This window comes from Lissotriton helveticus, chromosome 3_1 (assembly GCF_964261635.1).
Source record: "Lissotriton helveticus chromosome 3_1, aLisHel1.1, whole genome shotgun sequence".
NCBI lineage: Eukaryota > Metazoa > Chordata > Amphibia > Caudata > Salamandridae > Lissotriton > Lissotriton helveticus.
The window spans coordinates 2069301342-2069589699 of record NC_136061.1 but is presented as its reverse complement, the minus strand read 5'-3'; the positions used below and the strand labels follow the sequence as shown (position 1 = coordinate 2069589699).

Here is a 288358-nt window from a genome sequence, read left to right as displayed (position 1 = left end):
ACTTTGTGGTGAGCCAAAACTGCCACCCGACAAAACTCTGATCTCTCTCGAGCAGGAGATTTTAATCACAGGATTTATCTTGACATTTTTACTGCTGCCTGAAAGATGGGCACACAAGGAACTCTTGAGCAGGTGTTTTTATAAATTTTAAGTTATTGCTAAACACAGCACCCCCCCACCCCCGAGTTTAGTGCCCCCCTTCCCCCTCCAAGTCAGCGCCTAGTATGGCCGCACCAGTCGCGCTGCCCTAAAGCCGGCCCAGGCAGTAACACTATCAAATATGCATGCAACCCCATGCCTTATTCGATCCATTTGCTCTTCTGCTCCTTGTTATGTATAACAAAGACAGGACAGGATGTGGAATAAGGGCCTGAGCTGCTGTCTTTGGACCTGGTGGTTATTAGGTTCGAGTCTCAGTGTCCGTGGCAAAATCCTGTGGTTCTGGGTAAATCCCCTAATTTAGGGCCTTGAGACCCTCATGCAGCAGCGGGTCCTCCGCTAAGGCGGAGGAGCGTTGCTCCACTACTTTTCAGCACTGAAAAAAGGAAAAATAAAATGATAATAACATGTTCTTATAATCATTTTATTCTTCCGTGTTGAATACAGTTTTGGGGTGGGATGGGGTTTGGCTGTCGTCACAACCAGTGGGGTGAGGAGGAAATATGTACACTTAAGTGCGCATGAAGGTTTGGCCGGTCCTCTTGGGTTGGCCAAACAGTCATGCATATTTAGCATGTTCTCCACAGGGCTGTAATGCACAGCCTGGGTGGAGATCGTGCACAGGCTTGCAGTCCCTGTCTGAGCGCCGAACCAAGGCGCTCAGACCAATCATGATGCTGCTGTCATGCTGGTGACAGCAGCGTCATGATTGGCTTAATGGAGCCTGTGTGCGTCCTGCTTCCAGGAGGAGAGATGACAGAGAAGATACGACGGTGTGCAGAGGTAAGTGTTTTTTTTTCTTTTTCAACCCCCAACCCTCCCACCCCTTCAGCCACATCCAGTACCAGCCACCAGTACCCACATGGGTGATTTGCCACACTTAACAAATCCTGTATTTATGTATTAATGGTAGTAAAATGGCCTGCAGCTTGTTGCTTCACCACCAGTCTCTTCAGATGTACATACATATCATACTGCTGACTTATTTTATTTGAGTAAATGTTAACTCTTATGTCTGATTTCCTATTTAAATTTTATTTTAGATTCCTATTGTTACAACAACAAAAATAACTTTGACATTGAGAAAATGCATCATCATTTCCACATTGCAGGAATATAACAAGCATTTGCAAAGCCAATAGGTTTCGCCTTTTTTGATCTATTGTCTTTGTCAATGGTTTTTAGCGATACTGCACAGCATCCCCAATGCTGTGCAGCATGGCTAGAGGAGAGAAGAAAAAAAACCTTACGATGTGGTGGGCCACATCATTTTGTAGGTTTGCACCTACAAAATAAGCACAACATTTTTGTTTTTTAATTTTTGTAACCAATCCAAGCTCAGCTCTAAGTCCACTGTAAGCTGACAAGAGATCTTTTCGCAAACAGACAGCTTGCACTGTGACCTAAAAATGTGTTTTAACAGCAAAGATGTGTGAGTGAGGTAGCTTACTTGTTTTGTGTAGCATGTGTAATGTGTAATCAGTGGAGTGAGAAACGTTTGTTGGGCTTATTACAATAAGGAAAATGGGCTTCCTTCTCTACGTTTGAGTAGTGTAAGTCAGCCATAACTGAGATGTATTGCACCCGTTATACTCCTATGTCCTGGTGCCATTGCACCTGCTGTACCTAATATATGTGAGCCCCCGGTGCCAGCACTTCTACCATGAGGCATGCTGACACTTGGGCATGGAGGGATCATTCATTAGTGTGTGTCTTACTCATCATCCTAGTAAGGAAAAGTGGAAGATTCTGCTGTCAGCCCTGAAACCCTAGAGTCAGAATTGGACAATGTGACTTAACCTTTCCCTGTGGCCCCAGGTCGTTTACATTACTTGTCTGCTTCATTCCACAGTACTTTAATTCCTCACAAATAAGGGGTATGGCTGCAACCTTGTTGCCTACTCTCTGCCAAGGACCAAAGGTCTGCTTTCTTCCCTCTGTTGTTTAGCATTTATATTTTGTCTCTGACCAGTTGGAACAGATGCACTGGATTTGCATTTCTTTTTCTTTTTAGCTATACAGATGAAATGACGCTTTTTTAACATCTCTTTCATTTCATAGTTCCATTAGAACAATTTGCAGGTGGCTTGTTAAAATCATAAACTTATAAATGAATTTAACACAAACTCAAGTTCAACTCATTCAATACATTCTGGTTATTGCCCCTATTTCTAACCCCCCTCCCATGGGGCTCGTAAATAAGCAAGCCCATTCAGCTAGATTCATTTGGGCTTTGCCCCAGTCCTGCGCTCTATGTGACACATTTTGATGTTATTGATAAGGAACTTTCCTCATGCTTTCAATTATGGTTGTCACCAAGAAAATGGTGTAGTTGACTAGCAGAGTCTCAAAAGACCGGTGCTCAATTTCTCTTGAATTGTCACACTTGGGTTTTTCAAATGGCTCAGAGCTGGGCACCGAGACTTTCGGTTGTGACACTGGCTGTGACATTAATAAGTCTGGTGTTAGCCAACACTTTTTAATGTTACTAAAATTAAATGTATGAAATACTCACTTAAAGGAACTTTCAGTTAGCACTCTTCATCCATTGGTCTGTTGCTGTGTTCTTCACATTTTACTCCCGCCCACCACAGCATACAGAATGAATGGGGCAATAGTTCAGACTACTTAAAACACTGGTTAACTTCACTTTGAGTGGCTGCATTTTGTTCTTTCACAATTTGTACATCTGCACACTAGATAGTTCCCTTCAATTCTAGTGTTTTTGTTTTTACTTTATAATTACTTTAGTGTTGCGTTTGTGTTTAGAGCCTGATGTTATCCCGGGATACTCATGATGTAAAAAAGGCACATTCCAGCCTTATCAGTTCCTGTCTCTTACCATTAGTGTGGTAAATTGCTTTTGGACTGCCCTTTGTTTATTTGACTACTGCTATTTCACTTCATAACAGATTGTGTCCATTTGAAACGATTCTGTGTTAAGTTATGCTCCCTTCCCTTCCCTCTCCTCCCCTCCTCTCCTCTCCCCTTCCCTTTCCTTTCCTTCCCTTCCGTTTACTTTCCCTTCCCCCTTCTTTTCCCTTTCCCTATTTCTTCTCTGCCCTTCCTTCTTTTTCTTGCTTTTTTCTTTGTTCTTTCTTTTGTGCCTTTTTCTCTTTCTTTCTTACCTTCATTCTTTATTTCCTTTTTCTTTCTTTCTTTACTTTTTTCTTTTTCGTGCATTTTTTCTTTCTTTCTGTCCTGCTTTCCTGTTTTCTGTCGTCGTTTCTTTTTTCTTTGCTTGTTACTTTCTTTTCTTCTATCTTTTTTCGGATTAGCAGTGTGAGACATTTAATATATCCACATTCTACAAGTGTCACTAACACAACATTGTAACGGCTTCTATCTTGTTTTCCTTTAGGCAATTAAATGTTTTATTGGTTCTGGTAATGGAATTTGTTGTCTTTGGTGTATCTGCTATGTATGCATGTTGTTTCATGTGACCTGAAATTCTTCTAATACAGCCATTCTCGTTGCCGGACATGATCCCTTTGTAGTAAGTGAACGGCATGTGAGTTTTCTCTTTTAGAATCCCATCCAGTGCTTCATAAATGGTCCAATTCATCTTTCATTCCCAATCTATTTTTTTTCCACAACTAGGAAATGTGTCTAACTTTTTTGTTTGAGTTTCATATTGCCAGCGTTATTTTGTTACAAATGAACACACATCCTCCCCAGGCGATCTGTGCCATATGGGCTGATTTATGAGTAGTGCGTGCTATGCAGCATCAGGCCTCACATTTGATTTAAACAAAATAGTGTCATGTCTAGTCCTACAGCCATTTTAAAGTAGTTTGCAAGAGTTGCTGACTTGAAAGATGTTTAAAGACCAAAATGTTGAATATAATACAGGTAGGTAGTTTATTGAGTACCTAACAAACACATACAACACAGACACGAGAAGCAGGGTCAGACAACGAAGAGCTTTAGCGGTCTGTTTTTATTGGGGGGGGTTCTGGGGGGAAGGGGGAGTTGTATTGATTCAGACATGTAGAATAAGCACTTTAACAGAATAACAGAAGTACTTTCAGTGCTGTGTAGAAAGACTGTACGTTTCAAAACATCAACAACCAGAGGCTGATTTTTTAAAATGAAATTGACAGCACTAGACTTACATTTGGAAACAGTATTTCTCAAATAGCTTTTTCAATTACCTATGAGAATGTATCTTTGAACAGGCTCTCTTGGTAAAACCTGCTCTTCTTGAGAAACCTCCATAAGAAGTCAGAAGATTCCAGCTCCACCAACCCTTCAGAGACCCTCAAATGCAGCCCTTTTCAGAATGTCCTTTTGATGTGGGTGAAAATGCCGGATAAAGCGTGTTCTAGTGCTGATGACTCGGTTGCCTGGAAAATGGAATGCTCCCCTGTGGCAACACTCTGTTGAAAAACTCCTCAATCTTAAAGCAAAAGAAAAAGTTGCAGCGCTCCAGTGTTTAAAGTCTTTGATTATTAAATACCAGAGGGGGCTTTTACAATTCTGCTGCAAAGCTGGCACTTTTGTGTTAAACCCCTTATAACATAAGTCGGACACAGACTCAGATCTGCGAGACCTTCGAGGAAATTTTGGGTACACGACATTCCGAGAGGTGGTGCAGATCCCATGGCACTCCTTAACTCGGTTTATCTTTCGAGAATTCCTTATCAGCAGACTAACTGGAACCGGAATGCTGGGGCTTGCGAAGTGCCTTCTTGTGCAGCTGTGCCAAGTTGGACCCAGCCACTGCCCTGCTGCACAACCAAGCACTGGCGGTGGGCACAGGGAAGCAGTGTTCGTGCAGAACACACCCGCGTATTCACGGTACAGCACGCGCCGGGCAGCGGGACTCAGTGGAACGCTAGCTGGCTCAGCGGGAATGCATTTTGTTATTTTTGCTCTATTTAACGACGTCTCACACGTGTGCACGTTTCCCTGGTGTCCCATAACAGGCTCCAAACGATTTTTCTTAAGAAAATGAACGGAGTAAATCACTCTTTTATTTCTGCGTCTTGCCAAGTTGCCATTCACCAATACATTGCATTGAAAGTGGGTCTAGGAAGAACCTACACGCCTGAGCTACAGACGAGTCCGCTGAGAAACTTCCAAATCTACAGAACCTTAATTTAGACAGGCTGAGATACTGTGAGTATCCCAGGATCACGGACAAGTATATAGTCAATGCAAGTGCGCAGTCACTGCAAAAGAAATTCTAATTAATGTCATTTATTCAATAATGGCTTTTCACTAGGGGTGGGCGGAATTTGCATAGTCGTGCTACGCAAAGCTCCGCAAAACATTAAAAAATCTCCGCGAGCACGCAAAAGTTCCGTGAACACGCGGAATTGCTTGTTCCGCCCATTCGCGATGCTTTTTTCCTGTTTGCGAACGCTGTTTGTGTGCTTGGAGAGAAATATCTTGCAAACACGTATTTTAAAAGCACAAGCAAGACAAAAACTGTGAAGCCACGGAATTTTGGGCAATTCTGCGTTCTTCGCGGAACGCAAAATTACCCAAATTCGGCAAATTCTGCGAATGAAATTTACAGCCCAGGCCTACTTTTCTATACATAAAGATTAGTACATAGTAAATGCTCAATGAAGCATAATGGAGAATACATTAATATTATTATACTTTCTCAATCATGTGCTGGGATGTACCTAAGTGTAAAGTGGTAGGGCCCAAAGCCCCCCATTCAATATGAATCACAACATGGTTACTGGAATATAGTTTGTGGAACTGGCCCAGGGCATGTGTGCCTGGCCCCTGGATGGGTGTCACATATGGTCCTGCTTGCTCACATCTGCAGGCGCCAGGTTTTCTTGGTGTAACCAAAGACTTCTGGACAGCCATCCTCTCATGGTGCCACAGATGTTACATGGGTACTGTGCTTTGCTCCTGATGTTCTTGCACTCAGTGGTCTTCTGTGCCTTGTGGTGTGCCAGATGTCTAATCACACACTTCGCTCATCATTCATTTCCCTTCTTCTTTTACTTCTCTTCTTTCTTCGAACTTCTTCTGCAGTGGCCTAATGCCACAAGACTTCCTTTTCCTTGTTCTTTCACTTCGCGATGCAGATCTTGCCTTACTCTCCTTCTTTGACCAGGCATCCTTATGTGACATGCGCATTACACGGGTCTCCCTGGCCATGTCCTACCCCTAGGACAATGCTTTCACCTTGTCCAGTGACCGGACCTCTTGCTGTGACCTTCTTCCTTTCACCACTTCTCCTCGATCTTCATCCTTAAACTTTAGGTCAATCTTATCAGATCCCTCACAGGCCATCTTCGCTGACCTCTCGCAGGTCATCTTCTTTGACCACTCGCTGGTCATCTTCTCTGACCCCTCGCTGGTCATCTTTTTTTACCTCTTGTAGGTCATCTTCTCTGACCTCTCGTAGGTCATCTTCTCTGACAACACCTATGTCTCCTCTTCGACCTGTCACAGATCTTTTCTCTTGAGGATGCGTTCCTGTTACCTCAATACCACGCCGATGTGGCTCTCCCTGTAGCCTCCACTCGGACATCTTCACACGATCGGTCACCCCTTGTGACAACCTGGGCCCTCTTCCTCGCAAGGCTCTCACTCCAGCCCTTGCAGTCAGTGTCTGAGGTAAGATCTTCGGTGCACTCCTATTCTTGCGCTCTCTGTCCTTTATCTGAGAGTACTCCTTCTTCTGGCGCCTTGCTTGCTCAAGATCTCCACTTGCGGTGGTGTGCTTTCGCCACTAGGTGCACGTGCTGCACACTTTCTTCAGTCCTTCGGGGAATTGCTGCCTGGGGCTGTTGCCCTGTACCACACCTGCCATCCAGGTGCAGTACCCACAGGTGTCCTTACTGCTGGCCACTAGTTGTAACTGCATTCCTCCTCACAAACCTCAGCTGCCTTTTCCCTGAAGGTTCCTTTCTTGCCAGTGTCCAACTCAATTCCGCTAGGGTGGTCACAGCAGCTTTTCCTGTGCTGCAGTCCACGTCTCCATGCTCTGTTTTCCATTGCCATTGTCCCTCAGCAACCTTCCCTCTTAATGTTTCCTTCAGGGCTCCCTTGCTGACTGAGATTTAAGCAGCATTTGTATCAAATACCGTCATTGCGATTCTCAAATTGCAATTTTTAGAGAATCACTATTTGAGAATTCCAAACAGGATGTTAAATAATTCACAATTATTTTGCGATTCCTTGGCATTCCTTAATTGCGATTTGCGAATTGCGAATCGCAATTAAGGAATACCTTCCCATTCATTCCTATGGGCTAGGAGGCCCATAGGAATGAATGGGAAGACATTCTCAATTTGCGATTCTCAATTAGAGAATCGCAATTTGAGAACGCAATTTCAAGGGTGCCAGGGTGTCAAAAGGACACCCTATTGCACCCCTGAAATATGTATGTGTACACATGTATGTGGTACGTGGCACTTTGAAAAAAGCAAAAAGTGCTTTTTTCAAAGAATTCGCAAATTACCACCAACTCTTAGTTGGTGGTAATTTGCGATTTCTTATGCCGAATTCGCACAACTTAGGTGCTTTCTACATCGCATTTAAGGAATCGCAATTTACGATTCCTTAATTAGAATCGCAAAAGAGACAATTGCTAATTTTACGATTCTCTAATTTGCGATGCCCTTTTGGCATGATACATTCCAAACGGCCTTTTCCCGTTCGCAAACGGGACGATTCTTAGAATCGGCCTGTTTGCGAACGGGAAAAGGGCTTGATACATATGCCCCTAAGTCCTTCCTGCTTCCTTGGCATAACCGGGTCTTGGGGGGTGGGGAGGGGATGGTTGCCACTTCAGTCTCTGCTTATTCACTTCCCCCATGTTCATTTCCCTTCACACTGTCCCTTCCAAGGACCTTTATTCATTTGTTCTCTTCATTTGCTGTTATTGAATACAGCCACTGCTGCATGGTAAATATGTTCTTTTTTTTCTTTGGCCGCTATTACTTACTGTCCCTGCAGGCCCTCTAACAGTGCTGGGGGTGGCCTCTGTCACCACTCTTCCTGCAGTTGGCGCAATGCCTCTCCACATTCTCTCACCCACCGGGAGCCTGCTTCCTCAGCTATTCATCTCCTTAGGGGCTGCTGGGGCAGGCATATCTGGTGCAGTGTCTGGAGCGGCTGCTGCTGCTGGCCGCTCTACTACCAGGCACCGTGATAGTCATTATTTTCCTCTGGTCCTGCCGGACGCACGCCCACTGCAGCCACAGGCAAGGCCCCATCGCCAACGGCCACAACCTAACAACATGCAGCAGGATGACTACTACAAGACAGCGAAAGACATACAGATTATGGACGGAATGCAGAGCAAATCAAACATTCACCCCAGTCAAGAGATCTGGGTTAAATCCATTCTTCTTTTGCTCACCATGGAACCTCAGTTAAGACCCAGTCATATGCAAATCAGTCTTGATCCTCTGCCTCATGGGAACAGGCCAGCCCGAACTGCCAAGCCAGGTCCTCCCTGGACTGGAAACAAGCATCCTGGGACCGATTTTGGGACATCACCCCATATCAGCAAGGCTAGCTTGAATCCAGTGGCACACTGAGCCGGGACCCAGGTCTGGGCATACCCAACGCACTTAGGATGAGAAAGCAAAAGACACACAGGTGATGGACGGAATGCAAAGCAAATCAAACATTCACCCCAGCCAAGAGAGCTGGGTTAAATTAATAGGGGCAGATTTACAAGCCCCTTGCGCCACTTTTGCGCAATTTTTAACATGGGAAAAGTGACACAAGTGTGGCCCGTGGGTCTTGTAAATAAGCCCCATTGTTCTTTTGCTCACCATGCCACCCCAGGTTAGACCCATCCCTCTGCAAATCAGTTCTAACCCTGTGCCTCATGGGAACAGTCCGATACAAAAGGCGATGATGGACGGAGCGTTTGAGCAAATCAAACACTCACCCCCAGTCAAATGATCTGGGTTTAATCCATCACCATTCTTTAGTTCACTCAGCCACCCCAGTTCAGACATGACCATATGCAAATCAGTCTGACCCTGTGCCTCATGGGAATAGTCCAGCCTGAACTGCCAAGCCATGTCTTCCCTGGACCGGAAACAAGCATCCTTGGACCGGTTTTGGATTCATAATCCTCATCAACCAGGCTATCTTGAATCCAGTGGCCAAGTGAACAAGGGACTCACGTCTGAGCATACCCTGCCAACTTAGGGCGAACAAAGCGATACAAAAGGGGATGATGGACGGAGCGTTTGAGCAAATCAAACACTCACCCCCAGTCAAATGATCTGGGTTTAATCCATCACCATTCTTTAGTTCACTCAGCCACCCCAGTTCAGACATGACCATATGCAAATCAGTCTGACCCTGTGCCTCATGGGAACAGTCCAGCCCGAACTGCCAAGCCATGTCTTCCCTAGACCGGAAACAAGCATCCTGGGACCGGTTTCGGATTCATAATCCTCATCAGCCAGGCTATCTTGAATCCAGTGGCCAAGTGAACAAGGGACTCACGTCTGAGCATACCCTGCCAACTTAGGGCGAACAAAGCGATACAAAAGGGGATGATGGACGGAGCGTTTGAGCAAATCAAACACTCACCCCCAGTCAAATGATCTGGGTTTAATCCATCACCATTCTTTAGTTCACTCAGCCACCCCAGTTCAGACATGACCATATGCAAATCAGTCTGACCCTGTGCCTCATGGGAACAGTCCAGCCCGAACTGCCAAGCCATGTCTTCCCTGGACCGGAAACAAGCATCCTGGGACCGGCTTCGGATTCATAATACTCATCAGCCAGGCTATCTTGAATCCAGTGGCCAAGTGAACAAGGGACTCACGTCTGAGCATACCCTGCCAACTTAGGGCGAACAAAGCGATACAAAAGGGGATGATGGACGGAGCGTTTGAGCAAATCAAACACTCACCCCCAGTTAAATGATCTGGGTTTAATCATCAGTCCAGCCTGAACTGCCAAGCCAGGTCCTCCCTGGCCCGGAAACAGGCATCCTAGGACTAGTTTTAGGGCAAGACAGCAGCATTTCCTCCCCAGCATGGTAACTTTATTTTCACTAGGGCTATGCGGGAGGGCACAACATGCATCTGCAGTGCCTCGGGCGGGTAGTACTTCCCCCTCTTGCCACTTTTTTTTGTATTTCTGAGTGGCCGCGGGCCACACACTGTCTCTTAATTGCTCCTCCCTCTGCAGCAGCCTCTCTCACCTCATGGGTTGCTCAAGGGCTGGAGCTGTCAACAGGGACTCTGATGCCTTGCCTCAGGTCAGGCAGCAGTCTAAGGCCCAGATCAACACCACCTCCTCTCGCTGATGGTCCCCTCACTGAGACCTGGTGCATGACTCCGGGGCAGTGTTCCTCTTCAAGGGGGTGGGGGAAGTGGGTAGCTGCTCTGCTCTGCTCCCTGCTATCGCCAGGCTCTCTCTTCGCTGCCCCACTCACCACTGCCCTCAATTGGGCTCACCATCTGCATGATGGCTGATCGCCCCTTTTTTCTCACACCACCAGATGCGGCAGTGGGCCAGCACCTCAGCAGTGTGGTGCCACGTGCACTCCGATGGGGCCTTTGCAGGCCTTCGCTAAGGTCTCCTTCACTTGCCACTCAGGTCTCTCCAGTGTTGGGTGCCGCCATGCACTTGTGGGCACATCAGATGCCTGATGGGCTCCCTATAACCTCCTTCACCCCACAGGCTCCTCACATGCCCCTCAGGCAATCAGGCGCTTCCTACGCCTGCTGTCAGGGGCTGCTCTCAACATGGGCTGCACTCTACCCCTTTACCACCATTGAGGCAGCCACACACGATGGCCCACCCACTCATCACCAATGTAAAGTGGTGGGGCCCTTGGCCCCCATGCAGTATGAATCACAATATGGACACTGGAATATAGTTTATGGTACTGGCACAGGGCATGTGTGCCCGGCCACTTTTATTACCATGGTCACATGTCCTGTGAGGCCTGTGTTGGATAGGTGTGGGGTGGAGTGTAAGCCAGCCCTTTGGGAGTGGCTGGCACAGCAAAGTCTAGAACAGTGATCAGTAGATCACTACATCAGGGATATTAACAATGTTGGGGTTCCATGCGTGCAAGGACTAGAGTAGTATAAAGTGAGGCACAAATCATATTGTGCAGTTCTGAGGGAAGCCCGTATTTTGTAAATGCTGTTACCTACTGAGGGACCTTCAGAGAGTTTGCAGTTTCCATGCTTGTTCAAAGACAGATGTGTAAGTTGGCACACCATGCTCCAATGATGTGATCATGTTCATTAGGTGCTAGAATAGTGCCCGCTCTTTGTGTTACAGATTGGGGTTTTGTAATTCAGTGTGAAATGTACTTCATCAGTTCAAACTGTATTTTAACTTTTCTGTTGTCTACATTTTTCTGATTGTCTTCTATTCTACTTTTCTTGAGACCTTGCGTAAGGCTAGGTAATTCCCCTGGACTTTGTCTATAAGGATCCCCTTCAAGCACTGTTTGAAACTTGCCTCTTGCTATTTTGAACCTTCTTCAAGTATATGTTGTGCATAAGATGCAAAAGACCTCATTTATGAGGCCCCTTGCACCGCCAGAACGTCACTTTTTGTTACTTTCTGAGGTGCAGGGGCCTGATCCATATTTGCCAGGCAGCGCTAAGCCACTTTGCGTGGAATAATACTGCCTTTAACGCAGTTTTCTGCATTAAAGGGGTGTGTAATGGGTGTTGCTGGGGCGTTCCCCCACGCCGACGCCCCCCTGTCCACCCGAGCGGCCCAGCCTCAGCAGAGCCGCCCGCTCGCCAGTTTCCCGCCACAGCTCGCCACAGGCCCCGCCCACCACCGGCCCATTGGCCGAGCCGCTCCCGCCGCCCAGCTGACCCGCCCTCTCGTCCCCCTTCCTAAGGGGACAGCAAGGAGTGCTCGGGAGTGACCACTGCGCCTCTCACCAGGCCTGGTCACCCCCTCGCTCCTCCTGCCGCCTCCTGCTCCTGCCTGCTCCTGGCTGCCAGCCTTGCCAGCCTTGCCGCCTTTTTTCGCCGCAGACGCCCCCCTGTCCCCCCGAGCGGCCCAGCCTCAGCAGAGCCGCCCGCTCGCCAGTTTCCCGCCGCAGCTCGCCACAGGCCCCGCCCACCACCGGCCCATTGGCCGAGCTGCTCCCGCCGCCCAGCTGACCCGCCCTCTCGTCCCCCTTCTTATGACGCCCCCAGAGCGACCGCGCAGCGGACGCGTGCAGCGGGAGCACGATTGAGCGCCGAAGGTGCGCCAAAGGTAAGCCCGTCTGCCCCCGTCCGCGCCCGTCCGCGCCTGGACCGCGCCCAGCGCCAGGACCCCTGGCCCCCGCAGACCCCAGCCCACCCGCCGGACGTACGACGCCGCCACCCTCAACGCACTCAACGCCGGACGAATCCCAGGATGCTACCGAGCCACCCCGAGATGCACCCACGGACCCTTCTGCTGCAACGTCTGCAAGTTCACCTGCATCCGGACCAGCAATACTCGTGCACCAAGCAAGACCAAGACGAGCAACAGCAGCAGCCACCTGAAATGCATCCTGCTCAACACCCGCTCCATCCACAGACACGCCATCGAGCTCTGGAACCTGCTCGACACAACCTCACCAGACGTCGCCTTCCTCACGGAAACCTGGATGAGCGCCTCTTCAGCACCCGACATCGCCATCGCCATCCCAGACGGCTACAAGATCATCCGAAGGGACCGCATCAACCAGACCGGAGGAGGCATCGCCATCATCCACAGGAACACCATCCGCGTCACGACCAACACCGACGACACCCTCGCACCTGCCGAGCACCTGCACTTCCAGGTCCATATCAACCCCAAGGCCACCCTCAGAGGCACCCTCATCTACAGACCCCCGGGACCACGCACACAATTCAGCGAAGACATCGCCGACGTCATCAGCCCGCACGCCCTCCTCTCCGCCGACTACATCCTCCTCGGGGACCTCAACTTTCACCTGGAGAACAACAACGACCGCAACACCACCACCCTGCTGGACAATCTCGCCAACCTCGGACTCAAGCAACTGGTTTCCACCCCCACCCACTACGCCGGACACACACTCGACCCCGTCTTCTCATCCTGCAAGGACATCGCCTTCAGCCACGCCACCGGACTCAACTGGACGGACCACAGCTGCGTCCACTTCAGCTTCAGAAGGACCACGATCCACCACCACCAGCAACAGGCTGCACGCAGAAGCTGGAACAAGATCACAGCCGACCAGCTTGCGACTTCCCTGAGCAAGAACCCACCCACCAGCGCAACGAACCCAAGCCAGGCGGCCACCAACCTCGCGAAGTGGATCAGCAACTGCGCAGACGACCTCGCCCCTCTGAAGACCCCGTCTAGCAGACCCGGTAGCAAGAAAGCCCCATGGTTCACCGACGAACTCAAAAGCTTCAAGAAGAACTGCCGAGCCCTCGAGAGAACATGGCGCAGAGACCCAACACCGGACAACATGACTGCCCTCAAGCTCGCCACCCGAAAACACCACCAACTCATCCACGCCACCAAGAAAACCGCATTCAAGGAACGACTGGACAACAACGCACACAACAGCAAGGAACTCTTCAACATCGTTAAAGAGCTCTCCAACCCCAATGCCGGAAACAACGACATCACCCCTTCGCAAGACCTCTGCAACTCCCTCGCCTCCTACTTCCACAACAAGATCGCGGACATACACAACAGCTTCAGCACTCAACCGACGCACGCCACGACTGAACCACCGCCCCCCACCACCACCCTCCGCGCCTGGGCCCCGATCAGCACCGAAGACACCGTCCGCACGATGAACTCCATCACCTCCGGATCTCCTACCGACCCCTGCCCTCACCACATCTTCAACAAGGCCGACGCTGTCATCGCACCCCACCTGCGGGACATCATCAACACCTCCTTCGACACCGCCACCTTCCCGGAGAGCTGGAAGCACGCGGAACTCAGCGCTCTATTAAAGAAACCATCAGCTGACCCCACCGACCTCAAGAACTACCGCCCCATCTCGCTGCTCCCGTTCCCTGCTAAAGTCGTCGAGAAGACCGTCAACAAGCAGCTGGCCGCCTTCCTCGAGACGAACGGATCCCTCGACCTCTCGCAGTCCGGCTTCCGGGCCAACCATAGCACCGGACCGCCCTGATCGCAGCCACCGATGACATCCGAGCACTGCTCGACAACGGAGAAACAACAGCCCTCATCCTCCTAGACCTCTCCGCTGCCTTCGACACTGTCTGCCACCGTACACTAGTGCAGCGACTCAGCAACGTCGGAATCCAGGAGAAGGCACTGGAGTGGATCATCTCCTTCCTCGCCGGAAGGACACAGAGAGTCTGCCTCCCCCGTTCAGATCTGAAGCCACCAAAGTCATCTGCGGCGTTCCTCAAGGCACCTCGCTCAGTCCAACCCTCTTCAACGTCTACATGAGCCCCCTCGCAGACATCGCACGCCAGCACAACCTCAACATCATCTCCTACGCCGACGACACCCAGCTGATTCTCTCCCTCACCAACGACCCCGCCACCGCCAGAGCCAACCTTCACGAAGGGATGAAAGAGGTATCCGAATGGATAAAGAACAGCCGCCTGAAACTGAACTCGGACAAGACGGAAGTCCTCATCCTGGGATCCTCACCCTTCGCCTGGGACGACTCCTGGTGGCCCCCCGCCCTAGGCAGCGCACCCAAACTAACTGACCACGCACGCAACCTAGGCTTCATCCTGGACTCCTCCCTCTCCATGACCAGACAAGTCAACGCCGTCTCCTCGTCGTGCTTCAACATCCTGCGCATGCTACGTAAGCTCTTTCGGTGGATCCCCACCGAGACCAGGAAGACGGTCACCCAGGCCCTCGTCACCAGCCGTCTGGACTACGGCAACTCCCTCTACGCCGGAACCACCGCCAAGCTCCAGAAGAAACTCCAGCGGATCCAGAACGCCTCAGCACGTCTCATCCTGGACATCCCCCATCGCAGCCACATCTCCGGACACCTGAGAGACCTGCACTGGCTCCCGGTCAACAAGAGAATCACCTTCCGACTCCTCAGCCACGCACACAAAGCCCTACACAACCAAGGCCCAGGATACCTCAACAGCCGCCTGAACTTCTACGCTCCCAAACGCCAGCTTCGATCGACCGGCCACGCCCTCGCCGCCGTCCCCCGCATCCGAAGAGCCATCACAGGGGGACAGTCCTTCTCCTACCTCGCCGCCAAGACATGGAACTCCCTCCCGATCCACCTCCGCCTGACCCAGGACCACCTCGCCTTCAGGAAGCAACTCAAGACCTGGCTATTCGAGCAGTAGCGGACCCCCCTCCCGCAGCGCCTTGAGACCCTCTGGGTGAGTAGTGCGCTATATAAATGCTTTGATTGATTGATTGATTGATTGACTTTTTGACACTGCCCCAGATTTTCGAGAAATCATAACTCAGAGGCAGCGCCAAAAACTTAAACCTCCCCAGGGGAGGCGTAAGGGAGGCACAGCGAGGAGAAATGTCTTAATTTCTCCTCATTTTTCCTTTATCCGTGTGAGCTGCATTCTGCAGCACACATAGAAAGAGGAAAAGGCCTCTTGTGATTGTTTTTGTGCAGCAAGGTTTCCCTTCCTGCACAAAAAAATGCTCCCTGCAACACAGACACCTTTGCATAAGGCTGCAAAGATGTGTGCGTTAGTGCATAGCAGCCCATAATGCACAGGCACAAGGGAAAAGGACAGGAATGTGCTGTATCTGATAGACAGACAAGTCAACGCCGTCTCCTCGTCGTGCTTCAAGGTGCATTCCTGCCCTTTTCCTTTGCTGTAGGGCAATACATAAGGAAGGCCTGAGGAGCTGCCCTATGGCAAACCCTCATAAATGAGGCCCAACGTGTTTAAAACCTGATCCTATACTGAACTGTCATCCATTGGAGGGGTTTCATGGTCAATTACAGGTGATGTTCACTGAGTTGTAGGCAAAGTCTTGTAACTCAGTTCTACACTTGAATAAAATTATTGATCGCTTTCATTTCGAGGTCTGCCTATAGTCTATTACAGTAGACTTGAGATGCCTTGCTTAAGGAAATGTATAGATTTAGTTGTATCTGGGGGTGGGGAGTTTCACCTTACAGTGCATGTTTAGTGTGCATTGTGCTGCCTTGGATTGAGTTAATATTAATATAAAGGTGAGTTGCGTAATAAGGTAACAGACACATTTCTCTCTTTCTCCATTAACGTCATTGTAAGTCTTGAGGATTTAGGCTAGGCAGAGGGATGGTTTACGCTTGAGGACCCTACTAGTGGCACCTCCGATTTTGCCTCTTTAGACAGAGAAAACGATCTTTCCTACAGAACTAGATATGGCCGAAAAAAACTCTGGACCCGAATTTCAATGGTAAGTATGCACATGCATATTTATTCATGTGCATTTGCTACGATACATAGGCGTAGCACCTTTTTGCTATTCCCCTTTTTCAAGTGGAGATTCCATTTTTGAGTGGAGATTCACACTTTGCTATTCACAGTTGTTTCGGAATACAGTTTATCCCTACTTACATGGCTCTACCCTTTCTAATGAGAGGGTGTAGCCTCCTAAGACAATATTTACAACAGTAAAGCTTATGCAAGTAACTTTATAACCGTATTTTAGATTCCACCTCATTGGCAGACATGTCTGACACCGGTTAGAGGCCTCTGCCACTGAGATGAAGATCTCTGCCACTAAGGAGGAAACTTCTGAAGGGAAGGGGCTAAGCAAATACTATACACAAGATCCAAATTATCCACATGAGATACCCAGACACCCATTCACTTAAATACATAAAAATATGAATAATGCCCACACTCTAAGCTCTGCCTTTTTCCCCTTGGACTACATGGCCCTTCAAACACACGGAACAACATTCAGCTTCCAGGATGCAGACAACCCTTAAAAGGAATTTCGCTGATGAGCAGACAGCCCTTTAATTACATTTATTGTCATGCATGACAAACAACTTCATGGTCTGCGTCAGTTTACACCTCAGTGGAGCATAGAAGGCATTCTTGTGGCAGGAAGGCACATATACTTAATGGATTAGGGAGGGAAATCTGGGAGTGGATTGTGACAAGATGCAAACATTTTAAGGTGTTAAGTTGTGTGAATACATAATTGTACTTTATAGATTGATGATTTTTATGGGGGGAAAGCAAGATGGCGGACTAGAGCCGTCACGATTCACAGGTACCGCAAGCGGCTCCCTTCCACTCTACTCGCCACTGCCCCCTCGGCCTTAAAATGGAGAAGGAGAAAACCAGTTTCTGCAGCTGGTTTTAAAACTAAACTGCAACAGGCAAATAACAAACTTTATATACTAACGAGGATTCGGTGAGCACTCAGCAGCCGCCGACACAGATGTTCGGCTCTACAACAAAGAGCGTCTGGAGGCTCTGGCTGTCATCACGGCTGGCATACTGGTTGGTCGGTCCCCGTCTTTGTGGGCTCCACTGGATGGGTCTTGCTGGTCTTGCTGTAGTTTCGGCTAGGCCTGGGCACAGTTCACGGAGTTTTGCTAGGCGTAACTCCACGGAGTTACAAAAAAACTCTGCAAAGTTCCACAAGTGGCGGTGTGCAGTGCAAACTGCAGTTTGTGCTAGTATTCCTGCCGCTCGGGTAGAAATTCTACCTGAGCGACAGCTCGCGCTCGCGAACTTACTGTTCGCAATCATTGCACATCGCAAAGCGGAGTTTTCTGCACTCCCCGAGCTCCGTGGAGTGTGGAGTGGAGAACACTCTGCGAACTCCGCAAACAGACCAAAGTTCACCTCTGCCTGTTAGCGAGATGGCCTCACCAAAAGTCACCGCAAAGGCAGCCCGTGCAGCCAAGACTTCTGGCATGCAAGGAGGGTTGCCTCTGGTGGGAGAGGACACGGCAGTAGCTGCATCAAGAAATGCGGTAAGAGGAGGCTCATCATGGGTTGGCAAACCAGTATTACGACTGCTACAATCCAGAAGAGCAGCTGAGTTGCTTTCATCGGGGGGGGGGGATGACTGTGCAAATGGCTGATGCGATTGCAATTAACACTATCCTGTGTGTGCTACCAGCACACAATTTGGGCAAGAATGTAAGCAAAGAGGGATCTCCTAGCAACAACATCACTTTGGACATTAGCTTGGTTGGGAAGGGAGCTTAAGTTAGTGATACATTTGCTTCGAGCCAATATGCCTGCAGAAAATAGCAACCTTGTGAATGAGGCAACTGTGGACAGTAATAACATGCAAAGTGCAGGGGAGGAACAGACAGTGGAAGTAGAGACTCTACCAGGGGAAGACAGACCCTTCTTGGAATCTGGTGGGCTAGGAGGTGCTGCGCCTGGTGGGGACGGAGATCAGGATGAAGGCAATAGGAGGAGCCCTATGCCTAGTTGCCTAGAACCTACTGCTCGCAGTATAGATCAGGATCTGGATCTATACTGCGAGCAGAAGGTTGCCTACCTTCCAGGAGCCATATCTCAGCCCCTGGGGGTCCGATCTGCCCCATTTTCACGTCTTCTTGCTCCTGGTGGCATCCCCCAGTCACTGGGAGCACTCTCCTTTGCCCTCGAGGTCTACAAGAGGGTGCACTCTGCAGGGAGCGGTCTTCACTGGCTCCCTGGCCTCTCTTCTCCCTGCGCAGAGGCCCTTCTGCGCACCGGTCCTGGGCGCTTCTTCTGGAGCTGTTAGGGGCCTGGGTGACAGTCAGGGGGGTCTCTCCTTCCAACTGCCCATTGCCAGGCTCCAGCACCTTCCTCCTCAGCAGACTACACCCCTGAGAGAGCATCTCTTCCTGTGTAAGTACTTTTAAAAAGTTGAGTAGGGGGCTGGCAGGAAGTCTCTGTGTGTCCTATCAAACAGCGACACATCACTTCCCTGGCCCCGCCCCCTCCTTCTTGTCCAGCCTCTGGGTTGTTCCCCCAATGCTGCCTTCTACTTGGTTCAACTTGGTGCCTGGCACCCAGCGACAGCAGTTGATGGATTGGCTTGTAGCTCCACCTATCTCCCTTCCTTGGAGGGAAGATCTTCATTCAGGGAAGAAAGGGCATTAATCTAACCTTCCAGGGCCATACCTCAAGCTAGGGACTCAGAGAAATACGACATTTCTGGACGACCCAAAGGCAGTACAAATATGATTTTGGACTCTGCAGAATACTGATTTTCACCTACACTACAATGGGCTTTAGTGCAAGTCTGGAATCTGTAGGCCTTTGTGGAAAAGTCAGCCCATAACGCACCTGATGCCCAGGCTGCTGGCGCAGGACGCCTCTTAGTTCCCATCTTGAACAATTACCAAATAAAGAGACGGGCGCTGGAAGCAGGAAAACAAGAACAGAGTTTTATTTCTCATGAGGAGAGCCTGTCATTTCGGACACTCGCATAGTGTCTTCAGGAGGTGCTCTAACAAGTTTCTCTGAGGCTTTGTCTTTTATACACATGTTTATGATGCACAAACATTCCTTATTGCAATAAAGACGCTTTGAAGTAGGAAAAAGCATGCTTGGAATCCCAGCTTCAGGCCTATTCCCATACCAGTCGCTCAGATGTCATCCTCCCCTCCTGAATGTAACAAGAGATTGTGATCTCTCAGCCGGACATTCCTACAGGACACGAGGGCAGGAGGGGATGATCAGATCAAAGGTTGGACAGGCGATAAGATCGGGCACTTCGGTTGGTGTATCACGGTTTTGTTATGCTGGTCAGGAAAAAGGGGGGGGTGTACACCCACGAGGCTTGGTCTTAGGACTTGGGACCGGGTCGAAAGGCCAAGTGCAGCTGGGGGGGCTCGTCAGCTGAGGGGAAGGGTGTTCTTGGGAGGAAATGGGGGGGGGTGTGGGTCAAGCAGGAGTGTTACTTCTACAGCAGGGTCACGCAGAGGGAGAGGGTTTTATGGCCGATGCATGAGCAGTGCGCGCGGGGAGGGGTGCCGGGGGTTTAACAAACGGGCAGAGAGGCCATGGTGCCTAAAATGGCTGTCGTGTACGTGTGTGCACGGGTCTATGCTGGCGGGATAACACAGTCAGTGTTTCGCGATATCCGTTCTGCTTACAACAAGGGGTACAGTGAACACAAATGAACGCCGCTTATGTGCATATACATTGCCATTTTCAACACCTTGTGGAAGTCATTCTAGCCATGGGTTCCCCCTCCCCATAAGGGAATAATGAAGTGAAAAACACAGTAAAACACACTGACTTTCCCTGGCATGTTTCCTTCCAGTGTATAAAGCCTATTCCATGTCACCACCCAATTCTGCATAAGTCCTGCCACACCATTCATTTGTACCTCCTGGACTGCGCATGCTAGGATGCTCCCCTGTGCAGCCCCTACCCGTGTGCACACGCATGTACACATTTGTCTGCATGTAACCAGCTTCGTGCCCCATATTCCAGCTGCTGCGCAGCGGCCTAGTCAAGCCAGGGGGACACCAGTAAAATTTCCATGCAGTCTCCTTCATTATGAGTTCACTGTGGGTGAGTCCCAGATTATGAGGCTCCCCCACAGTAAAAGCTCAACAATTAGGTACTCAAAAAGCGAAAAATCCGGGTGGCCCCTAGTGTCAGAACCCCCTTCTAACAGTTCTTATATAGAATCAATGACCCCAACTACTTTAAACGTGTACGTTTCAAGGCCATCAGGGATTGAGTACATATCTGGCAGGGCATTATGGCTAGGTGTTCTATCTCTCTTATACATAATAAATTTCCTCTTTGGGGCAACCTAATGTTGCCTGAGGTATTTCAGGACTCTGAAGGTCAGAAATGGGCAAGTATGGAGTTCATTATTTGGGTTAGTTATATGATACTAAAGGCTTTCAATCATTTGAAAACTTGCAACTAACATTTGCTATCAATCAGCGGATGTTCTTTAAATACCTCCAGCTTAGGGATTATTTTACAAGACACCTCAAACTGCGAAATGTACCAAGTTCAGTGATGTGGAAGTGTTTGCATGCACAGAATCAGAGGGCAGCAATCAGCATGATGTATTGATCCCTGTGTCAGTTCAGAGTGGATGGCTATGAAAAGTTAGCAGCAAGATGGAGTGAGACTTTGGGGTCAACTGTCACTCCTGAAGGGGTCAATATGGCATTTGACGTTATTGAACGATCAGTGCACTTGGTCCGTCTTATACTGCACCAGTTCCGGATGATCTGCGCACTTTACTATTCTCCAGAGAGGAACGCTAGAAGGGCCCGAGGAGGGGGCATTCAAGGGGGGACACTCGGAGGGGCGGATTGTAAGTGCCCCAAATGTGGGATGTATGCAGCTGACCAGCCGCGGCCCGTGGAGGGAGCTACGGTGGGGCAGGGAGGCGGGAAGGGGTGGGGCAGGGTGGAGGGTGCTAAAAACCAGCATATGGATAATTGCATGTAAGTACACAATGTAATTAATTAAACGAAATTCGTACTGGCTCAACTAGGATTAATATATTTTCTTCTTCTTGTTGTATAGCAATTCTATGCTTGTTTGTAAAGTACTGGGTTTGTTCGCTTGGTATGAACCTGAATATTGTAAATCATGGTGTTATTTTCACTTCCCGCTACCATTCTCAGTTATTGTGGATTAGAATATCTCGATATACCTTCTTTTTGATAATAAAAATAAAAACATTAAATTAAAAAAGATTGATGATTTTACTTCTGTGTTCAAAGCTAAAATTGATCAAAGTAGAATGAAAAGTGAAGTATAAGTGTATTAAATAAAGCATATCATGTTTGAATGTGAAATTAAAATATCGAAACAATATCGTATCAGGATGGAGTATCCGAATGGTGAAATAGTTCACCATTAATCATTGACATGATACTGCCCAACCACAAAAATGCAGTAACCAAATGAGTAGATCAAGTGAAAATGAGTCAATTATCAAATCCCAAAATGTTGTAACCTAACTCCTATTTTGTGTTCCATTCTGGTAGCCTGGATGTGTCCATACATTAGGAGTAATGTCTGTGTGTAAGACCCTTCAATGGCGATGTTGTGCAACATTGAACAGGCTATTGCTATCTTGCACAGAACTTCGGGGAAGTACAGCAGCAGCCCCCTGAATCGCAAAGAAACCTCAAATTCGACTGAAGTATACCTAAGGTGCTTTTATTTATGAAACATGTTTGTTTGTGTGCCCTGTTTTTCATCTGTTTAGGAAGTGTTTTTAGGTGTTGGAATGGTGTGAGTAGGTGAAGAGATGAGGAGGGAGTGCATACCCAGCATTACCTGCAACAGAGACACAGGATTCTTCCTAAAATGTGCTTCTATTTTAAATGTACTGCATCAATTATCCATGCATTGAGTGAATGGAAGGCTAATGTGTATCTATTGTGTTGTAGTAAGTAATGAGTGAGTATGTGTGAAATTCCATCCCCAGATGCACATACAGCCCCAGTGTTAGATTTTAAAACTCACGTATGAGATGCATGTCACCAAAATCCTCAGCAAGCAACCAACCTGGTAAGGGTGACTGCTAGAAAAAGTAGAAGTCACTTGTGTTTTCAGGAAAGAAATTGTACACTTTGCTGAATCAGCTCTGGTCCCTGGCATTGCAGACAGCTTGTACGTTGATGGAATACCAGCAGTGACTGTTGACTGTTGTGAGGTGGCTAAAGAGCCACATGGGCGAAATAAATGGCACTTAAGACAGGAGTGAAGTGGGTAAAGGCATTGAATTCCCTTGCCTCCCATTGACATCATCCAGTGACTGTGGCAGGGCAATAATCTGGTTCATTCTTTTGTCGATGCATCTCAGTTCCTGGTGCAATCTTCTGTCATGAATATTATGTCTTTTTTATTCTGGACATTTCCCTGCTTAATCAAATTTCTGAACATGCATGATTTATATGATGCACGTTTGGGTTATATGTTAATGTTCTGCAGTATGATAATCAAGCCTACATGAATATATTTACAGTGCTTTATCTGAATGTTGACTGCTTTAGCTTTATATTAGCTTGTTGTCAGAACCCTTTTGAGAGGGCCACGGGGCAAGCAGGAACTACTAGGCACAACCATGGGTGTTGAGTCCTTTTACTTCTGATGCCCTCATAGTGGCAGATAAATACAGCGGGGTGAACACAGGCTCACAACTCAAAATATGTTCAATAACAGCAATAAATGTTTGGCCCATCAGATACTTTCTTTTAGGACAAAAGAAGTAGTTATATAGGAACACAAAGTGAAATATCACATATATAGACAATGCAAGCAGCCCCCTGAGGTCAGGGGTCAAATGTTCAATAGACAGATCCCTAAATCCCACTTCCCTCTCACTAGCAGTAGCCGTTATACTCCATTCACTATAGGTGACATTCAGGTGAGGCCTCACTAGTAGTCTAACTCTGATTAAAAGTCAAAAATGTTCCAACGCCCAAAGCGCTATGTAGCAGAACAAATTCCCGTGGGGCCTTTTTGCCCTGAAATCAGGGCAAGGATGGTGTGACCAGAGTCTCAACAGGGAGCAGCAGCATTTGCGGATCTGCAGGGACAGCGGCTTGGCACCCATGGAGCTTTCTCTTGATCCTTCCCGCAGGTGTGTGGTAGGTTGCTCCAGTTCCGATCTTCAGTTGGGGCAGAGGCCTGCATGAGTCAATACTGTGGCCTCTCACCATGATGAAAGCTTGAAGAAGGCAACAAACTTTGTCCTTTTAGGTGATCTCACCTGGCATACAGGGTTACCAACCTTACTCTGCACATTGATGACAGCCCAAATGGCACAGCAATAATCTTCACAGCAGCCCCACCTGACATATAGGGTCTCCGCCTTTCCTCCGCACATGTGCTACGGCCGGATCAGCTTGGCAGGTGTCATCACTGTGGCCACACCTGGCATATGGGGTCTCTGGCTTCACTCCGCACATGGGCTACGGCCCCATCTGCACAACAGTAACGCTGACTATGACTAACTTCCCGGTGGCCCTATCTGGCTTAGACAAGCACCAGCTTGAGCCTGCACTTGGGTGAAGACCCGATCGGTGTGGCAGCTGTCTCCTCATACCTAGGTACAGGGATCCACTCCCCAGGATCTCTAACTGGAACTCACTCCCTCCAGCTCTCTCCTCTTCCTCACAGGGTACACTGGTCTTGGGAAGCTGTCAGACACTGGTGCTTCAGACTCTAGAGAGCAGGTGGTCTTGGGTGTCCTTTGGTGATGTCCCCTCATCCAACTGGGAGACTGGCAAACCTTGGACCCCAGCCCTGGTCCCAGGCAGATGTCATGCAGAACATCTCCTCCTCCAGCCTGCCTGGCTGCTTGGCAGTTGACAATTTTGGGGGCCTCAATTTCTCCTTCTTATAGTACATTTCCAGACACCAAATGTGATTTAGGGTCTGGGTCTTGGAACCTTGTTTCCAGGGTCTGCTTTCTTTTGAAGTGCTCACTCATCTGCCAGGTCCTTTCACTAGAAAGCAGTCAGCATAGCTGATAGCCCCACAACTCAGGCCATAGGACTGACTACATGTTCACACCTTGATGTCAGCCATAGTGATATGTGCATCAAAACGTTACCCCAGCCCTACCCTTTAAAATTCTCTCATCAGCCTTGTCTCCTTCCTGAGATGTGCCCAGGCATCTTTACAGTGACCTATCTCTGAATCAAAGAGCACTCTTCAAAGTGTAGTGAAGAGCCTGGCTCTTCTTCCTCTCATGTGTGCCTCCACAGCTCACAGGAATCTAGCAATCCAGAAATATCTCTGGAGGATTCCTCTTCCTCCTCATGCTCCTCCAGTCAGCCCTGGGTCTCCCAAAATGGAACCCAGAGTCCTTCATAGGTTGTACCATTCACATGCACACATACATCCAGCACATACATGGAACACACATGCGCTGCATATTGCCACATACAAACTTGATGTAGGTTAAGGGAGAGTTAAGCACCCAGCAGCATTACTTTACATGAGGAGTGAGCCTGTATGTCTCACTCCAGTGATACAGTTAAAAAGTCCTGTTCACTTCTACTGATCACTACAATGTATGCTGCTACTACTACACTTGTGCTACTTAACTCTAGGCAAAGGCAGGAGCTTTTCACCACAATGAGGGTAGTGTTTCGGGTGCCCCTCCAGGTTCAACAAGACCGCAATCTGTGAGACAGGCCTACATAATGGCGTCCACGCTGATCCATGTTTGCCCATGACAACATTAATCAGCACCAGATATCCAGGCATTGGTTCAGTTGGTGCAGTCAGGGCAGGGGTACACATCTGTAGCATGTGAGGAACTTTTCCATTCCAACACTTGTTATTCGTTTCTATCACTTTCTAGAACAGTTGATAACTAAGGGCCTGGTTTAGATCTTGGTGGAAGGGTTTCTCCATCACCACGGTGACAGTCATCCCGTCTGCCGAAATATAAATCCCATATGATGTAATGGGATTTACATTTCGTGGACAGGATATCCATCACGGGTGTGACAAAGTAACCCTTCCGCCAAGACCTTACTCAAGCCCAGAGTGTCTTGATTTTGTTGATATTCACAGTCTCGTATAATGATAGTAAATGAAAGGTCATGAGGCCACTTTCTGTCAACTGTTTCAACTAAGAGTCCTAAACAACAATGAGATTATGTTACAACAGTTGAGCAGAGAGGAGTCTTCATGCCAGGCGACACTGGGACAGGTCGTGCAGCACCACTACAGTTCCTATAGAAGGCTACCATGTTGAGAAACACTTCATGCACTATTTTATCAGTGCAACAGGTCTTGTGATACAATATTAGCAGACTTTGCTATTTCCATGGATACAGAACTTCATTGTTCAAATAGGTTTGCAGGTGTGGCTATCTATGAAACTCAAAATAGGTTTTATTTTCATCTTTGCTAGATTATAGAATTAGACTAGCACTTAGAAGTAATAGAAAGATGGTAAGATTGCCATGTAGTAACATCAATCATTCTGAAGTGGTATCTATTATTCACGCACTTTGTAACTATTGCTGCAGCCATATCTGTCTTCATTGTGGTTATAATTCATATTGTGTGAACTTGGCTTGAATTTTAGTTTGATAATAATCTTTAAAAAATGTATCCTTTGTGTTCTAGTGTAATGGAGTGCATTGATCCATAATGAAATAGGGTTTGGGGGTGCACTGATTGGCACTGTAGCATCTCATGAGATTGAGTGTTATCTAGAACATATCTTGTTCAGTGGATTCTGCAATGGTTGCAATACAATTGTTTTTCTAATTCGGGTTGGTACATTGACTAAGTACTTAGTGGCAGGAGTTCTAGAAAACCAATCTCTACCTTTCTAGAAAAATCTCATTGAGATTGACTTGCCTCTGAGATGCTTATATTATCTGAACTGACTGTCTCAAAAGACCCAGGGGCCATAAACAGAGTCCAGACAGTATTTTGACATGGATAGCTTCTTGGTGAAACAAGCTTCAGCCTTCAATCTGCAACCATGTCAAGGTTCACGTCAGGTGTAAAGTGGTATCTGGCAGTGGCTGCTTCCCTGAACATGACAAAGATGTTGATCGCTTGCCTGTAAACTCCATCTACTCTCCTTAAATAATTGTTACTCAAAATAAGGCACAAAGCTACAAAGACATTCACAACATAGTGAAGGCAAAAAATAATGTTTAGTGTGTGAGTTAATTTTTTTGTAGTCAGCATGTATGTCAATGGTGGCTTGTAATTTTAGCAGGGAGGAATGTGGGGGTCACACACGCAAACATACAAACTTTCTCACACACACATGCATTCACACACTCACACACCCATTCACATCACTCAAATACACATACATATATGCATTCATAGATACATGCAGGTAATCATAAAACATCAAAACCAAAACTTACTTTCACTGCTGCTCTCCGGGAGGGACGTCTTGAAGGTCCTTAGGAGGGTTCGGACAGACGCCTTCTTTCAATTGCTGAAATAAGATCAGCCAATGAGAGTAGGCAGCAGGCCCTCACTCGTCACAGAGTGGGATGGGGTCAGTGAGAGTTGCTGACTCCACCCCACTCTGTGATGAGGTGTCACTGATTGACACTCTGCCCAGGTACTTCAGGGCTTAAAACTGAAGCGCCCAGTTCCAATGCAAATCAGGGTAAACAGCCTTTACTTCGCATGCAATAACAACGCAGTTGTTACAACGACCGTGTTGTTATTTTGCATACCGTTACAATGCAAGTCGGAAAAACTAATTGCGTTAGTGGGCAGAAGGTGTTGGATTTAAAGTCCAATACCTTCCCTAGTGTCCATACAGACTGCAGTTGGAATAGTAAATTATACTATTCCAACATCCAGCACCCCCTCAAAGCAAGTCGTTGTTCCGACTTGCGTTGTAACGGTATGCGAAATAACATCGCTGTTGTTGTACTGAAAGCGTTGTTATGGCATGCGTTTTCATGGCATGCGAGAAAAAGGCCTATATTCCAAAATAAGTGATGCTGCCCCTCGAGGCTTTTTTTTCAGGCTGAGGAGGTCATGTCCATAGGGCTGTGAAATCCTCAGCCTAGCAAACTTCAGCTCAGGTAATCAGGCACCTGTACATTTACTTTATGACTAGCTCCTGGCAGCCTGACCTGAACAATAAGAGTGTCTGTCAGGCTGACCTTTGTTCATCCTGACAGACACTCTACCTGTTGGGGATAAAAGTGGAGGTTGTGGCCCCTCAACCCATATGGTTGGGCTGCGGCTGCTGCAGGTGATCACTGATTGGATGGAGTTGAATGGAGTCCTGAGACATTACTATCTCCCTGCTTGCAATAAACAGCATGTTACATTTGTTGTAAGCCTTGTTATAATATATTTGCTAAATTAAATAAAAATAAAAAACGAAAATTGAAAAATTGGTAAAGTCATTCAGAAGACATTTCTATTATCCTTTTTTCCCTATTGTTCTTTCGTGTCTCCAATGATTCCTTTGGGAATCTGTTACCATACCTATGTGTCGGTCTATGTAGTGCTTGACTTACTCCAAAGTTGACTGGAGTACATTTAAGCATGAATTATTCCTACTAGAACTGTCATAGAATTAGAAGCAAAAAGAAGTGTATTTTGTGAATAACAATTGTCTTAGTCTTGTGTAGGTGTGTTTGAGTTAGCAAACACCTCCTTATATTTCCCTAGACCCTCCAATTCAGTAATAAGTATTCTTTATTTTCTAACCATAGTCAACCCACCACCTTGTCTCCCACATTTACTAAAAAAGTTTATCTACAGGTTTGGAAATCTATGCACACGTGGCAGACACCACCGCACACAAAACCTAGGCTTTGCAGTGGTCTCTGGCCATAGGTTTGTAAGTTGCATTTTGTAGTATATCAGTAGCACTACTGGTGTTCTACATTATGTACTAAAAATTGCAATTTGAGAATTGGGTATTCTGATTTTCAGTTGCTCTTTAAGTGTTTTCACAGGGCTTGTATGAATTTGTATCTCAACATAGTATATTTGATAAAGATGTTTGTGATGACCTGCAAAAGGTATATATGTCCAAGAAGGATTTGCACACTACAGATACATAGATTGTTTACCAAATTCCCATGCACTCGTTTCCTATGAAACTTACAACTCTGGTGTCTGTGCTACTTTCTGATCGTTCAGACGTTTAGTCTATCAAGTATGAGGAAAGAAGATACCCTCTTGACACAAATTGAGCTGGAAGAATGTCAAATGAAACACATAAACAATGATATGCTATAGAAAAATTTCTGAACTACGATGTTTATGAATTTTTTTTATTATTATTTTATTTTATTAAACTTTTAAGTAATACAGTCACACAGCAGTACCTCATTTTTAGCCCTCCCGGGCACAGGTTCACATCGCACCTCATTGGCGAGACATCAGTGGCCCATCATACCTCGTCTTTGAACAGTAATTAGGTCTTCTCCTCCATCCATCCGTCTCCCCGTCACTGCCCCTTTATGAATTCTTATTGTTCGCTTCTATAAACTGTTGTTATCACTTAGCAATGAAAAATCATCAACAAGGTTAAAGTAGTGGTAAAATAATTATTTATAAAAAGAATTCTATAAATAACAAATTCTTTAAAGTCGTAAATAAAGCAAAACTGGGAGGTTTAGTGGCTTAGTGGGATCGCAAAAACTTGCTCTGATTGAAATAATTCTAACCAGATCTGTTGTCTTCAATCTCAATGAAGTGACAACAGGGACCCATCAAACTGTGACCAACACACCTCAACTAATCTATAAAACAAAAATACACTACATCATTACTCCATGAAATTTCCATAGTTTATCAACTGTTTTACATTGTGGACAACCTCTGATCCCATTGGATTTCAATATAGATACATGTGTTAATAGTTCATGCTAGAGAAGCGTGCTTTTCTGGTGATTCTTGTAAAATAGACATCCACAGTATGATCATTGTAGATAGTAGTTTATTAAGAATAAAGATCCCATCCACAGGTGAACATCCAGCCAGCATCAAAGTCAGGTTGTAACTGCCTACTGAACAAAGCATAACATTCCATGAGATGTGTAGGTGATTCTAGTGTCTCATGACATCAGCGCAGCTATGTCATGAAGCACAGACACAGAGAACCAGGATGCCACACATCTCCCTTCTAACAAGAAGAACAAAATTACAAAGAGGAATAAGTTAAAATGAAAACATAAATCACACAGTTACATAGTCTTTTAAATACTCAGGAGAATGAGAAACCCTTGCAGACTTTCGAGGAAGTGAGGAAGGTTGCTCACTAGTTTGGGGATATCGATTACAAGAAGCCTCCACCATATCATTTCTAACCACCACCACCCTGTTCAAGTTCCAAACTCGATGGTCTGCAGTTTTAATGGCGTTTTTAAAAACCTTGATGACACGGATAGGCTTTTTAAAGGTAGTAGAAAGGGCTTTGTTGTTCTTGCAGGGATTTTTAATAAGTACCCAATCACCCATTTTGACAGGAGTGACCTTTACAGAATTCCTCGCATCAAAAATTATTTTCCTATTCTCAATCTTAGAAGATTCACGCACCATCCAATCATCCCTGACATCATGAGGACATAGCTGTAAATCATTGACCCATGCAGGTACTACAAGTGTATTAGGAGTACGTGCCCTAAAAAGTTCAAAGGGGGTCTTCCCAGTAATTGCATGGGGAGATATCCTATAAACCTTAACTTTTTTAAAAACATCTGCTCTCCAATCTGTGCCAGTAGACTTAGCCATCCTAATGGTTTCTTTAAGAACCCGGTTGAATCTCTCAACAGTACCGTTGGTTTCTGGGTGGTATAAGGATGATTTTTTGTGTTTGATACCATGTTCTAGTAGGAATTGTTCCATGTCTTTAGACACTAACTGGGGACCATTATCAGTGAGAATGCTGTTAGGAATGCCTTCTCTTGCGAACAACTTGGCCAAGAAGGCCACCACATTTTTAGTCTCAATTCCACGAGTAATGGCAATTTCTGGCCATCTGGAAAAGAAATCAACAAGGACAAAGACATACCACTCACAACCACCTGAGACTATGGGCCCCAAAATATCCAAACCAACCTCTTCCCATGGTGCATTCGGTCTGTCTCTAATTACCATGGGTTGGACCTTAGGTTTCGCTACCCTCTCACTAAGAGCACAGTCAATGCAATCCCTAACCTTACGTTCCACTTCCAAATCCATATTTGGCCACCAATATGATTTCCTCAAAATCTCTTTGGTTTTTGAGACTCCTAGATGTCCGATATGTGCTAAAGACATAAGCTCATTCTGAAGAGCTACAGGTGGAACTAACCTAGTGCCCCTAAAAAGTAACCCATCTTGTTCTGAGAGCTGATCTTTGACATGCCAAAATTTCTCAATCCCTTCATTGGGCTTTGGTTTGACCTTCCACCCAGTCATTAATAAATTAAGCACTTCCACAAGAATAACATCTTCTTGAACCATCCTCAACCACCTCTCTTTATCAATGATAGCTTCCTCAACAACACAAACCATTTCATCATCATCATCATCAACATCTTCTTTACCATCAGTCTCACAAACAGGAACAAGGCGAGACAAAGCATCTGCCACCTTATTTTCCACTCCAGGTAAGTATTTTACATCAAAATCATAATCTTGTAATCCAACAACCCATTTCGTGATCCTACCTGACACTGCATCAATACCCTTTTTCTTTAAAATTTCACAAAGCGGCTTGTGATCTGTCCTAACCTCAAAGGTGGTTCCCCATAATAAGTTTTTAAGCTTCTTGACCGACCAGTAAACAGCGAGGGCTTCACGCTCAATTACTGAGTATCGAGTTTCAGCTCCCTTTAAACTCCTTGACAAAAAGAGGATGACCCTCTCAGTCCCTTCAAACTTTTGTACAAGTACCGCTCCCAAACCTTTCAAGCTTGCATCAGTAATCAATATGGATTTTTCAGAAGGATCAAAACTGCTTAATTTTGGTGCAGAGGCTAGTCTCTCCTTGATGACCTCAAATTCTTGCTGACACTTTCCTTCCCAAATAAACTCCACTCCTTCCTTCAACAAATACCTCATGTTGGCACACAAAGAGGCAAAATCCTTCACAAACTTACTATAATATTCAGCAAGTCCCAAAAAACTCATCAACTCTTCTTTATTCTGTGGGGGAGACAACTTAGAGATGGTGGAGATCAAATTCTCTTTGGGTAAAATTCCTCCTTCAGTGATTGTGTGACCTAGATAGTCAATGGAAGTTTTCCTGAACTTGCATTTCTCTATCTTGACAGTTAAACCTGCATTACAGAGTCTTTCTAAGACAGCAAAAAGCCTATAATCATGTTGTGAGTTATCTATGCCAAACACAAGAATATCATCTTGATAGACCCTGACACCTTGTAAACCCTTTAAGACTTTTTCTAATGCCCTCTAAAAGACTGATGCGGCTGACACTAAACCAAATGGTAGTCTGACGAATCTGAAAGTGCCATAAGGAGTCACAAAAGAGGTCAAATCTTTCGAATCTTCTTCCAACCTAATCTGATGGTAGGCGGACCTCAGATCAATGGTGCTGAAAATTTTAGCACCTTTAAGTAACATAAGCATGTCTGCAATCTTGGGTAGAGGATAATGATCTGTAACAATACACTTGTTAAGCTCTCTCAAATCAACACAGAGACTGAGAGAGTTGTCTGATTTCTTGGCTGCGACAATCGGGGCAACCCACTCCGTTCCCTCTACTGTTTCTATAATGCCTCCCTTGACAAGCTTTTCAAGTTCATCTTTAACTTGTTCTCTGACTGCTACAGGTACATTTCGTACCTTGCAGCAAACAGGTATAGCATCCTTTTTCAAAATGATACGATGATAATAATTATTAAGGCACCCCAAGTTTTCCGAAAAAACTTTAGGAAATTTCATTTTCAGTTCACTAGTGAAATCATGAGAAACTAATGAAACACTTTGAGAGGTGCAGGGAAAAGGTTCTTTTAGAACAATAGGAGGCGTCGAGTTTGGATCAAGCATTATGCCTAAATTCTTGAGAGCGAACCAGCTTATTATGCTATCCCCTTTTTGAGAAACATAAATCTTTGCTTTGGTCAACCTGTTCTTATAGTTAATTACTCCTTCAAAAACCCCAAGTAGTTTAATGGGTTGTCCAGCATAACCAAATGGTCTTATATCTGGGCGAGACAGCTCAAGTTTTTGTCCCAACTTACTCACAAAATTTTTTTTGCTACAATAGTGATTTTTGCTCCAGAATCAAACAAAACTTTAGTGGGAAAACCTTCCACCATAATCTCATCACAAGGAGAATTTTTTGCTTCGTCAGCACTAACAGTCTGTATGTAGATTTGACCACAATCTAGATTTTCATCCAAATTACTCTCATTTTCAAAATCATAAAATATTTCATTTACTTTACCTTTGTAGTTCCCCCCTTTACAACATGAGGTAAAGTGTCCTTTCTTTTTGCACTTACCACAATAGGCCTTCCAGCCTGGACATTGTCTATCTGTAGCAAAATGTCCCATTTTACCACATCTGTAACATCTTACTTGGGAGAAGTCCAAACCGTTCTCCTTCTTTTTATATATAGTTTTGCTTAAAACATTTTCATTTCTAGACTCTTTCTGGTGATTTTCGCCTACTCTAGGAGTAGATTTTACAACATTTACTGTTTCTTTGGAAGTTTTGTTCTCACCATTTTTTTTTATGACTTCCACACATTTGATAGAATGTTCTATCCTCTTTGCAATAGTAAGAACTTCTTCTAAAGAAGGTTCGTCCTTTTGCCATAATTCTTCCCTCACCTTTTCAATATAACATCCAAGCATGAACTGATCCCTTATATGTTCATCAAGACTTGCACCAAACTTACACGAGGAAGCGAGTTTCCTTAGAGCTGTAATATAATTTTCAATTGTCTCTTCTTCTATTTGTGTTCTCCGACCAAAATGATACCTTTCTAGAATAGTACTGACTCTAGGAAGATAATGCTCATCCAGTTTTGCAATACATATTTCATATTCATTTAAATTACTATCATCAATGTCAGGCAAATGATCGAATACCTCTTGCCCTTCTGCCCCCATACAGTGTAGAAGTAAGGCTGTCTTCCTTTCAGCACTCAAGCTAGATCCACATACCCTTGCATACCTCTCAAATACTTTACGCCATTTTTTCCATCTGATAGGAGGATCTCCAGGTGAGGACAAAAAGAAGGGGGGAGCAGTTACATTTTGCATATTATAGCTAAAATAGAAGAACCAAAAAGTCCAATAAGTGTGTGTGTCACAGTAAGTGCATTCAAAAGAACAGCCTTAAGTAATAGTGCGAGAAAAGTATATTGTGTGTGTGTCACAGTAGCAGGACACACAAAAGTAGTTTGAAGTGAGTGTGTCACAGAAGGTGAATAATAGTAGAACAGTACCTTTATATGTGTGTGTGTCACAGTAGCAGGACACACAAAAGTAGTTTGAAGTGAGTGTGTCACAGAAGGTGAATAACAGTAGAACAGTACCTTTATATTGCTCAATCCATAAATAACTTCAACGTAATTTGGATATTGGTGGAGATATTAGCGGTGGTCCGAGTCATGAAACGCGTTAAAAGCGCAATATGCACTGCGAAGACTAAGTGACCAATTCAAAATGGCGTCCACGTTAACGTGATACCCAGAGTACCTTGCGGGACGTTTGCGTCTATCCCAGGAAGCTTTGCGAGTAGACGTGAATAGGAAGGAAGCTCGTTCGATTATCTTCCAAGGCTCCGACGTTCCGAAGGCGCTTCTGCTAGGCAATGGCGCTCACGAGAAGGCAGCTCGTGAAGACGTTGGGCAGGTAGGCGTCTTTTAAAAGATGTAGATTGTTGAGTGCGTTTCGTTGGATAAACGTAAAAGTGTCAGATTTATCAATCGCAAAAACGCAGGAACAAAAACACACCGCTATAAACATGTATAGAAGGAAATGAAAACAAAGAGTTCGTTTTTCACATATGTAAGTTTTGTTCCTTCTTACCACCAAAAGGCGAAGCTGAAGTCCCTTTGAAGTTAAATAACACAGACCTTTTGAAGTAAATGTCACTGAATAATCTGTAATCCTGTGAAGTTGGATGTCACCGGTATCTCCAAGAAGTTGTTTTAAATAAAGTCAAGGATATTATCCAAGTGGAAATATATCTTCTTCATTAAAAATAATAAAAAATTTGAGATAGGTGTTGAGATCTTTTCTTCTTCTTGTAAATCCCATCCTCGTCGCCAAATGTAAAATAGACATCCACAGTATGATGATTGTAGATAATAGTTTATTAAGAATAAAGATCCCATCCACAGGTGAACATCCAGCCAGCATCAAAGTCAGGTTGTAACTGCCTACTGAACAAAGCATAACATTCCATGAGATGTGTAGGTGATTCTAGTGTCTCATGACATCAGCGCAGCTATGTCATGAAGCACAGACACAGAGAACCAGGATGCCACAATTCTCCATTCTATTGTTATCAACATTGGGTCCCCATCAGCAGTGTCTAACAGAGGGATAATATCTCCAAAAATGAATAATTTAAGATTTATTGTGTGGCTAAATATCAGTGCGTCAATTATTATGCTTACGACAAAACACTTTAGCAGCCGGTCATGAACAGAGCAAAGGTGCCAACCTTCCAACTTCAGCATTCTGAGGCGAGAGGGAAACCCATTCTGGAGAGAATAGGCAAGGCATTATAAATACTTTGCAGGATTGCGCAATGAATATACCCACTACTGATACAAAACAAAAAACATCTAGCATGATAGGAATCCTGTTATCTCAATGTCGAGCCCAAAGCCTGCAGCTCATGTCTTAGTTTAGGTATGTGCCTCCAGAAATATGCTGCAATAGAGGGCAAAAACATGCGACAGGGTTGGCATGATTATGTATCACAAAAAGATAAATTATGTGGTGTTATACAGCAAAATTTATGACTGTATTAATTTGTTATTTTGTCACTTGAACATCTATTGTTACTGTTGTGTAGTTTCTACAAATATATGGGATCAGTGCGTTTAGACAACGTAAACTAAGGGATTGGTGTCCAGACTGATTCCAGACACCCCCAAAGGATATGTCAGACTTTATACCAGCTAGATCACAGTACCACCATAAGCCTCCTAACCTTACCAAGGGGCGAATAGTTTCTGGCAACTATAGAACATGACAACCTTTGATCCTTCAGGGATTGTGGAAACAGTGTAGTACGTTTCGCTCAGGCAGTTGTGCTCACTTACTCTCAGAGAGATACACAGAATAAACGATGGGGATATTTTCAATAAGTATTTATTGAACCAGCGTCATTCTAGTATAAAATATGTTTGCTGTGACAATCAGTAGACAGAAACTGATGTAACAACAGAGTAAAGAAAAGGTAGGATTCTACCATGGTGCTAAAACAGTGAATATATGCAGGCATATGCATATGCAGACAGTAATCAAGCATACTCCTAAGATGCAAACCATACCTAAGTGTACCTAGCATATATGTGGGTGTAAAGCCAAGAATCCCCAGAGATCCTCCTGATTGGAGAGAACGAAGGACTCCGTCTTGGTCTCAAGTTGGACACCCGCAATGGATGTCAAACCGGTGCGTGTAGTAGCTGCTGCAGGCCAGGACTTCAGCATCTAGTATCACCGTGAAGCTTCTCCTCTGCCTAGCTAGACTTGGTATAGTTCTTTAATACCATAAAGAGAGCCTTGGGGTTCCTTTCATAATCAATTTGTTGGGAATATGATTATGCAAATGAGCCTAGAACAATACCTGTGATTATACAAAGTAATTCTTTCACCCTAGGATGAAGATGATCATGACTTTTACGCAGAGTTTGTTCATGCCGTTATGTACGTCATCTGCAGAATCCTCATGCATAATAAATTAGGCTAGTTTCCAAGAAACTGATCGACATTTATTCAGCACATAACTGGGTAAAAGGTCAGAGCTAGAACCGTTGTGCACAGCAAGGTAAGACAAATGTAGGCAAAAGGCTACCTAGGCATATAATGGGTTTTATGCATGTACATGATGGGTTCACAGTCCACGAAAGCGGCACAGACTGATATGTCCCCCCCCGGGAAGGCAACACGCCTTCGCTCAAGAACTATATTGACTAAGACCAATTGATCTCGTGCGTACGGCACAACCACCCCCTTAGACTTGAATTTTGTTGCTCTCCTAGAGAGTATGGACGGGAGCACGTTCTGCATCCGACCTTTTGGTATTTTGAAGGTTCATATTGTTCATTGGCTTACTGTTCTATTAGCCATGTTTTTTTTCCCTCCTATGGTCACAGTACAGTGGTGCGCCACATTGGGCGATTCTTGGAGGGCAGGGGCCATTTACATAACGACGGGTGGAACTGCGTGGGGGGATAGAGGAGGAGCCGGATGGGGGGATTTGTTGCATCATTATAATGTCACCCATTAAGATATGCACATGGAACGTGAGGGGCATACACACGCCATCCAGACGGTACCAAATTTATTCATACCTCAAACGCCACCACGTACAAATTGCCCTCCTACAAGAAACACACCTTAATAACGCGGAAATTACCACATTACGCCGCAGATGGCGCGGACAACTCTATGCCACAGGGTTCTCATCGTACGCTCGAGGGACACTGATATGGGTAAAACCGGGCACTCCATGGACCACACAGGATGTACACATAGACCCCGAGGGCAGATACGTAGCAATTCACGGCAGGTTAGATGGCAACCCACTGGTAATAGCATCAATATATGCGCCTAACACGGGGTTGGCAGACTTCCTCGCCCGCCTGTCGCACACATTGGCCCCCTGGCATGGAATCCAATGGGTGCTTGGCGGGGACTACATTAGCTCACTGGACTTATCACTAGACCGCTCTCATCCTACACCACCTAACTCTCAGGCTCAGACCACTACAAAAGCACTACAGGCGTGGTCCACACAATGGGGCCTACAAGATGCATGGCGCACCCGCAACCCACACTCCAAGGTCTACTCGTATTACTCGGGAGCACACGACCTACCTGTACGCCTTGATAGATACATGGTCTCCAACGAGCTCCTCCCTAATGTCACAGACACCAGTTATATGGGGCGCAAACACTCTGATCACAACCCACACCTCCTGGACCTGATGTGGGGCCAACCTTGGCCACCGATACCCACATGGAGGTTACAACCCGACCTCTTACTGGACGGCATCTTTAGGGGCTCTATAAGCACACAGACGGCACAATACTTCGAGGACAACACAGGCTCGGCATCGACACCACAGATTGAATGGGATGCGTTCAAAGTGGTCCTCAGGGGACAATGTCTGGGCACCCAAGCCCACTCCCGGCGGCAATTAGAGACAGATCTCCGACGCCTAGAATCTGACCTGCTACGGCTGGAGCAGACAACGGCCACAGACCCTAACACTGACTTACTGCAGGCACGGGCTCAACATGATACACTGCTTGACAGGTTGAAAAACATTAATTACATGGCCCACTCCGCCCGCTCCCATCACGCCGGCGATAAACCTGGCAAATTGCTAGTGTGGCTGATACAACGCGAGAGCCGCACGACGCCAGTAACAGCGGTGCACTCGCTGGCTGGCCCGTTGGTGTACACACAGGCGCAGATACACGAGGCCTTTGTGGCTCACTATAGCCAACTATACAAATCCCGTCTGTTGACCTCATCACCCGTCATAACTGCGTACCTAGAGGACATCACGCTACCTACCCTGACAGATGATCAACGAGATGACCTTGGGTCACCGTTGCTAACTGAGGAACTCCGTGAGGCCATCTTTGCCCTCTCAAATGGCAAAGCGCCGGGCCCTGATGGCCTACCGGCGGAATACTATAAAGCGTGCTATGACATCCTGATTCCTGAGCTCTTGAGAGTATATGCGGCGGCGCTAGAAGACTCGGTCCTACCCCAGTCAATGAATGAAGCGACATTAGTGTCCCTTTTAAAGCCAGGTAGAGAAGATACACTCCTCGGCTCATACCGACCCCTAGCACTGCTAAACACTGATTATAAGATATTAGCTTCGACACTCGCCCGACGACTGGCAGGACTGGTACCCGACTTGATACACACTGACCAGAACGGCTTTGTGCCCTCCAGGTGCACCTCCCATAACATACGTAGGCTGTTCCGGGTACAAACATACGCAACACAAGACTGGCCTAGGTCGGGCTGCTTAGTCCTTGACCTAGAGAAGGCATTCGACTCCCTCGAGTGGCCTTATTTACTAGCAGTGTTGTGCAGATTTGACCTTGGGGAAGACTATATTGAACTTGTGGGACTGTTATACAGAAGCCCAGTGGTGAGAGTCCGCACAGGCGGGCTATTATCTGACGCCATCAGGGTGCAACGCGGCACCAGACAGGGCTGCCCGCTATCCCCATTACTCTTTTCACTAGCGATTGAGCCCCTCGCTGAACAATTGCGCACCAAGGGCATACACTGGGGAATCCCCCTTGCAGATGGCACGCACGTAGTCTCGCTATATGCAGACGACCTCCTCTTGTATGTTAAAGATCTCACCCGAATACCGCTGGTCCTCTCGGAGATCTTCAAGTCCTTCGAAACCATGTCAGGCCTCAAAGTAAACTGGGCCAAGTCAGGGGCGTACTCGTTCAACCCGGACGTCCCAGACCCCGGAATCATGATTAATGGAGAACGACTGCCATGGCACCAGACCACGTTTAAATACCTAGGTGTATACATATACAGGGCGCCACAAGACATACTAGACGGCAACCTAACACGCGCCATCACGTCCATAAGGTCCCAGATTGCCTTTTGGAAATCCCTACCACTTAATGTCCCGAGTAGAGTGACGTTGACAAAAATGATCGTACTCCCCAGGCTCTTATATTACTTTGCCAACATACCAGTATACGTGCAGGCACACACCTTCAGAGAACTGGCCTCCATGATCAGGGACCTGATATGGAACACTGGACGACCCAGAGTGGCCCTCAGAAAATTATATGCGCCAGTTGACGAGGGGGGCCTCGCGGTACCGAACCTCGAACTTTACTACCTGGCGGCACAGCTACAATGGGTCACTGCCTGGCTTGCAGGAAACCACCTAGAAGACACAGCCACAACCTCGGATACGCTATCCATCACGCAAATACATACTCTATTCCACCCCCTAATGCACCCGAGGAAATCAGCTCAACTACATGTCCAGGTGGCGGTGCGCTGTTATGTCAGGAGCCTACGACTCACGAGACTGACTAAACCATATGCTCTGGCACTCCCACTCTTAGGCACCCCTAAGTCCGCCTCTATAGTCACGGAAACAGCACTAGAACACTGGACGCGCACTGGAGTAGACACCATGGCAGACCTGTACACCGATGGTGTCCTGATACCGTTTGTGACACTATCTGCTGACACAGGTCTCCCACCTGGACAGTTTTTGCAACACGCCTCCTTACTTTTGGCATACACGCAGAGATGGGGTAGCATTACTGAGGAACCACCGACGCATCAATTGATACAAAGCCTGCACATCATGGGAAACGGCACACACGTGGTGCACTGGCTACATCAGGCGCTACTGTCACACACACAACACTCGATGCAACCATTACGAGACCGATGGGCAACTGACAGGGGGAGGCCATGGACAGATAAGGAGTGGACAATGATCCTACTAGGCCCCAGACACGTTCCCCGAAATACACGCTTCAAACTGATACAGTTCTACATATTACATAGAGCGTACCTCTCACCCAGTAAAATTAACCGCTACTTCCCGGGTGCAGCAGCCAGCTGCTCGAGATGTGCAATGGAAGATGCGGACCTGCTACACATGATATGGCAATGCCCACAGATCCAGATATACTGGGGGGCGGTACTGATGATACTTGACAAATGCACGGACATGGTGATACCTCACACATGGGAGGCATGCATATTAGGCCTGTACCACCGGACTGCACTGAATAAAGTCCCCTCTCGCTTCTGGGACCTCGGCCTCCTCACGGCAAAACGATTACTCACGAAACACTGGAAACGGACCACCCCACCATTACCGGAACACTGGCACACATCCCTAGACACCTGGGCGAGGGCGGAAAGCACCACCCTCCATAACGAGGAAACAGCAGGTCTGCGACGGTTCCCGATTGCGGCATTATGGGACACTATGCTCCACTCCTTTTGCAAGGAATGCCATCTGACACGAGACCCAACTGATGTCACCCACCCAGACAATGCCAACAATACGCCCCCCCTGATACTACAGGCGGACAAACCTGATAACGCTTCCCCCGTCACTTCCCTCACGCCGAGTATTCACCACGACTAAGATACTGTCCCCCCCCAAGCCGTACCCACTCTGTTAGTCACTATTAATTGTCATCCACGCTCCCCCCACATCGATACACCCACAACTAGACGCACACGACTCACTCTTGCACCAGCTGGCCATAGCCACCCCTTCCCGTTTTCCCCCTTATGTCCCCTGTTTTCTCTCCTTCCCTGAATGTTTAACTGAGGAATTTATATCCTTTGTTGCGCTACAATGGTTTGAAATATCTGTGATGAAAAATAGCCATGATGTATGAAGCGGAGAACTAATGCATTGGGTGCCTTGCCCCGTAAACATGACAGACATCTTTGAGATGTGAAGATATATGTATTGTAACATTCATGTTTCATTTCTCCTGAAGCTATAATAAAGGATATTTAAACAAACAAAAAAAAAATTACTGTCTGGGAAACATTGAATCTCATTAATACCAGTTTCGACAACTGAAATTTCATTGTGTCATCGCGTTACATTTTTAAAGGATTTGTAATTGCGATAAACCACATCTGGTGCCTTCTCTATTAACTTGTGATATGTTTGAGCTAGAAACAAAGCGGCTTGTTTATAAGCCCCTTGTGCAACCTGCTGCTGCATTTCTACAAGTACACTTTAACCACCCTGCATGGCTTTTCGTTTAATTGTAAATATGGCCCCTTTACATGCAACACTTTGCTTGAAAGGGGTGTGCCATGGGTGTTGCTGTGGGTATTCCCTCACAACACCGATGACTTCTGCCGCATTTCCAGATTTACGAGAACTCGTAAACCTGGAAATGCATCAGAATACTACGCCTCCTCAGGGAGGCATAGGTAGGCACAACTAGGAGAAATGTTTTCATTTTTCCTCTGTTTTTTTCCTCTTTCTATGCATGCTGTATTCTGCAGCACTCTTTGGAAGAGGAAATAACTTGCACCATGATGCAATTGTGCCTGCGTCAGCGCAAGGCAGCTAATTGTGCGGAGGGGAGAGCAAAGCGATCTGTCATATCGTTGTAGATATGACACATCCCTTTGCTTTGGAGTTAGTACAGCTGCGTAAATTCCTTGTAAATAAAGCCCAAATTGTTTTGGATGACATTAACAAATTGTGCAACAGAAGGATTATGTGGCAAATGCATCAAATCTGTAATCACAAGGAAACTGAGAAGGCTGCAGAATGGCATAATTCTAATAGCTCTGACTAAATTGTACCATCTGTGTTACATCTATGCCATAATCTTTCCATGGCTGGGACTCCTCTTGGCATTTCTGTGGTAACAGTCATCGGAGGCAAAGTGGGGTTCTGTAATACATGCGAGTGTCATATAGGAAGGGTGGTGACGAGACTTCACTGGGACAGAATTTCAAAGTTGGGCTTCTTCTTGTTTTAAGCCAATACCATGAGTACCAGGAGGAAAGGGGTGTGGTCGACTATCAAGAGCTGCCATTTTCAAGATTGTGGTATGTTCAATTATCTCTGCCTGACGTTTCCAATCTAAGAGGAATTTGAATCTTTTCTTGTGATGTCAATTCCTGTTCGGATCATATATAAGGAGCCATTTATGAATCATGGATGGGCCGCAACACATTCATTCCCTTATTTTATATTAGTGTAGGACTGGCCTTTTGTGCCGTCTAGCACTGCTGTATAAAACAGCTTGAAATGGGCAGTGAATTTGCCAATTTGGGGGCGGATTCTGCGGGGCATGAAAGAAATAATAAAAAACCAGCCTGTAAACTGCCCCTTTCAAGCTGGCCTACCGGGCGATGCCAGAATGCTAGACTGCCCGGAAAGCCAATCCAACACTTTTTCATGACATACTTCAGCATCTTGGTACTAATTTGTCCCTGATTTTCACTCCGTATAGTTGGAATTTCCTTTGAATCTCCTCCTTCCACTTTTCTCTTCACTAATGTCAGGGCAACTGATGCGTTGCTACATCCTTCTGAACTACTCTTCATCTTCAGTCACAAACTACTAGATTGCCAAGGAGCTCCTTGCACTTTGTGGCTTTTCCTTTTAACTGGTAACCTCTGAAGGCAACACTTACTCGCACAATTCATGTGAATTAATCTGTTCAGGGTGGCACCTTGTCTACATAAAGAAGTCACCCACTTCTTTAGGAATCAAGAAAGAAACGGAACTGACCTTCTCGGGATCCAGTTCTTGACAAATTACGATGACAAAACATTTATAAGAATAATTATGCTATAGTGCCATCTCAGGGCCTAGCACATGAATTATAAAAATCAACTTTGAGAATTTGGCAACAAAACAGACCTTGGGGTCACAGTTTGCAAATATTCTAGCAGTTTCTTCAAGTGTGCTCAGCATTTTCTCGGGGATCTAGTGAAGTTATAAGAATGGTTGGATCCTCTTATGGTATACTTTTCTTTTCACCCTGCACAGTTTGCTGAAGATTGAGTAAATGTGGATTACTTGATTGGTTGCCTTATCGGGTCAACTTTTGCATGAGCAACTACTTTTACAACAACTTTCAATGCCTGTTTTGGGAAATGTGATACTTGTCTACTTGCTTCAAGAATATATTTGAACGTCCGGACTTGAAGTATTCCACCGAGGAAGCACTCTGTGTAATATTGAGCCGGTATGGACAAGTCTTTTCACATATGTTACTTAGGTTTGCAAATTAGCAGCTGAGACGAATTGGGTCAAAATAACTCAGTGGTCTCATATTTTAAATGTTTTAATGGTAGCAATTAAGGACGAGCTGATTAGTTCACAGCTCCCTTCTTTATTTTCTAAATTAATTGATTTACCACTTTTAATTGAGCATCAATTACAAGACAGATGAAAATAAATGAAAATAAATAAGACCAGATGAAGCTATTTAAATATACCTAGAGTTCCTTCATCTGGTCAATCACAGTTCCTGGTGGACCTGTTCGCTTAAGAAGAACCTATGTAAGTTGGGGCAATTAGGGACTTCTTTGACAGTAGAGGAAAGGAAACGCTGGCGAAGAGTTGGTTTGCATTTATGTTGTGACGCTAGAGAAATGGTTCAGGTTTATACTAATTGGCCTCAGTGGGATGTAGTAAATGCAGTCATTGCCCTAGAAAGGAAAGAATTCAGAAGTGCATTGGCTTCCTTCTATTCTATCATCTATTAATAATATTAATATTCATTTTTTCTTTTTACCAGGTGGTATAAATACAGGAAAAAGGGAAGTTGTTAATGATTCTGAACTGTTGGATCATGGTGCCTGTGAAATGTTCATTGACCAGGATTCGGTCACCAGCAATAATATTTCCAAGAGAGTTAAGAAAAAGCCTCAAGTTAAACTGTTTACTGCTCGGCATTGGCTTCAGGCCCAATACAGGAGCCCTCTTTGCCATTGCGAACCTCATTTAGAGATCATACTGACGTTTGACATTATTGTGTACCCAACCGTTAGATAATCTGCACCGTAGACTATCATTTCTGGTGTCAGGAGGATGATGGTAGCTGGTGTGAGTGGCTGACTGGTCTTCCTTTTCACACCTTTCCATGCTGGCATCCCGTGAAGAATTACTCAATATTTATTATAAATTAATAGGGCTGCTTGGCGGATAGTTCTTTATACCTTTCGTTTGCTGCTACATGGACGTTATGGGGGTCTATCTCAATAATTTGGAAAACTTAAATCTGTTTTGGCATAATATTGTATTTTATAGCTACCTACCAGACAGTGTGGCTTTATCTTGTAACATCCACTTTCATCTATCATTTCAAGATAGCCGATCCTTCTTAACCAAAGCAAGGGTTGGGCATCCAGGTGCACGTTTTAGGTTTGTGCCACTGGTAAGTTAACACTACCCTTTGAATTGAAGGATCATTATTTGTCATCTTTAATGGAATGAATTCCAATTTTCATAGACTGACCTTATAGTCTGACACCAGCCAACAGTCTTTCACTTCTAGAAGTGGAACATTGAGTCATTTTCGTTTGCTACATATATTAGATCATTATCCCTATGCAAGAAAGTAGAATATTATTATCCCTATGCAGGAAAGTAGAATATTATTTGGATTGCACTGAACCACCATGATCTATTTTAATAACTATATTTTACATCCAAATGGGTTAGTAACCAGGTCATAAAGGTGAACAGAACAGAAGGTATATCTATGTAGCTCCAGATTTAAGAGGAAGTAATGTGCTCATCAGTTCTTGCACTGTTTTGCTTCATTCATTTATACTTTTGTTCAACAACTTCATTTCTTTAGGGTGGATGCCAGTTGGTCACATTGTAAGTATGCTCCTGTGGTCTTCATATGGGTCTTCTTTCTATACAATGATCTACATGATAGGGCCAGAGAGGGTGAGCTGACTTGCTTACCCTATTGCCAGCAGAGTCTTTGGACTCATCTAATATTCTTAAAATCACTGGGGCAATGCATTATACTCACTGTTGTTTGCTCTAGTGCAGGAGAAAGTAACCATTTATTGATGAGTATACTGGTATATATAGGTATAGCTATATTGATTGCCTCTGCATCTTCCTGGAATCTTAATGGAACTTTAGGACTCCTGCTTCTACAGTAGATGTAATTCAGGATGATCTGTGAGCTAGGCTTACTTTTCTTACAAATTTTCAAAATATCCTCTTCAAACCCAGCACCAAAGTCGTCCGCCTTGTCTGATATTGACTTTGCAGCCCGAGCTTCCGGCTGGTATTATTGCTTACGAACAAGAATATTTTTGTTTAGTTGTTAGTCATAGGGGCCCAGGGGGGCCCATAATCACACCACAACCGGATGCTTCCAAGGTAATTCATTCTTGTGGTGCTGCACTCAGTATGGGTGCTACACTGACATCGGCAAACACGGATGATATATTCCACAGAGGAAGCCGCTGCATTACAGCCTGATCATTCATACTTGAGTACGCCGTCCAAGCCTGCTTCTCCTCTGTGTTGGTGTCTCTTGATACGCTACCAGTCGGCACAGGAGGTTACTAGACAGTGCAGGTCTTAAATCTATATATATAAAAAACGAATGTATGTCTGTCTGTCTGTCTGTTTGTCCTTTATGCATTACTACACCATTCATCGGATCGCCATGAAACTTTGGGAAGTTGTTGAGTACACTCCTGCGAAGGTTTCTGGCATATGCATTACTACACCATTCATCCGATCGCCATGAAACTTGAGGAAGTTGTTGAGTACACTCCCGCAAAGATTTCTGGCATAAACATTTTTTAAATATCGGCCCCCCAGGGCCCTCATAATCTTTCGAATACTGATGTACGCAGCAGACGGAAAAATAACAAATCGTGTATCCTCAAGCACTCGAATAAACAAATAGAATTAAAACACCATTCATCCGATCGCCATGAAACTTTGGGAAGTTGTTGAGTACACTCCCGCGAAGGTTTCTGCCATAAATTTATTTTAAATATCGACCCCCCCCAGGGCCCTCATAATCTTTCGAATACTGATGTACGCACCAGACTGAAAAACAAAAAATCGTATATCCACAAGCACTCCAATAAATAAATAGAATTAAAACACCATTCATCCGATCGCCAGGAAACTTTGGGAAGTTGTTGAGTACACTCCCGTGAAGGTTTCTGGCATCAAATTGTTTTAAATATCGGCCCACCAGGGCCCTCATAATCTTTCGAATACTGATGTACGCACCAGACGGAAAAACAAAAAATCGTGTATCCACAAGCACTCGAATAAATAAATAGAATTAAAACGACACTTTGAAATGTTTTCCATATTAAAATGAATAAGTTTCAATAAAAATGACACAATGTAATTTGAATGTTATCATGACGGGTTTCCTTGAATTACCTTTCTTCGGAGATTGCAGCAACGCATGACGGGTAAGCTAGTATTAAATAACGGTATTTCCCTTGTTTTCATGCCACTTTGGTTTTCCTATACTTTGTATCCACTCATAGTGTTAAACGTGGAATGTTCTAAATTTGGCGGGTTTTGAGCGTTTTCCTGATAACAACCTCAATATGAGTAGTACTTATAAACAACTACTCTTATTTTATAGTTTTACTATCTCATTCTTTCTGACATCGATTTCGGCAATGAGGACAGCGATATCTACTATCCGACAGCTATCTCCTGAGGCTTGACTGTAGCCCTTATCTGCATATTAAGATTGCCGTCTTCTTTTGTGCCTTCTGTCACCACTGTTTTGTGCACTGCCTTTTACAGCGTTTCTTGTGGGCAGATACACCTTCACACAGCACCTTACTTCGGCTGTACTATTGATGCATTCCATGAGTCATGAAGGGATGCCCACTCCCTCCTCAGCCTCATGGAGGCGCGCCCACTCCCTCCCCTTCAATATGATATTTTTGCACCCCTCAGGGAACTTGTACCCCACCTCATCTTCTCTTCTCAACGCCATTTCAAGCCATCTTTTTGACTATTCAGACCCAATTTAGTTTCCCTTTATATACAAGGCAATTCATGCGTTCAATGGACGGAAGCGCAAATTTCACAGATACTTTATCTGTTAAGCGCACTATAATTATACTTCATTTTTACCAAGAAACCAGATGATTAATCTTCAGAGTGGAGACCATTGTGGTGGCTGTTCTCTTATATCACTTTAAAAAAAATTACTTTTCTCTTTTTCCTTAACAATTATTTCATTCTTACTTTCTCTCACCTCATCATTTTCCATTGGATATCTACCTCTTCTTCCTTCATATCCCTTTAAAGACTTTATATAAGGATGCAGTTAATATAATGCAAAACACAGAGAGAAGAATTCAACACGTATCTAATATCTATAGAAGGAGACAAGATGCAAGTTGAAAGAAGAAAATGCATACTTTCTTGACTCAATGGGCTCAAATGGACAAGAATTTTCAGATCAATTCCGAAAATAAAATTTCCAGAAGCACAAGTAAGTGAGTTAAAATGGAAGCGGCAACCAAAAACAACGCCTGGGAACCAAAATGTTTTGCTATAGATGTGGTGACTACTCACATGAAGCCGCTTCAAAAAACAAGATTGAAAGGACCAAAAGCATCTAAGAATTTTCTGTGAATCCTTGCACACAGATCCTGTTCTGGTAGTCAAGGATTTGAACATGAAAGAACGACTGATAGAATTGTTTCTAGAGATTTTCAGTGACAAGTTGGGACAACTTCTAAGCTTTTAGCACAAAATTAAATTGAAAGCCAATGCTGGACCAAGTAGACAGAAATTGAGAGATGTTCACTTCTGTGTCTACAAATTATTTTAGACTTTCTACAGAGGATGTTATCTTCTCACTCAATTTCTCTTGTGGTTTTGGCTAAAGAGAGCAATTATGAAAGTAGATTATGTGTGGACCACAGATTTCCTAATAGCAAAATTACAGTAGATAAACTTGCCCAAGATAAATTATCAATTATTTCTACTCGAGGGAGCAACCACTTTTTCTTCCCTGAATGTACATAGTGTGTACCACCAAAAAGATCCTTCAGAATGTTTGAGACCACTAATAGCCTTTAGTACAACTTTTGGCATGTTTCGATACAGCCAAATGTCATTTAGTTTAGCCTTGGCGGCTTCCATTTTTCAAAGAATAATGTATCACTCCTTCAGAGGCATGAAGTTAGGTGTTTTCAAGATGATATCCTGAACTGTATTCAGGGTAAGAGTGAACATTTCATGGTCCTAACTCAAGTATGCAGAAGATTGTCAGAAAAAGGTCTAATCCTTTGTACTGGTAAATGCAAGCTGTTTTAATCACACATGAATTGGGCGACCCAATTTTAGCTAATTGTATTGTTCCAAAAGATACTCTTGTAGAAGCCAAAAAGAATGCCCTTGATCCAAGTGAAAAAAGAGAAACTTGTCTAGTTTACAGGGCACAATGGGAATGTTGTAAAAAACTTTGCATCAGAAGTGGAAGCATTGTGGGGGCGTGGCTTGCCAATGAGCAAAGATGGCTGCTGCCTGAAGCGGCTCTGCAACTCGACCCTCTAAAACCCCCTTAATCCGGCATACATCCGAATGAAAGCCACTGCAGTAGGTGGCAAGGGGTAGAGAAAGAGAGAGACCAGCCGCGGAGAGAGCCATCTGGCAGTTTGCAGACCGCCCGGTTGAGCTACGGGAGTGAGGCCTGTCTTCCCCAACTGGAGCACCGGCCTCAATTTTCAGAGGAACGGCGAGCTTTGAAAACAGTGTGGGGCGAGCAGAGGTGTGAGACGGCGAAAACAGCGAGGAGGACAGCTGGATCCAGAAACCCCTGAGGGGGCATCGTGATCCACTCCTCCTCTGGCAATCTGATTGAGGAGCTGGTGCTAGGGGGACCACTAGATGCTGTGTAGGACCCAACGGCAAGAGGCCGACTGCAGGAGAAGACGCCTTCCTGGTGGAAGGCAGGCCGGGGAGAGAATAAAACTATCGGAAGGTGATTGAAGGCAAGCCTGAACTGAAGTGCACTGGGGTCTTCGAAGGGCGACCCCGGGATCCAGTGAGCCGAACCGCTGAGGCCGGGGCAGGGACTACGGTGCTGCCATAACAGGAGAGGGGAGCCACCTGCATGGACCTCCACCATGGTACTGCATACAAAACCCCAGAATAAGTGGTGGACTACAGACAGATGCCACAAAGATTGCAGTGCAGGGCTGAAACACAACCCCTGGCAATACAGCGCGGTCTCAAGGTTATTCCCCAACCACACCAAAGCAATATACCTTCAGGAGGCGTGGGCTGCTTCACGAAAGTGAATACAACGCTCTGTGGGAGACCCGGCCTGAATTGAGGCACTGAGGGACAACCTGACAGGCCGCAGGGATTACCTTGGTGGCTCCTGGCTGGTGGCAGCGGATTACCCTGTGTCCGATAAGACTCGTATCATAAACTCAACGGAGGGCATGCTCCAAGATGACAGGAGGGAAAAATAGAAAGGCCAGTCACCAGACGAAACTATACAAATTCACCCTCCCGAAAAGACGTGGAGGCCCAAGAAAATCCTCAAGAGCATCCGCTCTTTGACTCCACATCCGCCTCCAACGAGGATGCTCTCTCCCTACACGACATCATGGCCGCTATGCGAGAGGTGCAGACAGCTTTGGAAAACCTATTAGACTCAGTCACGATGGAAGTATCGCTGATTCAAGCAGACTTGCTCAAAATTGGTGCAGGAGTGCAAGAAGTAGAAAACTCCACCTAAACTCTACTCAGTGCTTAAGGCTCAAATGAAGAAAATGCAAGTACTCAACTCCAACCTGGAGGAAAGACTGGAAGATCAAGAAGGTTGGTCATGATGCAACAATGTCCGAATTCTTGGGGATACCAGAATGAGCAGAGGGACAGGCACCTCATCTATTTGTTGAAGATGTCATGCAAAAAACATTTCCAACCAAGGGGGCTCTCAAATTATTTTTCTGTGGAGAGGGCCCATCGGTGGCCCAGACCATGGGCACCACCCAAGCCCATCATATCACATCTCTTTAATTATAGAGACCGTGATGTGATACTTCAAAATGCCCGCACCGCCCCACCAGTCCTATTTGAAAACGCATAGGTCAACTTCTTCCCAGACTTTACTCTAAAAACAGAGAGGCTGAGACGCACTTTCATAGCAGTAAAGAAAGCTCTCAGAGACAAAGGAGAACAGTATCCTATGCTCTTCCCGGAACGTCTATGGGTGGAATCTGAAGGGAGGACTTGGTTCTTTACAACACAGGAGGCAGCGTGAGAATGGCTTGATGGCTGGAGGACAGTGGACGGCTGCAGGGTGGAGGCCCGACATGGGAGACTAAGGAGAACAGCGTAGGTGCCTGGAGACCAACCAACCTTGGAGAGGAAGCATAAAACTGTTCGCAACCAACAGTTGGGTAACCGTTAGGAGGGTGGGGCGGGAAGTTTCACACCCATTGAAGGACTGGAATACTCACATATAATTTAACTCCAACCCACAGGATCTTCCTTGCGCCTAAAATAATGGCAGAGATTTAGGAGGATTTGAAGACCAATGGGCCTGGAAATGGTAAAAAGTACCAATCTCTGACTGCATAAAACCCATCCTCTTTGCAGGAGGAAAAAGCTCAGAAACAAAGTGGGGGGGGGGGTTAGTGGAGAGTTGGATAACATGCCTACGTTCCCTATATTTGTTAAGTTGGGAAGGGTTGACAGGCACTCTGCTAAGTTGGGGGGGCAGGCAGTTGGGGCTCCGTCAGGCAGAGATGCAGGTTGGGGTAGATCAGGGTAGGAGAGGGAGGGGGGTTTCCAGAATTTTGTAGCGAGTTTGCTATGGTTCTTTCAGGTTTAATGGGACGAGCAGGTAACATATATGAACAGGACCCAAATATAGACGTTCACACTGACATTTCAGCAGGACCCGCGGGGCAAAGATCCAGAAGAGATATATAACAGGGCTAAAACAGCGAGGATATTAGCTGCCACATGAAAGGGCAAATGTTCCGCTGAAATAAAATTAATGACCTGGAATGTAAATGGGTTAGGAAATAAAATCAAATGGGGCATAGTACTTCCGTATATCAAAAGGCCTTCCCCTGATGTTGTATTGCCGCAAGCAACCCACCTCAGGGAAATCTGTTGTAACGCTCTCAACCAATGTGGGTACATAATGAAAACATGCAGGGTACACGTCAGGATCAAGGGGCACAGGGATTCGTCTAAAGAAAAACTTCACCCCTCATAATTGAAAAGACTTGGTCAGATAACCTGAGGAGGTATGTGGTACTCTCGGGGCCTGGGCAGGAGAGGTGATAAATATCCTTTTAATATATGTCACTCCGACTATGAAAGACTCGACTTTGACAGACTTGGGGGCCCTGATGCTATAACTCCTAACGGGACGTCTCTTTATGGGAGGCGATTTTAACATGACGGGATGCGAGTTTATGGACTGACTGGCTGGGTTTCTCTCTGCACAGGGCCTAACAGATATCTGGAGGGTGCTAAATCCCAACACACAAGAATATACTTTCCACTCAGGTGCACATGGGAGGCGCTCCCAAATAGATTTTTTATTTCACTTGCTTCACATCTCCTCTATTTTACAGACAGGAAGCATCTAACGAGAGGGATTTCAGATCACTCACTTCTATGGGTGAGATATAAGGTGGGAAATCCATGTAGATCGGGCCCAGCTGCGATTAATCCCTCGTATATGAAAGTGCCGGTAAAAAGGAACAGACTTATTCAAGCCACTGAACACTACTTCCAAGAAAATACTCATTCAATTGCATCAGCACAGGTACTCTAGGAGGCATAAAAGGCAGTTGTCAGGGGCCAGGCCCTTTCCCTAATTTCAGGGAACAAGCGGGAAAAGAGAGCAAAAGTAACTGAGCTCGAGCAAGACATTCTCGACCTTGAATTTCAGTCAATAGGGAGGGAGGGTGACAGCTTACAACATACACTAAAAATCAAACAAGACTATAGAGATTGGGTCACGGAGAGGGCCAGAAATACAATTAAGGCAACATAGCATTGAGTGTATGACATTGGCGACAAAGCAGGAAAACTGCTGTCATGGCTCGATCAGCGTTAGAGAGTGGGTGGCATTCATCACTCTGGATACCGGGACAATCCTCATTACTCTGATATCTACTCCAGAGGAATGATAGCTTTGGAGCAAGACTCCCTAGAGTTCCTGGTGGATATTCCCCCCCCAGTCTTGACTCTGGACAAAAGGCAGCTCCTAGATGCCGATCTTCCTGAGGAAGAAATAATGCAGGTGGTTATAGCTCTAAGTTCGGGCCAGGCGATAGGCCCAAATGGTATCCCAATAGAGTTATACAAGCTCACAGCAACCACAATGGGACCACACCTCCTGACAATGTTTGACGAAAGCAGGGCACGAGGCAAGTTCCCAACCGATCAAAGGCTATGTAGTATATTAGTGATTCACAAAGAAAGTAAGCCTAGGGACTAATGTGCCTCATACCGACCTATCTCACTACTGAACGCGGAAGCCAAAATTTTTGCAAAACTGTTAGCTTTAAGGCTTCTTCCAGTGCTTACCGCCTTAGTTCATCCGGATCAATCTAGCTTTATACCAGGACGTAGCACTGCCCTAAACCTCAGACACCTACACGGTGCCCATAGGGTCTGGGAGGATGCCGCGATTCTCTCCCTTGACATGCGAACCCTTCCCAGTTCCTGAGACATACTTTAACTCCATAGATAGTGCTGTCCAAAGACTCCTTTGGGATGGGAGATCCCCACGGATTGCACTCAACAAGCTGACCCACAGCTGGTATGAGGGGGGAATAGCCTTGCACCACATCCACACCTATTACAGGGCGGCTCAATTAGCAACTAAATCAATGGGTTCACCAACTGCCCGCGGAACCAGCCTATCGGATGGATCGGCTAAATCTTCAGCCGAGGGGGTATATACAGGCGCTCTATACTGATCCAAGAAAACATCAAAGGGCCTTGACTCGGACCCAGTAAGGCTGAGTCAATATAGCAAAGAACAACACAAATGCCAATACTCAACTAAACTCGCCAACTTTTATCAACGACCTTTATGAATAAAACATACCGGGCCGTTTTTGAATTACGTCACTCAATGGTTTATTCACTTTTTTTCGCAATCATATCAGATATGGCCTACATTTCTTGTAATACACTGGTAAAAATGGGTAGAAAAGCTGACGTCACAGAGGTTGTGGTGAGGAAGGGTCTTCTACCATATTCTGTGAGCATGCCAAAGAATCCACAACTACTGGGATGCTATAGTATCCTGTATTTTCGGGATAGTGGGAGAGGCGTTAACACTCTCTCCAAATGGTGTATTTTGAATGTTTGGGAGGACTCTGATCTGGGACGAGCGGATCAAAGCTGGGTTACCTTTGGTGTAATTGTAGCGAAACATAACAAAGCCCGCTGGTGGGGGGCAGAAGCCCTGCCGGCCCTCTGGCACTTGAAAAGGGATATGGACTGGTGTATGGTGGCAGAAAAATCAGTTTATGTGAGCAGAGGATGTCCAAGAAAATCAGGGAAAATATGGGACAAATCGAATGCAATAGAGGCAATCTATCCCCTGACTAACCCAAACATTACTTAATGTGGCAAGGGGAAATATGAAGGATAATTTAGTCCTGCGATAACTACTGGTCTGAGGAGATGAACCTGCCGGATTCTGTAATGAACGATTGTCGTGTGTTATCATAACTGTAATGCTATACGTGACTTTTTGCTCAACCTTAATAAAAAGATAAATAAAAAAAAGTCTTTAAAGGTGGCCAAGATTAACAAAAGGTATTTGACTACATTAAAACACAAATATTCAAGCACCAGCTCTGCAACCCTTTTTCTATAGAAAATCGGAGTGTGGTGTCTCTGGACTAACTGTTTTAAAACACATCTTTTAGTGAAGTTGGTTCTTAAATTGCAGGTCTGAAAATGCCACTTTTAGAAAGTTTCTTACTTTAACCATTCTGTGCCCCTGCTTGTCCTATAATACACGCCGGGGATGGATGACAGTGGGCTTTGTGAATTCACTGTAGATAGTAACACACACAGGAAGATGAGGTGTGCCCTGCATATCCTAATGGCCCAGCACCAGGCTGATGAGCCTTCCTGAGCTAGAGGTGTGGGATGAGCTGACACTTGCACCTGAATAGTGCTGTGCCTGTCCACACACAAAGAGCAGCATACCCCCCTGTAATGTGTCTGAAGCCAAGGCCAGAAAAGGATGGGATTTTTTAACTGCAAAGGCCTTTCTTTGCCCTCTCCCTATTTCAAAGGCCAAAATGGGTTTAAGTACTGGACCTCTGATACCCTATACTCAGAACACTTCTGGACTGAGGATATTCTGCCAGGAAGAAGAGTTGTTTTACTGCCAGGAGGGACTGCCACTTTCTGCTTGCTCTGCTGTGTTGGCCTGCTACCTGTTGCTTTTGTCCTGGGAGTGAGAAGACTGGTATTTGCTCTCTGCACCTAGCTCTCTAAAGTGTTTTCAAGGGCTTGACTTGGGCTTGCCTCCTGTTGGATGTCTCAGGGCCATCAAAGACTTCACCTGCAGCACCTGGGCTCCTATGCTGAGAGCCCTACTCTGCCAAGTGGTGTCAAATTCAGTTTCTGGGCCCTTGGAAGTGAGTTTCTGTGCTGAAAAGAAGAAAATCAGCACATTGACTTCGAGCGTCACTTCAGGACTGGCAACACTGTGTCTCAATTGTTCTCCACTCAACACAATGACTGTGTCTTACAATGTGAGCACCGACACCGCTGCAGTGCCTCCGAAGTACCGCCACAGTTTGAGTCTTGAGTACCGCATCCTTCAAATGTGCGTGGTGCCTGACTTCGATATAGCACCTGTGGGCCTGTGGTGTAACATCGACACTGTGAAATCGAGGCGTCAGGGCTTCACCCTCGATGCTTCATTGACACTGCACCACCATCATAACAGATGCCTTGCTGCACCTGATCCATCACCTCCTTTGCGCCTTGCGCCATTCGCAGACATCAGCGGCTCAACAACGCTGCGCCGCGTCCAGGAACCAGTGCCTCACTTGCTTCAGTTATGCCTCACCTTCGTTGTGCAATGCACCATCCCAAGCGCCAACTCACCAACGACCTGCATAGCAGTAATAAACTGACACCTCAACTTCCTCAGTGATGCCTCACCTCCAGGGTGCCTTGCATTGTCTTTGATTCTCAACGTCTCCAAGGTACTGTACTTGGATCTGTGCGACTCTGTAGCCGGCCTGCGCTCCATCGCGGTCTGCTTGAACTTGTGGATTCATCCCCATCAAGCACGTTGAGACTGTCAAGCACGATGAGATAGCCCCGACCAGGGCTATTGTGTTTTAAAGTGCTATAACTACATTTAATCTTAAAAAAATATTATGGTGACATGTGTATGTTGGATTTTTGTCAATTTGGTCTTGTTTTACACACATAAATATTGGCTATTTTTCTAAAATGGTGTTGAGTACTTTTGTAATGCTTTCATTATGTTACTGTGTGTGTGTGTGCACACAAATACTTTACACATTGCGGGGCATATTTACAAGTTCTGGCGCATCTCTGCAAATACAGCAGGGATGTGCCAGAACTGATGCGTCACGCAATTCCCTCCATGCGCCACCACAGATGCGCCGCATTTACAATGCGGCGCACCATGGTGCAGGGAAGGGCAGATGCGTGACGCATCTTGTGGCGTACAGGCGGCGCATTGCTGGAGTCGCGTCGCAAGTGCGACGCAACTCCTGCAATGCACAGAGGCCACCCATACATAACGTGGTGCGTCACTCCTTATGCCTGCTTCAAGCAGGCGTAAGGATTTGACACAGCAGCGTCGTAAAACTGACGCAGTGAAATCTTGTAGATTTCACTGCGTCAGTTTTACGAGGCTTTCCTACGAGGGAACGCCCACCCTGCGACAGAACGCCCACATGAAACCTGACGCAGGTTTAATGTGGCATAGGGCTTTACAATGTGACGCATCTGCCTAGATGCTTCACGTTGTAAATAAGTCGCAACATGGCGCATTGTTTACGCCGCTCGTGCATCACAAAAGTGACGCAACAGCGGCGTAAAAGTGCCGCAAGGGGCTCATAAATCTGCCCCTGCCTCTTTAGTTAGACTAACTGCTCTCAGCCAAGCTACCAGAGGGGGGAGCACAGGTAAATTTAGGGGGAGATTTTCAAAAACGTTCCACAACGACACTGCACTGTGTTGCACAACAGGGAGGGAGCAGGAAAGCGCCATATTTTCGGAGATATGGCTAGAGTGTGGTTCTCTAATTGGACAGGGTGCAAACCACCGCCAACTAGAGACCCCATTTCTAACAACACCCCAATGCAAATTGTTCAGTGGCCTGATGTCACTTGGCAAAAGTTATGGCTTGATATTGATGTCCCCTTTAAGACTTTCCCACCAACATGCAATATGCCATGGTCCTTATAGATTACCGTTTAAAATGCCTAGAATGGATGTTTTTTTTAAAGATTAACAACATCTGCTTCCCTTGATTTCCATGTGGATGTTTTCAGCAGTGAAGGGTTCCCCGAATCCTTGGCCACTTACACTGATGTCCAATTTAATTATGCTGAGATGTCAACATTTGTCCTCATACATAATATCAAAGATGTTAGGACTGTGCTGTACAACCCTCAATGTAATGGCCAGGTAGAATGCTTTAACGAATATTTGAAGGGCCATTTTGACCTGGCAATGACTGGTAAAATTACATTTGTCTTAGCAATCAGAGAAATACTGTGGGCTTATAGAATTACTCCCAACTTAGTTACAGGAGTTTCTCCATTTCTATTAATGAAGGTATTTTCCTCGATTTTGTTCTGTATACTTTGTTTTTGGTGTGAACACTGAGGTTTGAATGTTCTAATGTTGGCAGTTTCTGCAGTTTTCGCATGCCGACCTTAGAAATCGATGTACTAATAAACAGCTCCTCTTACTTGATACTGTCTCCTGTTTTCCAAAAGCAGCCTTGCACAGTTCACATGGGATGCGTCCAGTGCTTTAAATGGAAACACAGAAGTGCTAGTATTCACTATTTCGAGTACATGTTTGACCCCAAGAAGTGCCAGTACTCTCCCATTAAATGTATTGCAGCACTGCTGAGAAGTGCAGGTACTCTCCTTTCAAATGAAAGATATGCAGGGACTCAGTACCTGACAGCACATGCACATTTAAAGCACTGTATGTGCCCCAACCTCACCCATATTAGACTTCAAGAGTGAAGAGAGTGGTGGTGCGGCCTCCTGTCAATGGATCTGGAGTCTCAGCATTGATTGTTGCTCATACATGTTGCTAGCACAATTGGCAACAGCAGGACTGGTGCTGGGTGTCTTCAAATATTTAGGGGCTTATTTACAAGCCTGTACGTCACTTTTCCCATGTTAAAAATGGCGCAAAAGTGGCGCAAGAGGCATGTAAATAAGCCCCTCAGTGTCTGTCAATCATCAACAGTTATGTGGGTGAATCCGGAGTACATTGTAAGTGGATGACGCCACATATTTGCTCGAAAGCAACAATGTATAATTTGGGGCAGTTCTGGCAGAAGACCTATTGGCAAATCCGTTCTCAGCCAACATGGTGCACTTGAAATACATCACTTTGTTCATTGATGTTGCATTATGTGCTGGTGTTATTTATTTTCAAACACCTGCCGTGTTGGCGTCCTGTCAAAAACTTACTGCACTGGTTTTATATTTTTTGTGATCGGTGTGACAAAAATATGCTCAGCCCACTAGCTGTTGCTGTGTGTACCACACAACAGCGTCAAGATGAGCATGTGCTAATTGCATTTTCGGGCCTCACTGATACGCTTTTCTCACACTTTTGACTAAGAAAGAGCAGCTCATTACGCAATAATAATTGCTCTTACAACTCTCAATTCCTCTATTCTATTCAGCCCTTGCATCCCTCCCACTCACATTTTTAATGGGCTCTCCACTCCGGCCAGGGTTGGGCTGACCTAATTAAACAGCTTCATTGAATAACGCCTTGTGATGGATAATCCCAACCCGGTGACTCTCACACTCCTTCTCCCGGCGCCGCCTGCTCCGGACTCACAGCAGAGTCGCCCCTGTCCCTCTCAGGACTCTCTCCCAGCACCTCTGCTTCACCGCCAGGCTTGAGTAGGCGCCAACTCTACTCGGGCTCTGTAGGACGTCTCCGGCCCTCACCTGCTCTCGGTTCCCTCGGTCACGGTGAGTCCTGCGCTCTTTCTACATCTTACACAATTATCAAGGACGTGCGAAGCATTTTACTGTGATTGTCTGGAAAATACATGATTTTCTTGCCGCTGTCAAAGAAGCATAGATGGGCATAGTGTCTACGAATGAGTAAGGAAGCCCCCAAAGTTGTTTTAGTTCTGGGGTTTGGGCGCAGTACACCCCTATTTTGAACAACAAAAAGCCATAACTTAATTATTGTTATTATTTTCATACCCCATACGGCGCCATTTTCAGCAAGGTTGTTCATTTACCTGACATATTCTTTTCATATTAGAGTCCTGTGATTAAGTGTGACAGATCCGTTTGGTTTTGTAAAGGAGATCTTTCTTTCAAATGAAATCCGTGGCTCTCCAGCAGCGCCCCAAAGTCTTACATTCATCTTTCTCTTTACCACCGATGTAGGGACAGCACCTGAAAGGCAGGGGACCAACAGCATGTAGCAATTAGAGACTTCTCTCTAGCAATAACATTCTGTATGTAAGGATCGACTTGAACTCTTGGTTGGTGTCATAAGAATCATGTGAAACTTGACTTAACCTGCAGATAAGACATTCCAGTGAGACTCGAACGACTGGGCAATATTCTGCAAGACTGTTCTGGCCAACTACACAATTTTACAGATACCTACATGAAAAATTAAGAAAAACAGTTCCTTGTTCAGACTTCAGAACTTGTGAATAAAACCACTAAATGTGAACTTAAAATCATCCACATAAATATTTGCCAAGATTAAAGGTTTTTTGGAACATAGTATGAAGAAAATCTATTTATTTTTGCACTTGAACTCAGAGTTTCTTGATTTTTTATACTTCACTTACAAAAATATTCGAAAGATGTTTAATCACTAGCTCAGAACTTTGTCCTGCCAATTATAAAAACTTTCATTGTTCAAAGGTAGGATCAATTTTATTTAATCACTGCAATGATAATATTTACTCAGATCGCTTTTCCCGTATGTACTGAAATGCTGTTTCCATCTTTCTCCCTAAATAGAGGGTGACATATCTTTCTTTTCTCTACAAGTATTAAATATCGGCGATATTCTGTATTTTCCGTTTTGTAAAGCAAGACTACAGCAGAAAAAACGTGCTTAAATGTCACCTTGTAAAAATGTGTGTCTCCCATACCCTTTCTGTTCCTCCAGAGCAAGGTGTGTCCATCTCCTGGGTCCACATTAGGTATGTGCTCTAGCCTGTAGAATAAAATGGACTCAGTGAAAATTGGGCGGTGATGGACTCAGTCAAAAGAAAGGCATCATGTAACCTGTGCCCTGCAGGAAGGAAGTTGAGCCCATCCCTTTAGCGTGCATTGGCACACCCTGGAGCCTGACACATAAAGTCTAGTAGCAGTCTAAAGGCATAGCTATTATTAATGCAGCAAGGACAGTGCCAGTATGGCTGTCTGCAGAAGGGGCAGGGGGATTTCCTTGCTTGTCACTGTGCCACTGTGGTAGTCTAGTTCGAACATCTGTGTATGTGCTTTCAAACTATCACTTCAGACTTCACAAGATGGTGCCCATGGAAAGTGGGCTGGTAACTTGTGCCCATGTATAATGCTCAAAGGGGGGACCCGTGATACCGGACACAAAGATTAAGAAGGAGAATTGTAATGTGAACAGGTGCCCACTGACCAGAAGCAGAGGTAAAGCAACTGACTGCAGACACCTTACAACCATTCTTCAGTCTGAGGAAAAGCAAAGCAGGGACCATTAAATCTCAGGCCTTTGTACTTTTCAAAAACAGGCAGTACTTCTAAGAACTATAAAAAAATTGTTTTTTAAGCTTCAAGCTACCTCATTTTCCTCATAAATGAGACCGGTGACAGCCGTTTTGATGTTACACAGAATCGTATACCCCCATCAAGTAAGTAGGACACCTCTGCAATTTAGCCTTTGTAGGATCCTTAGAAATAACATATTGGTAATGATCATTAAATTCTATTGGACTACTCATAAAAATGCCACCTACAATACAGAAAATATCTTAATCGCAGAAAACTAGCAGGGTAGGCTGGTCTTCAAGCTGAGCCTGCATATTTTGGAAATAATTTAGACCTGCGTATGCTGCTGCATAGTTTGCGACTGGAGATGGTATTGCTGGTAAAAACCCAACCTTCTCCAGTGGGACAGTATTCTGGGAGATTAGAGCATGAATTCCAGCCCATGGAGGAACTAGCTTTTCTTCATCCTTCAGTCTGTACTGAATAAGCAATATGATAAATTCAGTCAAATCAGCTTTGCAGGCCGCAGCATCAGGTAGAAGAAGATCCATGTCCTCAGGTACTTTGAAACTTTCTGGTAGACTGGGACTTGTTAATGGCTTGTAGTGATTTTGCACACTGGCAAGGTAGTTGGGTTATAAGTTTGCAGCTTCATTTGTCTCTACCTAAAGTGGACACAGCTTGATTTCCAGCAGCTACTTCATTGGTACAGTCTTGAAAAAGCACCATGGCAGTATCATGTGTGCTAGATGTTCCAGACAAAGAACAGCTGTCTTCAAAATCAAAATTATCAAGAGCAGCACTTGTAACTCCTTTCCTGGTTAAGTGCGTTGGAAGTGGTGTGCTGTTGGACACACAAAATTTTACAGCATGTGTTGCTAACACGTTCTGCTCCGGACTATGTCATTATAACAATGCTATTCATTGAAGAGATTAGCTCTCTACTTTTGCACTTGTCATATATTGCATGGGCAAGCATCATGTGAAGCAGAGTTTTCTTTTTGCCGTCATGTAATTCATGAAACATGATTTGAAAAAGACCATTTGCACAGCATAAGCCTGTTGGTTCATGGGATTGTTTCCACATATTCATTTATTTCTTCAAACCCATCATCAATGTTATCAGCGTCTGTTCCGAACTTTAGTTTGTAACAGTTTTGCTTTTAAACAATGTTGTAAAAATTGTAAAGGCAACATCAGGCATTCTTGTTGACTTCCCTTATTTGCAGAGCTCTGGGGCATCACAAAATGGTGCATTAAGTCCAAAATCTAAATCTTTCAGGATTTTTCTTAAAATGGTTCCTGATGATTTTACTGCAACCAGTGATCTGATTTTTGCAGCAAGAACTTCAGGAATCAAATCAGCTGAGAACACCGTAAGTGGCTCATTTTGTTTGTTAGACTGACAAAAACGAATTCTGTCAGTGTATAGTCTCACCAGAAAAATCTTAATTTCATTATTATGGATCAATACAGATTCAACAATGTTGACCATTATTTCTCTGATCATAATGAGTGTGAAGCCATAGCCAGCACTCAAGGATGGCTTTAGAACTTCAAAGAGTGCAAACGTAACTGAAGGATGGTGGGTACTTTGCTGCTGGGAGTACATTGTACATTCATTTTTTCGACTGTATGCAAACATGCAGTTCGAGCGGGCATACAAATCTGCTACACATACATTCACCTTGCTGTTTAGATCAGCTACTCAGCTGAAAACTTCATCTTGGAAGAAACTAGCTGCAGATAAAAATATGTTTGCCCTTTGAGACTTACATTCCCTATACTTAGTTATTTTGTCAATCCCTTTGGCCTTTTTTTCTGGCTAAACCATAGTCAACATAATGAAGATCCTCTGCTTTCTGATCAGTTGGTGGAAGTGGATGAGGGGTAGCCATCAATCTTCTAATTGGATGGGCATTGGGTTTGGTTGTCATTACTTTCTCAGAAGACTTGGATTCTTGTAGTGATTCACTTGTTTCTGCTATTTTTTGTCAATTTTTTTCCAGGCTTTTTCCATTGTATAAGACTTATAGCACTTATTGTTACAATGATACAATATTTGATCCTCTTTATCCATCAGTTTCATTCTTTTGTAAACTTTGTCTTACATTTTTTCTGCAGCATTTTAAACCCTCTACTGTCCAGCCGCAATTGATGTTAGCTTTTCTTTCGGACTAGTTTTGCATATCACACATTTTTCTTTGCGAAAGTGTCCTCAGATTTTGTAGTTAGCAACACTCTGTCAGGAGGTAAAGATCCTCTGCTACCACCTGCTTTGCTTATGTTTACTTATTTGAATCCTGAAACAAAAACAGTATTAAAATAAATAACCAATATGATGGCTAAACACATCATTATAAAGCCGCCATATTGGAAACTGGCGGAAGGGTTGCTTTGAGGAGTTATTTCCTGTCTCTATAAGAGGTCTTGACCCCCAAAACCTATGTTTTGACACCAAAATTATGTATATAGGTTTCATGGTTCCTGAAATATTACATCATCACTGCAATAAATCCGTCATTTTTAAAAATATAATCCAGAGAAATTTGGCCCGGATTAGCAAGGTCTACTCAAACTAAATTACTTATCTTACTGATACAACACAAATCAAAAATTAAAATCTCTGAACTACAATTTTTTTGTACGAAGGTATATCAAGGGGCCAGGACTACTTGTGCTCTGGCTTTACTATGTCAATTCAGATGGTGTGTTTGTTTTTTCTATTAAAACATTTGTTTAAAACATTGAAAGAAATTGCATCTTATGGGAATGGCGTTGCCTTCATGCTTGCCTCATTTTGGATTGAATCGACATTTTACTAACTTTTTTTTTATTTAAGTATTTTTATTTGCAGTTTCATATAGCACAAAACAGACCTTAAAAGGCGAGAGGACACTTTACATAGGCTGATGCTTAGGACTACATAGCTTCATGTTACATGATACAGAAAAAATAGGCGTATTAACATGGACTGGCTAAAACACAACACAATGTACATTAATTGGGAGCACTTAACTGTTTTCTGTAAGAATGCTGATATCAACCACATGGACAGTTTGTGAACAGCCTGGAGAATGAAAACTGATAAACATTTTCACCATATTAATAGTGGGGTACATAGCCCTTTAGGAAATTTCATCAGGAGTTGTCAGTTGTGTACAGCCACAAAGAAGTGGCATTGGAACAGCCTATTTGGATGATAACGTTCTGATTGCTGGTGCGATGGAGTTTAACACACTGGGAAATGTCCAGAGAAGGCTTCTTTTAGTGTTATTGTTTCAAAAAGCGTTTCTCAATAGGATTGTGTGTCTGCGCTTCATATAGAGTGCTGGCCACCTGAAATACCCAGTTGGCATCAGAGATAGTTTAAGATGTTCAGAATGGCGAGCTGCAGGTAAGTTTGAAATGGCTTCTTATTGGGAACCATTTGAATGTGACCAAAACAGGCGTGATATGACTGCATTCCCAGTCTTCCGAGGCCATTCCGGCAGAGCTAGAAGAGCTGCGTGTAGAGGCTCTGGAATGATCTTGTGGATTCTCAAGAGAAGGGAGTCACCATAGTCAACTGGCACTGAGTCACTTGTCTTATGTCTTCTTCTTAGATAAGGGGTTTTATGATTCAAAGTCGTCTCAGAATGCATTGTGCCATTTATCTAGGTCATTAATATGAAACTGGAGATTATAGTTTTTATCTCGAATGAAACAGGGTGATTTTTATGCTTTTCACTGTCTCTAGGTTGGTAGTTTGCACTGAAGAGTGTTGAGTCATTGCTGGACAGTGAGGAAACATTCAACAGAAACTCAATTTTGGATAGTAATTTAGTAAGACACAGTGGTCAGTCCTCTATGCTTGGATGTGTTTGCGAGTCTGAGTGAGGAATGGGATTTTCATGTAAAACTGTTGATTGACAGTGTAATATAAAAAATATTAGATAAAATATATGACAAATGAGATGAAAGGACTAATTTTGACAATAATAATTAGGATTTAATTATGTGTAACTTGTCAGAAGGTTCATCAAATTGTGTTTGTAGTTAGTACTTGTTTATAGAGAGAAAGATCTTTAGGTTGTTTGAGAAGTGACCTCTTTTTTTCTCAGCTTTACAACTAGAAGGGAAACATCCTTTACAACGAAACTTTTACAACGCACTACCATTATGACGCAACTTTTACAACGCAAACCATTACAACGCATAGCGCTGGGGGGCGCTCTAGGATAGGGAATGTATTTAATATACTATCCAACACCTTCCCTACTATCCACGGGGACTGGAGTTGGAATAGTAAATTAAATAAATCACTATCCAGCGCCTAAAAGCACTATGCGTAGTAATGGTATGCGATGTAAAAACCGCGTTGTAAAGGTAGGCGTTGTAAAAGTATGCGTTGTAACGTCATACATCCCAACTAGAAGTGTAGTGAAAGGACAGTATGGTTTTCCCTGCTTGTAAGGAGGGTAGACATAGAATAACTCCTACGTAAAGAGCTTAATTGGACTACTACTTTCTGAAAAAGACATTGGATGATGTATATGGTACAATGTATGATTATTGCTGTGCCATGTGCCATACTTGGCATGGGCAACTAGACATACAAAGAATGCCACAAAACTGCCCTTGACTCTCATTATAACTACACCAAAATGAAGTCAATCAGATAAATATACATGGAGTTATGGATTTTAGAAGCAAAATTAAATCACTGCAGATCAATACTGCTAAACTTTAACATTGCGGTCAGTGGTAAAAAGTATTAGTGACGATCGGTCACTTGCAAGTCGAGTTGAGTGGAACCCAAGGAGGATTAAGGGCAGTCAGTACTATTTTTACATGATTCGATAAGCATGGGTACAGAGCTGTCCTGGCTGTCCTTGGTGCTGAAGTGGGAGTAGGGGGGCAGCTGGTTTTAACACTTACACAGTGCTGGTGATGTAATGGGTGCAAACGTTGACCACAAAGCCACTGTTAATGTCGGATTAAGGCTTTGCAGAGTTCCCTTGAGGTGCAGCATCGAATAAAGGTGGTGGTTGCCATACTGGCAACCAACAAACATTGGCAACAGTAAGTTCAACAGAAAGTTGTTTCGACGTCCGGGGGAAAACAGTATCTGTCAAAAACCTGCTGGAGGTCAGTACTATGTATCCCCCAATGCACTGGACCAACTACTTTTGGCAATCTGCCGGAGGGCCAGCGATTCTTTGGTTCTGGTACGTCATTTTTACCTGCTGTGTGCAGAGGACTAGTGCCACTAGTCCAAGGGATTCTGGAGTTGCCTTTGGCCTTCAAAGGAGTCCCTCTGTCTGGGGAACCATTCTTTGGTCTGAATCAAGTTGCAGTCGTGCAGTTCCAGTGAGGTTGCCACAGGTGCAGAGTACCACACCTTTGCTTTGTACAGGTTCTGTTATTGCAGACACTGGTCTCTTCTTTGTCATTTTTGGCCAGTCAGATCAGAACTGAGGTTCTCGTATCAGGGGTGCCCCTTAAATCCTATATTTAGGGGCAATAGGGTGTGGGTGCAGATGGCCAGATAGCCCGATGGCCAGATAGCCCCATTGACTAATCCGTCCCTGAGATGACCACATCTGGGTTGTGCCTCTTTTTCTACCCGCTCTATTCTGCCACTTTAAATGGCAGAAACCTTCCTTAACTCTGCAGACCAGGTAGCCCGCTCTAGAGATGTGGCTAGACTTCTAGGGTTGTACACTTCTTAACTACATAATTTCCCCGCTTGCCAGGGTGCAAATGGGTCTGGGGGCAAGGGGATGGCTGTTCCTTACCTTTGAGAGGCAACCGGGGTGCATATCTGAGGCGGTGAAAGCTTTGAAGCTACCTGCTTTGATGTGCCAATTCACTAGCCATCCTCTCAGGGAGGGAGGTATCACCTTCTTCCTGTCCAGGCCATTGTGACCGTCCTGACTCCGTCAGAAACGGTCGCTCCCCACGCCCCCTGGTCTCTCCTAGGTATCGTTGTTGTTGTTTGCTCGCATTTCTTTGCTGCCTTTAATATAACTGTTGCCTGCTTCCTCATTTGTGCTTGGCTCGCATTACCTCTTGCCATTGTTTACATTGCTCGCATTGCCTTAAAGAGTGTCTGGGCCGGTTTATGTAGTAGCGCTCGCATTGCATATTTGATTTTAAATAATAGTGCCAGACTGTGCTAGTGCCACTGCCCACAGCGTAATTCAGATTTGTGCCCCAACCTGTTCCGGTTTCGCTTTAGCTGCCATTTTGTTGTTGTTGTGCCTTCGGAGCACGTCCTCTCCAGCCCGCTCCCGCCTACCAGCTGCTCCTCCCTCCCACGGACTGCTAAGGCTCACCTCGTCTTTGGAAGCGCTGTGACCGTCCTGACTCCGTCAGAAACGGTCGCTCCCCACGCCCCCTGGTCTCTCCTGGGTATCGTTGTTGTTGTTTGCTCGCATTTCTTTGCTGCCTTTAATATAACTGTTGCCTGCTTCCTCATTTGTGCTTGGCTCGAATTACCTCTTGCCATTGTTTACATTGCTCGCATTGCCTTAAAGAGTGTCTGGGCCGGTTTATGTAGTAGCGCTCGCATTGCATATTTGATTTTAAATAATAGTGCCTGACTGTGCTAGTGCCACTGCCCACAGCGTAATTCAGATTTGTGCCTCAACCTGATCCGGTTTCGCTTTAGCTGCCATTTTGTTGTTGTTGTGCCTCGGAGCCCGTCCTCTCCACCCCGCTCCCGCCTCCCAGCTGCTCCTCCCTCGCTCCGCCCCCCTCCACTCTCCACTTATGTCAGATGCTTCTGCGCACAGCGTTCACGCGCAGCAGTCGCACCCCATGCGCGCCGACGGGCGCCCATCTACGCCTGGACCGCGCCAAGCACCAGACCCCCTGGCCCCCGCAAGATCCACTCCTCCCGCATAACGTACGATGCCGCATCCCTTTTAGCACTCAACCCCGGCCAACTTCCTGATTGCCACCAGGCCGCCCCCGGACACACCCATGGACCCTTCACCTGCCACTCCTGCAAGTTCGACTGCATCAAGACCCACACCAAATCCACAAACTCCAAACAGAGCTCCGACAATAACCACCTGAAGTGCATCCTGCTCAACACCCGCTCGGTCCACAGACACGCTATTAAACTTTGGAACCTGCTCGACACCACATCGCCGGACGTCGCCTTCCTCACGGAAACCTGGCTGAACGCCTCCTCCGCGCCCGACATCGCCATAGCCATCCCAGACGGCTACAAGATCATCCGAAAGGACCGCATCAACCAAACAGGAGGAGGCATCGCCATCGTCCACAAGAACACCATCCGCATCACGACCTGTTCCGACGATAACCTCGCAGCCGCCGAACACCTTCACTTCCAGATCCACACCGACCCCAAGACCACGCTCAGAGGCACCCTCATCTACAGGCCACCAGGATGCCGCACACAATTTAGCGAAGACATCACTGACTTCATTAGTCCACACGCCCTCCCCTCCGAGGACTACATTCTACTGGGAGACCTCAACTTCCACCTGGAAAAGAACAACGACAGCAACACCACCACCCTTCTGGACAACCTCGCCAATCTCGGACTCAAACAACTTGTTAACACCCCCACCCACTATGCCGGACACACGCTCGACCCAATCTTCACCTCCAGCAAGCACATCTCCTTCAATCACACCACAGCTTTCCATTGGACAGACCACAGTTGCGTTCACTTCAACTACAATAAGACTACGGCCCACAACCACCCACAACCAATCCCCCGCAGAAACTGGAACAAAATTACCACCGACCAATTATTCACATCGCTTCACCAAAATCCTCCTGCAAAACCATCTGACCCAAACCTTGCAGCCACCAACCTCCCACAATGGATCACCCACAGCGCTGATGAACTAGCACCCTTTAAAAAACATCAAATCAAGCAAGGTTGCAAAAAAGCCCCCTGGTTCAACGATGACCTCAAGAAATCCAAGAAGATCTGTCGCACCCTCGAGAAAGCCTGGAGAAAAAACCCAACCACTGACAATCTGGCCACCTTCAAGAACGCCACCCGCAATCACCACCAGCTGATCCGATCCACCAAGAAATCAGCATTCAAGAATCGACTCGACAACAACGCCCACAACAGCAAGGAACTATTCAACATCGTCAAAGAATTTACCAACCCCACCGCCGGCACCAACGACATCACTCCTTCCCAAGACCTCTGCGACTCCCTAGCCTTATTCTTCCACAACAAAATCGCTGACATACATAACAGCTTTGAAAACCAGTCCGGAGACCAGTCCACCCCACCCACCTCCGAACTAAAACCTCCCTCCAACAACCTCTGCGCCTGGAACCCAATCACCACCGAAGACACCATCCGCCTGATGAACTCCATCCACTCATGATCACCAACCGACCCATGTCCCCACCATATTTTCAACAAAGCAGACTCCATTATCGCACCCCATCTCCGAGACGTCCTCAACTGCTCCCTCAACTCCGCTACCTTCCCGGAAAGCTGGAAACATGCCGAACTCAACGCCCTTCTGAAGAAACCCACAGCAGACCCCACTGAACTTAAGAACTATCGCCCCATCTCGCTCCTCCCATTCCCTGCCAAAGTCACTGAGAAAGCCGTCGACAGTCAGCTCGCCGCCTTCCTCGAATCCAACAATTCCCTCGACCCTTCACAGTCCGGCTTCAGAACCAAACACAGCACCGAGACCACCCTCATCGCAGCAACAGACGACATTCGAACACTACTGAACAACGGAGAAACAGCTGCCCTTATCCTGCTCGACCTCTCCGCAGCCTTCGATACAGTCTGTCATAGCACCCTTATACAACGCCTCAGCAACATCGGAATACAAGGAAAAGCATTGGACTGGATCATCTCGTTCCTCGCCGGAAGAACCCAGAGAGTCCGCCTCCCCCATTTTAGTTCAGAGGCCACCAAAGTCATCTGCGGCGTACCACAAGGATCATCACTCAGTCCCACCCTCTTCAACGTATACATGAGTCCCCTCGCATCCATCGCACGCCAACACAACCTCAACATCATCTCCTACGCAGACGACACCCAGCTGATCCTCTCCCTCACCAAAGACCCAAACACCGCCAAAACCAACCTACACGAAGGGATGAAAGAAGTAGCCGAGTGGATGAAGAACAGCCGCTTAAAACTGAACTCGGACAAAACGAAAGTCCTCCTATTAGGTTCATCCCCCTCCGCCTGGGACGACTCATGGTGGCCACCGGCCCTGGGAAAAGCACCCAAACCTACGGACCACGCACGTAACCTGGGCTTCATCCTGGACTCCTCCCTCTCGATGACCAGACAAGTCAACGCCGTCTCATCATCATGCTTCAACATCCTACGTATGCTCAAAAAAACCTTCAGTTGGATCCCCATCGAAACAAGAAAGACGGTCACCCACGCACTAGTCACTAGCCGACTGGACTACGGAAACACCCTTTACGCCGGAACCACAGCCAAACTACAGAAAAAACTCCAACGCATCCAAAACGCCTCAGCCAGACTCATACTAGACATCCCCCGTCAAGCTCACATCTCCGTCCACCTGAAAGACCTCCACTGAATACCCATCAAAAAGAGAATAACGTTCCGTCTCCTCACCCACGCACACAAAGCCCTCTACGACTTAGGACCCGAATGCCTCAACACGCGCCTGTCCTTTTACACCCCCCACCCGCCAACTACGATCGTCCAATCAAGCCATCACCGCAATTCCACGCATTCATAAATCCACCATGGGGGGAAGATCCTTCTCCTACTTAGCGGCCAAATCCTGGAATTCTCTCCCCACCCACCTTCGCCTCACACAGAACCACCTCTCCTTCAGAAAACAACTAAAAACTTGGATTTTCGACAAATAATATTCCCCCTTCCCTCAAGCGCCTTGAGACCCTCTGGGTGAGTAGTGCGCTATACAAATGCTTTAACTTGAGCTTGAACTATTCTATTCTATTCCATTCTATTCTATTCTATTCTATCAGACTTATAAAGTGCATGGCTACCCACACCGGGTCTCCCAGTGCTAAACTACTGAGCCTTTCTTGATCATCAATTTATTCCCTGATTAATGGGACTCTGAGATGGTTGGGTCATTATTCAGTTATCAATGCTCCGTAGATTGAGTCCTCAGCACATACCATTCCTTTCCTTGTCCTCTTCAGGAAGGCTTCAAAGCTTCTTTTATTTGCCTACATTGCTTCAATCGGCAGGGCTACTCTGTGGGGAGAATGACTACAGATAATTCAATGTAGGGTCTATCTATCTATCTATCTATCTATCTATCTATCTATCTATCTATTGATCAATCGATCTATTTATCTATCTTCACAGAAAACACAGTTAAAGTGAAGGTATGGTTGGCTTTGGTTATTTCACCTAATCGTGCGTTAAAAAAAGCTACTCACTTAAAATAACACTTTGAAAGTACAGCATTGCTACAGCTTAACCAAAACCCCCTGAAATCACCATTTATGGTTAGCTCTGCAATTCAGAACTGAGACACAAGCCATGCTAACCATTTCTTGCACACCAAATGTAAAAGTGGCCAAACCCTGCTATCCAAGGCCTTCGGCTGTTTGAAGTGGGTATTAGCAGCAGCATATGGCCTAAGGCAAGGTCCTGCACAAACCACCTGGGGACAGCCAGAACAGCCCCACTGCTCATTACCTTCATCCTTGCACACCAAGGGTTTAGCCAGAGGGCCTGGCCATAGTCATCTGCCCAGCTCAGCATTCGTCCCATGCTATGCACAGCTCCAACTCTTCACCCAACCCAAGTACTGCTGAACATGGTGGTTAGCCATGCACTGCAGGAATTGGCTGCTGGCCTTTGACTTATTCGACTAATGTTAGATGAACGTAGCTATTTTCTAAATAGACTCTACACAAATGAAAGTGGTTTATCTGTAAGTAAGTTCTGATCTGCATATAAGCACTTTGGTATGTTTGTATCGCGATGAGTGAGTGTGGTCATGTGACTGGGATTGGGAAGTATTGTTGATTGGTATGCATAATATCAGGAGGTTTACTGTTGGGATTAGGCTTAGTGTTGTGTTGGTATCACAAAAGATTATTTCCCTTTTCAATAATGAAACAATTTATGATGTAATGCAGTTGTATATACGTTTTTAGAATATCTTTCCTTGTTTATTATATGTATTTTTATTGCAGATGTTTTAATTCATTGAGAGTATATAATCATAGTCTTGATAAAGATGGTCCAACCAGAATAAACCATCGAAAAGTGTTGACGCCTGTTCACTATAAGTCTGTCAATCTGATGCTACTCTAGATGCTGATGGGCTTCAGTGCATCAGGGCTCATCTGAACAAATTGCATAGATGGATATGGTCTTTTATGACAAAGATTCATGTCTGTTTGCTATTGCATATATAGCACTGTGTATGAAATATTTTTTAATTTTGTGAAACATTTGTAATAAATTGTGTTTTTAGATGTACAAACTCAAGGTTTTTGTGCTAACACGTCGCGGCATTTGGTCCAAACAGTAACCCACATGCTTAGATGTTTGATGATTGTGGTTCAGTATGGTGATTGGTGAAGTGCTGAATAGTTGGGCTTGAACATTTTTCCCAGAGGACACTTCTTTGAGCTTTTTTGTGTGAACCCTAGTCCTTTGGGAGCGTGAGGGCCCCCCTCTCTTTGTTTAAAGTGACTGATGTTGAACCCAGCAAAGCAAGTCCTCTGAGTTGAGTTCTAGTGTCTTTCTAGATTTATTGCAACTCTGTTTAGCAGTTTTTGCTCTGGCTCCAAAGTTATAAGCAAAGCAAAACTTACCGTTTTAGCTGAATTTCAAGCATAACCATAACTACAGAATCACTAATGATGAACATATATATATATATATCAGCTACCAAACTCCCACTCCTTAGGATGAAAGAAAGTTTGCCTGCAGTGATCGGGATAAAGCATGCAAAGCCATTGACGAATTGGAAGAAGAGATTGTGAAGGAGGGTAATAATAATAAACAATATGAATTGAGAACACAAATGTTAACAATTATGAAAGCAAAATTAGACAACGTAAGCAAGAAAAGTTTGAACGCGACAAGTGTGATTATGCGATTGGGAGAGTGGTAACATTCGCAAAGAATTTTGATACACCACGAAGAGCGCTCCAGACAAAACCTGTGACTCAGGTAATTGGCCATCAGGATACCTCAGAGTCGGAGGTAACGGATCCTGAACAGTCTGGAGAAGAAAGTGGAGGAAAATCAAACACGGCGCCCAACAAATCCCTTTTTCACGACGCGTTCCGTGACATCTGCCAGTCATGGCAGAAAGGCAACAGAGGGAAACCTCCAGAATCTCAACGCGAAGACCAACAAGAAGAGGGGGGCAATGGCGCAAAAGGACGAAGATCACCTGCCGTCTCCTGTCACCAGAAGCAAGAAATAATTCAATAGCGGTGATAATGCAAAATACAGGAGAAAATTCAACAATCATCAACTTTACACCACGCAAATTGGCACAGTGTGAGGAAGATGTACTGAAATGTGTCCTCACATTCTGCCCTCAAAAGAAACTTGAATACACGCAGAACGAGAATTGATTTATTTGAATTTAAAAGAAAACAGAAGTTACATACATTTTTCAAGTTGCGACCAATCAGCAGAAGAGAACCGGAGAATAACCCACAGCAACTGATATTCTAATCGGACATGATTTATCGGCATTACAGGTGCTAGAGGACTTGGGCAATGAAATTGGAAGTCCTTGCGAGAACAGTGAAGACGCTGGGTTTCTAAGTATAAAACAAAAACGTATAGTAACCCCTTTTAAGCCGGTATGCATCTTTTTGCCGCAGATGCCCAACGACATTTTAGATACGTTCTTGGATGCTGTGATCAAGGATCTGGTAAAACTTAGAACAAGGAACTGTACATGCACAAAAAAAGGCAATTTTACTCAAGAACAATATCAGGCAATTGAAAACATCAGAAAGAACACGTCCATTGTCTGTAAGCCCTAAGATAAGGGCGGGAACATAGTGCTTCAGACTTATGATGCATATAATAAGGAGGCCCCACGACAATTGTCTGATCTTGTGAATTATGAAAGAGTGAGTAAAAATGCGTACCTTTTGAGCATCACAAATTGTCATGTGTTATTAAGGAAATGGCATGAAAAAGGTATTTTGGAGATGGAAGAATTTCTGTTTTTAAGTTGTCTAAATCCGGTCACACCTAGTTTTTACCATTTACCTAAAATACATAAGGATGCGATATTGCCACCGGGAAAACCGATTGTTTCCTTGCAAGGTAGCCTTTTGGAACACCTGTCATTGTATGTAGATAATTTCTTGTCTGAATTTGTGATTAAATTGAAGTCCTATATCAAAGACACCAAGGACTTTCTCCAACATATAGGAGAAGTACAGTGGCATGAAGGTGACACTATGATTGTAATGGACGTCACCAGCCTATACACATGTATAGTGCACCAAGAGGATCTAAAGGCAGTGCAGTACTTTTTGAAGAACAGACCACTGAAATTCAGTGAGCACAATGAGATGATGTTGCAATTTTTAAGATTCTGTCTGAATAGCAATATATTTTTGTATCAGGAACACCATTTTAGGCAGGTATCCGGAACAGAGATGGGTACCTGCTTCGCCCCCAGCTACGCAAATTTATCCGTGGGCTGGTGGGAGGAGCAGGTGGCCTGGGCTGATGTGAATGAGATCCGGACCAACAGGATAGTTGTGTGGTACAGATATATATCGATGATCTCTTCCTGGTGTGGAGGGGATCAAATGAGAGAGCTATTGAATATGTGCAGGTGCTGAATAATAATGATTTGAATTTGAAGTTCAATGCAGATATTTGTTCAAATGCAGTGCATTTTTTCGATTTGGAAGTTTGTGTGGTGGAACAGAAACTATGTGCCAAATTATTTCAAAACACTACTTCTGGCAATTTGGTAATGCATGCTTCAAGCAGTCACCCACCTAAATTGATCAACAGTATCCCCTATGGGGAACTATTGTGCATTAAAAGGAACAATGCTAGGGAGAGTGATTTTAAGACATTTGCTGGTGAATGTTTGGAGAGATTTAGAGCACGAGGATACGGGGAACAGACCCTAAGTGGTGCGCTTAAAAAGGTGAATTCTGTACCTAGAAGTGAATTGCTAAAAGAGAGAAGTTTAGATAGATCGAGTAACTGCAAATTCAGAATGATAACTACATTCTCGGATGAGGCAGGGGAATTGAGAACCATCTTACCAAAGAACTGGATTTTACTAAAGATGATCCTATTACAGGAACAGATATTCCAGCACAACCAATGCTAACCTTCAGAAAAGCAAGGACTTTAAGAAATTCCCTTACCACCAGTCACTTTATTAAAGCAGCACCGGTCACATTTGGGAACGAGTTACGAGGGTGTTTCCCCTGTGGGTAGTGCAAAGCGTGCGTGGGAAGCAAGAGGGTCTTAACATATGAGGTCCGGTGGGTAAAGAAACCTAAACCCATAAAAAGATTCATTACATGCAGCACTCCGTATACCGTGTACTACTTAATTGTCCCTGCGGGCTGAAGTACATTGGGAGCACAATACACCAAACCAAGATAAGAATCTTGGGACACACCAGGGCAATTAAGAACTGTGACATGTCTTATTTGGTGGCTCGTCACTTTAAAGCCAAACACAACAGCAATAGAGATCTTTTAACCTTTTTTGCCCTATATCATGTCCCATTACATCCAAGGGGAGGAGATAGGGTCACCAGTCTGAGAAGGCTGAAATCGAGATATATAATTGATCTCCAAACAAAAACACCGGAAGGTTTGAACACGAATGAGGAACTTGCAACACACCTAGGGAACTAGAAAAGGTGTTGCCTCATAGGGATATAAGGAAGGTGATTACTTCCTATGAAATGGTTCGAATGTTTCTCTGTATAATGAATTCTCGTATTTTAATTGCATTTGCATCAGGTATGATATAACTATTCAGTTGTCGATTGTCCTTCATGAAATTTCGGAAGAGGCAGAAGTGTCACCTGATGAATTATGCAACCTTAGATTAACTCTGGTTTAATAATCTGTGGTGAGAAGGGACTTGAGAGATCATAAACTATAATTATTTCATGTTTTAGCTTGAAGTATTAGAACCCATGCAGGGCAAGACCTTTAGGTATAGCCTCTGTAACTGTTTTTACAGTTGGTGGCTGAATGAAACAATGGGATTTTGGAAAATTGTACAGTGTATTAAGGTACACGCAGAGATTGATATGTACATTCCTTAAGCCCATCTGTGGGCATGATGTGCAGATTGATACCATAAATTTTTGCGGGAACAATAGGAAATTTGAGGATATTGCCTCTGAGGATTGACATATATGTGTTATTTTTATCAATGGCACTATATGGGGCTGCAAGCCCATCTGTGGGCATAATTACAATGTATAATTGACATTATTCGGATGTTAAGTATTTAAATGTGCATGAAAAGATGTGAAAACTGATTATTATTCGCATCACACAACTGCGTGTACTGCGCTTTGCATGTTTCAAGATGGCGATGCCATCCCATGTAAAATTGTCCCTTCTCTATATTGGTCATAGTAAAAAATGAATGACATAAAATGTGTCCGTTTCCAGTGCGCCTGATTACCACTGAAAAAGGCAACTGCCGAAATGGGTCTGGTTGCAGCGAGAGTCCATTAATAAACAACCTTGAACTCACCCCCGTCAGTGCTCTGGTCTTTCATCCTAAGGAGTGGGAGTTTGGTAGCTGATATTTAGTGGGTGCACCGCCCGCATAAGAGCACCTGTTGCGAGTGCACTGAGGAGGTGTACAAGTTGGAGCAGTAATATATTATATATATACTGTAAAAAAACAAAGCCTTTACCTTGTTTAAAACAGAGCAATACTTGAACCTCAAACCTTAGCAATTTGTAACTGGTGTTCCATATAACTTTCAACACACTTTTTATCAGGGCTTACACTATTTCCATGCTATCGACCCACATGTGCACTCTCAGTACCTCTATGCTGTATGACCATGGTGTCATAAGTAAAGTCATCAATGATGGATTTCAGATGTCATGAGAGATTTTATCAGTGATGTAATTTAACATGTCCTGATTGATGTAATATGTGAGCAAATGAGTGCTTGGCAGGAGAACAGGTGTAATTAACTCAGTAAACTATACTGTGTTTATTTCAATGTTTATTTGGTTTTTAAACATAATTTTTATTTCATTTCAGCACTATATTTTACCGTATTTTAAGATATTCAGCCCACACTCCGGCTGCCCATGCGCCCAACCCCACAGCAGCCACCGACCCTCTGCCCCACTCGGCCATGCACAAAGGGGCGTGGGGGTATGGGTGCAGGGTCTGGCATTCGGTGAAGTCCTGCACCTAACCCTGAAGTTGCCTCCATACTCACAATGCACACGCCCTTCGGCCCCATGGTCTTGACTCTAGGATGGTCCTGTGCTCCAATCCTCTGTAGGAATTCAACCCACCACTATGCACGCCCTTTGTCTATGCACACCGGGGGGATGTTTGAAGGACCTGGCCTCCAGCACGGCCCCATGCCAAAACACCTGCATCCATCCAACTCTGTGTGCACCAGTAGTTGGTCGCACAACCTGGTCTCCTGCCAGGGATGGCAACCCAATCTTGTCATGGTACCTACTTACCGCTGGTACCCAAACCCCCCAATGGGGTAGAAGCTTCTGCAGCATCTCGAGCTGGAGTCCCACAGGAGTAAAGCAGTACTTCATGGGAGGGCCACCACGGTGACATGAAAAAAATACTTGAATATATTTTGGCCCCTGAGGGTGACCTCTTGTTCACTTTAACAGGTACGTGAGTGTCAGGGTGTCCCTATCCAGCCCCCTTATACCCTATATCTACATTGTTTTCAGGGCACAGGAACCAAATCGCTGAGTTCTCTAATGGCGGCCACAACATTTTCTGCTCGGTTGCTGCTAGCCAATTAAAATGCCAATTAGAACGCAGAAGGCCCAATCAAACTTGCGGTACTAATATAGCTGATTGGAGAAAAAGATCTCTCAGTAAATTAGTAGACCCCATTTTTTTAATGTTTAGCACTGTGGGACTCCAGCAGGATCAAGTGCCCAAATATACCTAATTTTTTAACCGCTAGAGATCCTACCCAAGCACCACTTTAAACAATATCTTGAAAATGGCTGAATGGATTTACACGGAATCACAAAAATCATGCTTACTGAGTAAAGCCCCGTGAAAAAAAATTCTAACCTTTGCCTGGTTACTTTCTTTTTTTTCAATGCCAAAAACAAGCACATCACAGAAATACATAAAAGCACTGATTTAACATTATAGCAAGGCCTTCAAATCAGTTATTTGCCATACATCATCAATTGATTATTCATGGATTATTATTCTATTAATTGAATAAAGTAATTTTGATGATGATGAGGACCCAAATCACTCTCCACCATACATTATAATGCAAATTTATAATACCTATTACATTGTCACATTTTGTTTTGGGAGGAGACAAAGCAGGGATCTTAAATTAACTACATTGTGCAAAACACATGATTCCAATCTGTTAAACCCCATCCGGAAAAAAAACAGATTCCATAGTCAGACTTGAGTAGTGTTGCCTCCTAGAAGGACTTACTGTTTTAGTCAGTTGAGCCTGGGAAATTACGACCCTGGATCTAACCAGTCACTAAACCCTTTTATCCAATCTGTCATTCGTAACCAGAACAGTGGCCCCTGTTTCTTAGCTTCCCTTCCTTTACAGTTGTATAACGTTTTTCCATGCTGTGGCTATAAGAAGCGTGCTGCAGCCATGGAGATGAAGATAGAACAGAGCTACTCCAGGTCCCCAAAGGAGGTCTGATCGATATCAAATAACATAATGATGAATTAATATGAATCTCTATGGAAATACCTTCATCCAAAATGCCGCAATCCCCTCTTTTTAAATGCCTGCAACTTTCCATAAGCACAGACCATATGAACCATATCTGCAGGCGCTTTCCCACAGCAGGGGCACTTATTGTCCATTCCTTCACTCTAGCTGAACAGATTGACAGGTGTATAATACAGATTAAATATAGTTTTGTACGACTCTGGTACCATCCATGCCGTTACCTTACTGACAGAACCGAAAATACCTTCTAGGCTCCTCCCCTGGCTGGACAACGCGGTATTAACCCACCCTTTCACCTGCATCGGCGGATTCCTGTGCTGTTTTGTTCTGTTGCCGACCAGACGCTGGGTTTTGCTGTGCTCCCGTGAGCTTTCCTTTGCCTCTTCATCAACTGCTCGCGGTACCCGCTGCGCGGGTCCCGCTTCGTCTGAGGTCACCCCTCGTCAGCGCTATTGCCCAAACTGTGTCTCTGGGTACTGGGACCTGCAGGGCTGCGAGCGTGTTGTGGGCGCAGGACTCCAAGTCCCAGGAGCGTCCACAACTCCCAATCGTCAACAGCTGGGACGCTCTCCCTGCAGGCTCCTCCCCTTCCTTTTCAGCTAGTATATTTTCAACTTGAGTGTCCCGCTGCGCGGGAGCGCGCGGGAGGGCGCCGGGAGAAGCCCGGGACAAGGGCGGGACCGTCTGAGGCCGTCCAGGGACGTACAAGGACGGGACGGGCCACCCCATTTTCATCTTCCACCTGGATTAATATGTTTATGTAGCCATAGAGTCCTTGGCTCCAGTAATAACCGGCAATAACGTGGAAAGGTACTCTCCATATACCTGCTTGACGACCACCTGAACTGCTAAACATATCATTTTACTTTATAGCGGTAACTACCATCTAAATACCTATATACCTGAATAAGAGAATTTTCTATGGCTTACAAAAAACTAAGATCTCGTACTATATTTATGAAGAGAATGGGTACCGAGGAAGCAGTAAGGAAATCCTCAGCTAAAGCAATAAAACAAGGTCAGATAACTGGTACGCCTGCAATTAGTAATTACTTTTTAGCTTTATCGCCAAAAAAACAATCTCGGTCACCCGCTCAAGAATTGCCTGCAAAAATGGAAAAATCACCATCTAAAGAGGCTCCTGAGCTGCCTCTTTTGGACGTACAGACTACTCCAATTTTAAGTGTTCTAGGTTCTGATTCCAATCATCAGATTTTTCTTTCGACACAAGAGTCTCAAACATCGATTCTTGAGTCTTCAAATCTAATCACTATAACACCTATAAAACAAATAAGTTGCCTCTCGGACACCGAGGATCTTTTTCAAAATGATATAAAACCGATGGAAAATATTTCTGAAATACAACTAAATCCAGATAATCTACAAACCGAGTCTCAGGAACAATCCCTAGATTTCAAAATAGACCTGGATACATCATTGAATACATTTCTTCCCAATAATATCAATTTAACTAATACTGCGACACCTATCTCAAAGGCTCTCTATACTTTACAGGAAATATTGGAATCGGTCCTTTCTTTCTTAGGTAACATTTTAGAAAATTCGGATCAAACTTTGGATGTTCAAATTGGTATCTTGAAATTTTTGGTAGAGGAAAAGAGGAAAAAAGAAGCTACTGAATTAATAAATAGCAAACAGACAAAAGAGGAAAAAAAGGAGTTTCCCAAATCTTCCTCTTCAACCAATACTTCAACTCCTGAATCTCTAAATAAACGTGATAATAGTACTCAAACAACTGCTCAAAAATCAGTACATCAATCAAAAACAAAGATCCAGAAAAACTCCAAGGAGGTCCGAATATATTCCCTAAAGAAACTTTTCAGAGAGGAGCCTTCATCGGCAGCTAAAGAATATCCGATCTTCTCAGTTGCAAAAAAATACAATTTGACAAAAGGTACCGATGAAGGAGAAGAAGGAACCACCACTATACCTGTATCAGACGAAGTTGGAGATGATAAGTCCTCCCAAACGAAATGTAACAAAGGAGTAAAAGGAAAAAACAGAAATAGGAAACCACTAAGAAGAATTAACAAAAAGAAATCCAGAAAGATCAGATTCAAAAATGTAATCCCCCACCAAAATAATGAGGAAGGTCTTCTTGATAAAGTAATAATCAATCAATCTTCGGTAGAGGAACGTAATGATATAATAAATATACCACCCATAAAGCCATTGAACCACAAAGCGCCTGAATATACTCCTTTCAGAGCAAAAAATAGTGCTGATCAAACAAATAATGAAACAACTGAGACTAACATGAAGCTGTCCCTCGGCAGCGACCAAACCGTGACTAAACATTTACAGTTTGAAGAACTTTTTCCAATTGACGATCTACCACTAAACCGAGGAAGGATAATCAACTTGCTACAGCAAATCTATTCTTTACAAACTATCACCAGCAAAGAAATAGATCTAGTAACCTTCTCTATAAAAGAAAATCGGAAAATAGTGAAAGTAGCCTTCTGGTCATCTGTCGTTCCTGGGATCATCATAAGGGAAAAAGAAACGTTACATAAATGTGGTTACGACGTCATAGAAATATTTCCACCAAAGAACATCAAAATTAAATCTACTGGTCTCCAAAATACTAACATGAATATCCCAATTAACAGCTGGTATACTAATATCTCTAATCATGTTGATTCAGGGCGAATTTGCTCTAGGAAGGACACCTTGAAAATTCAGGTAAATAATGGAGAAAGGAAAGTATGGAGCCAAGATCAAGAAGAAAATGAGGTCAGAAAAATAACAGAATCTTGGGCTTGGGTTTCGGAGGCCATAAATAGCAATAAACTAGTGCATCAACCACAATGTACTGTTTAACAGTGGTTTAAAGATTACCTCGTGGAATATAGCCGGAAAAACCAACAATAAAATGAATACAGCACTGAAAAACAACCCTGATGTTTTAGCTATGCAGGAAACATGGGCGATGAAATCCTTCAATCAGAAGGGCTATTATGTTTATGATATCCCGGCTACAGCAACAAGCAGAGGACATGCTAAGGGTGGTCTGGCTATCCTATTGAGCGAGGAACACCTATGGTCTCAAGAAGTCATCGAATCCAAATCCGACAACTTTCAATGTATCAAGGTCATACTAAAGACTCATATCCTTGACCAAAAAAAGGCCTTTCTGTTTTTCAACGTGTACATTCCTCCAGGCACTACCCAGGACGTCATCTTTGTCGAAACTATAGATGCAATCTCAAAGATAATTGAAGATCGAGCAAACACTTCGTATCTAATCATGGGTGACGTGAATGGAAAAATTTCTAATGCCGAAATTGGTAAATGGGCAAAAATCTACGAAGATGAAACACTAGATCTATCTATTCCAATATTCCCAAAAGGGAAAGCTTCTGACAAAAGAGGGAAAATGTTACTAGCATCACTGCCAAGTATAAATGGGACAATTTTGAATGGTAACGTAGATGGTGATAGACCGGCATCTTTCACAAGGCGAGGATATGGATCCCTTTCAATTATTGATTATTTAATATGTGGTATGGAGCTAGTGGATACATTCTATCACTTGAACATTAACCTTACAGACGATAGCGACCACGCTCTTTTACGTCTAAACACTGGATGGTCGGTAAAATCCTCCTCGTCGAATCCAATCATGTATCATAATTGTAATATTGAAATCAATAATAAGCAGAGGCGAATTTTCTGGAATTCAAGGACCCTAGATTATATTAATGGAACGATTTTACAAAATAACCTTTTAACCAAAATGCATTCAGAAGATCAAATAACAAATTTCGAATGTATTATGACAAATCTTAAAAGATCTCTCCTTAACAGGATAAAACAATGCAAAAAGAGAAACTACAAGATGTCCAATGAAAACACAATCAGGAGGAAGCTCAACAAACTCATACGAGGACAATTCTTAAACTTCTCACCTGCTATACAGCAAGAGATAAATAAACTAAAAAACCAATTAAGAAGAGATAAGAATAGCCCAAAAAGAAGGCTGCAGGATAAAAACTGGGTGGACATTCATGAGGCGGCAAAAAAATACAACCAAAGAAAATACTGGTCTCTGATAGCCAAAATAACTGGAACTAAAAAGAAATTACATGCCATACCAGTTCTACCGCAGGAATGGGAAATATATCTAACTGACCTATACAAAGTAAACTCAATAGAAATAGACAGTAATGTTGCTGATATCATCTTGGAAAGCAAACTAACATCAATAGAAAAAAGTACAGCATTTTCTATCGAAACACATATTAGAAAAGCTAGGAATACTTCTGCGTCAGGCCCTGATCTGATACCAATTAAAGTCTTGCAGCTATATCCAAAAGAATGGAGTCAGATGTTAACATCACTTTTTAATCATATCTTTCGCACCAGGAGATTACCAAAGTCGTGGCAGGGAAGCACTATAATTCCAATACACAAAAAAGGGAGTCAAAATATAGCTAGTAATTATCGCCAAATTGCGTTAATGGACGCTACAGGGAAAATTTTCGCTGCGGAGGTACTGGATAGACTAAAAGACTGGTGCTTCTCGCAGGGAATAATACCGATGTACCAAGCCGGCTTTCGTCCTAATCACTCAGTCACTGATAACATCTCAATTCTTCAGACTATTCTGGACAAATACATTGGGCGGAAATCACAACCAGTGTACGCAGCATTTATTGACTATTCCACCGCGTTTGATCGCGTCGACAGACCAACATTATGGAAAAAATTGAGAAGACTGGGGATTTCAGAAAATTTATTGCAAATTATAATTAAGCTCCACACGAATACCTGGTCCCAGGTACAAATGGGAAGTGAAAAAGGTCTGACGAAACCAATTAAAACTTTGAATGGTCTTAAACAAGGGTGCCTTCTCGCACCAATTTTATTTTCACTATATTTGAGTGATCTGCCGTCCCATCTGCAACAATGCTCTAGTCTGCCGCCAAAGGTTGCTTCTCAGAGCATACACGCTTTGCTATACGCAGATGACATAGTTATGTTGGACCTTACACCTTTTGGTCTCCAAAATTTACTGGACTCTTTAAATGTTTATTCGAAGGATCATTTTTTAATCCCAAACCTAACAAAAACTAAAGTGGTAGCCTTTTCTGGCAGGAAAAAAAGTGTCAAATACTGCTGGAATCTTGATGGGATTAGAGTAGAGGAAGTAGATGAATATACTTACCTCGGCAGGATTTTCACAAAGAACTTACAAAACTCAAAACAAATAAATAATCTAAAGAGAAAATCTGAAATACATGCCGGGGCACTCTCTAGATTGTATACTGCCACTGGAAATAGGCACTTTTCCTCATTGCTCAAAGTGTACAGAGTAAAAATACCCTCGGTTTTGTCTTACGCAACTGAGCATTTACCAACAAAACAATGGTCCTTCATGGACATTACCGAAGGAAAGATCTTGAAAAAAATACTAAAGGTTTCTAGATCAACATCTGTACAAGCCCTCAGACTGGAATTTGCATTAACAAGCTCCTATGCTACAGCTGTGGCAAATGTCATTCGATGGGCCTATAACATTTTGCATGCAAAGGAAGGAACACTGAGATTCTTGTTAAAGACTGAGACATTTAAAACAGACTCTTTAAAACTTAACTTTTCTAAGAATATGTCTGAGGCATTCCAAATCGCTAACCTTACCAAAGATATTCTGTTATCCTGGTCAAAATCCCAGTTGAAACTTTTTTTGAAATGCTTTACACCAAGATTAAGTTATGATCTCGATTTTCTGCATTGTAGTAAGTTATCTACTTATAAATCCTATATTGAGACATTGGAATATAAGCAAATACGGCCATATTTGGGGTTATGCCTTTCACATGGAGCAAGAAGGGCCATAACTATGTTGCGCTTAGGCATCCTACCTGTTTCTGCTTTCACATCCAGATGGTCACCAGGAGATTCCCCGATTTGTAACCTCTGTCAAGGAGGTGATCAGGACATTGTGCATATTTTATTTGTCTGTCCTCACTCAAACGTAGTTAAAGCACGGGCAAGATATCTTGAGCCGATATATCAGAAATATAAAATTACTACAGTAAACAACTTATTATTATTAGGTAAACAACCGACTGATGAATGGGTTTGTTATAATTTCTACAAATTTTTAAAATCTTTTTTAATATTATATTAATGTTTATGATTATCTATGTAAATTGTTTTCAAATTTGTGGTCCTCAGTTGAGTACCAAACCAAATAAAAATCCTTTTGACTTTGACTTGACTTTGACTTAGTTTTGTAGTGTTGGGTTCCCAAGCTAGCAGTTAGTAGCACCTTCATACCAACCTCTATAGAGGCCTGAATACCTATACCAAGTGTCTCCAGTCTTTCCTCCCATCTGACCTCTTGTGATTCGAGGCCATCTAGTACCAAATGTAGAATTGTGTCTAGAAGAGGGATTATTTCGACCGATAGAAGCTCACTCCCTAACTTGTTTAAAAAATCCCTCATCAGCAAACATTTGAAAAAAGTTATTGCCCACAACTCGAAGTTCAACTGCAAATCATCAAAGGACCAATTATGACTTCTGGCGATGCGAGGGCGGACGGTTTGCCCCCGCGCCCTCACACCATCAAGAGTCAACGTCACCCGCCAGATTACACACTTTTTGTAGTCTGGTGGGTGGGCAGCGCGGCTGTCCCACGGCGGTGCTGTTTGAAAGGCTCATTGTGAGCCTGAAACAGCACTGCAGCGTTACTGTCTGTGCACGTTCTTGCACAGGAAGAAATGCACAGTCTTGCATTTCTTCCTGTGCAGGGACTAGGGGTGCAGAAATAGAGGGGTGCACAACATGTGCCCCCTTCGTGCACCCCTATGCACAGGGGCAAGAGCAGGGCCCCCTTTCTCTCCTCAACGCCAGCAGTTACATGGAGGAAGAACCTCCAGGAGACTGCTGGCAGTGAGGAAAGTCGTAATATGGGCACCGCCAAGCACATTGCAGCCTTGACACCACTGCGAGACTGCTAAGGAGCAGCGGTTCCCTGGTTGCTGCGGGGTTGCAATGGAGCTGAAGTCCTTAAAGGGTGGTCGGACCACTGATGCAGCAGTGCCAGGACCACACCACTCCATTCCATTCACATGAGTCTGGCGATCCTTAGTGTTTGCTTCAATCTCCTCCACACAAAGATGCCTGCGCTACAGAAAAAAAGAGAAGCAAAAAGCATTATCATTTTTGCCAACTTAATAAGAAATTGAACAGACTGGGATGCGCACAGCCATGGACTACAAGGCCCACAACTCACCGTTGCTGGTGGTGGGGGCAGGGGGAGGATCAATACGGCCGAATCACTTATATCACTCTGACTTCTCTCACAGTGCAGGTTGTGCACAGCCAAGGTCCACAAGACACACAACTCACTGCTGCTGGTGGTGAGGTCAGAAGGAGGAGCAACATGGTCTCAACGCTTATAGCGCTTTACTTCCGCCAAAACACAGGCCACACATGTCTAAGGACCACAAGCCCCACAACTCTCTGCTACTGGTTGTGGGGCAGGAGTAGGAGCAACAGGTCCACAGCACATATAATGGTCTGACTTCTCCTGTGGTACTAGACACACCCGGGACATGCCCAAGCATCGTGGCCAGACCAGGCTGGGTTGGGTCCCCCTTCTTTGATCCCTGGTTTCAATGGTGAAGAAAGCTTCCTGGGGGAGGGTACGGGGGGGGGAACGGGGGGGGGAGGCATTACAATGCGGTCATAACCACACATGACTGTTACCACAAGGTCATTACCATGCAAATAGCTGTAACATGCATGCCTTTACCACATATAAAAAGAGCAAGGCATATGCATGTTAATGGCATTGTGCCGTGCTCATGTCTTAGTGTTTAGGGTTTAGTATTGGTCTTTAGGTTTAGCGCTCATGTCTTACTTTTTAGGGTTGGTTTTTAGGTATTGTGCTTGTGTTTTAGTGTTTTGGGTTGGTTTTCAATGCCGCACTCGTTTCTTAGTGTTTATGGGTGTTTTTTAGTTGCCACTCTCATGTCTTAGTGTTTAGTGTTGGTTTTGTTTTGGTTCCGTCATAGAACCGATTAGGAGTAATGAGATACTTTTTTTAAAAATGGGGTCACAGCATTTCAGAGGAACTGGAATTACCAATCACATTAAAGGGATACTCGTAATGAGGGCTAAACAGGAACACTTTCTGGGAAACATACCAGTAACAGTAACCAGCAGCAACAGTTTCTACCTGAAACCAGTGGTGGGTATAGTTTCCCTGACACCAGCGTTGGATTGGTAACACGGGCATTCGGGCAATGCCCGATGGGCCGGTGTCCGAGTGCTGCCCTGGGCCTCTTTTATTTACCAGTCGGGGGGGCCATTTGGGCGCTGTCTCCATTGTTCCAGTGGGTGTCTGAGTGGCCTTTCTAGAAGCAGATGTGCGATCATTACCTCCGTTTAGCAACAGGCAGAGGTGTCACTTTCTTTCTCGCGCTGGCCTGCCCATTAATGTGTGCACATACTGAGTGGGGGCAGGTGCCCTGATTAGAAGTGTCCTAACTTGTTTCACTACTGTAAACTAACACGTGCATTTTTTTTACCCCCCTCTTAAAGTTTTTTTTATATGATTACGCCAAAGCAGTGATTTGAGGAGTGATTATGCAAATGTGGGCCGATTTTTTTTGGGCGTGCCCGGGCCGATTTTCAATCCCAATCCAACCCTGACACTTACCCAGGGGTTTCTGTGACTCCACCCGCAGCACAGGAGGCAGCGGAGTCGAGTGATAGCTGCAGAGCAGGGGCAGCGTCACTCCGCTCTTCACTCCTAGTTTGACGTGTGGGTTTTGCCCTGGCTTTCACCCTCAGTCCTTAAACTCCGCACCGTGTTTCCTGGTAGTTGGAGATTTGCTCCTGTGTGTGCTGAAGGATGCCCGTTAGCTACTGTTGGGCAAATAACAGTCAGTGAGTGAACACACACTTGATGACAGGATGGCCATCAGCTTTTAATTAATATTCTTTGATCTCCTCACCGATTAATATGACCACTGGGATTTATGAGATTTCATTTAAGACGTACCTTCAAAATTTTCACAACGCCAATGCCTTTACCTCAAACTTTTTGTGGTGAAGGCATGCATGGTAAAGGCATATGGATTATGAAAATATTTAATGTAAAAGCAGGCGCAGTAATGGCACATGCTTAGAATAGACGGTGTGGTAAAGGCATGCTTGGAAATTGAATGCGTGGTTTCATCATACAACCCTTCCAGGGTGGCTTATACATGACCTACAACGATTGAGAGATTTCTAAATTGTGCTGTTGGGGTGATTTCAAAAGAAGCAGATATCTCTGAAAGGCATCTGTCTTTGTCGACTGATACCCGTCCAATCAATTTGACTGTGTTTCCCGCCTCAGCTGCTCCTCATGTCCTAACTACTGAAGTGCAGATCCATGATGTTTGTTCCTCTAAAGCGCCCATTAGTCCCCATTCTCCACTTTAGTCCTCTACCTAAAACTCTGAGCCTGATCCAAAGCAGCAGAAAAAGTCAGGAGAGGTACGGCCTAGAAAGCCCCAAGAAACTTTACCCCAACCATCAGCGGATGTGTCAATGTTGTCCTCGTTGGATATAAATGCTTTACCAGACTTGCTATGTGGGAGAATTAAATCTCTTTCGGAGGAGACTCAACAGCCATTGTATGAAGGCCTTGGGGCCATTGATGTGGTGCTCAGAAGCCTGTGTAATAAAATGACGAAATTCACACCGGGCTTACTGACGCAAGCCCACCAGGTGCATCTCTGTCGGTATTTAATGTTATACCCAGTGCTCAATCTGCCCTGGAGCAACCTCATGTTGTAAGCAATCATGATAATTCCTTGTCAGTGAGTGCCAGACCTCATTCCCAAAACAAAGAGTCTCACTCCTTTATGCAGGATCTTGCTACTCGGGAGATTGCTAACATGGATGCAAGCATATAATCTGCAGATGTTCCTGCTGTGAATCATGCCCTGTCCGCATGCCCCTAGGGATAATTTAAACAGATGTTCCCACCTTAACCCCCTCTACTTTGGAATTGACTGAACAATTAAAGAACAAAAGTTTCCAAAAGTTGAAACTGTTAGGGAAATACTTATGCACCCTCCCAGAAGCAACGAAAGAAACACACCAGACACAGCAGTTTGCTCAGGAACAAAATTAAATGTATTTGTTGGTACCCATGCTTGCAGTCCAGCCAGGAGAAAAAAAGTGCACACAATGGTGCTTTCAGTCTGCTTCTTCCCTGCATGACTTGGTTTTGGGCCATATATACAATTACTAATGCAACTTCAGCAGAACTGAAAAAGGACAAAGTGCCAAACATGTGCAACAGAGAAATGCAAGATCGGCACCATGCCAATTATAATACAGACATACAGTGTACGCAGAAATGAACATCCTGATGAGTAAACAAAGATGGAAGTCAGGAAAAGCAAAGTGCCCTCTAAGTTTGTTCTAAACAGCTGTTGAAGCTTGTCCAGGCAAGGACAGATTGGAAGCCTTTGTTGCTCCGAGCAGCTTGTTACAGGGAGAAGTGGGATAGTGTGGGTGAAACCAAGAACTAAGTATCATATCTATAAAGTACATACATATGGATATTTTATCCAACAGAGATGCTCAGTTATATCTAATAACTATAATTATATGGATATTCTAATGGTCAGTAGGTCCATTTGGGTTGGCCCACGACATAAGGAATATCCTGTGATAGTGAACTCTAGGTGCCGTCAGGTGACAGCCTGTTTATTAGATTCAGCTAGTATTAACCTTCTGTCTCCTATCAAGCTTTTGTCCTTGGGGTTCTGCTATTGTAATTGGAATCAAAAGCCTAAGAGCTTTGGTCCTTTGTACGCTTTCCTACATTAGGAGGACCATCAGTGACAGCAGACCCAATAGCTTGGATTCCTACGTTTGACCGATTTGCCCCACTAGCTAAAGATACAGACCTGGATTGACGTATAAAGAATAATTTCTGCAATCCGATTCTTCTTGGAATGCTGTAGGAATATCTACCAATCTAATCCTGACTGACTGGCTGCTATCGCAAGATTGAATGTTATTTGCCTTCAGGAGATGTGGGCCCTAGACACCCTTCATGTGAATGGGAAAAACACGTATAATTTACACCTGCTGAGCTTTACAGAGCTGGATGAGCCAAAAGAGGACTAGTTATCTTAGTCTCTAGTCTCCTAGCAGTAACACTAAGGTGTTTTATTAATGGCACCCCTCATTTTCATATGCTTTGTTTAGGAACCACACCAGGTACTGATTTATAATTATTATAATAATTGTTTAAAAAAATATATATATGAATGTGTTGGATGCCTTAGATTCAGCTTTTATGAAACATATTGCTCTAATTAAGAATAACACAATCCTTGTTTGGGCTAGGGAGTCTAATGTTCACCTGTGCACTTACGACTCAAAGGCAGTGTGTGGCTCTGTAGACGATATGGGAGATGACCAAACTCATTTCTCTCATTCACCTTACAGAGGTGCTCTAAATGCCCTACTATGTACAATTAATCTGAGGTTTTCAAGTGATTTTTCCCTCACTCCAAGATGATCCTGCTAACTGTTACCGAACAGGGATCTACAAGCACTATCGACCATACATTAATTTCAGGGAATTTAATACCACTCGCATGAGACTTTAAGGTCATCCTAGTATGTATGACCGCCATAATATAGTTAAAGTACAGCTGAATTTGGGTATCCTTGGTAACAGGTATGTCCCCATAGTAATCAATTTCTGCACTGCTAGATCAGACAGGGTTTGTATTAAAAAGGACTGGGATTGATCCCAAGGAATAGCTCTCTGATATGATCTCAGAGAATAAGGGAAGCTTTAATATTAGTTTAGCCGATGACTCATCCAAGTGAGGTAGCAAAGTCATTTTATGCTATTTGTTCTGCTTTTAATGTAAAACTGACAAAACCTACAATCCTAAAGTGTAATCGCTTTAAGGGTTGGTTAGAGCCCACATGTAGGAAGGCATATTCAAAACGAAAGAAAGCGATGAAAGGCTACCCTAAAGTTTGTACTGCAATAGTTCAACGTAGATTAGATTACAAGCATGCATTAAAAGTGTGTAACCATACTATTATGGAAGAGGCATGGTACAATTTGATTAAGACATGGCTTGGCAGTTCGGGCTGGACTGTTCCCATGAGGCACAGGGTCAAGGCTGATTTGCATATGGCCATGTCTGAACTGGGGTGGTGTGGAGTGCAAAAAAATCGATGGATTTAGGCCCAGATCCCTGTACTGGGGTGAATGTATGACATTGTTCTGCATTCTGTCCATCAACTGTTGTTTTGCATTTGTCACCCCGAGTGGGATGGGTATGCTCAGACGTGAGTCCCATGCTCTCCACACTACTGGAGTCAAGCTATCCTGGCTGAAGACGGCTGATAGCCAGAAACCGGTCCTAGGATGCTTTATTCCGATCCAGGAAAGACATGGCTTGGCAGTTCGGGCTGGACTGTTCCCATGAGGCACAGGGTCAAGGCTGATTTGCATGTGGCCATGTCTGAACTGGGGTGGTGTGGAGTGCAAAAAAACGATGGATTTAGGCCCAGATCTCTGTACTGGGGTGAATGTATGACATTGTTCTGCATTCTGTCCATCAACTGTTGTTTAACAATTTGATTAAAGCCAGTGTTTTAGAAGATTCAAGCATGCTCTGGCCTATATGCAATTCACAATATCTTAGGGAGAAAAATTACCCGTCTCTGTAACAAGGGGTTTCAGAAGATCAGTAGAATGCCTAATGTTTTCCCAATAATATAAACAGGGGAGATGCTATCAAGAGTGAAATTACCCTGACAATGAACGAATTTACTATTAATATTAGTATGGATGAAATTCAATTAGCACTGAGCAGGAATCATTTGGGTAAAGCAGTAGGAACTGATAGCGTTCCAGTTGATTTGTTTGAAGATAATTGTGCACTCTGGGTAACATTATTAATTCATGTGTTGAATGTTGTCAAAAGGGGAGGAATTCCTTCCCCGTGGTCTGAAACAAGTCTACCTGTTTTCAAAAGGGGGAATAGATGTGACCCTCAATGCTATCACCCAATCTCCCTGCTCGACATTTCAGTAAAAGGTTTGGGAAGGGTGCTGTTGGAGAAGTTACGAAATTGGGCACATTCTATTATCTCCAAATTACAGTACGCTTTTAGGAAGGGCCTTGTTACATTAGAACAATGCCTAAACTTGGAACTCTGCATGAATAAGTACACAAAAACTAAGAAAGGCTTTTTATTCCAGGCATTAATGGACCTTACTAGTGCATTCGGCTGTGTTAACCATACTAAATTACGTCAGATGATGCACTCTATGGGTGTGGATCTACAAATGATTCGCTTACTCCGTCACTGGAACCTTTTGTTTGGTAAACTTATTTCGAACACCCCCGATTTCATAGTATTGTGAAAAATCTATGACAATCGTGCTACTGCATATTTGAGAAAGGTTAATCTAGCATAATTTCTGCAAGGTAAATTCATATTTATGTGTGATCCCCTAAATCCAGAGGTTAAACTGTGCATTCTGACTATGATGAAATTATACCACACCAGGATATTATCCTTTAAGAAACTGAGTAATAGTAGCACTATCTCATAACTTGTAGAGGAAGCTGGGCATGCCAGATGATGTGTGGTGTGCTATGCAAGAACGGCTGTTATCAAATGCAATATAATATAATATAATTTGGGGCCTATTCACAATGAGTACATCTACATGTGTACATTTACTTTGACACTTTGCAGTAAATTTACTAGTTTTGCCTATTTGACATTTCTGAGTGTAGACTGACATGTGTAACGTTATTACAACCAAAAAGGAGACTACTAAATCCAGCACCACACATGGCTAACCACTGATAGTGTAACACCATCTCATAGAAAATGATTGAGGCACAGTCTTAAACTAAAACCCCACAGCAAATAATAATAAAAGAAATGTATTTTTTCAGACTTTTCAAAAATATATATACATTTACAAATAAATATTATTTTATTATAAAATATTTTTAGGTACTATTTTAGCATGTAGGTAGTATTTTAGGCAGCATGTATATTGATAAGAAATGGTAAATGACAATATGTGTAACAAATTTTACATCGGTCACTCTGAATAATGATGATGATTCTCAGCCAAGTGAACTTTTTAACAGCTGCATAGACTTTCATTACACCTGTCATGCTTCGTACCTTTGATTCCTCTGACATCTAGACCTTTAATATCTTCTATTCTAGAAATGTTGAAGGTGGTCATATTTTGTTCTCCCAAAGCTTAAGGTAGAACTGAGGAGGAGAACTACATACAGTTGCCATGCTTTATTGCTTCGGCTTGCTTGGCAACTCGCTTAAGTATCTAGCATTTCAGGTTTTGAAACCGATTTCTAATCTTCTTAACATCATGTTGACATGTTAATGCAAAATTGATTTTGATGGTTATCTCCTTCCACAAACATGCTCTTGCTTGTTCTTAGTGGCATTTTCAGCATGAGATGGCAAATTAGACGATCATGTTGTCTTACCACCTTCTTGGCCAGGATTTTAGCTCAGGAACCCTAAACTTGTACTTTCTTTCCCTGCTGGGGTCCATAATGGAAGAGTTTGACAGATTTCTGCTTGTGATGACTGTGTGATATCAGAGGATGGCAAAGGATTCTCCTAGGGCCTTATTAAGAGTTTGGCGGTGTGGGAGTGGGACCGCCCGCTCCCTCACCACCAAACCTGTGTGAGCACTGCTCACCAGTTTTTTTAAGTTTTTCCGCACTGGCGGGTGGTTCTTTGGAGGTCCCACAGTGGTGCTTATAAAAAGGCACTGTAATGGGAATGCCAAATCAAGTCCCTGTAGGGCTAGGGCTGTGAAGTCCATGCCCTGCAGAAACTGGGGGTGCATGCACACAGGGGAGACACCATGTGCCCTCCTGCATGTACCCCCAGGCCCAGAGACACAAGGTGGTCCTGTAGGGCCCCCTTTTTTCCTCACCGCCATACTTTTGAGGCGGGGAGGCAAATCGGAAAGCATATTTCGGCCTAAAGACCACTGCAAGCAGCGGTCCCATGGTAGTCCGACCGCCCTACTTGTAATAGGGCGGTCGGCCCACCGGTGCGGCGGTAGTTAGCATCACCACCATGAGTTTGGCGGTTGAAAGGCCCATAGTTTTGTTTTATGGTGCTTTGTCCAAGGAAAATGACAGCCCATATACTCCCACACAGGAAGGAGCTGTTGTTGTTCTCTGGAGTGTCCTGAGGTCCTTCTGTGTGCTGCCCTGACAGTTTCTACTCACTTGAGATTCATTTTGTCACTCTAGAAACTTCCAATGGCTAAAAATGAGCATTTTTCTGATGTTTTTGGCATGTGCTATTTACTATTTACACATGCAGTAAATAGCACAGGTTAACTATTTAAAACATGTAGTAATTACTAATTCTGTGTTACATGGTAAAAACTGTAACAAAATATTTTTTTGAACTTTTCCTCAAATACTTTAACATAAATTAACCCGTAGACATATATTATTTGTGATGAATTATATATTTAAAATGCCCGGATCTTGTCTCTCTACTCTGCATGAGCAGGACTTCAGTGCAACTGCTGTCTATGCAGAGATATGGGCTCATCAGCCCTCATTCACAAAGCCAAGTTTACTGAAAAGGACTGTGTTTATGCCTGTCAGGTACCTCAAAAAGGATACTTAGCAGGTATAAAATCTTCTTCCACTGTGTAATTGTATGCCATCTCTGCATACAATGATTCAGTAGTTAACCCCACATTAAGGAAGGGGGGGGGTGAGGGCGGATGGTGATCCCCACAAATGTATGAACCTTATGTACTTGTGACCATTCACAAACTTCTCTTTTGATTTTTTGTACTTTTAAGATGCCCACCATTTTGTTTTTCCTCACTTTGCTTCACTCGATGTGGTCGCCACTTTCAAGATGGCCGGTCACCAATATTGGCTGTGCCAATGCTGGTGCAATTTCAAAAGCCTCTGATTGCAATGATCAGTGTGGAATGGGCGAGGGGTTGTAGACGAGGGGCAGCAGGAGAGGGGCATTAAAAGGGAGAACAACCAGGGGATAGGGTAGAAAGAGGCATGAGAGGGTAGACAGAGAGAGAGCAATACCGAGCTGCAGCTGTGCTTCATGCTGGACACTCAGAGAGTGAGAGGAGAGAGATGGGGGTGGGATAGATTGGGAGAGCGAGGAAGCGAGTGGGAGTTTGCTGTATATGGAGAGATAGTGGGAGCAAGTAGCAGGATCCAAATTCTACTCAATGTATGCAGTGCTGTCTAAGACAAACAATTGAAACTGTGTAGCAAGACCCATAAAAAGACATGGACATTTGACATGATAATTTTTAATGTTGGGTGGGAGGAGGCAGGAAATAGAGGTAGAAGTTCAGCAAGCCAAGGAACACGTTTTAAAACTTTGTTCTCCCTTTTGTTCACAGTTTGTAGAGTGGAAATTGTGAAAGCAGCATGTCCGAAATTGTGAGTATGATATATATGATGTGTAACTGTCAGCTATCTTATGGTATCTATTTTGTTTAAAGGGCAGTCAGTAAATTACTTTCGCATGCAAGTGACAGAGGCAAATTAATTGCTACAGATTTGTGTTTTGTCGCATCTACAGACGTTCATCCTGCGTCTCTACTATTTCATCACAAAAAATTATAAAATGGTGTTTTTTCACAGAATGATTGCTCATGAAATCTAATTAAGTTTAGTAGTAGCAAAAACAATTCTGTTTTTACAAAAATAAATTGTTTATTTCTAAATTTGCATTCAGGTGAAAGAATACTATGCAAAGTCACAGTGCTGAATGGACTGGTTTGCAAAATGTTTAAATTCATTCTCAATATATTGTTTTGAGAATTAAATTTAACATCAGAATGGGGTTCAATTGATTTTTACTAATTCAGTGAAGGCTTGTCAGTCTTCCCACCTGCTTAATCAGATAACTAGACCTAACTGAACCCCAAAATCCCTCTTTTAGAGGCTGCTGTTTTTCTAAAGAAAACCCTACCTGTTTATTTCGGTTGGTTAACCATGTACAATTTGTGCAGTGTTGTATTAAATGATTTTAAGTCAGTGAGCCAAAAGTGGCAGATAGTCTGGGGATGACATTCTCAACATGGATCAAATGGTCCTGAAATGGGCTCTTACCTCAGAAACAGTGCATTTTGATATCTTCACATTGATGTATTCACTAGTAAGGCGGCAGAAATGCAGAACACTATCCCATGCAAAGTGTTCTGTTTACAACAAGCCAGGCTTTTTGCTGGATTAGAGCCGAAGGTCTGGTTAGGATATGACATTATGAACATTGAACAATAACATATAAGATGACTGTGAAAGAAAACACTTGTGGAAGTTGAAAATTAGTTTTCATGCAAAAATAATAAGGAAAATTCTCCCCTTGGGAAAAAACAGACATATATGAAACTTTTGACCAACAAGCAAGACTCTTCTTTCAAACACAGGTACCTGCAATCAATCATCCCATGGTACCACTCCCACATTGAGTCTGCACCAAGCTTTAATTTTATAAACAGAATGGCATACAGAAATACATTGTTTTAACATATGTTCATATCAATTAGTGTGCAGTGATATTTTCAAACATTAAAAACTTGCACTATTAAAAATGAGACGTTTCATAATACAGAGTACCATTTATACAAGAATCAATCCACCACCCCACATTGCGGTGTGAAAAATCAGCACAAAAATAAATAAAAAAAGAGGAGAATACACAAGAGAGTACACTTCAATCAATTCCACTATTGCTGTCCCACTTTAAACATAGAGTAATATGTTGTGTTCCAATAGAATAGTTATCTACCATGTTACAACGTGTAGCGGATCCTCCATATACAAAATAAGTCAACGCGTCTCGGTGGATCTTATAATGTGTTGCCGTCTTCAGGGGAAAAAAACGATAAATACACAATCTCTCATGAAAATTCTAATTGAAAAGGTTAAAAAACCTGCATTTAAAGAGTAATAACAGTTACTCCGCTGTACACAACCAATAATATAAAAGTCTCAGTGCAGCCAATATGTCAGTGGTACTCAAACCATTCTCCCAGGACATCACTCATGCATTGTACATTATGGAAGAAGTAACCCCCCCGCCCCGCCCCCCGGCACTATCACCTTATTCCAATTTTTTTTAAAGTATTGTCTTGCACCATTCATTCACAATCATATTGCTGTGCCAATTGATACCAAATGAATAGGATCTCCAGTTATCTACAAAGTGCACACTTCTGCATTCAAATTTGTCATGCATCCCATCAGAAGTGCACCCCCCTCAATTATCAACAGGGATATCAGGTATCAGCCATCTACCCCTCTGATGTGATGCTTTTCCATTTTGAACAGGGAAGTGTGTACCTTTGTAGATAACTGGAGGTACTATTGATTTGGCTCCATTTTACGGCCCGCTGTTTCTCAAAGTGCCAGGGGCAGGGCCCTGATTGCCTGGGTAGACTTTCTCTGTTTGTCTGAGTTAAGAAGCTTTGACAAGGCCCCAGTCAGAGCTCCGGAGGGTCTGGCATGGAAGACCCCGGCTCTGGGCTCTTTTCCACCTCCCACATCATCAATTGGAGCGCAGGACAGGGTCCTGTAGGCTAAACACGGACTCCCCTGCTTTGGCAGTTAAAAAAGGGTTGAACGGATCCCATATTAGAGCTCTGGTGAGCCCTGAGGTGGGAAGACCCCAGACCTGGGCTTCCTTCCTCAGCCCGTTGTGTCACTTGGAACCTGGGACAGTGCCCGCAGGCCCTAAAAGGCCTCTCTGGTTTCTGCCCGGGTTCAGAATCTCTGTCCAGGCTCTGGGTCAAAGCAGCTGCTTGCCTGGGGGCGGAAGCTCCTGACCCTGGGCTACATTTTCTAGACCACCATGCCCCAAAGTGCATGGGAATCAAATTCTGCATGCCCATGGACGTCGCTCTTTTCAGGGTTAAGAAGCTCTGACTGGGCTCTGGGTCAGAGCTCCAGCTGGCAAGGGGGTGGAGGCCTGTGGCCCTGGGCTCCATTCCTTGACCTGCTATGTCCGTATGGGTAAACATCACTTACAACGAAACTTTTACAACGCACTACCATTACAACGCGGTCATTACAACGCAAACTATTACAACGCATTGCGCTGGGGGCGCTCTAGGATAGGGAATAGGTTAATTTACTCTCCAATAACCTTCCCTAGTGTCCACGGGGACTGGAGTTGGAATAGTAAATTAATCTATTCACTATCCAACACCCAAAAGCGCTATGCATTGTAATGTTATGCGATGTAAAAACCGCGTTGTAAAGGCAGGCGTTGTAATAGCCTGCGTTGTAACGTCATACATCCGTCACTATGATGTGGTTCCACAGGGCCAGGCAGGGCTTCCCTGCTTGGCTGAGTGAAAAGATTTGACCTAGCAGTCTGGGCCCTCTGTGCCTGTTCGTTGGCCTTCTCCACCCAGTAAATTTCCGCAGCAGTTTGGAACGACTGTTCTGTGAGTGTCCTTGCGGCCCAGGCCAGCACCTCTCACTCATGCTGTGGTCCGGCTCATTTCTCCCTTCCATTGCTTTGGAGCTGGCTGGGTCCACAGGTAACCATGTGACTGCCCTGTTCCCCCCAGCCCAGTGCAGGTAAGCAGGGACTCCCTCAGGAGGCTCGCGAGAAGTGTGAAGTTTGGTCCAAAGTTGGCACACGACTCATGCTTTCGTCCAGCAAGTGCTGCCTGGTTGATCCCGTCCAAAGCATTTGCTAATGGTTCATTAAATAAGTTGCCGTTCTTTTGATCACTGCATCTGTTAGTTGGATACGTGTTGTAATTCTAGAACTAATACGTGGCGACGAGCACTGACGTCCAGGATGCATGCTTTTAAGACCAATTGGTGCTCCCCAGCTGCTTTGGTGACTCTAAATAACCTCAGGCCCTGAGAAGGTAACTATACATTTGGATGTCTGTCCTGTCAACCTTCAATGGTACTTTATATACCTACCATGGTAAACCAGGGTAATGGAGAATCAGAGTTTGATTCTGGAGAGGGAGACTGAGAAACAACTACCACATCCAGAGAAGGCAGCAGGTACTCAAATTACCCACTCCTGTCTCGAGGAGGTAGTCATGAAAAAAGCACAGGGCACTTTTGGGCTCTTTAAGTGGAATGAGTACTCTTTCAATTCTTTAACGAGGATCTATTGGAAGGAAAGTCTAGTGCAAGTAGCTGCAGTAATTCCAGCTCCAATAGCGTATCTAAAAGTTGCTGCAGTTAAAAACTAATTGTTGGATCTTAGGATCGAGCTGACAGTCCACAACGAGACAATCTACTGCCTATCCCAGCTCCTGTCTCTCGGCGCGAGTGACCCTGGCCAACCAAGGCTCCACAACACTGTAATAGTGTTACGGTGTTGGTGAATAATTTTCACTGTGTATGTGTGGGAACCTGGGGGCATATTACCAAGCTATAGCGATAATTATCGCTAAGCTTGGTTAGCGGGTACAAAAATATCGCCACGCTGCGACGATTTTTACCGCTGAGATACCTTGATATTATCAAGGTTTATCTCAAAAGCGGTAAAAATCGTGGGAAATGCATGAATATCGTTGTGAAATCAGCGATATTCATGCATTATTGTGACAATGCTCTTAGCCATGTTAGCCACCTTCCATTGGATAACATGGCTAAGAACTGCTCTGGGCAGGCGTTAGCTTTTGGAGATAATCGCACTTAGCGCGATTATTTCCAAAAGTTGGTAATAGGTGATAGCGATGTTAGCGACTGTTTCCAGTCGCTAACATCTAGGCACGCCCACTTTGCATGTCATTAGCAATAATTATCGCTGACATGCATAGTGGGCCCCTAAAAGCCCGCTATCGCCTATTAGCTGTCGCTAACAGGTGTTAGCGACAGCTAGGTAATAGGGCGATAAAATTAAAGCGGCGATAAGGCCCTTGGTAATATGCCCCCTGGTTCTTCCTACCAGTATAAGGGAGCTCCAGCCCTCCGGCAGGGCTCGGAGCTGCCAACTATGTTGAGGACTCTTGACGTGCAGTGGTTGAACCCTGGCTCCCACTGGCCCTGGTGAGTGTAGGCAGGCTGGTGTGCAGGTGGGACGATCTCTCACTCATTGCCAGGTGCCTGGAGGCCTGGGCCCATGTAGGCAGGCTGGGGTTTCAAGAGGTGCATGACCCTATCCAGGAGGGCCAGTGGTAAAGCCATCTGCCTTATACTGCTGTGGGAGTCTCTCGCTTGGCCCCCTGTTGGGTGAAGTTCCAGGACCGAGCGTTTGGCACCACTCTTAAGTCTTGGAGGCTGACTTCCAGAGGGGAAGCATGGTCTGGTGCTGGGCTGTCTCATTGTACAGGTGGTGGATGGCTGGCACTGCCTTCCCCCTGCTGGTGCTACCTTTCTCCCACCAGCACTGCCTCCTTCCTACCTCTCCTGCACCCGCAGGTGGAAGAGCATTGGAAAAGTTGCCTGTGACTCCTCCCTGTGGATCACTCGGCCAGCACATTGATGAAAAACGTAGCCAGCTTTGAGAATTAGTGTGAATTGCAGGACACATTAATCATTGAGGAGTCTGTGGCCCATGCAGGCTGAACAATTCTAGTAATCCCCAATGAAAGGCAGCCAAAACTCTGTCTTTCACCTGGGAGGCCCAGTCCCCACTGGCCAAGGCTCCCGGCAGTGGGCAGAGCCCATGTCCCTAATGGGGGTGGGGTGCTGTTGAACCAGGGAGGAGTCTGGGGATCATGCAGACTAAACAGCTCCTGTAATTCCCTGGGAGAGGTGTGCAAAACCATGGCTTTCACATTGGAGACCCAGACCTCAGAGACCGTTGGAAAGTAGTGATTAATTGCCTGCCTGAGGCAGGGTGTCCCCCACCCACAAGAATTTGTCAGGTTTAAAAATGTCCACCAGTTTGCTTGTCAGCATTGTGTTGGCAAAGACATCTCTAGTGAAGTTTTATTCTCAAGGCCAATACAGCCAATGGACAAGTATGGGTGTGCCAACTCAATGAACCACATCCCAAGTCAAGAAGGCCAAATTTGAATAACGCCCAGGCCTACACTTAACGAGGCAACTTTCACCTGGATGTATGGAGGGTGTGGAAGGCAAAAAAGGCTCCATAGGACCCCCTTTCATTCAAAAGGACTATGCATTTATGTGGGTTATGAGAGTCTATGGGGACCTTCGCCACATTCTGCAGAGGAGCCCCATCATTTTACTTTATGAAACTAGGCAACGGTAGCACAGAGATGGAGAGCTACTAAATATGAAAAAACAAATAGAGTCCACTCTTAAAACCAAAGAACAGTGCTACCCTTCTACCCTTACTACAAAAAGACTAAACCCAAGAGAAATCCTCAGTTTCTTGCATGGGAAAACAGCCTATGTTTTTAAAATAACCCTCACCCACCAAAAGGTCCCTTGGTGGCATGCTTCATCATCGGCTCTTCCCGCCCCTCTGCGGGATGGGGCGTGCTACGACCTACAGAGACGTGGGAGCACTTACTAGTGAAGTGAACTATAAGTGTTTGATGTGAGGGTCGAAGGGTCAGTGAATAAGTGAGTTAAAAAATACCAGGCTTTGTGGAAAACTAAACTTTAATACTCCCTATAGCCGGTATTAATAAAATGGGGGAAAAGGAGGAAAAAGTGCTTTAATGGGCAATTTCCTGACGGGTCTTCATGTTTCGAAGCCTACCCCTAAGATTCTCTTCAGGACCAACTATGATGATCCCTTGAGCCACTCTAACTATTCCCTAGTGAGATAAGCCTGATCAATCTCAATGGCTAATATGCATGTAATTCGACATGCATTCATCAAAGTACCTACTTGGTGTACTCCTTAAAAATTATATTTAGGTCACCTAATTAGGGCCCCATGAGCTTCAACATGGGAGGGGAAGAGCGCTTGTAGTCAAACATTCGTCAAAGCTGCTTGCTCTCCCAAAGAAACACTGCCTCCCAGAGCTACTAAATATGACACAAACTCCTTGTCATAAGTGTGGGGGGTTGCTGTGATAATTCTTGGCAATTGTCTCCATGAGGAATTGAGGCGAGAAGATGAAAGACCATGTGTGTGCAACTTTCCCCTATACTCATCCACAATTGTTCATGCTTCCTGCTCTCCATATGCCATTCTCTCGTTATTTACAGTTTCCATTGTGTAGCCAGCTCTGCTGTAGTGTTTAGCATACATTTGAGACTCCCCGGTTTGGTGCACACAGTCCACAGTCTCGTTCCTGCACACATCTTGAATGCGGTCAGGAAGCCTCAGCGATAACTGTTGTTTTATTTTGCCATGGGAGCCCTCTATCTTTATTCCTCACATCATGTTCCATACTAGCCACAACCCTGATGGAACAATGAGTAATGCCAGGATCTGGTCCCCTCTCTTGGTGGTGTGTCTCCTCCAGCCACATCTCATTGAATATTAAACTGCCACCAACCCTATGAGCTGGTAATTTTCTTTACATCTTTCTGCTCACATGTACACAAGAGTAGCAGGGGAAATGGGGAGCTGCAAAATAGGAAACTCTGGCTCCCTGGCACACTGATCCCTTGAATGACCAGAAAACAATCCCTGGTCTTCTTCTGGCACCTGATTCTCCGCCAGAAGCTCTCCTCCAGTTGTTTTGCCACTCACGTTTCTCATGGCTCCTGATGGTCATGTTGCAGCTATCCTATCAATGGTCTGATTATCTCTACACTTGACATAACGCTCATTCTAACAAAAAGGTGTTTATTCTCAACATTATATTTACATCTGTGACATCATGGTATCCGCATGTGGCTAATAAAATCCCTGATTGCATGCAACAGGGGCAACCTAACAGCACCCGGAACCTTGGGCAATACTATGGAAATGTGTAACAATGGTTCCAAGGAGAACAAAACGATTTAGATTCCAAACAGTTATTCACAATGTTTCTATCAATTGTGGATAGCCAAAAGCACTGAAAAGGGTTGTCTGATTTTCTCAATCCTATACATCACTCTGTAACAAACTTCTCTGCTGTGGTTCGTCATTGGTTGACGGCTGCCGTACAACGTAGTGCCACACGTAATACCCCCTCTTGTGGGTTGCAGAGACTCAGCGTGTCATGCAGGGAGCAGGGAGAACGGAGCGCGAAGAATGGGGCACAAAGGCAATCAGCCGGGAGGCTGCAACAAAGCACTCTCGCCATTTCAACTCGAGGGAGAGTGCAAAAACGCGCATATTGAGGGCCCGGAAAGTTGGTGCCAGCAAATTAAAGGATACGAGTGTGCCCCTGAGGGAACTCCAGGAGGGGGGGAGGGGCTGGAAAGCCCTGGCGTTATCAAAAAAAGAAAGCCTCAAGCAGGGGCCAATTAAGCCAGCAGAAACACGGCAAGCTGAATATACCACACCACAGCAGAGGTAAGTGCTTTGGGGGTTCTTGGGAAAGTCCCCTTTTTAAATTAAGGTCCCATTTCCACCAGTAAAAGAAGAACTGTCTTGGACTGTGCGAGTGGAATGCAAGTGGAGGCAAGTGGAGGCAGTAATTGGCACTGCCAATCACTAGAGGATAAATACAATCGAGTGTGGCAAGGAGACAGACTTTTGTAAGGCTGGACATACTTTGATTTTGTATCTGCCCCTCATACTACCATCTTCTCAGTACTCGTTTCAGTCGTTATGAGATAAAACACGCGTTATTGAAGGAGCCCCGCTAAGATGGCACCTAAAAATCTCAAAATAAGTAAAGTAAGAAAAGTCCCCCCGACTTCTAATGCTGCAGTAAGCAAATCTATCAGTTCCACAGTGTCAAATATGGAAGGCCTGAAGGAGAACATTAAGAGTGTACAAAAAAAAAAACAAGGAAGAAATTGACACTGGATATATTACAAGCAAGTATGAATGGAGGGGGCATTGTGACCAAATCAATAAAAGACTTTGTGGGGAAACATTTTAATAGGAAACCAACACCCCTAAAAAGTCAAGACTTTGAGAAGGAACCAATATGGATTCACAAAGTAAATGAACGCAGTGCCCAAAGTATAGAAGATTCACTGATTAATCAAAGTATCCTAAGCCAAATAACCATCAATTTGGAACCAAGACTTTCCTTGTCACCAAGGTTATTTTCCGTGACTGGTATTGTTGATAAATATTATGAGGAGAGTATCTTAAAAGAGTTGGAAGGCCAAAATTATGCTACAAACCTGGTTATAAGATATAATGCAGAAAAAAGCTTGGGTCAAGGGGAGAATCAGGGCTCCAAGTTCATAGAAGAACTGGCCCGCAGTAGCACGTTGAGCTTGGATATATCGGCAACACCCTCGCCCTCAATGCTGGATATAATGTTAATGCTGCAAAAAATGCTGCAAGGCTGCTAGAGGTTACATTATCAAATAATAAAATACTTAAGGCCCAAGAAATCTGCTTAAAACAAGCTGTGTGTGAATTAGAAGGCATCAGGAGTCAAATGCCATCTGTGGTTAGACCAGTACCTGATACTTCTTCTCTCGGTGATGCAGGGGAATTAGAGTCAATGAATAATTGCCGGGACGTGTATATTTCTAGGTGCCAGATAATAAAAGGGTAACGAGGAAACTGGAGACTCACTCAACTACGAGACAAGGGTAAAAAGGAGGGATAAGGGTCCAACAAAAAAACACCCATGTTGTAGAAAGAGAGGAGAAAAGGTTGGGAACATGGGTAAACTTGCAGGAGGAGAAGGTTTACCCCACAAATTCAGGGACGGGGGGAGCTCAAAAACTCCAAACATAAAGAAGTACATGAGGGAAAAGAAAAATGGGGGTCTATAGGTAATTGACTCGAATGATAAAAAGTGGATATACTTCGAACCCTTGGAAGCTGAGAAGGGAAGGAAAAAGCTAAGAAAATTGGTTGAAGAGTGTGTTCAGAATCATAAACTTGCTAGTAAACCAAGATTTGGATATTCATCTGGGGGATTATGACACAGAACTGCAAAAACAGTAAATACGTTAACCACTTCTTGTAAATGGGTGTTGTTTATTGAGGTAACCCTAGAGTGTTCTGACAGCTTAAATGACTGGATGATTGTGGTGAACACCTACATACAATGGGGTTCCCAAGAGGAGTATGAAAGAGAAATGGGAATATTTAAAGATAATATGAACACCTTGAGTGATAAGTATGGAAATTAGTTATTGATTATTATGGGTGATTTTAACCATAAACTAAACCCTAAAAAATTAGACCCTTGCTTTAAGGAAATTTTAAAAGCTTATGAGATAACGCCAGCACACTTTCCCATTTGCGACATGAGTAGACAAAATGAAGCCTTAGGGGAATTCCTAGGGTCAAAGGGGCTAATTAGCTTAAACGGTGGAACAGGTATTGACCGTTCAGCTAACCAGACGTTCAGAAGAGGTAACCAACACTGTCCCATAGATTACGTGTTTGCACATGCCTGGAACTTTGCTAGGGTAAAAAAGTTTAAGGTAATCCAGCACAAAGAAAGTGACCCTCACAAACTGTTTTGCGAATTAGGGAGCAGGCCCACAAGATTCTGTGAAAGAGTCCTTCCCCAATCGGTGGCATACCCAAAACGCCTGACTACAAAATTAACAGACTCATATCTAGCAAAACTAGCTAAATTTCAACAAAATGTACCCTTGGAGGTAGCAAATGATCAGTCGATTTCATGGTTTGAGGAAAAAATCTATCAGGTCATACAATGCCTCAGGGCTGACCTAAAGAGGAATGGAAAGGGTATTAAAGATTTGCAAGCCCTATATAGAAAGCAAATAAGCTGGTTTGACTCAGTGTGTAGGGAAAAAAAAGGTTAATAAGAAGAAAAGAAAGACATCTATGTCTAAGGTATGATCAGGAGGGCTTTACCAACTTAACTAAATTAAGGAAAGAATATAAAATATTAGTGAGGTCTAAGAAGAGGAGATTTATAGTAAAATGCTGGGATAACCTATTGGAAACAATAGAAACAAAAAATATCAAAGGTTTCTGGAAGTTGATTCAAGACGCCTCGGGCGGCCACCGGAAATCTTGAGTTGTGTAGTTGATGAGGCGTCTTGGGAGGAGTACTTAGGCCAATTATATAAGGCTAGCAATGCACCAGTAACAAGCTAGGGAAGAGCCCCTAAGGGATGGGAGGCAAAAGAGTTAATACCTTCATTCTCGGTAGAAAAAGTGAAGGATATCATAAGGAAGCTAAACTTAACATGAGCTGCAGGGCCAGATACTTTACCTGCGGTAATAATTAAAACAGAGTTAAACTTGATGGGCACAATTTTTTTCGGAGATGTTTCCTGTGGTGCTAGATTTAGGTATTATCGTGGAGGGGTGCGGTGATTAGGCCTCTGGACAAAAAAGTGGACAGGAAGGACCCAAAAACCTACAGATTCATTAATCTGTTAGATATTGGGGTGAAAGTATTCACTAAAATAATCCTAGGAAAATTGAAGGATTGGGTAGAGATACACTCGATTGTACCAGTGGAACAAGGAGGGTTTAAGGAGGGGCACTTGACCACTGATCATTGCTTTGCGTTATGGGCATTAGCTCAGAAGTCACTAGAACAGCAAGGTAGACTTCACTGCTGTTTTGTCGACTTTCGGGCGTCGTTTGATCTAGTGGACTAGGTGTATCTCTGAGAGTCGCTAAAAAGTTATAACATTCCCGAAGAACTCCGAGTAATAATTCAGGAGTTGCATAGTCAGAACTGGGCTCAGGTCATCAAAGATACTATGGGAGGCTTGACAATGTAGATTACGATTAATAATGGCCTAAAACAGGGCTGCGTATTAATCCCACTTCTTTTCGCAATCTTTCTTGCTGACCTACCTTCCTTTTTAATGACGGAGAGAAGTGCAAGCCCAAAGGTAAATGGGAAGCATGTGTCCTGTCTACTAGACACAGACGACTTAGTAATTCTCAACCAAACAGAATTGGGTCTCCAAAGGAAGCTAAATGCGTTTGATGCATATTGTGCATCAAAACACCTCACAGTGAACATGGATAAAACAAAAATATTGTGCTTTGGGAAGAGAGATCACAAATGGAATTGGTTTTTGGGGCAAACGAAACTAGAAGTTGTCAACGAATACACCTACAGGGAATATGGTTTGACAAGGCATTAAAATGGAGCATGCACTTAGAGGCCCAAAAAGCCAAAGCCTTAGCCTCGGTCTGCTGGCTGAAAACATTCAACAGTAATTATGGCGCCATGTCCCATAGACCCTTGCTAAAGGCCTTCAATGCAATGATCCCTCCACAATTGCAGAATGGGGCAGACATCTTATGTCTAGGAGGGAAAAGTACCTGGGACAGTGAGGAAGGGAAATGCCTAAAAGAATTGATGTCATTGCCTAGCTCATCAATGATTCAGGCTATTAGGCTAGAGCTAGACTTGATATCATGGAATGTCCAAGTCCAAGTGAGTCTACTTAGATTTAGGAAACGACTGGGGGCAGGAGAAGATGGGAAAGTGTCATGCTGTGTATGAAGGAAATTCAGCAGAGTGAACTAAAGTGGGCGAAAGTAATAAGAAACAAACTCTACTCCATCTGTGACAATCTGAAGGTGAAGATCGACCCCCAGTCCTTCACTATTGAAGAACCAAAAAGTGTACTCAAATCCCTAGGGAAGGAAGAGTCTAGACTAATGGATATGGAGTTTTTGAGAGAAAAAGAGTCCGTGCAATTCATGATAACAAGCTAGAGGAACGAAAATTGGTATCCTTACCTAGACATCTGGAATTACTAAGAGTGAGAGTAGGTATTAATCCCGCTCGAGCCAATGATAAAATAAAAAGAATACTGATGGACCCTGACGGTAGATGTACTAGCGGGATGGGCATGGAATGTAATTGTTCACACATTCTAATGGATTGCCAAAATTGCTAGAGCAACGAAAATTGTTCCTATGCCCTGTTTTCTTAAAATATGGTATTGGGTCACGGACGCAAGCAATTGAGGGGCATCTTACCGAGGAGTGCGTTGGAAAACGCACAAAGCACATTCCCGTATCGCCGGCTATCGCCGTATTTCATCACCTTTTTATCGCGCAATTATCAATGCGCATCAGGCAGGCGAATAGAAATCCGGCGATAGTCGGCGATATGGCACATTAGCACATGAAAACAAATGTTGTTTTCATGCGCTAATGTGGGCCTTGATATTATGGGGGGGTGGATTCAGCTTTATGATCCACAGGCGTTGGGAGACCTGCGATATATGAGTTTATCGCAGGTCTTTTCCTCCCATCGCCTTCCTTGGTAATAGGGTGTTCCCACCTCCAACCCCATTTATCATGTGGTTGGACGTGGGAACGCCCACTTTGCATGTCATTAGCGATGTTTATTGCCGACATGCAAAGTGGGCTTGGGGCAGGCTTTAAAATGCCCTTGTGAATAGGGCTCTGGCAGTATTGCCGCTTTCTCGGCACAATTCGCCGAGAAAGCGGCGATACTTGCCCTTGGTAATATGCCCCTGAGCTCCTTATGGACATGCAGTATCTTGATATTGCAATAGCCGTGGCAAAATGTATCCAGGCTGTTAAAAGGTTATTTATGGATTAGGGAATGGAGGAGTTGACCGTGCATTGATAAAAATGAAATTTTAAACTGCGTAATTTTAAATGTTTGAAATAGAAATGTAAAATGCTTGGATCATATACGTATTTTAAATTGCGTTCATAAATTAGGTATGAAATCGTCTTAAAATTAAGGCTGATGTTAGGAAAATAGGTTATTATGATAGAAGGAGATCATGAACTTGTAATAATTGTTCGCTTTTTATTTAAGGATGGCTCTTTTATAATTTTAAACGAATGTTGTGTTTTATTGTGTTTTATGCTGTTTAAAGACCTATGGTCTAAATAAACATACTTTTTTGATTGATACATCACTCCGACTGAGAGGATTCCAACCAGACACTGACTCTGGCGCTTACAGGTGGTCATCTGTACCCCTGTTCACACGGGCCCTACTTTTTACAGGCCTTTTGTTGAATGTTCGCATTACATTAATAATTATCAGGACTAATATATGCTCTCCCTCAATTAAACTACCTATGTCCTTATGATAACCCATTCAATTATTTGGGTCAAAAGTAAAACCCCATCAATGCTTCTGATAATTGGAAAAGATGATTAGTCCACATCATTGAGAGTTGCATTAGTGCATTTCCTACTGATTACTGAGATGTTCCAATGTTGTTTGTTTTCCCTCACTCGCCATTGTGTACCGTTTGATAGTCACTGTGTGATCACTTGAGCACAAATACACCTTTTGAAGCATCATAAATATAACACACTTGAATGCAACTATTAAGTGTTTTTTATTGTTTTGTTCATTACTACTGATTGATCCCTTTTCAGTCCTTTTCGCTAACCACTATTGATTGATTACTCTGAAAAACCTTTGTAACAATACCGTGTTGTTCTCCTTGGAACCAATGTTACACATTTACATACTAAAAACAATGGCATGATGCTGGTATTTCTTTTACATATTCTGGCCATCCTTGGCATGTTAGTGCCCACACTTGGCACAATACTGGCTTTGGCATCCCTCGCCTGGTGGTTCCAACATCTGTGATCATGGTAGTAATTCTTGTCATATTACGGGTATCCATGGACATGCAGTACCAGTTGCACGCAAGTTAAGCTTGTTGATGGTATGACACACTCCAGGCTAAGCAAGTATTTGTAACAAATTCCATGTATTCATTAAGTCAAGCAATCAGTCATCATCCATTCATTGCTCACTCACCCACCCATCCCTTCATCCTTGCTTTAAATCACCTACCAATTCAACCATGCTCTCTCTAACGATTCTTCATATCATTGACAGACACGCATTCACCTACTTCCCCATCTACACAGCCATTCACACAAACTTGACATGAAGATACCATTGCTTCTTACATGTGTTTTGGTCTGGAAGTCAGACACTCGACTGATACCTTGAAATTAAAATATATGTATATTGGAATTGGTGGAATAAGAGGCCAGGAAACTTCACACTTTCTCAGTAGTTGGACACAAGTCTTTTACTTTGAATTCCCTGTCATAAATAATAATAATAATAATAATAAAACCATTTATAAAGCGCCTGGTTACCCAAAAACAGTGTGTCCCCGCGCTGAATACTGCAAAGTAACTTAGAGGACGAAACAGGGGTGGATCAGAAGGGAACAGAAACGGAACAAAGGTTATGCCCGGGGAAAGAGAAAAGTTTTAAGTTTTCTCCTGAACATATTCTCAGAGGGACGAGCGGAAGTTCGTTCCAGCATTTGGCAGCTAGAAATCTGAACGAGCGTCCGCCCATCCTGGCTCTGGTGATTTTAGGAAGTTTAAACCTCATCGTGCCGGCAGATCTCAGGTCTCTAATGGGGCGATGTATCGTAAGAAGGTTTTGAAGATAAGCCGGGCCTTTGCCCTGAGCGATACGATGGGCGAAGCAGAGGGACTTAAATTTAATACACTCTTTTACAGGTAGCCAGTGAAGTTTGAACAGAGCGGATTTCCCTGATGCTCTGCGGGGTAGTTTAAGTACAAGGCGAGCTGCGGCATTCTGAGCGCACTGGAGTTGGTGTAATCCTTTTTGGTTCAAACCTAAAAGCAGGGCATTACCGTAGTCAAGGTGGGGGGTTACCAGGGCATGAACTATAGTCTTTCTAGAGTCGATGGGTAGGAGGTCTAGGACCTTCCGGAGAGCCTTCAGTATACTGAAGCACCTGGCTGTTACTTTGTTAACATGGGCTTTATAGGAGAGATCAGAGTCCAGGGTTATGCCCAAATTACGCACCGACTCCACATGACAAGGGGGACTTCCCAGTTCCATAGGCCACCACATATGCGACCATGCTGAAGCTGATTTCCCTACTACTAGCAACTCGGTTTTATCGCCATTAAGGCGTAGACAGTTGCAGTTCATCCAGGCTGCTACCGATGAAAGGCAGTTCGAGAAGTTGGTGGCGTCTTCTCTATGGTTGGGCGTGAGCTTAAGCAGCAATTGTGTGTCATCGGCGTAACTGACAATGCCCACCCCAAAAGTCTCAACTATACGGGCCAGGGGTGCCATATAGACATTAAACAAAGTAGGGCTCAGACTCGAGCCCTGCGGAACCCCATGGCTTACGTTTCTTCGAGAAGATTTAAAGGGGGGGCAGTGCATCTGGAAGCTCCTGTTGGTCAAGAAGGACTCTATCCAGGCTAGGGCCCGGCCCTTCACTCCCATGTCAGACAGCCGGGACAGCAGCGTTGAGTGCAGCACGGTGTCAAAAGCTGCACTAAGATCTAATAAAACCAACGCTGCTGTCTCTCCATCATCCTCTATGCTCCTTAGGCCCTCGGTGGAAAAGAGTAGGGCTGATTCTGTGGAGTGTCCTGCTCTGAAGCCCGATTGAGTGGGATGCAAGAGGGAGTGTTCCTCCAAGTAACTCATGAGCTGCTTATTCACCACCTTTTCCACGATCTTAGCGCAGAAGGGGAGGAGGGAGATGGGGCGCAGGTTCTGGAACTGAGAGATGTGGATGTTGGGTTTCTTTTTAAGGGGGATTACCTGAGCAGTTTTCCACGCATCCAATACCTGACATTCTTGGAAGGAGAGCGTCACAATAAGACTAATCTGATCTATTATTGTGGTCTCCAAAACTCCTTTAAAGCGAGCCGGGGGACAGACATCGCTGGGTGAGCCAGATTGAATGCTGTTGGCAATGCTTACTAAATCTTGCCTCTCAGGTGTGACAAAACAGGAGAGACGGGGAGTCGCCGTGTGGATGTTTTTAGCTTCTGCATGTTTAAACGGGTGGATCTCATCCATCGTAAAGGTGGCGTGGATCTTATCAATCTTGCCTATAAAAAAGTCTGCAATAGAGTCGCACAGTTCTTTCGAGTAGGTATCTTGGGCGTCCAGCCTGGTAGGGACAGTAAGCTCTCTATAGATAGTAAAAAGTTCTCTGGTGGGGTTGTTAGCTGAGTCAATTCTGTTTTTGAGGTGGCAGCTTTTTTCTACTCTCAACAATTTCTTATATTTGTTAAGTTCTCTTTTGTAGTGGAGTTTATCCTCAGTATTGTACTGTATTCTCCACCTCCGCTCTAAGTTTTTACATCTGGTTCTGGCGTGTTTGAGTGTTTCCGAGAACCAGGGGGCGGTTTTCGATTGCCTAACAGGGGGCTTGGATGTCCACGGAGCTATCTCGTCGAGTGCAGTGGTCACCCATATTTCATACTTATTCCAAGCTTCCTCCAAAGAGTTGCTTTGGGGAGGGGGATTTTTTTGAAGTGCACATCTAAAACTTCTTGGTTAAAATTCTTCCATTTTCTCCGTTTCAAGAGAGGGGGTTTTAAAAGTTTATTTTCTAGAAAGGTTTTTTCTACTGTGAATGGGATGATAAAATGATCTGACCAAATTATTCTAACAGGAGTAGAGACATTAATGCCCTCCCAGTTAGCAAAAATGGGGTCCAGGAGATGGCCATGTTGATGAGATGGGGCAGTGGATTTAAGGTTGAGGCCCAGAGATGTTAATGCAGCAGCCACATCCTGTGCCTCCCTGCACTCCGTGTCATCAAAATGGAGATTTAGATCGCCTAAAGTAATGAATTTTTTGTATCGAAGAGCCGGTTGGGTAATGTACTCTAGAAGCTGGTTGCCAAACTGTCCCGCCGCCCCAGGCGGCCGGTACACCAACAGCCCATGAATGACATTTCTCGGCCCTATTTTAATAGTGAATAAGCCACTTTCGCTATTGGGTAATGTAGCCTTCACTAAGGTGCACTCTAGCTCAGATTTATAAATGAGGGCTAACCCCCCCCTCTTTGTTTATGTCTGTCTAGACGAAGTAAACAGTACCCGGGAGGAGTTGCCTCAAGCGCTTCGGGAGACGAGTCTTCGTCCATCCACGTCTCGGTGAGAAAAAGCACATCAGGGCTCTTAGTAACTAATAGATCGTGTATTTCAAGTTTATGTTTTTTCAACGACCTACAATTTAATAATATCATATTAGCTTTAGGTATATCGTGTATAATCTTCCTAGGAGGTGGGAGGTTCTGCTTACATGTGCCGCATACCAGGGGTAGTAAGTCAGCTTGAAAAGAGTGGGCACAGCTAGTTGTCACACTTGGGCGCAGTAGCAATAACTCCTGTTGAGGATAGGGTAGATTGAGCCTACGTGGTACCAGCCTGTCAGATGGACTCGCCCCGCGCCCCGGTCTGCCGCGGACAGGCGCAGATGGGCTGGACTCTGGCTTGACTCCGGCGCGAACACGGCGCGCCCGCTGAACGCGTCCGCTGCGCGGAGCCATAGCCGTTTGTTTTTATACTGGTGACTCAGTCCCCAAGGGAGGGAAGCCCTACCCAAGATGGTTGCCGCTGTCACTCCGCCCGAGTCCCAGGTAGACCAGCCCTGATATCGGCTGGACACTCTGGGGGGAGGCAGCGCTGAATTTAGTAAGTGCAAATTGTTTTTTAAAAGACACAATTGAAATGATGCCTTCACCCTAAAATCGGTGAGGCAACAAGCGTCACGCTAAATCGGCGCGCTGGTGCTGGGGGGAGAGGACACACAGGGCAAGTGCTCACAAGTAATAAAAATCCGGTAACAGGACAAACGAGTAACCGCCCGGCTCAAGCCTCAGGCGTTAAGTGCAGTATTCTCGCGAATAGGGCGATCTACTTGTTTTTATACTGGTGACTCAGTCCCCAAGGGAGGGAAGCCCTACCCAAGATGGCCGCTGCTGTCACTCCGCCCGAGTCCCAGGTAGACCAGCCCTAATATCGGCCGGACACTCTGGGGGGAGGCAGCGCTGAATTTAGTAAGTGCAAATTGTTTTTTAAAAGACACAATTAAAATGATGCCTTCACCCTAAAATCGGTGGGGCAACAAGCGTCGCGCTAAATCGGCGCATTGGTGCTGGGGGGAGAGGACACACAGGGCAAGTGCTCACAAGTAATAAAAATCCGGTAACAGGACAAACGAGTAACCGCCCGGCTCAAGCCTCAGGCGTTAAGTGCAGTATTCTCGCGAATAGGGCGATCTACTTGTTTTTATACTGGTGACTCAGTCCCCAAGGAAGGGAAACCCTACCCAAGATGGCCGCCGCTGTCACTCCGCCCGAGTCCCAGGTAGACCAGCCCTAATATCGGCCGGACACTCTGGGGGGAGGCAGCGCTGAATTTAGTAAGTGCAAATTGTTTTTTAAAAGACACAATTGAAATGATGCCTTCATCCTAAAATCGGTGAGGCAACAAGCGTCGCGCTAAATCGGCACGCTGGTGCTGGGGGGCAGAGGACACATAGGGCAAGTGCTCACAAGTAATAAAAATCCGGTAACAGGACAAACGAGTAACCGCCCGGCTCAAGCCTCAGGCATTAAGTGCAGTATTCATGGCTAAATCACTCTTAAGAAACATAATACATGCTGCTATAATTGTCTTTTGACCCCTTGATGAAAGAAGGAACCACCTATACAAGTCTTTGTCTTCCTTTAATGTTTAAACTTACCCCTTTTGAACTGCTAGAACAGGACAATTGCTGGCTCCAGATAACAGTTCGTACTAGCAACTATTATGTTTTGTGAAAAGTCAAATATCACAGAACAGCATCTTCACCAGTCAGATAGGTCAGTGTGAAGCGCCGCAAAACTGAGGGGCTTATTTAGAGTTTGGCAAATGTCCTTCTGCCCTTCTTAGAGTATATAGGCATACATATTTAGAGTGGATCCCAATGTACACTTTCTAACTAGGGAGGGTAAGATACTTGCCAATATTTGGTAGATGTCTCACATCTGCCAAACTCTAAATAACCCCCTATCCTGTAGCACAGATTGTGTGAATACCATTCTGAGGCTGTACTGTGCAGCAGTGCAATGTAGTAGTATGAAGCACAGAGTGCATGCAGCACACACTGTATGCTTTGTAGTTCATCACTGTACGCTTTGTAATGCAGCTTAGGCAAGTGCAGATGTTTTACTGTGCCGATCAGGCTACATCACAGTACAAAGATTACTTGTGAACTATTGGTTTTCCTTCCAACAAACAGCATATTTATGGATAGTTTCCAGAAAGGTTTCCATATCAGGAGCACAAACGTGAGGAAAACGCTTTCACAAGAAAGAGAATGATTTTTTTATCCAATAAAAATATAGGGGCTCATCACGATGTCAGGAAGAAACTTTCTGCCCAACACGTTTCAGATTTGGGAACCAACCGACTCGCAGTTGGCAGTTCTGCACGACCGATTACAATGCGATCGAACAGTGTTCGGTCGGAGTCCCAACGTTTTCTATGGGAGGTCGTGTTCTGACTGAAAACCGGCCTTAACATGGGCTCCTATGGGGAAATGGGGTGTGTGCAGAAAACCCTGCACCCTGACACAGACACCCCATTGTGTCTGTCACACAGTGCAGGGTTTTACAAGGGGTCCCTTAGGTACCCCCTCGGGCCCCAACAGGAGACCGCAGGATGAAGGGGGCCCTGCTAGAGGCCCCTAAAGTCACTTTCCGACAGCCTTTTCCTGTTGGACAGGCCGACTCTGAAAGGCTGTTGTAAATCGACTTTGTAATCGGCTGGTCGGAAACAATGTCTCTAGAGGTGCACAACGCGGTTCTGCCAGACAGGGATACTCCGAGAGCCAATCAAAACTGATTCGGAACGACTTCAGGGTTTACTTTTGACCGCAAACATCGTAAACGGTCGGAATGTAAACCAACTGAGTCGATCAGAAGTGTTCAGACGCGGTCTAGGAAATTTCCACTGTCAGGCGGAGACTTTGCCCCCAACATTGTAATCGGCTCCACAGTTTTACTGAAGTTTTCAAAAGAAGCAAGTTTCATACCCCTACCTCAACATATGAACAAAACAGAACTGCATCGTTTAGCATGTCTTGCAACCTTGCTGAATATAATTTATCAGAACCAAAAGAGATGTCAGGATTATATTCTTGGGGGGGGCACACTAATGGAAGGGCGCTGTATGAAAGGGCTAAAGGGGTCAGAGAAGGGAACACCTCAGGGAACTACACTGGCTCCTGATACACAAACATGCTCAATTTAGACTCTCACACACATTCAAGGAACTACACAACTCTGGCCCCAACTACCTGAACAGTCGCATCTCCTTCCACCAACCACCCAGGCACCTCCCCTCTGCAGGACTTCTACTTGCATTGCACATTTATTTATTTTGAAATATCTCATACATACACAGAACCAGATCAGGAGGACGAGTGTTGGCTTAAATTGCTCATAACGTGTTAAACAACGTCTCACTCCTCATCAGAGCCTCCTCTTCTTGAATTCTACAAGAAGCTGAATACTTGATTTTCGATTAACCAACCTACCATAGGCGGGGTAGGCATACACCTGCTCAGTGCCTGAATAAACCTTGCAGGTGATAGTGCCTTTACAAATACACAAAAAATAACACCTGCATCTGCATAAACCATCCAAGAAAGACAGGACTTTGGGAATATCAGCCATAGGCTTGGGCACGCTTCATAATTAATTAGCCATTCTTATTATAAGCCGCGGCCCGTGGAGGGAGTTCGGTGGGGCAGGGAGGCGGTGCGGGGGAGGGGCAGGGTGAACAGTGGTAAACAACAGAATATGGATAATTGAAGGTAAGTAAACAATTTAATAAATAAAACGAATTTCGTAGCGCACCATGCATCGCAAAATGTGATGCAGCGCGCTACGAAATTCGTTTTATTTTTTACATTGTTTACTTACCTGCAATTGTCCATATTCCGTGTTTACCACTGTCCACCTTGCCCCCCCCTGTCCCCCCCCTGTTCCCCCCCCCCCCGCCTCCCTGCCCCACCAAACTCCCTCCACGGGCCGCGGTTGCTTTATTAGGCGATAAAGATTGTTTGTTCTTAAGGTAGTGATTAATAATAATAATACTTGGTACTCGCAGATGCTATCACGTGTAAACCAATAAAGAACGTATTATCTGACTCTTTTTTCAGACTGGAACCTTTCGTGTCATTTCTGAGGAGGAACAGGCTCTTCGCACCAAGTTGGAAAGACTAACCACAAAGGATCATGGTCCGGTCTTTGGAAAATGTGAGAAACTCCCTCCACACACTGTTCAAAAGGTAAAACAAAGCCTTAAACCTAGTACCTTGAATGGTGTTCATTTAGTTTATTGCAGGTGGACTCAATCCTAACGTTTTACTGACAAGTATGCAAATTCATGGAAAATATTGTAACCACCTGCGGGGCGGGCAGAGCATTTGAAGCCATTAGATTCTATTATGCATGCTTTCACAATTGTAGCTTCCAGACAAGAAAGAATGATTGTTGTAAGTGCTGATTCTCAAGGACTATATGAAGACAAGGAACTAGGAAACACGAAAACAACTTTGCGGAAAGGAGCACAAAAGTACCCAGATAATTCCCAAATCTATTAACACTTCCAAAGTCCCTACGTTTCAGTTAGTGCGAGCATTTCTGGTATTGTGAATTTTATGTGAATGTCCTACTTCTATGTTACTAACCATTGGGTTCAGGTTCACTACAGTATTTCTCTTTCTATAGTCTGGTCAGTTGTGTTTGTGCTGGTAAGCCAGCTCAACTGCTGGAATGCAGCGCGGGCCATCCGTGCACCCGGAGCAGTAGCAAATTAATTGGGGTGGCACATTTTTGTTTCATTTGATTTACTGTAAGCAATGCATAGCTGCTGTGCAACTTCTAAACCATCCAATTTTGACAAGATGTTAATATTCTGACCTATGATGCGGTAAACGTATGTTGGCGTGCATCAAGCGTGTCCTCCATTAGCCTGACTTTAATATTAACTGATGGTCATTTCTTATTGTTGTGTGCACGACCAGTTTAAAATGCAAAATAAACAACGAAATCAAAAGGATGCATTCTAATTAAAATATTACAAGGCTATTTTTGTGCCACTAGCAACATGCCCACCAGCCACTATTATCATGTACCTAACTGAAAATGACTCTTGCACTATCCTGTGGTATAAGAGCCTACTTAAAACCACTGACATTTCCACAGGGCAGGAAGAATTCGTGGGGGATGCATTTTTAGCCTGAAGGTGCCCAATATGAGCTACAATTTGTTTTATGTCGTCCCATTCTTTACGTCATTAAAAAGATGCATTGATGCTAATATTAGGGAAACTCATAGCAGAAAAAGAAAGGCAGAAATCATTCAGTTAGGCACCGGCTATATTCAGTTGACCGCTGATTCTGAATTTATTAAATACATGATCGATAACAAGGGCAAAAACATGGCTGTACTCCAGACACCTTCCATGTGGGACCACTGCAGTTATACATCTCCATATTGCAGGGACATGTATGGTTCTTGTGACGACCTTTCACATGATAAATGTGTAACACAGAGAACATTTGCAACCTTGTTATACCCGTGTTTCATTAGCATTACCAAAATCTGTTCCCATCCCTTGAATGTAATCATTTGCAAAACGACCTCCATATCACAAAACTACTTCCCGCCTTACAGCTTTAAGGTTCTTTCATTAGCTTGATTTTATCACTATAATCCAACAACCATGTCTCCTTCTTTTAAGGAGTATTGGCTACATTTATTGGCTACCTTTATGTAGCCAATTTAGCCTCAAATCCTTTCTGGCAGACCAGGAATTATCGCAATTTTGTGACAGCCCAACCCATAACAAGGGGGAGATTTTAGACCTCATCATAGCTAAGAGAAACATCATATCGCTAGAATCCATCTCCCCATGTGACTGGACTGATCATTACAATATCCTCTTCTCCATCAACAGCGAGGTAACGCCAAAAGGAAACCAACCTACAAAATCTAAACAATGGAAAAGGAATATAAGGAATATCGATGCTACTGCCCTGATGTCCCAATGCAATTCCGCCCTGAAACCATCAGCAGATATGGCCGACGTCCAAGATCTCACGGATTTCTACAACGCCACTATGCTTGAAATTCTGGACACCAGAGCGCCCCTTCAAGAAAAAAATTTCTCCACCAAAATCTCCAAACCATGGTTCAATGAGAATCTTAACTCAGACCGACGCAAATTAAGGCTAGCTGAGCGAGCATGGAAAGCAACACCTTCCCCTGATCATCTACACCAACTTAGGGCACTGAGAAACACGTACAACAGAAAAATCATAAAAGCTAAAGCAGACTTCTTCAAAACTCAGCTGAACCAAGCCATAAACCGTCCTAAAAAGTTATTTGAAATCGTAAAACAACAATCGCACAACTCTGCAAATGTAGTGGAGCTCAACAACCCGGCTACCCCCAACTGCGACGAGCTGGCCAAATTCTTCCTAGAAAAGACTAGAACCATAGAAAACGACATTCAATCCAAGAAAGAACCACAACTATCTACTGACCAAGAAAAAATTCTCTACTCACAGATCAAAGACCTTTTCTACCTGCCGACCGGAGTACCAAAGAACAATGCCAACTGGCACTCATTCTCGCCCATCACTGAACAAGAAATCTATAGCACCCTGCTAGCAATCAACCCTACCAACCATTTCTCCGATCCCTTACCCCCATCTGTATTCAAAATGGTAAAGTCCTCCATTCTACCTCTATGGGCAAAAATTGTCAACGACTCTCTTAGGCAAGGGTCCATACCGGACTGTCTGAAAATAGGGCAGGTCACACCCATACTAAAGAAAGCCAACTCCCTCCCCACAGACCTCAACAACTATCGACCTATATCCAGCATCCCCACGCTGGCAAAGTTAATAGAAAAATGTGTACAAATTCAACTCTGCCACCACATCGAGAATTTTAACCTCCTAGATAATCACCAATCCGGTTTCCGTCAAGGTCACAGTACTGAATCAGCCCTCACACACATAATGGATGACATCCTAAAAATGCTGGATTACAATGAATCATGCCTATTGATACTTCTCGACCTATCCTCCGCCTTCGACGCGGTTAAACACGACAATCTACTATCTATACTGGAACGAAGGATGGGCCTAACCGGTCCAGTTTTACAATGGTTTACCTCCTTCCTAAGCAACAGAACCTAAAGAATCAAGCTGAAGCAATCATTCTCTCAACCTTCCTTGGTCACACTAGGTGTCCCACAGGGATCAGCTTTATCACCTATCCTCTTTAATCTTCTCATGGAACCCCTTGCTAATGCACTTAGCTCTGTAAACATTTTGTATCATCTACACGCGGACGACACTCAACTTTATTTGAAAATTTCCTCACCAGAGGACTTCATTTCCCTCAACGCCATTCTTCATAATACCCAAAGTTGGCTCAATGGCAACCACTTCATGCTTCACACCAAAAAAACTGAGTTCCTCCTCATCTCCCCTCCCAATCATGCACCCAACTTAGACTCATGGCTGAAGCATCTTACTTCCTTTGATTGTGCCCCTCACATCATTGACTCCGCAAAATCCCTGGGAATCACCATCGACAAACATTTAAATATGCAGGAACAAATCTACAATACCACCAAAGGAGCCAACTTTCAGCTGAGCATCTTAAGGAAACTTAAACCCTCCTCCCACAGTCTGATCTAAAAATGGCGGTCCAAGCCCTAGTACTACCAAGACTGGACTACGGAAGCACCACTCTCTGCGGTCTTCCTAAATACAAACTAGCACCGCTCAGAGCTTCACTTAATGCGGCGGCCAGGCTGGTATCCGGAATAAAAAGAAATAACCACATCACCCCGGCCCTTAAGGCTCTGAACTGGCTACCATACGAGTCGAGGATACAACTAAAGATCGCCTGCATGACACACAAAGCCTTACACAGCAACACTCCCACCTATTTAGCACAAAAGCTAGAACGGTCGGGAGGTGGCAGACAATTGCGAAGCGCAAGCTCACTTCTCCTATAACCTCAATCCTTCCACAAAAAGAGAACTGGATGCAGAGCTTTCTCTGGTATCGCACCGAAGATCTGGAACAACCTTCCCCCAGACTTACGCAGAATCCCTTCCTTTACCACCTTCAAAAAGGAAACGAAAATGTTTCTCATGAACAAATTGTCATCCTAAACCTATAACTCCTAGAAGCCTACCTGCCTTTGCTTGTATTCAAACAGCAATGTCTACCTCACCTATATTGTATTATATGCGATCCCCGATTGTCTGTATAACTTTTGATAATTATTTCCTGTAAAGCCCCCTGACAACCCCATAGACTCTGTCTACACTCTGCCTCTGCTTTTAATCAAACAACAATGTCTACCTCACTTGTATTGTAATATATGCGATTCACGACTGTAAGTATAACTTGTGATAATCAGGTACTGTAAAGCGCTCTGATACCCCCGTGGGTCATGTCCGCGCTATATAAAACTTTATAAATAAATAAAAATAAATAAATGTAGCATTCTCTAAGGACAATAGTCTGTCTTTTCATCGTAAAACGGCTTCTTGGCTCAAAACATGAATCACTGATCTGCTTTAGGCAATCCATAGTGTTTAATAAAATATTTATTACCAACAGACCTTGTAAGTCATCCATCTTAGAACTGTCATGTGCCTTGTTGCTAAATAAGTAAATAAAGTAAACATCACATTCACTTACGCTGCTCATATGTCTAATATCTGCCAGCAGCAGTAAGGAGTTAACTCACAAATCCTTCCACCATTCATGCAGCTCATTCACAACACATTATGGAAGTAAAGGATTAGAAATGGGGGTCTCTAGTTAGCAATGGTTTGCACCTTTGTCCAAGGAGGGACCTTGCTTCTAGTCAGGGTGAGGTAGTTATGCCCTGAGGCAACCATATGTCACCCCCTGGGTAGCGTGGCACGAGCAGTCAGGCTTATCTCCGAGGCAGTGTGTAAAGCATTTGATCACACATACATTAACAAAGTGAAAACACTACAAATGGACACCCCACCAGTTTAGAAAAATAGGAATTTTTTATCTAAACAAAGCAAGGCCAAACGACAAAAATCCACCATACATATGTTCAAGATATCATCAAAAATACGTTATTCACAAATATAAAGCTTGCAGCAACAAATAGCTCCACCTGGAGCTATTATGACATTGTGACAGATGAAAAGCCCAACGTGCGGCACCGACCGTGCCTTGCGCAGGCCGGAAACGGAGTTGCATGGACCGCCAAGTATAGTACCTTGGCAAACGATGAAAACAAAGAAGGTGCACAATATCGGGGACGTGATGCATCGCTGGCACCAGACCGCGTAGGTTTTCTCCGACCATAGGGCACGTGAGGCATTGGTTCTTTACGACCACAGGGACGGTGAGGCATCGGTTCCTTACTGCAATGCAGGGGAGTTGAGGCGTCGGTTCTTTACTGTTGTCTGGGAGGTGAGGCAACAGTTCCTTATTGTTGCCGGGAGGTGACATCGCAGTGGTGTAAGGGCGTCGGTTCCTTAGGACGGTACAGAGTTGATGTATTCTGGAGGTCACCCACATCAGGTATCGGCTCCGCGATAATGAAGCACTGGCGTCGGTGAGGTCAGGGCTGCGTTGTGATAATTAGCAATTTGTATGCAAATTCTATTCCAGGCCACGAAGTTTCAACTACTCAGAAGGTCTACAGTTCACTTGCGCTATTTAAAAATAGGAAATCTCATCATCAACTCGATACTAAGATCATTAGGCTAAAAGCGCTGCCCTAGAAGAGCGACACAAATAGGCTCAGGCTTTGGTTATCGTCTAGAATAAGATTCACGATCTATTTGAACTCGTCTGACCATTGGAGTCATCCCTTTCATATAACTTTGAATAATCAGTTTTCTGCTTGATACAAGAGGTCAACTATTGTATTACTGTTCAGTCCTGAAGATGGTCTCATCAATGAAAAAGTAGAGAGCCAAACGTCGACCTAAGCTTTTTCTTCCATTATTTTGTATTTATTTTAACAGAGAAGAAAAGTGTTTACAATTGTCACAGTGAAGGCGCTTTGGATCTGTATTGTCACCTTCTTGTTACATTGTTTATATACTTTTTAGTACCCTTCTTGAAAATACATAAAGTGAATATTTTTTCGATATACACCCGTTTCTGTTCTAATTCTTAATCTTTATGTTGTCCTACATGACAATTAATGTTGATCATTGTGACTATTGGCTCAATGTATGAAGTAATCAAGTTATGATACTAATTATTGCAATTTACTAATGAGAAGAGGCCATTATTTACTTAGGTCTAAAATTCAATTTTATAAATAATCCGAACAGATTGTTAATCAAATCCCTTGAAGGTACATTTACTCTATCGTCTCACTTTGGCCCGAGCCCTCAAGGGTAGATTGGGTTGCCCATTTCTGTATAATCCTTTCTAAAAGTGGCATTTTCAATTCCACAGTTTAAAAACCATCTTTACTATAAGATGTGTTATTAAATTCTGAGTTCATAGAACCTAAACTCCAACTTTTCATCTAGTCCCCATGGGAAGTTATACTTGCAACGTGTTACAAAGCCTCTCCCATGCTATCCTATGGGACAGATAGCTTTTCAATAGTGAAAAACAAAATACACAGTCCTACCTTTAACATACACTGCACCCTGCCCAGGGGGGTACCTTGGCCCTACCTTAGGGACTTACTTGTAAGAAAAGGGAAGGTTAGGGCCTGGCAAGTGGGTGCACTTGCCAGGTCGACACAGCAGTTTAAACTGCAGACAGACACTGCAGTGACAGGTCTGAGAACCCTTTGAAGGGCTGGTGGTGTAAGTGGCACAATCAGTAGTGCTGCAGGCTAACTAGCAGCACTGGATGTACAGGCCCTGGGCACATACAGTGCACTATACTAGGGTCTTAGCAGTAAATCAAAAAATCCATGAACACAATGTATACAGTGGAGAAGTGTGGCTCAGGGGTTAGAGGCGGCAGACCCGGAAGCTGAGATCGGTCCTGGACCAGGGTTCAATTCCCCGCCTCGGCAGGTCTTGGGCTAAAAATTCCACAGACTCGATAATTCTCGCCCCGGTGCCTCCTCGACTCACGGGTTCACACTCTGCGACTCTGGGCAATAGCTTGCTTAATCTCCACAACGGCCCCTCGCGGCGGGATGCCTGACTTTCACCATGTGGACACCCTGCCGGGGTTTCTCACAGGGGAATACCAGGACGGGTTCCCTAAGCAAGCGCCAGGATGCCCTTTGGGTGACAGGTTTGCGCTATATAAGTACACCTACATTTACATTTACATACAGGGAGCACTTGCACTTTGGCACCGACCAGCAGTGGCAAAGTGCCCAAAGCATCTAGAGTAGCAAAAACGAAATTCAGCACACAGCAAAAATACAGGCGGCAGAGGCCGAAAACATAGGGGAAACCACACCAAGGATGCCAGTTCAAACAGAAAGGAACAATTCCTGGGGTGTTTTCCTTAGATCTAATTTGGATTGCCTGTCCCCATGACACAAGCGGAGCCAGATATTTTGCCTAAGCGAGGAACAACCCTTGCTTAGATTTCCTGTGTTAGTGAGAGATATAGCACGTGTTAGTGAGAGATATAGCCTTAATTATACTGTGGCAGTTGAGACATTTTGCCACAATAATGCTTTGAAAGTTTGGGGTTCTCTCTGATTAGGTGACAGTTAGGGTATAGTCTGGCCCTGATTATGTAGTGAGACTTTACCAAACTCTTCCTGATTGCTCCAGGATGTGGGAAGTATTTCTGTGACTGAATTATGAGAAGTGAGGAGTCTATTCTGGATTATATTGCCGGAGGTGTGGTGATCCATCCTTGATTCCACCATGATAGTACAGCAAGCTCTCACCTTTGTCACTGTAGGAAGAAAAACTCTTGCTCATGAATACAATTGGGGAGAATAACCCAATTCTGCCTTAAACTGCAAAGTGGGAGTGTGGGCGTCTACCCCACGTGATGAAGCACAGTAAGTAAAGGGATCCTCAAGCAATGTGCAATAGAATCATTTGAATGAGAGTAAGGAGCACGGTTTGAGGGGCAGAGGCCAATGATTACAGCAGCTCACAGCGTGGATCATAAACGAAATTTAAACAAAATGCGTGGGGTAGCACAAGTGACATCATCCTCCTTTTCATACCAATAACTTCCTAGGTATGACCTGTAGTCCCACACTTAGCATGCTCCTATTTGGTTCTGCGTGGTATGTAGGTCTGGGAATGAAAACCAGACAAAGAAAACAAAGCTTATAGAGCCCATTGCCTTCAAGACCCCTAAAGTCTATAAAAGGTGCAATGGCAAATACTACAGGGTAGGGAAGGGGTAGCTGTTGCTATCCCAGGATATTCTAAGTAGCGACCATACCATACATTATTTGAGAATTCGCAGAACTCACTGCTGAAGCCTGTAATTAAATACTGTTGGAAAGATCACAAATATTTGATTGGATATTTTTATTGTGCTCAAGCTTTGTGGTAGCTGTGCCATGAAGAACTCTATTTCTCTTTAAATCCATGTGACTCATCAGAGTCAGATTACAATGAAAATCTTGACAGAAAACTGGCATACTAAATTTAATTTTCTAGCAAAAGACAAGCATGACATTTCTAAAATTATATTTCCTTTTCTGATAATCTAAAATACAATTAATGATTTCCTCCATAAAAGTGTATGTTCAAGTCATCCAGAATGCGTGCTACTCAGTGTGAGAGGGGCCCTGTGAAGTTAAACTATCACCCTCTCTTCTTCCTGCTGGCAGCCCTGCCTGACTTGTGATCTGTCTATGTTGCAGAGGTAGAGGGCTATTCAAACGTTCTACTCCCCTTTCACCTTATTGTGCCAGTGAGGGTTAATACAAGGGACTATTGAGCACCTGACTTGACCAGACACTGAGTGGGCATTCATGCCCATGTTGGTGGTGTGGAAATGTCCCCACCCCACATGAATTAATTAAGGAAAACACCAAGGGCCTCATTATGATGGTGGTCTGACTGCCAACGACAGGCCATCAGTTGCAGTCCGACTGCTGACAGCCCTTCGGTCTGTCCGCCGTAGTTTGAATGCTGGTGGTAGGACCACAGCGGCCAAAGTCCAGACTGCTTCTTTGCCAGGATCTCTGATCCCTATGGGGCAGCGGTCAGAGTTGCTGCCCTGAATGACAGTGTTGCCGAACCAGGCACCGCTGCCGGGATTTGGATATCCCTTTCCGACAGCCTGTTTATGATGGTAACACCTCCATGTAAAGGAAAGGCTCCCCTTAACCATGGGCTACTGTAGTGCCCTATGGGCATGCTAGAGGTGCTCTGTATCACAGCAGCTTGTGCTGTGCCCCTCTTCTTTGGCCAAGCACAGGCCACCATGCTACGGAGCACTTTCCGACCACCAGCACGGCAGTCACATCGAAATGAGGCGGTCGGACCGCCACCTGCTTGTCAGGAGGTCTCCTGACCCTTGAATTAGCGGGCGGTGGTCCAATCGACCGCCATCGAAGTCAGGGCCTAGGACTCCCAAAATACAGCTATCTCTCACACCATCTACTAATCTCCCTTAGAACTGTGGATCATTCATAGAAAATAAATAATATTAAACACTTGGGCAAACAGAGCCATGCATAGACCATGTGCATGGAGAGGGGAAGCTTTGCCAGCTCAAAGTCAGATATGCAGTTGGAACAGGATAGCAAGAATGCTTCTCTTGTTTTGGAAGTAAGGCAAATGCATGTTCTACATAGCTTTCTTGTTCTACTTTTTATAGTGTAAAAAGAGGAACAAATCTGTGGTTCAGAATTTGGAGCACTTTTCTGTGCATTACAGTTTGCATTCAAAACTCATACACTTCAATACAATTCCTTAATTCTTTTATTGTTAACTCAAGAAATAATGTATATCACGGGTCCCCGTACAGGGAAATTGTAGAATTTCCATTTATACCATTTTTTTTACAAGGAAGTAATGAATCATTACAGGAAAATTGAAAATAGTGTGTTGATATTTAATGATAAAATCTTTGTCAGGATTCAAGTATGGACCTCAATCGCTAATGCAGCATTACAGATTTCAGATATTAAGAAGCTACTAAATATGAGAGAAAAAATTATTTTATTTCACAATTTTCCTGAATCAATAAAAGCTATGATTTATACTCTCAAATCTGTCCAAAGCAATATGTGAGGATCTGCAGCACAAACAGAAAGAGGAAAATGCGTTTGAGGATTGTTTTTTGTAGAGGAAGGTGCTCCTTCCTGCACAAAAACAATCCTGTCTGCCACGCATGCACCCTTGCACCACAACACAATGGTGTCTGCATTGGCACTAGGCAGCAGTTGGTGCGTCAGTGCAAAGAAAGGACAGTGTGCGCCATATAATGTTAAATTTGGTGCATCTCTGCCCTTCACACAGCACAGCAAGATGGCATGCTGCGCTGAGTGAACGTTTGATAAATGTGTTTATAGTTAGGCCTATGTGGGAAGTGCTTTGATTATGTGCTTGATGACCAGCAATGCTCTTATCATACAGCAGCGTTACTTATGGCTATGCTTAAATGTAGAGTGGAGCGAACAGGAGTGAGTAGTTCGTGCCCAGGTTACCATAAGTACCATTTGTGTGTGTGTGACTGAACATAAACTAAGACCACTGAAGAATGCGCACACATGGAAAGAGGAAAAATGAAGAGAAATATAAACATTTCGCCTCGTTACACCTGCTTTAGAGAGACACCAGATATTGGCACTGACATGGATTACCAGATTGTATATCTGTAGCAGCATCAACGTCCATGGGTCAATACCCACAGCAACACCCAAGGAACTCCTCTTTGATGCAGAGTAAAGCAAAGCAGCGACTTGTTATGCTTTGCCATACTCCATTCCCACAAGGCCATGAAAAGCCACAGAGGCTGGCTTTATGTGACCTTGTAGATATGGTTCAGCCCTGTGTGCCACTAGAACATCAAAAAAACAGACATCCCGGTGGCGTACAGAGATTGTAAATATGCCACTGAGGAGCATGTTTACAAGGAAATTGCGCAGCACAGTGCTGCAAGCAATTTTACTGTGCCAAGCTGCATCATTTTCTAAATGAAGGAATTAATTTACAACAATATGGTGCAGTCCTGTACTCAACCCTGCGCAGGCGCAAAAAAGCAGCCTAGCGCCAGTGCAGGCACCCTTGCATCATATTTCAAGGGTGCCTGCGTTGCAGGAATGATTGCTGTTGTACAGGAAGGGACAAAAACAATCATGAATGGTGTTTTGCTCCTAACATGTATGCGTAAAATGCAGCAGACATTTAAAGAGCAAAAATGAGGAGGAATACAATTATTTATCCTCGTTGTGCCACCCTTATGCCTCCCCTGGGGAGGCATACGTTGATGGCTCTGCCTCAGATTTACAGATCCTTGTAAATCTGGAGCAATGTCAAAAAGGCACACCCCTTGAACGCATAAAACTGTGTCAAGGAGGACCATATTTACAAGGCACCGTTAAGCCACACAAAGTGGATTAATGCCTCCTTGTAAATATGGAGCAGGGCACAGCGCCACTAGAGCGTTGCAAAAAGTGACGCTATGGTGACGCAATGCCCTTGTAAATATGCCCTTTAGATCTTTGGCACAAATATTCTGCCTCTGACTGACAGGCTTTCACAGCAATCTGTGAGGCGGGAGTTATGGAGACAGAGGGGGAAAACTGGTGTAAAAACAGTTGTAATAATCACCTTGCTCCCTTTCTATCGCTTCCACATGTGCTCCTGTTGAGCTTCTGTTTGAGCAACACGCCGAACCTGATCTGTATATTCAGGGAAAGAGAAACATCCACAGACAAAGAGTAACTTGAGCAGTAAGGCAAGTACGCGATTGACCTTTCCTTGAGGAAGTGACATTGAACACGAGTCTTCTAGTCAAGAGCGGTGTCTACAGCCGAGGCGTCAATCTCACCAAGAAGGACAGCAATAATAACACCGCCGAGACACTGTAAAAACCTCAGCCAGCCTCCGGCTCATAAACAGGAGGGTTTGTCTTCAACCTCTTGGGTGGGACAGTAGTAAAGCCTCGTTGTGAAGCCAGTCTGGACTGGAGGCTGCATCACCAACTTCACGCCCATCATTGATGTGTGTTAGACAAGTCCACGACTCTGTGCTCTTGTTTGTTTTGAAGTTTCTTACATTTTACCGGCTTTGAGACCCCACATTCACCTCACAACTAAACAAGCATCCTCTGCCAATTCACATTTAGCTTGCCTTTGTTTCTGCCTTTCACGAGGACTGCTGAACGTAATTAGAAGCACCGGACGTACTTCAATTACTGTGCATGATGACGTGTATTTTGTATGAGAGAAGATACATACTGATATTTTGTTTGACTATCACCAATGCATGCATCAGCTTTTTATAGTGAACACAGTAGACATCATGGATGCCAGTGATTATGTAATTTTCTAACCAAAAAAAGGAAAAACACGTCTTCAAATAGAGAACGTGAAACCCACGCATGTTCATACGATTGACAGATAGCAAACCAATATAACTATACTGGTATTTTATCAGATGGACACTATAGGCTGAATTGTCTATTATGAGGAGAAAAAAAACCACCCTGACAGTATATTATGAAGGCAAAGTCACTGAAGAATCCTATGACCATACAGAATAAAAAAGTCAAAGTTCAGATCTCGGAGCTCCAAGTTAGCGTCCAATATACTTCTTCTGTAAATAGAGGGTACTTTTGTCCTCATCTACAGTATAGCGCTGTCTGTCAGGGTGACAGAGGAAATTGCCTCCCCCTCAGTGGCAGCTCCTCCGCTAAGGCAGGGGAGCGTCACCCCACTGCTGAAAAGGAAAAATAAAATGATAATAACGATGTTATCATTTTATTTTCCCAATTGCACTGAGTTGTGGGGCTGGCCCGAGCAGGGGAGGAGTTGTTTGCACTCCTTAAGTTCGCATGAACTGTTTGGCCAGCTCTCTTGGGCCAACCAACCAGTTCATGCGCACTTTGCATGTTCCTACCAGGCTACATTGCACAGCCTGGTCAGGAACATGCACAGGCTCCCTGTTGCAGTCTGAGCTCACAGACCAATCACAATGCTGCATTGCAGCGTTGTGATTGGCTCAGGGGAGCCTGTCTGCCCGGGAGCTTCCTGCTGCCAGCCTGGACAGGAAGAGAACAAGGAGAGAGGACGCAGGCGAGGTGGCAGCCAACTGTTAAAGGTAAGTCCTTTTCTTTAATTGAATTCCTCTCTCCCCCGCCTCACCACTCCCGTCCTGTAGCGGCCGCTGGTGCTCCACCTCTCTAGCCAGACTACCCTCCACTATACCTAGAGGTCTCAGCAGCCGTGCCAAAGTGGAAGTTTGTTTTTGAAAAAACAAAAAACAAATTACCCTGATACCCTCAGAGGTTTTCCCCAGGGTGTGGAGTCCATTTAATTTGTCTTACTGATTGAAAGGAAAAAGAGTGCATAACACCGTCATCTCTAAATATGGACAGACAATATGATGCACCTACACCACCAGCCCAACGCCATCATGCCATCGATGTAGGGCTCCACTATCAGGGGCACCGCCATTGAAAACACTATGGCCTGCCTGGCTCTATACCGAACGGGCGAACTGTCACTTTGTCGGACAGCATAGTCCGCCATATACTCTGTCCGCCAAGCTCTCAATCAGGCCCTCTATTCCTTATAGTACATGCTCACATCACCAAACCCTCTTTTCAATGCATTGGGCTTCATTTAGAGTCAGGTAAATAGGAGGCACTGCTCCCTCCCCACTAAACTCGTGGTTCCCCCACTTATTTAGAGTCAGGGGGAGGAGCCACATTTACACCCATGAAGCTGCTACTAGCTATGCCAGTGTAAACCTTGTCCCCAGGTGGGCCTTCCACCAAGGGACCACATTGGTGGTGCTTTAGACCCTGTTTGTAGCAGTGTGGCATCCCTCTTCTTTTGTGCCCATGTTCGCCTTTTGGGGCGCAGTGGACACTGACAGAGAAAGGGCAGATTGGCCCGTATGCTCAGGGAGGAAACTCTATCTTCATTGGGGCCATTCTTGCCAGAGAAAACAAACTCTGCTTTGGGAGTTTGTTTTCTCTAAACAAGAAATTCGTTGAACTGTTCTATAAGCATAGGGCCCGATCGGCAAAACCTCAGTCTTGTGAAGGTAGTAAAAGTGGCTCCCCACACCAGGGAGGATCTCTAAATAAGACAGACATTCCTCTGCTTGAGTGTCGGATGGCATGACCTCCCGCTAGACCATATAATGACTTAGCTGCTGCTTCACATTATGTTTCACAGTATGCATGACACTATGGGGTATATTTCTAAGGAAATCGCACAGCACTGCACAAATTTTGCTGCGCTGTGCTGCATCATTTAAAAAACACAGGTCTGTGCCTGTGTTTTCCCTTGCACTAGTACCAAAAAAAGCTTCCAGGCGCCATCACAGACCCCCTTGTGCTATAGTGTAAGGGTGCCTGCGCCGCAGGGACGATTTCCTGCAACGCAGGCGATTTTGCACCAGGGTGCAAGGGCCCCTGTGTTGCACTGAATGATTGTGTTTGTGCAGAAAAGGATACCTTTCTGCACATGAACAGTCTTTAAAGGGACTTTGCTCTTTCTATGTGTGCTGTACAAAATGCACAATGTTATCAATTATGTCATTTCAGATGTGATTAAGGATGTTATGAATGCAGTCGATCAACATGTCATGAGTGATGTATTGGAGTGTACGAGTATGGCGAGGGTGCAAGTTATAAAGTAGACACACATTTCCTCAAATTTTACTGAAACATTTTTTGTTTATGATGTCTTATTTTCATATTATTGTTTTCAGATTAATTAAAAGTGATATGTAAATTGGAAAACAAAATGGAAATTAAATAAACCCTGCTATAATTTTTTGTAATCTCCTGCTGTGCTCAGTCATTACCATCAGTTTGCTTTTCTTTTTTCACATTTGGTTCCACGGACTTCCAAAGCACACAGGGTTTACACTGGGGTGCAGAAAAACATCTGAAATTGTGCCTTTATTGCTTACAACAGGACACCATAGATTAAAAAGAGACACGTACGAGTAAAGCACACATAATGAGGTCTATTTATTATACAGCATTCCTAACCGGATATAATGAAGCTATTATAAATTATTTTATAATTTCGCAAATTTATGACGCTTCAGGCAAATACTGTTTAAAGAATGTTGCCATGCTAGAGTGTAGATTTTGTATGCAGAAGATTACAAATTAGTTTGTCACTGTTGGGTAGAGCTGGACAATTGATACATCTAGTTTTTACAGTAGGTTACAATTTGGAAGAGACCTTTTAAATATTTAGCTCTTCTCTTTGGATGGGACGCTGTCTGTGTTCGCAGACATCAACAGATTCTGGCAAGCTCTCCAAAAAGCGGCAGAAACATGTTAATCCCTCACAATGTGTTCGTAGGGCTTAGCTGGTTTCTATAGTGGACCAATAGACTAAAAATACTTTTCTCACTTATTTGGAATGACCAAGTAACACGTGATAGAGATTTTAAAACATCATAGGAGAATGTCAGGCCATGTTTTAATGTGTTTGCGTAAAAAAAATTCAGGGCCTTAATGTGTGTGCAGCCAGAGCACAACTAAGCAAATCTTTCTTTCCCCTTGACCATGTCACCACTATCAAGATCATACTCTGAAACCACAGGCCTACTCCGCTCCATCCTGCAAACTACACGTCACACTTTACATAGGTGTTGAGACTGGTCACGAATGATTCATCTCTCTCAATTTAAAGCCTTGACCGCGCCCACCTTCCAGGGTGTAGGCGCCTGACATCACAGATAAACATAAGGGCAAGGTGACATGATCCATCTCTTTCCATCCTATATTCAAATCGGACCCAAAGGGCACAACCGATTTTTAACTGGCATATACCATAGTCATCACACATAGGGGCTGATTTTTATGCTGGTCGGACCGCACACTGACAGGCTGTCGGTGGGTGTCCAACTGCTGACAGCAGTTCGGTTTACAGTCCTGACGGTCAGACCCAAGGTGGTCTGGGGGAAGACCACCGCCTCCAACAGGATCAGTGATCCCATCAGGGTGGCAGTCGGAATCGTGATCCCAAATGGAGGAAGTGCTGAGGCAGGCCGAGGCAGGCACCGCTGTCAGGATTATGATATCCCTTTCCAACAGCCTTTTCATGTCAGATAGACCACTATAAAAAGGCTGTCGGAAAGAGATTGTGGGGCTCCAAATAGGTCTCCCATCAGTCTTGGGCCACTGAAAAGTGGTATAAGTGGCTCATGTAGTGAGTGCCCCAATGCACCTCCATGCACCAAGTGCCATGTACCTCTTGGTGCATGGCACACGGTGCATGGATGTGCAGGAAGTGCTCTTTTACACTCCGGCTTGTGCTGTGGCCTTTTTCCTGGGCTACAGCACAAGCCGCCATGTAAAGGAGCCCTATACGACTGCCAGCCCGGCGGTCGCATCATAATGTGGTATTTTGACCGATGTCTGCGACCGCCATGAAGTTTAAATGAAAGTGTACACATCCGCACTTACATTCCAGCCCCTCTGTTTCAATCTGTGAGTAGGAAGTCTTTGTTACTGTAAGTGCGTTGCTTGCGAATGCGATAGGCACCCATGTATCTTTTGATTGTTCCTGCATCATCCTTGGACAAATACCTACTTGACTAGCATTGATACGAGTCTGGTTGTCTTACAGGCATCAAAGCATTACAGTGTAGTGTGTAGTAATCCAGGAGACAGATTGATGGATTGAAGAGCTTTAATAAGCAGAAATCTTCACAGCTTCTCATCTGCCTGTATTTCCCAGAGTGTACAGTTTCTCCAGTCTTGAATCAAAACATTCCATCATGAGCATGAAGCAGATGACATCACAAGTATAGAGTCAGCTGAGCAGGACAGCTGAGAAAGACCATCCCCTTAAAGTAACAGTGTACAACTTAACAGGTTATAGAATATAACATACCTCCCTTTCTTCCAGAGAAGTGAACCAAATACAGTATAATAAAGTATGAACAAATATTAAGTTAAATCATTAACAAGTAAAAATCATTTAAAACATCATAAAGAAAAACAAGAAAATAGCAAAACAACAGAAGTCAAAGAGGGAAAATAAAACTACATTGGAACTAATACTAATCGCGAAATCTATGAGGCAACGTAATAGATCTAATACTCTTCCTACGAGAGGAATCCATATTGTTAACTTGCATATCACATTTTTTAGAAACACCAAGATTGTCTTTAACCTTTACAATTTTCGAGATGTTCCAGCAGAACCCTCCTTCAACTTGAACAGCATTTTCACCAATTCTCACTATCTTGATGGGTTCACTATATTTACTCCTTCCTTTCTTTATGTGAGTAGAATTCTTTACTCTCACCAAATCCCCCACACACAACGTGACAATCTTGGCGTTTTTCTTTTGATCAAACCAAATTTTCTCCTTATTTTGTGTAATGATGGAATTGGATTTGACTGTTTCTAAAACAGACTCAATATCAACTAAGGAACAAGACCACTTAGACATCCAACTGGGTCTAAAACTGGTATTGGCTTTTCTCCCCCTTAATACCTCAAAGGGAGAAACTTTCGTGGAAGAGTGCGGTGTCGTCCTGTAAGACCAAACCATACTTTCAAGGGATGCAACCACATCTCGCCTCCCCTCCACTGCCCACTTGACACACTCACCCACAACACGATTCATCCTCTCAACTAGACCATTCGTTTGTGGGTAATAAAGTGAACTTTTAAGGTGCTTGATTCCACAAGACTCAAGAAAGGATTTGAACTCAAAACTGACAAACTGAGTCCCATTGTCTGAAACTATAAATTCAGGAAACCCGTCTCTCAAAAAAATTTCCTTGAGAAATCCAACCACAGTAGCAGTACTGACCTCCTTAACAACTTTTACCTCAGGCCATTTCGATGTGTAATCCATCAAAACAATAATGAACCTCATCCCTCGAGGTAAAACTTCATAAGGACCCATGATGTCAATCCCTACTTTAGTCCAGGGACTGGTGGGACATTCAATAGGGGACAAAGGGGGAACAACAACTTTAAGTGACTTTTCTGACACTGAGCACACTGGACAGTTTTCAACAAAAGTGCGAATCTCATTGTCCATGCTTGGCCACCAAAAATCTTGTCGCACTCGACGTATGGTTAAAGAGATACCTAAGTGTCCCTCATGAGCTTCCTTCATGATGACAAGTCTGAGATTATGAGGTGGAATGAGTTTGTCACATCTAACTAACAGACCATCCTCAATTGAAATCTCAGATTTAATCTTCCAATAGGGTTGCAACATAGAAGGCAAAGACTTCTCCTTGGGCCAGCCATTCTTGACAAAATCGAACACTTCTTGTAACACTTTGTCCTTTGACAAAGACTCTTTCCAATCTTCCTCAGACCCCACAGCTAGGACAGGAACATCTGTTGAAGCCACAAAACAATCCTCCTCATCTTCATCATTCAAATCAATAAAACCCGTACCTTCATTCACACCATCACTCTGAGGAAAACGTGACAAAAAATCAGCACGTGTGTTTTTCCCACCTGAGATGTGCGTGACATCAAACTGATATTGAAGTAATTTGGTAACCATTCTCGTGATCCTGGGTGTACAACATTTGCTGGGACCAGCAGACAAAATAGACACCAATGGCTTGTGATCAGTAATTAAATTGAAATGCCTGCCCCATACATAAGGTCGATATTTGTCAATAACCCATACACACGCTAGTAACTCTTTCTCTATGACCGAGTATTGAATTTCAGCACTCCTAAGCACTCTGGAAGCAAAAGCAACAGTAAATTCCTTTTCCTCAGAACGTTGAGTAAGAATCGCTCCCAAACCCACCTTGCTCGCATCTACAGTAATGTAACATGGCAAATCTGGGTGAAAAGGGGAAAGAGCATCACCTTTCTTCAAAATGTCCTTAACTTCCATAAAAGCACAATCACACTCATGTGTCCATGCAAACTTTGTGGAAAACTTGAGCAAATTACTAATGGGTCTAACTATTGACGCATACCCAGGCACGAACCTCGAATAATATTCTAACAATCCAAGAAGAGACTTCACACCAGACCTATCCTTAGGTACTGGTGCTCTCATGATAGCCTCAATTAACCCTTGTCTAGGTTTGATCCCTTCAGAAGAAAGTAAATGACCAAGATATTCAATTTCACTGGAATTAAATTTACATTTCTCTGTCTTTAAGACAACACCATGTTCCTTAAAAATTCCCAAGACTTTTCTGACAATGTTATCATGGGTTTCATCATCTACAGCATAAACCAAAACATCGTCTTGAAAAACAAGAACACCCTCAACATCTCTCAAAAGATTTTGCATCACCCTCTGAAAGACAGAGGCTGCTGAGGCTAATCCAAAAGGCATCCTTTTGTAGCGGAAAGTACCCAGTGGCGACACAAAAGCTGTTAGTGAACGTGACTCAGGGTGAAGGTCTTTTTGATGGTAGGCACTAGCCAGATCTAACTTTGAAAAAATCTTAGCACCCTTGATGTTGGTAAAAAGATCTGTAATCTTGGATAGAGGATGAGAGTCAACCCAGATCTCTTTGTTTAAAGACCTAAGGTCCACACAGACTCTGAGTTTTCCATCTCTCTTCCGTGCAACGACCAAAGGGGATAACCATAGTGAAGACTCCATGGGTTCTATGATTCCTTTTTCACAGAGCATAGTGATTTCCTTATTGAGATTTTCCCTAATGCTAAACGGAACACTCCTAAGTTTGTGCTTGATAGGGGTAGCACCGTCCTTGACAATTATCTTGTGTTTGAAACCTACGATCTTCCCAAGTTGATCACTAAATACAGAAGGAAATTCATTAACCCACCTTGTGTTTTCTTCTTCACATGAAACAAGTAAGACTTGTTCTTTCATCCCTGGTCTAAGTTGCATCCCAAAGAGACCCTGATGGAACCAACCCAAAATATTGAGCCCATCTACAGCTACATAAACCTTCCCCCTTATCTTCCTACCCTTAAACGCTAGGTAATCTTTGAAAAATCCTAAAAGAGGAATTTTGCGTTTTTGATAGGAAATAGGTTTCCTATCCGGAGGAAAAAGTGCTCTATCACCCCACGTTTCACTAAACAATTCCTTGGTAATTATAGTAATCCTTGCACCTGAATCTGCTAAAAGATTGAGTTTCTTATCACCAACGAGTATTTCCACAATGGGATCTACACATGTAGAAGGATCACCAGTGAGGGGTATGGATGTGTTATCAGACTCCGTGACCACAGAAATGGTTTCAGAGTCTGATTCATCATCTGATTCTAAAACACAAGCTATAGTTTTCTTTTGAATTTTTTTTTAAGCAAACAGTAGCATAATGTCCTATTTTTTTGCAATAGTTACACGTAGAATTAATAGCAGGACATTTCGAACCTTTGTTGTGCACAGCACTACCACAACGCAAACATACATTACTTGGTACAGATACTGTATCTTTAAATCTGGAGGAGAAATTTTCTTTATGTTTTGAAGAAAAATTGTTAGTAGCTTTGGCCAGTTTACCTTTCCCCTTTTTAGAATTTCCAACAAAATTAACACTCTCCACTGGTTTCTCTTCCAATTCCTTAAGGGAAATGTGAGAAGTTTCGATACTTTTTGCGATCTTGATAGTTTCATCAAGAGTAGGATTATCCATAGTGAGTAACTTTTGCCTAGTTTGTTTGTCTTTACAATGACTAACAAATTGATCACGAATCAACTGCTCGGTAAAGTTTTCAAAAAGACAGACAGAAGCTAGTTTCCTAAGAGTGGAAAAGTACGAATCCACATCTTCACATTCAGACTGTTTCCTCATAAAAAACTTATGTCTAAGTACAATTAAATTAGGCTTCTTATCAAACCTTAGTTTAAGTTTAGCAATAGTAGTTTGATACTCATCTATTACCTCATAATCTAAGGGAGGATCAGGTAAGTGCTTGAAAATAGATCTACCTTCAAAGCCAAGAGAATGCAATAAAAGACATTTCTTTCTTTCGGGCCGATACCTCGAAGCACCTATAGCACCTAAATATGTCTCAAATGCATCAAACCAGATGTCCCATTTCACAGGCGGTTCTCCTGGAGTATCAAGGAAAGCAGGAGGAGCATTAATAGATTGTAGCGTAGACATCATGAAGTAAGAACAGTTAAACAAAAACAAGAAATGTAAAATGCTTTTGCGGAAAATGACACAGGAAAATGATCCTTTGTAGAAAATTAGGGCTCTTCAAACGTAGACTTGACTCAATTGAATACTCCTTGAGAAGTAAGAAAACGATAATCCATTGTAGAAATGTATTCTTGAACTGTTAAGCTATCCACATGCATTCCTGAATTAGTAAAATACTTCTTGTAAAGTAGGAAAACAATAATCCATTGTGGAGATGTACATTGAATTGTCTCTTTGATAAAGATTATCTTCTTGTTGATAGAAAAAAATTGATGTCACAGTATATCCTGGGACAGATGTCGTGGGAATGGAACACACAAAAGGAATGTTAGAATGTGGGATTGTTATGCAACAAGAGATTGTCAAAATCTGAAAGAAAAAAAATAGTTCAAGGCAAGGAGCGTTGCTAAGTGACAAAGTAGAATTCTTTCATGCAATCTTGAAATGACTCGCGTGACTCTTCTCACGTGAATAGTCTCGATGTGCCAATTCTGTGCGTGCGCTCATATAGAGCAGAGCGATTCAAACGTAAACAACTGGAAAGCTGCAGGCGCTTGATAGCGTAAGCGCGAGGACTTGAAAAGCTGCTCTGACGTTGATGGAAAGGAGATGCAGCTCGTGTGTAACAGCGCGCGCCTTTCCCAGCCCACAGTTCAACAAAATAAAACACAGCAAAGTGAAAATAGTTCGAGCAAGTCAGCGCTGGCTAAAATAGGAGCTTGGCCATGTCGAAGACTCAGCTCTGATTCACATGTAAACGCTGGCAGTGTTAGGAGTTGAACGCTGGCTCACACTCACGCGCTGGCAGTGCGCGCTGGCAGTGCTCTAACGTTAAATGTCAATGAAAAGGCTGCTGGCGCTTGACAACGTGTACAAGGAAACGAAATGCCGCTCCAACTTTAAAATAATAGAAATGCGGCTCAGGTTTCACAGCGCGTGCCCTTCCCAGATTTAGAGCAGAAAACCACACCAACGAGCAAATTAGTTCGAGTCACTCAGCGTTAGAGAGTTCTGACTCTGGCAATATTAATGGCTGAGAGCGGGTTTAGCTGAGCGCTGGTTCACGAAGCATTCAACCTTGTTAATGTAGACGCTGGCGAAGTTACAGACTCAGCGCTGGTTCACATATGTTGGGCAATGAAGGGTCATGCTTTGAGTAGACACACAAGCGCCAACACATTAAATACAGATAAAAAGAGTCACTTATCTGGAAATGAGTGGGTATTCATCTTGAAAGTTGAAGATTGAAATTGAAATTGAGTTGAAAAATGTTGAATAAAGTTTCTTAGAGCTGTTGATGATGGTAGTTGGCAGATGATTTGAATAGGATTGAAGAAAAAATTCTTGGAGGCTTGAAGGTGGATGCGTGGGTTCAGCTGTGTAGAACCGCGTCGCCAAAAATATGTAGTAATCCAGGAGACAGACTGATGGATTGAAGAGCTTTAATAAGCAGAAATCTACCCAGCTTCTCATCTGCCTGTATTTCCCAGAGTGTACAGTTTCCCCAGTCTTGAATCAAAACATTCCATCATGAGCATGAAGCAGATGACATCACAAGTATAGAGTCAGCTGAGCAGGACAGCTGAGAAAGACCATCCCCTTAAAGTAACAGTGTACAACTTAACAGGTTATAGAATATAACATAGTGCTGTATAGGGGTGCTGTTTTGGTGCTCTGACAAACCACTGGATTTGTTAATGCTAGCTGTCCTTAGGTGAGCACTCGAAATATATATCTCACGATTGCCAAATTCGGTAAAAAATGACCACAGGAATTGGCCTTGCCATGGAAACCCCCTTTTTCAGAAGCAGTGTGTGGGTTGGTGCAGTCTACAGATTTCTTAGGATCCACGCTGATACCCTCTTTATTGCCTTATTCAGTAGCATCTTACCTATACATATTCTAACGGTTCCACGCTATTTCACTTTGATGGTGTAACATCCAAGGGTGAGATGGAGGGGTAGGTCCCTTTGATCACGTCTAGGTTTTCCAGTTCTTGTTCTACTAGCAGTCTCAAGCATGACTAGACTCTTCTGCACAACATAACTGCCCGTCTAAAATTTTCTCTTTGGGTAGCCTAATGGATTTCAGTTTGAGGCACCAGAGTCCTTTGAAAAGATGAGCTAATTCTTTTTATATGTAGTCAACATCACCCTCGCTGACACTTAGCAAAAGTAATGAGGGCCTGTTTTATAGTTTCGAAGAGAGGATACTCTGTCTCAACTGTGACAAGGTACCCTCTCCATGGACATTAAGTATGTCAACAAAAGAGCCTACTCCGGCTCCATCCTCCGTTGGCCCGACAGAGATGGGGCATGCAAAGGTTTACTTATAACAGCTTTCACCTGATTTAGGGTGGACGGTGTTACATGTGCATTTTTGCTGTTCATCCTGCTAGGTAAAACCTGGTGGTTAGGGGCAGAAAAAATAAAATAATAGCCAATGTTCAGCTGCTATATGCAAATATTCTTGTTTCATAGGTAATAGTTTTGCCCTGGGTTTGAATTGCATCAATTGATCTCTGTCCATGACACTGACCGAGGCTGTCGAGTTGTTAAGACCCACTTCTCATAGTCCTTGTAGTTGTATTTTACATTTAGGTTGTGGTTTTATTCCTTTTTGCTGACCTGTTTGAGGCCTATTCACAAAGGTACATTTACACGAGTTAATCTACACGTGTACATTTTCTTTTACACTTTGTAGTAAATATACAACTTTTGGCTAAAACATGGCTTTGGGCATGGAGGGAGAAATGCGCAGCTGGTGGTGTTGGGTAGCAAGATGACTAACATATTTTTTTCAATCTTTTTATTCAGATAATAGGGGGAGAGATATTTTTAGCAGTTTGGGGGAGTGGAGGGTATAACTGGATAACACTGATGGCAGAGTCAATTGATGGTGGGCTCCATTTTGTGGATCTAAAGTCATGCGCCTGTCTTCTTGCTCACTGGAAGGATGTGGGAGGACTTCTGGAGAGCGTTCAACTCTTTTGTCGTATGGGTACTGCTATATGTATGCAGGCATGAGGTATCTTTATGTAGTGCTAACCTAGCGAAAGGCAGTGGAGCACAACACAGATTCCAAAGTAACAATGAAATCAATGTCTGATTGGAGCGTTACCTGGGGCCTCATTTATGAGGCCTTGCGTCAGTTTTGCGCTTCCGATGCGTCACTTTTTGTGACGCATCGGCGGCGTAAAACATGCCTCCTGATGCGCATTATTTACAAAGTGACGCATCTAAGCAGATGCGTCACTTTGTAAACCCCTGTGCTACATTATACCTGCGTCAGGTATAATGTATGCAGAGGGGGGCGTTCACCCGCAAAAAGCCTCGTAATAGTGGCGCAGTGAAATCTATGAGATTTCACTGCCTCACTTTTAGGACGCTGTTGCGTAAAAATCTTGGGCCTGCCTCACAGCAGGCGTAAGACTGACGCAAGCCCTTTCACATGGGGCTTTCCCCATGTGAAAGGAAGCATTGCTGGAGTTGCGTCACTTTTGTGACACACTCCAGCAATGCGTCACTTTTGCGCCTACAGATACGTCAGAAATACTGACTTATCTGTAACTCCTTGCGACATGATGCGTCATATTATAAATATGACGCATCAATGATGTTGCAGGGAGAGCGCAGGGAAAAGTGACGCATCGCTGTTTTCACGCAGCGATGCGTCACTTTTCATAAATGAGGCCCCTGGTTTCTAGAAGTGAGAGTGGGTTGTTTCTGCATTATGATGTGTTTTATGTAATGTTTTTACTTTAAACCATTTTTTAGGTCGAGCTCGAGACCTGTTGTATATACGTTAGTATATACTTCTCTTGTCTAAATTGGAGCAGGATTGTAATAGTCTTGATGAACACGGGCATGTTGTCCAGATCCAGTATACATTCACCTCTGGAAATCTCCACACGAATGCAAATAGACTAGTTATAATGAAAGGGATGCATAAAACGCTTTAGCATGTGCATCAAATGTGCACTGACAGATGAAGAGCTTGAACAGATGGACTTCTGCATCCCCAATCCTCTCAAATGGTCCAACAAGGTTTCCTTAAAGCTCCCTGTGGCGGAGACCCTCGCCCTCATTAGCCAAATATCCCTTATCACTGGCATATCATTTTATTTAAAGGGTTCAATAGTCAGAATCATGCCCGAAGATGCATTGACAATAGGTCTGATGCTTGGTGCCAGCTTTTGGCAATGCCTTTTTTGTTTTCTCTTTTTTTAAACTTTGTTGGGGTGATGCTGGGCCATTCCTAATATAAAAAAAATAGACTAAAAGCTAAACTATTTATTGTGTCTCAAAAAGAATACATTACCCAAGTGGTGCTGAAAGTGAAGGGAACTACTTTGTGTGCAGAGCTGTTTCGTGTGAAAGGGAAGAATGTCTTCACTCACAGTGGCCTTACCTAATGGCTGAAATGGATTCACCCATTTCAAGTACACTGGTACCTCAGAGACATTGGCAAGGTTTATTACAGGAGATACAATGCAGTATCGGAGGACCTCTGACAAGCAGACTAACCAAGCCAGCAATGGTCTATTTAATTTTTACAGACGTAGAAAAAACAACCACCTTCAAAGTTTGTGTGGACCGCACTATCAGCTAGATTCATCATTGTAAAATCGGCTCGCAAAGGGCCAGATTCTCAGAATCTGGCCCTTTGCGAGCACAATTTTTGCATTTGGGATTCATTATCCCAAATGCAAAAATCGCAAAATGCGAAATCGCTATATTGCGAGGAATTGCATTTAAGGAATCTCTATTTGAGATTTCTTAAATGCAATTCATGAACCATTTTGGAATTGCGAATTCGCAATTTTTGGCCGCTATTTACCGCGAAGTCTGACTTCGTGGTAAATAGCGAAAACTTAGAAAAATGCACTTTAGTGCATTTTTCTAAGTTGTATGTTACACACACACATATCCTTTGGACATGTGAGTGCGCAACATCAGTCTACATTTTCATTTCAGGGGTGCTACAGGGTGTCCTTTGGACACCCCTGGCACCCTTGAAATCGCATCCTTATTTGCGATTAGCATATTGCTAATCGCAAATAAGGAATGACTCCCCATTCATTCCTATGGGCCTTTAAATGTAAATGTAAATGTAAATATAAATGGATTTGTATAGCGCAAATCACCACTGGTTTCTAAGCGCTTGCTTAGGGAACCCATCTTGGTATTCCCCTGTGAGATACCCCGGCAGGGTATCCGCAAGGTGAAAGCCAGGCATCCCGCCGCGAGGGACCGTTGTGGAGATTAAGCAATCTAATGCCCAGAGTCGCAGAGTGTGAACCCATTAGGCACCGGAGCGAGAATTGTCGAGTCCATGGACATTTTAGGACTCAAGACCCAGCCAAGACGGGAATTGAACCCTGGTCCCGGGCTGACCTCTGCTTCCAGGTCTGCCTCCTCTAACCAGTGAGCCACACTTCTCCGTAGGAACGAATGGGGAGTTATTCCTTATTTGCAATTAGCAATTTGCTAATCGCAAATAAGGAAGCTGTAGAAATCGCACATAATATTGCGATTCCTACATGAATGCCGTTTTGCGAGTCCTTAATAGCGATTCCTTAATAATCGCTATTAATGACTCGCAAAACATTACAATGATGAATCGGGGGGTATGTTCTTTGTGCCCAGCTGTGTAAAAAGGTTTTCTTGTAAAAATCTCGTTGTGAGGAATTACATGTTGCTATGAAAAGAACAGCCATCTGATTGTCTCTCTGAAGAGCCATCTTTACCCACATCCGCAAAAGCTCGTTTCAGGAGGATTTCATACATACTTGTGAAAACACCTCACTGACCCACAAGGTTAATCTGGGTCATTCATTTCCATTTGTGACTAAGTCTCTGTGTTTCATGCTGATATGATGAATGAGAAGTGCCCCTTTGAAGCCTTCCCATTTAGTTAATTACACAAACAGGTTTTTTCGGCAGTTCTGGTCCAAAGGATGGTCTTTGCAGTAAAGCAAAGGTAGGTGGACAACCAGTGTGTCATTACGATCATTGGTTCTATACACTTTGACAAACCAATTTTACAAGAGCCTTCATGAGATTTTATTTAAGTTGTGCTCTTGGATAATCCAACGGTTTAAATGCCCGGTTTACGCTCTTAAATACATAGACAAGGGGGCAGATTTACAAGCCCCTTGCACAACTTTTGCGTCATTTTTCCCATGTTAAAAAGTACGCAAAAGTGGTGCAATGGGCTTGTAAATCTGCCCCAAGGTGTTTGTGGTCTACAAAGCAGCCCCGGACATTTTCTAGGTTCATGTCCCTATTTGTCAAATTTTGATAAAACGGTGTATTTTCATATCAATTTGCACTTTTCTTTTCCATGTAAGGCCTCGATTAATGGTGCTATGTTAAATTGTTCAATCCACGCAGCACTTGTTTGCATGGGTTTAACAATTTTGACTGGTCGGAGTTTTTTGACGCCCTTTGGACTTTCTGCAGATGCAACTTGCTGATATTTACAGAGGGAAATGCCAGATAAATACTGGGATCTGCAGATGTTGGTGCTCTAAACGCCAAAATCCACACGTATGCCCCATTTTCAAGCAGAATACCGCAATAAGCATTATATATTGCATCCGGAAAGAGATAGAAAACAATGTCCTTCTATCTCTCTCGCATTGCAACAGTCTGCATTTAGCTACTTCCAACCTTTCAAACTAGGGCTCATGACTGAACAGAGGAACAGAAGACCTAGGGGCATATTAACAAGGGGATTGTGCCACCGGAACGTCACTTTTATTGATGTTACAATGGTCCAATACCCTGCACCATATTTACAAAGCTGTGTTAGGCCTTCTTTTGTGGGTTAATGCCACTTTGTAAATATGGCACCCTTTCACGCAGTTTTCTACGTGAAAGGGGTGTGTAATGGGTGTTGCTATGGGTGTTCCACCGCAACACCCATTGCTTTTCAACGCTGCCCCAGATTTACAAGAATCTGTAAAACTTAGGCAGCGCCAAAAACTAACACCATGCAAAAGCAGGTGTTAGATTGGCGCAACAAAGAGAACTTCTTTTCTTTCTCCGCGTTTTTGCTTTTTCTATGTGTGCTGCATTCTACACATCAGAGACAAAAATGCCAATATTGACTGTTTATGTGCAGGAAGGGACACCTTCCTGCACATAAACAATCATTTCCTGCAATGCAGACAACCTTGCACTATGGCGCGAGGCAGCAATTTGTAGCGCTAGGGAAAACATAGAGGTGCATCGTATTGTTATAATAATGGCGCATCCCTGCGTTTTGGATATGGTGCAGCACTGCAAAATTTGCTGCAGTGCTGCGCTGTGCCATTTCTTTGCAGATATGCCCCGAGAGTGGGGATGTGGTTTGTGGAACAAGTAGGAGGTGAGAAATACAGTCAGATTCTTGGAATAAACTAGATAGAGCTTAATATTTAATGTGACTGGCATTAATGTCCATGACATAATATAATCTTCGTTGATTCAGACATTTTCACATCTTGAAGCTTCAAGATATTAGTCATTGTGCTCCAATAACATCTGAGTTCATCCATAACTACTCAGTAAGGCTAAGGGTCAGCATCACTCTTGGTGGTTCCTGTGTTAAATGGTCCATATGATGGACGGCAGTCAATCTAAGTATGTTAGTGCATTCTGAGGCTATGAAATTCTTTGACTTTTAAGGTATTTTCTCGAATAGCACTACTATTGAACCTCATGGGACCTCACCAGAGAACTCTCCTCCCTCCTATCTCACCCAGGAAATAAATCATAATATCCCCCACACCAATTCCTTCAATTGTGTCTCTGCATTCCCAACCCACCTTCATCAGGGTCTACACCTTTATAATTTTTTCTTTCTCCAGACTAGGTGCTGGCATAAATCTATTGGTCATGGATTACTAGGTTTTGTTGGACCCTGCATGGGTGAGGGGACTAAAAAACTTGATCAGCTTTTATTAATGTTAATATTAATGTTAATGTTAGTTGCATTTGTAAAGCGCTGCTGTTACCAAAAAAGGTGTCCTGGCGCTAGGGTGAGGTGCCTACTGACGGACGTTAGGAGAGTGATTTGTATACTAAATTGAGCCTAATTGGTAAAAAGCCATGTTTTTAAGGCCTTTCTGAAGGCCATCAAGTTGGTCAGGTGTCTTAGATGCGAAGGGATGGAGTTCCAGGCTATGGCTGCAATAGCGACAAAGTTTCTGCCGCCCCAATTGGCTTTCTTCGTCCAGGGTGTAACAACCAATTTGGCATCCGAAGAACGGAGAGTTCTTTTAGGTGAGTACCATTGGAAGTGTTGTTTTCGGAATTTAGGTCCTATTCCATGCAATGCTTTGAAGACCAGACACAAGGCCTTGAATTTGGTGCGCTTCCTCATCGGTAGCCAGTGTAACCCTCTAATTGCACCAATAATTGATGCATATTTAGGCGTTCCTGAAAGAAGTCTGGCGGATGCATTCTACAGAATCTGTAACTTATTCATTAGGCCTTCTTGTAGCTTGAGGTAAAGACTGTTACAGTAGTCTAGTTTAGACCGTTTGCTGTGCTTCTTTAGGAATAAGTGGCATAATTTTTTTGCAGGCTCTGAGGGTGAACGAGGTAGAGGATGACACTGAGTTCACCTGGTCCTTGAAACTGAGAGTGTCGTCTATCCAAATACCCAGGTTTTTCACCTTCCTAGTCGGGACTGGTAGTTGTCCTAGTGAGTTCGGCCAGCAGTTGGGTGTCCAGAAAGCTGGATTGTTCCCGAATAACACAACTTCGGTCTTACTGGAGTTTAACTTCAGGCAGTTTTGTGCCATCCAGTTTCCTGTAGCGTACATACAGTCATGAAATTTGGCCGCGATATCTTGTAGTCTTTCTGGTTGAATGGTGAGGTTGCCCCAAACTGTGTAAATGTGGGAACTTTCCTCTGAAGCCGCTTCTGGCTTTTGCCTGGGGTTCTTTCTCTTGTGCTGTGCTTTTAAAGAGAAAGGATTTTCACTTTTGTGGTAACTCTGCTTCCTCCCTTTGTAAGGAAAGGGGGAGTGGGGTGAATCCGGGAAGTTGAGTTTTGTATCATCCCTCTGCTCCTTTCCAGGTTTACGCAGACGAAAGGTACACACAATTGGCGTTTCCTTTCTGAGACAAGAAATTGAGACTTGGTTGCTTTGGGAGGATGTCTTAGATCTTCTTTGTGTTTTTAGAGCATGCAGACATGTTAGGTCACCATTTTGGACTTTGGATTTTATTTAATTGGTTACAGACCATTATTTAACAGCACATTTGTATTCTTCTTTCTCCCTGTGTTGTTTCTTTGTTTCACAGTGGAAAAAGCTGCTAAAAGATAAAAAGAAAGGTCCACCATTCATTTTGTATGGGGCTCCATTTCTACTGCAGTATTTAAAATCCTGATGAAATAGACTCTGGCTGAATTATTGGGCATAAGATCCTCTGGTAAAAACAATAAGAGAAAGCATATTCACATCTCTCTCTGTCTTCTTTGACTGGCACTTCAGCTTCTTCATCATCTTCCTCATCTTGGCCTTCTCTGAAATGTGCTTCTGAAGGAGTAGAGGAGTCTGAACATTTGGATCCTGATTCTAAAGAAATCATGAATATCTGTCAATGCGTTTGGCTTATTTTAGAGGCAAATCGGATCTCCCTGCCACCGAATCCCAACCCACCTACAACTGTTGGGTTACTTTGTCAATTCCACACGCCTTCTAAACTTCTTACATATTTGATTGCTAAAATGGAACCCAAATTCATTTAATGTCTTAACCCGCATGAGGTAGCTGAAAATGATTTCCCTCAGGCCATCAAGGCAGACCATATGCTTGCAAACCTTGTGGGGAGATCTGGAATGAACCCAGAGGATACTTGCCCATTGAATCGATGTGGATCGATGTGTGAATATGACTCTATGCTGTACTTGCAGCGGCCTCACACTTTCCCTATGAACTGGAGCTTTCACTAATTATAAATCCTAGTACTAATATAGACATTTCTAGACCTTTCATATCTTTTCTAAGAAGGGAATAACTTCAGAACTTCTAGCTAATGTGGAGGATCAGCTTGTTTTCTGTATGACATCACTTTTGATGGTCTCCATTCCTTGGCTCTGGCTGCAGGGGCTTCTATCCCTGCCCTCTGATAACTTCAGGTCCATGCCTGGAAGGCAGGAGGAGTACAGAATACCACCATCACGAAACTTCCTTTCCAAGGGTCCGAGTTTCTGGACATGAAGTTAACGAAAGACTTTTAAATTTGGCATTCTCTTCTTTTTCTTTCCAATGACAAAACTAACCTTCCAATTAAATCTTCAAAGGGATTTTCTGTTTATCATAAATGTGTTCTTCCTTTTCATTATGACTAGACAGTCAAATCCTGCTTTTACGCCAAGCACCAGTCTTTCAAGAAGCATGAATACAAAAACCACTGTCCTCTGAAGTCTAAACACCCACAGTGACTTGGTTAGGGAAATGCTTCCAGTGGGAGGGTCAAGATTTCATGGTAATGTGAATAGACTCTATGTGGGTCTAGAGATAATCTGCTAGTGTTAAAGATTTGAGTTTTTAGCTTACCCTCCCAATTACTATCTTCTGGTAACTCCTTGGCCCAGATACAGAATCAAAAGATTAAGTCTGAGGGAAATCCTATTCAAAAAGGCAATTTGTTCCCACAACCTGATAGACAGGGGGACATTGGTGTCTATTCACGCATGTTTCTAGTGGAGAAGAAATCTAGATACTTTCAGATGATCAAGAAACGTCAGACTTTCAATTTTTATATTTCCACAATCCACTTCAAGATGGAAATACGCCAGGGCATCATTTTACATCTCCCAACAAGGAAATACACAATATTGCTGGATCTGGAAGTAGCTTACTTTCAGTTTCTTTGACTTATAGTGGGAGATCTCCATTTCCCATACCAGGTCCTTGCTTTCTCCTTCAAATCAGCTCACTGAGCCTTCACAAAGGTTTGGCTGCTCCTTAATGAAAGGATTTCCTCCATTCATGCCTTGATGACTGGGGGCTAGATGTAGGTAATTCCCATTTACAGACTCTTAAATACCGAATTTTACCGAATCGGTAAATACCGAATCCTGCAAGGGTGCAGGGGGTGTCACTTTGACACCCTCTAGCACCCCAAGTACAGGCTTGTGTGACATGTGGCACACAGACATGCCCTAAGGGCATGTCTGTGTGTCACATTGCACAGGTGTGCATGCACCGATGTGCATGCACACCTGAATTCGGTATTTTACCACACACCGACTCTTAAGGGCCTGTGGCACTCTCAGGAGTGTCAGCTACAAATGGATTTACCGATTCGGTAAATATACCGATTCGGTATTTTACAGAATCGGTATATTTACCGAATCGGTAAAATTACCGATTCTTAAATTTACATGCCCCTACATCTGAAAACCCGAATACCGGTCGGTAACGGCCGAAATCGGCCGTTACCGACCGGTATTTGGGCTCCTACATCTGGCCCTAGATGATTTGTGCAAGGTTGTCTCTCCTAGTCCAGGTGTTTACTTCCAGGATATGTTAGATACTCAATTTTCACAGATTTCTAATCAACAGACCTGGATATGGTTGTTCTGCCTGATGAACATGTCCTCAAATTTCACAGTCATTTAAACTCTCGTGCAGAGGGAAAGTTTATCTGCTACCCAAAGTTATGGCTGCAAGGGACATAATATGTTTGTTAATCCTTTCTTCCTTTCTATCCTAAGCATAGCTGCCTGATCCTGATTTTTGTGTTTCTGTTTTTTAGGCTACCACTACGTTCGTAACTCCTTAAGCATGTCATTACCTTTGTCATATTCTCGAGCACTGGAAATCTTTTGCCTCAATAAGGATGCACCCATTCTAGTCACTGAAGCAATCTGCAAGGAATGTCTGTGGTTATTGGATGCTTGTTCCCTCTTCAGAGAGGTATCTCTGAATCCGAATGCTATCATTATCAGCATGGATGCTTCAGGTTTGGGTGGGAAGTGACTTGGGGAATTTTTCCACTCAGGGTTGTTGGTCACAAGCAGACTTGCACTGATCATTGAACTGGAAGGAACTGTCACCTGTCTTTCTATCTTTTTGCTTTTGTTTTCCAACATCAAGTGGTGATCATTTGTACCAGTAGCACTGTTACAAAAGCTTACAATAATCGCGAGGTCAAAACGCATTCAAGATCTCATATGGCAGTAGAAGTCAATATTTCTCATTTAGTCTGTCTATGTGTAATCCTTATTCAGGGAGTGGACAATGGACTGGTGGATTTTCTGCGTTTGGGTTCTATCTTTTAGAAGAGACATTTTTGGTGCTATGCAATCTCCTCAGAAATACCATATTTTGACCTCTTTGCCTCAAGGGCCAATGCAATCAGCCTTCTGTTTTATATCTTTTCCGGGAGCATATGGCTTGGGGAGTGGATGCTCTTGTGCATCCTTGGCATTCCGGTATCCTCTGTGCCTTCTCTCCCTTCCCTCTGGCTATTCAGGTTTCTTGTTGCCCCACAACTTTGAAGTCCTATGGCCATAACTGATTCTATTTTACTACCTAGTATTTTTGCAAAAGGGTACATCCTTTGGACTGCAATTCTATCTTTATTCTTCAATTTCTGCAGGGTGATTTTGATGCTCTGGAACCAGTGATCAGCTGTTTGAGCTATTCAGGATCCTGAGGTGCTGAAGAAAGGTTGATCATTTAGAGTCTCTCTTGGGCGTTTTTCAGTTTTAAGCCAGATATATTAGCTTTACTATGGCTTTTCTAAATGCTTGTATCATAATGTACAACCACTGTACATGTATTTGTGTGATGGGACATGTATGCGGGTGGGCATGTATGTGTGTTGGACAAGATGTCTTGTAGCTGGAATCCTTTTCATTTTCTGCTTGCTTCAAGCAGTTGCTAAGGCAGAGATTTTGAGGAACGTTAGTGTGTCACATATTGGCAATTTTGACAGAGTTCAGCGTTCCCAGCTAAGATGTTTTGGCTGGGGGATGCTCATTATAAAACTCTGGGAGGAATATTAAGCACATGGTCTATTCTTCTCTCCTTGTGTTTGTGTTAGTACAACCAAAGCACAGCCATCTTTTTCATGCAAAAATAAAGCAAATCATTTAGTTTAATCAGGGGTACCTAAAGCAGGTGCCTTACAAAGAGCTTCTTTCAAGGTGATGAAGCTATGTTGCTGTTCAGCATACCATGGAACTGGGTCAGATATGTCTTTATGCGTCAAGGACAGTAAAAGCTTTGCTCTCTAGAAAACATTTGGTACCTATTGTCTGCAGCATGAGGCCACGCCTAGAAAGGCATGTATGTCCTTTTGTGTAGTAGGCTGAGGTATGTTTTGAATTACCTTAATGCGAGCAGGTGACAGTCTTCTCCCACCTTTCGATAGGAGGTGACCTAAGTAGGTGATCTCCTGTTGACAGTACTGCAATTTTGACAGTGACACCTTATGTCCGTGTGAAGCCAAAAAGGACAGTACTTTATGTAAAGCATTCTTTCAATCCTCTTCACATTCCGCTGTTACCCGGTCATCTACATATTGTAATAATGTTGTTCCTGTTGGCAGTATACAATAATCTAGCTGTTTCTTAAGGGCTTGACTATAGGTGCTCAAACTTTCTGCATACCCTTTTGGTGCCTGACAGAAAACATAAGATTGTCTTGAAAACTGAAGCCAAACAAATATTGACTGTCTCCCTGAATGGGAATGCCGAAAAACGAGTTTTTGAGATCTCTTACTGTAAACTATTTTACATTAGCTGGGATAGAGGAAAACATTGAGGTAATATCTGGGACCACTGGGTACTGGGGCTTAACTATTTTGTTAATTGCCTGAAAATCAACTACCATACGAGATTACATTTTTCCCATACCATCATCTCATTTGACCACATACATTTCCAGACACACCTCATATTATTCCCTTATCCAATAAGTCCAGTGTAACCTCTTTTAATCCTTGTTCACCTTCTGTTTATATCTTGTATTGAGGTATGCGAGGCAGCACAGCAATATTGTTCACTTGTATACGGACTGGGTCTATTTGCATATATCCAGTGTCATTTGGTCCTTGGGCCCATAATTTTGGTTCTTTGGAAAACAATTCTTGGGGCAAAATATGGGCCCCTGATATCATGTAGCTTATATTTAGTGCATCTTTTTTACATGTCATGTATATGCCATCTGGTGAACAATATATGGTGGGATACATCATTTTTAACGCTTTCAAACACAACTAATTAAGGGAAAATTTGTCAATTAACATGAATGGCATTTGTCCCATAAGAGGGCAATTAGTCAAATCAAGTGGTTTTGATACAGGGCTTGTCACAACAACTTTAGAGTATCCAACGACTTATCTATTTTTCCTGAGAGAGATGCATGAGGGAGCGAGCTGTGGAAAATAGACCTATTATTAGCGCCTATATAAATTAGAAATGTATGCTCTTTACTATCGGCTGTCATCTTTGCATATGGACCAGACTGGTCTACAGGTAGCGGTACTCGCTCCTCTCCCTTTCTCAGGCCTCCCCGTTCGGTCCACTCAGAATAATCATCATCATCCAAGTATTCGTGTGCGTGAGAAGCATTATTACGTACATGCACCATGTCCTACATTTTCTCTCCTTGTCTGTCCTCAGCCTTTACCTCTGCCCTTGCCTCTCATAAATTCTGTGTGTAGCCCTAGTCCTTTTCCTTCAAGAGTAGAACATTCACTCTTTCAGTGCCCTTCCTAAAAACAATAGTCGCTAGTATTATAGCCTAACCCAGTTCTCTATGGCGATGGAGCCGATTGTGCTTGACCCCTCCCTTAACTACTTCCTCTTGCCCTCACATTATTCCCACATCCCTGCCATCCACATCTTTCTGGATATGCCTTCTGCATCAATGCTTTTATTTTAAACTCTTTCATTTTCTTAACTGTTTTATTCTGTAGTCATTGTTAATAACTCTGCGGGACTCTGCTGTCTAGGGACTGTCAAATGATTTTATACTGTCTCCCAAATCATTCAATATATTGTTAACAAACTGAATGGCAAATATATTTTCCCCTGCTACCGTTGATATATTCTGTCCACTGTGGGCCTTGAACATTTCTTCAAGTCTACTAAAGAAATGTGATACTTCCTCGCTCTCCTTTTGTTTACATGCTGTTAATTTATCCCAATAATCCTTTTCTCGAGGCAAAATCAATTGCAATCTCCTAATTAATAGTTGAGGCAACCATAAAATACTTTGCGGGGTAGATCTCTTGCGTGGCTATTTCTATAATCTCAATCTAAGTTAGCCCAAACTATGTTCAGCTGTTCGTGGTTATTTTCTCACCTTAACCCATTATTCCTGAGGCACAACACAGCCAAACAACTAAACGATATCTTTCAGGGAAATGGGGGCAATATTGGTGGCTTGTTTCAAATTGTTAGAGAATTCCTTGGGATCTTTTCTAGGATCAGGGAGACTATTTTTTATTGCCATTAATTCTGTTTTTGTCCAAGCGGAATGGACAAACTGTGGGACAGGGTTTACTTGTCCAGCCAGAGGGGGCAAAGGATGTATTTCCCTCATAAAATGCATTTTCCTTGTAGTAACATCTTCTTCCCCTCTATTATAGTCTAAGTCTAGAGTTTCCAAAAGTTGATGGGAGGCACATGCATACTATGCATAACATTGCTCAAACCAATCTTCACAATTGCGCTCCGACAAAGTGGAAACATCACTGTTCACCCATAATTGTCTTAATTCCTGTGGGATCGCTCACTACCTCCCGTTCGTGTCTCTAATTCTTTAAATAAATCAATTAGGCGAAGTACCATACATTGAAGAACATCATTTTGAATTTTTTGAGGCATTGGGTGGAAGGTACAAAATGCATTTTCTTTTGTCACTACCCCTTTTTCCATCCAAGAACCATCTCCCTAATGATTTTCTTTTCTTGTGTATCTAATTATGTATGTGTGCTCATTGGTGTACCTGCATCCAACGAGGAACGTCTCATGGCTGTTTATATTTATTTGATGACCATAGTAAATGGGGTAATCATTGTGTAAAATCACCAGACTGGGAAGAGACAGACCCTCCAGCTGTCTGTTTGTAATACAAAACACCTCTCTCTTCATTTGAAATTCCCTGTTTATATGGTCTATGTTTTCCTGGATTCTCCTACCATCGTATTCAGATGTTTTAGTTTGTTCTAGCTAGATTTTTCTGTTCTCTCTCTCTCTAGCTATTTTTAGGTCTCGCCTTTACCATTCCGAAGGAATGGGAAATGGCGAGAATTCAAGTGCTCGAACTGATTGTGAAACCACCGCTTTTTTTCGTGGCATTTTCTTCGAGTGCACGTGGCCACAGGCACGCGCTTTTGGCCCATACACTTTCATGGCCATCTGTTCCTCAATGTCCCTCCCACCCTTCGTTTGATCTTGCCGCGAGTTCAGGCTAATGGCCCTCCCCCCTCCCCCAGCACAGAGCGCGCATCGCGGCCGCACAGCACATCAAAGGGCTTCTCCCAGCGTGTGCTGTGCGGCTTCTCCTCCCCTAATTATGTGGCCGGCCGTACTTGTGTTTCCCGGCCGCTTCCCGGCCACTCTTGTATTTAATTAGCAGCAGCAGCATTTCTCCTGCGCCAGGCCACATCAAAGGCTCTGTGCCACTTTCACCCACACAGCAACACTTACAGACACGCAACGCCACTCACACCCACGCAAGCCCACTATCATCCACGCAACACCACACTCACCCACGCAACGCCACTCACCCAAGCAACACCACTCACACACGCAACGCAATTCATCCACGCAACCCCACTCATCCACGCAACGCCACTCATCCACGCAACGCCACTCATCCACGCAACGCCACTCACCCAAGCAACACCACTCACACACGCAACACAACTCACCCACGCAACGCCACTCACACACGCAACGCCACTCACACACGCAACGCCACTCACACACGCAACGCAACTCACACACGCAACACCACTCACCCACGCAACGCCACTCATCCACGCAACGCCACTCACACACGCAACGCCACTCACACACGCAACGCCACTCACACACACAACGCCACTCACACACGCAACGCCACTCACACACGCAACGCCACTCACCCACGCAACCCCACTCACCCACGCAACCCCACTCACCCACGCAACCCCACTCATCCACGCAACGCCACTCACACACGCAACGCCACTCACACATTGTGGGTGCAGATTGTGGGTGCAGATTGTGGGTGCAGATTGTGGGTGCAGATTCAGGGTGCAGATTCAGGGTGCAGATTGTGGGTGCAGATTGTGGGTGCAGATTGTGGGTGCAGATTCAGGGTGCAGATTGTGGGTGCAGATTGTGGGTGCAGATTCAGAGTGCAGATTCAGAGTGCAGAGTGAAGCCATAAGATGCATCTGATCATCAGGGTAGAGTTGGGGGCCAAATCAATCCAGGGGTTGGAATCAATCAACCTTTTATGTTCCTTATGGATGGCGCACCACCACTTTAATTATTTTGCAAACATTTTTCAATCTCATCTGGGTTCTGTCTTGCATTTAATGGCTTCATTATCCCCCCTTTCTATTATTTTCAAAAACTTCAGTATGTACAGCTAAACACATGCGTGTTAATTTATAATGTGTAAGTCTGGCTTTATTTAATTATATTTCATAAATATTTCGATTGAGTTGTTCGTTTTGCATCAACCCCTTCAAATCACTTCTTCACATAAGCCTCGGGCCTACCAAAGTGCTGAGCCCAAGTTACAGGAGGAAGCAATTGTTCAGTTTTCGAGCACAGGTACCAATGCCCATTTTTGACTTGACAGATATTCTGGTTGATGACATATTTACACACCTCTTTAGCCTCTCTCTGCCACCAAGTAAAAAATGCCTCATCACAAATTGAAGTTCAAGGGTACAAACTACTGAAAATAAGACAACATTTGTCATTAGTCAAAATAAAATTCAGAAAAGCTAGTGCCTTTTTAATAAAAGAAATAGATCAGGAATGGCAATAAAAGCTTTAAAACAGTGCATCAATAAAGACTGTAGAATTTACTTCAAAACTGTTTTTTCCATTGACTTTAAATAGTGTACAATCTGACACTGGTGTATGTATATACATATGTCTATTGTAGTTCTATAGCTCAAACCGAGCCAAAAGTCAATGGAATGCTGAACAAGATAAAGACAAGCATAAAGTCAAAGAAAGCTAGCTGGATTTTGGAGGGTTAATGTATTGTGATGTAGTAGTCTTTCATAATGTGAGTCTATAACTCTTTCCGAAACTGCAGAAGCGTTGGGGTGGTCCTGATGGATACAGGAATGTTATTCCAGGTCCTTGGTGCATAGATGGAAAATCCCTGTTATCTTCTATTTTCTTTTTTACCCTTCTTAGAGGCTGTTAGAACCGGGGGTCTCTAGTTGGCAGAGGTAAGTACCTTAGCCCAAGTAGGGACCCTCACTTCCAGTCAGGGTGACGGAATAGCCCTCTGAGATAACCCCTGCTCACCCTCTAGGTAGCATGGCGCGAGCAGTCTAGGCTAAACAGAGGCAATGTGGATAACATTTGCACTTAACACAACAATAATCCCCAATCCACCACAAACTGAGACCACACAGGTAAGTATATATAAAATATAACTTTATCTAGTTTCAGCAAGGTAAATCAAGCAGTTGCACGATAGGGGAGGAGCCAAGCTCGCGTCCGAGATGGCCGCGTTTTAGCTCGGCTCCGATCGCTCTCCTGTCTGTACCGTCTATTCTGTCTTTTATCCAGCCCCGGGAAGTATTCTTCGATAAGCAATGGAATGACGACATCTCACAGGCACTCACCTGAGCTGCACCCCTGTCTGCTTCGGGGCCTCCGGAGCTGCCGGGCCCGACGCTCCTTGGCGGCGCCCGGGCCGGGCGGGGCGCTGTGGCTGGCCCTTTGGTGGTGGTGTGGAGTCGGTCTGGACGGCCGATGTGCAAATAGACCGATTACGGCTCTCCGGGCCTGGTCCGGCGGTCCTGCGGCCTGGTGTTGGGGCGCTGCCTTCCATGGACGGGGTTGACCGTGTGTGTGGCTCGTCTCCCCTTTGTTCTCCGGCCCGGCCATTTTGAGTTCCTCCGCCCGGACTCGGAGAACGGTGCTGGAAGCGTGTGGGGAGCCGGCGCATCGCCTTCTTCTGGTGTCCCCCCTTCCTGCTCTAGTGGTGCCTTTGTTGGTGGTTGGCCGTAGCCTGTTTTGCCCTGCTGGTGTCCGGACGCGGGTCGGAGTTTGCAGCGGCCCCGCCGAGCTTCTAAGATGGCGGCTGGCCCCATGACTCTCGGCCTGGCTGGGGGTGGCGGCGATGGCTCGCCGCATGACACGTTTGCTGAATACCGTAAAGGTTGGCCTACACTTGGCGACATCCTCGCCGCCTTACGCTCCTGGGGGGCGCCCATGGCTGAGCCTATCGTTATCCTGAAGGGAGATCCTCTTGCTGGGCCTGCCGTGCCCCCCCCCCGTGTGTGAGGCTTCATCTCTGTTGTGTGCTGCTGGAACTTTCCTGGAGATCTTGGACCTGGCGTCTGCTGTCGGTGTGGCTGTACGGAAGTCCGCTGCCCTCCTTCATCCTGTGCTTCCTCCTACTCGGGAGGTCCACCGACCGGTTCCTGTCCTGACCGGCCTTGATGGGTCTTTCTTTCCCTATTTGCCTCGCATGGCCGACCGCAGATCCTGTGATTGCTCCGTTGGACCGGCTTCCATAGTGCCGTCGGACCTATGTCTACATTGCCTGAGGTGGGGACTGTCCTTTGCGGATCATCCGGGTTCCGATTGCTATGACTTGTGTGTATTGTCTATTGCACTTCCTATCCTTCACCTCCTGTTTCACATGATCTGGTTTCTTGTACGTTGGACTGCTGCATCTTGCGTGAAAAGAGGACAGGGTTGAGCTGAACTTGCCTCGGTGGACAATTATTTGGTGGTATGGTCGGAAGATCCGTTTATATTTGTATTACAATGTTTGCTACTTCGTCACGTTCCTGGAGCTTATCCGTATGTTTACTAGCTTCCTGTGGGCATGAAGTTTTTTTTTTCGGGCGGGGCGGTCGGAGCTATTGGGGTTTTGCTTACATGGCTCCTCTCCCGCTGTTCTTTTCCTTGTTTTTTCCTCCCTTCCTTTTTCGTCTCCGTGATTCTTTCTTTCTTATATTCTTCTATATTTCGGGTTCCGATTAGGGCGACAGGCACGCTGCTGGGGGGTAGGCCATAGCCTTCTGCAGGGGTGCAGGGTGGGCTGTGCGGGGTGGGGGGGTCTGTCTTGTTGTATTTTTCTTCATTTCCTTTTTGTTTCTATGGCTCTTGTGTATCCCCTGTTTTCGTGGCGCGGTGTCGGCATGTGGCCCCCTGGGGTGTTTTTGCTGGCAGGGCCCTTCTGGTATCTCTATTGTCACGGTTTAATGCGCATTCCTTCCTCCTGTTACCACTAGTTCCTTGTGCCGAGCTAATCTTGATTGTTTCGTTAGCCGAAGGGAGCGTGCTGTGATGCTGCGCCCTCACTTTCCTTTCTTCCTTTTTTCTGTGTCCCTTATCCCCCTCTTTTCCCCTTTTTCCCCCTGTTTTTATTTTCTTACCCAGGGTTGTTGTGACAGAGGGCCTTTTGTGTTGCAAGCTTAATTTTAGTTATTGTATTATTGTATGCTCTCGTAGTGGTGGGAGGGCGTTGAGCAGCGGTTGCGCATGTTATTACTGTGGGACTCACGTTCTGCCTTTGCTAAAATGTGACTGTTCTTTTTGGAATTTGCCTGTGCGTGGTACTCCCGCTTGCTCACGGCTCACCACGGCCCTCTGGACTCCACGGATTGTAAACATTCTGCCACGCCCTTTATTCTATTACAAAATTAACCTTCTCTTCTCCTGTCCGTGGTGGTTGGTCGAAGGCTTCTTGCTTTTGCCTTTCATCTGAATGGTTTAGAAATCCTGTTACATCTCCTGTATTGCCTCGTATATTTTTCATTGTGGTGGCCGGCCCGGTAGGTTGTAGGCCCGTATTTGTGACCGCCTTCTGTACAATAAAGGTTTTCAAAAAAAAAAAAAAGCAGTTGCACGATAAACACTTCATTAGAAAAATGTTGCACTTAATTCTTAATGGTTCTTGTAAATAGGCAGTTCTCAGAAGCAAAACAAAACAGTCTCAAGTCTCTCAAATCAGAGGTCTAAAAATATTGCCCCCGATTTCTATTCAATCCGCTCTCAAAACGAGCAAGGGACCCCCTGCCCACGCGTGCTCTTATGCGTGGGCTTCATGCGCTGCAAATGCGCTCCTTGCGCGAGGCCCGGGGACTCTTTCTTTCCCCCGGGACAGACTCACGCGTTCTTAGGCGTCGGGCGCCTCGCGCACAGCAGATCTCCCGCGCCCCAACCCCGGCCGGTCCCCTGTCCTCTCCCGCCCGCTCTCGACAATCCAACGAGCGGCGGGGGAGGTGGTGCTGCTCACCTGGTGGGGGACGGCTGGCCGGGGGTGCGGAACGCTTCAGAGTCCCTCGGCGAGGTCGGCTCTCGCTGAGGGGTCGTCTCCTCTCTTCCTTCTCTCCTCGCCGGGACCAACCAATCCCGTCGCGGCGTTGGGTCGAGCCTCCCGCAGCACCCGGGAGTCAGCCAATGGCAGTGCGGCTCCCGGGGCAGGCCAACGATGACGCTCCTCTCCTTCGGCCAATCATGGCCCACCACCACTGATGACGCTGCGCCGCACGGGCCAATCCTGTCGCGGCGTTAGTGAGGGGGCTCGGCTCCCTCAGCCAATGGGAGCGCTGCGGCTTCGTTCTTCGCCGCTTCAGCTCCCCAACGATCGGCGACCTTCTGGGGGGTATTCCTGGCCCCGGGCCGCGATGGGGATTTGGCAGCAAAGGGTTTTCGAGGGCGCTGGTCACGAATAGACCCCCCTCTCGGCTCACAACCCCTTGGGAGCGGATTTCACGAGGGGAGGCACCACAAGCCTCCAACCCTCGCTGGGAATGTGCCGATGAGCACACCGATCCCCTCCTCACGCTCCCCGGTCGAGTGCCACTCGTCCAAGGTCACCACAGCGCGATCTTTCAGCTGTTTCTGGCAAGGCTTTAGGAACCTGTAACCCTGGGTTCCCAACAGGAGGCCAGCTCTTCTCAGGCCCTTGGAGATTCAGTTGGAGACACAGCACTTAGCAAAGTCTCTCGTAGTTTCAAGCAGGCAGGGTCACAGCACACAGCAAAGTCCCTTTCTCCTCCTCAGCTTCCAGGTAGGCAGCAGAACCGGTCAGCCCTTAGAGCACACAGCAAGGCAACCTTCCTTTAGTTCTCTAGCCGTCCTCCTTCCAGCCGAGGTTCCTTCTTGCTTGTAGAATTTCAGAATCTAAACTTCTGTAGTCAGGGGTCCTTTCCTTATACCCCTCAATGTCTTTGAAGTCCTTTGAAGTCTTTGTGCATGGAGGCCCTTGGTCCAGTCTAAACCAGTTCTGGGGGTTGCGGAGCACTGAGGTGTCTCTGGTTTTCTTCTTCCTGTCAGCTTCAGGGCCAGAGGTGTCAGTTGACCACCAGGAGGGAGCTAGCAGGGGGAGGCAGGCCAGCACAGCTCAGCACTTATCAGGCATTCCTTCCTCCCACCTCCCAGGCAGGCAGATGTGCCCTTTCATCCCCGGGCTGGCTCCGACCCTCTCCTCCGGGGGCTCTGCAGCCCCCCTGTTCACACCCAAGCATTCCACAAACCCAGGCACACAGAAAGGTTTAGACAAGAGAACAGCCACTTTCTAAAAGTGCTATTCTCCAACACAGGATTTAAAAACACCCTTCACTAAAAGTTGTGTCATTAAATTCTGAGTTCAGGGATATCTTTCACTTATGTCCCATCTTGTTCCTATGGGAAGATAGGCTGGTATCACATGGGCCCAGCCTCCTCCATGTTACTCTATGGAGCAAGATAGCCTTACAGCAGTGAGCACATAGAATGGCTGCAGCCCACTACCAGAGCATGTTACCTACACTTAGTACATGCTCTACCTTATCCATACACTGCACCCTGCCCAGGGGGGTACCTTGAGCCTTCCATAGGAGTGACTGATGTGCACAGACAGGGAAGGGTTAGGCCTAGCCAGTGGGGACACTGGCCAGGCTGACATGGCAGTCACTGACTGCACACAGGCTCTGCGCTGGCAGGCCTGAGTCACTATTTTAAAGCTACTCATGTGGGTGGCGCAATCTGCGCTGCAGGCCCACTAGTAGCATTTGTCATCACCAGCCCTGGCACACACAGTGCACTTTACTAGGGACTTTGTGGTGATACAAATATGCCAATCAATATCACAATTTACAGAGGGAGCACTTACACTCTGACACTGATCAGCAGTGGCAGAGTGTCCAAAGCATCTTAATCAGCAAAAACGAAATCCAGCACAACATCAAAACACATGAGTCAGAGGCAAAAAGATGGGGGAAGAACCACGCCAAAAGGTGTCAGGTCTAACACGTGTCCCCTCCAGCTGAAAGTGGGGAGAACTACCCAACCTCTTGGGAGTCCTCATCACTAAGGCGGAAGAATCTGGACAGACCGTCAGCATTGGCGTGTTCTGTACCAGGGCGGTGCTCCACCGTAAAGTCCATCCCCTGTAGGGAAATGGACCACCTCAACAATTTCGGATTTTCACCCCTCATCTGCATTAACCATCTGAGGGGCCTGTGGTCGGTCTGAACACGGAAGTGAGTCCCAAACAGGTAGGGCCTCAGCTTCTTCAGAGCCCAGACCACGGCGAAAGCTTCTCTTTCAATGGCACTCCATTTCTGTTCTCTGGGGATTAGCCTCCGGCTAATGAAAGCCACTGGTTGATCTCCTCCCTCCTCATTGATCTGTGAGAGCACTGGTCCCACGCCTTGCTCTGAAGCGTCAGTTTGCACAATGAACTCACTGGAAAAGTCAGGTGCCTTAAGCACCGGTGCTGTGCACATGGCAGTTTTGAGGGTGTCAAAAGCAGTTTGACAGGGCTCCGTCCAATTCACTTTCCTGGGCTGATTTCTAGATGTCAGCTCTGTCAAAGGGGCCACGATGGTGCCATAGCCTTTGACAAACCGTCTGTAATACCCTGTGAGACCTAAAAAGGCTCTCACCTCAGTTTGGGTCTTGGGGGGTTCCCAAGCCAGAATGGTATCAATCTTCGCCTGTAGGGGCGCCACCTTGCCGCTCCCCACCTGGTGTCCTAGGTACACCACAGATCCCTGCCCTATCTGGCATTTACTGGCCTTGATAGTGAGGCCTGCCTTCTGCAGAGCCTTCAACCCTTCAGTGAGGTGTTGCAGGTGTTCCTCCCAAGTGGAGCTGAACACAGCAATGTCATCCAGGTAGGCTGCGCTGAATTGCTCCAGCCCTGCCAGTACCTGGTTGACCAATCTCTGAAATGTGGCGGGGGCATTTTTCAACCCAAAGGGCATGACACGGAACTGGAAGTGCCCCTCTGGTGTGGAAAATGCTGACCTCTCCTTTGCCCCGTCAGTTAAGGCAATCTGCCAGTACCCTGAAGTCAAATCAAAAGTACTCAGGTACTGGGCAGCTCCCAACCGATCCACCAGCTCATCAGCTCTGGGGATGGGGTGCGCGTCAGTCTTGGTGACCGCATTGAGCCCACGGTAGTCCACGCAGAACCGAAGTTCTGGGGTGCCACCGGGGGTAGCAGCTTTCTTAGGCACTAAGACCACTGGGCTAGCCCAGGGGCTGCTTGAGGGCTCAATAACCCCTAGCGTCAACATCTTGGAAACCTCTTCCATGATGCTGGCTTTGACCTTGTCAGCCACTCTGTAAAACTTCTGTTTCACAGGCAGACTGTCTCCAGTGTCCACGTCGTGGACGCACCATTTGGTGACACCTGGGGTCAGGGAGAACAGTGGGGCGAACTGACCCAAGACTTGGCGACAGTCCTCCTGCTGTTCTGGGGTCAGGGTGGGGGAGAGGACCACACTATCCACTGACCCATCTTGCTCCTGGACTGCCAGGAGGTCAGGGAGAGGATCACTATCCTCCTCCCCTCCAACATCTGTAGCCATGAGCATAGTTACTTCAGTCCTTTCAAAGTGGGGCTTGAGGCGGTTCACATGCAGCACTCTCAGGGGCTGCCTGGGAGTCTTCAGGTTAACCAAATAGGTAACCTCGCTCTTGCGCTCCACCACCTCATATGGCCCAGACCACTTGTCACGGAGCGCACAAGGCTCCACTGGCGCCATCACCCACACTTTCTGACCCGGTTGGAACTCAACCAGAGAAGTGTTCTGGTCATACCACCTCTTCATTTCCTCCTGGCTAGCCTCCAGGTTCTCTTGAGCGAGCTTCCTGAAGCGCTTGGTCTGGTTGCGAATGGCCAGCACATAGCTGAACACATTCTGAGGGGTTTTCCCACGGGATTTCTCCCACCCCTCCTTCACCAGAGTAAGAGGCCCTCTGACAGGGTGGCCATACAGCAACTCAAAGGGACTGAACCCTAAGGATTTCTGAGGCACCTCCCTGTAGGCAAACAACAGGCATGGCAACAAGACATCCCATTTCCGCCTCATGGGCTCTTCCAGGCCCATAATCATGCCCTTCAATGTGCGGTTGAATCTCTCAACCAAACCATTTCCTTGAGGGTGGTAAGGTGTGGTGAATTTGTAGGTCACCCCACACTCACTCCACAGGGACTTCATATACTTAGAAATGAAGTTTGTCCCGCGGTCCGAGACGACCTCCCTGGGAAATCCCACCCGGGAAAAGATCCCCATCAGGGCACGGCCCACCACTGGGGCGGTGACTGTCCTGAGCGGAAGGGCTTCCGGGTACCGAGTGGCATGGTCCACCAAGACCAGGATAAACCTGTTGCCTAGGGCTGTCTTGGGATCCAGGGGCCCCACGATGTCAATGCCCACCCGCTCAAAAGGGTTGCTCACCACGGGAAAGGGTTGGAGGGGGGCCACTCGCTTCCCTCCACTCTTGCCACTGGCCTGACAAGTCTGGCAAGATTTACAAAAGGCAGAGACGTGCGTCTTCATCTGGGGCCAGTAGAAATGGGTGACAAGCCTGTGATAGGTCTTGTCTTGCCCCAGATGTCCTGCGAGAGGCACGTCATGAGCCAGACCCAGTAGGAAGTTCCTGAAGCGCTCCGGTACCACCAGCACACGGGCTGCACCGGGCTCAGCGAACTTAGGCTCACTATAAAGTAAGTCATCCTCCCAGTAGATCAAATACTCCTTGGACCCCAGGCCTGCGGCCTGGTCGGCAGCCTGCTGCCGCACACCAATGAGAGAAGGGCACTCCTTCTGAGCCTGGCAGAATTCCTCCCTGGAGGGACCACCCTCTTGCTGCCACTGGGACAGCTCAGGTAATTCCCCTAGTTCGGCCACCTGCTCCCCTGTAGGTTCCAGGGCATCCCCTTCCGGGTCTGCCTCCTCCTGGACCGTGGGAACAGTGGGGGCCGGTTTCCCGCGCCCTCTACCCCTTCCTCTCTTGGCAGGTCCCTGGGCCATTGTTCCAGGCTCCAGTTTTGCTAGACCGCCCTCTCTGGCTGTCATTGCACGGGTGGACACACAGATCCACGCAGGCAAACCCAACATCTCCAAGTGAGTCCTGTGCTCCACCTCCTTCCATGGGGAGCTCTCCAGGTCATTACCTAATAGACAATCTACAGGCAAGGCATCACTTACAACAATCTCCAAAATACCGGAGACTCCTCCCCATTCAAATGGAACTTTTGCCAACTTGCAGTAGCGGACTGAACTGTCAGCTGCCACCAAAGGCCGGAGTACCTGGGGAATAATTTTCTCTTCAGACACCCACCGACACCGGACAGATGTCACGCTGGCCCCTGTGTCTCTCAGAGCCTCCACCTCCTGTCCATTGATGGTCACCTTCTGCCCGTATTTCTTAGTATTTTGGGGCAGCAAGGTTTCCTGGGCCATCTCTTGGTCTCCTAGAGAGACAAGGGTCATCAATGCTAACCCCTTCTCCCCACTAGAAATCAAATCCCCTCCCAAAGCTACACTGGCTAACGCCGGAGCTAGAGCTGGAGCACCAGTGGGTGCAGATTTCTTCTTTAGACAGTTTGGAGCAATGTGCCCCACCTCCCTACATGAATAGCAAGGCACGCAGGGTCTTTTTGTCCTGCGTGCCTTTATGGGGCCAGGACTTCTTAGGCTTGGGGGGTTGAGACACCTTCTCCTGGGAACTACTTTGGGGCCCTTTAGAAGACTCCTTTTGATTACCCGCGTCCCCCCCACTCTTCTGCTGGGGACCCTGTCCACCTCTGGCTGGGGTACTTACCACCCCCTTGTGGACCCTGGTGCTAGTCCACCGGTTCGCCTCTTTAGCAAGCTCACTGGGATCAGTTAACTTGCTATCCAAAAGATGCTGGCGCAGCTCTGGGACACATAAACTACTTAAGTGCTCCCTACTAATCAAGTGACACAACCCCACATAATCAGTAACTTTGCTGCCCTTCATCCAACCTTCCAGTGCACGCGTGTACATACTCACACACTCCACCCAAGTACTTGAATCAAGCTTCTTGAAGTTCCTAAACTTCTGGCGGTACTGTTCAGCAGTGAGCCCATACCTGAGGCACAAAGCCTCCTTCATGGCGGAGTAGGACAAAGCATCCTTTGCTTCTAAGGGTGCCAAAACATCCCTCCCAGAGGCCTCAAAATGCTTCCACAATCCTGCTCCCCAATTCTTCTCAGGCACCTCATTCATCTTTAAGGCAAGTTCATACGCTCTGAACCACGCATAAATATCCTCCCCCCTCTGATAATTCTGTACCAGATCCTTTGGTATGTATACTTTACCCGCCTGTACTGGTTGTGCGCTGCCACCATTAGAACTGGACACCCTCTCTTTATATTTGAAGTCCAACTCCTTCATGCTCCTCTCATGAGCCAATTGGAGCTTCTTTTCCTCCAAAGCGAGAGTATGTCTTCTCTCCTGCGCCGCTCTCTCCTGCGCCTCTTTCTCAACTTCCAGGCGCAGTTTCTTCTCATCGGCTTCCGCTCTGAGCTTCAAAAGCTCAATCTCATGGGCCCTAACTCGCTGATTCTCCTCTATTTCCTCTGGAGACATAACCCTACTGGAGTGGTCGCTGCCGGTCCTAGACCCTGGCTTCCTCACTGGCAATTCACTGGGCAAAAACCCGTTCTCCGGTGTGTCTCCCTCTCCAGTAGCAGCTTCCGGGTCACCATGTTTGGCCTCCCACCAGGCCCTCAGAGCTGTCCGTAGCTCTTCCTTATTTGCGCCGCCCCTTACTGGGCATTCAAGCTGTTTGCAGACTTTTCTCAGTTGCTCCTTGTTATAGGTTAACAACTCCTGGATTTCAAATTCCACTTCCACGTCTCCATTCACGCTTGGCGCTTTCCGAGACATGATGCTTCCTAACCTTTTCAACTAAAAAGGTTTCACCAAAAAGAAAAAATCTTGCGCAACCTGTTCTGCTAAACTAGACTAGCGATGTACAAGAAATCACTGCAGGTCAAGTGCAATTATTAGTTCAAAATCCGCACCGCGAGCCACCAATGTTAGAACCGGGGGTCTCTAGTTGGCAGAGGTAAGTACCTTAGCCCAAGTAGGGACCCTCACTTCCAGTCAGGGTGACGGAATAGCCCTCTGAGATAACCCCTGCTCACCCTCTAGGTAGCATGGCGCGAGCAGTCTAGGCTAAACAGAGGCAATGTGGATAACATTTGCACTTAACACAACAATAATCCCCAATCCACCACAAACTGAGACCACACAGGTAAGTATATATAAAATATAACTTTATCTAGTTTCAGCAAGGTAAATCAAGCAGTTGCACGATAAACACTTCATTAGAAAAATGTTGCACTTAATTCTTAATGGTTCTTGTAAATAGGCAGTTCTCAGAAGCAAAACAAAACAGTCTCAAGTCTCTCAAATCAGAGGTCTAAAAATATTGCCCCCGATTTCTATTCAATCCGCTCTCAAAACGAGCAAGGGACCCCCTGCCCACGCGTGCTCCTATGCGTGGGCTTCATGCGCTGCAAATGCGCTCCTTGCGCGAGGCCCGGGGACTCTTTCTTTCCCCCGGGACAGACTCACGCGTTCTTAGGCGTCGGGCGCCTCGCGCACAGCAGATCTCCCGCGCCCCCACCCCGGCCGGTCCCCTGTCCTCTCCCGCCCGCTCTCGACAATCCAACGAGCGGCGGGGGAGGTGGTGCTGCTCACCTGGTGGGGGGCGGCTGGCCGGGGGTGCGGAACGCTTCAGAGTCCCTCGGCGAGGTCGGCTCTCGCTGAGGGGTCGTCTCCTCTCTTCCTTCTCTCCTCGCCGGGACCAACCAATCCCGTCGCGGCGTTGGGTCGAGCCTCCCGCAGCACCCGGGAGTCAGCCAATGGCAGTGCGGCTCCCGGGGCAGGCCAACGATGACGCTGCTCTCCTTCGGCCAATCACGGCCCACCACCACTGATGACGCTGCGCCGCACGGGCCAATCCCGTCGCGGCGTTAGTGAGGGGGCTCGGCTCCCTCAGCCAATGGGAGCGCTGCGGCTTCGTTCTTCGCCGCTTCAGCTCCCCAACGATCGGCGACCTTCTGGGGGGTATTCCTGGCCCCGGGCCGCGATGGGTATTTGGCGGCAAAGGGTTTTCGAGGGCGCTGGTCACGAATAGACCCCCCTCTCGGCTCACAACCCCTTGGGAGCGGATTTCACGAGGGGAGGCACCACAAGCCTCCAACCCTCGCTGGGAATGTGCCGATGAGCACACCGATCCCCTCCTCACGCTCCCCGGTCGAGTGCCACTCGTCCAAGGTCACCACAGCGCGATCTTTCAGCTGTTTCTGGCAAGGCTTTAGGAACCTGTAACCCTGGGTTCCCAACAGGAGGCCAGCTCTTCTCAGGCCCTTGGAGATTCAGTTGGAGACACAGCACTTAGCAAAGTCTCTCGTAGTTTCAAGCAGGCAGGGTCACAGCACACAGCAAAGTCCCTTTCTCCTCCTCAGCTTCCAGGTAGGCAGCAGAACCGGTCAGCCCTTAGAGCACACAGCAAGGCAACCTTCCTTTAGTTCTCTAGCCGTCCTCCTTCCAGCCGAGGTTCCTTCTTGCTTGTAGAATTTCAGAATCTAAACTTCTGTAGTCAGGGGTCCTTTCCTTATACCCCTCAATGTCTTTTAAGTCCTTTGAAGTCTTTGTGCATGGAGGCCCTTGGTCCAGTCTAAACCAGTTCTGGGGGTTGCGGAGCACTGAGGTGTCTCTGGTTTTCTTCTTCCTGTCAGCTTCAGGGCCAGAGGTGTCAGTTGACCACCAGGAGGGAGCTAGCAGGGGGAGGCAGGCCAGCGCAGCTCAGCACTTATCAAGCATTCCTTCCTCCCACCTCCCAGGCAGGCAGATGTGCCCTTTCATCCCCGGGCTGGCTCCGACCCTCTCCTCCGGGGGCTCTGCAGCCCCCCTGTCACACCCAAGCATTCCACAAACCCAGGCACACAGAAAGGTTTAGACAAGAGAACAGCCACTTTCTAAAAGTGCTATTCTCCAACACAGGATTTAAAAACACCCTTCACTAAAAGTTGTGTCATTAAATTCTGAGTTCAGGGATATCTTTCACTTATGTCCCATCTTGTTCCTATGGGAAGATAGGCTGGTATCACATGGGCCCAGCCTCCTCCATGTTACTCTATGGAGCAAGATAGCCTTACAGCAGTGAGCACATAGAATGGCTGCAGCCCACTACCAGAGCATGTTACCTGCACTTAGTACATGCTCTACCTTATCCATACACTGCACACTGCCCAGGGGGGTACCTTGAGCCTTCCATAGGGGTGACTGATGTGCACAGACAGGGAAGGGTTAGGCCTAGCCAGTGGGGACACTGGCCAGGCTGACATGGCAGTCACTGACTGCACACAGGCTCTGCGCTGGCAGGCCTGAGTCACTATTTTAAAGCTACTCATGTGAGTGGCGCAATCTGCGCTGCAGGCCCACTAGTAGCATTTGTCATCACCAGCCCTGGCACACACAGTGCACTTTACTAGGGACTTTGTGGTGATACAAATATGCCAATCAATATCACAATTTACAGAGGGAGCACTTACACTCTGACACTGATCAGCAGTGGCAGAGTGTCCAAAGCATCTTAATCAGCAAAAACGAAATCCAGCACAGCATCAAAACACATGAGTCAGAGGCAAAAAGATGGGGGAAGAACCACGCCAAAAGGTGTCAGGTCTAACAGAGGCATATCAGCAAGGGCCAGCGATAATTATCTAGGATAATTATCGCCGGATTCTATTGCGGAGATAGCGTGCAATCACCAACGCTTATCTCCAAAGCGATAGAAATCGAAGCGTTAGCAACAAAACATTGTGCTTACTGCTGGAAATCCAGCGATAATCGCACTGAGACAGGCTATACCTTGCTGATAGGACAGGGTGGACTTAGCCATGCAATCAACCTCCCATTGGATTACATGGCTGCAGGTGTACAGGAACCTGCGTTAAGCGCGGTTAGCACTACTTTAATGATCGCTAAGCAGTTTAGCGATTTCCTTGATGATTGGAGTAATGCCGGTTAGCAACATTCTCCACCTTATTTTGCAGGGGTATGCCCCCTTTGCATCTCCTTGGCGATGCAAAGATGGGCGTAAGGGAAAGCAGCCCTGAGGCAAGGGAACACACATTAGCGTACCCATGCTGATAGTGCGATAAAATTATTGCCGCTTTTTGTCCGAAAACGGACAGTAAAGCGTTGATAATTGTATCGCCAGCCCTTGCTGATATGCTCCTTAGTCTGCAGTCTAATGGTGTCCTTGCTGCTAGTGTACAGAGAATTACCATAGATGGTGAGCTTGTTTGCAGAATAAGCGGGGGTGCTGTTTCTGATGGCTCTGTAAATAAAGCAGCTGCATTTGCAGATGGCGAGTGCCTCTACAGAGAGCCATAGCAGCTCCTTCAGAATGGGAGTGATGTGATCATATTCCTTCAGGCCCTAGATGAAATGTGGTGTGAAATTTCCTTAAAAGTCAATCAATCAAGTGTCTTGTAAAGCATGACTACCCACCCGTAAGTGTCTCAAGGCGCTGAGGGGGGCCTGCTGATCCGGCGAAGGGGTCAATTTGGAGTCTGGGAGGTCATTGAATATGGCATTACCACCATGCAGATGTGAAAGTGTGAGGGTTTGAGCAGCAGTTCTGGAGTCCTTTTCTGAAAGAAACTGTTTCACTTCTCAAGGAGAGAGAGCTGTTACCAGGCTGTCTGATCTGTTGGGCCAAAAGCCACCCTGTGTTGCTAAAAGTAGTTCTTTACTCAACAGTCACAAAGGTGCACACACAAAAAATTAGAACATAATACCTTAGTATAAAATAATTTCCTTGGCTTCAATGGAAGGCACTAATTAAAAATTAAGTTACATGTATTATCCATAAAGCCCTTTTGAAAACAGCCGTTACCTATATGACTCACTAAAAATCTCTGGCAGTGTGAAAGGGTTAGAAATCGAAAAAATAGTTTTGCTTACCATTCCAGAAGTTTCTCCATTATTGGACTGCAAATCAGGCTTTCTCTGGAGCAACTCCTCTTTGACACATAGCCAGAAGAAATCAGATGTATTAGCGATCTTCTAGCATTAAAAAAAAAACGAACACATCTCTTCCAACTCCACCTAAATCATTAGTCTTTCTTGGTCTCTTCTTGTTTACCCACCTTGCCTTCCTTTCTCTATTTCAGCATATATGTCCCTGCCCCCAAAAACTGTTATATGGCTCTTCACTGACTGCTTGTGAATAATATTGAAATTGTAAAGTTCTAATGGTCTTCTTTTTCACTTTGTGCCATACTTTCTTTCCCATACCTCCTTACCTCAGTTTACTTCTATGCATATGTTTTTCATCATTGTTCGGCCTTTGGCTTTCTCTGTCTTCCTATTCCCTTCTCTCTCTCATCTCCCTACCTTTACTCTCTCTAACATATTATTTCTTTCTGTCCTCTGAACATTCCCGTTCTCTGAAACTACTATTGTCAACCATCCTGATGATGCTGCCTTCGATTGCCTAAGCCCTTCCTGCTCTGACTTCTATTGTGTTCGTTCTCTTCTTTTGCCCTATTTTAATGATTTATCATTTGTTTTAATTCTTTATTATGTTGCCCTTTATCTTTTATGTTGTCATATGGTTTAAATGTAGTTCTCATTTGCATATGTTCACTATTGACTTTGTTACTTACCGTTAACCTTCATAATCCCAAATATGGTCCCCCTCATCCCAGTCAAAACTTGCAAAGGCGGCCCCGCCCACCACAGGTCTTTAACCACGGTTAAAAAAAACAAAGTCCTTCCTTCATGTACATGACCTACATGGACTTAAAGCTCCTCCATCACGTCCCGTTCTGTTAGGAACAAGAGACAAGGGAAAGGAGGTGCAGAACCCCTCGACAGGGAGGGAGGGAGGGGCTCTGACTGGGACGAGAGGGACCATATTTGGGGTAATGAAGGTTACCTGTAAGTAATGAAGTCATAATCCCCTCATTAGTTTCCCTCGTCCCAGTCAATACCACGTATGGATGCCATAAGCCTTCAACAAAATACACTGCCCCAACTTACGATGATACAAAATAAGTTTAATACAGGCACATCAATGACCGCATTGCTGTCTTCAAAACATTTAATCTAAAATTATCAGAAGTGTCAATCAACACATCCAACCTGTAATGAACGTGTGAGGGGCGGCCTAGGTAGCAGCCCAGTAAATCTTTTGAATAGACATCCCACCAATCTCAGCCCAGGAAGAGTAGAAAGGAAATGACCCTGACACTGAGAAGGAGGGGACTCTCAGAATGCTTCTCGAACCCCAGCACCTCAAGGATGTGAGAGAACATGTTAGTAAGAGGTTTACCTTATACATATTTCCCCTTAGGGGAAACATCAACATCATCCTCAGTATCCAAACGCTGTCACTTTCATTGAGGGTTATTGACAGCCTCATCAACTGCCTGGGCTGCTTAGTCTCTGGAAGTCTGCCGTAGACATTTTGAGGGTATACTCCTCCTCCATAGTAACGATATTGTGGAGCTTCTCAGCCATATTCCCTGAATTGGCAGACTCCGTTGCTATGGAAGAAAAAGTGAACACAGATTCAATTCCTTATTTATACTGGTTACCCAGCAATTAAATCTCACCAAACACAAGACCCAGTTGCTGAAAAAACAGTCTGAGCCTTTCCTGGAAATGTGAGCACTTGTGCACGCTTGTCAGCTCGATGATTCCTCCGGAACGGTTCGATGCCAAAAAGGGGTCCACCTCTCAACAGACCCAACCCTGAATGCTATCACAGCACAGGCAAGTGGGATGATCAAGCGGGGAAGGAAAGGAAGGGGTCCGCAGGGAGGGAGATCGGTAAGGCAAAACAATATTTGTGAGTACAGATTTATACCATGCTCTCATATGCTATCTAATGAATCTTGCGTACCTGTAAAGAAAATAACGTCCTTGTTTCCAGGTGAGGATAATATAGCCTTGTCTATTTTTTGCAAGGAAGGGATTTGGGCTTTCAGCTGAGCAGCACCAGCTTCACAGGGGAAGAGCAGGCAGCCGCCTCTTGAACCCCCTGTTAGGGATATATAAACAACAATCACCACTTAATCCTTTTGGGTATATGAGCCCAAGAAATGATATGCCATGCGCCTTATATTCTTTGATCAAGTGCAATATCCTAAATACCTAATGTCTCCCACGTTGATTTGCAGGTCGACGTGAATACCGTGTAAATAATATGAGGAGTTAACAGCACCCCACTCTGATACCGGCAAACAGCATCACTGACATTGTCTCATATCACAGTCAACAAAATACAGCTCTGGGCATATGAGGAGTTAACAGCACTCCGCTATGATACTGGTACACAGAATTACTGACGTTGTCTTGAGTCACAAACAACCAAAGATAGCCTGGGGCGGAGTTCCGCTTCAGAGTCTCGAGATGAATGGGGCAAGTGCACCCTTACCAGGACCAAAAACGCTGATACTGGAACAAGCAGCAGAACATGCTGCTTCCATGTAGGATGAAAGAATAATCAGCTACGAACCTGGCACCGGAGGCTTCTTTCAGCTCCTCCGCTTCCAGGTCACATGGCTCCTTCCCGGAAGGCAATCACGGACTTCCGCTTTGCCTCATGGGAATTGTAGGTTTTTTTTGGTTCTGAACTCGCTCCTCTCACGCCAGAACTCTCCCCGGTCTTCTCCTGGCTGTTCCGCCACCCCTCAACCCACGACCACGCACTCTGCAGTGCCCCCGGAAGGGCTATGATTGAGGGGGATGGGCGGATCCTCCCTAGAGATGCCGGTGAGCTGAGCATGTGTGTGACAACACTGCAGGTCAGGAAACCCTTAGGTGAACCAGAAGCGTCTCGCTGCGGCGTGCTAAAAGAGGTTTCCCGCCCCAGCCAACCCCATGAATGGGGAAAGGGTACGCAATGGTGCGAAACCCCACCAAGCACTGATCGCTTACACGTAGGGGAAACATTCCAAATAAACATTAACAGAAGCATAGTACTGACCTGTTGAAGGCAAGGAAAAAACACAGAATGGGACGCTGGGGGAGGAGCCTTAAGTCCATGTAGGTCATGGAGATAAAAGAATGGCTTTGTTTGTAAGCATGCTAAAAGACCTATGGTTGGTGGGGCTGCCTCCATACGTTGTATTAACTGGGACAAGGGGGACCAATGAGGGGGTAATGGAACTGGAAGGGCGAGATTTTGATCGATACCTTATCACTATTGATCCAAACCTCGATCTGGTCGACTGAACCTTTGTTGCCTGTCTTTGAGGAAGAAAGTGCCTCTACTACCAAGCTAGTTCACCCTATAAAGGACCCCGCTCCAAAAGATCACAAACAACTTCTAGCTTTCAAAAGTTTATTGTAAGGATAGGATAAGCTGCAAATACAGGCATCTCAGAATGAGATTCACGAGATACACAGGTCCAACTACATACATGTGCTCTCTGAAAGCCCTCAGACGAGCAACGGAAATTACCAGCACAAGTTCTAAGAATAATAAAGCTATCAGCATTGACGCATATCTCTCCTTCATTTAAGTTGGAGGAAAACACACAGGTTAGGCTGTCCCTACCCTGCTCTAGATGGTATCCCTACTTAACCAAATCCCAACCTAACAAAGGTGTCAGCAGTGAATGACCCCCAAGGGAAGTCACTCACTCTTAGTCTCTTGGTGAAAACCTATAGTTCTCCAGTCATGACCCCTCTCTGCCTACCCATCCGCTCTCTAAAGGGTCCTCAGGTATCTGCTCTAACTCCACCCAGGGGTGCTGTCCCTAATACAAAACAGTCAACAACATTTGAGACGCCCCTCGTGAGACGCCCCTCACGTGGTGTAGCTTCTGGCTTTTTCCATGCTGCTTTGTATTGGGCCTCATACGTTGGAGTTGACCTTGCTTCTCAGACTCTTCTCCGGTCCGCTGATACCCCTTAAACATTCCTGAACCCTCCTCCATGTCTGGGCCGTCTCCTGAACAGACCTCTATTCATTTTATTTATAATTGGATTCCCCCTTTTCTCTTGCAGACAGACATCTGCAGCCAAGATCCCAACTCTCATAGACTTCCAAAAAGGTTCGCAACATTTCTTGGCCCAGACATGTACGTGTAAACCAACGTTAAAACATTTCAGGCCTACAATATTTCTCATAATGATTATAGCATTCAACTTCTTCATTAATTAAAGCATGTTAATACTCTTATTCTATTATTCAGTAAACACATCTATAAATCATGGCCCATTAATGCAATGACCAAAACATTAGTACAATCTATGTCGTGAAAAGAAACACCTTCCCCTTCCCTTCTAGCTCTGGCCCTGAGGCCTACCACATTCTGCGTTTAACCACATGCCATCTTACATTTTAACAGCTACACGACATGGATTCAGGAATAATCACATCTAATAAAATCATATAGTGTCACACATTTCTGTATTAGTTCCACTTCTACTTAAATCTCTACATTAGCTATACATTCAGAATATAATTGCAGATACTACTAGCACTCATGGCATTTCTCCTCATGATTTGTGCTTACTACAGGTAAGTGTGATGCACTCATACATTTAGGTCAGTTTGCGCTCTCTCAGTTCCCCCCTTTGATGACCTCTCGGGGTCATCACTAACATTTAAACTGCAGTTATTGCTAGCATAACTTGTCTCTGCGCTTCCAGAGCCCTCAGACTCCTGTACTGATTATCTTGTATGGCAGCCAATCTCTGCAGCTGCTCTCTTTGGGCCCTTTCTGACCTTCTTGCTCTGTACCATTTGAATACCCTCACCAATCCCCACAATATGATCCCACAGATCAATATTATGATGATAGGTTTCAGTATATACCACACAAAGCTTTTGCCTAAGGTGGAGATCCACCCTCCAACTTCACTCATTCCGTGGCCCACCTTTTCCCAGACATTTTCTCTACTCAAGTCTTCGATCTCCTTGTGAATATCAGTTATGTTCCTAATAACTTTCTCAAGGGGCTTTGAATTGTCTGGAATGTAAGTACAACATTCCTGGACCTTCAAAGCCTTACAGACTCCGCCCTCTTTTGCTAGTAGGACGTCTAACGCAAGACGGTTCTGAAGAACCATAGCCCTTATCGATTGCATCTCTCCTTCTACCAGCATTAAGGACTGAGCAGTGCTGGCAGACAACCTGTCGACGACTGTTGCCAGTCGTCTAATTTTAACATCATTAAGGATTAGTCCCAAAAGAGGGAACATAGCTCCAAAGACATCTCCAACCATTTCTGCATCTCCTACATCTCTCCTTCTCCTCGATGATGTCTTGCCCTCAATGATCTCTAAGTCTTGTGCATGATATATTTTGGGGAAGACAATTGCTAGGTAACATGATCCATACCAGTTGTCAGGTAGTCTCACGTAGGCATTTCTTCCACATACAAAATACACATTTGGAATCACTTGCATTCCCTTCAGGAAATCTTTAGTATAGTACTCTATATTGAAAGCATGTTCACAGTCGACTTCTCCCACGTATACATTTTCATAATACGTTTTGGCTCGGTGAAGACATAGCTTTCCTCTCTGCGTCTTATCTAAAGCTATTGGACCACTACTACCCTTTCTCTTGTGTGCCTTCTCTTCCTCGGTCCAATCTGTTTTCCATTGTCCTGATTTTTTCAAAATCTTCTGTCTCCTGTAACGATCATCCACCTGCCCTATGAACTTCTTCTCGACTTCTGACACCTTGCATGTCAGGTTATTTCTACGGGCATGTGAAGTATCTAAGGTAATCCAAGGAATGAAGAACTTGGCCAATCTGTCTTCACTCTTCCAGTAGTCCCATTTGTTCATCTGCTTATAATTTGGGACTTCTGGCAACACTGAATCATAGTTGGAGAAATAGTATTCAAAACTATCTCTCCCATAAAATATACTAAGCAATAAGCTACATGTAATGCCATATGTCAGCGGGAGGTGATGATATCTAATGCCTTCATCTACAGACGCCGGCAACTGCATGCAGACGTAACAGTCCTTAACCTCCATGGCATCCACGTATTCATATAAGAGTTTAGCATAAGCATTTGACCTAAAGTCTCCTTGGGACTCATCTACGTGTAACCTGCGGGCTTCTGCAGCTAATAACGCTTTCTCTTGAGTGTTTTCCCTTTTCTCACCAGCAACAGTGGATGTAAGCGTTTCTACAGATTTCACATCAGTTACCTTCGCCTCTTCCTCATGTCCCTTTACATAAGAAATTGTTACCACTAAAGCTATTAATATTATCACTCCTACTATTAGTGTACCTATTATACATTTAGCTCTGCGGTTCTGGGTGCCGGCTTCCATTTCGTCAGACAATATGGCTCTCTCTTATCTTAGCAAAAAGTTCTTTTCTTCTCGTTCCTTTACAGTCTCTTTTTAATCCTTTTGTCTTTAGAATCCACACAACTGGAAGCTGACAACCTTCTTCGCAAAAGTCCTTTAACAGTTCAATAAAGACAACCCTAGCCCTTCTCCATCAACTCAAGGGAAGTTCCCTAATATTCTCTGCTTCCTGGGCGCTAGGTAATCTTCTTTTTCTGCTCGCTTTATTTACAAAGTCCTTTAAGCATCTACTATCAGGTTTGTGCCTGCAGCTTCGATAGCAAAGTTCAGTATTTCCAAACGAAGATTGTGCTCTTCATGGGCTGTTATCGTTGTACCAAAGTCGGGGAATTGCAATTCTGAGAGAAACATATGTTTTAACTTGCTAAGGCGGGGAGGTCTGGGGAGCATGAATGTTAGTGACCCTTCTTGTTCGACTCCGGGTACCAACAGTCGTATTTCCACGGTGACGATGGGCTCAGAACTGGACACCACCACTGCTCGGATCCTCCCTGTCTCCTGTTTCACAGACATTTGTCGCCAGATATGTCCACTCAGGGGTGGAGTATCTTCTGCTAGGCACACGCACTCTTCTTGACCTTCTTCGGTCCGGTGCTTCAGCGCCCTGAGCACCTTCTTCCGGGTCTGAGTCTTCTGATATTGGAGGAAGGGTTATCTCTGGAGTTGACCTCAGGCTAGAGCTCCTTCTTTGCGGCCAATTAGCTTCTCCACGTGCCCTTCTACTCCTTCTCCTTCTTGTCTGTTCTCGCTCTCTGTCAGACCTGTCAGTGTCTGACTCGTACTCCCAGCTACTTTCTCCTTCTGTAGCGTCGTCTGTTTCGCTGTTGTACTGACCGTCCTCAGCTTGGTCAGACTCGTTCCCTGCTTCCGCTGGCACCTCTACAGCTTGGCTAGCCCCCTCTATGGCTTCTCGGTCCTCTGTTGGACGTCTATCCGAGAGAGGAGCTGTTTCTTCCAGAGGTGCTGGAACCCTTCGCGTATGTGACGCGTGGATCCAATTGGGCAGGCCTCCCACCTTCACAGCCGTGTTCGTGATCAGGATGATCTGGAAGGGCCCACGCCAACGAACATCCAGGCAGCTTCTTCTCACATGTTTTTTCACCAGGACCCAGTCCCCAGGGTACAGGTCATGGCACGGGCCCTGGCACGATGGAACCTCGGCAGCCTGCACCTGAAGGGACACAGAACGAATGGCGTCAGACAGCCCCTTACAATAGTCCAGGATCATATCATCTGTGATATTTAACAGTGCAGTAGTTGGGACAGATGGCAGCCTCATTGCTCTCCCCATTAACACCTCATGTGGTGACAACCCCGTTCTTCTGTCTGGGGTACTACGAAGGCTCATGAGGACCAATGGCAGGGCGTCAGGCCAACTCAGGGTCGTTGAGGAACACACTTTTGCAATTCTGGCCTTGATCGTGCCATTGATCTGCTCCACAATTCCTGAGGCTTCTGGTCGGTAACTGCAATGCAATTTCTGATCTATGTTCAGAGCCGCACAAATCATCTTCACAAGCTCGCTGTTGAAATGCGTTCCCCTATCTGATTCCAAAAAGGCCGGCACCCCGAAGCGCGGAATGAGTTCCCTAAGCAGTAACTTGGCCACTGTGAGGGTGTCGCACCTACGTGTAGGGTATGCCTCAACCCATCTGGAGAATACACAAACAACCACCAGGACATAGCGGAGGCGGTTGCACCTCGGCATTTCAATGAAATCTATCTGCATTCGATTGAATGGACCTCCAGACCTTCCTATGTGACTCAGTGCAACTGGTGTTCTTTTTCCTACGTTCAGCTGCTGACAGGTCACACAACGCTGGCACACTGCTTCTGCTGCTATTCTAAACTTAGGATTGTACCAGGTCTGTCTAAACACTCTCAGCATAGCATCTCTCCCTAAGTGTACGGGACCATGTATGAGTCTGGCCATTGGACTCACCATCTCATTGGGCAACACTGCTCTGCCGTCTGCTGAGACCCAAAAATGGGACTCACCCATTACACATCCTGCCTTTTCCCATGTTTCTTTTTCAAAATCAGGAGCATTTTCTTGCATGTTTGACAGTTCATCCCAAGTATCAACAGTTTCCAATATCATGGCTAATTCAGTCCTTACATTTATTCCACCCACTTCCACCTCTGTGAAAGAGTACCCTTGCTCCGCGCAATACCGCGCAACTTCATCAGCATATCTATTGCCTTTCGAAACGAAGTCCTCATTTCTGGTATGTGCGGTGCACTTTACAACTGCGATACCTGCTGGGCATTGCAACGCCTCTAACAACAGGCGCACAAACTCTCCATTGCGAATGGGAGAGCCTGAAGAGGTCATGAACCCTCTTTGAGACCATAACTGCCCGTAATCATGAACCACCCCATAACCATATTGGCTGTCGGTGTATATGGTGACTCGAATTTGATTGCTTGCCAAGCAAGCACGTGTCAAGGCAATAATCTCGGCTACCTGAGCGGAGTGTACTCCTTCCAGGCACCCAGCTTCCACAACTCCAGTAATTGTACAAACAGCATAAGCTGCTCTCAACTGCCCAACTTCGTCTCTTACACATGAGCCATCGACAAAGAAAATTTCGTCTGGGTCGGTCAGTGGCTCATCTACGATGTCGGGTCTGGGTTTGGTGCATAGTTCAGTCACATCGAGGCAGTCATGGTCTGTACATTCATCATCATCCTCGATATCATTTGGGAGTGGCATCAAGGTGGCAGGGTTCAAAACAGAGCATCTCCTGAGGGTCACATTCTCTGCAGCAAGAATAACTTGCTCATAGCGCGTGAGCCTGCTGTTGGTCAGATGCTGTGTTTTGGTCCTGGTCATCAACAGTTCAACAGAATGGGGCACGCACACCTCTAACGGGTGCCCCATGACGATATTTTCACATCTTTCAATGCTGACACCCGTTGCAGCAACGGATTTGAGACATCCGGGCAACGCTGCGGCTACTGGGTCTAAAGTAGCCGAGAAATAAGCAACTGGTCTGCGGGCATTCCCATGGATTTGGACTAACACAGACAACGCGCAACCTTCTCTCTCACAACAGTAAAGCAAAAATGGTTTATTGTAATCAGGCATTCCCAATGCCGGAGCACGACACAGGTCCTCTCGCAGCTGTAGGAATGCCATCAAACAGTCTTTGTCCCATGGTACCGGATCGCTCACCTCCTTGTGCGTCAGTTTTTGCAAGGGCTTTGCTTTCAGTGAAAAGTTCGCGATCCACTGTCGGCAATAACCCACCATCCCTAGGAACATCCTGACCTCTCTCTGTGTCTTAGGCGCATTCATTTTCATGATCGCCTCTATCCTGTCTGGTGACACCTTTCGTTTGCCTTTCTCTATTCTGTGTCCCAAGTACTGCACTTCTGTCAGGCAGTACTGCAATTTTCCCGGGGACACCTTGTGCCCATTGGCAGCTAGGTGATTTAACAAAGCAATGGAGTCCTCCCTGCAAGCTTCTTCTGTTTCTGACGCCACGAGGAGGTCGTCTATGTACTGGACCAGAACTGACTTCTGGGGCAGCACTAGACTTTCAAGATTTTTCTTCAAAAGCTGGTTAAAGATCGATGGGCTCTCTGTATACCCCTGAGGAATGCGACACCATGTTAGGACGCGACCTTCCAGCTTAAATGCGAAAAGAAAATGGCTTTCTTCGTCCAGAGGGATCGAAAAGAAAGCCTGACAAAGATCGATCACAGTGAACCACTCAGCTTGGAATGGAATCTGAAACAGTATCACTGATGGATTCGGCACCACTGGACAACACGAAACGACTATGTTATTAATCTTTCGGAGGTCCTGCACTATCCGAAATTTCCCATTTGGTTTCTGCAGACCCATAATCGGGGAGTTGCATGGACTACCCACGATTTCTTTCAGTATTCCCTGTTTAATCATGGACTCGATCACGGGCTTTATGCCTGCAATCGTTTCTGGAGTCAATTTATATTGGGGTGTTCTTGGGAACTCAGCATGCGGTTTCACTACAATTTTCACTGGGTCCACCCCTTTGACCAATCCAATCTCTTCCCCAGTGAAGTCCCATACTTCTGGTGCCACTGTCTCTCTCAAGTCCCAGGGGAGCTCATCTACTGTCAAAGTAGGGTACAGCTCCACGCATATTCTTGAGTTTGCAACTTTGAAGTCTGCGTCATCATCATTGGTCAATACCTCCACTCCCTGAGGTGTACAGTATATAGTACAATTCAATTTACACAACAGGTCTCTCCCTAGCAGACACACAGGACTTGAATCGCAAACCACAAACTGGTGCTCATCGCTGTACTTCCCTATTTTCACCTGTACCGGTTCTGTCAATTGGCTGGTTATTCTCCTGTTTGCGACCCCCACCACTTGTATGGTCTCTCCAGACATGGGCAGGTCTGGAACTGCAGCTGATCTGATCGTGGACCTAGTGGCTCCTGTGTCCACCAGAAATGTCGTGGGGCACCCTGCTACTTCTGCTTCGACATAGGGTCCCCTCTGGTCCACCTCCAAGGCTGCCCCGAGGGTGCAGTCTTCTCTTTCCACTCTCTGTCCGGTTAATGGGTCCACATAATAGCACTCTTCTCCTTCTACAAACAGGGGCATCTGTCTATAGGTCTTACCCATAGTCCCTACTCGAGGAGGTTGCGGGAACTGGGCTCGGGGAGGAGCCCCCCCCCCTTTGAGCACCTTTCCCTGGTATGGCGTCACCCCTCTTGTAGGCGCGCTCTGGACCTCTTCCTCCTCTATCTCTTGTTCTCCTATCTCTACATTGTAGGGACACTCGCGTTTCCAATGCCCCACCTCGTTACACTGGTGGCACCTAGTCGTTTTCTTCAAGGCAGCTATGTCTAATCTGGGTCTAAAGGTGGAACTCTCCTCATTGCCCTTGTTCTGACTGTACTGCTTCTTTCCTCCTGTACCTATTCCTTGCTGCTGTTGCTGCTGTCCCCCCTTTCCTGCTGCCTGCATCTGTACCACCATCAACTTTTCTTTTAGTTTCTTAGCCTTGGAGTCTATCTCATCACAGCAGTACCTGGCATACCTCAGTATTTCGTCTAGGGGTTTACTTTGCCAACAAATCGAGTGTTGCTGAATCATTAAACTAATATCCGGTCTCAGTCCCAGGACGAACTTGGACACGAATTGCCCTATGTCTTTTGGATCCATTACATCCAGGCCGCTATACTGTTTAAACGCCTTCAGCAATCTCTCGTAATATTCGTGGACGGTCTCTTTGGGTTCCTGTCTGGTTCGGTCTATTCTGACCCAATCTATGTCTTGCATTGGCACTTTCTCTTTCAGCCAAGTCATCACTCTCTCGAATTTTGCCATCACAATCTCGGACGGCCCATTAGTCTTAGCATCTCTCTCCGGCTCCGTTGTGGGCCACTCAGCGCTAACCTTGCATGCTGTCCACAGATCTCCTGGTACTACAATGTCGAACAGCGTGTTCAGATCTATCCATAGGACCTTTGAGATTTTTACAAATCTCTCGACTTGCTTGTACCACTCCACTGGGTTTTCCCGCAATTTGGGGAAGGAGGTGGTAAAAGCAGCTAAATCTCCCCTACTCCAAGGGACATGCACATAATTCCCATTTGCGACTTCACGCAAAGGGTATGCTTCTATTCCCTGCAGCCCTCCTGGTGTCGTACCAAGCGTGCTTCTCCTGACGGTCCCTTTCTTGGACCACCTCTCTTCCCACTTATCTAGTGCCCTCCATGTCCTTATTCCAGTGATCAGTTCCCTTATGTGCGTTTTCAGCCCAATCGTTCTCCTCTCATCTAGGTCTCGATCTGTATAATGTAGCCTGTGGTTACCCTGTAATGCTTTGGTTCTTGACAGGTCCACCATATATTTGCCTGCTAGTTCGACTAACTTCTCATGGATTGCTCTCGCTTTTCGAGTGATGTCCTTTGCCATATACAGTATTTCATCTTGCTCATACATTTCCATTCTTTCTAAAGGCAGGGTACCATCTACCATGTCATCCAGGTCTGACCTTAAGCTGGCGACATCGAGTCTCTTAGCTTTTATCTCAGCTCGCAATATGTCTTTCGAAGGGGGCTCACTGGTCTCCCTACCATCCCAACTCCGAGCTCTACGTTTGGGCTCGGGAGAGTTAATGAGTGCTCTCCCTTGCTCCCATCTCTCCAGGTCCCATGCTCGGCCATCCGATCTTGGAAGGTGATGGAACACGGGCCTGTTACCCCCACTCTTGCTCTGCCCACTCTCTTCTTCTTCTCTCCTTTCACCGTACGCCTCTCTGTTATTTTCCCTCTGGTCGCTACTCTCCCTTTGCCTAGTATCGCTCAGTATCCGATACGATCCTTCCTGGTTCCCCATATTCCCTGGGCTGCGCTCATTTCCGTCATCACAGGGACTATGATGCGACCTCTCACAACTCCCATTCAGTTCTCTGGTGCCGGGCACACAGTGTGGACACTTAAAGCTGTTTCTGTACTCTTGCGCTCTCCTCTCCCCTTCACTGAGTATTGGGCGCGCCACCCCTCCACTCCCGGGGCCCCCGTTTTCCAGGTCTGTTCTATCCCCACTCCGGGCCCAATGGGTGACTCCCCTACTATCTCTTTCTCTCCCGTCCCACTCCGGGTTGCTCTCCCCAGCCCCGCAGTGAGTCCGAGCTCTGCTGTCCTGACTTTCCCTTTCAGCTTCTGCAGCTATGATGCTCTTGTGAGCCTCCACTGCCTCATCCCACTTCTTCATGTACTCATTTAGCTCTTGAAAGGATTTTCGTCCAGATCCCCTCAGATCCACTGGCCATCTAGGGCCCCCAGGGTCCCCTCCTGGATCCCCTGCTGTGTGCATCGGGGTGCTCCACTCTCTTGGTATCGGCATCTGACTTGGGGAATTAATCGTATCGTTCCTCCTTGCCGTCCCTGCTCTTTCTCTGTCCTTCCGTACCCGTTCTTCCCCTCTTGCTCTCTCTTGGTCATATATCGATATTATAGGACCTATGGTAACAGGTACCCGTAGTGCATCTGGTAATGCGTAGGATGTGGCGCTCTCCGTTTCCGGCGCTCTTTGTACCACAAACCTCCCGACTACCTGTTGCACCTGACTAGGCTGGGACAGCTCTTTCTTTGCCTCAGGATCCCACTCTGAACTGGGAAGCGGTCCATGCTCTCCTGCATTGCCCCCCTTTTCTCTTTCACTATGCTCGACCTCTCCCCCTGCTCTATTATACGGGGGTGGCCTGTCTGTCAGTAATCTGTTTATCAGACTGTCCTCTGTTTCGCTCTCATCATCTTCTTCTAGGGGGCTTTTATTTCCGGGCACCTCTAACACCGGGTACAGTTTATTTACTTCCATGTTATGCACTCTCCATCTTTTAGCATCCGCATCCCACCTGGCATCCTGCACTGCCCTTACCGATCGTTTCACCCTTTCTTGTCGTCTGTTCATATTTTTTTCATGCGCTGCCCTAATCCATGCATCAAGGGCTTCAAACTGGGTCGGTCTAGGCAAGGGTCTCATTGAGGTCATGACTGATTTTAATCGATGTAACACCTCTAATCTGAACGTCCCGTACTTCGGGAACGTCAGTTCCTCATTTCCTTCCGTAATCTTACTCCACTCTGATATCCAAAGGATCGTATGCAACCCAACATTCACTGCCATGTAACGAGCCGGCGTACCCTCCGGCGGGGCTTCTTCCCCTTCTTCCGATCCCCGCTTCTCTTTTTTAAACACCGCTCTCAGCCATTTAAAACACTTCATAATTATATGCGCAATATCCAGCCTCGCTACTCTGTTTACTTCCTGATGACAATCCACCAATCCTAACGCGGCTTTGCTAACTTGGCCTATCGCAGCGCGGTCTTTCTCCGGTCGGCCAATCACGTCGCGACACTTTCTGACGTCTTTGCTAGCTGGCCTATCACAGCGCGGTCTTTCTCCTGTCGGCCAATCACGTCGCGACACTTCCTGACGTCACTTTTCTCCGCTTCGCAGCAGCACCCCTCCTTTCTCAACTCGTCTCCCGGTCATGCATGCGTCCCATTCATACACCGAAAAATGACTACTTCCGACCAAGCGGTCACTTCCCTCGACTGTACGTCCACAGTCTATATGTAATTGTCAACACAACTGACGAAATGTCTATCGTCTCTCTGATAGGTTGCTTACACACACAGTAACTTCCGACCAGCGTCCGTTACTCACGCACTCACTCTTACGTTCCCCCTATCTCGGTCTTTCGGGTGATCAATGGTACCTCATGACCCCCTTCACTCCAGTTGACAATTACTCTGGGTGTCCGATACACCCGAACCACTTAAGCTCTCCTTGAACTTAAGATTTCCACCGGTTGCGCGCGCTCACAACCTGTTCCACAGTCACTCTACAGACATTCAACTCCGCCAGACATTACAACATAGATACAATACAAAAACACCGCAATCTAACACGCATGACCCTTTATACTCACTCTCGACCGATACTGCTGCTTTTTCTGTCTCACGTCATCCGGATCTTCTTCAGCGGGCGGTTCTTCCGATCATCGATTTCTAGGGGCCTTGGGGTAAGCTAACCTGGCCTAGGTCACCGTCCTCAAGAAGGCAACCATCCTCTATAGCTACCAACTGGAAGGGCGAGATTTTGATCGATACCTTATCACTATTGATCCAAACCTCGATCTGGTCGACTGAACCTTTGTTGCCTGTCTTTGAGGAAGAAAGTGCCTCTACTACCAAGCTAGTTCACCCTATAAAGGACCCCGCTCCAAAAGATCACAAACAACTTCTAGCTTTCAAAAGTTTATTGTAAGGATAGGATAAGCTGCAAATACAGGCATCTCAGAATGAGATTCACGAGATACACAGGTCCAACTACATACATGTGCTCTCTGAAAGCCCTCAGACGAGCAACGGAAATTACCAGCACAAGTTCTAAGAATAATAAAGCTATCAGCATTGACGCATATCTCTCCTTCATTTAAGTTGGAGGAAAACACACAGGTTAGGCTGTCCCTACCCTGCTCTAGATGGTATCCCTACTTAACCAAATCCCAACCTAACAAAGGTGTCAGCAGTGAATGACCCCCAAGGGAAGTCACTCACTCTTAGTCTCTTGGTGAAAACCTATAGTTCTCCAGTCATGACCCCTCTCTGCCTACCCATCCGCTCTCTAAAGGGTCCTCAGGTATCTGCTCTAACTCCACCCAGGGGTGCTGTCCCTAATACAAAACAGTCAACAACATTTGAGACGCCCCTCGTGAGACGCCCCTCACGTGGTGTAGCTTCTGGCTTTTTCCATGCTGCTTTGTATTGGGCCTCATACGTTGGAGTTGACCTTGCTTCTCAGACTCTTCTCCGGTCCGCTGATACCCCTTAAACATTCCTGAACCCTCCTCCATGTCTGGGCCGTCTCCTGAACAGACCTCTATTCATTTTATTTATAATTGGATTCCCCCTTTTCTCTTGCAGACAGACATCTGCAGCCAAGATCCCAACTCTCATAGACTTCCAAAAAGGTTCGCAACATTTCTTGGCCCAGACATGTACGTGTAAACCAACGTTAAAACATTTCAGGCCTACAATATTTCTCATAATGATTATAGCATTCAACTTCTTCATTAATTAAAGCATGTTAATACTCTTATTCTATTATTCAGTAAACACATCTATAAATCATGGCCCATTAATGCAATGACCAAAACATTAGTACAATCTATGTCGTGAAAAGAAACACCTTCCCCTTCCCTTCTAGCTCTGGCCCTGAGGCCTACCACATTCTGCGTTTAACCACATGCCATCTTACATTTTAACAGCTACACGACATGGATTCAGGAATAATCACATCTAATAAAATCATATAGTGTCACACATTTCTGTATTAGTTCCACTTCTACTTAAATCTCTACATTAGCTATACATTCAGAATATAATTGCAGATACTACTAGCACTCATGGCATTTCTCCTCATGATTTGTGCTTACTACAGGTAAGTGTGATGCACTCATACATTTAGGTCAGTTTGCGCTCTCTCAGAACACTTGTCCTCGTTTTTCTTCTGTATTGTGGTACTGAAGAGGATTGTGAGATGAAGAATTCTGCTTTCCACTACTCGGTTTGTTGTGAAGCGTGCTTACACTGCCTGATTAGAAAGAAATAAATACTCTGGAAATCAGTTGTAAATTTTGGCAGGCCGAGAGTAGGAACAGGTAAACAAAAGAAAAAATCCTGAAAAACACAAGCAAGAAAATAAATATTGAAAAGGCAATAGCACTTCAAAAAGGTTCCGTTTGCAACCCCTCCTCATTGCACTATGATAGCTTAAAGGGAATATTACCTTGAAAGCCATCTTATGAAAATCGTTATTGAGAATTAATTGTTCTCCTTCACCAGCTCCCTCTGAAACAACTCAATTGACATCTGGGAATCTGTAAGCATTTTAAAGAGCATTTTCCCCTTTCAAAGTCAATGTTCAAATCCTGTGAAAATGACGCCAAGATGTAATGAATGTGACTTCTCACCAATAAGCCCCACCCAAACCCTGCACTCCCACCTGGGAGGCAAATTTACCACTGTACCGTTAATAATTCACTTTGAGCAGCACTCCCTTAAGACAAGGCAAAGACCCAGCACTCCCTTAAGGTGAGGTAAGAAAACAAATTCAGGTACATTTAAAAACAACACACACAAGTTTGTTTAAGCAATATTTTAGAAAGGCAGTCCGAATATATCAGTAATTGCAGACTCCCAAATATCAAGTTAACAATTAAATGAACAATTGAAATAGAATGCAGTATGAACAAAGAGCAAAGAGTAGAAAATATGTACAACAAGCATTGGCATAGCCAATAGGTCTCGCCTTTGGGACGTGATTAGCCATGCAACACTTGATGCTGTTGCACCAAGGATATTGTGCTGGATAACTAAACACTTATAAGGTCCCAAAGGCAAGAGCTAATGGCGAAAAAGGAAACACATAGCTTATGTAAGGTTTTAAGGTAGCTCAAAATTGAACACCAAATTCAATATTTACAATATTTAAAAATGAGGGGGCTTCGGAGATCTGTAATATCGCAGCAACAAGATGTTATGTAATGTTAGGTTGCATAACCAGCAAGAAGCCAGGGCTTTCTGTGTGTGGTGTCGCAGATCACACTTGCCCTGTATGTGGCGCTGGAAGGACGCCGGAACCAGGCGGTGCACAGGGTGACCAGAGATATCGAGAGTCCCCCGCATTTATACAGGTGGCCCTGCAGAGCGGAGCCTAGAGAGGAGCAGGCAGCATTCAGCACACATCTCAGAGAGACCTGGGAAGCAGCGGGAAGCCATTGCCGGAGCAGCAAACCTTGAGTCAGCATGCTCTCTAACGGCCACTGCGACAAGTCTACTGCAAGGATTATGTAGTATGTGGCGAGAGGGGCCAGAAACTGCTGAGCAGGGAGCACACGTAAAGTACCTAATACATGGGCATGTTTCTAGCAAAAGTTACTAAAAATGCGGCAGGTTGACTGCTCCCTCTTCTGTTGCTTATTTCTGTATTTCTGTTTCAAAGGGGTACTGATGGGGTGAAACCTTTACACGGAAAGTGTTAACACGTTTACCAATTAAAAAATAATGAGGTAATCGACCAAATGTGCCATGTAACGCCACATAATTAGCATTTTCACGCTGCATAATATATCCACCTGTATCGCACAAGTTAGTCCTCCCTGCCGCATAATTCCAGTGGTCCTGATCATTATTATTATTACACATGCTGCTTCCGGGCATGAGTTCCCAGCATAACATTTTAGCGCTTCAACACATATACACTCAAAGCACAATCTCCTGGTTCCATACCCTGTTTGTTGCACGAGTACTATTTCTGGGTGTCCATTTGCTGTCAATTCTGGTAAAATATGGTTGTTTGGAGGAGTCGAGGAGAGTTGCAGGGTTGATAGAGCTTTGCTACCTACAGCAACCAAAATAAGGAGGGTTTCTCGTGGGTATAAAGGTGAGATACATTAAAGGATTACCAAAGTCACTTTAAAATACCTGGGCGACACACAGCGCTATCACTGGTCTAAAGGTCAAGTTGAAGCAGGCACCCACATACCTCGGCGGTGAGGGGGCACCTTCCCGGAAGCTTGCTTTTCAGGCTTGGATTGACCTTCCTTAACATATGTTGTACGCTCCTAAAACAAGACAGTGGCTGACATATGAAAACAAGCATTGGCCTCGCGGCCGTAAAAGTAACACCGAACGGCCGCAAATTAAAAAACAAACCACATTTTTAAAAATGAGTGGTGACGCGAGTTGTGCGCATGCGCGACAGGAAAAAGGGCTGTGCACGTCGCGCGAGCACTTGTGCGTGTAAAAGCAAGCTGGTGGATGGCCTGGGTAGAACTTTTAAAGCCCCTATTAAATTTCTCGCAAGAGCAGCGCATGCGTTGACTCTAGCAAGACCTAAAAATGGCTAGGAACACCTCACTGATCGAATAAGCATCATCCTTGCCAACTGAAGCTGGGGGAGCACTTTCACCAGCCCAGGAATGAGTTGTAATGTAATGTAATGTAAGTATGCACTTATATAGCGCGACTGTCACTCTAAGGAGTATCCTGGCGCTAGTAGCCCGTAGCCTAGGTGGAAAGGCCGGAAAAAGTCAGCTCGCACATCTATCTCATCTATACTGATCGCCCTATGTCTAAACCAAAGTCATACAGACTGTGTCTGGGAGGTTGAAAACCCAGGTTTTCAGAGCCTTACGAAAAATTTTCTCAGCAGAAATGAGGCGTAGGTTAGGTGGAAGTTTATTCCACGCTTTTGCGCCCAATGTTGCGAGGGATTTACCTCCTTTTGTTGACAATCTGAATTTGGGGGTCAGTAACAGATTCATGTTGGCTGATCTAAGGGTGCGTATTGGTGCATACTGTTTAAACCAGGGGAGAAAATATTTGGGTCCTTGTTGGTGATACGCTCTGAAAGTGATCATCAAAATCTTAAACAGTATACGTTTGTGGATGGGTAGCCAGTGTAGAGCCCTAAGAGCAGCCAAGGCAGATGACCTCCTGGGCCATTTTAGGACCAGGCGGGCGGCAGCATTTTGGACAACCTGCAACCTACGCAGGACAGATCGATTTAATCCTGCATATAAACTGTTGCAGTAGTCCAAGCGAGATGTTATAAGCGCTACTGTCACTGTCTTCCTGGCTGTCAAAGGGAGGAAATCAAAGAACTTTCTGAGTCCTCTAATGATATTAAAACAGGACCCTGCCACTGCCCCTGCCTGCTGTTTGAAAGATAGGGCACTATCAAACCTAATCCCTAGGTTGCGGGCCGTATCGATAGTATCAGGGGGAAACTCCGCATCCAGTGGCCACCATAGGCTGGGGGAAAAGGGGTTTTGGGGGCCGAACGGTATAATTTCGGTCTTCCCGGTGTTGCATTTTAGGTGGTTCTCACGCATCCAAATAAAGGTTGCGGTAAGGCAGTCTTTTAGATTTTCCTCTGCCTTTCCATTTTCCCTGTCTAATACCAGAATGAGCTGTGTATCGTCAGCATATGATATGGTGCTGATGTTAAAGGACGAAATCAACTCAATCAAGGGGGTCATGTATAGGTTAAACAGTACCGGGCTCAAACTGGAGCCTTGAGGTACCCCTGTTTGTGTGATTTTTTCTTCGGAGCAATATTCTCCCAACACTGTGACCTGTCTGCGATGGTCAAGGAAATTCTTCAGCCAGTCCAGCACAGTGCCCGCTATCCCCGCTGCTACCAAACGACCGATCAGTATTGAGTGGGACACCGTATCGAAGGCCGCTGATAGATCAAGTAAGATAAGGACAGCCTTCTTCCCTTGATCCATGGCGGTCCTCAGTGTCTCCACGGTATACAGGAGGGCAGACTCGGTGGAGTGTGAGGCCCTGAACCCAGATTGATTAGGGTGCAGAATGTCCTCATCCTCCAAAAACTTAGTCAGTTGTTTGTTCGCCACAGTTTCAGTCATTTTAAAAAGCAGCGGGAGCAGGGAAATTGGGCGAAGGTTGGAGAGTGTTGAGGGGTCTGGCAGGGGCTTTTTTTGCAGAGGTTTTACTGCTGCCAGTTTCCAATCAGATGGAATCCCGGCAGAGGACAGAGATGAATTTATGATGTTGTTTATGATGGGGTTGACTGTATCTACTAGAGCCTGTAACAGCATAGGGGGGCAAGGGTCAAAAGGGGAGCCAGATTTAGTGGACAAAATCAGTTGACGTGAATCTTCTGAGCTAATGGGCAGGAAATCGCGAAAATGTACTGCTCCTGGGGCAATTTTTCCGTCCTCTACTACCTTAACAGCAGGCTGTTCAGGAAAGTCTTTAGTGAGGTTTAATATTTTCTGCTCGAAAAAATCTGCAATCGAGTTACATAAAGTAAGGGAGGGAGGGATCTCTGATTGGAGGAACCTTGGTTTCATAAAGTCGTTAACTACTTTAAAAATCTCCTCCTTTTTATTATTCGAGGAGTCAATTGCTTTTAAGTAATATTCCTTTTTAACAGTTTTAATCTGTGCATGGTACTGCCTCCTGGATTCTTTATAATGGCTAAGATCTTCTTCCCTATATAGGCGGCGCCATTTCCTCTCCAGTATTCTGACCTCTGCATGTTTCTCTTTCAAGGAGAGTGAGAACCAAGGTGCCGATTTTTTATTATGGTGTAGTTTGCTAGGATTTGTGGCCTTAGGTGGTCCACAGATTTCCTTGATCCAGTGATTGAAATTTTTGTTATCTGTCTCCGTGACACCCGTGGATATTGGTTTAAGTTCCACAGCTCTCCGCTGCAGGTCTGGATCATTACTTATTTTCTTCCAATCATGTTTCATGCGGGCATCCGCCCTAGGGAGGCCCTTTCTGATCACCTTCCCCTCCACTAAAAGATCAAACGGGATGAACATGTGGTCAGTCCAGGTTAGAAGGCGGGGTGGTTTTACCTTTAAAGATGTTAAATTTGTACATACGCAGTCCAGTAAATGTCCTGCCTTGTGGGTGGGGTCCCGTGTCAGTAGGGTCAGCCCTAGTACATCTATTAAATCTTTGAAACAGGACGCATTTGAATCTGAATCAGAGTCAAGGTGGAGATTTAAGTCGCCCAACAAAGTGAAATTTGCGAATTTGAGGGCGAGATTACTAATCACCTCTGCCAGACTATCGAGGAAGTTTTTCTGTGGGCCAGGTGGCCGGTATATCAATGCTCCAGAAAAAGTAATAGTATTGTATATATGGAGATTGAAACCCAGGCTTTCCGCCCCCCTAAAATCTGGGAGTTCAAATGAAGTACATTTGATTGAGTCGCGATGGATAATGGCGAGCCCCCCCCCCACGTTGTATCTGCCTATCCAATCGCTGGATGTGATACCCTTGCGGCAAGGCTGAAACAACATCAGGAGTGCACCAGGCTTTGAGCCACGTCTCTGTAATAAACAGGCAGTCAAGATGGTTTCCCGTAATTAGATCATGTATATGCGCTCCATTTTTGCACATTGACCTAGCGTTAATAAGTCCTCCTCGAAAAGTAGTGAAGCCTTTAGGCATTGTGAATTGTTTCTCAGGGATTAGCTCTACTCTGCAATGTTTACAGCATGTTGGTCCCTGCCAGGTGTCTGCTTGTAGTATGTTATGGCAGTGACTATCCTGGGTCTGTAGCGAGTATATCTTATCTCTAGGGATGTGTATTTTGAGATTAGAGTGACTAAGGGGGGTGGCCCAGGGCCCGGCCGCGGCACGGACGGGCACAGACGGGCTTACCTCTGGCGCACCTCCGGCGCGCCATCGGTGCGCCCGCTGCGCGCGTCCGCTGCGCGTCAGCCCCATATGAGCTTTAAATAGGAGGCTCCTGATGGTCCTAGTGCAACCACTAGACCGTCACCTCTCTAAGATGGCCCCCGGAAGTTCAATCCGGACTCAAGTTCCATCACCTCTACAGCAATACTTCTGTTCTGTGGTGAGCTTCCACCTGGCCCGCACAGGTTCCCAGCTTAAATATCATTACTCAACGTGACGCGAAGCTTCTAGAAAACCTCGCCACCTTCTCATGGGAAAAAACCGAGCTGACTGTACCAGTCTGCGTCAAGGCCAAGACGGAGGCTGGCCAAACTCCCGTATTTTGACTTCGAGGCAGAGTTGCACATTCTACAGATAATATCCAGTCCACTCTGGTCAGTAAATAACAAGAAAAACGTTCCACAGCGGATCGTTCGATAGAATCCGCCGCGGGCCGTGTTCACAAGACGAAGCTCTGGAGCACGTGTGGTAGCAGCTTACCATGGACTGCACATACGTCGCTCTACACCTAGCCTACTCAGAATAGGAATATTTTATTGAGAAATTACTTTTTTTCAACTGGCAATATCATTTTGATGGCCCGTGACGTTTGTTTACACTTCTATTCCTGACATTGGAATCTTTGTACTAGCATGCTTATTATAACATTGGCCAGCTTCCTTGTCAACTCCATTGCACTACAGCTAGACTAACCATCTAATAATTTTTGCCCTGACGAAGCTCCCACGGTTCGGGAGCGAAACGCGTTGGCTGTCCTGTGCACTTTGAAAATTCAAAAATAAAAAGAAAAATATATTTTTGATACAACTCTGGTCCTGTGTTACTTCGTATTTGGTGCTGCCTCCATTCTTCTCCACTCTGGTCAGTAAGGAGCAAAAAACAAGTGAAGAGCAAAAACTTGCCCTCCCCACTTTGCAGCTACGTGTGAACAGCAAGGCAAAGCCAGAAAACAAGATGACATGAGGCCATATCAAAGCCAATAGTAGGAATTTCTAATTAAGCAAGGCAAAGTCAGAAAACAAGATGGCATGAGGCCATGTCAAAGCCAATAGTAAGAACTCATAATTAAGCAAGACAAAGTCAGAAAACAAGATGACATGAGGCCATGTCAAAGCCAATAGTAAGAACTCGTCAAGGTACAACACCGAGCACATGTGTGCATCACTGCTCACAACACTACACTTCGAAACCAAAGAGTACATTCCACATCTCTCTCTCCCTCTCATGCTCCCTCTCATGCTTTCAAATATACATCCCACACACTCTGCTCTTGTCAAGACTGTTCTACTCCGTGACAGCTCCCACTGTAAGACAGCAAGATTACAAGAAAGAAGAGAAGTAGGCATATGCAGGACCGTCCTACATTAAGACTAGGGTAAAATAACACACTAAAGTCAGTTAAAATGGTGGTAGTTGAAGGTCATCATAGGGTGCCAAACCACAAGAGTGGCTCATTTACTACTTTCCAGCCCATGACCTTTGACTATCACCATTTACATATATCAAATTGGAACTGAAAGCACAGACATAATACTGTGAAATCATAAAAGCATGTAAAAACACAACTATGATTGAAGCACTGCATTTCTTAACTGAAAGCACAAATATAAAACTGTGAAATCATAAAAGTATGTCATGCATATCGAGATACTCAGCAAGAATAAATGTTTGGTGAATACACAAAATAAATAAATTAAGCTTTTGAACTTGTTAATGCTCCTAATGTCTCTAATGAATAATACTGGAACTTCTACTATTGAAGCAGCCAAACTTATATATTTTATGCTAAAAAATAAAGGCAACATTATTATTTTCTTTAACTCAAAAAAACAATTCTCCAAATGCAGAACATTTTTGTCGTTCTTTTTCTTTTTAAACAAACAGTCCTTCTGTGCGAAAGACACACAGTTTTCTCGCATTTTGTTTTAACCTCATGTTTATAAAACAGTTGAAATTGCAGCATATTTTGTAGTTCTGTTTTCTCTTTAAACACACAGTGCTGCATGCATTTAACTTCATCTCCACGAAATCAGTTTATTGGTTATGGCAAAGTAGGTCCGTCTGGTCCGTTCAGCTATAGGATGTCAGCTTGCATCGTCCAGTGATCGCTCCAGGCTTAAGTAGGGGAGGAAAGGGAGAGGGGCAGGGTCCCACTCATACAGGGACACGTGAATCAAGCACACCAACACGTCGCAGTATGATGACCTGGAAAAGAAACAATCATCACCCTTCTTGCAAAAAACATTTTTCAAAAGAGCATGTTATCCTGTCTTGAGTCTAAAGGCACAATATTATCATTCCTATCTGCACAATTCACTGCTGGCTCTGGGGAATTGTCTGAGAATTCTACCCATGCTTTAGCCTCTGAATTCTTGGTACTAGAGTGAAACTCTTTTTTCCTGCACAGTAAAAAGGATTGGGGCAGTCTCCTTCCTGACTATTTCTCCACTCACTGCTAGAGACGTGCTCCCTTTATTAATTGGCAAAAGCCCAAGGCACTCCAGCTGCTCTGGTAATTTTCTTTCTTCAACTCGCCCTTCACCTTCTATGGGACTGGTCTGGCTCGTGAATTCTGACTCATAAGAATCACAGTTCTGAGTAAATCTAGGGAGATATGCATCCCTTCATTTTCTGCCCACCTGTTTGTATGGTCTTTATCTCCTAGGTGCTCGTATTTAGTTATGTACACCAAATCTGAATCGTGTGTCACGACCTCTGTCTCCACGATTTTAGGCTTTTGATCCGTAAGGGAATTATATGTTCTGTCATGTACAGTAGCTGCGCTTTGCAGTACAATGTGCCACTTCAATTGGGGAATCCCGTGTCTCAAACTCCACCCCTGGATTTTCTATTGGGACCTGCACAAACTGTTTATGCAAAACTGCAGTCTCTGTCTGTATACACCATTTGATTATGTTGGCTTTCTCCTACTGATAAATCACATTGTGTCTAACTATCATCTGCCCAGTGCCTTTCAATGCGCAAAAGCGCAAAAGCATCTGTATTTGTCCAGCATCTGCATTTAAAAGTATCCTCTTCTTTCCCTGTTCTTCACAGTAACTGAAAATATCACACTGCTCCTGAACTGGCACACATGATACACTGTCACATTTCTGAACTGACCACATGTTTGAAACATTCTGCACAGTCTGTTGTGCAGATTAAAAAACACATTGCTGCATTTCCATTTTAAAAATAGCGTCTTTCCATGTAAAGCAAGATTCATCATTCAATGACATGTTTGATTTATGCCTGCAACTAGCAATCGTTAAGTCTAAAAAACTGTTCTGTTTATTTTCCTGCACATCCACTTTTTCTCGGTTCAATTCTGGCTGAGCAACATCCTCAAAAGAATTAATTAAGACCGTCTGTGAAGCCTGCAGATTAACTGGCACGTTCTCTAAGTTCACATTTCTCACATATGAATCATCAAAGCTGGTCAAAACAAACAGCTTCAGAGCCTGGTACATGTTTAATTCTGTTTTCAAAAACTTGTTTTCAAATTGTGCGTCAGCCAACTCTTGTCTCAGCTCACTACATTCCTTTTCTAAATGCTCAAACTTTTGATACTTGCTAAATATTACATTCAAAATGACAGCACTGTTACTGTCTGAAATACCAAACTGTTTTCCTTCATTGAGAGGGACCAGTTCCCTCTGAAACAACTCAATTGACATCTGGGAATCTGTAAGCATTTTAAACAGCATTTTCCTCTTTTAAAGTCAATGTTCGAATCCTGTGAAAGTGACGCCAAGATGTAATGAATGTGAATTCTCACCAATAAGCCACACCCAAACCCTGCACTCCCACCTGGGAGGCAAATTGACCACTGTACCTTTAATATTACACTTTGAGCAACACTCCCTTAAGACAAGGGAAAGACCTAGCTCTCCATTAAGGCGAGGTAAGAAAACAAATTCAGGTACATTTAAAAACAACACATACAAGTTTATTTATGCAATGCTTTAGAAAAGCAGGCCGAATAAATCAGTGATTGCAGACTCCCAAATATCAAGTGAACAATTAAATGAACAAACTGAAATAGAATGCAGTATGTACAAATAGCGTAGAGTAGAAAATACGTACACAAATGGCTAGGAACACCTCACCAATTGAATAAGCATCATCCTTGCCAACTCAAGCTGGGGGAGCCCTTTCACCAGCCCAGGAAGAAGTTCGATCTGGACTCCAGTTCCGTCACCTCTACAGCAAATCGTCTATTCTGTGTTGAGCTTCCACCTTGACCCCAAAAGTTCGCAGCTTAAATATCATTACTTAACGTGAGGTGAAGTTTCCAGAAAACCTCGCCCCTTTTGCCATTGGAAAAAAACGAGCTGGCTGTACCAGTCTGTGTCAAGGCCAAGACGGAGGCTGGCCAAGCTCCTGTATTTTGACTTCGAGGCAGAGTTGCACATTCTACAGATAATATCCAGTTCACTCTGGTCAGTGAGGAGTCAAAAACAAGTGAAGAGCAAAAACCGTCCCTTCCCACTTTGCAGCTACATGTGAACAGCAAGGCAAAGCCAGAAAACAAGATGACATGAGGCCATGTCAAAGCCAACGGTAAGAACTCATAACTAAGCAAGGCATAGTCAGAAAACAAGATAACATGAGGCCCTGTCAAAGCCAATAGTAAAAACTCATCAATGTACAACACCGAGCACATGTGGGCATCACTGCCCACAACACAACACTTCAAAACCAAAGAGTACATTCCACACCTCTCTCTTCCTCTCATGCTTTCAAATACACATCCCACACACTCTGCTCTTGGCAAGACTGTTCTACTCCGTGACAGCTCCCACTGAAAGACAGCAAGATTACAAGAAAGAAGAGAAGCAGGCATAAGCAGGACCGTCCTACATTAAGGCTAGGGTAAAATAACACACTAAAGTCAGTTAAAATGGTGATAGTTGAAAGTCATCATAGCGTGCCAAACCACAAGAGTGGCTCATTCACTGCATTTACCATATGAGAAAAATTTCCAGGGATGTCAGGGGGGTATTCCATGGTAGAGGATGCCTTGAAAAGTATTTTGTATGGAAAGAGTTTGTATGGATTCAGAAGCATTTGTAAGGCAAACTCACACCCTTGCCATGGGTGGATATTTACTGTTCAATGCAAGGGTAAAACTGTACCTAAAGTGGAAATATGTACGGAACACCCCATATAATCTATGTACTTGAAGAGTAAGACAATTTTCCTTTCCATTGGAGAAACAAGTAAAGTCACATACACATTTTCTGAGTATATGTAAATATACACATGCTACATTTACTCAGGAATAAATGAGTGTGCTGTGAGTATTCCAACACAGCTTCAATTTAATGTAGAAGGTGGCCACCCTGGATTAAAAATTTGAAGAAGGACTTTAGCCAACTTTGTCATGTAGAAAAGATACCCTTGGTTAGAGGTGGATGTTGTCTGCATACCAAAGGATGGTTACTTCTCCACCTATAAGAATTAGGTATCTCTGTGACTCTTTTAACACTGTAGGTAAGGCGAGTGGTAATGTTGAATCTTGAGGCACTCAATAGGAGGAAACAAAGTGAATATTTTTTATATAAGAAAATATAGCTAGGTCAATTACAGAGCAATAGTTAGTTAGTGGTTGAAAATAAAATGAAACAGTAATTAGTAGCATTTGATGTTGGAAGCCTAAAGAACTGAGATTTATTATTCAGGATGAAGTTATTATTTATTTACCGTTCGGCTTTAATGACAAATTGATTCAAATAGACAGACTCAGCAAGGTAGGTTTTTTGAGTTTTTGTAATTGGGGATTTATTGACTTTGTGAAGACTGTGATCCAAGAAATTAAGGAATTGACAATGATGTGTAGACCACAGAATAATTTAGAATCAATTTGTCAGAGTTGTAGTGACACCGAAAGTTATAGAAGGACAATAGCAATGTTGTTTGAAGCATCGGCAAACGCTTTTTAAAATGACAGATGTTCCTTCCCATTCGTTTTTTGAGCACAGTTTCTGCCTGTGATGGACAATGTCACTCTGGATATGTAAGACTTTATAACAGTACTCAATTTGAGCCAGTGGTTGTAGGTGCCGGCAATCTATTTTGGGGACTGGCACTCATTTTTAGGTTTTGCCTGACGAAAGCTGCGCTCTGCGCAGCTTTTTCGCGCAGGCGAAAACCTAATGAGTATAGTAGGGGAGACAGGAACGGCCCCCGTCTTTCATTGGCTAGCTCCATAAATGGAGGCTAGCCATTGGAAGACGGGCCTGTCCGTCAATGCCGGACCAGATTCGGGGGCGTTCCCGAGAACTTTTGGCTTTTGGCTACGTCACGCTACGTCAGCCGAAAGCCAATTCTCGGGAACGCCCCCGAACCCCATTGCGCTTTATTTGTGCCTGCATAGCGCTGGACGCGCTTATATTTCTCCCCCGGGCGCTTCATAGCGCTTTTCTGCCCTAGCGAGTGCCCACCTCGCTTATTTGTTATTTAATTGTCCCCTGGCAGGCGCCCAGGGACCTTGCCGCTATTGTTTCTTTCACCTCGAGGGAGCCCACCCCTCGGTGAATTCACTCCCCGCCTGCAGTAGCTGAGGCGGGCCGCCGCGCTGCCCGCAGCGACCCGGAAGTGACTAGCCGGCCGGCCAATCCTAGCGTGGCCGGCCGGAAGTGCCCGCCCCCCCGCAGCCCGGGGGAAGAAGGAAGACGGCAGCCCAGGAGAAGAAGTATGGCGGCCCACGCGGGGCTCCCGTGGCCTGGAGGGAGCCCCGGGAGAAGCGGAGGACGTTGCCGGTCTCCCATGCTGAAGAGGGAGACCGGAGAAGTGCCCAAGAGATTGCCGCCGTCGCAAGGCGCCCCCGCCAGGACGGCGGCCCAGGAGAAGAAGTATGGCGGCCCACGCGGGGCTCCAGTGGCCTGGAGGGAGCCCCGGGAGAAGCGGAGGACGTTGCCGGTCTCCCATGCCGAAGAGGGAGACCGGAGAAGTGCCCAAGAGATTGCCACCCCCGCCAGAGTGCCCGGTAAGTTAAATGGGCTACCGAGCGCAGCAGCACCACCACCAGAGGCTTGGGGCTCAGAGCCGCACCATGGTGGACCTGGGCGGCTGCCCCAGGAGACACCTCTGCGAGCCCCTGCCGCCCCCCGCCCTGCTCTGCTGGGCCCTGCTGCTGCTCTGCTTGGGGCTCGGAGCCGCACCATGGTGGACCTGGGCGGCTGCCCCAGGAGACACCTCTGCGAGCCCCTGCCGCCCCCCGCCCTGCTCTGCGGCCCGGAGAGCTCCGCGCTGGCAGACTTCTAAGGTAAGACCCTCTCTGCTTCCCAGCCTGTCCTCTCCCAGCCTGTCGTCACCCAACCTGTCGTCACCCAGCCTGTCCTCTCGCAGCCTGTCCTCTCGCAGCCTGTCCTCTCGCAGCCTGTCCACTCCCAGCCTGTCCACTCCCAGCCTGTCCTCTCGCAGCCTGTCCTCTCGCAGCCTGCCCACTCACAGCCTGCCCACTCCCAGTCTGCCCTCTCCCAGCCTGTCCTCTCGCAGCCTGTCCTCTCGCAGCCTGTCCTCTCGCAGCCTGTCCTCTCGCAGCCTGCCCACTCCCAGCCTGTCCTCTCCCAGCCTGTCCTCTCGCAGCCTGTCCTCTCGCAGCCTGTCTTCTCGCAGCCTGTCCACTCCCAGCCTGTCCACTCCCAGCCTGTCCTCTCGCAGCCTGTCCTCTCGCAGCCTGCCCACTCCCAGCCTGCCCACTCCCAGTCTGCCCTCTCCCAGCCTGTCCTCTCGCAGCCTGTCCTCTCGCAGCCTGTCCTCTCGCAGCCTGTCCTCTCGCAGCCTGCCCACTCCCAGCCTGTCCTCTCGCAGCCTGTCCTCTCGCAGCCTGTCCTCTCGCAGCCTGCCCTCTCCCAGCCTGCCCTCTCCCAGCCTGCCCTCTCCCAGCCTGCCCTCTCCCAGCCTGTCCTCTCGCAGCCTGCCCACTCCCGGCCTGCCCACTCCCAGCCTGCCCTCTCCCAGCCTGTCCCCTCCCTGCCCTTTCCCAGCCTGTCCTCTTCCAGCATGTCCACTTCCAGCCTGCCCTCTCCCAGCCTGTCCCCTCCATGACCTTCCCCAGCCTGTCCTCTCCCAGCTTGTCCACTTCCAACCTGCCCTCTCCCAGCCTGTCCCCTCCCTGCCCTCTCCCAGCCTGCCATCTCCCAGCCTGTCCCCTCCCTGCCCTCTCCCAGCCTGTCCTCTCCCTGCCTGTTGTCGTGTCCCGGTGGCAGCAGGCAGCAGGCAAGAGCGTGCACTGCGTCCCCGAAGTAACAGCCCTAAAGCAAGCAAGAAGTACGCCCCCCTCCCACCAATCCCTGTTAGGTAGTGGAAACTGTCCAAACTGGGGTGCAGACAGCCCCTCTCGCCTTTCGGCCTGGTACCACTGCACCAGCCGCACTACTTCCCTACTGACCGTTCTCCACTTCAGCCCCGTCTAAATTACAATTCCTGCTTGTGACCCTTTTGCCTGCTTGTGCTTGTTTTCGTGACCCTGTTGCCTGCTTGTGCCTCCGTGTGCCCCTGTTGCCTGCTTGTGCCTCCGTGTGCCCCTGTTGCCTGCTTGTGCCTCCGTGTGCCCCTGTTGCCGCTTTTGCCTCCGTTTTCGTGCCCCTGTCGCCTGCTAGTGCCTCAGTTTTCGTGCCCCTGTTGCCTGCTTGTGCCTCAGTTTTTGTGCCCCTGTTGCCTGCTTGTGCCTCCGTGTGCCCCTGTTGCCTGCTTGTGCCTCCGTGTGCCCCTGTTGCCTGCTTGTGCCTCCGGGTGCCCCTGTTGCCTGCTTGTGCCTCCGGGTGCCCCTGTTGCCTGCTTGTACCTCCGTGTGCCCCTGTTGCCTGCTTGTGCCTCCGTGTGCCCCTGTTGCCTGCTTGTGCCTCCGTTTTCGTGCCCCTGTTGCCTGCTTGTGCTTCCGTGTGCCCCTGTTGCCTGCTTGTGCCTCCGTGTGCCCCTGTTGCCTGCTTGTGCCTCCGTGTGCCCCTGTTGCCTGCTTGTGCCTCCGTGTGCCCCTGTTGCCTGCTTGTGCCTCCGTGTGCCCCTGTTGCCTGCTTGTGCTGTGTGGGTGTGTGTGGAAGGCTCTGTGTGGGTGTGTGGAGGGCTCTGTGTGGCTGTGTGTGTGGGGAGCTTTGTGTGGCTGTGTGTGTGGGGGGGCTTTGTGTGGCTGTGTGTGTGGGGGGCTCTGTGTGGCTATGTGTGTGGGGGGCTCTGTGTGGGTGTGTGTGTGGGGGGGCTCTGTGTGTGTTTGTGTGTGTCATTTGCCAGAGATAAAGCTAGTGGCATTGTAAATGACAATGCCATTTATTTATGTTAAAAAAAACATAAATAAAAATAATGTCAAGAGCAATGCCAATAGCTCTAACTTTAACAAAGGCAAAACCATTGCATTGTAAATGCTTGTTACTAAATAAACTTTGATCCAGAGCAAGAGAGAGAAAAACACCAAGGGGGAAAAGGAGGAGCAAGGGAAAAACAGAAAATTAGTCACAGAGGGAGAAAATAGGGACCTCTAGTATGAGATTTAGAGACAATGCCACCTCAGTCAGAGCAGACCATGGCCGTCTGAACAAACCTTTGGCCCCGGGCACTTAACATTTTGCAAATTAAGTACTGCTTTATAGCTAGGTGTTAGAGTAGCATTTCTTTTTAGCTAAGGTTTGCTTTTTGAAGATATTCCAGTTTTTCTAACAATTCCTGCTACTACTAAGGAAGATAACATATCTAGGGCCCGATTTACCAGTTTGTCACGCAGCGCAGTGCTGAAAACGCTGAGCTGCGTGAGAAGGAGAGAGCACCATATTTACAGAAATATGACACTCTCCCCGCCTCTCCCTAATGCCGATGCAGAAATGTGCAGCCTTGCACCATGGACATATCTTTGCACCATAGTGCAAGCCTTCTTTGTGAGTCTAGCATAGGTTTTGCACTGGAAGGATACCCTTCTAGTACAAAATACTATGCTTACACTAACTTTCAAAATGTTCCCACTTCTGTATGTGTCCTGTACAGTGCAGCACAGATGCAAAGTTGGAAAAGAAAGGAGAAAAAAAGCTATTCTCCTTCATTGCGCCTAGTGAAATGGGCGCTATTTTCTGAAGCTAAACCTTGTCTACTTTTTAAGTAGATAGGGCTTAGCACCAAAAACCCTGGGTGGTTGTATGGGAACACTCACGCAACACAATGGTATACCTCCTTGGTGCTAAGCAATGCAAAGAAGCGCTATAGACTGCTTTGTGTTACTTCCAAGTAAATAGGTGAAAAAGATTTAGGGTCGTTGTGCGTCACTTTTGTGACACAAACATGGCATTATTTCTTAGTAAATAGACCCCCTAGTGCGCATGATGGGTAGAACAGCAGTATGTACGCTTCTATGAGCAAAGGGCAAAATACTCTTAATATCCATTTCACATTATGTTTGCCACGTCTTAAAATTGGGTATTGTGGGCAGTTTACTGTGCTTGCAACTATTCTGCAAATTTGGACTAAACATTGTTACCTAGATTTTCAAGATAAAATAAAAATATGGAAGCCTTGCATTCTACTTGACTCAACACAATACAGCACAACGGTCTGCTTCTGAGCATTTCAGGGATTGGGATGGACTACAAACATGTATCATGGGAATACACATGACATCTGTAGAATTAAGAGTAGAATTTTGAAACACAGAATGCTGGAAAATTGCTCCTGAACATATGTAATGTGGACCGGTTTCTCTGCCACTACTCCTGGCAACTGTAGCAGACTGTAATAAGCACAGGCAATACCAGTAGGCTTGGGTTTTATGTGACATGCTGGCAAATACTTTGTCCACCCTAAGCGTGGAAGGGTATACTCAGATGTGAGTCCCTTGCTCATTGCACCATCAGGATTCAAGCAAGCCGGGCCGACGACGGCTGAAATGCCAGAAACCGGTCCCCGGAAGCTTGTTTCCTTCCCAGTGTAAGAATTGGCTTGGTAGTTTGGTTTGCCCTGTTCCCATCATGCACTGGGACAGGAACAGACTAATTTGCATATAGCCAGGTTCTGAACTGGGATGGTGCAGTGAGCTAAAAAACGGTGTTGGATCTAGCCCTGATCTCTTGACTGGGTGAGAGTATTCTGCTTAATTCAGAAACTCTGTCCATCACCACCCCTTGTTGTTAAATATTTTGTCCACCCTAAGCGTGGAAGGGTATACTCAGATGTGAGTCCCTTGCTCATTGCACCATCAGGATTCAAGCAAGCCGGGCCGACGACGGCTGAAATGCCAGAAACCGGTCCCGGAAGCTTGTTTCCTTCCCAGTGTAAGAATTGGCTTGGTAGTTTGGTTTGCCCTGTTCCCATCATGCACTGGGACAGGAACAGACTAATTTGCATATAGCCAGGTTCTGAACTGGGATGGTGCAGTGAGCTAAAAAACGGTGTTGGATCTAGCCCTGATCTCTTGACTGGGTGAGAGTATTCTGCCTAATTCAGAAACTCTGTCCATCACCACCCCTTGTTGTTAAATATTTTGTCCACCCTAAGCGTGGAAGGGTATACTCAGATGTGAGTCCCTTGCTCATTGCACCATCAGGATTCAAGCAAGCCGGGCCGACGACGGCTGAAATGTCAGAAACCGGTCCCCGGAAGCTTGTTTCCTTCCCAGTGTAAGAATTGGCTTGGTAGTTTGGTTTGCCCTGTTCCCATCATGCACTGGGACAGGAACAGACTAGTTTGCATATAGCCAGGTTCTGAACTGGGATGGTGCAGTGAGCTAAAAAACGGTGTTGGATCTAGCCCTGATCTCTTGACTGGGTGAGAGTATTCTGCTTAATTCAGAAACTCTGTCCATCACCACCCCTTGTTGTTAAATATTTTGTCCACCCTAAGCGTGGAAGGGTATACTCAGATGTGAGTCCCTTGCTCATTGCACCATCAGGATTCAAGCAAGCCGGGCCGACGACGGCTGAAATGCCAGAAACCGGTCCCCGGAAGCTTGTTTCCTTCCCAGTGTAAGAATTGGCTTGGTAGTTTGGTTTGCCCTGTTTCCATCATGCACTGGGACCGGAACAGACTAATTTGCATATAGCCAGGTTCTGAACTGGGATGGTGCAGTGAGCTAAAAAACGGTGTTGGATCTAGCCCTGATCTCTTGACTGGGTGAGAGTATTCTGCTTAATTCAGAAACTCTGTCCATCACCACCCCTTGTTGTTAAATATTTTGTCCACCCTAAGCGTGGAAGGGTATACTCAGATGTGAGTCCCTTGCTCATTGCACCATCAGGATTCAAGCAAGCCGGGCCGACGACGGCTGAAATGCCAGAAACCGGTCCCCGGAAGCTTGTTTCCTTCCCAGTGTAAGAATTGGCTTGGTAGTTTGGTTTGCCCTGTTCCCATCATGCACTGGGACAGGAACAGACTAATTTGCATATAGCCAGGTTCTGAACTGGGATGGTGCAGTGAGCTAAAAAACGGTGTTGGATCTAGCCCTGATCTCTTGACTGGGTGAGAGTATTCTGCTTAATTCAGAAACTCTGTTCATCACCACCCCTTGTTGTTAAATATTTTGTCCACCCTAAGCGTGGAAGGGTATACTCAGATGTGAGTCTCTTGCTCATTGCACCATCAGGATTCAAGCAAGCCGGGCCGACGACGGCTGAAATGCCAGAAACCGGTCCCCGGAAGCTTGTTTCCTTCCCAGTGTAAGAATTGGCTTGGTAGTTTGGTTTGCCCTGTTTCCATCATGCACTGGGACAGAAACAGACTAATTTGCATATAGCCAGGTTCTGAACTGGGATGGTGCAGTGAGCTAAAAAATGGTGTTGGATCTAGCCCTGATCTCTTGACTGGGTGAGAGTATTCTGCTTAATTCAGAAACTCTGTCCATCACCACCCCTTGTTGTTAAATATGCTGGCAAATACAGGCATGCAGAAATGATGTTTCTTTCAATAGCTCGTTAAAGCCAAATCTATTGGCTTTGCCAATGCCTGGTACTGGTGATAGTAAAATTGGTACTGGCGGTGTGGTATTGAAGGTGGAGATGGTTTTGCTGTTGATTGTTGTGATATTGGTGGTAGGGGTTGGGTTGTGTTGCTATTGTTGGTGGTATTATTGATGATAGAGAAGTGGTGGTGTCATATTGATGGTGTTTCTGGAAGAATTAGTATTGGGGTGGTTTAGTAGGAGTAGTGGCATGAAAACGGTGTATGGTTTTAGTGTTATAGTTGTGGTAGTGATGGTGGTATTTGTATTGGTGTAGTTGTTACTGGTTGTGTAGTTAGTGGTGATAGTACTTGTATAGGTGTTATTGGTGTTGTGGTATTGGTGAAGGAATTTGTGTTAGTATTGTCATTGGTGGTGGTATTTGTTGTAAGGGTATTGGTATCTTCTTAGCATTAGCATTTGTGTGGCACTAGTCTGGTGGTTGTATTGATGGTGACAGTGATAGTGGTATTGTTGGTGATTAGATGTAGTGCTCTTGGTGGGGTTGATGATGGTATTAGTGATGGAGTGCCAATCGTGGTGGTGTTCTACTGCCATTGGTGGAGGTATCCAGGGTGGTACTGATGATTGTGGTACTGGTGGATCAAATTCCAAGTAAAGTTTAAAAAAAAAATGCTTTCTATATTCAATACATGTAGGAGATTAACAACTGGATCTGACAAGAAGTGTGATTGTTGAATGTAAATACGCCCTCATGTATTGTGATGCACGTACTCCATACATAGTGGATGATACATCAAGGCATTAGTATGAGGATGATCGAGGAATACTCCTCTGGGCTGATCTAAGCAATCATTGAACATTTCTCAAATCAGTGGCTGTAGAGTATGGTTCAAATAAGCTAAGAGTTAAAGGGACTGATCCAACGTCCAATCTAGGGATTTTGTAAGCTTTTTGTTCTTGTACATACCTACACTTGAACCTAGCTCTAAAAGTGCATAATTTAAGCACATTGTTCCAGAGGTTGCTTTTGGGTGGTACTGTCTCGTGCAGGGGGTCACACTTTTGCAATAACTGTGCTTAGTGTAATACTGGCTAATATTACACATATTTTCAAAGCTGCTTCTAACTCCTAGCACGGCCAGAAAGGATGCGATGGGAATGTTTCTTATCAGATTTCTGCACCCCGGGTTGAGAAACTGCATCACACTCACAAGACTTCACACTTCTGAGTGCATGTCTATTTTTCTGTACATTTTATTAGAACCGTCTTTAAAAGGTAACGCAATTGAGTATTATTTAGTGATACAGCCTAACATTGCTGATTTTCTACTGACTACACACATTTTCTACTGACTATACACATCTTACACTAGTGGTAAATTCCACATTCGTTGGTTGGGAAAAGGATGGCACTAAAACACCGTCAGGGCTGAGTCACTGCCTTCCACTGCAGTGAAAATGCACCACGAACATATATTCTGCAAGACTCTGCATGTAGAAAGCATGCGTGCTAATTTATTTTCTTGTCTACTCTAATGTATCCTTTATTGTGGGTAGTTAATAATCCTGTACACTGCAGTTTAACCTTCTGTTTCTTCTACACATAATTAGAATGCACATGATGAAAGAACAGAGGATCTCTGTAAATTATAAGGCAGTCCAGCCAAAGAATATCCTGCAGGATGGGTCACGGTGATTAACTGCGGATGCATAAGCTCCCAAAACTAATAAAGTGATGATGACGTTATTTGACTTTTAACATGCTACAAATCAGTTCCAATTGTTTTACTTAACCAAAGTATAATGGTGGAACTGGGAAGAACTGAAAAACTAATAGGCAAATGCTTTAGGAATAAGATTATTAAATATTTATTTAAGCTATCCCATACCTAAATAATAATCATTTTGTGATAGAAAATGTCTGTTCTGTTTTCTGTGCTGGATTGTTTTGCTTTTCTCGTATCATTAATTGTGTGCCTCCCACTTTTAGTTATCGCTTAACAGCGCATTTGTCTGCAATACATACTGTACCAATTCTTTAAAATGTACATACATCGGTCTTTGCCTCCATTTAGAGGAGTATCACTCTCTTGCCTAAAGCTTTGATGTTTCGTTCTTTTTACATGAAGGGATTTCTTCGGAATACGTGAGGGACGACTTTACACCCAAAAAGTACACTTATTCATCGTTCTGTTTTCACATTATTTTTTTATATTCTATATACATTCTATACAGATAGCAAGCATTTTACGTTGCTTTTCCCTCAGCATTGGCAGCCAATAGGGCAGGCTTTAACGTTATATACAGCATATGTGAATTGCGTGTTTATATGCACTGGCACATTTAGGGCAGACTATTGGTTTTGCCAGTGCTTGCTTTATTTTATATGAACGGCTGGTCATGTTGATTTGCATTAAATAGAAAGGGGCAGAGTACGTCACTTATTGTGACGTACTGGAGCGCATTTCACTTATCCATATTTACAAGGAGAGGAAAAGCCACCCTGCGTGACTTTTCCTCTCCTTGTAAGTATGGCCCCTTCACATGCAGCACTTTGCGTGGAAGGGGCATTCCACGAGTGTTGCTGTGGGTGTTCCTACGCAACACCCATGGAACGAGACACTTTTCCAGATTTACGAGGAATCGTAAATCTGGAAATGCGTTTCAATGCTACAGCGAGGCGCAACGAGGAGTGATGTTTTCATTTCTCCGCTTTTTTTCCTCTTTCAATGCGTGCTGCATTCTACAGCACGCATTGAAAGGGAAAAATGCTTGTAGTGATTGTTTTTTGTGCAGGAAGGTTCCCCCTTCCTGTACAAAAACAATCACCCCATGACGCAGGCATCCTTGCACCATGGTGCAAGGATGCCTGCACCAGCGCATGGCTGCATTTTACGTACCAGCGCAGGGAGAAGCACAGGAATGTTACATATTATTGTAAATATGTCCCATTCCTGTGCATCAGAAGTGCCGCAGCATGGTGCAGCCAAAGGGCTTGCGTTGTCACGCTGCAGCACTTCCTTGTAGATCTGCCCACAAGTATTTTATGAAATTGCTTCTCAACATTCTGAACCCATATGAAATGAAGATTCTGTTACCTGTTGTAGAGTGAATTTAAATGTATTCTTGTGTATTCTATATCAATTCAAACAACTGGTAATAGGAGCACGACCACAGATGTATACCTGCTATATTAATCTCAAACCATCCCAGCAATGAAATTATCCAAGTAAAACGTAATACAGAAATGCAGAAACATTTACATTTGCTAATTGGATTGTGTGTGCAAAACCCAAACAGTTTTATTAAAATGTTATTATAATTTTTGTTCCGGCGACAGGAGGCAACTGTTGCAAGGTTCTCAAACCAGTGAGATGTGTTCCTGATGGGGGTCATCAGAAATTGTGATGAGGTCAAATCAAACAATTATTAGTTATAACTAACTTAGACATTCTAAGAATGGATGTAGCAGAGTCAGATCTTAGATCTAATGGTGTGAGAACACTTATGCTCACATTTGTAATTTGCACTGTCTCCCTCATTTATGGTCCAACTTTGTATGTTTTGCCCTCCCCCAATGTTGTCTTGTCCACACTTCCCTTAGGGAATATTCTCAGATTTCACTTTTGTGCATTTTTCAGAGAGATGCAGGCAGAGGAACAGTGCAGAGAAGAAGTGCAGGGGAAAGGAGCAAGGGTGAGGTGCAGGGATGTGGATAGGAGAAAGCAACAGGAACTGTAGGAAGTGGAGTGGAGCAGGAAAGAAATGTAGGGGGTGTTTTGCGGTTGAGCAGGAGGGGTGACGTTGAGAGGAAAGAGATTATTGTACCAAGCAGAGTTTTATCACCTGCAGTGCAAACTGTTCCCACTGCATTATGGGATAATGCTATATTTAAATAAAGAACGTATGATCCAAATTCGGATGCCTGAGAAGAGCCGTCCGTGGATCCCAGTCCCGAAATAGTAACAGGTGCCTGCAGGAAAAGTTCGAGGAGCACTGGATTAGCTGTATCTGGATGCAAACAATGAAACCGCAGCTGACACCACAGATTATAATATGCAATGGTAGAGTTGTATTTGGGGCTGCACACTGGCAAGGTATGCATTCTGTAGGCCAGGAACTAATCGTACTGAAGCTATATGGCACCAATGGTTTAGTTGGGAGCATTTTAGGTGAGGACTGAGGTGAATTGGAAAGTCCTATAGGATGCAAGGATTCGAACAGCTGGGGCCGCTGCTGGTTAGAAGTGGGGTGCAATAGCAGAGCTGTGGGTGGGTCTCGTCATTGGTTGGTTATGGGCGGTGTTCGCGGAGTTGAACTACGCGAAGTGCAAAAAAATAATCGTCGCACTACGCGGAGATCCGGGTGCGGCTGAGTACAGTAGAAAAATGCTGTTCGCGGTGATTACACAGTGAGGGATGCTTGTCCGTACTGTGCAATCATTGTGAACAGCACCATGCGCAATGCAAGCTTACCTTTTCTGCCGCTCGAGTACACTTTTACGCGAGAGGCAGCTATCTCAACGCGAACGGGCAGTTTCACCACGCGAGCAAGTGATCAATGTATTTTCTATGCACTTTTATAATCTTAATTTTTAAGATCGAATAAAGTTATATTGATCCTTACATCTCCTTGTTTTTTCCTCTTTCTATGTGTGCTGCATTTTGCAGCACACATAGAAAGAGGAAAACACCTCTCTTGATTGTGTTTGTGTACATAAACAATCACCCCTACAACGCAGACACCCTTGCACCATGGCACAATCATGCCTGCTGTGGCACATGGCAGCCCATTGTGCGCCAGCATAGGAGAAAAGGCCAGGAATACACCGTATCTCAGAGATACAGGTCATTCCTGCAATTTTCTTTAGATGCAGGGCAGCACAGCTAGATTTCTTGTGGCACTGTCCTGCGTCAAAACCTTGTAAATGAGGCCCTCAGTCTTTGAGTAAAATGATTCCCATAAATCTAGAAGAACATTTTATCAGAGGGTATATTGGAAGATACACATTACAGGTTTCTTCTGAACGCCTAATATAATGATTGCTCAACCAAACAAACTGTGCAATGTTGAGGAAATATTAGATCACAACACAAAAGTAAATACTTAGGTGGTTATTTTTTATCCAGCAGATGTGCTGCAAGCCTTCAACTCCGCCTCCCCAATAGGCAAATGCCTACCACATCTAGAGTGTTCAGCTTCACCAGGGCATTTTTGCCAATAGTACTACAGAAAACATGACAGGAGCACTTTTGGGGAAAAAACATTGCATACATTTTATAGTGCCTAACTCATCAGGATTTTTTGTTCTTCTGAAAGATATCCCCAAAGCAGGTGCATCTCTGCAGTACAACAAAACAAATGTCTCTGGGGCATATTTCTCTTTTCCTACGTGAAATGACAGGCACCTCATGGCAATCCCAGGCAGGAAAACTCAGTACACACAATCCTTCTCCAAATAGGGGGACGTTGCTGATGGTCTGTCAGGTCAAGGAGTGCAATGGCAAGCCAGCTAGCTGAAACTCAACCATTAGAAACTGGGGTTCCCCAACCTCGAAATGAGGCAGGTGAGCTACAAGCTTGGTAGTGTGAGAGCCATATCAATCTATGAAGAGGATCCTATTCTGCCAATCCCTAAATGGGTCCTATCTGTTGGAAATGCCCAAAGGTTATACATTTTAAGGGCAATATTTATGACACAGTTTTTATCGCTCTTGCACCACACAAGGTGGTTGACTGGAGTGTGAGCCCTGGTCTAGCAGCAACCACACTCCTTCTCAGGGTAAGGCACAAGCAATCCCCCAATTAACCTGTGCTCCACCCCCTGGGAGCTTGGCACAGAGCAGTCAGGCTTTATTTAAAGGCAATGTGTAAAGCATTTGTGTAACACTTCCGACAGAAAAACTGTGAAAACACCTCACAAAAAGATCCCACAACAGGTTGGAAAAACAGAGCTGAATTTAATAAATAAAACTAGACCATAACTACAAAAATTCAATCAGTAGAACTGGAAGTTGAATTTTTAAAGAATAAAGTGAAAAATAACACGTAAAAGCAGAAAGCACCAGCCACGGCTGTCTGGTCCCGCTGAATCAGGTCAAATTCAAAAGTTCCGGCTGACAGCGATGGATCGCAGGTCGGATACCGTCCCAGATTAGTCCCACTGAAGGATTACCATCTCAGGTTTTGTGCCAAGAGTCTCGTTTGTGTGGGAGAGGGTCGCAGGGAGGAAGGAGAGCATTGCGGGTGGTTGTCAACGTGCCGCAAATAGCAGACTGGGTGTTGCGAATGGGTGGGCTGGAACTTTGAGTAGGCAGTCCCCTGTAGGCTGCTGAGGCTGCTGTTTGAAGAGATGAGCTGGCGGTGGCTCGTACTGAATTTCGGTGCGAGCAGAGTTGTCTCAGTCTGAACGGGCCCGTTCGTGGTCACGTAGATCCCAAAAGCTTGTTGTATGAGCCACACCAAGTGTCAAGCACCTGACAGGCACCAATTGGGCATCAGGAACTCACTACAGCTGGGTCCCGACCTGGTTGGGGAAACTTTTATGTCAATGAGGCACAGATCAGGAGGCCAGCAGATTCAGTATTTATTCTCAGTTGTGCCTTTGAAGTGGGGTAGAAGCTTCTAGACGTTTTCCTTTGAAGCCTGCAGGAAACCTGCCTTCCCTGTCCTGGTTCCAGACTAACCACAGAGGGTATGCAGCCTTTGGTGTGGATGTAGGACATAGGCTATTCTAGTGTAAGTATCCAACTTTTTAAATACATTGCACCCTGCCTTCTGGGCTGTCCAGGGCCTACCCTGGGGTGACATATGTAATAAAAAGGAAGGTTTGGACCTGGCAAAAGCTTTATTTTGCCAGGTTGAAATGGCAGTTTAAAACAATTGCAAGCCTGAGACATGTTTAAGGGGCTAAAATAAAGTGGGTAACTTAATCATTCTGACGCACCACTAGCATTTATTTTACAGGCCCTGGACAAATGTAGTGCCACTTTACTAGAGACTCATAAGTAAAATAAATATGTCAATTGGCTAAAAGCCAATGTTACCATGAGAGAGCACAAGAACTTTAGCACTGGTTAGTAGTGGCAAGTGCACAGAGTCTTATGGCCAGAAAAATCGAGGTCACTAAAAATGGAGGAGAAAGGCAAAAGGTTTGGGGGAAGACCACCCTAAGGCTGACAGGTCTACAGTAACAAGATGGTGGTTTCTCCATTAGCACCAAAGGCTGATGCATGCATACATGCGGAGTGGGAAATGCACTTGCGGACCCTCACATACTAAATTGGGGCGTAGAGAAAGAGATTTATCCACGTATGTGCCAGGTGAAGAAAAGGAAAAGCATGTGCTAATGCACATGATTGCTAAAAAAGTGTGGGGGGAGGAGTTCTCACTGAAATCTACAAGTCGCAAGTTTTCCCGGATTACTGCTGGGGGTTGTTGTGAATCCCGAAACAGTCAGTAATGTACTGAATCTGTAGTAGATCTACAATCTGTAGAATTCCAACTTTTATAATAATGTTTGTGAATCAGTTGATAGAACAGTGTGGGAATAATGACAAGGGAGTGAGTGTTAACTGACATTTTATGGTTTTGCTTGAACTGGGATGTTTTATGGCCCAGACTTCCTTATAAAGCCTGTGCCTCGCCAAAGAATAACATGTTTAATCACACAATTTTGCTATAGAGGAACTAGAAGAATTTATGTTTAATTGGTGAGACACAGCATTTAAAAAGTGCTCCTCCTTCATTTTGTTTATACACTGTGCTTTTTTTAAACCCTTTAGGCAAAAGATGAGTTGAATGAGACAGAGGAGTCCCGTGAGTCTGCTGTGAAAGAGCTCAGAGCGCTGATTCAAGAGAAAGCCAGCAATGGGGAAGACATCTGCAAAGCAGTGGCCGAGAAGGTTCAGGACAAAGAAGACAGTTTCTTTCTTAGGTTCATTCGTGCCCGTAAATTTGATGTCAACAGAGCCTATGAACTCGTAAAAGGTAAGAGCTCAGATTTCTCAGTACAATGATGGAAGAATGCATGAGGGCTTCCTCAAATATGTCAAAGGTTTTTGTCAACAACTTCAGTCTCTTCACACTGAGTTATTGTAGGGATATCCAACCAAGGTAAGAAATGTTCTTAAAGTTTTCTTTTGTTTAAAAAGTTATATACAACTTATTAGCAGCAGAGGCCGGCACAGGTAAGTGCGGTGGGCAGTGAGGCGTGATAGGTATTACTTATTTATTTACTTACACCTATTCCGTCGTCTATCGACTACCCCCCTCCCACCCCACCACGCCGCACACACCGCTTACCTGTGCTGGCCGCTGCTGCTTATTAGGCTGTGCAACATATTTTCAGGGGCATAGATGGGACACTGTACCAGATCTTCTTCTTAAACAGGATTTTATTTTACAGAATATGGAATATTGGAGATAGGATTTAATCTGCTCTAACCTTAGTGATATCAACCGCCCTGCAGCTACGCGGAAAGTATGTTTCCCTGGCCCCTTTACCCATTTGAGGCATTGGCTATCATCAGCTTCCAGATTTATCAAATTTTGTTAAGGTCCTTTGTCCTGCCGTCTCTGTAATCAAATGTGTAAGGCATCCTCAAATATTTGTTTTTTACAATTAGATTACTCTGATTGGGAGTCCATGCTTCATGGTAGTCTTATACAAACTCGGCATTTTAATTTGTGACTCAACTAATCATTTTTGGACAATATTTTGTTTGTGTTCATAGATTTGGTTATTGATCTTATGTTGATGACACGTATTTCACCGCAATCTCTATCTATTTTGCATGCTATACAATCTGTAATAAATATGTGGAATGGTATCTTCACTTGAAACAATTTGATTTGCTGTTTCGTGCATGGGAGATGGGTCTCACCGGTACTTCTTCACCATGAAAGCTCACTACATTGCTTGCATTGGCATGTCTTTTGATTAAGTCAGATTTAAAATAGTAATTCCGAAATGCCATTTTTAGAAAGTTGACAATTTTCTTTCTCAGCCATTATGTACCTGTAGCCTGTACATGCATGGGTCACAAGACTGTGGGTTGCTGAATGTTGAGTTAAATCTAAAAGTACAATCCTGGTTGAATGATATAACTAATCTGGCAGCTTTGCAGAAATCTTTGTATCTCTGTAGTTCCCTTTTAAATGTATTGTTGATGCCATATTTAGGCTTTGCTGCCAGGGAACAATCGTGCAATGTACAAAAGGTCCATTACGAAATGTGGATGCATTTGTGACTCACAGCACACAAATTGTGGTTCCTTGCAATTGACATGGAAGAGGGGTGTGCATCCCTTTGCGAGTTACACTGATATGTGACGACCATTAATTGGACCCCAATATTTCAAGGTGGTGGTGGTATAGATTTTACAAAGTGGAGCTGTCCATAATGTATGGTATCAAGAGAGCAAACAATGTCAAGGGGACTGATGCATGCCCACCACAATGTCCACTCCCATTATGACAAATAATTTAAAACATTCTAGCTCCTGTCCTGTTTAGTGACTTGGACTATCACGTTGCCATTCTGCTAATTAGTTGGGCAATGATTCTACGAATCCTCCTGAATGTCATCTTTGAGGTTTGGCAGGTGAGTACATCCACGGCAGCAGAATAGTATTATTGGGTCACATCAGATATTCTGCACAAAAATTACATCAGTGATGAGACCCACTAATAGTACAACTGGCCTTTTGTATTGAGCAAAATAACTTGGGGGTGGGGTAGGCTGATTTGTGTGGGTTTTGGACGAGTGTACTATTATGTATATATAAGAAAAGTCCTTTAACAAATTAGTCTATATGGGGCATGTTTATGACATTCTACCGCAGTCCAGCAATTCACCTTGCTGCGCTGTGCACCACTGTGTGACAGGGAAAGGGCAGGAATGCGCAGTATTTAAAAGAAATATGGTACATTCCTGCCTTTTCCCCTGTGCTGGCGCCATTTTGGATGACGAGCACCAACACAGGCACCTTTGCACCATGGTGCAAGTGTGCCTGTGTTGCATGTTGGATTGTTTTTGTGCAGGAAGGGGCACCTTCTTGCCCAAAAACAATCATGGGAGGCATATTCCTCTATTTATGTGTACTGCAGGCTGCAGCACACATGGAAAGAGAAGATAATGAGAAGAAATTAAGATATTTCTCCTCTTTATGCCTCTCCTGGGAAGGCGTATCTTTTTGGCGCATTCACAATGTTACCAGTTCTTGTAAAACATGGGAATGTGACAAAAAACCATGGGAGTTGCATGGGAACAGTTACACAATGCCCATGGAATACCTCCCTAGCGCAGAGTAAGGCTAAGCAGCGATTTCCACTGCGTTGCTTTATCTCAAGATTTATTAAGCTACGCAAGGTGGCATTGCATGGCTGCATAAATCTTATTTCTGAGCTACGTCGCGCATCAACCATGTTGCTTGGTGCAAGTGCGACACAGCTAAGATCATAAATATGGCCCTAAGTATTGAGCTCTCAAGTTGTATTATAGATCGTAACTGTTCACTTTAATTGTTATATTTTTGTAAAATAGTGTTTTAGCCCACTGCTAAGGGCTGTACCCTTGGTAGTAGGCTATAACACAGCTTCAGAGTTAAAGGCCCTGAAACCAAGCTATAGTTCTGAGCCACAGAGCAGGGCCTGTAACGAGCGAGAGAGTCTTTAGCAACCGGTATGGCCTGAGACCGAAGAGCTAAAAAGCTATTAGAACATTCCACCAACTGAGTGCAGAGTCTCCTAAATTAAAAAGGGAGAAACATAAATACCAACACGTTGCCACAGAAGGCTTGTACCAGCCATTATTGGCACGAGTGTCTTCGGTGGAGCACTCAACATAAATCTGTTCTGATGAAGATTTTTATTTCAAAAGGAAATGCATCTCTAAACACATGAGGCAACCAATGTTTAGGGGGCACAGGATTCTGTAATTTTGAAACTTTTGCCATTCTATTATCGAATGAAGTATTGTGCCCTTCCACCTACAAATGGTGTGCCTAGAGAGCTCTAGTTTTTTACTTTTTTTTATCCAACTCTTCCTTGAGTTTTTTAGTGAGGTGTCCTATTAGACCTGGTATCCTTTGGCCTGTTTCCCCTGTCTTTTTGCTTTCTGACCTCCAGGTTTTGACTCTGATTTTACTGGTTTAGTGTCTTTGCTCGCTTTCTCACTGCTGTCCAGTGTTAAAGTGCATGTGCTCCTATTGTAAATTGCATTATAGATTGGTGACAACTTACCTGCCGCCACCGCCGAGAGTCAGTTCCTGGGATCCGTTGGTTTGCCGCCACCGCCGAGAGTCATTCAGGGCTGCAAACGGGCGCCGGAGCAAGCGCCGAGCAGACGCATAAGCCGCCACCGCCAAGAGAGTCACACCTGGCCATTGAAACCGCGCCGCCGCTCCGGGAGGGACTACAACTCCCGGCAGGCATCGCGGCGGCGCGAGGAAGTGACGCGAAACGCGCCAGCAGTGCGCAAGGAGGACAATAAAGGGAGGCAGAGACCGGCAGAGCGGGGGAGACAACTTACCTGCCGCCACCGCCGAGAGTCAGTTCCTGGGATCCGTTGGTTTGCCGCCACTGCCGAGAGTCATTCAGGGCTGCAAACGGGCGCCGGAGCAAGCGCCGAGCAGACGCATAAGCCGCCACCGCCACCGTTGTGTTTACAGTTACCGCTCTAAGTGTACTGGGGATGCTCAGACGTGAGTCCCAGGCACTCCACACCACTGGATTCAAGCTAGCCGGGCTGAAGAGAGGTGTTACCTCGAAACCGGGCCGGTCCTCGGATGCTTGTTTCCGTTCTGGGAAAGACATGGCTTTTGTAGTTCGGACTGGACTGTTCCCATGGGGCACAGGGTCAGCGCTGATTTGCATATCGCCATTGTCTAACCCAGGGTGGTGTGGAGTGGAAAAACGATGGATTTGGGCCCAGATCTTTGGACTGGGGTGAATGTGTGACATTGATCCACATTCTGTCCATCATTGTTGTGTTTACAGTTACCGCTCTAAGTGTACTGGGGATGCTCAGACGTGAGTCCCAGGCACTCCACACCACTGGATTCAAGCTAGCCGGGCTGAAGAGAGGTGTTACCTCGAAACCGGGCCGGTCCTCGGATGCTTGTTTCCGTTCTGGGAAAGACATGGCTTTTGTAGTTCGGACTGGACTGTTCCCATGGGGCACAGGGTCAGCGCTGATTTGCATATCGCCATTGTCTAACCCAGGGTGGTGTGGAGTGGAAAAACGATGGATTTGGGCCCAGATCTTTGGACTGGGGTGAATGTGTGACATTGATCCACATTCTGTCCATCATTGTTGTGTTTACAGTTACCGCTCTAAGTGTACTGGGGATGCTCAGACGTGAGTCCCAGGCACTCCACACCACTGGATTCAAGCTAGCCGGGCTGAAGAGAGGTGTTACCTCGAAACCGGGCCGGTCCTCGGATGCTTGTTTCCGTTCTGGGAAAGACATGGCTTTTGTAGTTCGGACTGGACTGTTCCCATGGGGCACAGGGTCAGCGCTGATTTGCATATCGCCATTGTCTAACCCAGGGTGGTGTGGAGTGGAAAAACGATGGATTTGGGCCCAGATCTTTGGACTGGGGTGAATGTGTGACATTGATCCACATTCTGTCCATCATTGTTGTGTTTACAGTTACCGCTCTAAGTGTACTGGGGATGCTCAGACGTGAGTCCCAGGCACTCCACACCACTGGATTCAAGCTAGCCGGGCTGAAGAGAGGTGTTACCTCGAAACCGGGCCGGTCCTCGGATGCTTGTTTCCGTTCTGGGAAAGACATGGCTTTTGTAGTTCGGACTGGACTGTTCCCATGGGGCACAGGGTCAGCACTGATTTGCATATCGCCATTGTCTAACCCAGGGTGGTGTGGAGTGGAAAAACGATGGATTTGGGCCCAGATCTTTGGACTGGGGTGAATGTGTGACATTGATCCACATTCTGTCCATCATTGTTGTGTTTACAGTTACCGCTCTAAGTGTACTGGGGATGCTCAGACGTGAGTCCCAGGCACTCCACACCACTGGATTCAAGCTAGCCGGGCTGAAGAGAGGTGTTACCTCGAAACCGGGCCGGTCCTCGGATGCTTGTTTCCGTTCTGGGAAAGACATGGCTTTTGTAGTTCGGACTGGACTGTTCCCATGGGGCACAGGGTCAGCGCTGATTTGCATATCGCCATTGTCTAACCCAGGGTGGTGTGGAGTGGAAAAACGATGGATTTGGGCCCAGATCTTTGGACTGGGGTGAATGTGTGACATTGATCCACATTCTGTCCATCATTGTTGTGTTTACAGCCACCGCCAAGAGAGTCACACCTGGCCATTGAAACCGCGCCGCCGCTCCGGGAGGGACTACAACTCCCGGCAGGCATCGCGGCGGCGCGAGGAAGTGACGCGAAACGCGCCAGCAGTGCGCAAGGAGGACAATAAAGGGAGGCAGAGACCCGCGTCGCGGGACGCGAGCGGGACGCCCGGGGCTAAGCCCGGGCAAAGGGCGGGCCGTCTGTGGCCGTCCGAGGTCGGCCAAGGTTGGGTTGGGCCAGGGACTCTGCGCAACTTTTTATAGGCCTGCTGAGGATTGCTGCAATCCGGATCCATTGACCCACAGGTACATTTATTACCCCTCATTTTTGATTTGATCCTTGACTCAGCACTGCGTCTGTATATTATTGCACACATGCCTGGTAGAAAGTTAACCCCTGTTACAAACACTATGGAGAACTACCTAGTCCAAAAAGTGACTAGGATAAATAGCGACAGAAGGTCTTCTTTGGGCTTAGATTCATCCACGCAATCTCCACTATTAGATAAAGAGACCGAGGATTCCTTCAATCTGCTAAACAGTAGTCTCTCTGGGGAGGCGCATGCTTCTGCCCAGGACTCTGTTACTATCCAGCCCAGTGGTATAGTAGCCAGTACTGCAGATAACAATGATCATGAAGTAGTGACTGTGACCCCTTCAACCAGTGAGTCCAGTATTGTAAAACCTGTTCCTATTCCAGCACCGAGGGCTACAGGGGGCAAGAGGAAAGTTATACAAAAACGGGGGGGACTAAGGTCAGCCAAAAATAAAATAGCTTCGCCACCAAGGAAAAATTTTGATGAGGAGGCGGACGACTCGTCTGAAGAAACTTATGTGACCTTCTCTAATGCTCAATTTCAGAAATTTTGCAGTTTGATGGACACAAAAATCGATAAATTATCCGCTGAGGTATCTAAACTGGAAGGTTTACTTGGAAAAACCCTGGGAGAGGTGGGAAAACTCCCAGAAGTTATTACCTCTAGTGTTCAACCCTTGGCGAGCGAAATTCAATCGATTAAATCTAACGGACTGACTTCTACTGTTGCCCCAAACCTCCTAATGGCCCCATTGATAAATCCAACAGATGATACCCTTGGTGCTGTACCCTCTGCCCCTTTTCTTGGTGAACCTAATACTGCGCAAGGGTCATTTGAGCTGGTGGTGGAAGCCTCACCATTAGTTCTTGTACTGGCTAATGTGCCTCCCTTACTTTCAGGGGAAGTTGAATCAACATCATCACTCCTTAATAAATCCTTATCTTGGCTTTCTGACAACATGTCCATATCACCGTGGGGCAAACAGCAACTAGCTGAGGAACTGGTAAACGCAAGAAGAGTTGAGTGGATCGGGAATAAGGAAAAAAAGTTCAAGGGAGACTGTGTAGTCCTCAATCTCTCTGACCCTGAGGTTCTACCAAACATCTTGCCTCATATTTTTCCGCCGCAGAGACGATCTACTTCTATTGTACCATTGACTCTTGACTTTTTCTATCCTCGAAAGGGCAGAGGCCCCAATCCAAGCACTCTAAGAACAAAATGGAATGTTATACCCAAAAGGGGCAGTAAGAATTTTGGCTCCGTTGAGTGGGGTCTAGGTCTGGAAAACAGATTTTCTGCCCTTTCCAATTTAGATGCTTGTGATTGACAAACAATTAGCCGTTTGCCCCTGCTAGAAATTTGTTCAGATGCTTGTATAATTGAGGGGCATAGTCGAGTTATAGGTGCACTAAATGATATATGTAACCTTGATGTCGCTGTGGGACTACTTCCTGTAAATAGTAATGTTAATGTAACAGTTGATGCAGAGTTGAATGGGTCTGATCACAGTTCTGTAATAAGTACGGTACGAGCCTCCGGAAATTTATTATCTTGGAACATAGCTGGGCTTAGTTCCAAAATGGATTGTGGAGAATGGTTTGGGTTTGTCAGTAAGTACGATGTTTGCATTTTTCAAGAAACATGGGCCTGTGATCCTGTCTTTGCTTTGGGGTACTTGAACTTCTACGTACCAGCTTCCAAAGGCCCCAAAGGGAGACCGATGGGGGGTCTCACTATATGGGTCCGCCAGTACCTGAGGATTGTAGTAAAAAATCTGGAGCTTAACCTTAAAGATATACAGCTTATTAGACTTACGAGGGACTCATCCACCTCCATTGACATTTATAATATATATGCTAGAGGAGGAAGTGGAGGTAAATCTGTAGTCCTATCGTCTCTGTATAGTCTCCTAGACACTCACTCCTCTGGGAATAATATTATACTGGCAGGTGACCTAAATCGTACCTTTGAACCCCTTGATACTGGTGAGGCTTTTTTAGGTGCGGAGGAAGATAAGATCTGGGATATCCCCGCACTTGATTCAATCCCAATAACTCGTTGGACTGAGGATGTTCTAGGTTTGAATGCTATGTGCCTTGAACACGGGTTAAGGGCTTTGAATGGTCGTACTAAGTCAGACAGAGTGCAAGCCATGACTTTTAATAATGGCAGATCCGAGAGCCGCATTGACTATGTTATATGTAGTATGTCCTCATGGTCATCTATTATTGATATGGAGGTCAAGGAAAGGCCAGAGAGTGACCATAACCCTCTATGTGTTCGCCATAAACTGTGTCTGTTTGATGTTATTGCACCTAGTATTTTTGCTGATCCTTTACCCCCATTGATTGTGCCAACTAATGATTTACGCAGGCTAAGGTGGACTAGTGTTAAAACAGATCAGCTGGTTCTAGAAAAAATAAGTATGGCAACTGATAAGGCTATCACGGCCCTTGAGGGTGAGGTTGCGCTCCCCCTTAGTAAAAACACTGTTACCAAGGTCCATGAAGCTCTTTTTAATGAAATCAAATGCCATTTTCTGAAACCGGTAAATAAAAGGCAGATCTGCACCTATAGAGCAGCAAAATGGTACAATCATGAATGTAGGGTGGCAAGAACATTTTTGGGTGATGCAATCAAAAACAAAAATCTAGAGGTTATTAGATTAGCCAGGAAACAATACAAACAGTGCATAGCAAAAGCGAAAAAAGATTGGGATGAGGCACATTGGAATAACTTAAAAAGTGCAAGTGACCGGAAGGACTCTAGGTTATTTTGGCATTTAGTCAAATGGGGACATGACAGGTTAGAAGAGGCTAGTTCTAATAATGTCCCTCAGGATGCTTGGGTCAAGTTTTTTTGTGATCAGTATGCTTCCAGAGACCAGGCAGTAGATAGAAGATGTATGCCTTCTTTACCAGCAGAGGAGGACATCTTCACTCAGAGCGAAATAGTCACTGCTCTTAATACTGTTCGAAGTGGGCGGGCTCCTGGAATTGACGGGGTTCCGGCAGATGTTTTTTTGAATGACACTGAAAAATGGTGCAAATACATTTATCTGTTAATAAATTTTATCAGCAGAGGTGCAGACATCCCAGTAACCTGGCGGGGTGCTGTAATTATCCCTATATATAAGAAGGGAGATCGAGCTCAGCCTGGTAACTATCGCCCCATTAGTTTAATTGATACTATCCAGAAGGTAGTGGGGCGAGTAATTGTCAATAGGTTGCTAGATTGGATTGATGACAACAACATCTTATCCCCCTTCCAGGCTGGATTTCGCAGGGCAACTAGCACTGTGGATCAAGTCTTCCGTTTCCAACTGATACAGTGGAAGACCGTGGTGCTAGGCGGAGGTAGCCTGTATGCAGCATTTGTTGACCTGCGGGCTGCCTTCGACCTGGTACCTAGGGCTAAACTGTGGGAAGTGCTAGAGACACTAGGTGTCCCTGGGGACCTGTTGACTTTAATTATGCGTTTGCATGAGGGCACCTATGCCAAGATACGCTGGGGAGGGTATGGGAATGACACTGCCGAATTTCCCGTAGAGCGCGGGGTTCGTCAGGGTTGTTCAATGGCCCCTACATTGTTTACCCTTTTTATCAATGGTGTAGTTGCCCGCATGCAAACTCGGGCTGTGGATGCCCCTTCTTTGGCAGGTGAGAAAGTCCCTATTTTAATGTTCGCCGATGATACTTTAATTTTATCAAAAACACCAAGTGGTCTGCAAAAGGCATTGGCAATATTTGATGAGTTTTGTGTTGATCACGGTCTGGAAGTGAATGTGTCCAAAACAAAACTCATGGCTTTTAATCCACATAGAAATTTTAAATCAAATATTTCCATGAGTGGTCGCATTCTGGAACTTGTAAAATCTTTTACTTATTTGGGGATTCTTATCTCCAATGATAATAAGTGGCAACAACATCTAAATATTGCTATACTGAGGCACAAGCAGCTAGCTGGCACTATTATCAAGGAGCATAGGAAATCACTGACAAAACCCATCAAACCTCCCTTGATAATATACGAGGCAAAAGCAATTGGGTCTGCCTTGTATGGTGCGGAGCTTTGGGGGAATGAAAATCTCCAAGAGCTCCAAATATCAGAAAATAAATTTCTTAGGCTGTTAACAGGTACCCCACAGAGCAGTCCGCTATTGCCCCTGCGTTATGAGTTAGGAAGGAGAGAAATTACGGAAAAGGCTAAATTACGTCCGATTCTATTCTGGCGTAGACTTTGGACTACGCCAGAGCTCTCTCACTACGCGGATGGGTTCATTGATGTTATTAAATCTGACCAATACCATAAAATTAGATGGTTTAAAACATTAAAAATTGCACTGTTCAACTTAGGACTAAATGCTCTGTGGACCGATCCTGCTGGGGCTTTATTCCCCACTAAGATCGCTTTAAAAAAACATTTTTTGGGAACATGTTGCCAATAGGAGCATGCTTAGTACTAATAATGGGACCTTGACCGCCAGTTTCCTAGAAATCAAGATGTATCCCAACTATGAAAAGTATTGGGATTACATCACGATCCCCATGGACAGAAAATTGTTATTCCAACTGAGGGCAGGCTCGCTCCCTCTTCGTAAATTAACATCTAAATGGAAATCTGGGGGCATAGCCACTTGCCCAGTCTGTGGGGTAGGAAATGAAACTCTAGGTCACTTTTTGTTCTGTTGCCCAGTATATTCTGTTCCAAGGCGTGTCTGGTTGGCTCCTATGTGTAGGAACTTAGGCACAAAAAGTAGTATGGTGGCGTTGCGTATTGTAAAATCCACTACTGAAGATTGGATCAATATTGCCATTGCAAAATATTTGGGGTGGGCATGGGTCTTAAGGCAGAGACTGTTGGTAAACTAATCACCCTCTACCAAATTTTCTAGGGACTGCTAGACATATGTCTATTCTCTGTAACTGTTTAATAATAGTCCAGAGATTGCTAAACTACTGTTTACTCTCTGTAATTTTTTAGCTGATCAGAGACTGCTAGATTTTTGTCTATTTTTTTGCTAATGATTATTTAACGTATCATCGGTTAGAACTTTTAATGTTATGGATTTTAGAGGATTCTCACATTGTCATTACGATTGTTATTCCTCTGGCTCTTTTGATGGTAATGATATTTGCACCTGTATATATGATGTGTCAGAGTTTTATTAATTGTTTAATTTTTGTAGGTGTTACGCTTTTTAAAATGTTTATATTGTGTATGTGCTTTGTCTAAATTGACTCTGTAAATTTAATCGCTTTTTATTATATGTTTGTATGTCTTGCTTTTATGAGTAAATCTCGAATAAAGCACTTTGAACTTGAACTTGATTATAGATTGGTGTTTCCATTATTGGCATATCTGATTTACAGGCGAGTCCCTAGTAAAATGCACTGACAGTGCCAGGGCCTGTAAACCCACTGCTGCTTGTGGGCCTGCAGCACTGATTGTGCCACCCACACAAGCAGCCTTCAAAGGGTTCTCAGACCTGCCACTGCAGTGTCTGCTCACGGTTTTTACTCCCACATCGACTTGGCAAGTGCACCCACTTGCCAAGCCCTCGCCACCCTTTTATTACATGTGAGTCACCCCCCATGGTAGGCCCATGGTACACCAATGGGCAGGGTGTGGTGTATTTTAAAGGTAGGACATGGTCTGTTGTGTGTGCGATGACGCGATAGTGAAATACAGTTTATTTTGTTTTTCACTATTGAAAGGCTATCTGTCCCACAGGATAGAATGAGAAGTACTGGGTAACATTTTACGAGTATATCTTCCAAATGGGACAAAATAGAGAAATGGAGTTTAGTATGCCTGAACTCAGAATGTTGAAATGCATCTTTTGGTAAAGATGATTTTAATGTTATGTGTTTGAAAATATAACTTTTTAGAAAGTAGGTATTTTCTGGTTTAGCTGTCCTCTGTGCCTTTGCTGGGTTGTGGATTGACTCTCTGGCACTTTGGAGTGACAGGGCCCAGGGATGTGCATTCTCTTCAGACTGCCACTGGGGGGGGGGTTGAGATGTGTCCAGCCTTTCCTAGGTGAGTTAGGGCTGAGCTGAATAGACCTGGACTGCATTTAGAGTAGTGGGAGGAGATTTCCTTGCACCGAAATGGGCCTGGTCTGCCTGGGACAATGCTGTCTCCACCTCCTGCCAGGAAGCAGGATCAGAGAGGACAGAACTGGTTTGGGCTGAGCATAGACACTCTCTGCCCAAAAGAACAAAGAGAAACTGAGTATAAATAATGGGGCTCAGGCCCCAGAACTTTAGAACTTGCTTGGATAAAGCAACCAGCCAAGACGAAGAGCTGGAAGAACTGCCAGGAGGAGTATTGCCCTCAGCTGTGTTGTTGCTTTGATGGATTGGCCTGCAGTCGCTACTTCTGCCTTGGGCAGTGAAAGGACTGGACTGAACTTTCTTTACTTGTCGCTGAGTATTTCCAAAGGCTTGAAATAGAGCTTGCCTCCTGTTCACAAAGTCTCAGGGACAGCAAATACTTCACTTACCTCTGGCTACCACCTCTGGAACTGTGGGTTTCAGTTGCCACAGAGGGGGAAAGCAACCAACACCGTTACTGACACCACTGCTGGCTTCGTGTCCTGAAAGCTCCGCAGAAGGCACCGCCGCGCTTCACACTCCAGCCGTTGTCTGTCGCCATCCCCCCCTACTCTTACCTCCACACCGGCCGTCACTGGGTGGCAAACTTAGGGAACGCCCTAGCTGTGCCACTGAAAGTGTGTTGTAAAAGTAGCACCAGCTGATATTCACCAACTGCAATTAGTAAATATATGATACCACTGTATCATCGTAGATTGTAGGATACTGTGTAATGTTGATCAATTTGCATATATGCATGTCATGTTATCATTAATACCCTGTAATATTACTGCACAAGCACATCTGTAATGTATAACCTAAAGAAAATTTAAAAATCAACAAAACAGATTCAAACAAAAATGAGAGTGGTGGAATGCATTTGGGGAATGGGGTTGGAAAGAAAACATGAAATAAGCGGTTGTCAGGTGTAAGTGGAACTGCCCTTGTTCTTATATGTGCTAGGGGTACATTTCTTGTGGTCTGATAGTCCCCAAAACAGCTGAGATATTGCTAACTAGATTGTAAGGTAACAGAGGGATTCTGGATCTTGTTCAGCTGTTTTGAATTAGAGAGGTGTGTATGTCCCGGTGGTTTGCACACTCAGGATACATATAGTACCATATAAATAGTTTAGTAGTAATCTCTGTGTGTCAAAAAGTTATCAGAAGACTTGGAGAAAGCCTTGTGTGTGTCCTCACTCATCCCAAGCAAAATCCAAGGACAGTGAGTCAGGTGAGTTTTCTCAATGGGGGAGCTTTTCTTCCTGACTTCCTTGGATGGACAGAAAGTAAGTATATAAGGTGCCACTATGTCCATAAACACCACATAGATGTAAAGCACAATGCACAAAAGAACTATACATATGATGATGTGAGCATAGAATTGTATTTATTTGTTCATTTGCACACTCTCTACATAACAGGGATGCTCTACGAAGATTCACCAAAATAAACCAGTGACCTCAGTAAAATACTCAGCAGATGTGAGAGAGAGTTTGCTGTTTTCAGTGGTGCCCATTAGTTGAAGTTAAGTCATGTTGTTGTTCTTCTTCTTGTATTCTACTGTGGAGGCTTCTGCACAAATGTTACCGGTGTGATAACATGTAAATCCTATCTACCACAAGAAAATCTGAGTGAACGCATGGATTTTCTTTTTCTTGAGAGCACATGACTAATCCCAATAATCAACACAAAACCTGGGTTCCATTTACCACTAAACCTGGGTTCCAGGGTGGTGCACTTCAGTGTCTTCCCAGTGGTAATAAGCGCCATCTTAAATGCTACTAAAATACAATGTAAAGCTCCCTAAAATATAAATCTTGCACGAGTAGCAGTCTATACATTTTGCAGCACTCTGGTCGAGCTTGGCTCTATATAGCAAAGGCAGTGAGACACTGCAAAGAGCACACATGTTAACAAAATTGATTAAATGAGCATGACGTGGAAAGCTGCTTAGGATACAATAAATTACAAATTAAAGTTTTCTTAGAAACCAAAAGCATGTGTAGAACACGTTGCTAAGAGTTCGTTTATGCAGGCCGCGGTTCTAACAGTTGAATTAGCTTTTAATTTTTAACTCTCCATATATTCTCTGAGCCCATTACCTAATAGTTTAAAAAATCGGGCTCAAGCATGTTCAGACGCCCACTGCTTTCACACAGCAGACAAACGCTCTTGTGTTAGCTATTTCAGGTCCGACGCATAGGGCGGAAGTATTAACAGTTGAATTAGCTTTTAATTCTAAACTCTCCATATATTCTCTGAGCCCATTACCTAATAGTTTAAAAAATCGTGCCCAAGCATGTTCAGACGCCTATCACTGCTTTCACACAGCAGACAAACGCTCTTGTGTTAGCTATATCAGGTCCGACGCATAGGGCGGAAGTATTAACAACAGGGCAGAGCCCGGCAGTCGGGCTGAGGTCATGGGACACGCTCCTGCTTCAAAGAAAACCGCAAGGAGTCCTTGAGGACCAGTAAGAGGTGGTTGAGATACCAGACAGATCTGACTGCCAAACATTCAGAACACACCCCAGACCTTTTTCTGGTACACAAAGATAGAGGTTTGAAATCTGAGGTGTTTGCTGCATATGAGGAACAGTTGATAAAAATGAGTCGTTATGTTCGGGTGTGATTTTTTTTGCAACATTCAGATGGTACATTTTAAGTGGCAAGTGGGGAAGTCGTACCCTTATATGTATATGGGATAAAGTACCGCCAGCTATACATTCCTAAGGATATTGCAAGTCACAGAGGTGTTCCATAACGATATATAGTAACGAGGCCAAAGAGCGAGGTACTTTATAAGGTCACAGAACTATAATAGGGAAATTAGTGATGGGATTCTATATAGGGATAGCAGACTTGCATGCATTTTTATTAGATGTATTGTGAGTGTTGTAGAGAGTATACTAGTTCAATATGTTTCTATTCCCACAAAATTGTACACAGAATGTAATGAAATTATTTTATAAATCCATGCCTTGGGTTGGTTTTTATTAGGAGTGAGACAAGCTTCAAATTCCGCTATCAATTCAAGAATCTCCGCACTTCTGGCCTGATATACAAAGGAATTTTGATATTGCACAGCTTATAATGTGGAAAAAACGCAGAGTTTATGACCACAAAATACCTTTTCACTATTTGCAAAATACATTTTTGAGTTGGAAAAGTCTAATAACAAATAGGAAGGGACGTGAAAGGGTATCCCCCTTTTATTTGTGTTTTGGAAAGGGACGTGTCAGTGGTTTGTGGCCACAAATGTGAACACCATTTCGATTCACAAGGGGTAATCTGCCCTTGAGGGATTCTATTGCCCTTGTCTTGCAATGCAGTGTAAGGTTATTTTCCTTTCACCTGCATGGCACCAGTACTTTGTTTTCTATGGCAACATGCAAAATAGTCCTTTCCTGGAATATTGACTCAATGTTCAGCTTCAAGATTACGTGGTGCAACTGTGGCCGAACCTAAAAATAAAAAGCAGAGTGGTAAATCTTTGTGAATGGCAGCTTTGCATACCCTTAAAAAGACTTCATAAAGCCATGCTGGAAAAAAATCCCAAGTTTGCAAATCCCTATACTATTTGTATTTTAATTTCTGGGGCTTTTCGGTCTCAATTCGGTGAGCTGCTCTTCACTTATTTATTTTTAGGTTTGCCAGCAGTATAATTGTTCCCAGTATTGTATGTGATAGTGGAGACAAAGAAGGTTAGGAAATAGTTTTGAGGTTATTTAAGTCTGGGATTGGTTTTTTAAGTGTATTTGCTAAGCTCTGATTTTTTAAATATGGAATGAGCCCCAGACCAAACCTTCTCCCGCCACTTCAGCTACTCATTTCTTTCCTGTTTGCTAATGGCCTTCATTCCTTTCCCTCACATTTTGCTTGCCGCTTCAACTCTTTATTTTTACTGCCTGATACATTGCATGCGCTATTACTTGTCAGATCTTTTGCTACTTAAAAAAAAAAATTAAAAAGGACTTTGAGCCTCCCCATTGCTTACCATTGATTGACTTCATCTTCACTTTTATTTGCTGACTAGTGATTGGTCAGCACTTGCCAGTTTCACTTTATCTCCATTCTGTTCTCAATTCCGTGGAGCCTGGACCAAGCACTAATTGCTAGTAATCTTTGATTGGTGTTCTTCCGCTGCTGGCCCTGGGATTGAGGTACTCTTTGTTCTTCTTCCTTCATCGCCCCTGTGGTAACATTACTTGCCCCCACCTGTGTTGTTGCTTGACTGTTGTTGATGCGTCCAACTCCCATGTCATTGCTTCTCTGTTTTTGCTTGCCCCATGTCCTCGCCCATGTTGTTGCTTGCCCTGTGACATCCACTGCCACTACCTCTCTCCCACTCATTGTTGCCCGCCCAGACCCACCCGAGGAGGGGGGGGGGGGGGTATGCCGAGACGGTGCAGGCATCTCAAAATTAAGTACCTTGTAGTATCACTTGTGTGCCAGCATCTCAGGAGTACCACAGTAAAATTCCATCCTTTGCAGATAACTTCCCACTGTGCGTGAGCAAAGGCTAGGAATGGCCCCTCGGGGGGCGCAGAGCTGATGTCATCTGTGATATCATCAGGGATGACATTTAACATGTCATGAGTGATGTAATGTGTGAGGTCATAAGCTGTGCATGGAAGGGGTGCAAGTTATAGGTTACTCACTAAATAATAAATGGTGACTTTCAGTGTTTTTTTGTTTTAAAACAATGTTTTTTTATATTATTACAAGTTCTAACTATAATGTCACTTTAACCTTTGTTTTTTTTCGGGTTTTCTTTAAATGTAAAGGGAGATATTTTCACCAGACCTCAGTACAAAGTCACAGTAACCTTTGTTTTTTAAGTGAATTGCTAGGGAGTTTTTTTACACAAAGCAAGATTTTATTACTATACCTAAATGTAACATCACAGTAACCGTTGGTATTTTCAGTCAATTTCTGTTTTTTTAAATCATATTTACGCAACTTTGTTACTGAGCATATATTTTGACTGTGCATTGTAGGAGGTTGGCCTAGTCCTGGCCTGCAGCTCAGCCCTTGTAGCCAAATCCCTCCATGGGTGACCAATTCCCCTCCTCGCATAGCCTTCAATACTGCACCCATCCGAGAGCGACAAACACCCAGCCATGCATAGCAGTGGGGCCTGTGCCCAATCTCTCATTGGTGGCTAACCCCATGGCCATCCAACCCCCACAAACAAACACCCCACATTTTCATGTATTTGTATGTTTTTTGCACAGTAGCATGGTACTCCTGTGGTACTGCGGGACAGTGCAAGCTTCACTTTTTTTTATGCCTGCATGCTCCAGCAGTACTCCTGCAGGACCAGACATGGGCCATGCTGGGTCCTACAGAAGTCCTACAGGACACACAGCTTCAATAAATTCCTACCCTGCACCCTTGTATCTTATTTTTTTTAAACTCAGAACACGAGGACTGAATCCCCAAGCCCTAAAATGGGGGCCACAACATTTCTACTGATGTTGCGTACAGCAAGTCAGATTGCTTGGTCCCACGTGACAGGCAATGGTCATGCTGGAAAAAAGAGGCCAACGGGTAAAAAAGTCTTATAGTGAATGAGAGAGCTTTTAAAAAAATGTATTTTCAGTTCTGACGTACCAAACGCCCTGATATCAGAACGTATTGACCTTTAATTTTTCAAAAATGGCTATACTTATTTATATCAAGTCATGAAAAGCATGGTTCCTGTGTAAAGATCTAGCTTTCTGACAAATTTGGTGTAATTCTATCAGGGCCGGACTGGGAACTGAAATCTGACCTGACAAACTGCTTGGCCGGCCCTTGTGGAATGGGGGAGTGAGGCCGAGCTGTATGCTAGGGACGGTTTTGGCTGATTTTGTTACAGGGGACTGATATTGCTGGCCCCGGTAACAAATCGGCCCCCAGGGGCCCAAGACCGCCACCTGCCCCTGGCGGCCCACCAGGGAAACGCCCAGTGCCCGCTACGCCCAGTCCTGTCCTGAATTCTATTCAGCCATTTTTTCTGTATCGCTGTTCAATTATCCTATGGAAAATTGCATAGGGAAAAATGTTTTGGGACATCTCCTTTTTTTTGGCCCCTGCTTGATGGATCACCCAAAACTTTCCTGGAAGGAGCTGAGGTGAATGAACTTTTTGTTTGGAACGTTCTGTGAAGATATGTCAAACGGAGCCAAAGTATTGGCTTTTCCAATGCTAGTTAATGAGTGATTTGTATGGTGGTGACTATTTCCAAATCTGTAGGTGGGTAATTAGTTTTTGACTCATATAAGACTAGAGAACTAATAAACAGGGAGGTTGCTATCATCTATGTAGCACCAAAAATAGGAGAGTGGTCCTCCACACCAAAGGGACAGGATGCAATACTGACACCAAGTCAAAGAAAATTCCCTTTGGGACTCCCCAATAGCATACAGTGGAACTCAAACCTCATTCACACCCCACTCATATGTTAAATTATTGAAAATGCCAAAGAGAAGTATGTAAATGTTTTAATGTGAATGCAATAAAAAAGTAGCTACGATCTAAAAATGTCCTCTTCATTTCGATAGCTTGGGCGTCAAAATCTTTAAGATTGGTACAATTCCTTCTGACTCTGAGGAATTGTGAAAAAGGAATTCTGTTTTTTTGGAATTTGGGATGGTAACTCTGGAAGTGGAGCAGCGTATTTCTAGCTATTGGTTTGATATACAGATCCACTTCCAGGCTGCCATGATTGTGTTTAATAAAGATGTCTAAGAACTCGACTCGGTTGGTACTTGTGTGCGCTGTACATTTTAAGTTGATGTCTGTCAAGTTAAGCCATAAAGAAATTCTTTTAAAGTCTGTTCCCCATCAGTCCAGATGAAAAAGATATCATCTATAAACCGGTACCAATGGGAAACAGACTCATAAAAGGGGGCCACGTCGTTGTAGATAAATTTTGCCTCAAACTGAGACATGTAAATATATGCTATAGATGGAGCTACCGAGGCCCCCATGCTCACTCCTTTGGTTTGGAGATACAGGAGATCACCAAATTCAAAGACATTTTCTTTTAATACTAGACTAAGGCATTCATGGACAAACGGTTTGAAGCAAGGAATTTGAAGAGTGTCTATAAGCCACATAACTGCTTCTAGTGCTTCCAGTTGTGGTACATTACTGTATAGAGACTCGATATCTAATGTTACTAATATGTGTTTAGCTGGATCAAATGGCAGATTTTCAACTTTTGAGATGATGTCTCCTGTATCCCTGATGTAGGAAGTAGTAAGGGGAATGAAGGGACGGAGAATGTTGTCTATGTATTTTGATATGGCTTCAGTTGGTGTACCTATCGTTGAAACTATTCGACGGTATGGAGGATCTTGTTGATTTTTATGAATTTTGGGGATCCCGTAAATACACACACTTTTTTTGTCTGAATGGTTAAGATAATCATATTCTTTAGTGGTGAGAATTCCTTGTTCTAAAGCTGCGGTTGTCATTTTTTGTATAGATTTAGTGATTTTATCAATGGGATTGCTCTGAATTTTCCTATAAAAGGTTTGATCATTTAGCATTTTTTGCATATTTGTTTCATAATCCTTGGAATTTATCAAAACGATCCCACCTCCCTTGTCACAACTTTTTATGACTAGGGTATTATCGTTTTTAAATGTTTGTAGAGAATTGAATTCTTCTTTGGTGATGTTGTAGCGGGGTTTCGGAATGAATTTCAAAGACTGTTCTAGTCGTTTAAGGATAACTTTTTTGAAAACTGCAACTTCAGGCCCTACTTGTTCTAGAGTAGGTGTGAAGGTAGATGGTAGGGAAACTATGTTGTCAATAATATTGTCGCAATCAGAGATTGCCTCATTAGAAAAAAACTTTTTTAACCTGATTTTTCTAAAGAAAGAATAAATGTCCTTATATAATTCAAAATGTTTGCATTAGTGTGAGGATCAAAGGATAAGCCTTTTGACAATAAAGTCATACCAGCATTGTCTAAGTTGTGTGAAGATAAGTTGAAAATAGGAATTACATTCCTTGTTTCCAGTACTGCTTGCTGCGTGTTTCCAGATACTGGTGAGGGTCCAGCGAGTACTGATGGTTCTGGTAGTTGCCTCTGGGCTGGGGTTGGAATCTGACCCATTGGCGACCCCGTTTCATACCGCGCTGTCCTAAAAAAGGCTGGTGAGAGTTCCTGTGGTTGTTAGGTGGATTATAAGGGCCAATTTGTTCCTGATAATTGGAGCTGATTTCTCCATCTGATTCAGACGTATCTGAAAAAGTATTTATTTTTTGGAATTTAGAATTATGTTCGTTTTGATAGTGATCTAATTTGTAAAAGTGTTCACTAAGATAAGGATAGGTTCTCTCAAGTGTATGGAATCTTTTATCTTTAACTAGTTTGTCAAATTTCTTTTTGAAAGGTATTCCTTAAAGGAGTTGATATCTTTTTTGACTTCCTCAAGTTGTTTATTGGCTTCCTCTAAGCTGGTGGATTTTTGTATTTTTTCTTCTAGATCTTCTATTTCTTTTTTTATAGTGGAGGCAAGATCTTTGGAGGTTTCTATTATTAAAATCATAAGGTCCCGGGAACATCTGCTCATGATCATACTCCATTTAGTCAAAAATGATTTCTGGTCCACGAACAGGCCAGGTATATTACGTACCCGGAGACCTTGAGGAATTACTCCAGCTTTAAGGTAACTGAGCATAAACTCACCATGACCTTCTATTCTAGCTAGTTTTTTTCTGTAGGTTAAGGAGTTTATGTGTGTCATCGTTGCTTTGGGAATGTGAACTAGAGCTGTTTCCAAAGGAACTGCTAGTTCCAACTAGAATCGCAAAATCTTCGTCTGAAAACCCAAAGGTTTGCAATTGGGCCATGTTAAAGATAAAGCTGACAGATATAAATGAATGTAAAAAGTTCTAATATGTCATGAAAAAAAGGGGAATGTGTAGAAAAAATGAGAAAGGGGAAAATTAGAAACAGTGATAAAGGCAGTGAGAGCACCAGATTATGAAGAAAAATCAGCAAACCTAGGGTTAAATCTGAACAACATTATTCCCTATGTAAAGATACAAATTATACAAATACAGATATTGATAACGGCTAAAGTAAAAGACAGTCCCGCACAGATCAACCGTGGGTAAAACAATTGTAGATAACAAGGACCCCCCTGAGTTAGAATCAATTTCCTGGGTCAGGGCAAAAGATACAATGACATATAACCACCCAGGCAAAACCAAAGTACGACAATGCAATGTAACCAGCACAAAAAATGAATAACACTGAACTAAGATGAATATTTGTAAAAAAACAGTCAAGATATTTAATAAATTTCAAATACATATATATAAAAAATATTTAAAAAAACATATGTATGTTTTTAAAGAACAAATTATCACACAATCAAAGTATATAAAATACAGTTTAAAAAGATGGTAAAGTTGAGGTATTGACGATATCTTCAACGCGTTTCGACACTATGTGTCTTCGTCAAGAAAGTACCATCAAGTTTATTATCTACAATAAAATAAACAATTTTTTAACAAAGCAATATTCAGGACTAAATCTAAATAAGCAAAAATAGATTGCTGGTACAAACATTGTCATTATTTAAATTTATATAGCAAAGCCGTTTTTCTATGTACATAGGGGGAAGCTCTGGTAGTTGTCTTAGGAAAATAGATGGGAATAAATTTACTATCCAGTAAGATATAATCAGCTGATATACAAAAGACCAAACATTTATTGTGGCACGTAATCTTAAAAATTACTTGATAAAGCACATCAAAAGGATGACTGTTTCACAATTCAACATCATAATCAAAAGACATTTAATACACAATTAAAAACATATCATATGTAAGTGAATATTTCTTAAGAGAACATCATAAAAAAGAATATATAACATAACAAATAAATTCAAAACGACCAAAGGCAACGCGTTTTAGTGGTAGTAACTGGTCCAAACCACCTTCTTCAGGCTTTGTTATAAAAATGTGTCCGAAAATCCTAACATCGTAAAGTCGGAGTGAAGAATCAATGACAGGGGAACGTCACTCTCTATCTCCTCCTGCTTACCGATAGTAGATTAGTTACCTATGCAGGAATCTCCCACAATAAAACCGGACAATTAAAACACTTGGTGGTCACAAGAGTAATCCTATTCAAGTGTCCTTTCCGAAAGAATGTTCAATTAAAATATAAAGTGGAGGCGAGACACCTCCACGAGTTGTCCTTATTGTTTTTTTATTAGGGCCACCATAGTTGTCGCTTTTGGAAAAGGTTGCTACGTGCACGTATTTCTGGAGATTGTTATATCCCGATTCCCCTATCTTAGTATTAAGAATAGTTGAATACTAAAGGGAAGAAGTGCCTAGCAGCCTTTTGATTATATGAAGAATATGGTGACCCTAATAAAGAACCAATAAGGACAACCCGTGGAGGTGTTTTTTATTGCATTCACATTAAAACATTTATATACTTTTCTTTGGCATTTTTAATAATTTAACATATGAGTGGGATGTGAATGAGGTTTGAGTTCCACTGTATGCTATTGAGGAGTCACAAAGGGAATTTTCTTTGACTTGGTATCATCTATGTAGCTACAGATATGGAGTACTTCACTGTTGTTTTTGTTTTCTTATTATGATGATTAACCCCTTGCGTGCTCATGACGGAACCACGCCGTCGTGAGCCACGGGCGGCGTGTGCTCATGACGGTAGGCAGGCAGGCTGGAAGGCATGTGGATGTGGCTTGAGTTATGTTAGAGGGCTTTTGACTGGAGTGTGACTGATTTGTGAGCACATTGAGTATGTGTCTCCTTTACTCATCCCAAAACTCCTACTACTACCATGATCTCCCAATAAACACTTTCTAGACTCTTCCCTCTTCTATCCCTCCATTATCCTTTTCAATCCAACTAACAAACTCACATGTCCACCACTCAAATTAATTCATATTACCCTATAGTAATTCACCACTAAGCCTTTTGGGTAACTCGCTGAAAAGCGCTTCGATGCCTCATCAGGGGTAGTCAGCACTATATAAATATAAATACAATTACATACATGCCCAGGAAAATGATCCACTGATTAGTAGGAAGCTGGGCCAGTTAGATTACTGTGTGCGAGCTTTGAATGTGGAAATTACGTCATCAGTCAAGACTGATGCAGCTGACTGTTTGCTGCAGCAATTCAAGAGGCCTGACAGCCAAGTTATAGAGTTTGGTGGAGCTACGAGCAAAAAGTAACATGCCTCACACTGTTTTAAGTAACTAGAAACAGATTGAAATGAAAAGACTATCTTCCTATATGCATGTATGGAAATAAGGTGAGATGAACTTTTAGAAAAGGGGATTTTTGCCAAAGAACTCTCTGCAAAGTCAGTAGACCAGCAACCGCTGTAAGAACCTTGTTGATGCCAGATCAGTGGTATTCAAACCTGTAGTGTTTTCACTTAACTGTGTTCTCAGCTCTTATGTAATATACGACCTGATACCTGAACTGAAGGTTGTGTAATATCTAGATCTCTTGAAGCTTAGAGAATCTTTCATGTTGTTCAATTAGGTAATATTTACACGTAGACTGTATATTGGGGCACTTTTCTGTTAAGCTGCTAAATTAGCTTCTATGAGTGAATAATCATAAAAAGGCTTGCAGGTCACAGGAACGCATCTTGGCCAGTTTATCCTGCCAACCTTCTGAGTTTGTTTACATGAGTATTACTGTGTAATATTACAAATATTATTTGAGCATCAAGCAGCAGTTCAATTTGTGGTGGGAGTTACATAGACATTATTGATATTGATGTACATCACATTTATGTTTTACATTTTAGCACAAAGGATCATAATTTTACCAATGGGAAGCACACGAAAATGAGAAAAGTCGGTGTAAGATTAGGTAAAGGACAGAAACAAAGGGGCATATTAGCAAGGGCTTCATCGCCGCTTTAGCTGCACTTTTTGCGGCTAAAGAGGCAAATTTTGTATCGCCTTATTAGCAAGCTGTCGCTAACAGCAGTTAGTGACAGCTTTAAGGCGATAGCGACCAGTTTGGGGCCCACTTTGTATGTTAGCAATATTTATCGCAATGACATGCAAAATGGGCGTACCCAAACTGTTAGCGACTGAAAGCAGTCGCTCTTACTGCTATCGCCTATTAACAACACAGGCTGTGCGAGAAAAAAAAGTTGCGCTAAGCGCGATTATCGCCAGAATCTAACGCCTGCTCAAGACCTTACTTACCTGTCTTGTCAATGGGGGGTGGATTGTGTCATGTTAGGTCCCATTGGCGTTAATGTGTGAATATCGCTGGATTTCCAGATATATTCACGCATTTAGCTGCTATTGCTGGATTTTTTATCGCATTAGATATAAACGTTGCTAATAACATGTTATCTCTGCGATAATATCCAGCGATAGGCGGCGATAAAAAAAACGCGCTAAGTGTGTTTTGCGGAAAATAGCGCATGTCCTTGCTAATATGCCCCAAAGTTTTACTGTGATATCCTTATTAGAAGATATTGTTGATTTTTAAAGTATTCTTAATTCAGAGATTTTTTTTTACATTTTTCTAGGACGTGAGGATTACAAAATTGATATATATATATTTATTCACTTCTTTCTTGCCACTTTGTGGTACTTTTCTTGTCTTTTCACTTATCCTTCTGTTTTCCATAAACATCGGCAACAAAGAGTAGGAAAAGAAAAGACTGCTTTTTTAATGTTGATACCCTGTTATAATTTAAAGTTAATGAATTATCGTGCAGGACAGAATGAATTCTCATATGGATATACATTCTGAATAGATATCTTCATTTGTGTCTTTTAAAATATTTCTGTGGATTTTACTAATGGGTTAATGTGTTCTATAATAAATTGTCTTTAATTTAAAAAGACAGAAATAGAGAACTGCTACTCTTTCAGATCTCACGCCCATTACTTCTAGTGAATGAATAGGCAGTATTTCTGTTCTAAATCTGCCCTATTTATGGGCCTCCTCTCCCCTCCATCCCTCACCGGCAAGTCCTGACACCCCAGAGCTCACTGTCCTCTGTTCCGTGTTCCGGTCACTGCTGACATCCTTTCTATTAATGGGCCTCTGTTGCTCTAATAAGTGAACTGGGTCACATAAGATGCACAGAACAAGGGGGAGATTGTGTTTTCTGCTTTGTTTACGTAGTCAAGGTTCATTCTCTAAGGGATGTTTGGGTGTTTTATGCCTGACAGCCTTCACATAAAAAAGTATAAAACAATAAAAATAAAAGAACAAAACAAAAGAATAGAATAGCCTGGGAGAGAAAGCAATTCATTATCCATTAACAAGAACGCATCAAGCAAACAAAAAGTAGTCCGCGCTGCGGGCAGCTGATTGAACCAAAGAGAGAGCGCCAAACTGTGACTGCCATTCTCTGCCACTCACAGCGCTAGACACCACAACTGAGGCAGGAGTCTGTCCTACAAAGCTGTGGAGTTTCGAGATCAGGTCCTAACCTTTCGAGGTCCTGAAAGAAGACACGACATTTTTTTGTCATGACACGTTTGTTTGATGCCGTTCTCGTGCAAGAAACACAAGTATAGTGTTTTTTATTTATATTTGTATGTATTTGCTCTGCATCTTGATAATCAATGTTGTACATGCCTGAATGTGATCCATATGTAAGGATAAAACATGGAATGGAAACAAACAATCAACAAGCGAGAGATAAGCAAAATGAATACCAGACATTGACAGTGTAAACAACTATCAATCCGTAATGATTTGGCATCTGTTGTAAACTCCTGCCAAGACATAAAGCATTGGTGTGATGTAATGATTATTATGGGCAGAGAGATAGTGAGGACGGAGGAGGTCAGGGATAAGTCAAGGTTATGAGATGTTCACGTGTTATCTTCAAAATGCTTAGGGAGCTGATTGCTCTCAAGTTCAGTGGGGGATGTTACCGTAGAGGGAGGGGTGCCAAAGGAGGTAAAAGGAGTTGGCCTGTGCAATCACAAAGGTGGTTATGGATAGAGGTTTTCAGCTCTCAGGCTACACCAGGAGATGGTCGCTGTAGGTGGTGGGAACCTAGCTGGGCAGAGTGGTTGCCCCATTTATAGTACAATTTTACCTTGCTTACAAAACGAGGATGTGGCCTAGCGGACAGAGCTGCCCACTTCGGCACTAGGGAACCAGGTTCAATTCTCAGTGTCGAGACTAGATCCTGTGATTCGGGGCAAATCTCAATCTCCCGTGCCTATCAAAAAAAAAATGTGTTCTTGTGTAAAGTAACTGGTGCTCATGTAAAGGGCTCCAATATTTTCGAGTCAAATTTGCGTTATATACAAAAAAAACCATAAAGGCATAAAATTGCGACAAACAAGGTAGTAGTACTTGCTCTTCTTCAGTTCTGAAGGGGAAGATGTAGTGGGTAAAAAGATGTTCAACTAGCATCCACATGCATACACCCATGTATTTTGACACAAACCTGGATTTAGATTTACAAAGACTTGCAAACCTGGGTTGTGCCAAATTGGAGCGCCTTGCCAATAGAGGCATAACAAGGAGAAATATATTTATTTTTCCTTGTTACTTCGAGAAATATGTCTCTAAGGATTGTTATTGTGCAGGAAGGCGTTCTTTCTTGCACAAAAACAATCTGTCCATAACACAGACACCCTTGCACCATGTCCTTGCGTTGGCGCTAGCTAGCACATAGGGTGCCAGCACAAAGAGAGAGCAGAAATACTCCATATCTTTGTAAATATTGAGCACTTCTGCTCTCTGCCTTTAATGCAGCATGGCTCAGCAAGTTCTCTTGCTGCGTCGCGTTGTTTGAAATAATAGTCCATGTTCTCCTCAGCCTTTCTATGTAATACATAACAATGTATGTATTCAATATTGTTTGGTGTGTGGCGCAGAAACATATATGCCACTGACAACTACAACTATTGCATAGAAACAATTTACGGTTCATCTGAAAACAAATATGTTTGATATAAATAACTTTATTTTATGGTAATAATTACTTGCCATTAGACCACTGGCATTTAAATTCAAGTTTTAGTTAAATGTTCTACAAACTCTTCCCAACCTTTTTCATGTCTTTCTCGCACATGCAACAGGTTATGTGAATTTCCGACAGCAGTACCCTGAACTTTTTGAAAACCTGACCCAAGAAGCTGTACTTAGTACCATTGAGGCCGGGTACCCAGGCATTCTTGCCAGCAGGGACAAGCATGGCCGAGTGGTGTTGCTCTTTAAAATTGAAGACTGGGACTATGAAGAAATCACTTTTGATGAGGTAAGTTCGGTGCTTAATTTGAGCAGATTGTTGCCGGGAAAGGAGGGGAGGGTGGGTGGTTGAACTAGCTCTTATTTTTATGGACTGGTATTTGTTTTTCCGCATCAGATATTTACCAACCACAAGAAAAAGACAAGCATCTGCAATGTAATAGGTCTCGCTTTTACGCACTTTTGAGCTATTGGCATTGTAGAAGACAATGCCTTTTATTTATATTTTGGTTTCTAAAACATAAATAAAAGGCATTTTCATTACAATGCCAATAGCTTAAACTCTTCCAAATGCGAGATCTATTGCATTCCAAATGCTTGTTTAAAAGTGTGTGTGTGGGGGGGGGTTGTGCAAACAGAAGGTAGCTGAAGGAACATAGATGGGAGGGTGTGGGGAAGCAAAACAGAGGGTGCAGGTGTGGGGATGCAAAAATGATGGCGCAGTGGGGAAGGAGCACAGAGGGCATAGGGAAGCAAACAATAGACAGAGCAGTGTGGCAGGCTGGGGGAGAAAAGGAAATGAGCAAGAGCAACGTTAAGCTGGGGCTGAAAGCACACCCTTTACAGGTAATCTGAGCCGAGGAGCAAAGCGCAGCGAGCTGCCACTTCGGAACTGGAGAACTGCTCAGTGAAGCACTCCAATACCTTCCGGTCGGGTTCGCGGTTGCGGGGGAGTATGTCCAAAGAGAAATTTGCAGCCAAATAGTTTCTTTCTTATTTGGATCCATTTGACAGAGTGAAAAGAGGGTAAGAGCCCTTAGTTGAAATTATGGATTTTACACACCAGATGTAGCGGAATTTACATCACGCACCTTTAACCTCCCTAAAAGCATCCCTGATTTGCCCCCTTCTGTCTCCCATGGCCCCTGAAGAGCTCCCCATTTGCTACGAGTTAAATAAACACACCGGTGGCCACACTGCGCATGAGAGGACCTCCTGCAGTAAGAAAAATAATTAATTACTAAAGAAGACGTACCGTGTAACAACCGAAGTAAAAGAGCCAGTTCTCATGGGAGTTTACAAATTAAGACAATACGGTTCTAAGGAGGGACTAACACTCCTAATAATGAATCAGAAACCAGCATTTACAAAGCACAATGACACAAGCCAATGACAAATATGGCCGGAGAGTGGGCAGGGCTTTAAGTACATTCTCCAATACAGCATGGCTCACAGAGCAGTGCATGCGCTACCCAGGATGAACCCAAAAAACCTAAAAAAACAAATAGATAAGAAAGATGAAGGAAGAGAAAAACGGCAAAACCGTCACTGGGGAGAAAACAGGAACCTGCAAGAGTGAGTAAATGGGTAGGGTATATCTGATAGTAGATTAAAGAGGCATGAGGGGAATTTAAGACTACCAGCCTTGGTATTCGGTGCGCTGACATTTAATTTCACCAGTCGTGGCTTCTGAGCAGAGATTCAGGCATCAGCACTCTTTCCTTTACAAGTTTTGCATTCAGCAAGCCACTCTTCCTCTTTAATATGGTGTTTTTTAGTCTGTGGGTTATCACAAACATAAAAGTTATTAAAAAGTTTGTTTACTCTTTACATTCTATTTTCAAACACATGATTTATAACCTTAGTAGAAATGTATTCAGCATTGATATGCCCTTAAAAGGGGAGAGACACAGGATACACAACGGACAAATTAAAAAAATGGGGCATGTTAAAGGATTCAGGAGACAGCATTCAGGAGGGCAGTAGTTTCGGTTTCAAGTTAATTCTACCTGCAGAGGAAGCCTCTAAACGTGAACATTGATAGTTTTTTAAAATGTAGGCTGAAGTCAAAGTATCCAATTCTCAATGAATCTGCTCATAGCCTGTCCCTCCTTAAGTAATTTCACAAGGGAGTGTAAATTAATGTTTTGTCAATGCAAGACATCGATTCACACCAAAAATGGCTATTGTGCAAATGGCATGGAAATTATCACATAACATTCGTATTTGTTAAGCAATTTACATTGTTGTGTTAATACATACTGGATTGTCACATTTTGAGTTGTTTGGCAGGTTAATTTGATTTTTTTGGGGTGTACAAGTTGTGGGAGGGTCAACCACAAAGACACATTAAGCAGATCCACTGAATGAGAAACATTCTCCTAGCTCACAAAGACTTATTGCGGAATATAAAGAGTGCAAAGTATATTAAAGAGGTGTAAAAAGCGTTTGCTAATACCACATCATGAAAGGTCATAACCAGGCAGGAGGGTTTATTGAACACTAGCCTACTTAATGAGCACAACGTTTTTTTAAAGAACTCAATGAACTTTTAACGGTCAGACGTTGTGTATAGGGACAGAAACAATACCATAGATATATGCCCATCCTCAACAGTAGGGAACCACTTTTCTTTAGTGGTCACCCTCTAATGTGGGGCAATTTACAGAGTGATGTAGGCACAAGTTAGGCAGAAGTGGAACATGATGACAGTACTCTGACTGGATGGGTGTGAGGATCTTTTGGAGAGTGTGTTTCATTGATTAGCATGTTTTTAAGGAGGCTATTGTTTGTTTCAGCAGAGGATATCATAGTACCTAAGCCCAATATGTAATAATAATAATAATAATTCTTTATTGTTTGATTACTTAAAATCTTACAAGGTAACATATAACATCTACTATAATGTAAAACCATTAAAAACAAGATAAAAAATGCAACATCAAATTCTAAACCCATTACAATAAAAAAAATACCAAAAATGTAAACACGGTTTCATACTATGCCAACATTTTCTTAATTATAATCTCCAAGTTTTACTTTTACTCTTAACAAAAACTTTACAAAAGCAGAATTCATACTTATATCATTAGAATGCAGACACCTTATCAAAGCCTGCCTACATGTCCTTATTCCTCGAGCATTAAAACATGTTTTAAGTATAGTTTTTCTTTCAATTTGGAGTTCAGGGCAGGTACATGACAAATGGACAATATTCTCCTCTCCGGTTTTACACAATCTGCATACTGTATCCCCCTCTGACTTCATCCATGGGGGAAGATGACTTAGTCCGGGGAGCACACCAAATCTTGCTTTTATAAAGATTTGTTTATTTTTTAATGTCCATGGTACTTTCAAATATGCTTGAATCTGCTTATTGTAAACCCATTAATTATTGGCCATGCATGTTTTCTTTTTGCCAATATATCTTTGTCTCGTATGATTGATAGTTGATTTGTTAATCTGTTAAATGCATTTTTAAATGATTCCTTGTTTATTGTATTGTTCCAAATTGGCATGACAGCAAATTCTTCCAATGCTATTTGTAGATAAATCCAGGCTTGTGATTTTCTATTGTTATTTATCTCATGCCATAGTAACTGAGACAATTGATTGTATTGATCATTTTTATCCTATTCCATGCTTTGATAAATTGACCCTTTCGTGTGTACAACTGGTTATTTAGACCAAACTCCAGTCTTATTTGTGCGGGTGATGCATTATTTGGTAGATGAAAAAGGGATTTAAAAGTTTTTGAGACTGCATTGTTTATAGTCACAGTATCTTTCCCAATTAATGCCTCACTACCATATGTAAGAGTGGGGAAGAGTTTTGCCGATATAACCTTTAGAAGGGGACGATAAGTAGGATTTCCTAATGATTTCTGCAGTACCCTGAATGCTGCCGTCAAAGCATTTGCCTTCCTTTGTATATCCAATTTGTGTGGGCGAAAGTTTTCTTTTTCATCGAATAGTACTTCAAAGTACCTGAATGTTTCAACTTGTTCTAGTTGGATATCCTCCATAAACCATTTGGATTTATGTTTTGATCTTACATTTTTAGTGAACACCATAACTTTAGTCTTGGTTTCATTTATCACCATTCCATTTTCTTTTGAGTATGAGGATATTCGATTTATTAGGCGTTGTAGTCCCACTTTTCTTTGGCTTAAAAGGATAACATCATCTGCATATAGCAGATTGGAAATTTGTTTGCAGGCTCCTTTTGGTGGATGTACGTTTATTTCATCCAGGGTCTCTGTTAAATCTGCTAGAAACAAGTTAAAAAGTAAGGGGGCCAGTACACATCCCTGCTTAAGACCTGCTGTTGTTATTATTTCCTTTGTTAGTGTGTGGCCATCCCCATCCGCACTCTAACCCATGTATTGCTGTACAAAAGTTTGATAAGTTTTAGCAATTGGTCTGGAATATTTTTTTGCTGTTATTTTCTCCATTGGAGGCATCTTTGGACACAATCGAAAGCAGATCTAAAATCCACAAAGCATAAGTACAGCGGCTGTTTCTTTAATATTGATTTGTCAATTAAAACTGATAAAGCTAATATATTTTTTGTTGTTCCAAGTCCCTTAACAAACCCAGTCTGATTCGGAGGCAATACCTTGTTCTCCATTGCCCATTCCGTAAGATTCATAAGTAGGATCCCTGCAAACAACTTAGCATCTGTATCTTGTAATGTTATGAGCCGATCATTTTCAGGGTGTGCCCATTTTCCTTTTTTTTAAATAGGGGATATCAATGACCCTCTCCAGGATTCTGGTCTAGTTCCTGCCCGTACTATTTCTTTAAACACTTCTGTAAGGTATTCTGACCATAAATCCAGTTTTTCTTTGTAGAGGGCAAACGGAATTCCATTAGGACCTGGTGCCCCGTCTCTCTGTTTAGTAATCAATTTAATTACTTGGGATTTTGATATGTCAATTTGAGCATCAATATCATACTTTGTTGTGTTTGTTCTGCTCTGGCTACTTTCCTTTATTTTCATTTTTACTTTTGGGTCAGAATTTAAATGTGTTTCAAGAAATCTAACCCATTCTTGTTCCGATAAAGTCGATGACACCACTAACCTATTCGGTCTCACTAAGCCATTGATTATTTTCCAGAATTCCTTTGAATTTGTTTGGTTGCTTGCGTAAAACAGTTTTGACCAACAGTCTTGCTTAGCATGATTTTTTTCATTCCATATCAGTTTCCTTAAATTCTGATTTAAGGTTTTTAATTTAATTGATAATTCATCATTATGCAGGAAATTTATAATCTGTCTTCTTAAGGTATTACGAGTACTTTTCAATTTTTTTATTGTGTGAGGAAGATTAATATGTGATTTCCATTTCTCTCCTTGTCTAGTTTGGTTCTTCTTAACTACAGATGTAGTGACCTGAGGTTTGACAAGTTTACAAGTGACGTTTACCCATTGTTCAATTGGTGAACTCAAGCTTTTATTTTTAAAACAAGCTTTAATGAGTTTCTGCACCAATTAATTAGTCTCCTCTTTATTATGTACCGCCCAAATAGCCCAATATGTATACATGCCCATAGCTATACATCAACATTCCATATTAGCTGAACCAGCCTTCTTTGGCAGATTAAGTCTAAATGTGACCAGCAAAGGAAGTCAGTTAAACTGTTTTGAGCTTGGTGAGTTCAAAGACCCTCAACGAATCCAAAAGCAGCATTTATATACAACATGCAGCTCAAAAGTCAGGACCTTTCCAACTCCTGCTCAGGATGTTTAAACAACAGAACATCAAACCTATGCAGCTTGACTGCTTTTATCACATTTGAAGGTGTTAATTTTCCCCTACCTTAATCTGAGTGAAAGTTCTAGTTATTGTCTAAAACCTAAGATAATTCTGAAAGTGATCAGTTACCGTTAGCTGCATATATTACCCAACCACATCTTACCTTCTCTTCCAACACTTATCTTGCAGATCCTTCGGGCTTACTGTGTTATCTTGGAGAGTCTGCTGGAGAATGAAGAGACCCAGATCAATGGATTCTGCATAATTGAAAACTTTAAAGGCTTTACCATGCAACAGGCAGGTGGCATCAAACCGTCTGAGCTTAAAAAGATGGTGGATATGCTGCAGGTGAGATCGTAAGAGAGATAGCTTTCCGTTAATCCTTTCTAACTCATTCAATGGATTTGCAATAGATTTCTTCATTTTTTCCTCGACATATTCAACTACAAATGATTTGGGCTTTTTATGTTTTAGCTGTTCCTCGTTTATGAGTGAAATGCTGCTTTATATTTGTAGGTTTTTCTAGCAAGGTTACTCAACTCATGCTTCTGAGGCATTTTGAATGTGACACACTGCCTTTGGGGCGACAATATTTTCTATTCAGTGCCTTGACTCTTGGTTTATAGAACAGAAACATGGTTTGATAATTCTAAAATCTGTACCTTGTACATGGAAAGCCAAGTTTATTATAGGAGACTAAATAATCAAAAGTACACTTTAGTGAACTGTAGTAGTATTTTAGGAAAGGGATCAGGTGGCCAAAAATGTCCAGTTTTTCAAGAACTTAAAAGTAAAATTTAGGATTCTGTATTGTGCATTTTGAAGGACCAATGCATAACTGTGTGGGAATTTGCTCAGGAACAGAACTATGCTTGGGATCATAGAACATCGGCATGTAGGGACTGAGTCACCATTCTACCTCAGTATACATGAGCCCGAATCTGACTACCTATAGTGCTTTACTTGCCTCCTAGCCTTTCCAGAGAAACAATTGAATTGGCACCTCACACACAACAGTCTCAGTCCTCTCGAGGACAATTAACATGATAAACACAACAGGAAGCAGCTTGGGATCACCCACAGGACAGTCCTTGGTGTAATGTGACACTCACAGCCACCCTCTGATACAAATATTACCTCATCAGTAACTTAAGGCCTCCTTCCCACCACAATAATAAGAAGCTCCAACGAGACCTGGACAGACCCAAAAGCTGCAGCAAATCCTGCTTAGTCGGCACATTAACACTTCTTCCAAAAACAAGCTCCTGAGTCTGACCAGGGCTGGACTGGCCTCTTGATTTATTGCCTCTACTAACTGCACCACTTCACAGGTATGTCCCCTTGAATGGCCACTTGCCAGCAGTGTTACCACCTGGCTCTTTTGTTACTGACATGAGCAGTATTTTATTGCCCTGGCTGGTGCAAAAATTGAGCAAAGGACTTAAGCCTTATAACAATGTAAACAATTGGCCGGTATTTCTTAGGGAAAGGTGGACCCCTACTTACCAGAGGGAAATGCTAGAGGAGCCAGATGGTCCTAATGCTGCTTGTGCTTTTGTTTTCTCCATGGAAAGTGCTGGCCTCCATCGCACTGCAGGCAGGGGTAAAAGGAAAGACTTACTCTCAGTCTATTAAGTCTCAAAACAGCTGCTAGTCGAACAACGTGACTGACAGTGCTGCAAGTCCTGCATCAGCCCAGTTGTCAGTCTGTGTACCCTGCTTAGTGGCCTCAGCTAATGCTGCTGGTGCCCTGCTTAGCTTCAGTCAGAGGCTCTCTTGGCCCGGGCCTGAGTAGTTAAAGTGAACAGCACTGACTGCTGTCAGGCTGAAACAGCATTCTCTGGTGGCAGAGCTGAGTCCAGTCAGTGAGTGGCCATCTTTTAAAAACAATACTCACAACATTGGAGACCAGTGTGCCGGCCAAGTGTGCCCTGGCCACTCACCCCTAACAAGTGGGCATGTGGTGCTCATGAGCGGGTGGGCCAGACAGGTGTGCAGTGAACACGCAAAGGGCTGGGCAGGTGAATAATGTCATTTTACTCTGGAGCAGTGGGCACCCGACCAACACCACGCAGGAATTTGAAATAAAAACATCCCCTCCTCCTACCTCGTAGTCCTGTCCAGCACTAGTCTGACTGAGTGCGACTCCATCTCCTGGGGTGGAGAAATGGCCACTGTGGCGGGAAGGCAAGGAAAAGCGTAGCTGTTTCCTGCCACCTGATTATCTGCCTTGCAGCTTAGGGGGGTAATCACCCTGGGTGCTGTGGTCACAGGGGCAGGCGCCTTGCTGGAACATGACAACAGGCAACTTGTTGCCCCAGATCCACGCAGCACTTTGCGCCACTGGGGTAATTGTTTATCTCATGATAATGAGCTGCAGAAGACACACGTGGTGGCAGAAGTGGTGGTGATTATTGATTCACTAGTGTGCACTGGCCCCCGATTTCCTCATTGGTTTCTTTAACCCCGTTACCGCGGTGCGAATACAACGACGGTGCGGCCGTTCTATTAGGTGGACGGAGCTGTGTTGACCAACGGACGTGCGCAGCACTACCGAGGTAGTGCTTGTGACGGCCGTTGGCCAACGCGCGCAGCGACGGGGTTAATTTTCTGATACACTATATTGTACGCATTCCTTAGCGCAACCCACTCACTGCTGCAGCTCCTCCTAGCATGCCTTGTGGTGGTCTGGGGGATCTAATTATGCATGACTAATGCATTTAGTGCAGTGATGCTGACACCAGCACTAAAGTGAGTTAGTCTAACCCCTGTTGCATGGTACTTGCAGGGCTGTCAAAGGCGTAATCAGAGAGTAGAAGAGAGTTTGGAAGAGATGTGATACAGCTAAAGAGGTTGACAATGGGCTCAAATTCTTGCACGGTTAGCTGTTGTATTGATATGGTCTTAGAAAGCCTTTGAGGAGTTTAGGTGTATTTTATGAAAAGGTGAACAGGTGCTATCCGTAGTACTATGTACACTAAGAACTAGGGCCTTAACTATTCTCTTCACAGGTTTAGCACCAAACAGGATTTTACTGTTTATGATTAAAGGGACAACAAAGTTAGATCTGAGGATTCTAAAGGGAACAGCTGCCTGAAGAAAATTAGCAGTCTCATGAGACAGGATACACTGTACAAAGAATGGTTAGTATTAGACTGATAGCCCAGAAGTAAAACATACATGCATCCACCATATATGCATACACGAGATGGGTTGTAATGGATTTGCAGGAATGAACAGGTTGGAATGTGAGTTGTGCAGGGAGCTGCATCAAGTCTTCTAGAGTTGCCGTACCAGTGCTGTGTGGATGGAAATGAGCACTGACGCTGAGCCATCATCAGCTCAAAGTACTTGTTTGTGGATGAGGGTGCAGGATGCTTATCCAGATACAGTTACCAGCGCGTCCACTCACTCCTCAGAGTGGGTAACTTCACAAGAGTAAGTTGGAAAGTGTCTTAGAGAAACCCACTATTCTCAGAATCACTAAGTAAACAGTCTGGTTAATGGATCACCAATATTCTTTGGGGCATCTTCCCCCGTGCCCCATTGGAAAGTGGATTTAGTTAAACTAACGGTGTCCCAGGATGTCAGCAGTGTATAGGAAATGCACATCTTCACAATTTTAGAAAGATAATTTAGGACCACGACAATGCATCTTCTTGTGTGCATAAGAACTAGTTCCTTCATTAAATCCTGTAGCACATGTGGAGCAAGTGAAACACTATTTTTATGGGCTGACTTGCTCTCCTGTAGTCTGAGAGAATACATGTTAAAGAAATCAAATCTACGGGAACAATAGCAGTCCCTAAGTACAATCAATGCCTTAACCTTTCAACAAATGTTGTGTTGAGCCAGCCACCTTAGATGAGGCATGTTGAGTACATATTAAGATACAACTCACTGGAATATGGGTTGAACTAGGCACCCCAGTGAGAGTAGTATTTGGGTTTTCTTCTTTGCCTGGCATGATTTGGTTAAGACAACATTGTAGACATTTATATGTGCCAGCAAAATTTCAGATTTTTATGCTTGTACTAAATTAATACGTGGACGAACACAATGCACTACTTGGCGGTACCTTAGGGCTACGTTCCAGCATAAAATAACATGCATATCAATTCAAGACACTGAACCAGCGCAAAGCATTGATAAATATGGCACCAGGTGTTTAACCAGTCAAGTTGTGTGTATTAACACAATTTTTTGACTTGGACCAGCATTTCAAGATCACTAAGAATCGCATATTATGAAGTGAGCACTGGCTGTATAAGTTCTGTAGACCCAACATAAAAAATGTGTAGCAGAACATCAAACGCTTTCAGTCTCTTTTTTTCCCTAACAATCCATTCCTACTCCAAGTAACTTCCCTAAGATTTTTTTTAAAAAAGGTTGTCCTTGGAGAGTAGAAAAACACAAAGTTTGCAGCTACGGTGCTGTGGCCAATATCAAACTGAAGAGGAAGTGAAAGGAATTAAAGGATTGTTGGACACCCGCCCTCATATAATGCGAACATACAAAATGCTTAGCAATCCTGAATAGCTGTGACTAGTTTGACAGTGTTTTCCTCTGTTAGTGTGATCACATAGGATGCTGAACCCTCCTCGAGTACTGGCCGATGCCAGCTCAGGCAACTGAGAAGGGGGTGGCAGTCTCACATACTTGTTGCACCACCTGGAGGGTGCTGCAGGGATTCCCTCCTGCCTCTTCCAGCAGAACTAACAGCTAGAGCTCTAGACTCTGAAGATGGCTGGCAGGTGCCAAATTTGATTTTCACCGCCCAGCAACCAAAGAAATGGAAAAGAAAGTCATGAAGTGGGCACATAGCTTAAGAATGGCACCCGGAAAAGAAACTGTACTATGAGGTTACACTTTTACATTGTGTATCCAAACTGCTAAACACCTGTGTGTAGCAAGACACTCCTAGCTTACAAAATGGCCGGTTGCAGTGTTCTACGTGTCTCTGAGGCACAGCGGCTTGAACAATCAACTGCTGGCATGTGTCTTTCGCAATGTGCAGTTTTGTGTCCAGAATATTTTGAGCGCTAACATATTGTAAGCAAAGACTGCAGCGCCGGAGAGCCCCCAACCCCAGAGTGCCCCCATTCAGCCCAAGGCCAATGAATACATGTGCGATATGAGAGAGACTCCGGGGCCCCTCATCACAATCTGCAGGGGTAGGTTTGGTGGGTGGGGAGGCGAGAGGGGGAGGCATCGTTTTGAGTTTCGCCACTGCCAAGAGGAAGTATTATTTTCAAGCAGCTGGTAGGAAGGTATATCTGTGAAAAGGTAAAGGGGTCATCAGTACATCTACAGTAATGCAAGCGCTCTGCTCGGATGTCAGATTAACGCATGTGGAAGGCATTGCAACAGGTCATTATATTATTTTCCATTAAAAAAATTGAAATATTAACCGTGGCGCATTTGACATGGAGGTCAAAATCATGTAAATGTAAATGTAAATGTACAGGAATTTATATAGCGCAAATCACCAAGCGGTTTCTAAGCGCTTGCTTAGGGAACCCGTCCTGGTATTCCCCTGTGAGATAACCCCGGCAGGGTATCCGCAAGGTGAAAGCCAGGCATCCCGCCACGAGGGGCCGTTGTGGAGATTAAGCAAGCTATTGCCCAGAGTCGCAGAGTGTGAACCCGTGAATCGAGTAGGCACCGGAGCGAGAATTGTCGAGTCCATGGACATTTTTTAGGACTCAAGACCCCGCCGAGCCGGGAATTGAACCCTGGTCCGGGCTGACCTCTGCTTCCAGGTCTGCCTCCTCTAACCAGTGAGCCACACTTCTCCATCATGAGCTACTTTTATAATAAATGTCCTAGCCTATTCTCACACATTCCGATACTACCACACCGTAGAAATGTTTGTGAGAGGCGCACATATATTCTCTCCAGGGCACAGCAGTTAGCCTTGATTTAAAAAAAAAAAAAATCCAGTCAGTATAATGTGTTTACAGTTTCTGTAAATATTTACCTTGCTATTTCCTTCTTTCACTCTTGATAAACTCATAGAATAACGAACTTCTCACTGAAGCGCCATTACTGACATTGCACATTTATTAAGTAGACCTGTTTTAATTAGGGTTAGGTTTAGATGCAAAGAATAAATATAGGAGTGTGCCTTTGTATAGAAGGGAATGTGAAGATGAGGTAGCTAAATTGGTATACTTTATATAGTAATCGCGGCATGGCATTAGAGAATCATTTAACGCATGGCAAAGCAATCAGAAAGGAATATAAAATGTGGTTGGCGGCAGTGCTTTAAATGGGAAAAATAAGTGCAGGTACTCTTAAAATGAGCTAGGAGTGTAGCAAGTGGGTGGGCTAGGGGGCGGGGCTAAGGACAAGAATAAGACACTTCTACTATGTGTCCGATTACTTATATATTCTTAAGTGCGCAATCACAAACAAGCAGCAAAGCTCACACAAAACATTCCCAGAATTTCCTTTAAAATACCACGCTAGTGTCTGGATTCTCTCCCTCTTTCACTCACTTTTCTCTCTCACACACACACAAACATGCACAAACAAGTAGGCAAACACCCAGACACAAGCAGACAGACACTCATTCAAAAGACTCAGGTGGGATAAAGGCCATTTTACACTCCTTAGCTCCCGCAGCTCTCTTAATTACTGTTTCAGTGGGATGCCTGGATTTGAGTGTGTGCACACATACACACCATGGTGTGAATGTGATTGACAGCACAGGGCCTGTATGGACCTTGCTCTGTCAAACACAGCTTGGTGGGGAACACCAGACATTATGCAAATGTTCCCCTCCCCTGCCAAATAGTTTAGAGGTGGCTCTGCATGGGTTACAGAGGTGCTTTAGCTGTCAGACAACCTCGTTTGTGCTCTGGAGCACTAACAACAATAAGCCTACCTTTGATGAGTACCGGTACTCTCCTTGGCAGCAGAGAAGTGCCGGTACTCAGAGCGATAAAAATGAGAAGTGCCGGTACTCAGTACCGGTGAGTACCGGCCCATTTAAAGCACTGGTTGGCGGAACATTTATACTTAATTGTTTGAGGAAGTTTAAATGTAAATCAGACAGATAAGAACTATGATACCTCAGTGCACACCAGATCTAGTCCATAGAGGAAGGACTAAACCACCATAGTGCTAATGCAAGATGAGGACCAGGAATGCCCCGTCATTCTGACTCGACACACACGGCTTGTTGACGTATTATTCTTTAGTCAGAGAATAAATGACGGGAAACTTTGAACAACTAGACTGCAGTGATTCTTGCAGGTTTGGTGACGTCATAAACCGTGAGAGCAAAGGTCGAGTGTAATTTCGTTGTCCCCATAAAGCCGAGGTCATAAAAATATTCAAACATGAGCATGTTTATGAAAGAGAAGAAATGAGAACAGTCTAGGACTCTGCGCCCAAAAGAATAATACAGTAGTGTTATTTTATGCTAAACAATATCTGCATTTGCAACTTTAGAGTTGCTTATTTGAACGCAGTCTTTACACCCAGCAGATTGAAGTTTTTATAGTTGTTCGTTGAAGGCTGACCGGATAAAGAGTGCTGGTTAAATGGGATGCATCAATGTCTTGTTTGTTTAACCCTTTCCGCGCTGCTCGAATTTTCACGCTATGTGGGCGTTTTATTGAGTGGGTGGAGTTCGGACGGCCCCCGGCCGTCCTCAGCACATGCCCACCGTGAAGTCGGACGGCCAGTGGCCCTCCGAAGCACACAAGGGGTTAAGGGAGTACTATGCTGATGGAACAAAGGCGGCTCTTTCATTGATGAGGACATTAAAGTGACTGATTACATGATTTTAGGAGACACCCACGAGGCCACCTACATTGGATGGACACACACACACCCACCCGCCTTTTGTCACACACACGCACACACACACACACGTGTACACACACCCTCTCTCTCTCTCGACAAACACACAGACACACGCGCCCTCTTCGCGACTTTTAAGTGTGTCTCAGGCCTGATATTGTAGTCTGTAGAGCAGTTTATCAACCTGATGTTGTAATAAGTAGAGCAGTTTTAAACCGTCATTTTGACCTGGCAAAATAAACCTCTTGCTAGACCTAAACCTTACTTTTTAAATACATATAAGTCACCCCATAAGGTAGGCCCAAAAGTCTCATAGAGCAGGATGCATTATATTTAAAAAGTAGGACATGTGGGTTAAAGTTTTGCATGTCTTGGTAGTGAAAAACTCCTAAATTCATTTTCACTACTGTAAGGTCTAGCTCTCCCTTAGACTTATATTGGATTGACATATTCCTTTTAATAAGTGCTAACTTTTGATTGGGAGCTGTTAGATTTGAGGCTCTCTAGTTGGTACAGGTAGGTACTTGTGACAAATAGGGACCCTCTCCTCTAGTCAGGATAAGGGGATTACACTCCTAAAATAACCCCTGCTCACCCCCTTGGTAGCTTGGCACGAGCAGAAGGGCTTTACTTCAGAGGCGTTGTAAGTTAACAGTTGTGACCACATTCAGTAACCCAGTGACAACACTACAAATGGACACCACACAGGTTTTATATAAAAAATAAGTAGACTTTATATAGAGTTACCATAAGACCATAAACGACAAAAATACACACTATGATTACTTTAAGATGGTAGATTTAAGCTTAGTTCAGTTCTTAGATGCGACACTCTGCGTCAATATACCTTAAGTTGCGTTGCGCTTCCACGACAACGTTCAGATACAAAGAAAGAAAGACGTGAAGATCTTCCAGATGCGGCACGCTTCTCGGGGATGCGAGAAGTTCTCGGTTCGATGCGTGGACTGCAGCGGAGACATCCTTACGATGCGACAACAACAGCTCCAGCTGCGATGCTCTTTTCCCACGATGTGTGAAGCTTCCGCTCCATGCGACAACTACAGCAGCGACATACAAGATGCGACAGCAGTAGCTCCGATGGCGGCACGCTTCTCGGGAATGTGAGGTGCTCTTGGTCGATGCAGTGCAATGCAACGTTCCAGCGGCGACACCCTCCTTCGGAGTTGCGACGGCAGGCACAGCGACGTCGCGGCGCTCCGACCTCATTGCGAGATTCTTCACCTGATGCGGTGCAGTGCGACAACTACAGCAGCGACACCCTCCTTCGGAGTTGCGACGGCAGCAGCAGCGACGGCGACACGTTTCCTCTTCGTTGCAGCCCGCTTCTCTCTGATGCTGTGCAGTGCGACAGTTCCAGCCTCCTTCGGAGTTGCGACGGCAGGCACAGCGACGGTGACATGCTTCTTCTCGGTGAGGCGCGCTTCCAGCTCCTTGCGACATGCAGTTCCTCAGAAGGCCCAAAACAGCAGCAGGCACTTCCACAAGAACTTTGGGGAGCTGGGGGTTGAAGTCTGTTGTCCCTGAGACTTCAGCAGGAGGCAAGCTCTTTTCCAAGCCCTTGGATATCCTTCACAAGTTGAAAGCAAAGTATACAAAGTTCCTTTCTCCTTCCTTTGGCAGTAAGGCAACCACTGCAGGCCAATCCCCCAAGCAGCACTTCAGCTTGTGAATAGACTCTCCTCAGTTTATTTAGGTTCCTCTCCTCAGTGAAGGTTTCTTCTTGTAGTCCAAAAGTGATCTAATTTCTTGGGATCAGGGTCCCAATATTTATACCCCAAAATCCTTTGTTCTCTGAGGGGAGAGGGGCCTTTGCTCAGCCCAAACCAGTTCTGAAGCACTCTTTTTACCAGACTTCTCCTTTCCTTTCACAGTGCAGGGCAGGCACATCAGAGGCCCCACAGGAGGTGGAGCCAGCATTGTGGAAGGCAAGTACAGTCCGGGAGCACTTTGTTTACAGGACTCCTTCTCTTCTTTCAGTGTGCAGGGCAGAGACAGCAGCCGCTCCCCAGGGGGTGGAGCCAGCATTGTGGAAGGCAGGCACAGCCCTAGTCAAGGTTGAGGTGCAACTCCTCTCTCCCATTTAGATGCAGATCTCTCTATTCACCACTGCGTGACTCAGCCTGTCTCCTGGAGTTCCCCAGCCCGTTCACACACAAAACCAGACATAGGAATACACAAACTAGCAGAGGCAGGTTTGAATGGTTAGATAAGCAAATACCTACTTTCTAAAAGTGGTATTTGCAAACACAGAATATTAAAATCAACTTCACTAAATGATGTATTTTATTATTCTGAGTTCAGGCATACTAAACTAGAATTTCTACCATGTTCTCTGAGACAGTTAGGATTATAAAATGTAATAACTCTAACAGCCCATTCTGGCCTATGGAGAACAGGTAGCCTTGCAACAGTGAAAAACGAAAATGGCTGTAATTCACTATTAGGACATGCCACACACATCAGGGCTTGTCCTACCTTATACTTACAATGCACCCTGCCCTTAGGCCTACCATAGGGGTGACTGATATGAAGAAAAGGGAAGGTTTAGGGACTGGCAAGTGGGTGCACTTGCCCAGTCAGCATGACAGTACCAGACTGCACGCAGGCTCTGCAATGGCAGACCTCAGACACATTTTACAAGGCGGCTTCTGTGGATGGCACAACCAGTGCTGTAGGCCCACCAGCAGCAAATAGGGAGCACTTGCACTGTGGCATTGAATAGCAGTGGCACAGTGCCCAAAGCATCTAACACCAGCAAAAATACGTGAGGCAACAGCAAAAATGGAAGGGAGACCCACGCCAATGGTGCCAGGTCTAACAGGAGCAGGTAGAAACATCAAGTTTGGATTCAAATGAGGTGTAAATTAAAATCATATTTAAAGGTTAAGTCGTATTTTAAGTCAGAATTCTGAAAATGCTACATTTAAAAAGTTGGCATATTCCTGTTGGCATTTGTGCTGTCTGCCATTGTCCTGAGTCACATGATTGTGAATGGCTCTGCTGTTGGTTTTTGTTTATTCCTCCCAGACAGTGACACAAAAGGGGACTAGGTATGGCAGGGTGGCCCTTCCTGCCAGGATGGCTGGGGGCGGAGCTGTACCCTCCTGCACTTACACCATAAGGGCTTATCTCCAGCACACACAAAGGGACATGACACTAGTCTCTTGTCACCACAAACCTTATGGAGCCATGGCAGGGAAAGGGAAGAACTTTCTAGAACCAGATTTGGTGATAGCATAGGGAATGCCTCCATTCAAAGGCTGGCACCAGTTATAAATAATGGACCCCCAGAACAACTATTCAGTACACTCCTGCATCTTTGGGAGACTTCAGATTGACTGACTGGGCCCCCAGAGGATTGCGCTGCAGCTACCAGAGGATTGCTCTGCTGCCTGAAGGCCATCCTTGCGGCTTTAGGAAGAACTGGGCACTCACCTTGAACCTAGGACCACCAGAAGTGACTCCAAGGGCCACTTGGATGGGACATTGAACCCTCCACATGGTCTCTGATGAAGTGAGTCCTAACTCCCTAAGTTGTGCCGGTAAACCGGAATGAGCCCAATCCACCTTATGTATCTGGCCCACGCTCCATCGTGGTTGGCCTTCACCTTTGACTTTGCCCAGCTGTCGTATAATGGTTGGCGCTTTGATCTTTTAGATGCTATTTTACTCTAAAAAAATTAAGAATTCATTACTCAAGTTCGACTGATTGGATTTAATTTGTTTTCTTGTCATTTTATTTTTTCAATTAGACTATATTCTTCTACATTGGTTTGAGATTTTTGTTGTGTTTTCACTGTATTACTGTTTGTGTGCCGAGAAATACTTTACAGATTGCCTCTGAATTAAGCCTGACTGCTTTTGTGCTAAGCTACCAGAAAGTTAAGCACAGGTTAATGTAATGACTCTTGTGGTTCATGCTGACAAAGATTCTGGTTCTTCCTTGAGTCGGGATTTCATCAGCTCAGCTAGTAAACCAGTTCCCTACACCCAGGTTACATTAGTCTCTTTGGTATGAAAAGTACCAAACTGTTAAAGGGAGAATTGGAAGCCCCTATAGGGTGTGGTCACCTGTGGTCACAAGCCACAAAATATCCCGCAGCAACTCTTCACTGAGGAACAAGGAAGAAAGATATGAGATGACAAAGTTCACATTTGAAGTGGCACTTTTATTTGTTAAATCACCATCATATCAATAAATGCAACTCATTTCATGTAACTAAGCAAAACCATTATGAAAGTCTGACTTCACTCTGTCAAGCATAAATGTTAGATGACAAATGCTCAAACTTTTATAAGACAAGATGGAATCAGGATCTATTAAAAGACATGTTTAAATCAATTAGGGATTCAAAAAGGCCCAGAATACATTCTATGAAAATATGGCGCCTAGAAACAAGCTTTTCTGAAGAAATTTACCCATGCCGATATTTTAACATTATAAAGAGACCCAAGATGCAAGGGGCTAGGATCTTTAAAAGGCACAATTGAAATTAGTTAGAGAATACAGAACACATTTTATAAAATCCATTGCCTAGAGACTGCCTAACTAGGGAGACTAGCCATACAAGACCTAATCACTTAAAGAAACCTAAAATGCAAGAAATTGGGTGTGGATGGAAAATACCAAGCGAAGTCAGATTTCAAAAAGGCAAAAATATTATCTAGACTGGAAGCTGATCGCCTGTGAGAAAAGGCTTGAAAAGTCCCAAGTCAGATTAACGGCCGACCGGAGAACCCACGCTTGTGAAGGACACAGCAGAAGAGTTCTGGCTTCTGATTGTGGTGGTGTTAGACCTGGCATCTTTGGCGTGGTTTCCCCCTATCTTTTTGCCTCTACCTCCTGTATTTTTGATGCTGTGCTGGATTTCGTTTTTGCTGGTTTAGATGCTTTGGACACTCTGCCACTGCTGATCAGTGCCAGAGTGTAAGTGCTCCCTGTGTAAATTGTTATTCTGATTGGAAATACATGTTTGGCATGTTTGTATCACCATGAAGTCCCTATTAAAGTGCACTGGGTGTGCCAGGGCTGGTGATGACAAATGCTACTAGTGGGCCTGCAGCACTGATTGTGCCACCCACAGGAGTAGCTCTAAAATGGTGTCTCAGGTCTGCCACTGCAGTGCCTATGGGCAGTTTAGAACTGCCATGTCCTCCTGGCCAGTGTCCCCACTGACCAGGCCTAACCCTTCCCTTTTTGTGCACATCAGCCACCGCTATGGAAGGCCCAAGGTACCCCCCTGGGCAGGGTGCAGTGTATGTGGAAGGTAGAGCATGTACTGGTGCAGGTAACATGTTCTGGTAGTGAATTACAGCCATTTTCGTTTTTCACTATTGTAAGGCTATCTTGCTCCATAGATTAACATGGGGGATGCTGGCTACAGTGGTTAACAGCATTTCTTCCCATAGGAACAAGATAGGACATAAGTATCTAGTATCCCTGAACTCAGAATTTAATAACACATCTTTTAGGAAAGGTTGTTTTTAAATCCTGGGTTTGAGAACAGCACTTTTAGAAAGTTGCTGTTCTCTTGTCTAACCCTTCTGTGTGCCTGGGCCTGTTTGTGTATTGACTGTCTGGTTTGTGAGTGACAGGGGCTGGGGAATTCCCCAGCAGGATGGATGAGTCAGCACTAGGCTGAATGACTGCAGTTGCAACTGGAGTGGTGGGAGGAGTTAGCACCTGGGCTGAATAGGGCTGTGCCTGCCTTCCACAATGCTGGCTCCACCCCCCTGCTGGGTGGCTGAGGACCAAGCCCCTCACTCTGAAAGGAAAGATGCAGCCAGCAAAACAAAGTGCTCAGGATCCACCCAGAACTGGTTCAGACCGGGCTCAGGGCCCACATGCACCAAGAGAACAAAGACTTTAGGGGTATAAGTACAGGACCCCTGACAACAGAAAATTAGATCATTCTGGAAATCAAGAAGGAACCTCTGCCAAGGAGAAAGCTGAAACTGAAGAAGGAAGATTGTCCTGCTGTTGCTCTGCTGGACTGACCTGTTGCTTTGCTGCCAAGGAGAGGGGAAGGACTTTGCTGCTGAGCTGTGTCCCCTGTCTTGAAGGAATCTCCAAGGGCCTGAGAAGAGCTGGCTCCCTGTTTTGAAGTCCCAGGAACAAAAGGACTTCACCCCAGCTTTCCTGAACTCTGCTGAGAGAGTTCTGTCCTTCCTAGAGTGCTTGATCCAGTTGTGGGGCCTCTGGAAGTTGTACCTGAGCTGGGAAGCTTGAAACTGAGCTTGAGTGACTTTTGAACTTGAAAAGTGTCGCATCGCTAGCTTGCGGAGCGCATCCCCGACAGTGCGAGAAGTTTCCCACCGCTACGGAGGTCGAGATCGTCGCAGCGCCTGACGCCGCTGCCAGAGACGTCGCATCCTTCGTTTGCGGGACGCGCCAGACCGGTGCGGGAGAATCGAACATCGCTGCGAGTATCGTCGCAGAGCCTGTCGTCGCTGGGTGAGAACGCCGCACCGCTTGCTTGCGGACCGCATCACGTCGCTGCGAGCATCGTCGCAGAATCAACGCATCGAGGAGCTGCGAGAGAGAGGATCCCCGCTGAACCGCGCATCGTCGCCCCGGAGATCGTCGCAGCCCCTACGAGATCGTCGCATCGTGCCTTTGCGAGAACAGACTTCCTACGGAACCTACGCACCGGAATCCATACAAGTGTCCTTCCTCCCCATACAGACCGGATTCGTCGCAACACGCCCGCTGCTGCAGCGGGGCTGTCGCATCGCCTCCCCAGGGTCTCAGGAGCAACGCATCGCTTGTTTTCCACCGCACCAGCTTCTGCTTTTGGAACTTTGTTGCAACTAAAAGGTACTGTGAGTAAACGTGACGCAACTGTGAACTTTTCACGCATCAGTAGAGAATTCTATCGCAACGTAGAGAATTCTAACGCAACCTTAAGAACTCTTTTTTAAACCATATTCTTGAACTGTGTATGTTGGATTTTTGTCGTTTTGGTCTTGTGTAGTTTAGATTAAAAATACCTTTATTTTTTCTAAACTGTTGTGGAGTCAGTTTGTGGTGTTTTCACTGTTACTGTGAGTGTTGGTACAAATACTTTACGCATTGCCTCTGGTTAGCCTAGACTGCTCGTGCCAAGCTACCTAGAGGGTGAGCAGGGGTTATCTCAGAGGGTTATCTCCTTGCCCTGACTAGAAGCAAGGGTCCCTATTTGGACAGTGGTACCTACCTCTGCCAACTAGAGACCCCCAGATCTAACAGGTGGGGAATCTTTTATACCTAAAAAATGCAGAACTGACACTGTCCTGACGCACTTTCTGACGCAGGTGGCTTGACCGCATGTCGTAGGACACGGGAAAATGGTCAGGTGGCTCAACGGTCGGTTGGCCATGCTCGACCGCAGAACATAAACAAAGAACATCTTGTCACGTACATATCTCTAAAAATATATGTGAGAGCGGAACTTACGACAGGTGCTATTATTGCAAGAGGTTGTGGCTTTTACTTCGTGCAAGCTATCTTTCAAAACAAGATACAAAAACAAACAATTTCAGCAAGAGTCCAAGATGTGCCAACATGTACCGGCTGGGTCTGTGTACGTGTGTGTGGGCGTTGGTCTTGAAGCTGGGGAAAATGACTGTACTCTGTGATAGCCCAATTTACCTTGTTGTTTTCAGTGCAACAGAAATGCATGTTTTGAAATCATCAGGTCTAGTGGAGCTTAATATGAAAGACTGATATCATAAGACTGTGGCCTTTGGCCTTTGGCTTAGGCCTATGTATATTGGGTTAATGGAATCTGTGGGCTTCTATTTACTGATAGTATATGGTAAAAATTGGTAATTTTAGCATATTTTCAGATCTTGTCAAGTAGGGCCCACATCAGACCTTCATCCTACCAAGGTCGATAAAAATGCCCTTTCTGGTGATTAAATGGTAGAACGTGACCCTCCATCAAAACCATATCACAACATTTACTGTAGCTGTCTTGCGACAACCTAACTTTCTCAGTTTCTTGCACTTTAAGTGCTATTTCATTTTATCTAATTTTTGTGGTTCATTTATTTATTTATTGCTCTGTAATAGGCCTGCCCTGCAACTATCTACACAAACCATGTTCTTCATGCTAGAATTGATGCAAATTAAAAGACCACTTATGTGTTTACTTTAATGGAATACTCGTTTCCAGAAAAGAATGCGCATTCCTTCCAAGGAATGTAACTGGGCAAGGTGAACAGTGCCAAATCTCTGCCACTGAAATGACTGGAGGTTACATGCTATTAAACACACAGAGGTGAAAAATATGGCATATATCCTCAACTACAAAAACTCTAACAGCAATAACACTTTTAAAATAGATGAAACCAGGCTCCACAGTAAAATATTTTAGATGCATGTCAGTGTTAAGCCATTCACAGTCCTCTAATCTTGTGACAGGACTTTCTTCATTTAAAAAAAAAATATATATATATCTTTATTTGTTTTTTGTCCTTTAATTTTTCTTCTTCTCAATACACTTTGCAAGACAATTCAGAATAATCTAGAGCAGCATATAGGTCCGCATAATGCAATAGTGTTAAATCACTGTGTAGATCAACGCTATACATTACAGAGGCATAAGCAGTGTATGTCATAGCGCCCAAATACATCATCAGCAAATGGTAAACCCTGTATTGCTATGATTGCCTGCTCGCTCTTCTGCACCCCTATTGCCAGTTCGCAGTCGAAATCACTAGCTCTATGTCTTAACATAGTTCATCTTAAACGATACAATAATATACAACATACACTGTGCAGTAGACACAGTGAACATTGATGTACAGTCGCTTCTATATCCAACAGAAGTGTTTCGCAATCGAAAAGAAGGAGAGGAGATGGGGATGCACCAATAAGACATACATTATCCAATAAACGTCAACTAACAACATACTAAAATCAAAGAACAAAAGAATAAGAGGGCTGTCATTAATGAAGAAATATAATAATCTCTGCTGGACTATGTATAGGGCGGTGTATCTCTGCCCTCACAGTGAAGGAGTGCGCCGGGTCGGGGTTCAAGCCTCACAGAAAGTCTGAGAGGTAGTGCTGTGTTGATGAATATTTTGGCAGGAAAGGCGGGTGGGGTTCTCCACATCAGATTACAACTATACTGTAATTCCTAACAGTAGGTGAGTCCAATCTGCTGATATTTTATCTCTTGTGAACCGGGACCGCTAGCATATGCATTATGTGGCAACCGGGTGAGCATCATCCACGTCCCCATCACCCTCATTGTAGAGTGTTGAGAGTATAGTGTCCCAGTATTGCGCAATGGGGAATTTGCGTAGCCCTGCTGTTTCCTCCCTGTGTAGCGCCGTACTTTCCGCCTGAGCCCAGATCGTAAGTGATCTCTTCCAGCTAATCGGTTCAGGGGGATCTGAGTGTTTCCACCTTTTTGTAATCAGGCGTTTTGCAACTATGAGCCCCAGGTTTCTAAACCGTGATACTTTGTTTTTTTGTCCTTACATAAATTCCCAATATGCAAATCTCCCATGATGGCGGTACGGATGTGTCTGTGCAGAGCGCTAGGGATGTGGTGACTTTGCGCCAATAGCTTTGGAGGGAACTACAGGACCATAACATATGTAGTAGGTCCGCATCAAGCTGCCGACAGTGTGGGCACTCAGAAGTAGCAATTTTGAAATATCTGTTAATTTTATCAAGGGAGAGACACACCCTGTGTAAGATGAAAGTTTGTATTAATTTGAATTTAGAACTTCTCGGTATAAAACTGGGGCAGGCCCGGATATTACCCCATTCCTTGTCAGGCCAGGATTGGCCGCGGTCCGCCTCCCAGTGGGTACGGAGAGACGTCAATGGTTTCAGCATGTGTGTGAGTAATGCCGTCACCAGCCAATGAACTATGTGCGACCCCGCCCCCATGACGTGTAGGTATTTTAGTAATAAGTGCATCGGGGGCTCAATCCTTAGATCTCCCCAAAGAGTCGATTAGGCCCTCACTAAAGAGGTGTGTAATAAGAATTGTCCTACAGGCAAGCCAGTGCCGTCTGCTAGGGCCTCGAATGTTAATAGCGCACCGTCCCTATATAAGTCTCCTAGAGTGTCTACACCTGCCATGCGCCAATATGTGAGATCCTCCTCAGAAGTACCCGCTCTCCCCCTTGGCTTTCTAAAGAGTGGTATTATCGGGGCGTACGGAAGAGTTGCGCGGGTGAGATGCAGGCTCCTACTGTAACATTTAAATGCTAACCCCAAGTGTAGCTGGGTCGGACGTGGGGACTTGGCCTCAGGATGAAACAGAGGATGGATTTGGTTCTGAGTCCACGGCTGTTGCAATGTCGCTGTGCCTTCCAAATAGATGTCGCCTAGCCACTTCGTTACCCACTGTAGTTGGGCAGCTATATAGTACAGTTCCATGTGACAGGACTTTCTTTATACGCCAAACCTGATCATTGCTCCTGTTCTTTATGGATAAAAAGATCAGATTGCAATCCAACTTCTGCTACTGGGCACTCCGAACTGTTTCCCTTTTGCTATCAAATGCTAAGAGAATTAACTAGGTAAGAGAATGGTAGTGAAAATATTTGCTATGAGTCTTTAGTCAACGTCCTGTCAAGTTAGTGAGGAAGATTCTACATTTTCTGGCAAGACAGGAGGTTCAATTATAACAAGTTCCAAGTCTTTCAATCATATTCAGTACTATAGGAACCACCAACTTGTAATAAAAAGTTGTAAAAGTAGATTCATAAAATCGGTTTTGGCTCTCATTATGTCCGGGGCCACAGAAATGATGGGCCATATGTATGAACACATTTTTCCACAGACACAGAATGGGTAAAAACCCTTTGATATATCTGGCCCTATGTGATTCTGTGGGTAGTGGCTTTTTGGCCTAATTGTAGGTTGTCGCATTTGCTACATAATCAGTTTACTGCTGGAAAGTTGCAGGTTTCAACCAAAGAAAATTCACTTTCTAGCTAAACCGGATCAAATGTTACAAATAATGCAACAGCATTGCAGTATTTGACTGTTGAAGTAGTACTAATAAGGTGAAAACCATGATATGAAAGTGTTAGCATGTCTCAAAATAACAAAATAATAAAGTAATACTGTCCTAAATTGTGTAGCATCATGCTGCATATTTTGCCTTTTCTTGACGCTTAGTTTTGGCAACTCTGCCCGGCCGCATAATTCCAGTGGCCTGAATTATATCTTTCAACCTTCGGCAACATAAAGGCTTTTGATGTCCCATCCCCAACTGAATGAAACCCAAAGGCAGATACGTCAATCCATTCCTCCACCATTATCCATCTGACCTTTTTTTTTGCTGAGGTGGGCAAAGAAGCAAGCACAACAACTTACTGACAGAAATTAAAAGTTAAGAGACTAGAGGAGGTATGAAAGAGATATTAAACAACATATCACTTAACATTATTATAAAAATCGGGATAAAATAATGTTAGAAAAGCATTTTGATATAAAAAGAGATTCCCTTAGGGGAGAAATCTCTTTAAGGTACATTGAAAGCCTTTACGTCTTATAATCATCTAAAGGCAATAAGACATGAAATAATTGTTAACTTGTCAGACAACAGTTTCAAGTAAAGAGAGGTTCATTATGAGTCCATTATAAAATAAAATGTTAAACCCACTCTCATTCCACACATAAAGTACTGAGGTGCAGGTGAAACCGCAGTATGAAAGGAATATGAAGCTCTTCTTACTAATAATGTTCTTCCACAGGTTCAAAATGTATTGAACTGTAACCAGGGCCACTGCAATTAAGAGATTCTGCGGCAGCTGCTTTTTTCCGTTTCATTATGGATTTGCCAGATTTGTTTTATAATCCATCATCTGCTGTGTAATCTGTAGATTTTAACAAAAAACGATTGGTTCTTGCTTAAACATAAAGCTACTGAAATGCGCAACACATGTTCCCATGCAGTGAAGTAAAAAAAGCCCTTCCCTAACGCTGACTGGTCATCTTTCAGTTGCTTATTATTGTATTTGGGTAATACACTGGTAGTAGCAGACATCAAAGATACGGTGGAAAGACCAAACTGGAGTGGTATAATAAGTCATAAAATAGCCATATGGTGTACGGGAGCAGCAGCTCTTAATGGATATGATATGCTTCATATTTTGTGACCTCATCCCACCCTGGTAAGATGGTACAACTAGGGCAGACTCAACCTCAGTATAAGAAAGTTCTTAATAAATCAAAACTGAATAATACCTGGGATGAGGATCACCTAAATCAACTGGTATATTTAATTTACTTTTAAGTCTCTAATAAGGTGGCACTACCTGTGCCCAGTGCCAGTAAATGAAATGCTACAAGTGAGCTTATAGCACTCCCTGTGCTATCCATTTAGGTAGCACTTTAAACATGTCTCAGGCCTGCCATTGCAGCCTGTTACCGTAGTGTTACTAGGTGACAGACAGATGGTGCAGAGAACTCCCATGCCTAGTAATTGTAGGAAATACAAGCAGTGGGTCACCATTAATGGACAGAGGGGTGGAGACTCTTTGAGACACTGAAGCCAGCATGACAACTGTTAGATGTCATCCAGTGACCTCAGAGCAGCTAGTCCCTATTGCATTCCACCAAGTTGTTGTAGCCAACAACCAAGAGAGTCACTACTCAGTGCCTCTAGTTACCTTTGAGATGGGAGGGGTCTCCAGTTCTTTGAGGGTAGCGGCAAGCCCATCCTGTGGATTGTCTGCTTAGCAATGGCCTAGAGCACACCATCTGGAAAAAGGGGAGCCCAGCTCGCACTTGGCGATGTTAGTATACCTAGGTAGATGTGCCTGACCACCCGATCCATGGCTGCCAGAGATTTTGAAAGGCAAGGCACCAGTGCAGTTCGAAGGCACGCCTCTTTCCCCACTGCTGTGCTGAGCTGCTGCCCTTTTGCATGGGTGAGAAGGACTTCACCTGCATATGTTAAACTCAGTCAGGACCCCAAAGAGACTCCAAGGGTTAGCTGGCTGGTCTCCTGACTAGTGCATTAGGGACAGAAAGCTCCAACAACATTTAACCTAGCACCTTGACTCTGCACTCTGTGAGTCTACACTTCCAAGTGGTGCAAAGGTGACTAAGGTGTTTCATCAGCTTCTGTGGATCCAGTGTCTTATCTGCTACGAGGCGCAACCTCAAGCTAAACCAATGCATCACCACTGCGGAGTGGATCGGTACGGCTGCAAATTATTGAATTGCAGCTAATCACCTCATCCAAACAGCTGCTGCGCAACGCATCCTTGGCGCAGGCCCTCACATCTCTTTTTGATGGTAGCCTCAACGACGATGCAAGGCTCCACTTCACAGCCCTGCAGTTACTTGGAACCGACGCATCACCTGACTGCGTGACGCATTCTTGACGCCGTACTTCGCATCGCAAGCCTTCATTGACGGGATCCACCACGATGATGCAGGACCTCGCTCCACAGAGTCACCGCTCCTTGAAACCGACACAATGCTTCAGCTGAGTGACGCATCTTTGGCACAGATTTTAACAAAGCTCCGCAAACTAGAATTTAAGGTACTTTTTTTTAGTGGGTCAAAGTCCTTGCAATGAACTCTTAACAAGTGAGTGAAGCAAGTGAGCCCGACTTCTCTATGGGAAGTTTGGGATCCTCCTCCTGAAAAACCATGAAGAAAATTGAGTCAAATAATGCATTCTGAACCTACGTAGAGTACACAATGTGATGAGCTGCCAGTCTGTTCTGCTCCAAGATGCTGCCATTTTATTTCTGGATGCAGCGATGGCGTTCGACTTGATTGAATGGTCATATCTATTTGAGGTCCTTCACCGCTTTGGCTTTGGACCCCATTTTATTAGATGGGTGCGTCTTTTATATACTGACCTCCTGAGCCAAGTCCGGGTTAATAACTATACATCCCGGAGATTTCCTCTTTGTCGAGGCCTGAGACAGGGGTGCCCCCTTTCCCCCCTGTTGTTCGCCCTCACCCTGGAGCCACTGGCTCACTGGATCCGTACGGATGCCTCTATCAGGGGATTAAACTGGAACGATGAGATTGTAGACAAGATTTCCCTCTACGCAGATGATATCCTGATATACCTGTCGTCCCCACAGTCCTCCATTAACAGTTTGTTCCATGTCCTTACCAACTTTGGAAAATACTCGGGATATGCTATAAACTGGACTAAATCGGTGCTGTACATGTTACATGGTCCGGCGCCTCGCCTGCCTAGAGGGTTTTCAATCACAATAGCTACTGAGGGTTTTACATATCTCGGCATCTTGGTTACCTCCGACTTCAAACAGTTCTATGACCGTAATCTGCTAGGCCCACTGCGTAGACTCCGTAACGATGTTGCGCATTGGCGATCGCTCCCGCTTTCTCTCCCGGGCCGGACGGCGCTATTTAAAATGTTGGCGCTTCCACGCTTTCTCTATGTAATACAGAACTGCCCTTACCTTGTCCCGGATTCTTATTTCAAAGCGGTGGAGGCCGAGCTCCGTCTGCTGCTCTGGGATCGTGGGGCCGCTCGAATTGCCCTCTGCAAGTTGCTCCAGGGCTGGTATGATGGGGTAATCGCCCTCCCTAACCTCCGTCTCTATTATTGGGCCTCTCAACTTTCTGGTGGTCAACCAGTGGATACACGGTTCACCTCTAAATCCGGCCTACCTATTAGACAAAATTCAAACTGGGCGAGAGGGCTATTTGGGGGCCCTTTATTGTAAACCAACCAAAAACAGGTATGTTGGGCCCATGGCACATACAGTGGATGTTTGGCACAGAGCTAACAGGAGATTGGGCTGGGCTGACAGACTCACCAAGGCCTCGCCTCTGTGGTATGCACAAGGCCTGGGTTCCCTCTGCTTCTTCAAGGGCTTCGATAGATGGGACATGATCGGGATTTCTGAGGTCGGTGACCTTGTACACAGGGGTAAATTGTTGACCTTTAGTGAACCCCAGACTAGCCTTGATGTCCCCGAGGGAGTCAGCTATCTGTCACAGATTTAGGCTGATCCAACTAAAGGTTTTTCATAGGGCGTACATGTCTGCCCTTACCCTGGCTAGGATTGGGCGGCGTCCTGACACGCTGTGCCTCCGTGGGTGTGGCCTCCCTGGTACGTTCTATCACATACTGTGGGACTGCCCAGTGATACAACAGTTTTGGAGGGCTGTGCTAAGTAAAATGAGTGGGTCCTTAGGTAAGCCACTCTCCCCGCTGCCTAGGGAATGTGTCCTTAATACATGGGGGGCCAAATGACCTGAGTGCTCAGGAGTTACAGTTAGCTGCGCCGGGTTATCTACTCGCCAAACGCTCCATAGCAATGGGATGGGGCTCCCGGGATAGACCGTTGGTGGTGGGCTGGGTGGCTGCCATGGATCAATGTATGATAGCCGAGAAGACTGTGTATAAATTAAGAGGTTGCCCGAAAGCATGGGATAAAAAGTGGGGGCACTGGAACACATACCGGGGCGGACTGTGTGAATCTCCTACGGCTGAGTTGGCGCTGACTCGTGGATCCATGGATGTGCACTAGGGGAGGGTGGACGTGACTCGGTGGTGATTTGATCGGGTTTCTTTAGACCTGGTGGCAGCCCCCTGACTCTCTATAATCTCGATGTGTGCCTGTGACGTTGTGAGAACTGCTGCACATGCTAGACCCTTGAGACGTACCATATGCTGACCAAATTTCTCTGCTGGTTCTTTATTTGAGTTCTTGTTCCTGGTTCAATTCAATGGTGCAATTGTCCTTTCTGTGTCCACTGCAGGACTTGTTCTGTTCCGTTTTTGGTTTACCCTATTGATGTGCCGTCCGACCTCAGGGTTGTGGACTGAATGGCTGTGTATTACAATCCAATCTATATATTGTTTCTTACATTATGCCTGCTTGTATGCGGACACGCCCACAGCATCTGCTTTTTGACAATCACCACAATAAAATTTTATAAAAAAATAAATAAATAATGCATTCTGAAAGCACAATTTTCATATAAATTTGCTAAAAAGCTTAAGCTTTAACCTCATGGCTGCTGGAGCGATTCCCCTGCAGTGCTGGGCCGTAATAAAAACGGGTGTGGTCATGACGAGCTCAGCTAGTCATGAGCACCTGAGAGGTATATGCCATGACGAGCTGAGCTCGTCATGAGCACCGAAGGGGTTAAAGGGGCGGCCATTATATTAAGTCCTTTATTGTATGCCAAGTCGATGAAATCTGATGCTCCCCTTTAGTTGACTACAGCTTTCTCCAAATGTCCTATGGGTGCCCCTATATGTTATTAATTGCATTCATTATGGCAGGCCTAGCATTTTGTCATGGGTGCTCCCGAGCCAAATATTACATACAATATGTGAGTGCTAGAATTCTGCCATTAAGGTCATCTATATATCATGGGTGACCCATTTGTCAAAGAAAGTACCTCTTGTATGTTAGGGCCAGCATTTTATCATTGCTGCCCCTGCTTATATGCCCTGATTGTCCTCCCTGCTATCAAGAATTACCTCCAATGTACTAGTGCCAGCATTTTCTAAGGGTGCCCATATGCCAAGAATTACATCTGGCACTCAAGTGCTAGTATTTTACAATGGATGTTCATCATGTCAAGAATTATCTCCACTATGCCAGTGCCAGTATTTTCTCAGAGGTGGCTGTCATGCAAGCATCCCCTTCAGCATGCCAGTTGCAGTACTGTGCCATAGGTGCCTTCATAATACAAGAATTACCTTCCATATGCCAGAGCTAATGGAAGAATCACCAGCATAAAACCACATTCTCACTCAAGATGACTTACCTTCACTAACTCATACTTATTCTCACGCACACTTAGGGCCAGATGTAGGTAATTCCTATTTACCGACTCTTAAATACCGACTCATACCGAATCGGTATTTAAGAGTCGGTAAATAGGAAGGAGGCAGATGTAGGTAAATAATTACCGACTCTGTAAGAGTCGGTATTTATCGATTCTGTAATTACAGAATCGGTATTTGCCATTGATTCCTATGGGCCTTGAAGCCCATAGGAATCACTGGCCAATACCGATTCTGTAATTACAGAATTGGTAAAAATACCGAATTGCCAAGGGGGACAGGGTGTCACTTTGACACCCTGTAGCACCCCAGTTTTTGCCTTGTGTGCAATGTGACACACATACATGCCCTTAGGGCATGTATGTGTGCCACATGGCACTGTTTAAAAAGCAAAAAAAATGCTTTTTAAATGGTTTTCTTAATTTACCACCAACTACTAGTTGGTGGTAAATTAAGAATTCTTAAACCCTTGTAGCACTGAAAACAGTGCTACCTACATCTGAAATTACAGAATCGGTAATTTTACCAATTCGGTATTTTACCGAATCGGTAAAATTACAGATTCGGTAAAATTACCGATTCTGTAACTTTACATGACCCTACATACCAATGTCCAAATACCGGTCGGAAACGGCCGAAAATCGGTATTTTCGGCCGTTTCCGACCGGTATTTGGACACCTACATCTGGCCCTTAGTCTCTCTCAATACTCACTTGTATTCACTTATTTCTCACTCGCTCATGCAATCACTCTTAATTTCACTAACTTTCACTCATTTGCACTCATTCATTGTCGCTCATTCCCATTCTGGTTTACTCATACTTTGTCACTCAAACTAACTTGAACTCACTCATTCTCAATCCACCCCACATTTCACTCACTCTGGCTCACTCATTCATTTACACTCACTAACTTTCAATCACATTCACTCTTACTGTGACTCATTCATCCTTTCCCATCCGCTCACACTGGAAATCACTCCTACTCATTCTTACATTCTCTCCCTTGCCTCACTCATTTGCACTCACTGTTTTCCACACTCAATCTCACTCGTACTCCCTAACACTCCTCACACTCATTCTTATTCATTCTCAGTGATCCAGTCTCTCAATTGTAGTCTCTAAATCGCACAAGTTCTTATCAACTCATATACACTGACAGTCAGTCTCACTCGTTCTCATTCACTAACTGACTCTCGGTCACTTCCACTCAAAGCACAAAGGTTCCCATGTAAACAAACATGTTATCACATACAAAAGTTCCCTATCACAGAAACACACTCACTTGCAAGCATGCATACAACATACATTTAAAAGCATTAACTTACCTCGGCTACCAGTAAACGTCTTGTTCCATCACCTGGTGCTCTATTCCTTTTTACAATAATAGTGAATGATACAATATTATTCATTATAACTGTAATAAAAATGCAGTTCTTAGTTTGAGGAAAAATAATTCCAGATGGACAAAATTGTTCCCTGGATGGTAGCACCCAGTGACCCCATTGATGCCACCCACTTCTATCATTGGCGCACCCGCAGCCTAATTGGAAAATGTGCAAAACAAAATTCGAGCTAGCGAGTGAAATGAGAAAGCCGAGCTTCTTCAACCGGGCTTGGGAGACAGAAGGTTCACAGGGTGAAAACTTTGAGAAAATGCTGCAAATCAAACATTTTACGGTTCGCTTATATTTGCTAAAAACAAATATAGGTTTGAAAGGGCACACAAACTAATCAAGTACTTTGTGTGTTTAGGCAAGGGCAGGGGAGTCTCAAGGCTGTTTTATGTTTTATTTTGAACTTAACAGTTTTGAACACTGTTAGTCTAGTTCATACAATTGGTCGTACATATTTTACGTAAATTCATGGTCCAAAATAGTGTAAAACACACTGACTGACATACCAGTATATATAGCGAGTTTCCAGCAGTACAAAAATGACACCCATCATGGTTAGCTGCATTTGACATCGGGCCCTACAGTGACACAACAGTAAACACGCTATCATCAGTACTAACTCCAGATAAATAAAGGAATGTCACAGGTTAGTAACAAGGAAGGGGCATTTTCCTTACTACATCTCACATCTAACTCACCGTTAGCATGGTGACATAAAATATCACTTATGGAAGAAATATCTCTTCCAAAGCACTTTCTCCATAATAGGTTCTAGTACTCGGAATAGCTGGGAAAAAAAATTGCAGTGAAGGTAAGATGACTTGCACCGTAGGAAAAATCTGCCTGTTTCTTAAACAGTCAAAAATCAAAAATATACGAACGCCAGCAAATTATTAAATGAGCTAATAAAGGCCATTCAAGTTGAAAGCAGCAACATATATATTTTTTAAAGTGTACCGTCACACTAAAGTCAAAAGCATCATATCTTCACAAAAGCTGAAGTACGCTGTTCTATCGATTTAAACATACAGCCCCCGAGCCCCATAAACATTTGTTAATTTCACAGAAACAATTGTCAAGTAGAAAAACGCTGTGAGATTTGGCTGGGATCTATCAGTTCAGTGGAAATTATTAAAAATAACGCAAACGCTTAAAATAAATGCTGACAAAACAGAAAAGCAATTTACTGAATCTGAAACTGTGCCTGTACAAAGTGCCTCAAATGAAATGCAGAGTTCCAGATTGTGTACAGGTCCTTTTTAACCTTACCCCTCCCTTAAGCAGAGGCAGCACTGTATCAGAAGTCCAACAATACCAACACAGAGTAATGCAAGGGTGGAGTAGCCTGCAGTGATACTACTCAATCAATCACGTGTTTGATTGGTGGAGAATCTACAAGACTCTTGTTCTCCAGGGCACACTGTGCAAGAAGAAAACATGCAGCGCTACCATGATTAAAAGACAACATCTTTAAGCAAACTGCATTTTGTCAGCTGGGGCTGGCGGAACTATTAATTTAATATGAATAAAGAGAAATTGGTGTACATTAAAGGTTATGGGTCATATCCCCTGTTTGTTTGTTGGCGGTTCTCATAAGCTCTTCACATTGCTCATGGTTAGCATCTCTCAAATAAAAAATAATGTTGCTGGGGCTACGGTTTTCAGGGCATCTCTAGTGTGACCCATCCTTTTCCCGATTTCATATCTGAGAATACACTCTTAGGGCCCCGCAGAGCCCCTCGAAAGTCCTGTGCACAACTTATGGTCCCAACCAGGAAACAAGTCCTAATAAAAGAAGTGGGGGACGCTCCAAGTTAGGTGGTGTCACCGGAAGTGACGTCACAACAGGAAGTGACGTCCCGAAAGGTGGCGTACACCATCAGGCTTATTGCCTCCCCTTGCGCACCCCTTAGATGTGAATGCATCAGAGAAGCCAGCGCAGTTCTGAATGAGCTCCGATCTCGCCCCAGAGAGGCCAAAGAGTGAATGTGTGGCTCCATTTGCTCCAGTTATCGAGCTCTCAAGTTTTCCACTGTCATGTGGGTGATGTCAACCAGTCCTGGTTTTACAATTCTCCTTGCTTTGCGTTATGCATATTATAATAGTAATAATACAGGTAAAATTCCAATCGCAAGGATCTCTCGAGTTACTGGGTAAAGGGAAATCGATGGGGCGGCCCTGCGGGCAAGTAACGCGTCAAGCTTTTGGGCAGTGGGGACGGCGTTCAACTGGTAAAAACCTGGTAAAAAAAGTGGGGGGGGGACGTCCACCCGTGTGGTACCCCCACTCGAGCCCTGGTCCCAACGTGCACGGTTCGTGAGGGACATGCAGCAGATGTCGCTCAAGGCTTTTGAATATGGAAGTTGGTGGCTTGGACAATATGAAAACAAAAACACACAGGGGCAGATTTACAAGCCCCTTGCGCCACTTTTGCGTCAATTTTCCCACGCAAAAGTGGCGCAAGGGGCTTGTAAATCTGCCCCACAATTTAGAATTAAATGCTGCCCTCCTGGTCACCATGCTTGGAACAAATGCACGTGTGGCATTTGTCCTATTGCGCATGCGCTGGGATATGCAGCTTTGTTTCCCCGCACTTTATTTCCCAGCACGTGTATAGTAAATTAAGCATATAAACCATTGACGCCTCTCTATTCCATAATTTAATGTAAACATATTGCAAATATGCACGCAGCCTAGTACATTTCTTGTTTCAGCCTAACCCAACCGAGTCAGTACCTCAGCTTGCATGTATTTACAATTCAGAGCTGGGTGTAACGAAATTCCTAATTCTGTGATGTTGCTTTGTTCCTCATCGCAACAAACTCTCTAAACTCGGATATTAGCAGCTCTGTTTTTGCTACATTTACGGGCTCCACTACCTCGGATCGGTGCTCAGCTAATCTGGCTATCACAGCCCAATCTTACCTACTTGCTTCTGCTACCGCCTTGACCCGTCTCCTCCTTGGCCAACCACGCAGCCGAAGTCAGCAGTCGAACAGCTGGAAGGACGTAAATGTGAGTTTTTGAGTGTGCAGGGGTGTGGCAGCCAGGCCCTAAAAGGAAAGCAACCAGTGCCGAGGTGGTTTATATGTCTTGAAGTAGAGGTGGCGGCCAGTCCCCAAAATGTACATTTAGTATAACAATTGACTCAGTCCAACTCCACAAAAAGAAAAAACAGTAAACAATATTTCTGGGCCTAGGCATTGCAGCAAGAGCAGCACAGGCCACTGAGTCTGTAAGAAGCCCTTCAAAACCCACTGTCATAAATGCTGGTGCTGCTAATTAATATGTATCCTAGTGGCGCCGAATATAAGGAGGCCGGAAGCCATGGTCTCTGCATTCTTGGCACTGGTCTTGCCACCTCTAATCACAGCGGTCGTAAAGGCAGTGCTTAGGGGTCGCAAGGGGCAAGCCAAGGGTCACAACTGCAACCCCTGGCAACCCCTAAATGACGTCCATGGGACACTATTGCCAAGGGACCTCAAACACCACTGTGGCTGCCTAGAGCCACTGTGTGCTGCTAACCCCACCCACCCCCAAATAGGTCCTACAAACTTCCAATTGCATGATTCATCGACTTCATTCACCAGTGATGCCTGACTGACCTTAAGACTGCACTGCAGCCTGAACATCAATAGCAGAAGTGTTTTGCTCTGGAGCCACATCCTCCATTTCGTCTGGGAAAAAATGAAGAGAGGAACTTCCTGAGTCCACCTGAGAACAAGCCTGGCTTGACATCTGTACTACGCTCTTCTATGTGTCTTTCATGACTTAGAGCCATATGTATCATCCTCACCATTTGCGATTTCTAAATAGCGATTTTTAAGGAATCGCTATTTAGAAATCGCAAAACGGTATGTATGTAGGAAATCGCTTCTTTTTAGCGATTCCTTAACATTCCTAAATTGCGATTAGCAAATTGCTAATCGCAAATTTCCCATTCATTTCTATGGGCCAGGAGGCCCATAGGAATGAAGGGGAAATTTGCGATTAGCAATTTGCTAATCGCAATTTAGGAATTCTTTCAAGGGTGCAGGGGTGTCACAAGAACACCCTGCTGCACCCCTGAAAATGACATGTGTGGGCATATGGCGCACATACATGCCCTAAGGGCATGTATGAGCGTCATATGCCACCTTTGGATTTTAAATAAATTGCTTTTCCAAAAGAATTCGCAACTTACCACCAACTAGAAGTTGGTGGTAATTTGCGAATCCTTATGGGCATTTTTGCATTAATTTTTATTTGATACATTGCATTTAAGGAATCGCACAATTTGCGATTCCGTAAGTGCAATCGCAAAATAAGGAATGGCAAATTTTGCGATTCCTTATTTTGCTGCGAAAATGTTTCATACATTCCATTTAGCAAATTAGCATTCGCAAAGGCCGAACTTCTGCGAATTTCGGCCTTTGCGAATGCTAATTTGCTTGATACATATGGCCCATAGTTACATGAAAAGGTAGAACACCTACACTGAAGAACCCAGACAACATCTCGAAATACCCCAAAGGGCGAGCAGGCCACAGTCAGTGTGCACCAAGCAAACATAAATTACGTTCACACCTAAGTAGAATTATCTTCAGGAAACAAAATCCTAAACTGCATTTAAATTATCAGCTAGGCCTACTTTATTCCTGCAAATACCAAGAAATAAAACCGGCTGTTCCAAGGGGAGAAACTAAGCATTCGTAAAGAAAGTGCCCCTCAAAGCATCATCAATATAGAGTAAACTCTAAAGAGAAAGATGTGTGTGGATATGCACCCTTTTGCGCATAAGAGAGATTTATATAAGTAAAGTCCAGAACTGGAATGTAAATTGAGGACCCCAGTATACAGGGCTATAAGTGAGGTGGGTCCGGCCAAGTAATTAAAAACCGACTTTAAAACGGGTCACAATTGGGCAAAAAAATTATCGATTTCTCAACAATTAATGCAATACGTCATGTTGTCTGTTTACATTTCATGATTTACTTCATCTTGCATGCCTAAGCGCATTTGCTTTTTCCAAATGTTCTAATTCTGTTGTTTTTTTACTTGCAACTGATGGCTACTATGTAGTGCCTACTGCGAACGGAGTCACCTCCATGTGTCTGGGTGAGCTCAGACAGTACAAGGATGTTCATGATGGGGCATGTTTGAGAGCTCTGGAGTTGAGGCTGAAGGCAGTGCACATTTCCCACAGTGTCTGCCAGTGGGCCATAAAGGTGCTCAGACTAGAAGCTCATCCACTCCTTGGTCTCTGCAGAGTGCATTGAGTGATGATCACTTATGTCTTAGATGTAATTATGGTGAAGTGTCTGATGGTGGCACACAGCTGTTGAAATATGAACTGTACCAGAGGAAAAGAAAATGCTGTGCTTACAGATGAGTGGGTGAGTTGTGTGTGGGGGTGGGATAATGCAGGAGATGAAATGAAGTTTGTGCAGAAGGAAAAGGGCGTAGTTAACTAATACATTGAGAGACTTCCGACAGAAGTGGGAGTGATTGAGATTTTTGAAGGTCAATATCACTTCCACAGAACATAGTAATGTCTGATATACTCAGAAGTCAAACATTTTCAATTCTAATTATTCACAGCATAATAAGGATTGTTACTCTTTTGATACTGCTAACAGGCAACAGGCAATGGCAAAGCCAAAAGGTCTCAAGGTACGACCACAAGGGAAAATTAAACAAATAATGAATTTTCCCTCGAAAACCCCCACCAGCCGGTCCCCAGCGATCTTACCTGCAGCGCCTGCGGCTGAATTGGTGGGCTGCGTAGGACATCACTCAAACACTAGAATATATATGTAATGTTTCATTGTGGGTCTTGGTTTCATTCATGTTTTGAAGGAATTGTAGTTACTATTGCTGCTAGGGGTTCTGCAAGAAAGAGGTATTGTACACAACTTAAAAATACTCTTTTGTTTGGCTTACAAAGTCTGTCTTTATTTTGCAGGATTCTTTCCCTGCTCGATTCAAGGCAGTTCATTTCATTCACCAGCCTTGGTATTTCACCACCACATACAACGTCGTCAAACCATTTCTGAAAAGCAAGCTGCTGGAGAGGGTGAGTGCCACACCACAGAGCCACCTCAAATGCTGTACTCTTATTTTTGAGCAGTGATCATAGACTTCCTACGGGAATGTGTGAGTGCTTGTATGGATGTATAAATGGGTATGTAAGTGATTGCGTGAGGTATGTGGGCTTTTCTGGGTTAGTGAATGGCTGTGTTGAGAGTCTGATAGCGTGAGTGAGTGGGTGTGTGACTTTGTAAGTAAATAGGTGGGTGTGTGAGGACCTGCATGGGTCAGTGTGTGGTTATTTGGCTGGTTGTATGGGCGAGTAACTGGTAGTATGCTTGGCTTTATGGGTGAGTGAATGGTTGCATGAGTGGGTATGTGAGTGTCTCTATAAGGACTGAGTTGATGTGTGAGTACTGGTAGAGGTCTGTGAATGGATATGTCAGTGGTTTTATGGGTGTGTGAGTGGATTTACAAGAGGTTGTATGGGGTGTGAGTGGTTCTGTGGATGATGTCATCAGCAATGTCATCCGTGACGTCATTTCAGATGTCATCAGTGATGTCACTGAACATGTCATGAGTGATGTAATATGTGAGGTCATAAGCAATGCATTGCAGGGGCGTAAGTTATAGTTAGCTCAGGTAAGTATAACTGCCGAATTTCTCTGGTTTTGTACGAGTGAAATCTGTCCCTAACTATATCTTCCCTGTAACCATTGTTTTTTTCCAGTGTATTTCTCAGGTTTTTTAAAAGCTTAATCCAACTATAAAGTCCCTGTAACTTTGGTTCTTTTAATGAATTTCTAAGGTTTTTGAAAAGCTAATTCAAAAACATCACTGTAACCTTTGTTTTTTTCAGTGAATTTCTATGTTTTTTTAAGTAGTAATCACGTTTGCAGAGTGGTGTAGAAAAGAGGCTGGGCAACTGACCAGCACTCAGGAATCCCGCTGTGTAGGACTTACGGGAGGTACCAGGAGGGCTTCCTAGCTGGAGTTAACAGGAAGGCTAGTTAACCCTCAAGGATGTCCTTGAGGGCCAACTACCCCTCTTGCCACCTCCAGTAAGACCCACACAGCTGGATTGCTGAGTGGTTGTTAGAGGCCACACCTCGTTTCTCTACCACTCTGCAAACGCGCCTCCTGGCCCACTTCTGGTTGGGGGTAATAGTCCACTTTAGTCCGGAGGCCCTCAGGAGTAAAGTGGAATTCAATCCCCAACCAGAATCCAGGAGACACATTTGCAGGGTGGTAGAGAAAGGGGGTGTGGCCTTCAAGTCCTCTCAGCAATCTCACTCTCTGGGACTCACTGGAGGTAACAAGAGGGCTTGATGGCCCCACAAAGAACGGCAGCATTCAAGAGGATTTCATTGCTGAGCCACCAATGCGCCAGGAGGCGTTTTTGCAGAGAGGTGGTGAAGGGGGCATGGTCTCCAGCAACTTACCAAACTTTGTTTAATTTTTTAAATAAATAATTTTTTCTTGGGAAGGGGGCTGTGTAGCTCTCCTCCCTGGGCCGATATTATCCACGGACCCCATCCCCCAGGGAATGACCAGGTCGTTGGAGGTCGCAGGGGAGCCTCAAGGCCCTAGCGGTCCCTGCTGGCTCCCCGCCTCCTACGTGAGCCGGTACTGCTTTTGCACAGAGGGAGCTGCAAACATACAGCTCCTTCATTCCAAAAGCAATTCTGCCCCGCTTCATGGATGCGAGAACATTTTCATTGTCTTGCTTCCATGAAGCGGACCAAAGTTTGTCATGGCTTGGCGGGAGCAGTGCTCTCGCCAAGCTATTGCAAACTGCACTGTACAGGGGTGGGCACGCAGGGACATTGCTGGAGCTGGCCCTGTGGTGTGGCGGTCCCCAGGGCCATTTACGGCTCCACGAGGGGTACCAAATGGCCCACCTTGACCAAATATTAAGCAACGGGGAGGTGGTGGTCCCCAGCGCTGCGGGAGCCCTGCAGTCCCCTTTTATACTGTAGTATACAGTTGACCCGGAGAGGTGGTGATCACCAGGAATGCGTAGGGGGGCTGTAGCCTTCCCCATGCATTATTTAAAAAAAATAGCCCCAGGGAGGTGGCGGTCCCTGGGGCTGCGTGGTGGGCTGGAGCCCCCCACACATTATTTTGTAACATAGCCCCGGGGAGGTGGCGGTCCCGGGGGCTCATCCTTATATCTAATTGCCTCTGGGACCTGGCCCACCTAGGGGCCTAATTAAACGAAGTGCAGCAACACATGCTTCATTTTTTTTTTTTAAATCTCGGCGGGATTCGCAGATCCAACACAACTCCCACCGATTTTTTAAATAAAAAAATGCTTTTTGGGCCCTCGGGTTCCCTCTGGCCCAAGGGGTCAGGGTGTTTCTATCCTGCACCTTATCTTTTTTTTCACATTATTTCTTGTGACTCGGTTGAACCGAGTCACAAGATGGCTGGCAACACTTCCTGGTTTGAAGTGTTGGCAGCCAATCATATCTCAGGCACGAGATGGGAAGGGTCATAGATCCACCATGGCCACAGTTGTATAGCTGAGAAAACTTTAAATTTCTCAGCAACTACTGAACGGTTTTACACCATTCAATAAAAGGGCTGCTTTCTGGATCAAGCACTACTTCCTGACAAATTTGGTGTAATTCTATTCAGCAGTTTGGGTTGTAGCCATGTTCTAAAGTTTCCTATGGAAATTAACATGTACAAAAAGCGTTTTGGAACACCTCTTTTTTCTCGGCCTCCGCTTGATGGATCACCCCAAAACTTTCAAGACAGCAGCTAAAGTGACTGGCGTATTCTTTTTGAAAATTTTGCGAGGATTCGTCATACAAAGTTATTCGTAAACGAAGAAACACTCTTCCTATGGAAACTACATCCTAACTATGGTAATATATATATATATTTGTATCCAGAAGAGCTTTGACGGAGGGGATTCTCATCCTCACGGGTTGGAGCCTGCTCGGCGACGTCACCGCCTGAAATATTCCAAAAGAGAATCACTCCGTCTCCTTAGAGTGAAAGACAGGCCTCCCCAGTTAAACGATAGGTAAAAATGATTTAGTTCATAGAAGGTAGTTCTGACAAACAGCATGCATTACGCTTTTCGACCCCCACTGGGTCTTATTCATATGCAGACTCGAGGGTCAGGTACTCTATGCTTTTTTAAACTTGAAATCATCAGCTGCAAAATAGGACTTCTGTGCAGACTTGATTTTTAAATAAAAAACGCATTGGCGATGGATAACATCAGAGTACTATGAATTAAAAGGAGTTGTTGATCCTGCAAAAGAAAGAGAGCAATTAAGTGAAAAAATCGGAAGTGATGAACTTTATTTAAAAACCAAGACTGCACAGGTGAAAACACAGCGTTGTGTGAGGTGTCTTAAATCGTGAGCGATTTCATATGGAATGTTTTGTGGCCTGCTCTGGTCACGAAGACAACCCCACTGCCTGCTAAGCAGTTCCATGTGCCTTCACACCAGGCACGAAAATGGAGCAACGTACCTGTTTGGTGCGGCGTCATTGAGCAGCACGCTGGACCTGATCGAAACAGTGTCCCGATGGAAACTGTAATGCGGAGGGAAACATGAAACAGCATCCACTAAGAAACTACATCTACCAGGATTCATAGCAAATACACACCCATTGGGACGGGCATGAGACCCTGAAATATCACCTACTGACAATTATGCATAATTTCTCATTCCCCCAGAAGCGCCAAGCCATTGAACAAGGAACAGTCTTCTGAAACATGTACGGCATCACCGGCGCAAGGGTATGCTGTGAGAACTCATGCCAAACTGCTGCTGCCTCCCAAATAAATAGGTGAAAACACAGTGAGGTGTTGCGTGAGGTGTCTGCAATTGTGAGCGATTTCATATGGAATGTGTTGTGGCCTGCCCTGGTCACGAATACATCCCCACTGCCTGCTATCTCTCCCAGCCACCTCCACCCTGCCTGTCCAAGTTCTATGCCTTTATCCACTCCCTCCCTGGAGACATCACATTTCCCCCTGAAAATTAACCCTTTTTTTGAAATGTGCCTAGTTGTGGATTTTGAACCCTAGCTCAGCAGGCACCTAGGGAAACCTAGCAAACCTTTGCATTAAAAAAAACTAGATACCCAGGAGAATCCAGGATGGGGTGTCTTGTGTGGCTCTTACCAGGTTATGTTACACATAATCCCTTGCAAACCTCAAACTTTGTAAAGAAAAACAACACATTTTCCTCACATTTCTGCGTATGAAAGTATTGGTATCGTTCTGGTTCCACAAATGTACACCCACCCAGCATTTCCCAAAGTCTCCTGATAAAAATGGGACCTCCCTTGTGTGGGTAGGTCAAGCACCCGCGGCAGGGAAGGGCCCAAAACATATTGTGGAGACATTAAATGTACCAATCAAAAAACGACCTGATTTTGAAAGACGGGTCACCTGAGTTTTTGGTCCCGGGCTCGGTGGCCATCTAGGGACACCTACCAAACCCACACATTTTTTTAAACTAGACACTCGGGGGAGTCCAGCGATTTGTGGCTTGCGTGGATCCCCCAAAGTTTTCCTACAGAGAATCCCCTGCAAACCTCAAATTTAGCTGAACAAAGTCACATTTTTCTCACATTTCTGTTTTGGATCTCCGTACCGGCACACATGTTGTACCACTCAACATTCCCCTCAGTCTCCCGAGTAAAATGATACCTCACTTGTGTGGGTGGGTCAAGGGCTTTGCGACTGGGAATGGCCAAAAACATAGGTATTGAGGGGATAGCTCAGCAACCCTAAGCACTATTTGTTTTAAAATAAGTTATTAGGGGATTCTGCATTGTACACCCACACAAGTGAGGTATACATTTTTTCGGGAGACCAAGGGGAATGCTGTGTCGTAGGACATTTGTGCCAGCATGGTGATCCCACACAGAAATGTGAGGAAAATTTGATTTATTCAGCTAAATTTAAGGTTTCCAGGGGATTCTGGACAGGAAAACATTGGGAGATCCAGGCAAAACAGCCAAAATGTTTGCCTTAAAAAAGCATTCTGCCCTCTGTGGTCCAATGTACCATACTTGCCAATATTTTGAACTTGGCAAGAGGGAGATTTGGGGGAAAAACCTGGGGAATTTGTTTCCCCATTGTCTTACATTGAAAAAGAGGATATTTTAGACAGGAGACAGATAAAATAAAGCCCTTTTGGCCTTAAAAACATCTGAAGTCTCCTGCATGAATCATGCATGTATGGTTGTCCTGCCACTTCCTGTTCCTTCTGCCCTCAATGGTCTTTTATATTGCCACAGCATCTCTTGCCTGTACTGCATGATTGATTTGTTGCCCCTCACCCCGTCCTCTGCACTCCATGGTCTATTGTGCTGCTACTGCCCCTCCCACCTACCCATAATGGTCAACTTGTTGCCTCTACACCCTCCTCCAAAAGAGGGTCTTATTCCCATTGAAATTATGGTTAGTGCTCTAAGCAACTAAAATAAGGATATCTTTTCTGAGTTCTCAAATAACGGCAAAGCACTTAGAAATAATTTGTTATCTTTATGTTTTTTTAATCCAGTTCATCACTAGATTATTTGTTACACTGAAGGGAGGGGATGTGACATTATGACCACAGCTGCAGACTTTGCAACTGAGGAACCAGGTTTGAGTTTCGGAGTTAGGTCGACATTCTGTGATTCTGGGCAAATCATTTAATCCATTGAATGGTAAATTCTAGGCTCCTGGGTGCTCACTCAGTCATCAACACTATGGGGCACATTAGGATGGCGGGCGGATTGCCACCGCCAGCCTGGTGGGGGCAATCCGCCCGCACGACCGGGGTGGAAAAGGTTTAATATGGTGGCGGTGTCTAATAGACACCGCCAGCCATATTATGATGGGCTGCTTTGGATGCCTTTCCGCGGCGGCGATGCCGCCACTGAAAGGCATGCGGTCTTCACTCCGGGGCCCCCTGCGGGTCCCCAGAGTGAAGGAGAGGTGGGGGGTGCACACAGGGGGTACCTGTGGTATCCCCCTGCATTTTCATAGACAAAGCGGCAGGCACCATGCGGTGCCTGCCGCTTTGTCTATACAAATGCATTAATGCATTTTTTGCATTGTGGCGGGGGGTGCTGGGAGCACCGCCTGCAACAATGCTAAAAATGCAGGATGTGCCCACCACTGTGGCGGGCACATCCTAATACCCCCCACGGGACCCCCGCCCTTATGGCGAGCGGTCCCAATCCCCGTGGGGATGGCGGGCAGGCAAAGTCCGCCCGCCATCCTAATGAGCCCCTATATCTTTTAAATATTCCCCAAGTAATGTGGTGCTCAAAAGGGGGATGCCCACTCAACAGCCTCAATCAAACCCATAGGTTTTTTTAAAACATATACACAGCCTTAAGCACACTTAAGAGTATAATTTATGTAATCAGTCATTAATCGTTGCTTTCAGTCTTAACCATTATGAAATGCTTTATTATCTTGATTATTTTCAGTTTAGCCAACATGCGTTTCGTTCGTATTCATGACTTCACCAGGGCTAAAAATTTAAGCAAAAAAATCTTACTGTTGATACACTCAACAGTATATTCTATACACGGGAAAACATCTCCCTGTGACTTCAATTATGCCTTCATGTTACATACACAAGCAGTGACAGCCCATATTGCAGAAAAACAATTCTGCAGTTCTTATCACAAAATATTCATCTAAAAAGGGATACATTCTAAATTATGCCAGAAGAATCTCATTTATTGATACATTATTATGGTAAACTGTATAACTCATGTGCAGAAAAGCATCACCATAGAACAAGTGAAAACTGTGACCGGAGAGTAGACGCCCATACAGCAGATCAACCATGTTTTAAAAATATTTTTTAATTTTAGCACTTATTTGGTTAGATACAATTGTCCAATACATAGTTACCGACTTGCCACATCATCACGAAGTCCATCCCACTTATATCAACTAATCCCATTTTTGTAAGAACAAAAGGTGAAATGGGGCACTCGTAAGCAAATTAATCAATGAGTCTTTTGGTCCATTAGATAAATTCCTACTTTATTCAAATCCAATATTCAAAGTTGTAAAATCCAAAGGTTAAAAACATCCAGCCAACATGTTTTGTTCAAGCTTTCTTGAACTTCATCAGGGCTTATATTTGTATGTCATTGAGTATCAGTTTACATTTGCATTTGGTCTATCACATTTCATTTCTGTTTTTCACTTTCCGTTGAGTTGTATTGTGAGATGAGAAAGCCGCGTCTAGTCCTAGGACTAGACGCATCTTTTTCATGTCACAATATTCATTTCAGGTATTGGATTAGGGGAACAATTAGCCCCATAATAAACTAGTAACGAACACGGCAGACCTTTACAACGAAAAGTGAAAAATAGTAAATAAAAGTGATGGACCAAATACAAATCTAAGCTGATCGACATACAAATAGAAGCCCTGATGAAGTTCAAGAAAGCTTGAATGAAACGCGTTGGCTGGATGTTTTTAACCTTTGGATTTTACAACTTTGAATATTTGATTTGAATAAAGCGGAATTTATCTAATGGACCCAAAGACTCATTGATTAATCTGCTTATGGGTGCACCATTGCACCTTTTTTGTTCTGTCAAGATTTATTTTGCTCTGCAGTAATACCATACAACGGCTGGTATTGGAAGAGGAGTGCACCATGTCATACTATTTTGAACTGTATGTGAGGCGCAGTGGAGAGGTCCACCGTTGACTTTAATCCCTTTTTTTGTGTTAATCATGGACTACCACACCAATAGTGCACGTGTCCTAAGTCTTATACCAAACAATGTGGAAAGATCCCTTGTTCCAAGCCAAAAATCACCACACACCAACATATATGAAAAACTAGGAGTCCTGTCCTATCTTGAAAGATATCCATTTTTATCCCATACCAGGCATTTGGATTATAGACACTTACCCGGTAAGTTCAGTCAAAATTTCAGGCAATCATTTTAAGTGGTTCTGAAAAGACAATACTACATTAAATCAACTATCTGTTATCCCCTTCTCTATTCCTAAACCCATACTGTAACCACACAACTATTTACCTCACCAAAGTAATTCCGAGGGGTCCTATTGCGGTAAATTTCTCTTCTGACCACTTGAGTAAAAGCATGTGCAGTGTATATAAAACAAATGTCAAAGCAAAAGTCTGATATCAGAATTAAGTACATGTGGTTCCTTCCAAAGCCAAACAGACCACCTATTATCATACACTTACTAGTCTCAGTACCTTTAAATGGAGAGTCATCCATAGCATGTGTGCCTCGGATCACGGCATCCTGTGTAGGTGCCATTTTTTAATGTCCCTAAGGACCTTCCAAATTAGATCTCAAAAGCAGACTAATATTCAAGCATGAATGTCACAATCAAGGTTGCTTGGCTTAATGGCACACCCTTGTATTCTAATGAATCAAAAAGAACCCCACACCACAGTATATTGTAACGAGCTCCATCTTTGAGTGACTAAAATGATCGCTAAAATTGCCAACAACACCCAATTTGACACTTTTTCGGGAAATTTTCATGAAAATTCGTCAAAGGGAGCAAAAGTTATAGGCAAGTCAAACAATGCCTTTCATATTGAAACATAGTCCTAACTATAGCTTTTGTACAAGGATATATATATATATATATATATATATATAAATATATATATATATATATGAATATATAAGTGGCCCCACCAGGCTTTCTATGTACCGACTTAACCTTCAGTTCTAGAGACCACTGTTCATGGTTCTTTGTTTATATACATGTGAGCTGCATTGCTCAATTATAGCTACAGAATGATGAAGCACTGCACATAATAGACAGTGAGGGGTTAGCGGAGCTGCAGGTGGGATTGAAGTGGGGTGGGAAGTAGTGACAACTCTTCACGGGCCAGGCATCAAACTAGTAAACCATTGATGAGATGATGTTTGAAAGATCTATTTTCAGCTTTTTGGAAAAAATAGGCTAGATAGTGAATATAATGGTCAGTTAGACCCCCAACTGATGGGAATTTCGCCTCATTTCGTTCAGAGAGGGTCCATGATTCTAGGACCAAAGATCATTTGGATGTCTGTCGCTTTGCAGGTTGCAAGTTGTTACAAGCATTCAACACTCTTTCACATACCCTATGCCCATACTTACCTTCATATAAACGAACTTGAAGTTTCTTCTGGGTGGATAGAAGTGCACATGCTGCCGCTAGACAGCCCCAGCTGAGTCAGGAAATGGAAAATAGGGCCAGTCTAGTGAGAGATTAGCTTTGTCATCAGAAACAGAAAATAGACAGGAGCTTTTAGAGGGAAGAGAAACACAATGGATAGTCCTCTGAGCACCTAGCTCTGGGCTCAGTAAAATGCATAGCTCAAGAACACAAATTGCACCACATTCAAGTGTTTCTCCCATAGGCACCAGATATAGGGAAATGTGCAGTGGAGTTCTTACACAAATGTGGACTACAGAGTCTTGATCAGAAATGCTGCATGAAAGAGTGTCAATGCATTGTGTCCATGCCTTCTTTATACTACCTTCTGTTATAATTTGCATCCCAATTTTTCATACGCCTCCTAAATCCCCCAAAAATCAAATCTTAATTACTTTTCTAAATCTGTCGCATGTACTTATCTTGCACTAAGGTCTTCGTCCATGGAGATGACTTGGAGTCGTTCTACCAAGAAATTGATGCGGACATCTTGCCAGCAGATTTTGGAGGCAATCTGCCAAAGTATGATGGAAGAAAGACTGCAGAGAAGCTGTTTGGATCACAGACTGAAGACACTGCTCTTTAAGCCAACATTTCCCGGCTGCTCCGTCTCCCTTATCCTTCACCATAAGAGGATGTATGTTCAAAATGCAAATTAACGGGTTTAGACGTTCTATAGTTTGTTTCATAGCCATGGTTAAAATTGATTACTTATGGCAAATACAAATTTGATGTGTGCCCAACTTTCTCATAAGCAGCAGAGATGTAACGTGTGCTTTGACATGTGTATTCGATTGCAATCTAATCCAAAAAACTTAAGAACAGATTGGGATTCTAGTTCGCAATTTATTTTTCAACCCCACAAAAACTGACAAGGGCAGAGCAGGGCTAGGCAAGTACTCCCAGCCCCACCCGGTCAATGTACGGCTTGATGTGCAATGTTCCCTTCCTTTCCCAATTGGTTTCAGAAAAAAACGCCAGATTCTAAAATTGCAATTCTATGTGGTATCTTCAAGAGTGTACAATTTAATGCAATGATCTGGAAGCAGATATCAGAAATAAAATGTGTGCATACAGTAATCTAGAAAATCAAGAGTTTAATTTGGTAATGTGTCGTTCTCTATGTGCATTTTTTTGAGTTTTTATAAATGAGCTGCTCATTGATTTGATTGCTGAATTTATATGGCACAATGTGCACCAGAAAGTGGCTACTTGGCGATGAGCATGATTTGAAGGGTTTGTTCTGTTGAGAGAGGGTGCATGGTAGTGAAGGGGATGTGAATGAGATTCTTAGTGGTTGCTGTACAGATTTCGTGTGGTCTGAGTGGAGGTGTGCATATGTATTAGATGGTGTGCATGTATATGAGGCGTATGGTATGGCTGACTTAGCCGAGTGGGTAGAGGTTCTCACCTTATGCACTTTTGTGTCCCTAGAAGTACAAACGGGCAACAGCCTTATTGCCGTTCATCGTTTACTAGAGACGAGGCAATTGGACTTCCTGAAATTTCAACGATATTTGCTGGCAGGAGCTATTGGGAGCATAACTTGTGATCTGGATGCCAAGATTCTTTGAAGGATGCTTCATATAATTGTAATAGGGCTGACAGAATTTGAGAGGAAAGATATTCTTGAACTGTTAAAACTAAGGTCAATGGACAATCAATATTTGCCCGGCGGTATCGCCTCTTTAACCCACAAAATATTAACCAATGAAGAGGCAGGCGCTGGAGACTGGAAGGCAGGAAACAAGGTTTATTCTCTCCGGAGAACACATCAGTTCAGACAGCCAGTATCGTCACGAGGTGCTCTACCCGCATCTCTGAGGCCTGGCCTCTTATACACAGTTAAATGAATTTTATTGCAGGTAACACAGTCTTGTAATGCTTTGAAGTATGAAAGGACATCCTCTGAATCTCCCCTACAGGCCCGTTCCCACACACATTTACAGTTGAAGTCCCCACCCCGGTCACAACAGGTGATGATTATCGCGCAGCTGGACATTCCGCCGATTCACGGAATGTGGGGGTTTGATCGGATCTCATAGGGTGGGGGCTTTGATCAACTC

General features: G+C 44.6%; 1 protein-coding gene across 3 annotated transcripts; it reads left to right on the top strand.

Annotated features, from left to right (window-relative positions):
- The first annotated feature begins 58236 nt into the window (after positions 1 to 58236).
- RLBP1 (retinaldehyde binding protein 1) lies at positions 58237 to 287372 on the top strand. 3 transcript variants are annotated; one of them, XM_078684097.1, is made up of 8 exons: positions 58237 to 58424; positions 94552 to 94591; positions 116047 to 116175; positions 212428 to 212632; positions 239461 to 239639; positions 245298 to 245456; positions 277039 to 277149; positions 286726 to 287372. In XM_078684097.1, the coding sequence occupies exons 2-8, from the start codon at positions 94580 to 94582 to the stop codon at positions 286876 to 286878; spliced, it is 948 nt and encodes a 315-aa protein (XP_078540223.1). In that variant the 5' UTR covers positions 58237 to 58424; positions 94552 to 94579; the 3' UTR covers positions 286879 to 287372. The 3 variants fall into 3 exon arrangements, with proteins under 3 accessions (XP_078540223.1, XP_078540224.1, XP_078540225.1); XM_078684098.1 differs by lacking the exons at positions 58237 to 58424; positions 94552 to 94591; positions 116047 to 116175 and adding an exon at positions 172301 to 172422; XM_078684099.1 differs by lacking the exons at positions 58237 to 58424; positions 94552 to 94591; positions 116047 to 116175 and adding an exon at positions 172450 to 172545.
- The last annotated feature ends 986 nt before the right edge of the window (positions 287373 to 288358 follow it).

Bases quoted from the DNA above. Each gene is read 5' to 3' on its own strand.
- RLBP1 (XM_078684097.1), top strand. The intron at 116,176-212,427 runs GTAAAACAAAGC...TAAACCCTTTAG, and splicing joins CTCCACACACTGTTCAAAAG to GCAAAAGATGAGTTGAATGA. The intron at 277,150-286,725 runs GTGAGTGCCACA...TCTTGCACTAAG, and splicing joins AAAGCAAGCTGCTGGAGAGG to GTCTTCGTCCATGGAGATGA.